At 43.0% G+C, this 273725-nt stretch overlaps 5 protein-coding genes across 12 annotated transcripts; 2 read left to right on the plus strand and 3 right to left on the minus strand.

Moving 5' to 3' along the window:
• Positions 1-7574: 7574 nt before the first annotated feature.
• Positions 7575-65355, minus strand: OPA1 (OPA1 mitochondrial dynamin like GTPase). Of its 7 annotated transcripts, XM_086754305.1 has the most exons (31): positions 65265-65355; positions 62286-62604; positions 61866-61962; positions 60585-60692; positions 59296-59349; positions 58591-58658; positions 53435-53545; positions 48806-48859; positions 46063-46167; positions 44987-45073; positions 41980-42093; positions 41567-41647; positions 41099-41173; positions 40702-40773; positions 40430-40529; positions 39791-39921; positions 38604-38676; positions 38440-38512; positions 37543-37658; positions 36869-36933; positions 36162-36238; positions 34625-34790; positions 33955-34107; positions 33229-33337; positions 32525-32604; positions 30908-31048; positions 29429-29545; positions 28024-28117; positions 26634-26744; positions 10071-10162; positions 7575-9547 (listed from the first exon to the last, which is right to left on the minus strand). In XM_086754305.1, the coding sequence occupies exons 1-30, from the start codon at positions 65291-65293 to the stop codon at positions 10098-10100; spliced, it is 3045 nt and encodes a 1014-aa protein (XP_086610431.1). In that variant the 5' UTR covers positions 65294-65355; the 3' UTR covers positions 7575-9547; positions 10071-10097. The 7 variants fall into 7 exon arrangements, 6 of the variants coding, with proteins under 6 accessions (XP_086610431.1, XP_086610433.1, XP_086610434.1 ...); XM_086754307.1 differs by lacking the exon at positions 59296-59349; XM_086754308.1 differs by lacking the exon at positions 53435-53545.
• A 3482-nt stretch (positions 65356-68837) lies between these two features.
• On the plus strand, positions 68838-110022 carry LOC104482675 (putative cation-transporting ATPase 13A4). The gene is made up of 30 exons (XM_086754795.1): positions 68838-69102; positions 76848-77021; positions 79523-79660; positions 81930-82000; positions 82093-82173; positions 83041-83110; positions 83948-84082; positions 84496-84568; positions 85211-85342; positions 86066-86236; positions 86689-86846; positions 89614-89802; positions 90119-90180; positions 90879-91029; positions 91849-91935; positions 92607-92760; positions 93357-93468; positions 95368-95492; positions 96481-96644; positions 97700-97822; positions 98450-98529; positions 99881-99923; positions 100839-100948; positions 101763-101859; positions 102600-102672; positions 103920-104094; positions 104566-104780; positions 106264-106352; positions 108433-108513; positions 109006-110022. The coding sequence occupies exons 1-30, from the start codon at positions 69040-69042 to the stop codon at positions 109225-109227; spliced, it is 3618 nt and encodes a 1205-aa protein (XP_086610921.1). The 5' UTR covers positions 68838-69039; the 3' UTR covers positions 109228-110022.
• Positions 110023-118952: 8930 nt separating this feature from the next.
• Positions 118953-153477, plus strand: ATP13A5 (ATPase 13A5). The gene is made up of 30 exons (XM_086754831.1): positions 118953-119015; positions 123239-123412; positions 124537-124683; positions 124903-124973; positions 125050-125130; positions 125687-125756; positions 127916-128050; positions 130939-131011; positions 131808-131939; positions 132524-132694; positions 132927-133084; positions 133369-133557; positions 133812-133873; positions 136456-136606; positions 137861-137941; positions 139049-139205; positions 140589-140706; positions 141290-141414; positions 141571-141734; positions 142291-142413; positions 143229-143308; positions 144296-144338; positions 145141-145250; positions 145952-146048; positions 147104-147176; positions 147788-147962; positions 148909-149099; positions 150604-150692; positions 151540-151620; positions 152428-153477. The coding sequence occupies exons 1-30, from the start codon at positions 118953-118955 to the stop codon at positions 152626-152628; spliced, it is 3585 nt and encodes a 1194-aa protein (XP_086610957.1). The 3' UTR covers positions 152629-153477.
• A 129-nt stretch (positions 153478-153606) lies between these two features.
• Positions 153607-156884, minus strand: PLAAT1 (phospholipase A and acyltransferase 1). 2 transcript variants are annotated; one of them, XM_086754833.1, is made up of 4 exons: positions 156713-156884; positions 156096-156328; positions 155635-155903; positions 153607-155246 (listed from the first exon to the last, which is right to left on the minus strand). In XM_086754833.1, the coding sequence occupies exons 2-4, from the start codon at positions 156232-156234 to the stop codon at positions 155145-155147; spliced, it is 510 nt and encodes a 169-aa protein (XP_086610959.1). In that variant the 5' UTR covers positions 156235-156328; positions 156713-156884; the 3' UTR covers positions 153607-155144. The 2 variants fall into 2 exon arrangements, with proteins under 2 accessions (XP_086610959.1, XP_086610958.1); XM_086754832.1 differs by having other exon boundaries at positions 156096-156331.
• Positions 156885-159147: 2263 nt separating this feature from the next.
• LOC104477843 (IgGFc-binding protein-like) lies at positions 159148-231301 on the minus strand. The gene is given in 92 exon segments (XM_086754855.1): positions 159148-159280; positions 159630-159744; positions 160097-160228; positions 160541-160679; positions 161651-161850; positions 162752-162882; positions 164251-164427; positions 165637-165805; positions 166867-166996; positions 167624-167874; positions 168881-169022; positions 169486-169694; positions 170888-171156; positions 171873-171997; positions 172374-172538; positions 173203-173444; positions 174195-174339; positions 174643-174845; positions 176175-176351; positions 176988-177079; positions 177583-177691; positions 179217-179394; positions 179681-179928; positions 181666-181752; positions 182013-182290; positions 182670-182956; positions 183316-183696; positions 183798-183997; positions 184137-184701; positions 185063-185661; positions 185955-186232; positions 186323-186606; positions 186702-186943; positions 187316-187408; positions 187970-188062; positions 188365-188457; positions 188759-188842; positions 189537-189629; positions 189932-190024; positions 190709-190801; positions 191499-191582; positions 191883-191975; positions 192413-192497; positions 192601-192857; positions 193479-193628; positions 194153-194245; positions 194943-195035; positions 195722-195814; positions 196252-196336; positions 196440-196696; positions 197318-197467; positions 197992-198084; positions 198781-198864; positions 199953-200036; positions 200337-200429; positions 200867-200951; positions 201055-201311; positions 201933-202082; positions 202607-202699; positions 203385-203477; positions 203915-203999; positions 204103-204359; positions 204981-205130; positions 205325-205408; positions 206205-206476; positions 206856-207142; positions 207502-207882; positions 207984-208183; positions 208323-208887; positions 209249-209847; positions 210141-210418; positions 210509-210792; positions 210888-211151; positions 211154-211296; positions 211422-211512; positions 211616-211872; positions 212310-212515; positions 213571-213846; positions 214532-214818; positions 215468-215848; positions 215937-216136; positions 216750-217314; positions 217676-218274; positions 220921-221198; positions 221802-222085; positions 223565-223809; positions 224082-224141; positions 226952-227033; positions 227650-227912; positions 229541-229690; positions 229780-229829; positions 231234-231301. Coding segments are annotated over 92 exon segments (18387 nt in total).
• Positions 231302-273725: the final 42424 nt, after the last annotated feature.

A 273725-nucleotide genomic window follows, 5' to 3' on the forward strand; every position in this document is an offset into this window, starting at 1 on the left:
ATAGCAAATGAGTGAGCCAGGGATGCTAGTGAAGCAGAAGGGAGAGACCACAAATTGAAACTATGGAGGCTGGGACCCAAATGACCCTGGACTTCACAGAAGTCAGGGGGAGGTTTGATTTTGGAGAGGACAAGGAAGAGGCAAGGAGCAGTGCTCTGCTTAGGTAACAGGACGCATGCAATGGAATTTTTTTGTCAGCTGCATTTTGGTTCATAACCATTTTGTCTCTTCTAACATGCTTTCATGGAAAAGAAAGGACTGATAGTGGGCTTGCAACATAGAATTTCCTTTCCAGAGGGACTAGCATTAACTGTACTCACCCACAGTGATTTTTTTTTTTCTGCCAAGTATTATTCTTCACTTTCAGACTCTTGAAGCCTAGCCTGGACTCCTTAACATAGACCTGCAGCATAACAAAGGAGGCTGGTACAGATAGCTTCCCAAAAGAGCAAAGAGCTCTTTCAACAACAACCATGCCATCACACTCCAGTGTTTTCAAGAAGAGAGCGACTTGTTTCAGTATCAGTTTGAAGTAACCATAGCAGAGACAGGATGTTTGGTTTTAGAGAGCAGGCAGTAAGTTTATATTGTCAGAGCAAACACTTCGGACTCCAGATCACAACATCCCTTGTTGTTTACAGAGTGTGTTATGCCAGAATCCCACACGAAGATGCACTTCACAGTAACAAAAGAGGACAATGCCATTATCCTGCAATTGTCAACAGTGTTACAGTGCTGAAGACTTTAGTTCAATATTTGCCAAGCAGTAAAATGAGCAATGTCTGTCAGTTTGTTGACCTAGATGCATCAGTTACTAGAAAAACTATATTGGGTAGGCAGCAGTTCAGTTTCAATTGCCGCCGACTAAATTCCAGCCACAGAACTAAATGCTCTTGAGTTATATTCAGATTAAGGAGAAAACTGTTGAAATCTTGTTTGGATGCTGTCACTAGGATACAACAAACAAGCGTCCTTCTGTTGAGACACTTTTCAATTCAAGTGTAACAACAGTTTTGTTAGAGTCAGGCACTACAACTCTTGCAGACTGAAATTCCAAGGGGGATTTAAAATGCTGTAAACATCCTTCCCGGAACAGCTGAAAGTCTTCCAGAAATGTTACCCTCACCTTAATGCAGAACAATCGCTGTGGCTTCGTTGACAGATGTTCTGGAAGCTTTAGGCTACAGCAGATGTTGGCACAGTGGCACATTTGTACCAAACCATGCTTTAGGTCAGTCACCTGTGTCTCAGCGCAGCCAGAAAGGCTTCAGCTGGCTATTTCTGCCGGGAAGGCTGAGGAACCTGGGAAAGGGCCGGCCCTTGCCTTACACCAGGGCAGATGTAGGGAGGAGTAGTACTGCAGTTGCATCCAGTCTTGGGTAAGTGGCACAGACCACAGACAGACAGCAGCCTCATTATCCTTCCCTTGCATTCGGTGTGACACCTCCAACTGTCAAATCTCTTTATGACTGATGTGCAGCTGCAACCCGTGTATGGGAGAACAACAAGCCAGTAGAATGGGCTTGTGCTAGATCACAGGACAGAGTGAACTGTACTGACACTTCCACAGAGAAAAAGCATACAACACCACTAAGTTAAAGCAAAAATCAAGGTGTGCTCTGCTTACCGGAGGCACTGTTTTAGACCTCAAAGGGCTCACAACGCCCAGGCTTCAGCTGAAGAGCTGACAACTGTCCCTACCCCACCATGCTGAACTTCATGCCTGCAGGTAAAGTCTGTCAGAATCAGGACAGGAGCAGCATTCATGAGAATCCCTCTTCACCCACACCAGTGTGGAAGAGTGAGGCAATTTTGCAAAAGTTTGATTGATAATACCTGCTGTAGACCATGCCTGTGTGTTTCACCTGGGAAAAGCTGGCAAAAAACTTTTCCCCATCTTGCTCAAGGAATCTACCTTTCAAAGAGCATCCTCTGCCACTTACTCTCCTTTAAGTGTCCTGCATCAATCACATACTGTGACTGCTTCTAACTGCACAGGCTCTATATACTGGGTGTTTACTAACTAGCAAGCACACCAAAACAAAACAGGCATGACAAATACCAGTATATTAAAGGCAGAAGCCCACCAGTTGGCTTCAATCCATGCTTTCCTAGGATAATGCACATATGTCAGAGATTCCTCTCCAGCTTATCCAAGCTCTCAGAAAAGCTATTCTTTAAGTTTTAAAAGAGGCCTTGGATGCTAAGATACCATTCTGCTTTCTTAAGTAATGTCACAAGACTTCTGGTTTGGCCACACAGTTGCTCTTTAGAAATGAAAAGCAGAGTCCGTGCTTCTGCTTGGGACAAGTGGCAAAAACACTGCAATCTTTTTTTTTTTATAAAGAATGGAGAGGAAAATAGAGGAGAAAAAAAAAAGACCAGGAACTGAGTTCAGTCACTCTGGGAACCCAGCCTTTATGTACTGTTTACCAAAAGGATGAGCTGGGGAAAGGGGTGAGGGGCAAATGTCTGCATTAGGTCTCACCTGCTGATTCTCAGGAGTCATGAATATTCTTATAATCCCCATCTCTTGGCCCAACAGGCTACAAGCCTTTTCATCACAAAGCTTGATTTCAGCCAGGATCCGGGAGTTGCTCTAAGCTTCAGCAAGTGGTATAATATTCCCTTGTTTCCAGATGCAAACAGCCTCTTGCCACAACCCACTCTCCGATGTTTCTTCTCTGTTACTCACTTTCAGACTAAATTAGCCACTGAAATAAATTCTGTTCTGGGCTATGCAGAGACCAGTTGGCAAGTCACGACTTCTGAGGTAGTCAGCTTGTTTTTTTCAGTGCATACATACTATATATGTTGAGATACAGGTATATTTATAAAATGTGCTACTCACATGTAGCTAAAACCAAGGCACCAGAAACAAAACTGTAGAGAGACCTGAGCAGTACTGTGAATTACACTGTATATTTTTCAAGCCAGACGACACTATTGTAAGCATCTAACCTGACCTTCAGCACATCACAGGCCAGAGAATGTCACCTGGTGTGGGCGTAATTTACCTGCCAGTGGGGCAGAGGAGGATGGGGAAGGAGGCTGTGCTGGCAGGAGAAGCAAGCAGGGTGTGTAAGAACATGTAACAGAACAGCGTGCAGAGATAAACATTCATGAGATAACCTACAGCCAGCTGTACTTCCATAAACCTTGTTGAATTATGATTTTCAGGCACCAGGCAACGGAAAATTATTTTCTTTTACTGAAAAGGGAAGTGATATCTTCTCCAGCTGAAGGGATGGATTACGTGTAAAATGACAGAAGGAAAAGAGGCCTTTTTAAATGGGAAGATCTTGTTTTCCTTATGGCTATAGTATCCAGCTGCAACCAATCTCAGGCTATGAAACAAACATTTAATAGCTTAAAAAAGCTTCCTTGCAAAAAGATCTAATTGATCAGAGCTGCCAGATAAAATTCAAGATAAAAATTAATCTTTTGTCCACTGCCTAAAGCAGAAGGACTACTTAAGAACAAAATGGATAGCATTGCCTTCCTGGTCATTGGTGAGGGATTTAAAAAAATTTTTTAGTTATTTATATATTTTTAAAGGGCCTTATATAGTTAATATTCATGCTGGTCTTGCTTGTGAGAAAGTAGGCAAGGCCTCACACAAAGCTATACATCACCAGTACTGGAACCCTGTGAAAGTATGAAATGTTTTAGCAAGAAATCCAGGGGATGGTGCAGGGAAGCTATTCTATGTGGATGAAATATTGAGTCCATAATTAGTCCTAAACTACAAAATAATTTGCACAAACAAATAGTTTCCAGGTTAAGTGGGTCTGAGATTACAACTGTTAGATGAACTCCTCTTCCACCTGAGATATACAAACATACCACAGAGGAATCACAAACGAAGCACGAGCAGAGTTTGTTCTGGGAATGACCTGAATCTGTGCAGGATGTGGAAGTTTGCTTTTCAAGCTTAGTGCTACTTGTTTCATAAGATGTTATTATAATGTAGTTCTATAAGTGCATGCAGAAAATGTTAACATGCATAGGCATCAATATGATGGACAATATCCCTTATGTCTGTACATTTAACCTGCAGTCTACCAACAAAATCATTACTACATCTACGTTTTTTAAGGCAACACTCTTACCTGGGGTATGACATCCTCGTTCATCCCCTTTATGCCTGTGTGTCTCATATCCACTCTGAGGCCTGATGTTCTTGCAGATCTGTCCCAATGTCTGCTTTGGCTTGTGGAAGCCCTCTGTAAAGCACACACGCACCACACAGTGATGAGCCCAAATGATGAACAGGCCTCTCACTAGATTTCTACTGGACTAAGTAGATGGAGATTGTCGTGCATCTCCCATTTTCCTCCCAGATGCATGCTGCTGTGGCAGTAAAAGTTACCCAGAACATTTCTCTTCAGGAAAGCACCTGCATTAATATGGAGAGGGAAATAACGTAGATTGGTTCCTGTTGTGGTTTACTTATGATTTTACATTTCAGATACTGTAAACTTACTGCTATGTACAATTAAGGCTTGGAGGGAGCAATATTTTTGTTTTGTGTTTGATACCTTGCGAATCCATTATTCAGGAAGTAAGAATGACCCTCCAAACATCACAGCATTGACAGTGCAGAGGGCAAACTTACAACTATGCAGGACAGCTATGGTGGTATTCCCACCTCATGTTTTGCTACTGGTCACATTCCTCCAGTCTTCCTCTACAAAAGTATCTTCAAGGATGCACAGCACTGGCAACTTTGGTACGAAAGGTCTCATTGCTCCTAAAATTCAGTCCTGGTATGTGGAAAATCATTGCTTTCCTTACCTTATCAAACACATGATCCAAGATCAATCCCTAAACAAGCCAACATGGCTCTCTTGAAACCTAAAAAGTTCTCTGCCAATTTCAGACATAGGTTTGAAATGCCGTTTCCAAACCATTGTCGTTTAGTGTGTACTGTACTCAGCTCTTGCCTCAGCCTCAACAACTTCTTCCCAACTAAAACACATAACACCGGGCTGTTCAAAGGTCTTCTTTGTTTGCTTCTTGTCTGCTCTTAAGACAGATGTTTCAAAGCATGAGAGAGGATATAAACACATACTCATTGAGGAAAAAAAAAAAAAAAACAACTGTCCAGGTGTTTAAGCAATGTCAAACATGAAAGAATTCCAATTCACTGCCTTCTCCTTTAATCTGACAATTCCAAGGGACTAAGCGTGTCAGGACTTGTACCCAAAACGCTTTCTGCTCGAGTGAGTTCAGACAAGGTCTGCATTAACTCCCCAACCTGCAAGAAAATTATTTGAAACAAAAGGTTCAGATATGTCCCTTTCCCTCCAACAAGGCTGGAAACAAATGGTACAGGAATGAGGTCAGAAAGGAATCATCCGCCTACCATACCGCTGAATTCATTTACCTACCTCAGCGCCCATTCAAGGAAAGGGGTAGGATGGGGAACAAGGGATGATATAAAGCAGAATGAAGCTCTGGGGTCGCTCGCTACATTACAAGATTTGACAGGCCTTTGCCAGCCTTCAGCTTCTTTGTGTCTTTCACATAATAGAGAAACACAAACTGAGCAGCCTGTGATCTGGGGGCTGCGCTATTAGATGGAGCAAACCCTTTGCAAATGCTAATAGTATTGTAGCATCCTGTCAGGCAGCAACACAAAAAAAGGATGTTGATTTTCACATGAACCAGAACAGACTCATTGTAAGTAAAGTTGTCATGAATGTTCCATCTCTAAACATCAAAAGCCATAGCCAATTGGCTTGTGGAGATAGGCAAAATACTGCTTCAAATGCTCTTAAATATAGTGGGCATACTGTTATCTTAGCACTTATTTCAGGAAGCTAGGAAAGAGAGAATAGTTACTTGAAAAGGAAGGGAAAATGATCTTTGCTTATGATTTCTGTAGTGAAACAATTTCTGGATCTAAAGATGCTTTTGCTGTGCAATCTACTATATTCCAGCAGTCTGGAAGAGGCACTCCTCTATGAACCATGAGAGTGCAGATTCAGTCAAGGGCAGAGTTTGTGTCATTTCCAAATGGTAAGATTGATAGTAACAGAACACATACAGAACATGCTTGTCCTTTGCAATTCTAAGGATGTGGCAGCTGTCCATCTTGTCCAGTGATGCCCAGCTCTTTCTGGAAAAAAAAAAAAAAAAAAAAAAGCCTCTAAAACATTAAAGAGGAAAAAACAGTTAAGCTATTTCTGTCATAAAACTTACAATAAAATACCCTTTTATTTCAAACTTCACATCTTCCCCTATATTAGAAACAGTATAATCCGAAGTCTTAACAAATGCACCACTGATTAACCTTAAAGTCCATTGTCCTTTGGGTCAAAAACTTGAACAAAGTTAAAGCTCATCTTGTTCGTTGTCACTACCAAGGATAGTTTAGAAATACATTTTAAAGTCAGAATGTGAAATCACCACACAGGTTAGGACACACTGCTTTGGAAGCCCTCTTAGACCTAACAGATTTTCAACAGCAGCAAATAAACAGCCTTCTATCAGTGTTCTGCAACACCAATACACAACCATTTGTAGCAATGCACAGTACACAGCTTTTCAGTAGAAATGGCTAGAAATACTTCTGGAATTGGCTCTAGAACAGCACCTAGCGCCAATTCCAGAATAAGTCCCACCACCAATGGCAAGCTCATATCTGGATTTTTCTCCAGAACCATGCCTACAACCCCACCAAGAGTCAATTCGAGAAACACTACAATGGCTGCTAGACTCAGCTCAGCCTTATTGCCACAATCACTTCTAGAGCCACTTCTGGAAACACTTCCCCACTGACTGATGGTACCAACCCAAGAAACTTACAGAATCAAAACCCTCGGCCACCAGTATTTAAACCTTGGCTCATAAACATCTCATTTCACAAAAACCAGATATGTCTTACTGTATCTATATGACAGTAAAGAACATGTTTTGGAAATGAAATATCCATTTATGAAATTACATTTACATTTGCTGATCCGCTCCCTAATCTCAAAAAGCCACAGAAATTACAGATTAGTCTTTTCTCCTTACAATGAATTGCTTTATGTAGAATCTGAAGGCAGTATATGTAATACAGAAAGATATCCTGAAACTTGTGCAAAACAGGTTGCAGCAACATACTTTTCAGTATCACATGAGTTTTAGAGCCAGTTCAAATAAGTTATTTACTATCTAAAAGAAAGAAAAAAGAAAAACACATATTCCCGAATTCATGGGTTGGTAAGCTGACTGCTCGATAAATCCCAAACCCATTGTCTCAGTAAGGACATTTATTTTAAATGTACCTGAAACTAACGCTCCATAACCAGGCTTCATTTATACTTTGAATATCAGTTCATTATCTAAACTTCCAGAGAGATAAGCTTTCAACATAATGATTCTTCAGAAGACATCTTTGTCTTAGTGTATTACATAAATGATAAGGTAATCATTAATTTATATAGTTAAAAAAACCATTTTGTACAGTTACCACTAAGTTGGTGCTGACACAGCACTTCTAAATCAGACATTTGAATACCATTAACAGTATAGATTTTGAGAATTTAACAAATGGAAAAAAGAAAGCCAAAGCGACTTCTGAATTAGGTGCGATAACACTGTGTTCAAAACCCACATTTTATTTTTCCTTCAGTTACATTTTTATTCAATAAATACCTAGTTTTCATGGAATATATCATGCTAAGTCTTAAATGAGCAGCACAGAGAAGTCGGAACTAAAACTATAGAAACATCACATTAAAAGAGATGAATGCTGGGCCACTAGATGCGACATTTTGCAACACTTACATTACACAGAAGTTTCAAACAGTGATCTCTAGGTAAATGCAAGTTATTTTTGGGGGGGGGGGTTTAATTGTTTTTTTTACAAAGAGGGATTTAACACAAGTACAGATGTATTTCACTTGGTATACAACCTCTGCCTTCAGAATTGTGCAAACTTACATTTCTGAAGTTATCTTCAGAGAATGATGATGACACAAGCCATGTTTTCATTTTTCCATTCTCAAACATTCATTTTCAGGAAGTAATTTTAAATAGAAAATTCTAAAACATTCAGTTAGATCACCGTGAAATATTTAACCTTTCAAAACCATTTTATGAATAGCTCTAGGTTAACTTTTTGTCCACTTGACTAAATATTTTTTTTCTGAATATTTGGGGAACATCTCACCAAATTTTGTATTGTTTCCTCTGAGAGCAAACAGAAACCGTATCTGTTGGAAAATTTTCAGATTCCTGTCTTTTAATTGCCACACATCAAAATCAATAATAGCCTTTTCAAAAGGGAAAAATAAGCCTTGGTCAATTTTTCAACATACGTTATCAGAGAACTGCAAAACAAACTGTTTCAGGTCTAGTATCTTCTTCCACAGAAGTATTCACAAGTTGATCAAGATAATCTGTGGCAAAGTGTGGGCAGAAAAATATGGTGGTATTAATCACCAGGCACCTATGATACAGAGCCTGTATCATGCTTAAATTTGTCAGAAGTGACATTTCTATGGCAAAACTGAAAGGCAGTAAAAGAAAGACTATTTACTATTTTTACTATACTGAATGATACAAATCATGTGGGTGTGGAAGGATCTTGTGCATAACATTCTTATAAAAGCAATTTTGGTCTTACAGTAGCTATTAGAAAAATGAAATTAATTATCTTTTTTCTTTTTTAGTTAAGGAGGTTGAACAAGTTGGAATTGTATGGAGTATGTTGCTATATTTCACATGTACTTGATCAGGTTATTTTGTACCTATGGTGAAGGGAGAAGTTAACAATGAAATCAGAGTCTGTGCAATCCCAGAAATGAAATGTAATCGGCTATGATTCAAGAATATAAACATGTATTAGGAAAGAATGGCTAAGAGGAGCAGTTGTTGACATCATTTCCTAAGCCAAACCTTTTAAGGTGTCAGTGGATAGCAGTCTGTACTTTCACTTGAAATCACAACAAGAATTGCTTGGATGATGTCTCTCAAGAGTTTAGGAGTTTAACAAAATCCACAACTTTCTCTCAAGATCTCAATACCGTACTTTTAAATCTGTACCAGAGCGATCAGAGAATGCTTCAACACAGAGGATAACAAATACAAGTGGCATTACTTAGAAGGGCGTTTTAATGTACATACACATACTAAAACTTTATGTCAAACTCCCAGGATCATTTGCAGGCAACAAAATGACAACAGAAAATTGTTTTATGAATCTGATCCAGCTCTACCATACAAGACAGATGCCAAAAATGAAAGCTTTTTTTCCTTTCAGGAAAAAAAAAAAAAAAAAATCCCCTAAATGTACAGCTTCAGCAAGCTCCCAGGCTATCTCACTGACACACACATCAGATTCTTCTGTCATCTTCATGTCACTTCAAAAATTGAAAGAGCAGGTGGATTTTAACTGAACTTCTCAATCCTGTGAAACATTATTTTCTTTCTCCTCCAACATTTCAGAATGCTCCCCAAAAGACAGGAAAGAGAATGGGACACAAAACCAATTTCTATTCAGTCTTCTTTGTGCAAGGTATCCTTGAAAAGGCTGCATTCTTGTGTAAAGTTGCTGTTGAAACAGAAACGAGATTATTTTAAAATGTGTGCAAATATACGACACCACTTAGGCTTATGTTTTTGAGAATTAATATAGAAGAAAGAAATTTGGAAGTTACCTGCATGCAAATATTTTTGCTAATAATACACAGTGCCTTTAAGGCGAAAAAAAAGAATCAAAATGCTTTTATAGGCAAGAAAAGTGCTCCCTTAATTTTGATTCTAGCTGTTTATGCCTTATTTCTCTTAACATAGATAAAAACAATGAACTGAGTAATCAAACTGCCTACTATGTTTCACAAAATCTGAATAAATAGCTAGTAACTGTATCTCTACTAAGGTTCATATCTACTTGTAAGGTAAAAGCTGAAAGCATAGTTCTGCAAATTAGAAGCAAGTGGCAGCAGCAGCCAGGCACTGGAAAACAAAAAGGAATTTTCACAAAGTCTGTATGAAAACATGTCATCTAAAAGAGATGGATAATCATTTTATACTGAACAGTGAGAAAATTGTAGCAATCTTTTTATGATTTAAACATGATTACCTGCTTGAAAAAAAAAAATCTACTTTTCTTGATGGAGGGCTTCTATGAATGCTTCAAGTTTTTCCTGGATTTCCCGAACTTTTTCTGGAGGAATTAAGAAGATCACCATTCAAATACCTCCTACTTAACTGAGAACATGCCCAGAAAGAAAAACAAAACAAAACAAGAACAACCAGATCTGCAAACATGAACAAAAACTAATGCTATCGTCAATATTACCCTATGTATTTAGTTTCTAAATTACTAAGATTTAGAACATTTTTCTACATCAGATCTACCCTGTCCCATTTGGAGAACTTCTACAAACATACTTTATGATTGTCACGCTAATTTAATAATTCAAACATTTGCCAAAGCAATCCAATACTAGAAATGTTGTTTTTCAAAAACTGAAGTTTCCATTAGATCACGCACAGCGGAACTACTGCACACCTGTTACACGTAGAGAGTTTTTAATCTTTTAAATAATGCCCACTAACTCCTTTCTCTTTGAACCAGATATCCTTATTCTCCACAGCAAGTGTCACAAACACTACTAATCATTCTAAAATAAGCTAAAAACCAGTGCCCTTTCAGCAGGGAGAATTTCAGGGAACCAAACGTTCTAATTCAAGATGCCTGTTCAAAAGGGCACGCACAATGTTAAGAATGTTTAAAACTTGCACTTTACTTCCTTGCCTTTCAGTAGTAACCAAATGGATGTGGGCAGAATCTTATTTTATATAAATACTACAGCTGGGAGTTTATTTCTCTACAAAAACATGACTTGAACACAACTACAAATAGATACTAAGAATGAAAAGGCAGCATTGACTGGGAAAAATTCAGGGGTTCAGGCATTTTTGCACTCTCTTCTCAATTCCACACAACACTTGTCATCATAGAACATATTTGATTTATTAAATTGCTTATGAAGCAAGATTTAGAACATAGCTGGAATCCAAAGCCTGCAAGATTTCCCGCTTCTCTCTCACCACATCCTCATTTGAAACTCCTTCTGTGTGTGATTATAACCATGAAAAACACACACTTCAGAAACGTGAAGGAACAGGGGGAGAGCAGCGTGACAGGCAAAAATAAGATACATGAGCATAAACACAGACAATTTTTTTTTCCAAGCTAAAAATACTATCGGATTAAAGCCCTATGTTCCCTTTTATGAGATACAAGGTTTGAGCTTTTTTTTTTTTTTTAAAAAAAATCTTTAATTAATGTTTTCTTCTCTTTAGCAATACCATATGTTATAAACTTGCTTTGCTGAGCTGAAATAACAGCAAAACAGAAAGAAAAATAAACCCATCAGCCTTAAATGTGATACTTAAGCATGAGTGGGAAAAAACCCCTGACCTCCAAGGAGAATGCTCTAAGAATGTAACTAAGGGAATTAAAAGTTTCATCCAGTAACAAAGTGACAATACCACAGACAGTTATGAAATCAATTTCAGAGTAATTTTAATAATAATAATGATGATAAAAAAACCTCAAAACTCCGTAGTCCTGTTCTAACAAAAGTAAAGAATTTTAGTTAGCATTTGAAACAAAATATGGAAAATAGCTTGCATGAGGATGAAGAAATCTCAAGCTTATATCTTTATCATGCGATGCTTAGGTGACAAAGGGCAAGACACTTGTACTTTCAACACTTCAGTGTTCCCTTCCCCAGTGGTGCTTATCTGCAAACACAGATGTACAGTGAGGCTGAATCGCAATCTGGGTTCTAAAGAAAACACCAAATAACTTTCTTGAATTTCAGCTGATTTTTTTTTTTTTAAAGTATTTTGATATTAAATGAAGATTACAGTTAGTGTGAGGGCAAAAGCTGTATCTTGGAAGTTAGGAAACAGCAGTAGCTGATTTCTACCAGGAAAATAAATAAATACACATAATCCTCAATTTAGTTCAGCAGAGAGAATCCTTGAAAGCTGCCAATGAAAAAACTGAAGTAGTCCCACGATCACTTCTCCTTATCAAGCACAAAGTGTTTTCATTACTAACTTTGTAAATTAAAAAAAGAATATGTACTGTTTGCATGTCAGTATACAAACGTCTTGTGTAATAAAAACATTAATTCTGTGGCATTTATTTAGGCAACTACCTAGCTCAGCTTCCAATACTGATGCCCTACGTATATTTACAAAATAAGCCTTTGAAATAATGTCTTATTATCTTGGATAGAGCTGACACATTTTTGGAAATTATTAATCCTGGACCTCACTCTCCAAAATGAGCAACAGTTGCCAGTGATAACTGAAGATCAGAGCTCACGACCCAGAAGATCTCTTCATGTTCTGCTTTCCACATTTTTCATGTGGATTTTTTTTTTAACTGCTACATACTTTGCCTAAGTATGTTCTTTATATTGATCAATCCATTAGACTCTGTGAAAGCAGGCAGATTTAGCAGTATTAAAAGCAAATATTTTCTCTTCTCAACCTCTTGCTAATGAAATACGCCTGTCCTGAAAATTATTAGCATCAGCAAAAATCTCTAATTATTATTTCACCTTTTAAAAAAGGTTTGTGCCAAAAAAATAGATTTTAATTTTCTGATTAGGGCACACTAAAATAACAGGGCAGCAAACGTATATTGCACCAGAATACACTGAATCAGCTGTGTTTGCTCAGAGAACAGACATACTAAAATTGCCTCCATATTATGAGCACTTTATTAGTTTTTAAATTTGGACTGAATTGAAATGATTGCTTAACTGTAATAATTATGAGGTCTTGAGGTAATTTAATACTTTGAAAAAACATGATGGCTATTCTTAAAAAAGAACAGTTACAGAGACTGCCAAATAGCTGCCATTATTCATGCTATGCCCTGTATTCTAAGCAGCAGTAAAGCCTCTTGCAGCAGCAGACCCCAGCCAAGCCGTAACATTTTCCCACAAGTCCATTCTGTAGCACAGAGCAGCAGTCTGCTAAATTGATTTACTTTGAAAGTAGCCTAACGGCAGAGTTCTGCATTTACACAACATACATCTTAACAAACCAGTAACTATAAATGCTCGGGCAGAACTCTTCTAATGAGAGCAGGGTCTGCAATTCTGGGATAACTCCCTGTAGTTTCATCAGCACCATGCGACATTGCATTTGGAATAACAATTGATCATTCCAGTTCAAGAGTTGGATGTTCTCCATTTTATCTGGGGAGGTTCTCTCCTCCGAAATGCACAAGCTGTATACCCACGTTTGCAGGGTTTTCACTGACACCTAGATTAAAATATTAGTGACTTACACTTGTAAATTGTAGTACATTCTGTTTTGAGGGAGGTTTATCAACATCATTTATGTTTCCAGATAAGAATACTTACTATATGAGTAAATTAAGGGATAGTGAAAGGTGACCTGTTGCTCTTTCTAGATTTTGTGATACGTTTTTCCATGTGCAAGTAAGCCACACATTAAAAGCATTCAGCTTGCTAGCCAATTATTTTTGTAACAGGTTGAACTACCCCAGCACTGTTACACAATGCTCCAATGTCACAGAAGGCTGTTGAAGTACTACACTCTTATTATATGGCACTGCAGAAGTTTAAATACATACTATTGCTTACACCAGACTCTAGAAAGATGACATGGTCTTTAGTAGTTTTAATGCAGATCTGAAGTTACAAATACATAATTCTTCCAGCATCTGTTAAATGGTGATCAAAAATCAAATGAAATCAATGAAGAATAACTGTAACTAAACCCTTGTTTCCATCTTTAGAACAGTAAAATTCACAGGCCTACAGGCAATGAATGGCTATTCTATTTCCCATTTACCCCATGTTTACCTAAAAGATAAGCTGGTTCATACATCAACTCCTTATGCCTCTTGATCTGGTCATGAATATTCCCATAATCCTCCCTCCATATCCCATAAAACTTCACTGACAGAATGAGGAAACTCTTTATTCAGATGTCTTGAGATCCTCATTCATGCTCAGTCTCTCCTTATCTCCATATGAAATGATATTGCTACCCACTCATTCTCCTTTCATTAATCCTGTGATCCTAAATCTAAAAGGCTCAAAACCAGACTAATTGATCTGTAATGAGGATTTGGATACACTGTGAACACAGAAAGATGCAGCCACGGATAAAGCTTGCTTTTCCTAATATTATAAGCTGGTCAGAAGGGAAACCCCCGAAATATTCAGTCTTACAAGGCGTGCTTGCTTACTCATTGCTGCCTTAGACAGTCCAGCTTATCTACTAATTAACAGCGCAGAAGCTGAGGAATCACTGCTAAAATGAAACAGCCAAAAGAAGTTATCAAACAAATCTCCTGAGGTAAGAAGATAATATCAAAATAATATTAAACACAAATTACAAAAGAAAAGTACATTACTGATTTATTTCAACCATGCTCTAAGTATCAAGAAAAAGTTTTCTAGATATTTTCCAACTGTGTTAATTAGTTTAATAAGAGATGTAGCCTCTCCCCACAAAACCTTTTTGCTTGTGCTTCTAAGAGAAATGAAATTTGAGATATTCAAATCATATATACTTACGTGTAAAAACTCAATGGTTTTAGCAGAGAATTTTAAAGATGTTCATGTCTGTCTGTGCCACAACAGGGGAAAAATTGCACAAGCAGTTCAGGCAAATCAAAAGCTTTCCCTTCTCCGGTTTACAAGTTTGCCCACATGACATCAATTTCCAGTTGCAGCATCCAGAAAAATTGTAAAATCTTTCTGGACACAGATCCGTCTTTATTTTGTACTTTGATGAAACTTATAGCATGGAACAATCATGCTAAAAATGTGTTAATACTTCATAATAAATCCTCCTGTTCTACATTAAAGTGATTTCTACCTCTAACTAATGTTTACATGGCTTTGATATTTGAAAGTTCATGGTTGTTACTCCTTTCACTCTGGATTCTGCTTAGGCCTTAGGCCCCCTTTTTTTTTTTTTTTTTAAATCTTCCTTCCTTTCTTAATCCCTTCCTAGCTCACTGCTTGCTGTGCTACTTCTGTGTTACGGTTAATTAACCATAGAGGCAGAAATGTTGAATTTACTGCTGTGAATGCATCATCTTTCCTCTAGTAGAAACGAAAGCCCAGCCTGTGGTCACATTTCATCAGAATGCCCCGAAGCACACCATTAAAAACTGGCAATGTCGATCCAGTTTCCTAGCGAAAGCTGAATTTTGTCTTAGGGCTACCTCAGACACAGACCCCACAGTTGTATACAAGCCCCTGTGAACAGTCAGGTGAAGGAGGGAATAATCTCTTCAGAGTTCAGTCTTTTGTACCACATTCCTGGATTTTCTAAGGGCCATGCAAAAGCTTTACTTTTTGTTGAAACAGTATGAAGCAGCATGCTCACAGCCACTCCAAATAATGCCCCAGAAAGCAGACTTTCCACCCAAAGTTCCAAGACCTGCATCAACATGCTTTCTTGTGTCTCACACAGCCACAGCCAACAGCTAGGATAATTTATTGATTGTTGCAGGGTCATGTCCCGCTGAATTTTAGAAAACCCTTTGAAACTACCCATTGCAATTTTCGCCAGTTTCCTCTTGTTCACATACCGTATTTTCCTCTGGATGAGGCCAAGAGGAAGGCTAAAGTTTTAAGGGTGGGGGTTGAAGGCAAAACCACCCAGGCTGCCCTTAAAGAGACAGAACATCATCTATCAGCTGCAAAGACAGATTTATAAGTAGAGGGCCCCCTCTGTTCCTTTAAGGCTGCAAAACAGATGGGAAGTGAATGGACAGTCAAAGGGTCAAGAAAACACATGGGAGGTGCTGCTTGTCTGCTGTATGTATGTTCCCAGCATAAGAAAGAGGTCAAGATTGTAACTGCATGGCTGGGTGCAGGAAAGGCCTTTTCTTTAAGCTGTTACAAAGACAAACGCTGTTCCTCATCCTGCTGTCAAACTGTATAAATATTGGTTTGTCAAGAGAGTTTCAGCAGCTAAAAGTTTTTTTTTTTAAAAGGCTGAGCAGGAGGATGAATCATATGAATGATTCTTAAACAATTAGCTCATTAGTGTAATAAAAGCACTGCAGAACTCTGAGAAGTTTAAATGGAATTTATAACAGTTCATGTAGTAAATCCATGAATCATTAAAAATATACAGCCCTTTAAAATGCAAGCTTGCAGAAAATAGCTAGCATACTCTTTAGTTACTAGTAAAGACAATGAAGATGCTAATTGATGCTACAACGTAGTAGCTTTCCTTTATTGTTACAAAATGTTTCCTGTAAGTATTGCAATCTATAATGAGACTTGAATTTGTGGCCAGTTTAACTGAGTTCTATCTATAAATTCTGATTTCAAAGTATACTCACTGGAATGGGATAATTATGATACAAAATATTGTAAATACATTTATAAATATCAGGCTTCCCCTCTCACACATGTAAAGCTAGACATCCACAATTATATTTAGAGTTACTTACAACTTTTCTACTTGCCTTAAATCCCTTTGCTATCCTGAGATAAAAGGTATTTTCACCAGAGCAACATCTGATGAATACCTGTACTCCATCAGTTCCAGAAAGACAATGAGAAGGACAGGGACATGCTCTAACTATCAAAGTGCTTCAAGTGAGATGCTTTCATTATTAAATAGATGAAGATAATATTTCAGTGTCCTCTCAGAAATATTTATTTTAAAACCTAGAACAAGACAAGGTGCTAAACATATTATTTTAATATGACTATTAAAATCTACAAGGGTCAGTCAACATATCAATTTCATGGATGTGAGTTAATCAACAACTGTCTGCTAGTGATCTGGTTGAAAATCTCCTTTTGCATAGCATTAACAGGAGAAAACATGAAGAAGCCTGTTTCCTACAAAGACATATATACAGCATACATTTTTTCTTTTCCTTGTTGTAGGTGAATCCACCTCAAACAGGAAAAGATCACCTCCACATCGTATATTTAGCCTGCTGTAGAAACATAATAAAGTTTTAGCCTTAAGAAGTCATCTTAGGCAGAAAAAAAATAAAATAAATCAGAGCTGCCATCTCTGAAGTAATTTTTGTTGCAAGTATTAATATCATATTAATTATTAATCCCTGCATACTGTACCTGAGCAACGCTATCAGCTGCCCGTACAAAACAGTATCACCTTTATTTCAGACTAAAGATAACCAGGTGTTAGCAGAAGAGAGCTTGTCTGAAAACACTTCAGCTATTTTTTTACAAGGTATTGAGCATTGAAAAGTTATTTTAGCATTACTAATAATGTTTTTTAGCACCAGAAACAGGAATTGTGCATTGTGCAATGAAACGGTAGATTACTAATCAATCAATGTCTTGACCTACAGCTGTCTCAGCTTCACAAGCAAGACCTCTGCAGCTTAATGAAACAGCTCCAGCAACACATTTCCTCCCTCCTCAGTCACATAGAACAGAAGCTGACTATATTTCTTGGAGCGGTCCCTGGGGCTCCTGAGGCTGGCAAGCACGAAGCCTTTCTGTCTCTGACAGGGCATATGAGAACCGAGGTATGGGACTGAAGCAACACTGACAACTATGCAGACTACTGACTTTATACAAGATATGTTTCTATCAGCTATTACACATCAGTCTCACTTCTCTACAGAAAAGTAAATACTACCAAGTAGTGGTGTGAGGTCACAAACATTTCTATACTGTCATTAAGGTCAGCTTAGTATAGATTAAAGATCATTTGCACATTAAGCTGGTAGTTTGAGAGTCATGATGTCTGTAATAACAAGCTAAGACTTAGGCACCTTTCAGTCATCTGTCTCTACCTTAGATTTTTAATTAAAATTGTTCTAATAACTCAATCTTTTAACAGGATTTAGCTGTGCTGCTTACTGGACAGCTAGAAAGAGCTTAGTAGCAGAATGACAAGACAACCTCATGAAACAGAATCACATCCTACATCAGACTTCTGGACAGAGAAAGATTTAATTTCAAAATCAAAACTGTTAAGCTAGAATGAATCAGAACGTGATGATGCTCATAATCTTGGGTGGAAACAGTGAAAAGTATAAAGGCAAACCAGAAATATTACCCAATGATTCATCCAGTGATGTAAAAAAAAATTAACTTTCTGATGCAGAAAGGATGTATAAAATCATAGAATAGTTAGACTTGGAAGGGACCTTTAAAGGTCATCCTGTCCAACCCACCTGCAAGGAGCAGGGACATCTCCAACCAGATCAGGTTGCTCAGAATCCTGTCCAACCTGGCCTGGAATGTTTCCAGGCATCCACCACCTCTCTGGGCAACTTGTTCCAGTGTTTCCCCACCCTCACTGTAAAAATTTTTTTCTATATATCAAGTCTGAATCTACCACCTTCTATTTTAAAATCATTACCCCTCATCCTATCACAAGAGGCCCTGATAAAGAGTTTCTCCCCATCTTTCTTATAACTCCCCTTTAGGTACTGGAAGATACAGCTATAAAGGCAAATTACTTATGTAAAGGCTACTGTAACCTTAAGGCTATGAAACTGTCAAGAGACTTTAACATAAGTAATGACTGATATATATAAATTCTCCATCCAAAATAAAGCATGCTCAGTAGTTAGCTAGATAATAAAACACTATGCCATCAGGACTATTTATGTGAAAGTCTCTTTAAAATACGATGTTGGAAAATGAAATGGTGACGAGATAAATTTTTAGATCATAATAATAAACAATTTCATTTTTGTTAGTCAGAAACTTAAGCCATTGTGCCCTGGTTGTTCTATTATTCTATCTATTATTCTATCTTTATTATTCTATCTAAAACAGGTTGTTCTATTATTTTTTCTTAGTTTGTTATCATTACTAGCTGAAAATATTTCCTTCCCTTTTGTTTTTATATAGACTTTCAAATTAGAAACAAAGTGGAGTCCACTACAACATTAACAATGTGCAACATGCATGACGCTGACTTCTCCAGCTTTTGGAAATGTGAATGTTACACTCCACAGTTCCATGCTAGTTCAAAACAAATACATACATTGGTTAGTTTAAAAGTCTGCATTTATACAAACAGTAATCTCTCCATGATAAGTATTTATTTAAGTTCTGATTAATAGGTACCCTCATAAGCACCCAGTACTAAGAAGAAAATAGTATCCAATTAGATGTGTTGATCCTTGCATCGTTAAGGAAATTTTAGGAAAAAAATTAAGTTTGGCAAAGAACACCAGAATTACCCTCAAGTACAAGAGACATGGGTCTAGGGTAAGATTAACAGGCATTAAATATGTCATTACTCATGTAGCAGTTTATCATTATTTTTCAATGTCAACTTTAAGTGATAGGCTTCGCTTAGTCAATGACAAATGTGCTGAACTTTGTAAGGATCCATTTTAGAACCTGGACATCAGTGCCTAGCTCTTCATCAATAACTTCAAGAAATCACAGCAGACAGACTTTGGTCATCTGGGATTCTTAAGTTAAGTAAACTGTCACTCCATCACAGGAGGTTTACAAGTGATGTATGTTCTCCCTTGAGGATTACTTCCCTCTCTGAGAAGACGCAGCTTTTTAAAGCACTTTCTGCCATGACACAAAGCAGGAACTACCTTATCTGCACTTTGACACAGATCGTCCTACACATTCTTCTGGTTTTAATTCATTAGTTTTGTGCAGCTGCCCCAAAACTCAGAGAGAAAAAAAAACAAAAACCAAACAACAGAGAACCCAAACTTAAACATACAGCCAGTGTCTTTCATGTCAAAGCACACTTGCTTCGGTTAATTTCATAAAGTGTCTACATGGAATTAAAACCATGATAATCATGCAAAACCAGTTAATTTGCATTCTAACAGAGTACTGGAAAGTTCGTAAATCTACTAGTGATAATGGGATACATTGCTGTTGACTTGCTCATGTTCAAAGGCAGGGGAAATTGAAGACATGACACACAGACTGATTCCAAGCACATTGCCCCAGACTTCCCGTGCCATGGAGCACCAGGATCTGCACAGAGCTCAAAGGGAGCACAGCAGTCATACTGCCACCAGCACACCAGTGACACCAGCACAAGCTTGAGCTTGTTAGAGACAGATGGGCCACATGAGCACATTAATTTCTGCCCAAATCTCAATCAGTCAAATAACGTGCTCTAAATGACAACCAGCCTCTGATAAGATGCAGGGCATAGTAACATCCTGGGGGAAGCTGCTGGCAGGGCACTGTGAAGATAGCAGCTACGCACACGCTTATCAGAAGTTAGAGATCTGTTTGGTGATTCCCAGAGGGAAACGGCCGCTCTGATACTGTCTGGTTAGAAGACCACAACATCTCCTGGCGTAACTTTCTGCCAACTCAGGATCAGACTATAACTGAGTGTTTCTCACTGCTATGACCCGCTGAAAGGAGCAAAGTAAGACCGCTGCCACTTCTGTGAATTGTCTCACAACTATGAAGTTAACATATATTTACTATGTAGCTTCTAAAAATCCAACATTTAGGCATCATGAAAGAAACGAGAGCACAAAATAATAATAAATCTGCAGATTCTAATAAAATTACTCCTCCACTTGGATTTCCTAGCATGCCTTCCTCTTTCCCGTGTCTGTCTGAGCAGTGGGGGCGACATCTGGGCTCTACATTCAAGTATCTTCAAAATTACACTTTTTTTTCTGTATCTTGTAAACACCAAAAAACCATGTTGGTTCTGAATAAGTGCCTTAAAGATCATTTTAAAGACTACTAACTATGGCCTTTTGAGCTGTTTGTCTGCCTCTGGTTTGTAGGTGAAAATTGCCTAAGATCTGCTTATTTCAGAGATCTTTCCCCCTACAGCTGAGCTTTGCCCCCTATGAAATGTTGTGAACTTTTAAAAAAGCTGAAGCTCATAATAGTAGAGAGAATGAAAGCAAAGGCTTTAGAAAACCAAGTCAAAGCATGATTTTAAGGAGTACATGTAATCAAAAATGTCGTGCAGGACAGAGGTCAAATCAAAACAGTGTTGACAGTCATCTCAAGGGACTGGAATTTAATTAGGCTACAGTAATGACCACAATATGGGATTAGTTTCACCCAACATTTTTATTCTGCAGCTAACAGAAATGAAAGAAAAAAAAACGTAACCACAGAGCAAGTCATTATCTGCAAAGTACTGCTCACAGACTTTATCTTCCACCTTGCATAAATGCATAATAAAAAAGGAGACTCACTTGGGTTTAAATTGGTTTGTTACATACAGACACGACAGAGCCCACTCAGCTTAGCCAAATATATCATAGGAATTCTAGATCCTGAGTCAGCAACTTGCATATGGAAGTACCAACCTTAGCTAACATTAGCTTTCTAACTCCATTAAAATGGCAAGTTTATTATATTCATATATGATATTAAATCATTCAGGCTCAAAGTTTGCAAAAAGTTTATATTCCACTCCAATGGATTCAACACAAGAGGAAAAAGTAAGTTAAGAAGTTAATGCAATGACTTTAAAGCAATGACTTTAGATATAAAACTTGAAAGTATTTTACTGTAACACTGGTATATTTAGTTTTTATATGTTCTAGTCCTTACAAGAAAATAATTAAGTTCTGAAAACTGCTATAATTCATACCTTACAAACGTATGACAGAATTTAAACAAATGGCCCCTAAGCTACTTTTCCTTCATGTGAGGGCTCACTCCTCAAAAGTTTCAAAAAGCTTTTGTGCACAACGAAGTCTCAGCTAGCCCATGACACCTGTAGAGGTGTCAATATTACTGACAAACAAACTTGGAGGCTGACCTCTTCACATTCAAACCTAGTAATTTCAGGATCAAATTTCCACAGGCATTCCGCAAGTCCGTTCCCACCTTCTGCCAATGACTCTCACAGTGTAAATGCAAATGTTTTACTTACAATTTGGTGAAGTTCTGGGTTTTCTTTTCCTTTTTTAACTTGTGAGGAAACAAGATACTGGATGAACAGCATGCTGACCTACGAAAGATTGTATGTACTATCCCTATATGTGTTTATCCTGTGCACATAAAAGATGCCTTTGCAATGTTTATAGTCTAGCTGTTTAAAAGGAATAAAGGGGATGAAATATGTGAACACAGAGTACATGTATTTCTTCAGGGATTTCTTTGGGGTTAGTGAAATTAAATCTCTAGTGAAGTCAATGGCAAAGCTCCTGCTGACTGCCTGAAGCCAGGATTCACCTCAACATTCATGTGCACCACCTAGCATATTTTAAATGCTACTGCAATATGAACATGTGTATCTTACGGTTAGGATAAGACACTAAAGATCCCATTTCCTTTCCAAAATGATTAGAGCATTCAGCTTTTTAGTAACAAAGCTTAATAAACTAATACTTTCCATGCAGCTGCTAATGAGAAATGTGTAACTCAGAAAAAAATTACCATCCCTTACAATCTTCATAAATTATATGTCATACAAACAAATTAAAAAACAATAGAGAGTGGAAAACAAGAGAGACAAGGCTAGGCAAGTGCATATTCCTCCCACAGGGGAAAAAAAAACAAACCAAAACAAAACCAACCCTAACATCTGAAAAACCATGCCCACTCCCTAAACCATGTCCATGCACCAAAAATTAAGAAAAAGTAACCAGAGATAGGAGGCTTGGCACCAGCTCTGCTGCTCGGTCATCCTCCCCACTCCTCCTACAAAGGCCATTCGTTGCCATCTTGTGTTGGAAAGTTGTACAGCAACTTAATTACTGTCCAAAGTTCACACTGTTGAGGAGTTTGCTTTGGCACTTTATATAAAAAGAGCAAGTCCAGCAGAATGGAATTCTGGAAACAGTTAGGTAGTTCTGGGAAGCCTTTCACTGTTAAAAAGTAGTCTACAGAAAGTTAAGATTTATCCACGTGCTATCAATTTTGCATAGAACTATTGAGTATTTCTGCTGAAATAAAACAGCAGAAAATATATTATGTATCTTGAAATCAAATTCTTTCACCTATGTATTCCTTTTTTTTTTTTTTAAAAAAAATATTGCCCAATACTGAAAAATGTAATTAAAAGGATACAATTCTAGGGAAGGTGTGACTTCAAAGAATCATCTTTTCTAAATAATCAACCCACTTTAGCATTACCGTCAAAGATTCTGAAACTCAGCAAATGCCAGCAGTTTTACAATTTTAACAAATTTTGCAACACGCCCCCCATTTAGAAATGTAAAACTTTCAGTAAGTCCCAAAGCAGCCTCCATGAATGTTCAATGTCAGTCGCTTTGGAAAAGTTAACACGAATACAGGGGAAAACGGTATGAATGAGTAAATACTATAAAAGATTACTGACAGAATTAAGGGATATATACTGACTGATTCATCTTCTAACGTATTGTAGAAACAAAGGGTAATTAATATTAAAAAAAAAACTGGAAAAGATTTGTGTACAGCTACACACACTTGTGCACAACACAGCCACAGGCATCTGAAAGGGCTGACCTGCCACCATTAGATGCTACATGTTCCCTCCAGCCACAGGCAGAGCCTTAAAGCCTGCTGCACAAACAGGGCAGTCCTGACAACAGGCGTTTTTATGAATGGAAATTCTTCTTTTAAAAGATTGACATTTACCATTGCACTTTTAGCTCCCTCTACCCCATTTTACTTCTTATAGAATCTGGCACATGGTATATTTAAGATACTGATTCAACTAAGCATATAGTAAAATACTAAGTTGTGTGGAATATAAGTTTCCAATCAAAATACTTTGTCCTTCAGTAATGAGCACAATCAAGATGCATGTGGCAACTGGAAAGAAAATGTAATTCTTCCTGTTGCTGCCGAGGACATCCAAGCTAGGGTGAAAGACCTGGATATGTTCTTCAACTGACAGACAACTTTGGTGAAGAACTTCAATACAAATAATGCACCAGAGTTGAGGGAGATTGTTAACACTCACATTAACACAGGTTCCTACCAGTTGCTGAGTAGGCCTGAAGTACTCAGACATATAAGAGACAGCAGTTTCCTCTTGTTTCTGCTTCCCAGCAAAACAATAAACATATCTCAACTGTACAGTTTAAAAACATGGCATGGAAAATGACTAGGCTGATGGGCTCTAAACTGGCTGTTACTTCTCACAAAAGAACTTGGAGTTGTGGCAGGTAGTCCAACACAGCCATCAGCTCACTGCTCAGCAGCAGGCAAAAGAGGAAACAGACTACAAGGAATTACTGCAAAAAGACCAGATTAAAAACCAGAAGGCATCATAATGCAACTGTATCAATAAAGAATGTAGATATATTTTTAACATTGTGTGCAGTTCTGCTCTTTATCTCAAAAAGGTTTTACTAGAACTAAAAAAAGGGGGAAAGAGTGGAAAGGCCGACTGAAGCTATGAAACAGTGTCCATGCAAGGAGCAACTACATAGATGAGAACTTTTCAAGCCAGGAAAAAGAAGAGCAAGTGTGGGTAGTGTAAACATTTATGAAGTCATGAGTGGCACAAAAAAATGAATAGAGAAAGATTACTGAATGTTTTCTGTAGTACAAGAACTAGGAAGAACCAAATGAAACTGGCAGGTGGCTGAAAAACAAACAAAAGGAAGTATTTTTTCCACACAATGTGTAGCTAAACTCTGGAACTAATTGCCACAGGATGTTGCAGATGCCAAAGTTTACATGAGTTCAAAAAGCAATTAGAGAAATTCACAGGAGGGAAAAAAAAACCCCCCAAAAAAACCCCCGAAACCATGAATGGCTATTAATCACAGAGATATTACCTCAGGATTAGGAAATCTTGGAACCACAGATTGTTAGATGCTGAAAGAGCATAGCAGGCAAGTACTACTGTATGCTTAACCTGTTCTCATGCTGTTCCTTAAGTACTCATGTCTGCTCACTGCCGGGGACAGGACACTGGGATACACTGACCACAGGCTTCTTTCAGTACAGGTATTCTTATGGATTGATTGCATTTTTGGACATTTTTAAAGTAACTTTTTCCAGTTCAGCTATTAATCTTCTGCCCTGCCCCTTTTGGTATCTTAGGATCCTTTCTTCCAGATGGTTTCTAGTCCTATGGCTTCTTTATATCCACAGACTTAATAATGTCTACTGGTACAAGTATCATGATGATACTTGTATGACATCATGTATGACATGATATGACAAGGAATACATTTGCATTACACTGAAAACCTTTTTTTTTTTTTTTTTAGAAAAAACAACCTTCAGAACATTATAAAATATGTAATTTGTTAGAAAGTGTTCAAATGATCTGTTTAGACTCCTTAAAATATTTAGAATAAAACCTGAGAAGTAAACACTGAGAAGCAGCAAGACTTAGGGCCTAAAGGTCATCAAGGAACATTCATATATAGTGTTAAAATACTATTTCAAGACTGGAGAACACAGATAAAACCTGCTCAAATAAGTTTTGAGTCTTACATGAGCTCTCATGATGAGACTGGGCCACCCATATTAGAAACAGTTTGACATTAACCAGCATCCTGAACAAACAATAACACACTTCCAGTGCCTCAGCATTAAAAGGGTGATGTAACAGAAGTGAGATAGTGTCGCTGTATCATCAGCATCAAGAGGAAGTGTCCCAGCATCAAATATATAAATAATTCAGATTTGCAAGTACAGTTTCCAATCAGGAAGCAAATCTCAGCTTCATATTTACAAATTTAGACTGGAAATTAAAACACCATTTGTAATCATCAGAGGAATGACATCCTGGAACATGTTTTCAGTATGAACAGTGAGCCCCACGAAGTTAACTGATTTAAAGATGGAGCTTAAGATACATGAATGAGCTGGGTCATACAAACACAGCTGCCTGGAACAGAGAGAGAGTGGACTTCATGATTCAGGAGATCCCTTCCATTCCATTTCTAATTAAAATACAAATACTTTATGAATGTGTGTTGTGGGAGTCAGGATTTTCTTTCCTTAAGCAGAGTCCTGATCATCACTAAATGCTACAAGAAGGAAATTAGTTGTATAGCCACCTGAGAGTTCAATGCTATCAAAGTCTGTCTCAGGAGCATAAAAAAAAAATCTGCATGACAGAAAAGCACTCTATTAATTAAGAGAAAGGCAAAGAAATCCTTTTTTCCTGTCATTCGCCCATAAAAATTATAACCACTTAGCAATAAAAGCATGCAGAAAGTAGAGAGACCATTGCTGATTTGCCTACACTGCTAAGCAGTGTCAGTTTTAAATTCTTCCCATAAGTACAATAAAACAGAACATGTCATCATACATCGTTTGTACTGAATAACGACTATTTCCTTAGAAAAATGTGTGTGGGATCTCTGTGACCTCCTGAATCTAATGAAATACAGTGCAGTGACGGTGTTTTAGCTACACAGTAATTTATGAAATGCATACTACAAAATTGAAGCATATATGCTAGTACACAGATACCTAGGATTATAAACACACAGGCAGGCTGCTCTTACAGTTCTAGTCTTAGATTACAAAGTAACGACCCCAGCTTTTAGTGCTTTGAAATGGGAGGTTATTCCTGATGCTGGAGAGAAGCAAAATTGATAATGCAAAAATTTCAAGTCGATTTCAGTGCAAACTAAAGACAGATTAAACCATTCTATGACTCGATGATACATGAACTGGTTTAATCTGTCTTTAGTTTGCACTGAAAAACTAGTTCCACAACACCACACAGAAGATACTTACTGAGATCCTCTGCGAGCTGGACCCTCTTGCCAGTTAAGAGCTTCACTTTTTTTTCATTGTCCTCAGCAAAATCTTCAAGCACTTCCTTTACATTCTTCTCCAAGCGCCTTACTGTAAAAAACACCAAAACACAAAAATCAACCAAAAAAGTGAGTGGTAACACTTTTGCACCTATAATGACCTAAGGACAAAATTTTGGGAAGGTCTATGGGAAACAGTATATGCTACCAGACTAAATAATCTGGTTGGAGAAAAGGCAAAATTCTGCGAGCTCCTTGTTTGAGCCATTATGACAGGAAATTCTTTGAGAAAGATGTTTAAATTTCAAATAATTCTCTCTGAATTAAATTATTTTTGGATAACTTTTTTTACGGGGAGATAAAAATATTTGTAGACTGCTTGGCTGTCTTAAATTCAGCAGTTTCTCCTTTGAGACCGAGTGTCCAGCAAATCTTTTATTGTAAGCACCCTTGCTGCCTCCTTCTTAGCAGTTACACTTTTGCTATCAACATGACCCTCATCAGATGAATCAAGGCCAAGTCAATTAAAGGTGAAAGATGGAAAAAGAAGTTAATGATGACAGCAGAGTGGTATTGAAGGAACGATGACACACAGAGGGGTATTGCTGTATATACAAGGCTAAGAGGAATCAAAAGCTCTTTAAAGCAGCATTATGTCCATCTGAACACTTGCCCTTCATACTCAGAGGGAGTAACTCCTAATGCAATTTCCTAACTTTCAGCCGAGCCGTTGTCACAGGTAGGGGGTTTGAAGAGACAGGACCTCGCTTTCCACATTTAGGGGTAATTTATTCTCCATGGAGGATAACTTGCATCACATGACAAGGTTCAAACCTTTCACTTGCACCCTCCTCAAAAAGCAGGTTGAAAACTATTTTACAGATCAAAAGTCTTTGTTAGTAGTTGTACCACAGCACCAGGCAATTGCTACATACATGATGCTTTATAAGGAAGCTGCTGTTGTAGAAGCTTGTCTAGATATTATACGGCACATTTTGCATGCCTTATAAAAAATAAATTATAATGGAGTTTTTTTAATCAAACACTTCAATAAAAGTCTACATCCAGATTGACCTGAGAAAAAAATAATGTAGTCACTTTTTATTGAAATTCTTTCTGCTTGGAAAAAGATATTGACAACTGGCATCATGTAAGCTGAAAATATTTTAAACTGAAGAGTGTCTTAATTATTTGACATTCTATTTACACTAAATCATTTAAGGTAAACAGAATGTCAAATTCTGTTTACTCTACATCTTTTAATTACCTAACCAGGACACAAAAATCAGCCAGCTACGTTAAGCATGAAAGGAATACATAGCTAGGAACACTAGAAAATTTCAAACACCTCAGCTCACTTTGAGTCTTACCTTCAGTGTTAGTAAGCTGCTGCCTCAGTGTATTTGCTGTAATTGCCAGCATTCGCTGTATTCGCCAGAAGAGGACAATATCATTACATTCGAGCTGAAATGAGGGAAGTTGTAGTGTCAGATCTGACACCCAGTGAACGTCCTGCACTTACTAGAATCTCTTGACACTTTTAGCAGCAACTGTAAACTCATGTATACATATGCTGATCTTGCACAAAACCCCCACAGACTAACTGCTTTAAGTAACAAGGAAACACATCAAAAATACTTCTCAAGAACCACATCAGCCCTATTTAATACACTGCATCCCCTTTACATTTACTATTTTAAATAGAAAGAGCCATATCGAGGGATATAAAGGAAAAACAATTTGCACGCACTATACGTAGTCTGGTGAGTATAACCTAGTGCTTACTAAAACACCACACTTGTTCATAGCAAACACATTGAAAGACAACAGCTCAGCTCTGCGTTGTGACTCCCTGTCTGACAAATGCTTCTGAAGACAGTGTTGGGCCAAGGGCTATACTTGTTAACAACAGAAGAGACAGTTTCTACACCTGCAAGGATGGCAGGAGGGAGCACTAACTTCACCTTGGGACACCTTAAGACAGTAACAGGAACAGGAGGTTAAGTGAAGCAGAGAGGCAGCTCTCCACTCTATGATCGATCTCATTCTTTCATCTCTTACAGGCAAAGGTATTTCTGCCATAGATCATAGATCATTGTTTCTCATTAAAAAGAAAAACAAAACTCAACAGAAAGTGAGGAGCAATATCTTTCCAGTAATTTCTTTTTTATTTAAAATACAGCGGTAAGAAAGTTGTACACTCTTCTCTTTGTGCGACTTCATGCATACTGTCATTCGTTGCACAAGCTTGAGTTACAAAACTGGAAAATAATTTAAAAGATCTGTTTGTAAACTCCATAGTTAGGGTTTTTTTTTTATTTTTCCTGTTGATCACATGTGGTTCCAAGCATTAAGTCTTAACACTTATTTATCACACTTATCCCCAAAACTCCACTTACTTAATGTTTTCCGAATTTTTCATATCAGTAAGGTAAATACATATCAATGGGAAAATGGGAGAAATGGATACCAACTAGATATCAATATAGCTGTATGATATTGCTTTTAGCAGTGCATTTTTCAATACACATTGGTAAGTAGCAGATGTTTAGGTCATGGCTGATATCTGGTGATCATTTTATCTAAGCAATACCAGGATAGCATTTTATCAGTTACGAGCCTCATGTAAAACATATTTAAGATGACTAGTGCTCTCAAGGTAAAGGATATAAAAGAAAAGTTAGGCTAGTTCAAAGTATTTGTAGATTTTCTTTTTTCCAACTGAAATGGAAATATTAAAGCAAAACACTAATATGTATCTGTTCTTCCATTTACCTCTGAGTCCACAAAATGTCTCTGATAATAATAGAAGCCTCTTCGACATAGATTGCAGTGGTTCAAAGCAGTCTTCAGGAAATATCTTCTATAAATTTGGTGCCATGTGTCTTTAATCTAGGAGAACAGTACTTAAATTTGACTAAATAAATACATACACTCAATACCGTGCATAGTTTAATGATCATATTTAGTTTTAAAATATAACTCTAAATTCCACTATCACTGTCACGTAATACATGTTTAAATATTTTTCACCAATTTGTCTGCAACTGGGATACAATTAATGTGTTAGTTACATTTAGCAAACATTACAGATGACTGTCAATTTAAAAATCAACTCTTCCATGCTCGTAACATAACCGAATGCTTAAAAAATATTGTCTGCAGCCAAAATACATTTAAGTTATATACTACAAAACAGGACAAATTGTTCTGCTTTTGGCATGATGCAATCTTCACACAAACACTGAGAACACATATGTGAGTGGTACCCATTAAATTTATCAATTAAACCAAATTAAAGCATAGAGAAATATTTAACAAGTCTTATGTAGACAAACAGTTGTAACTTTTCTTGATTAGGCTTATAAATGTTCCAGTTCTTCAAAAATAAACATGTCCATAGATACGGCTCTTCAAAAAAATTCATAAAATAAAGAAAATCTGTTGCTTAGCTAGAAAGGAAACTCAATTTGCACTGTCTTCTCATGTAGATGATGTGGATCACTACTCTGGCCTTTTCAAAAGAGTACGGTAAATGCTATACAGAAAAGGAGCAGCAGGTATTTAAATAACTCTTCTACCTTGAATAAGTACATGTATTAATATTGAAAAGGTAGCCAAGGTTACGGCAGAAAATAAATCACTGTTAAAGGAAATCAACATCTATTAATGTTTGAATTATCTTTTATTTAAAATCTTACATTTAATTAGATAAAAGGTCTAATTATGGTTAAGTCTTACACTGCAATGAGATAAATAATTTTCCAGAACATTTTAAATGTACTATACATTCTCTCAGAGCACTCTAAAAAAACCTGTTTTTTTCAAGTATTTTTACTAAATTTCCCTCTCTTCAAATGTACCTATGAACGTCAAACTGCACGTACAAACACAACAAAAGTTTATGAACACACAATATGTTTTTAGCATATCTTGCTCACAAATGCCTTGATTCCACTATATAACATCTGAACAATAATTTCAGACAAGCCTTGTCATAATGCAGGTGAGAAAATCTGCTCAGCAGATTCTGACTTCAGTCTAAACTGACAGATTCCAAAGCGGTGTAATGCATTTGTCTGACAGCCAACAGAAATGTGTGAATTGCATGCAAGCAGTCATTTAGTAATTAATTTGGAAACATCTGGGTTACAAATTCAGTATTCAGATGCAGTATTTTGTGCGCTATCTAGAAAGAACATTCAAATCTTCACAGGGGGCTTCCATAGGTTTTGTTACAATTCTGCATCTTACCATACATGGGTCCACTGTTACTCCTCTTGCTTCAAGATTCTTTCTGACAGTTGTCACTTCATCATTTGCCAGATAAGCTGCATGTTCTTCATTGCATTTAATTAATCTCTCAAGTTCATTTTTTGTTTCATTACGAATATTCTAGGATAAGAATGATTAGTTAGAATTAATTATTATAGACTCAGAGATCATCTGCTTAACAAGCCAAAACAGAAAATACATTTGACAATATTAAGTATTTGTCCTGGTTCTGGCCAGGATAGAGTTAATATTTACCTGAGCTGGGTGGAGAACTGAAGCTGGTAGCCCCTATGGCTGGGATAGTTAACTAATTAGCTAACAGCTGGGGTTAATTTACCCAAATTAGCCAAAGGGCTATTCCATCCCATCTGACATCATGCTCAGTATATAAGTGAGGAGGGTGGTGAAAGGAGCCTCCTGCTACTTGGAAGAGACTGGATGTGGAGATCTGTTGTGAGCTATTTTACTGTATTTGTGTTCCATCACTCTCTTGTTTTCTTCTGTCATTACTGTTAAATTTACTAGCACAGTATTACTTTTAAGAGTCTCAAAAGGTTACTTGTGCAAAAGACATCTCAAATATCGTATTTTTAAATGGATAATTTACTGACAATTTTTCGTATTTTTCTTTTCATTATGCACAGAAATGCAGAACAGGAAGAGAAGAGTGGAGGAAAAAATCAAAACAGCACGCTATAGGTGTTAGCCTCCTTTTCCCTCCATGAACATCTGCTAGCGGGGTTCACATTCACATATCACCTCTGACACTGATGAGAATTGTAATTTTTGCCTAACAGCTAGCAAGACCTCCACATAGATTCACACCTTTAGGTTGCTGTTCATTAAATTCATGTAAGGTAGGTTTAAATCATTGCCTTTCTTCCATACCTGGCTGCACACAGTTGACTGTGGAACTCCTTTCTCTGAAACAATTACTTTCTACTGTATTCTCTTAAACTCTACTTACTTTTTTAAAGCATGATTCAGTTTGAGAAATATCTAGAAAAAGTAACATAAAAAGCCCATCATCTCTGGGCATCAAATGGAAGATGCTATTTAAATTTAAAAGAAATTTCCAGAAGTGATGAGCAAACAAGAAGAGAGGTTGTGATGAAAACAGTCAATCAGAAGATACAACTGTGACTAGAATGCTAGTGACAATGCTATCACACGCTAATTAAATCCAAATGGAGCATGATAGGAAACTGCATGTGACTTCTAATTAAAAAATATGCTTGGAATGTATAGAATAGAATAGCCCACTTTCCACCATGTTGTCATCCATTTCTTTCTACTAGAAGAACTTTAAAATCCAGGTCAATGGCATAATAGTAAAGATGTAATTCAGCTCAAGAATGGGAAACAATTTACAAATTGTTATGTATCTGCAATATGAAAAACATATGTGGAATTCTCCGTGGCGTAATATTAAAAAAAAAAGAATAGTAAAAGTATTGAAAAGTAATTTTTTTTTGGTTTTGCAACCGTCTAAATAGTGTGACGCAGGTTAGTATTTTTGATAATTTACTGAGTAATAATCAAAGTTTCCTAAAGATCATGAACTACAAATTATTATTCCCCCTCCTGCCCTTTTACCTGTTCTTTGGTGCGGCCTATCCAGTATAACCATCTTTTTTTCCAGTCTGGACCTACCATATCTTCAATGACAGATTCAGCTAAAAAAAAGGAAACATGGTATTAATGATCACTTAAAATATAAGTAACTAGCCAAATTTATAGTTCTAAAACTAGGTACAAGATCAAAAATTGACATTTTATGTCTTATGTTCTTAGGCATGTCATACTGAGACAAGTTAGATGTCTTTTACTAAAGGAAAAATTCATGTCTTTTACAAAAATTTAAAATTACTGACAACTACTAAATACTTCAAGGAAGTATATAAAAAACATCCATCCACTGAGACAGGTCTCCATGTTCCAAGTCAGGCATTCCAAAATCTCACCCTCTTGCAACTTGCATAAAATTTGATTATGCTTGATAAGCATAAATGGACCGACTACTTTCCCTGAATTTATCCTATTCTTCTGCATGTGTATCTGTACAGTTTTTTGACTCTACAGACCCCTATTACTTATCTTTCAGCTGCCTCATTGCAAGAGCACTAGCTTTTGAGGCTGTACTTTGCTCAACACTTCTACAAGTGCCAGTACCATTTTAAATTGTCACCATTGCCTCATTTGTGCTGATAGAGAAGCCTGCACTGCAGTGAAGTGAACTAGATCCAGAAATCGGCCCAGATTAAAAAGTACACAAGAGTGGAACACATCATACAACTCACTGTCTTTGAGACGACTTTGGAGTGTCTCTTCCATAAAATGAATAGCTGCATCCCACTGCTGTTTATCAGATATTGACCGATCTTCTAAGGCATTGTGCTGGATCACTCGCTGCAATACAAACACCTTTTTAGCATGCAATAAATAATTTATTCAGGGTTTAAAAAAAAAAATTCTGACATTTTCTTCATTTTTTGATGTTTATAAAACCAGAATTTATTGGGCTCATAGGATTTATTCAAGGAAGACATTTTCAAAGCATTGCCAAATATTATTTTCTTGTGCCTTTAATTTGACTCTCTTCTATAGCCTAGCATAAACACGTGAAAAATAGAGCAAACAATATGAAATCCCTCTAGAGTACATAATCTATGATGGTAATGAAATGCTGATATTTTATGTGACTCTACTTAATAGAACAAATGAGCTGATGCTAAACAATTCTCAGAAGACTGTCCTTGGGCAGCTAGGGGACTATGGAGGACTTTTTCCTGAACCAACCAACACAATTTTATTAGATGTTATTTAGGGCAATAATTAACAAAAGGTAGTAATAAAATGAATTTTGAAACACTGAACTGAAACATTATATAGAAAAAGAGAGATGGGCACACCTCCCTATCGTATTATGATTCCATTAAAAGAATGCAAAAATAGTGAATATGCAACTTTAGTAAAAAGATTTCAACAGCACTTATCAACAACATAAAAACCCCACTACATTATACCAGGCTATCCTCTGCTCTCTCGTTCCATTTATGTCGTTTAATACTTTCTTCTTTGACAGCTTGTTTCAGTTTATCAAAGATATCATCATGTTCTTTTCCTTTTTGCTCTGTCATGAAACGGGAAAATTCTTCTTGCAAAGTCTCCCATGCCACCTAGAAAGTTAGCAAACAATACTGACTGAAATGGACCATTATACTACAGCACCAGCTGGTAAAGGAACATTTATGACAACTCTTGCAAGTATGAAAGCTTGCACACTTTCTGAAAACAACATACAAGCATACGAGTAAGTTATTGACTTTTCCTTTGCTGCCTTATCCATTACTAATAAGGTCAATGCTGAACTTTGCTTTGCTATGTGGTAGCAAGTGGAATTCTTGCATAAACCTATTAAATATGAATATATCTAGTTTGAAGGGTTTGTTTAACCTTTTAAAAGGAGGGGGTTTTTTTGGTCTTTAATAAGGAAAATTCATCAGAAGAGCAAAATACAATGTTCCTGCTGTATATAATTCCCGACATTAAGACCTTGCTAGCCTTTTCTGACATGTAAGCTGGTTAGAAGAACTGCAGTCAGCCCTTCAAACCATCACCTGACTTCTTTGGAGCTATGCTTTCTTTTCAACAGGCTTTGCACAGATTATTTTTTTTAAATAACAGAATTCTCACCTCTACTGCTTTATTAGGAAGTTGCTTGTCAGTCCACTGCTTCAGTTTTATGTCCACAGTGGTGTTAAATGTCCCTGAGTTCATAGTCTGTGCTGCTGGAAGGTAGATATTCTCAATCACATGAGTAGATACCCTCTCCCATAAAGTTTTCTGAAGAATTTCCTCCCTAAAACAGAAAGTTGTGATAAAGATGATGGCTTCTGATGCAAAAGTGTCTAACAAGTATGCATTCAATTTGCTCGAAACATTGAGAAAACAAGACTACAGAACACAGGAAATACTCCTTGACATCAGGACGCAACTCCAACCAAAATCCTCTTGGAACTAAGGACACAAATATACAATGTTTTCAGCAGCAAAGACAGCTTCAGAAGTCTGCCTCTACGACCCTTATGGATGCACAACAGCTTCTTGCAGCCTTTAATTATACCAATATAACTGTACCGAGCTGTGCATGCATACGCGCAGAGGTGGGCTAACAACTATAAAACATTGAAATGATTTGACTAAAAAGTCTGCACTCCCCAAAAAGCATGTGGGTTTTGTTTCTGTTAATATTCTGATTTGTTTGTTGGAACATGCTATAGTTTTCCATCTGGGATTTTCATTGATTGTTCCCAGATTTGATAAACAATGAAGCAACTTGAGAAGTCCAACCTTTTACCAAAATGTATATCGACATTCATTTATAAACGTGCCTCATGTCACTGTAAAATTAAGCACCACTTTCCTATTTATGATGTGTTTCAAGAAGTTACAATGGAAATAAACCAACTTTAACCTTTTTAAATGACAACAAACTCAGGAAACTTTGCAGCTGCAGTGAGACAACTCAGCTGAGCCAGTGTAACTTGCAGGTGGTACCCACAGAGGCAGTCACGCTCCTCCCGCCACAGTCTCCAGGACAGGTTGTGAGTTTCTTGCATGTTAATTTTATGCTAGCTCAGCATGCTAAATCAGCTTACCAACAGGTCATACGAATGCCAGATTTGGTAGGATGGCGAGAACTAAGAGCTGAAGAATAATACTGCCTTTTTTCAGCCCTTCTGATATACAAGTATAAATGGGGATCAAAGCCATTAGTTTTCCTACCATTGGAATAATTAATTGGCACATCTAAGGTAGTGAAAGGATTTATACAAAATTAAAAGGAACTAAAGTATTTAAATTTTGAAAGAATTCACTATAAATAAAAATTAATACTGCCACCAGTAAAAAAATATTGTCCTTAAAAAGCTTTGTTCAAAATAGGATGATTTGGACAGTGTTCAAAGACCAAGTATTAATCATGCTTGATCCCCATTAAAAGAACTGACATAATATAATTTTTGTTTTGGGATTATACAAGTATTTGTTTATTATTCTGAATCAGCAAACATAGGCTACTTCCACTGTGACAAAGGATATAATAATACATTGTCCTAAGAAAAACAGTTCCTTATCTGTCTTTGAGAATTTTATTTACTAAAACTCTTCATGTTTTAAAAGCAAACTTTGCTAGTTAATTAAAAAAGTAAAAAAGAAAAAATTACCATACCAGTGCTTTGGTGTGACCTGAGTCAAACTTATGACTTCATCAAGAATCTCATTCTTTGCTTTTTCAAACAGTTCATTCTATGAAAAAGGAAATATATGAAATAATAAAATTTTAAGTACAGTTTGATCAAGTTTCCATTCAAAGACTAAAAAACCAAAACCTTTTCTTACAGTCTTTAAGCCTAGAATGATACCTTTTGGTCACGTTCTGAACAATATATGTGCTTATCATAAGCTATCCTGGTTTACCATACACCTTCCCACCCATCTCTCGCGTGCCTCTGGCCAGACATGGCATTTGAATATTCAGGCACTCTATAAAAGAATTAAAGAATAGGATCATAATTGTTTTGTTACTCTGTCTGTCAGAGATCTGGGAATGTAATTTCTCTTTGCCAGTTCTGTCACGATCACAAAGAAACACTGAGCTATTCCCTGTGGGCACGTTAGGTCAGTTAACCGTATACTGGAATACTGAAGGACTTGTTACGCATTAAAGTATCACAATTTTGAAGCACACTATTTCACATAACAGAGAGCTTAGTATTTCCTTCCCCTAGAATAATTTACACTGTGCTCACATTTCAATACTTCAGTACTTCATGTTAACTTTAAGAAAACTTTACAAATGAGATTAAATGGCACAAATTTTAACTCATAATCTTCAACACTTTGTAGTACACAAATTAAAGCAGTAGTGTAAGTTACCCTGTCAAGCTCTCGCAACCGGGGGTAATTGTTCTTCCATTCAGTCTCAAGGTTGAAACGTGTGGCTGCAAAAATCGGAAACAAGGCCTTAACTTCTTAAATTGTCTAGAGGTACTTCATGGCTATCTTAAAAGTCTAGCAACTCCTAAAATTGCCACAAATCTTGCTTACGACAAACCCTCCAAGAACTTTAAGTGCCTCTGCAAATGAGCAGTTTTTTGCTCTCTGTGCTCAGAAATTCTGTCTGCAAATTGCAGGACTCGTGCACTGAAAGAACGTAGTGGAAAGACAGTCATTCAGCTTCCAGCTCTGTACAAGTCAGTCCTGCCCTGGCTGATCAGATGGTATCTTTATATAGGAAGCCATTTCAAACAACATCCAAATCCAGTGGAAGAACTGTGTTTTGCCCACAAAAAAAATGTTTGATTTTTTTTTTTCCTTCATACTTATTTACTCCTTTGGCTTTTAGAGTAAGTGGGTCCTTCATACCATGATTTTTTTTTTAATGTGTTTTTGTAAAGATTAACTGGGGTAATTGTAAATTAATGAGAAACAGTGATCATATAAACCACAACCGCTCAAGTGTGCTAGCAAAACAGTTCTTCCACATACATATAATACTAACTGTTTAACAGCAAGTTACGATTTCACTTGGTTTTTGAAAAGATGTTTACCTTTAAAAGCATCTGCTTGCTGCTCCACAGACTCTCTCACCATTTTCCAAAAGCAATCTGACACAGCAAGACTCAGGTTCTTTGTTGTTACCTGGTGTGCCTTCAGCATACTTGTCCTGTAAACAAAGACAGCTAGAGGAAATTCTTTCACGCATGTCCGTGCTATCTGGCTCCCATTTTCTCCTCACAAGAATAAAGCTTTGCTTTTTACAGCAGAAAATAACATGCCAATGCACACCTAACCCAAATTCCAGTCTTTATCCAAAATATTCAATACAGATAATTATCAAAGCAAGTGGGGAAGGGAACCCAAAAAACAACCAACCCCTAAAAATCCGACTACAAATAAATTTTTATTCTAGAGGTTTTAGTGGAAGTACTGCAGTTCCAAGGACCATGTAAGCTTGCTTTCTTGAGCAATACAAGCCTGATCAAAACTCTGATCAACGAACTTCCAGCAAAACACATACGCTAACCTTTTGAATGTAACACTTGTCACACCAAGACAACTAACACTTAGACCCACTACAACTCATATTTGGGCTGGATCAAGTGCCTAAACATAGGCTGGGAAAATCTTCTAGAGTCAATGGAGAGATACAGAAACCTCTGTGTCTCTCCACTGTGGATTAAATTGCTGCCTGAAGATGCTTCTCTCTATTAACTTACAGCAAGCATTTGGAAACCAGGCTAACTTACAGCAAGCATTTGGAAACCAGGCTAACTTACAGGAAGCATTTGGAAACCAGGCTAACTTGGTCACCTTAGCAAGATACTTAATTCAGGCTGATTAAATCTCAAATGGTGTTTCCACAGTGCAATCCTTTTTTTAAGTCAACAAGAAAAACTGATGCTAGCATTTATCAACACAGGCTCAAGGAATAAAGAGCAACATACTTCAACAGCTTTGAATTTTGAAAAAATTCCTCTTCATATTCTTTAATAGAGTCAATGCTTTCACTGCTGTTTCCTGGAGAAAGAAAAGAGTGCTGCAACAGTTCCATTTAGACAGTTTTCTCTGCTATCAAGGAGAAAATAAGCAGAGCCGGAGCTCTCTCTACCTTTTCCAGTAACAACTGCAAAATAACCCAGAGCTTTCATTGGGAAGAGTTTGCCTTCAATTATTTGCTGGATCTATGAAAATAAAGGATTAAAAAAACATGGTTAACTTTGCATACAGATATTTTTTTCTCCAGCACAGTTTTAAAGTCAGATGTAGTTGAATCTACGCATAGAGTACTATGAGGAAGTTTGTCATGGGACTATGAGTTCTACTAATATTTTAAAGAAAATATATATATATATATATATATATATTATAAGGCATAAACCAAATAAGGCATAACATAGCAAAACACAAAATAAACTGAAAAAGTCTGTCCCGGAATATCCTAAAGCCTTCTCAGGAAACTGAATTTGCTCAGGTCACCTGCATGAAAGCAACAAGCATTACAGCAAGCTGTAGCCAAGCTGTGATCGAAGTCATGCAGCTGATCACTAAAAGCATAGCCTGAGAGATATTAAAACAACCACCACGCAAAAAAAGAAAAAATACAGAAATATGCACTCAAAACCATCTAGAACAGGAAGATGAGGCTCAATTTTAGATGAACCTCTGACCTCCACTGTGGTCTTTGACCTATGCGTGATCTCTGTCAACAACCTCTGACCTATGCACTGGCCTTTGACCTCTGCACTGTACTTGACCTCTTCTGGTGACCTCTGACATCTGCTGTGCCCATGACCTCTGACCTCTATTGCAGCCTTCAACTTCTGCTGATGACCTCTGACCTTCACCAGCACCCTTTGACCTCTGCTGTGACCTCCAGCCTCTGTCACAACCTCCAACCTGTGCATGGCCTCTGACCCCTGGCTGACTTGTGAGAGTGACCTCTGACGCCTCTGGGACCTCCAGGTGACCTCTCACCTCCCTGTGCCCACCTTGGACCTTCAGGCTCTCTGACTTCATGGCAACCTCTGACCTCGCATTGGGCTCCCTTTGGTGCTGATCCTTGACCTTTAACCCCATCCTGGGGATGCCTGAGACCTTTGACCCTGAGGTCACACCTCGCCCTCAGGACCTTGACCTCTACCCTTTGCACGCTGCTGAGCACTTTTGACCTCTGACATTTCACTCTGGGGTGGGTCCCTCCCTGCGACCTGACCCCTGGATGTCTGACAGTATCTCAAGTATTTTTCCACGTGTGACTTTAGCTATCACAATACGAGAACAACAGTTTCAACTCACCCTGCTTGGGCTAGCCACGTTTTTCTCAGCAAGATCAACTTTAGTCAACACAAAAATTGTTCTTTTTCCTTGGGGATCCATTTGGCTGACTAAGTCTGTGACAATACTGCGTTCTGCATCCACTGATCCATCTAAAATACACAAAACCAAAGTTATATTTTAGGGACTATGTAATCTAACATGCAGTACTTAAGATAAATATATTACAAATACATAACAAATAAGTTTCATGTTACAACTTGAAAACAGTAAAATTACACCTATATTAAATTTTTGGGTACACACAGTGAAAAATTGCTTTGTTCCCAGTATCATAACAAAAACTAGTTTGTTGCAGATGTGTAAGTTTTGAACAAGTACCAGCTTGCTCAATTGTCTGTTGCCTCCAAAAACACTTTTGAAAAAATCTTGAATTTTATTGTCACCACTCATTTTTTTAAATGATAACAAACTCCTATCAAAAAATTGCTTTTTGACACAAATAGCAAAAGGTGCCTTAATTTCTAATTAGACATTCCACAGCATGTTGTTTTGCACACTACACAAATTACCATAAATGGAAAAAAAAATACAATCAGGAGAGTCCCCAGAGTAACTTACAAAACACAAATGAAATGGATAATAATCTAGACTTATTACCTTGAATACAAAGGATGATGGCATTAGGATTCTGCATGTACGCCTTGCTGATGCTAAAGATAGTTTCCTTCGTATCTGGAGCCATACCTGATGTTACAGTCTTTAACGTGTATGTGGAGATACATATTTAAAGGAAAAAAGAAAACAAAGATTTAAAAAGGAAAAACAACAGCTAACGTTACTACCAATAACAGTACCTCACTTACATATCTTAGTTTTTTGGGTGGTTTTTTTTTTTTTTTTTTTTTTTTTTTTTTAAAGTGCATACTTACACTAATGACTCCAGGTAAGTCAACCAATACCATTCTCTGCAAGCCAGGACCTTTCACACTTAAGGAGATGGTCTGTGAAGTAAAATTGAAATTAAAGGTTTATACACACACATACTTTGTATGTAAATACGTAATTGCATATACAAACACACATATATAAAGCTACAGAAACACATATTTACACATACATGCTTTACACTAGCAACAGTTTAAATAGGACGTTCAAGCTTATGTGTATGTAATTGTGATATCTGATTTTAACAGTCCAAATACACTTTGTATAGTACAAAATAATAAGTATACACAAACTGGACTCATCACAGTCTCCTATTTGAAGGATACTTACAAAAGATATACACGTACAGATATTTGCCACTAAATATTTGACAAGTCTTACCTCAGTGCTAACAGTACAACCTTCCTTCACACTATTTCTCATTCTGATTTCTATTTCATTTCTCAAAGCTGCAAGCTGTTTTGAGAAAAGAAAAATATCAAATATAAAACTCCTTATAATCATCATAGAAGAAAAATCACCAACATAAGTAAAAAGTTTACTTGGATCTCTATTCATAAATACTATCTCAAATGCATCTTGAATAACTAAGTCTAGTAAATGGGGTCTACAGATCACCTGCAGATCCCTGCATACTCCAAAAAATGTCTTGGCACAAGAGCTCCTCCTACTTTTACCCACTTCAGTGCCTCCAAAACCATACTAAGAGATAATTAATAACTAATATAATGCCTTGTATCACTAAGCATATTTCACTCTAATTAAACAGAGACTAACAGCCCAGAAAGATACAAAATTTTCAGAGAAAGAATAGAATACATTAACTTTCAGTCACTTCTTTATACTTACATCCTCTTCCTTGGTTAGATCAAACTCCCGAGAGCTGTCTTTGAATAAAGCCACGTGGTGAGGACCCTCACTAAGGGTTACCTAAATGGTAAAAGCCTTGTATGAGAAAGTGTGGTAAATCTAACACAGAGGAACATGAGAAGTACAGAGCATATATATATACTTCCCACTGCAGACATATAACTATATGTAATGCTTACTTAGCACAGGACTATTTTCAGTAGGAACTACGACTCCTCTGATAGTATATATGGATCATATATGGGCCTGCAGAAGTTTTGTCATTAACTACAATAACTCACTTGCTTAGAGGTCATTTTATAAATGAATGTTCACATATACTTCAATTAATGGCATAATCAGAGGGAGAACAGTATGGTAAATGCTGATTCAGAGATTATAGCGTTTCTTACCTTCACAGGGGAACGTGTCATCATCTCCCCAGACCCTCGAGGGAATATGCGGGCTTGGGCGATCATTTCTAACACACTCGTTTTTCCTGCACTTTGATCTCCAACCACCACCACCTGAAGTGAAAGTTAAAACAGCTATTGGCTTTCAGCAGGACATTTTGGAAGCTTAGGCAAAAGCTGACTAAAAAGGATGTTAATCTGTATCAACACTGACTGTATTACATATGAAGGAATACTTGAAAAAAAATGTTAACTTTTAGTCATGCAAAAAACCTGACTTGTGCTTAAGACAGCACAGTCAACAGAGCACCCTAAGGGCCTAATCTGCCAGGCCACCTGATGAAGGCAGAAAGGGCTTGCTGTTCTCATGGCAGGCAATTCTCTCCTTGAGCAAAATCCTTCCAGCAAGGAAAAATACTGAAGACTACTCATTTGGTAGATGCTGCTTCTGCCTGGAAAAGGCTAAATTCTGAAGTAGTTGTAATTTCCACATTTTACTGGCTTCCCATACAAGCCACCAGTGCTACAGGTGTTTGTGCAAGCAGCAAGCATTCCTAGCTGTCCCATACAGCAGCAGTCAGGCTAGCCAAATTCCTTCTCATGCTCCCTCCTCCAACAGCAGCACTGCTGTGGGGAGTTAGCTGGGGCACCTTACCTTCTCAGCTCCGCTGGTACACACTGGGAAACAACAGTCATTCTACAATGCTGAGAAGGTTGGAGCGCCCTGACTAAAACCATTTAAAATGAAAGGCTGAACACAGCCGCAATATCTGGATCTAGATAGCGTTTTATCTAAAAGCCAAGACAGACTTAACATAGTTACATTGGTTATTTAAAAAAATTCTCTTGTTGTATTTAAAATGGAGAACACGTGTTAAGCAAAAACCTTGGAGTTATAAGAAAACAGCCTAGCACTAGCTCTGTATTACTCTATCTTCTGGTTTTGTTAGTGAGGCGGGGCCTGAGCTGGTAGCTTCTGTAGGAAACTGCTAGAAGTCGCTCCCCTTTGTTCAGTGGACTTGGCCGGGCCTAGGGCGGACCTGCTGCTGGCCAAGGCCGAGCCAATTGGTAGCAGAATGTCCCGTGATAACGCCTCCACGATAACATATTTAAGTAGGGGAAAACAGAAAAAAAAAAAGAGGGAAGATGTGAAGTAGCTGAGCGGGCGGCAGAGAGGGGGAGGCGCGAGCCTTGTGGGCCTTGCAGGCCTCACCCTCTGGCCTCCCGCCGGGCAGCCAACTGGGCCCAACTAGGCCCGGCCTGGCTGCAAGAAGTGGAGAGGAGATGAGAAGTTGAAGTGAATAAGATGTAAAAAGGATCCTGAGAGGCGTCTGCCAGCCTGTTGTGAGGAACGGCTGCAGACCCCAAGGTCAGTGAAGAAGGAGGGGGAGGAGTAACGCCGCTCCTGGCCAAGATTCCTCTGCAACTCATGGTGAAGACCATGGTGGAGCGGGTTGTCCCCCTGCAGCCCATGGAGGTCCACGGAGGGGCAGAGATCCACCTGCAGCCCGTGGAGGACCCCACGCCGGAGCAGGTGGAGGCCTGAAGGAGGCTGTGGCCCATGGAGGGCCCGCTGGGACAGCTGTTCTAGAGGGACTGCACCCCGTGGAAGAGATGACCCACGCCGGAGCAGTTTCACGAAGGACTGTGGCCCATGGGAGGGACCCCACGCTGGAGCAGAGGAGGAATGCGAGGAGTTCTTCCCCTGACGATGATACAGCGGCGTAAAACAACGCGTGATGAACTGACCGAGACCCCCATTCCCTTCCCCCCACCCCCCGTGCCGCTCGGGAGGGGAGGTAGCGCATGGGAAGAGAAAGATCCTATTCCAGTGTGCCCGATGTGGAAGGACTAATGTGAAACATCATAGTATTGCGTGCCATTTTCCTAAGTGCAAAGGGGATATTACATCTCCCCCAAAGGTGATTGGGTCTGTGAGGAATGTGGGAAGGCATTTGAAACGAAAATCGGCCTGGGGCAACATAAGCGTTTGGTCCACCCAGCTGCGAGGAATATCGAGCGGATTATCGCCTCCCGCCCTAAGGAAGGTACTGCTAGAGGGTTACACCGACAATGCTGGACGGAAGAGGAGGTGGAGCTGTTGAAAAGGTTGGATAAGCAGTATGAGGGAAGTAAGAACATCAATAAATTGATTGCGGAGCATATTCCATCAAAAACCGCTAAACAAATAAGTGATAAAAGAAGGGGACTTCATAAGAGCCCAATAAAGAGAGGTGGGAAAGATCAAGGTGGAAAGAAACTTTTGGAAGAAAAAGGGGAACATCTCGCAGAGACTGGTTCGCATGAAAACGGGGGTTTAAGATCTCATTATAGAAGGACTGTTTCGGAATGGATAACATCAGAGAAGTTACCCATTCTTCAGGGGACCTTTGAGAGTGTGTTAGAAGGATCGGAAGATCCATCAACCCTGGTTGATGAAGCGGTGGACGAATCCTACGCACGCATGTTCAGAACATCTATTGAATTGAAAGCTTGCCAAGAGAGAAAGCAGCAAATGGCTCGCAGGGCTCGTCCCTCGGAACCACCGAAAGGGTGGATGAAGAGGAGGGCCAAGAAAAGGGGGCAATTTCTACGATTCCAGCGGCTGTTTCACCTAGATAGAGGGAAACTTGCCGGTATTATCCTGGATGATAATGTTAAGCCCGGGAAGAGGGAGGGGTGGGGGGAGGTTATCTTGTTCCCTGTCTCATTCTCCTGCTAGTTTTAGGAATAAATGAGTGTTTTTTGTGTTTTTCCTCAAGTTGAGTCTGTTTTGCCCATAACGGTAACTTTAAGGATTTCTTCCCTGACCTTATCTCAAACCTCGAGCCGTTTTCCTTATATCATCTCCTCCTATTCTCTCGGAGGGTGGGGGGAGTGAGAGAGAGACTGCGTAGTCTGGTCCTGATCGGGCCTGAACTACCACACTCTAGAATATAATTAAATGTTCTATTCCATTATAAGACTGCTGTTTCAGTAAAAAACCTTGAATTTTTTATCTACTTACTCGAGGCAGGTGATCTTGAGTGTTATAACTGGCATCATAATCAGACAAGATGTCGAGTACTTCAGAATACATATCAATCAAGGATTTCTAAAAAAAAGAAAAAGGAAAGAGAAAATACAGACAATTAACACAAAAAAAATGTACTGTATATTCTGTACACTCATCTATAAATGTATTTATTCTCTCCTGATGGTCTGAAACATAAACTGTCTATATTGCAGCACAGATCTCTGTTTTATGAAGTACGATACCAAGTCAAGTCATCCCTTGCCTTCTGTGGATGAAAATACTACAGCTGCAGATGCAGCTTGCTGCAGGAGCAAAATGAGAACGCTCTTATGTACGGCTCAGACTTCACAGTTTCCAAGAAGCTTAACTGAGTTTCTTCCATTAAACATCTACACTTACATTTTCAGCTTGATGAAAAGTAAGCACTAACAAAGGTACAGAGCTATCAACCTCATTCTGTACAAATAGGAACTCCTTATCTTCCAGTTCCCAAAGGAAAGAGGAAGATCCATATTGGTCAGTGAGTGACACAGAGAGAGGCAGAAAACATCCATTTTTAGAACACTCTTGATGTTAGCAGATAAAAGTAAAAGCACATGTAGTTCAATCTCCCTGGATTTACACAAGGCCATTAAAAGATGTTTCCTGATCCCCTAACTATATTCCTACCAAACTCAGTAAAACCCATGACAAAGTACAAAGTTATCAGACTGTGTTTGAGTCGGAGCCTATTTATTAGCAAATACTGTGAAGCTACATCAAAAAACCCAATCCACATTTCCCACTTACTTAGTTAAGTTTAGTTAGACCTGGTAACCCCTTTGTGCTCTTCAACTGAAGCCACTTCCAGAAGTTATATAGTTCAAAAAAACCCAAAGGATGTACAAAAGCCTTAACATGTAAAAAAAAATTAGCATAGATATTATAAAATAATAGCAAAAATTAGCATAAAGTATTTATAACAAATGTTAAAAGCTCATACATGAATTAACAAATAAAATTTAGAATAGCATCACGGAAAATAAGGCGTAATTATATTTCTGTACTGATTTGTAACACACGAGTACCTTTAACTTCCTCTGATGAATTCCCTTGTCATCTCTTTGCAGTACCAATTTTCTTAATTCTTTGTTCTCCTTCTCTAATCGCTCAAGCATTCTTTGGTATTTCAGCTACAAAACAGTGGTACAAATACACTTTTGTAATTATGGAAATAGTACACTCACATGAGCAAAGTTTTACCTATGAAAAATATATTATCCTTCAGGTTCATCCTTCAAAAATATAGAAACCTCTGTGATCACTAGAGTTTATTAAAAATACAAGGCCATCAAAAGAGGATTGTTAGAATTTTTTTCTGGTAACACAACATCTTTGCTTCAAAAGTTTTAGTAAGAGCACAGTGTTCAAACTTGGGGATACTAAATCAATCTTTAAGCATCTTAAACAAGAATCATTTTCAATAGAGGTACACATACGCAGTCAGACAGAAACTGGTGTCAGTGGGAACTGGCTTTCAATGAAAAAGAACACAGGGCTTAAATGTGAATTTTCAAGCCTAGTTTAGACTTCTTCATTGGTACACAAGCTCAGTTCAAGAAATAACTGCACCTGCTCAGTTCTGAGACACGAATATAGTTCCGATACTCTGTCCTACTCTGAAAATTGTTTACTATGATGTGGAAGTGTATTTGGCATGACTATACTCTTAAGAGCAAATAAACTTTCAAGCTGTTATAAAAAAGTGTAAGTAATAAATGCTTTCAAAACTAGCAAATATATAAAGGAGTTACAAAACGTCGTATCGAAACAATTTGGTTAAGACAAAAAGCCAATCAATTTAGAAGCCCACAGATACAACAAAAGATTAATTGTACTTTAACTTCAGAAAAGTAAGCAAGCAAAACAAAGTAATCACTAATGTGCATCTACCCTGCAAAAAAGTCTGTCTTAAAAACAACTAGTTCTGCCTTGCTAATTAAGGAGATTAAAACCTTGTTGAAATAAGATTTGGTGAAGTTCAAGTCAGTTAACGAGACAGGAAGGAGTCCCACTTTATATCACATTTGCACTGAAAAGCCCCATTAATTAATGAAGCTTTGTTGTAAGGCAACACACCTCGAAGGAAAAAGTGTTGCTGTCTAAACAATAACTGTAAATCACACAGCTAAGGAATCATGGTTCCTGCTCCGTAAGGACTGACCAAGGGATGAAATATTTCTTTGTAAACTAGATCTGCAGCTGCACAGCGTATTGCCCAATATTATGAAAGCTACCCCCGAGAAGGGCTGGAAATGCTCCTCAGTTGAGCCGATACAGGGAATTCTTAAGTTAGCTACTGAATGCAAGACCAAATTTCAGAGAACGTTAAAACGATTTTATTCTTGTGACTTTGTTCTTAAATAACACATGCTCCTATATACTTGCATCCTTGACACAAGACACTGGATTTGTTACTATTTTAACCTTGATAGGTTGTAAGTATAGGTTTAATGTAAGGAGAACAAAGTAACATGTATGTATTCACTATATATAGGAATTAATATTACAAAATGGGCTTTCCAAATGTCTCTTATTGAGCTCTTAAGTCCTCTGAAGTTAGGACACACACTTTTAAAAAAACAGTTTGATCTCTGCAGATCTGTTCCTTCTCTGCCAGCTAACGAAGTAGCTAACGAAGATCTACTGTAGCTAACAGTAGATCTGTTCCTTCTCTGCCAGCTAACAACAAGAAGAAATACTGAAAACAACTGAACTAGACGAAAGACATTTAGAAATTGAAAGTGACTTGGGTTTTGTGAAGTAATTTTTTTAGAAACATATATTAAAAAAATCCTACCAATAGCTGTCATTATTGTTCAAATTTTAACTTGTTGATTTTTTTTTTTAAAGCCATCACTCTGAACAGCACCATCCTCTTCAGCTTCTTAAGAGGATGAAACGTTCTCTTAAATCCCAAAGAGAGGGCAGAGAAAAAGCTTTTAATCTGTCCATAGCAATTTTCACACCAAATAGCCAAATCATAGAAACAGCTTTAATTGAAAGAATTGCTTATTGCTTCACAAAACAGATTTTGATTAGCACTGCATGGCTTATATACAACTCTACAATTATTTTTCTTGATGGAAGAAAACAAACAAACAGAAAAAAATAATTTGGTTCTCCTGAATGCCACTGTACTATAATCTGAACATTTCACTCCACATATGCTACATGATGTGTTTTTTTCCCGGTAGGGCCTCTGATGTTCGGTCAGGAAATGCACTTAAAAGTTTCTTTACAAGAAACGATGTTTCCCAGATTAAGAGATTAAACTGTAACTTCTTAATAAGTACACTCATTTCCTTTCTGCTACAAGTGTGCCATTTAAACATACAAGGTATCACAGGTATATTTAGTAGCACTGAAGTTAAGAAATAGAACTGCAGAACGTTAGGAGTAAAGTTAACAAATCAAAAACTGGAATGTATGCTATGTCACCATTGTATTCACATAACACTCTTGAGCTAATTTAACATTTCAGGAATACACAGCATTGAAGGCAAGGAAGGTATTTTGAGAAAGTATTAAACATTTGGCCTATTCTTACACTCTCCTCTTGCATTCTGCCAGTCACTGTCAGAGAAAGAACAGACTAGACAGACTTTCATCTGTGCCAACAGTCAATTCTGCGCTGATGAACTCTAAGATTAAAAAAAAGCACTGCATTTTTAACAATTATCTTATATTTTAGGTGTGCTTTTGTTTAGTAAATCTGAGTCTGCTGCACATAAATCTCTACTGAAGACATTAGTAACTCAGAAAAGTTACCTGAGTGCGTAGAAGTTCTTCTTGAAGTTGATCAACCTTCTCTTTGTCAGAAACCTACAAAGAAAAACAATCACAGCTACTAACACATTGTTTACTTTATCCACTGGAAGTAACCAGATCTCAAACTGAAAGCTTCAATCCACATCAGAAAATTGACCTTACATGCATTTTAAAGCAAGCAGAATTCTTCAATTAGCATTTGAGATTTAGCACTGATGGAAAGTTCCCTGTAACAGGAGATTCACATAAAAAAAAAAAAAAAAAAAAAAGGCTGAATTCCAGTACATGCAAATGATGCAAATGCAAAATGTAACCCTTCAAGACTTAATACTAGGGAAGTGGGCTTAGGGAAAAGCAAACTCTATGTGGTGCTCAGAGTTCTCTGGCCACTAACCTAAATGTAATTTTAGTGGTCAACCTCTATGACTTTGTATGTTCATTTCCTGAATAGCATGATCTTCATAGGATACAATCACTAAAACACCTGCTTGATACAGAAACTACTTTCAGGTAAGTATTCACTACTTCTGCATCTTCAAGGGGATTATTATTTATTTTTTTTTTTCAGAATTATAATCCTAAACATGCATGCACAACTTCACAAATTGTAATTAGTCAGGACAGTCTTGAAGGGTTATTCTAAAATTATTAAAACATTAAAACTGGAAGAATTAGGATGTAATAATATAAAAAATTTTGAAGTTAAAGACATAAATGTCATAAGATCAGGCAATTAAAGTCATTCTTAGTCAAATATTCTTAAAATAGGTTCATCACAATGTAATAAACTTGTTCAAAACAATCTTTTTAACAGCACAAAGACAAAAGCATAAATGGTACAATACAAATTCATATGATGTAATTATTTACAAACAGAATCAAATGGTTGGTGAAATATTATATTGAGTAATTGTTTAGATCAGAATTTTTTTCTAAAAGAATGATATAGGTGAAAGCTTTAATATTAAAGCTCATGTAATAAAGCTCACATTACATTTACAGCTCAAGTTAGCTTCATATCAGAAAGAGTATATTATCACAAATGCCAAGAATAGCATCTTCCAGACACAAATCAAGTTAATTACTTTCACACTGGTTGCTACAGATTAAATAACAAAAGTAAATCCACAGTTATAGTGACTGATATTATTTAGTTATAAAACCTGTAATACAGAGGATTGTGACTACACTTTACAGAAAGCAATCCAAGCTTATACTTCCATCTACATCCAATTATTTCCTTATAAACAGCAAAGAGGAAGTGCTGTATATTGAGTTCATTTTCATTTCTGTTAATTAGTTCTGCAATGGCAAAACTACATCAGAAACAGGATTAGTTTAGCACAGACAACTTGATGTGTTCAGCCACAAGTGGTATATGTAAATGTTTATTTACACATATACACACACTTTAAACACCTCAGACACATAAGGGGAAATTAAAAACAGAAGGGAAAAAGAATTGTGTGGAGAGTCAGAAGAAGCAAGAAAATACAGGGAAGAAAAGGAAAATAGAGTGTTTCCATGTGCTGCAGATTTTCAAAGCAGTTAAAGTTGTCCTGCTCCCTGCCCTGAAGCAAGCTGTTCCTCAAAGAACTTCTGGGGCCTTGTGCTTACAGATTACCTCTAACGACAGGAGCACTGCTTTTATGTACAATATACTTATGTTAAACACAGTAAACAAAAATATTGCACACAGCTAGATGTTGACAGATGCAGAGCCAAGAATTATCTAGTACTAGATAATTAATTCCAACAAGGACAATTAGAGAAGTTACACCAAAAAAAAAATTCCGAACAGCTCTGGAACGATCTATATGCTTCAGCATTTGGTTCAGATGTGCTTTGAATGTTAGTACATACAGTGTTTTGAACATGCAATTCATAATATTGCTAAAAGTTTTTAAGTTGCCAGTAAAAGCTAAAACTACCATAAAAATCTTAAGTATGCAGCCACATATGACTAACCTATGATTTCTACTAATAAAAAAAACCCTATTAATATATATATACAGGCATATCAGTATTCGTTTAATCCAGTTCAGCATGATTTGTACATCAAGCCTCCTCCTCCTTTCCCCATTGTCACCATAAAGAGTTATGAGAAAATAAAACTGTAGGGCCATTGCTAATCAAGGGTTCCTGCACGCAGAGATGCTGATACCCGTTTACTAAAATTACCAGAGGCTCCTTGCAGAGTTATGCATTTTGCACAGCAGTTGCTTTCCAAAAATCTTTGTCACACATTGTATAAAATAAGTACACGCCTCTGAAAACTCAGTAACTTTGACACCACAGTTATAGGTTTTGTAGATTCTCTAACCAGACTACAAACAATCCTAAACTGATCATCTACAGAAGAATTATGATGATTTCCCATAATGAAAACGAAAATATTAAGGCCCAGACAAAATGCATCTAAGAAACAGCCATGCACAGCGCAGCTACACAAGACTAATCAATTACACTGCTAAATATTTATCAAAAGGCTGACAATAAAAATCAACAGGAAACATTTTATTCTTAATATCCTCTCCTGCTTGTGAGATGGTTCTTACTATTACAGAATTTACAACTGAAGTAGATTTAATATTGAGTAATTAAATTAAATGGAAAATGGGCAAGTAAATTGGGCAACAGAATGGAAACGAAATTATCATGTTCTGTATTGGACAAGCAAGCAAGCCAATTCAGTTAGCAAATAAACAAAGTTAGTTTATGCCCTGTCGAAAGGGCAGGCAATGACTTATTTCAATGACAGCAACAATTTATTCTTCAAAGGAGAATTTGGATCAATGATTGGAATCTTTCTGGATATAGATTGGAATCTGTATCATATCAAGATATTAAAGAAAATAGTTTACCAACTGTTTCAATTTGTTTCAAGTAAAAATATCAGTACGACAAACAAGAGCCATTCCTTGTCATTAGGCATGTATGTCAAACAGCATACTTGAATGCTAAATTAAAACTTTTTATATGCAAGGGCAGTTAGACTTCCAACACTCAAAAAACACAAAGTACCTGCCTTGGAGGACAGGACAAAGATAGCCCTCACAGCGATTTCACAGCTTGGGAATCGTAGTATTAGTTGCAAAAAAGCACTAACAAGGTAGAATTTCAATCAGAAACAAATGTAATATCAAGCTCTTTCTTTCCTGATTGCATTTATTAGGCCGATACATTTATATATATATAAAATATTGTATTGCTTTTCAAGTGATTTTTACATCTTCATACATTTTATTATAAACTTCAAGCTACTATTCCATACTCCAGGTCTCTCCATAAACTGTATACAATCTGATGGAGGCTGAAGGAGTTAAATTTACTGAAAAACAAGTGACTGAATAAATAGAGAATATTTAGACCAATGAAGACAGCTTTACTCTTCTAGTAAAATATACATCTGGAAGGGAATGAATGCAAGGACATTTGTAGGACACTTATTGATATAAAACAATCTCAAATAACTGCATTTTCATTATATTTTGTTATACAATGCCTAGATTCAAAACTGAGGACAGAATACATCAGTGTTATTTTAAATCCAGACACAATATTAAGTAAATAAATTTGAAAAGTGAAATATGAGGAAACGTTGCCTTTAATCTTTTTTTTTTTTTTTAATCAAGGAAGATTAACAGTTTAGAGTGGCCAGGGGTTGTAAGTCTAAACCATAAAAAAATAATACAGCAAGAAAGTAAAATATTTAAGTTTAAAATGCTACTATAGTTTCAGATTACAGTGGTTTCCTCTGTTAACGGACCAGAAAGCATGACAATTGCAGCTAAGGAACTATGTCTGAAAGTTTAATTCACATTTACTGTGTGAAGATTAAGTTCTGTATCAAGTGCTCAATTCCAAAGCTGTTGAAAAATATCAGTAATCAGAAAGATTTTTGGGGGGCACAGAAGCAGTCAACAAAGCAACGTGGTTAAGAATTAGGGGTTGTAACAGATTGGACTACTAAAATATCCCAACTTAGGAAGCATTTCCAACTCCTCTCAGCCATATAATGAACAAAATGATCAGAGCTTAAGTTAAGTGAGTAAAGCGATGTGTAGATGTTCAACAACCACAGCATCATCAGTATAAACTGTGCTTTAAGAGGGAAAACAGTCAAAGGAATACCTTTGATGAATACACAGTAGAGACTGTTATTAACAGCAGTATTTAATTGTCTGTGCAAAATTGTTTCTAAGGAGCTGCTGTCATTTTCAGATTGGTAACAGTATAAAGCAGGAAAAAATGTTCCCAGAGATACATTGACCCTAAACAGCTACAGTCTTGCAAGACAGAGCTACCATAAGCAAGCAACAGTAAACAGACTTCACATTAACATACTATCCTTAAATGCATTTTTAGTGTACGAACTTCAAATAACAGCTTTTATAGAGGCAGAGAACACACAATTTCAAAGTGACACAAAGTATCTGTTCTGTTTTTAAGACCTTGCTTTAAATGCAACTTGGTTAAACTGAACAGGACTACACATTTGTAGTGAAGCTAGCTGTAATAATTATTTGGGTCCATGATCTAATTAGTCAGATTTTCCTAGCTCAAATGCAGAAGGCTGAAGTATTTGATTAGTGTGAATATAGTACATATTGTCCCTTAAGCCATCACCTTTCTCTTCTGCTGGGAAGAGCCCATGTTATATTGGTCAGCGGCTCTGCGTGCTTCCTCTTCGTGCTGCTGGATTTGTTGTTGTAACAGAATGAGTTCACCAAGCAGACCCTGCCATGAGTTTATAATAAAAAGGAGAGGAAAAATTTGGGGTGTAAGGAGAACAAAGTTAAACCAAAGGGCATGACAAAGACAGATGAAAAACAGGTATGAATGAGTCAGTTCAAACAAAAGTGAAATTTCACTAGCAAGATCTCTTGCTAGCTAGCTGGGAGTCGATAACTATGCATTTTGCAAATCCAGGTAGAACAAAACAACAGACATTTAGCAACATTTCATAATTATATTCAACTTTAACTAAGCATTTAAATCTTCAAAAAAATAAATCAAACTATCGTGGCTTTAAAACATTCTCAAAGTTTTCATGATTTCATTTCAGTTGTTCATACCAAAAATTCTTACGTATCAGCAATTTTCACAATTTAGCCATGCATATATTTAAAGCGAGTGTTTCAGATTTCTACACAAAGTTGTGCACAACAGCTAATAGGCTCAACTTTGTCAGTAACTTAATTTTGTTCTTATTCCCAGCAACACAGACAGTTTATAGAAAGATGATTTTGCCTGCTACTTAACTTTCTCAAACTAGGAGAAGCAAAATAGTTTCTAGAGCATAAAGAAAAAGCCCCCTCTCCACTTCTGTAACACACTGCAGTTTAAATTTATGCTGTCATAATCCTCCCTGATCACTTCAAAATCCCTGCAACTTGATATTTATTCCTTTAGTCATTCAGCATTTCGAGGTAGCTTAGTTTTCTTCTTTTCTCCCTCCACACCAAATATTCTTGTAATCGTACGCTGTCTTTCAAAATTGGTTTAGCAATACTACACCAGCATCTACTGGAACTTTATGCGCAGTTTATTTCAGAGAATGAAGACAAAAGTATTAATGAACTGTGTAAGTAAAGCTCTTTAAAAAATATTGCATCTTCTTCTATGAAAACATTCAGTGAAACTAAAGGTTTCAAAAATTCACTTCAGGAATCAAAACAAACCCTGAATTAGAACTTTGGTGTGAGAATTCAAGACATCTACCATCAAGTTATACATTCGTTGCATGAAATACACACACAGGCATGTACACATAAGGATAAACAACACAGGAGAGAATGGATAAAAGGAGAGACAATCAAATGACCAAATAGAAACATTTGTTAAATAGTGATTTGTGTAACATTTCAAGAACAGAAAAATCTTCGCATTTGTACTTTTACTGAATCACTTTAAGATTTAATAAATTTCTATATTGCCAAACTAGCAAAGGGATTAGACTTGTGCCAAGAACTCAGGCAAATCAAAAGATTTCATTTCTACACAGCAACAAGAAGAGATAGCCTCATGGCTATGCTTAGTATTAGAGCAACAACAATAATAATATTTTGTCATTTCATAAACAAGGACACTCTCAGTATGACCTGACACACTCCCTTTAAACCATGGTCATGAAAATACAAGAAAAAACACTGAACAAAATCTGCCATGAAAGCCTTTTAGCATTTAAACAGTGTTTGAAGTCACCAAACCTAATTATTTAATATGCAATTACTTTGTAAGACATCTGGTCCGTGTGGCTTTTACTCCATAGTAAAGTATGAAAAGCCCTTTTCAACTACAGTTACTCCATTTAAAAAAAGATTCAGGTGAAAAATACGGTGATTTAAAAGGCTCCTCAACAACACTTTCTTCTTTGTATGTATTAGTCAACAATCTTATTTCCTTTATTTTCTATTTCTTACTTGATAGGTTTGAATTTAAAAAAAAATAAACAAAAATCAAGACCCTTAAATAGCACAGAACTATACACACAACACCCAGGCTGGTATGAATGAGGACACAAAGCAATGTGTTTACATCTCCCTGTCATTGGATGCTACCACTATTTTCCTCCCCGAAAACCCCAATCATTCCAGCGTAAAACTGTATTTATTTCAAATAATTTTATCTAGAAAAATCAACATTGATCAATTAATGGGATTTCAAAACCAAAGTTGTTTACAATCATTACATTTTAATTTTAATTATCAAAGAAACAACTGTAAAGGGGAATAATGCTAGCTGGCAAACACTGGCACAAACCCTGCAAAGTCATCAAGAGAATCTGGGTGCACGATAAATAAAAAAGGCAAAACAAGCACTGACATTGTTCTGCATATTGTTTAAAATAAAAACATTATTTTACATTAAAAGTTAATATGCTGTACTTCAGTTGAGTATGACTATCTCTTTAGTTTAAGAGTTCCTCGTGCCTAAAGTATTTGTGCCCCAATTTCACGAGCAACCAAAGCCCTGTCTTTTTGCATGTCTTGACTCTTTCCACTGTTTCCCACTGACTTCAGTGTGACTGTTCATGACAAAAGCTGAGCCACAATAAGACCTTGCAGGAAAAAAATAATTAAATGCTGCGGGATGTGTAGGGGTGAAAACAATGAGGAAGGTAAAGAGATCAATTTCTAAGAAATTGAATAAATGTTACAATTTTATCCAGAGTACCTATAACATGAAACTGGGAATTAAGTTGGAAATATCACAGTGCTATGAATAGAAAAGAGAAAATTACGGAAACTTTATTGCATAACTTGCAAGAAAGAACAAAATAAACAAGAATGTTTAAAAAAAAAAAAAAAATAATAACCCTGAGGCAAGCGATATTCCTTACTAAAGTCTCTTTTCCACTCTCCAGCAGTAGCCGTAGTGAAGAGCTGTAGAATTACTGTGTCACTTCTTACACTGACTGAAGGTGACCCTGCACTGGCTGAGCGAGGCCGTCTACGCGCTGCCAAATCCTCAATAGTGCGCCAGGTTCTTCAAGGCACGAGATTTTATCAAAGTACCAAAGGCAGAGAAAGGACTGTGTGGTTGGTTTTGAATTATTTATCTGGCTTCTAAGCCTCAAATCAATACTTGAGACACATTTTTCATACCCACGTCAGCACAGGTATAACCACTATAAGTTTTCTATTAAAATTGGACTAATCTTTGGAATTTGTTTGTTTTAACAGGAACCTGAAACTCTTTCGGAAATTTTTTTTGGAGACAGACAATAGTGAAGATAATTTTCTAAGAAAGTAACACTGCCATTTCAAATGTAAGTCTGAACTAGTCCCACACATACAATACAATAAATTATTTAACTACACTACAGTTTTTATAACTATCTTTTCTCCTCTTTCTCCAAGCAAAACTTTTTATTTAATCCCAGTAGAAACAGATATAATTTTAATTATTTAAATTACTTATCTGAACATTCCAGTAATTTTAATTTAATTATCTTTTTAAAAAGTCTATCTTTTTCATTAAATTAAATATTACGAGATAAACGCATTAGAAGCAGTACAGTCTGATTCGGTGTTCAGGACAACATTCACTCTCTCAAAGTTATCTTGCAAAGTAACTGGTTTCTCAAGCATTCTACAGGAAGCTTTTAGAGACTCGTCTGAGGACCATGCCCAATAACATTCCCCCAAGTGAGCAATTCCTAGATTCCTTTACCAGTTACTCATCTTTTCACAATGAAACAAAAAACTAGCTTATCAGACACATTTAATACCACGTTAAGGACTTTATGCATCCATACAACCACAATTCTTACACTAGTATTGGTTGGCAGTGGAAAGCGCTGAATGAAAAAAGGCCATCCAACTCATTGTCTTGAAAATAATAATTACGCTTGCCAATAAACCAAGTGATTATGCTATGATAGCTATTCATATGTGTCTTGTTTGAAATATTACAACCAAAATTGATCGTATTAATTAGTGTAACATATCGGATATAATTGGAATAACAAAAATAAGTACACCGGACTAAATTTTCAAAATCATACTGATTTAATACAGGCTGATATTTTCCGTACCACAGCCAAAGTTTTGTTTGTAACATTAAAATGCAGCTGTCACTGCATGCAAAAGAATAATAATAAGTATCAGTGATATTAGTGGTATTCAGTAAAGATCTCAGTTAATTTATTTATTGAAGACAATAAACTAAGATGGCCACTTCTTCACAAATCAAGAGTAAAGTATTTTTTATGTTTTGAACAGTGAAACCTGCGCTAAGCAATCACTCAAGAGAATATAAAGCAGTAAATATGAACAGTTTACTGACAAAGGGGAAACAAAAAGCTAACTTAATTCTTATGTAGAAATCCATCACTGTTCTAAAGGAAAAAAATAGTCATAAAAAGTGAGCTTTGTACAGGTTTCACTATATATTGCCATGCAGAATTAATGGAGAATAAATGTATACATGCCTGCATATACAGAAATGGCTTATGTAAAAGCCCCAGTTATCGTTCAGACACTTTCAGTTGCAAAAATATATATATATAATAATTTACAGATACCCCAATATATAATGTTTTCCTTCAATTTTTAAAAAGAATTTTTTAAAATATTCACAGGAAAAATGAAAAGCCTTTAAAGAATGAGCAACATGACAATTTAGGAATTTAATAGAAATAAGATCTCCTATTCATGAAAGCAAAACAATTAAACTTCACCTTCTTTACTCAAGGAAAAAATGCTAAATGTTTTAGTTATCAAAATACAGTAACAATAATTTTTCAGAAGATAATAACAAAAGTGTGATGTATGCTTTATCTAAATAAAGTAAAAAGACAGATGTTTTAAGAAACAGAAGTTCTTTATTAAGTCAGAAATCCTTAAGTAAAAATCACAACTGTGAAAATGTCAACAGAAATGCAGCTGCAAGCAGGAATGCTTGAAAATAACTACAAAAGCCTAAACCGACTTCAGTAGTAAGCTATAAGCTCAAGTGACACTGAGAACATGCCCTGAAAAATTGCAATGCACACAAAATACATAGAATTACACTCTTATTACAAACTAATTTTCTTAAGAATGCAATTCCTAAAGATTTTTATGACTGCCCTGTATTTTCCTTATACCAAAATGTTTACTATCATTGTACTGTTATTAATAACAACAACACATACTCAGGTCATTTTCAATAACAAATGCTATTCAAGCTGCTTCAAATAAACATCTACAACTAGCTATTGAAAAATAAAAAAAAAAAACACAAAAACCGAAACACCTGTTGTCAAGACATTTTTAGTTTTGCAAGACAGTAATTACCTTCTTGTACTGTTTGTCGTTGTCATATCCCTGGTCAGTAGCTCTGAATGCTGTTTCTCCTGGAGAACCTAGGATGTAATTACAGAAACATATTATAACACGTGAAAGCTCTTAAAAATTCTCAAATTACGCCTACTATAAAATTAAAGTTTCAACGTCTATGAATTATTACTTCAATAATCTTTGATGTTCCTATTAAAAAAAACAAAAAAGATTCATCTTAAGAAACTGAACAAGAAATTCAACTTAACACTCATCTGAAATTTTTACATCTAGTTTGTGACTCAGATTAGTTTTTTCACAAGGCAGTAGGCATCTTCAGTTATACTATTAAAGTTCTGAAAATATTGTAAAATTAATTATTTCTGACAAATGAAACTATAATACAAATTCCATTGCTATTATTGTAATGAAAAAAAAAAGTATTTCCCATACACAGGTTTTCAAAATAAGCTTCTGGAAAATGCCTGAAATAAAAACCATCTGCTGAAGGCTGTGGCAGAGAAACAATAACTGTTCATCTACTCATTCTCACAGGGGAGGATCTAAGTATTTTAAAAATAATTGGAAAGTATTTGTAAATCAATATTAAATTGCTGTAAATACTTGTGTTTACATTGATATTTACTCCTCCTAGTATAGTAGTGTTTCAAGAGTTTGCTTTAAAGAGGCAGGTTAAGGGCAGTAAAAAGGGCTTTTACACACCTAACAACAGAAGTAGATCAGAAGCTCCTATGACTTCACTAACCAAATTGTAACCTGTGAAAAACCAGCAGAAGAGGGGAAATAAAAATTATAAATACAAAACAAAATGCAAAACAAAGATGAGGGATCTTGGTCTCATTTGGAGGATGACAGTTATAAATGGCAACTCTGCCCATGTGAGTATAACAACTAACAGGTGACATCTCAAAATACCAGTCAATAACTTCACAATTTTAAATAGCCAAAATCTTTAGCAGCCAAAATACATAGGAGATTTTGTAATCTACTTGTCACTCTGTTGAACTTCATCCCTACTTACGTGCACACTGAGTTTGTAAGATTAACAGAATACTGTCAATGGCAGAACTAGTTTAAGAAAATTAAAATACACTTCCTATGCACACTGACAGGGAAATATTTTCAAACACACTTAGAGCAATGACAATAATATCTCACAGATACAATCTTTCATGAACACAAATTTATGTGGTTTGATAATTATTAAGGTATGTAATAGGAATAATCTTGCACTTTCTTACAAGAATGACTGGTTGAAGTTTTGAGCTGTGCTAGCAAGTTAGATAAGATGGTCAAATCAATCATTTTTAGTTTTTAAAAGCCCACTGATCAGAGATGTCTTATTTAAGTCTCCCAAAACCTGAAAATCATTAAGCCTATACCACCTGGACACACCGAATTGACAAACCATCCCCTATTCCTTTGTGAAGGATTTAGAACTTCTGTCTACTCCGTTGAAACACAGTCCCTACCTAAGCTAAATCTTCAAGTAAGTCCTTCTGGAGCTATATCCAGATGGAAAAGATCATTCAACCGAAAAGAATAACTTCATTACAAATCTGTTATTTCACATGCTTGCAACAATAAGAACCATCATTCTTAATAATCCAACTCTTTTCTCTTCTAAGAGCTGTGGTACTGTTACCATCCAGTGAGCCTCTCACCTTCTCCAAAATTCCAGCTGCACAGGTCCAGCTTCTATGACTCACGGAAATAATCTAGCTTTCAATCTGTTTGTTCAGAGTTGTACAAGAATTCTAGTTTCCTATTCAATTTCACATTTTGGTTCACTGTACTTGCTACTAGAATTCTCGCTTTTAAAAACACATTACACTTACCTGTGTCCGTAACACTTTCAGATGAGATATTCAATGAAAAGGCACGCATTTTCAGGATCCGCTTTCTTTTAGTGTCTAAGAACAATTCTGTAACCTCATTGTGTAATAGCTTATGTTTTCAAAATTAAAACTAAGCTGAAAAATTGTTCTCACCAGGAGAAAAAAATCCTTTCAGTGAAGTGAAGCTCTCTCCAATCTTGTCAAAGTCAGGCAGAAGTTTGGCAAGGTCGTCTGCATCAGGGAGGACTTTGATAAGTTTTTCTAGGAAAAAAGTAATACACCTAATGAGTAGGGCTTTTTCCTATTGTTTTTGTGAACAAAAATGGCTTAGGCTGTAAAACCTAAGAACTGTTTCAGGATATGGCTTTTTTTTCCATTTTCATTCGTTAAATAAAGAATTAAAGAGTTTCTTTCCACATGCACCTCCCCCCATTAGTGTTGGAAAAGATTATCAGACCTGAAAAACCAATTACTTTTTTAGACTTTGAACTTCTTGATAAGTTGGTTGCCTTAGGTACTTTAATATTGTCTAAAACTTATTGCTGCATTTCACCACTTTTCATATATTATTCTCTCACATACTTTGTAGAGGACGTTTTAAAATTATGACACTGTAACTATGCTCACCTCTTGTATATTCTAAGAAAAGTTTTTTTTTCAATTTCATTAAGCAGCCAATTTTGTAATCCTTAAAATAAGCCAAACTTATTAAAGTACAATAAAAATGTAGTGTCTACTTGCAATCAAAACAAGAAAATATTTGCCTCAGTTATTCCATCTCTGCATTTATCTATGCAATCTATGTAGTAAAATCTTCCTAATTTTTTTTTTTTTTAAAAATACCACCCTGTATAATAAGAAGTAACTCAGTGCTTGTTTTTTCTATCTTTCATCTGAAAACATGCAAAAAACCTGCTGTAACCAGAAGGTTCAGGAAAACAGAGTCTATATATTTTTTTTTTTTTTCCTTTTGTATCTTCAAGATAACTTTCTAGATAGGTAGGTTCACCATTCTGAATTTTCAATTGGTCTTTTACTCATGCATATCTTTTACTTCTCTGGTTATACTTTTTACTTGCAAGTGTCATTCATATAGAAAGACCTTTGCGCGTAATACTACCAAAACCCGCTTAAGTCCCCTTGATCATACTGCAACCCTCCTTTCAATAATGGGATTATATGGTCAGATGAAAGGATCAAGAATATTCTGAAATGAAAGGATGAATCACGGAATACCTAAGCTAAACTACGCTTAATTTCTTCCTACAAACACACTGATACAAATACCTTGGTTCGACACACACACAAAACTCTAACAATACAAGTTCACTCAAATTAAAGCTACTGGAGAAAGGCACTGAAGACCTAGGTCTTTACGTTTAACTTTTACATATTCTAGTCTTTAGACAGAGTAACATTTAGCTTTTGCGATACCGAAGTCAATATGTTCATCAAGCTCCCAAATGAAGTCAGGAACAATCCACTTATATTCATCGAGATCTGGCATCATGTCCTTCCACTGATCATATGTCTAATACAAAACAGAAAAAAAAATATAGTAGAAACAGAAAAATAAATGTATGTAGACAAGTATATGAACAACCTATTGAAAAGTAATGCCTACATATAAAGCATACTAACTCACCATTTTTTAGATATGAATAATAGTACTTGGATCTTTTAAAATCTATACAAGTACTCTAAACAGCATGTTTTCCATATTCACTCATCCGTGTTATCATTAGTTACTTAAACAATGATATCTTGTATTTTTGTGGATGTACCAAAAATTATTGCTTTGAAGTAAACAGAAACAAAGACAAAAGGCATAAAATAGCTTCCACGGACAAATACCTTCTTAGCTGTATAACCACCACCTACAGCAGATCCTAATATAAGATAGCGAATTTTGAGAAGTCTTGACGCTAGTCGAGCTAGCCAAAAGTTCCTGTGGAACTGGTATCCATATTTCACATTTAAAAGTTTTGTTTTGCGTAGAGGAAGACGATTAAGAGAAGAGAACAGCTTAACAGATATCCTTAACGGAGGTCTTTGAAATTTTGAACTTGGATGGTAGGGATGATATATACTTCGGGAAACAAGATGCAAATTTTGAAGTGGTGATTTTCTTTTTATTCCACAGCTGCTATTTGCTAGACTCTGGCAGATGACACTAAAAGAAAGAAATAAAAACTCTTAAGTAACAGATTTCCTCAACATACCATTAACTCAATAACCTCTTTAGAATCAATTCACATTACATTTTAGCTGGTTACAGATAAATTATCATTCTGAACATACCATTTCCAGCTATCATTGGTAAAATGGTAAATAAAAAGCTGTAAACATTGTTAATGGGTACAGCATTTCCAGTGGTTACAAAAATAAAACCCTAAATATCATTTATGAAGTCTGTTATGAATTAAATTTAACTTCCACACTGGATTAAGGCACATAACGTGTCTGTGGTAAAACATAGTTTGGGCAAACAGGAGATAAGAGTTCACAGAAGACTATGATCAACTTGCAACATAAAAGAAAACTTGACAGTTTGGCCTATTCAAAACGAAATTTTAGAGAACATTCAGTTTGTAGAAGATTTTCAAACTTCAAAAAAAACCAATACACAGACAAAATTTCTTTGCAAAATACATTTGTCCTTTTTTTTTTTTTTTGTGAAGCAGATTGTCCTTTGGAGTTGAAGCACGTACTTAATGACATTTTTCAGTCCCTTTCACTCCAATATCCTGCAGTTCTATGGTTAGAGCATTATTATTTTGTCTTAGGTCATGCACAGACAAGATTATTTCTGAAGGAACATGGATGCACCACGATTGCTGAAGACTTCAATAAAGTAATTCAGATTTATGCAAGAGAGAACATTTCAGTCTGAAGGATTTGATTCTGAAAATAGAGCCTAGCCATGAAAAGCATATGTTAAAACACAGGAATCTTATCAATCCTGCCTACATTAAAGCAAATGCATAGGTTGGAATAAAGCTGCCTGTACGCTTTCAGTTACACTATCTGCATGCTTCAACATTTTGATGTAGTTTTGCTAGTTTAAGGAAAAGACAACTGCTCTGGAAAAAGCAATTTCTTCTGTAACTTTTCAGTCTCACCATCATATCAGAATGGTTAATATTTACTGGATGCAAAATATGAGTTAAGTTACAGTTCCTGAAATTAATGCTTGTCTCTTGATGTTTTTTTCAGGGTTTTCAATATTATCAAGTGCATTTACTTACAAAGGGGACAAATAGAAAAGAAGAAAGTGCTTCACACCACTGAGAAGGCAAATTTTTTATCCTGTAATCCTAAATAATTTAAAATTAATAGACCTTAAAGAGAATAAGTGAATTATATAAAGCGGAAAATATTATAGCATTTTCAAGTAACAAGCTCTAATCTACAGAGTTCTTAGTCTTGAGATTTTCCATGTACTAGGGATGACTGTGGCAGCCTCTTCTCATTATTAGTCTTCACCTAGGTTAAACACATTTTCTAATAGTATGTAATTTTCTTCTCTGTGATTGCTCTTTAAAAATACATGTATTTTACAGCATTCATTCTGTAAGTTTAAAGTGAAGGAAAAATTGAGTTCTATCACAAATTGTTATGGCAAGAACTTGATCAACAACAATTGCCTTTTGAGTACTATTGCATATTTAAAACCCTACCTGCTTTAATTTCACATATAAAATCTTATAATTCATTAAAAACCCCACTACTCTGTCATTATACCAAAACTTCCATCTTCTATTTTCTTCTCACCTCCCATTGCTAAAAACTCCCGATTAATACTGACAAGAAAATTGCCTTAAGATCTTCACTGGATAGTGCAGTTCAGCTGAAAAGAGTGCCAAAACAATGCTATTAAATAAAGTGTTTCATAAGTCCCAAATTTAAAGCCTCTGGAAAGGCAAAAATTAGCCTTCCAGACATGAGTAGCTCTGCCATTAGAATCTGCCTGATTACAGGCCTGCAACCCGAGTACTCCCGCATTGCACCGAGATTATAGACACCTTGTAAAACAGAAAAAGGGGCTTGTTACTACTGAGAGCCAAGCACTCCACCTGGAAGTCAGACCTAACATTTTACACATATTGCTCCAGTTTAAGAGTTCAAAAAATCCCCACCTCAGCTGGGACAAATTTTCTGTGAAGACAGGTTACATACACTTTTAATAGCTATAACTGCAAAGGAGTCTTTCAAATGTAACCCAGCAAAAAGCACTGTGGTATTTCCTTTCTCATTTAGCACTAGACAACAAATTATTTTCTTACTGCTGCTCCCAAATCTGCTAAGGAACATTATGAGATTACCAGCTATTCAGTTTCACCGCTCTTGTCTGGAATCGCGCAGAATGGTGAAAAACAAGAGGAACGAAGGGTGGCTGCTGGGGAGGGCCAACGTCAGGACACGAAAACGGCCCGGAACGCCTAGGGTGGGAATGCGGGAGACGCAACCACCTTCCACTTTGCACCCCCAGGTACCGGGGAAGCTGGAGGATGGGGAATTTCCCCGCCCGGGAGCAGCAGCCTCACCCCAATACGCCTCAGGCTCACCCCTGCGCCCTTTACACGCCACCCTCCCCTCCGCGGACCCGCCAGCTCGCACCCCGACCCGCTGTGCGGCTCCGGCCTCTCCCGCGGGTGCCCAGGGCCTGCTCAACCGGGACGGCTGTTACAACCGACACCGCGCCCGGGGCAGAGGCCCCGAGGTCAGAAGAGGCGGGAGAGGGCCGGGGCTCCGGCGGCCACTCATTCCGCTCAGCCGCCGGCGGCCCGCAGCGCGCCCGCCCTGACCCCTGCCGCGGCCCGCCCCGCTCACCAAGCCGCCGCCGCCCGCGTCCGCCACATTCTAACGGCCGGGAGGGGCCCAGAGGGGCCGCACGCACCGCGGCCAACGGCCGGGGCTCCGCTGCCGCGGGCAAGGGCAGGTGGAGCCGCCGCGGCTGCGGACTGACAGAGCTACCGCCGCTTCCGGGCAACGCGGTCCGCTGCGGCCGGTCCGCCTGGAAACCGCGCCTCCCAGCGCAAAGGTTCCGGGCATGGCAGAGGCGAGGGAGGGTTTTGAGGGGACACGGCTGGGGGCTTTCCCGGGCAGGAGTAGCGGCGGGGTTATGGCTCCTGGGACGCAGCGACCGCAGGGCCTGGCCTCAGCGCCTCACGCCTGTACCCCTGGGCTGGCCCAGGGTACCCCCGGCACCCCCAGAGCGGCCTGGGCTCGCCTCTATGGCCAGGCCCGGCAGGTCAGCGCTGGAGAGGGTGGTGAGGCCCAGCCCTGGGTGGAGGCCTGTGGTTGTACCAGCGTCTTCCACGCCGCTTAAATAAGATTCCCAGAGGAGTTCCCATGATGTTTCGCTGAAGAAGTGCGTGAAATGGGTGGTAGCACTGCCTTGAAAGCTGGAAAGCATGTCCAAATGGGCTTTTGTGAGTTTTTGGCAGAAGGACTACATGGAAATCAGAGGCAGAGGAGGAAGTAGGAGAGTTCAGCAGAACTGTTAATCTGCCCTCCGACAGAATCACTTCTAGTTGTGTCATTTCTGAGAGATGCATGCCTCACCTGTCTGTAAGACCTCAGGTGTTGGAGGGTTTACCTGGCAGTGCCAGTGCTTGCTAACATTAATAGAAAGATCGTGCCTGATTTGAATCTTTCTTGCAGCAAGTTAATTGTATCCACAGTGGACATGAGGAATATTACTTTCTCCATTTACATGTTTGAAAACTATTGTAACGACTCCTCTTAGTCACATTTTCTTTAGATTAAATAAGCCTAAGTCCCTCTTCCATGTTTTCTGACTCCTTTGTCATTCTTCTTTGTGCTGTTCTCTGGACTGTCATCAGTTGGTTCACAGCTCCCTTCCTGTAATACACCCAGAACTGGGTCTCGCATGCTGAACAGAACAGAAGAGATTTGGGGTGTTTCGTAGGCCAGGCTTTTATTTACACAGTGGGATTTTTCAGAGCAAAACAAGTTGGAGTAGGATGACATAATACATATGTGTATTTTCAGCACTGAGATAAAAGTTGTAGGGATGTGGTGAGGCACATGTTTTTGTTTCTTGCTTGCTTGCTTGTAGCTTTATTTTGTTAATATAAACCTAAGGGACTATCTTTGTTTTACATCTTACCTTTGCCTTTGTATTTTAACTTGACTAGTTATTTTTGTTATTTCTATCTGTTTGGTTTTTTTTTTTAGGAAAATTTCAATTTAAATATAAGAATTATGATACTCCGTAGGACATAATACCAGTAACTTTTAATAAACTGATCTGTAATTCTTACTTTGAGCAGTAGAGGGCATCATATAACTAAAGGTTCCAATTTGGGATGCTTTAGAGGTGTTTTCTCCAGGAGAACGTGAACTTGTTTAAGAAAATGAACGAATTCCACCATCTTCGTTGGTTCTGGATTAACAGATTTTGCTGGAATGTTATGACAGGTTGCAAAACTATGGAAATGATGAATGTTTTACACCTTTAATCTGCTTTGAGTTTGGTTTCAGTTGTGAAAATATAAATCTCCCTAATAAGAGTGTTCTGTAGGAGCAGAAATTGTCAATAGGAGCTGGACTAGGCCTGTGAATAGTGAATAGATTAGATGAGCCTTGATTATTCCCTGGAGACTGAGGTTTGGTGTGATACTCTGCACGCAGCTCATGTGTCTTCTCTGTGGAATGGCAGCCAAGGACCCCTCCTGCACCCTAGTCTTCTACTAACACTAGAAAGAGCAAGGCTGACATTTGGAGGAAGCAGCAAAAGCTGACCAAGCAGAAAAAGTGTGTATAGGACTCCAGTTTTCCACCCCAGCACCTCCCAGATTAATGAGTCATTTCCCAAAATCGTCAGCCTGCCTTGGAAAAGGTACCTTTGCAGTCATTTCCTGTCTTTACAGCTTCTAGACAGAACCACTGAGTTTTCTCCTATAATCAGGTTTATCAGAAATGGACTTCATTGCATTCTTTCCTTGTAATTTTTATTTGAAAATTGTGATTCTTCTGTAATAACTGGAGTTCCAGTTGCTGGGTCTCAGAAGAACAAAATGAAAAGTTGAGAGGCTCAAAGCTAGTCTCAGAGCTGCAGTGGGGGGAAGAAAAGGGTAACACTGAAGCTGGGGTATGGAGACCACCTTGTTCCCCCTTGATCTTGTCACAACAAATCAACCTTAACACATCTTAGTACAGTTGTATCCTTTTCTGTCCAGCCTCTGGTCTGAGTTCCTTTTGAAAATGTGCTAGGTGTCAAGACCAAATAGCTTAACTCCAATACAAACTGCTTGTCACCAGCCTTTTAGAAACATATCTGTCGCTGTCCTGTGCATACATGCACATCTGGTTTACAGGTCTGTACCTAGCTCATATTATTAACAATGGGCAACTTTCCTTGTATTGATTGACCTAGCTCCCTCATTTTATCTTCTCTGTTCCCTCTGCGTTTCTCCAATTTCAGTTTCTCTGAGCCCTACCACTGCAGGGTAGGCAGTGGTCTTTCCTGGTGCTTGAGATGTTTGGGACTTGGGCAAGTCCATGCCACGTGGAAACAAAATGCTGATGAATAGGAACTAACTTGGCACCTCTTCATCTGTTTCAGTCACCCTAGAAATAACATTTTTGTTTCTTTAACATATTTGCTGAAAGAACAGGTTTGCCTCTCCTAACCTCATTCCTAAAATATTTGGTGTGTAACTTCTTAAAAAGTAGTCAAGGACAAGGAAATAGTAATGAGAATGAGAATGAATCACAAGACTAATAAGCAATGCAGCCTGACAGTGACAAAAAAAAAAAAAGGAGGTGATAAAACCCTCAGTTCTGTTTTTCTGCCAGCTTCCTTTTGGCCCTGATTTGGAGGTCAGAGACATTTGTATCCAGCTCACTGACATCAGTGGGGAACTCCACTTTCCCCCAGGAGAGAGTAAATAACTTCAGTGTCATTTCCCAAAGCTATATGGTGACGTCGGAAGACATTCTGTGATGATATTCTTAATAAAGAATAAAAATACTGGTTACAGATCCTACATGGCTGGATCCTGACACACAATCAGTGCATAAATCCACTTGCACAAACTGGGGCCCCTGTTTACAATGCCAGAGCTTGAATTTTTCTCCAAAACATATGTGGGGATCACAGCTGGACACTTGGTTCAGGCTGGTTGCTAAGAGTGTTAACAACAGCAATGCCTATTTTCCTCCTCATTTGGACACACTCCTGGTCTCCAGTGATTCCGTAATCTCTCAAATAAAAATATTCCCCTCTTACCCTCCCCTGAAAGTTGCACGCCAACAGCGCTTGCTTGCACCTATCAGAATTATGACCCAGAGTTACATTGTGACAAACCCTTGTGAGATATAACTTTTTCTTTCTTGCAGTGTCTTTGAGTGAATTTTGCGTGTACCCTTGCAGTCACAAAACTCCAACAACAGAATGAAGGGAGGAGGGATGAATGCTACCTGCTAACCCCACAGAGAGGGAGGAGCTCCGTTCTTCAAACATCAGCAGAGTTATAAGGAAGGTGTGTACTTAGAGCACTTCCTCAGTGTGGAAGTTCGAGCACACAACACTGAAGACCTGTCCTGAGAGTGCTCTGGAAAGTCTGAGGGTCATTTCATGGGGGAAAATCCTGCCAAGAACCATTATGCACAGCTTAACCAGGGAGAAGAGAATGAGATGGTGAGTTGTATCTCTGACTAAGTCTTTCTCAACTTGAAGCAGCAGGTGGCACATGTTCTGCCATAAAATGCTGCAGTCTGTAGCTTAGTTCTGGGTGGTGGGGATGTTTTCATAGCAGAAACATACAGTTAGAAAGGGGTATAATTTTTTTATCAGAAAGAAAATAAAGTTTATGTGTCTCCTGGATTTAATTGCTTATCCCACCCACGAGGGGTTGAAATGACAGATTATTGATGTGGCATTATGAATCTAGGTGGAGGTGGTCTTATATGAGCTTGAGGTATGGGTCGGAGTGGTGTTCCTCACCATTTGACAACTGAATGTCTAGGGTCAGCTCCAGTTAGACGAGTACTGGGACCTTGGCTTTCTCTGGAACATTAAAACACATGTGTTTTGTTTGCATAAATTATTAGCAAATGCATTCTGTTGAATTGGCAACACTATTCCAGCCTGAGTGCCTGTGTAACTCTGGATTTCTAAATACAGAACTACCATATTTCATTCCAGAGTTTCCTAGAGAGGAGTATATTTACTAGCATTCCGTAACATGTGGAATTAAGTCCCGTGTTTACATAAAGTATCTGATCTACTGCATGGAGCTTCTCTTAACTAGTAAGCACAGCACACATTTGTAGTAAATTCAGTGCTTCTTAGCTGCTTTGGCATTACTACGTGTTGTGGATCAGCTGTTCGTCACATATACATTCTGTCAACCTAACAGATTCTGCTGGAGATGTCAGACCTATGATGCAGCTGTACAGCAACAGTTCTCACGCGTGTCTGGTAAATGCAGTGCTTCTCAAAATTCCTGTGCTGCAGAGCCACTATAGCTCTGCTATGAGTGCATGTAGGATTTCTGGGTGTACAACAGCCCCAGCAGAGCTAGTGAAACACAGCCACTTACAGGCTGACATGACTGTTCACTTCCAGAAATCCTGGAGAAATCTTCAAAATCTACTCGCTGAGAATTCTATTTTAGTGAAAAAGAGACCACGTCATGGAAAAATGTGGACATTTGCTATCCCTAAATACAAACCTAGATTCTTCAGGCAGCTCTCTGCCACGCAGGGAAGGGGAGATGTCACATTTTGTGTAAAGCCAACCTGGGCAATCTGGGATGTACCGGGGAACGCAGTGCAGAGCCGCCCAGCCGCACGAACTGAGCGCTGCGGGGCGCGCCAGGCGCTGGCTGCGGGGGCGGGGACTCCGCTCCGCTCCGCTCCGCTCCGCACGGGCTCGGCTGGCTCCGCCGCCGCGTTACCAAACCCGCCCGCAGCGCCCCGCTCCTGGCTCTAGCCCTGGTGCTGATGTGCCACCGCTCCCCAGCTCCAAACGGCTGCTGGTTCTCTCTGTGCTCCACCCTGCCCCTGTCCTTCTGGGACCATAAACACCTTGTCGTTCTCTTCTCACCACTGCCACTGCCACTCTCACTAGCAATGCCAGAATTGAGCCTGAGCTGATCAGGTTTAAGTGTACTGTCTGGTGTTATGCTGAGCCACTCTGTTGTGCCCTGCATGTCCAGTTCCAGCTGTACACTACTGTAACTCTCAAGTTGTGCTTGCATGGAGCCAGCTAGCCCACATTACCTTTCCAGCAATGTTCTTGTTTCTCACCAGTATCATACTGAGCACATGTGCCATGAGTCCAGTGCTCAGAGATCTGCACTGTGAATTTGAGGTTTCCCATGCACTGTGAATCCAGGGCAGTTGCCGTGCTCTCCATGCCTGCTATCAGCATGAGCAGTGCTCCTTCACCTGGGGTGCCCAAATGAAAATAACAGAAAAAAGATTGATAAAGCTGTTGAGTAGTAGATGCAATAAAAACCATAGCCAAATTGTGTTAGATCTGGCAGGTATGTATGTGTCTTTGTTACTTATATGAAAGACAGAGAGAAAAAAGTTACAAGTATGAGAGAGATAAAGTTATCTGTGAGGGTGCCTGAGGTACTGTAAGAGGACAAGGAAAAAACCAAGGTATGTGCAGAAAGAGAGAACAGCTAGTGTATGTATTCGTATGAAAGAGAAAAATAAAGTAATATGTAGGTGAGAGAAGTTGTGAAGAAAGAGACAAAGAAGGCTGTGTTTAAGCAGAGGAGAAAGAGAGTACATGGAGTGAAAGACTAATATGCAGACATTCTTTCTTTGTTAAAATCATGTATTTTAAATTATTGGCAGCCACAGCAAGTGGCACTGGCACATCTCAGTTACCTTGCAACACTTTTTTTTTTTTTAAATTCTAAGCCATGAAAAATATTTTTCAACATTATTTTTAAAAGTCAGTTTAATTCATCTGAACCAAATTGTTAACAAGCAGTTTTTGACTCCTCAAACAAGATCATATCACTTGGTGTGATAATGTTACAGCTGATGTCATGCAAGTGACAGTTCTTCCAGAGTGAAATAGTTCAAGTAATTTTGAAAGCATGCAAGTAGTTCATTGGACTCTGGACATGCAACGCTTTCCTATGCTGAGCTAGCTGTCCATTTTGCTGAGGAAATTTGGGGAGCTCTAATGAAAAGAAATACTTACAAGTTTTCTTCAGTGTTTCCATTCCTTGGTACAGCTGAAATGCTATATAGTCCTGTATTGAAGAATAATCACTCTGACTTAGGAAATCTACCCTGTATATCCTTGTACACATCTTTGGGATTACTTTACGTGACAGGAGCACATTTGCTTCAACAAAAAATCACTCTTGGTACCTAGCTAAAACTTAGCAATGTATATTCAGCACAAGAGAATCTCTCTCTCTCTCTCTCCACAACCATTTGTAGGACTGGAAAGATCTCAGCAGCGTGAAAGCACTCACAGCAGCTTGCCTCAGAGAGGGCTAATAGGTGTGGTAATAGGAAGGGATTTATTTTAGGAGTTAGGTTGCTTTTTTTTCTTTTTTTCCTTCCTTTCAGAAGGATCTGCTTGAAGGTGTTTTTGAGAAGAATTCTTGATTGAATAGGAAGAGGGAGGAAAAACACAGCTTTATGCCCTCTGCCAATTTGATGCTCCTCTCTGTACAGCTTGGGAGTAATAATTTCCTTTGCACAAACCCTGAAGTGCAAAGCATAAGTCCTCCAGTGGAAAAGATTGTGGTAGACTTCAACAGGCTGCTGATTCAGGAAGGATTTGCCAGAAGCCTGTCTTAAGCACATGTTCCCCAGTTCCTTATTTCTGAAGGAATGGGACAACTGCAGTCAGTCAGCTGGTGAAACCCAGTTTGCTGCTTGCATATTGGCAGCTGTCTGCCTCCTTTGAGATGCCAAAATTCTGAAGGGAATCTGATCCAGGAATTTTATATACTTTCAGTTTGAAAAATTTAACTCTTAAAATTAAGACAGAATCTGACAGTCATAACCTTGTTCCTAATGGAACGATAGTGAATATTGCTCCTGGCTTCAGAGGTAACAGAAACAAACTTCTGATGAAACAGGCTCCAGTTGGTAAGAATGAGATTCAGTTATTAAATTCCTTGTGAATCTTAACCAGTCTTTCAAGTCTAATCCTATTAGCTGTTGTTATAGCAACAGGTTGTTTGTAATAGAATACTTGGTGATTGTGTTGCGAGAAATATGATAGTTTACAGCCACTGTTTAGGTTCCTTGCTGGTAGCTACAGGCCTGTTTTCACCAAACAAAAGGGTGCCTGAACTTGTTTGACTTTTGTATTTAAGTTCTGCTGTGCAGATGACCTGGCAGTTACAGGCAATTTTTCTTTTAAGCATAAGTAACAAACACTTGCTGCACACTGAAGTGATAAGCCCTTGAGTGCTGGCTTTGTATGATTGTAACAGCAGCTAAGAACCTTTCTTGGAATAAGCATGCTTTCTGCCAACTGAGCAGGTCTGGCAGCTTTTTCTGTCCAATATTACATGGCCCCTCCCTAGACCCTTCACTCACAAGTTAAACTAGTCACTCTTCTGACTGTTGGGAGTCTCAAGAGAAAGATGAGGAAACAAAGTTCTACAATACACTACAATTTATTAAAAATTATTCTACAGAGATTAGATGAGCCCTGCATACCAGTCTCTATTGTAGACAGTGCTAGCTCCTGTGAGATAACAAGAAGCCCTTTGGAGTCTTACAGATAGATAATCTTAGCTTCGTTTTCCACTCTCTCTTAGTCTTGTGCCCTCAAGAACCCAGGTTATTTGGCTGTGTAATGTTATATATGCCAAATGCACACATTGAGACCTAAAAACCTGCTCACAGAGTGGAAAAGTTGTCAAGGTGCAAATCTATTCATCAGACTCATCTTCAAAAGAGGCATGTCTGCATCAGTACATCTTCTTTGTGCAATGAAATGTCACACAGCAAAAGTTATTCTCTTTTCCTTAACAACATAAAACCAACATGACAGACATGTTCTTACTGGTGTCATCAACACCAGGGTTTCTGCCAGCCCTGGAAGTATTGTTTGCCGTAGTGGACATGCATTTGCTTAGAGATCTTTATAGTATAGGTGAGTGAATCCTGAATAAGCTTGAAGAATTTCCAAACCCTAATTACTGTAAGGCATTCACATGGCTAAATAAACCTGCCAAGAAACCTGCGCCATGTGTGTGCCTGTTCCCCCCTTCTTCATGCACATTGTGATTACCTCTGTTGTGGGTCTAATAGTCACCTTTTTTTTTGAGAAGATTATGGTTTTGAGAATTCTTCTAAAGAATTCCACTGTTGACTTCTTTGATAACTGAGAAGTGCTTGTACTGTTTCTGTTTCAACAAGGAGTTATTTAAGTACTAAATTTTTTTATGAATGCGCTATTCATAGGTATAGTCATTCCAGCTGAAGGCACAAGGTCAGTAAAAACATCTCAACCTAACAGAACATTTTATTCTGAAGTTAGCTATTGAAAGGTTCTGGCCCGGGGAACTTTGGCACAAGCTAGGTTTGGAGCTCAGTCTATTTCCCTGCCTAGCTTTACTGCGGAATGATGTGGGTCAGGTAGCCAGCTCCAGACATTTCCAAACCATGGGAAATGCTTTGCTTTGGCTTTAGATTCCTGCATGGACATCCAAATACAAAACAGCAGCTAACATTTGATGTTTATTCTTTCCCAGCTTACTCCTTGTAGAGCTCCTGAACATCTACATTCAGAAATGTCACATTCATCAAGACACAAACCAATGAACCTGAACCAACACTTGTGTTCACAGGGTAGAATGTGCACTGGGTCAGAACAGCCTGAGGGTATTTCTCAATCTCAGGGAAGTCCCTTGTGAGAAGCAGCAAGATCCAGCAGAAAGTGTAATGGCATGGCCTTTTTTTTTCTCTGCTAAGCTGTTTTCCTTGTCTTCTTCTCTCCTAGTTTTTAAGATGAGAAATACTAATGCATGCTTGGTTTTGGGAAATGTCTTGAGATCTAAGGGATCAAACCACTTTTTTTTTTTTTTTGTGGGGAAACTGTTCTGAAAAGCAAAGGCCTGCAAACATATGCAGGCGTAGGGGGACTCAGATACATGTTTTGATATATAGGTGCATGGTTTCCCAGGCAGAGAAGGACAGAGTCTGCACTAGCTCTATGGTTATGTTGTCATATCAGGCTTAGGGAATCATTCAGCGTTTCAATGGAGAAGAACACTGCCAGCAGAAGATGATCCCAAATGACTGCCAATCACATACCAAGTGCCCACCCTCTCCCTTCTTAATTGTATTAACTACAGCCTTATTGACTTCTCAGACTTCAGGTGTAAGGCACAAAAGCTGGAAATTAAAGGAATGATTCACTGACAGAAGCAAGATGCACATGGCAGCAATCTCATTCTTCCCCACCCTGATATTTATGCCCATCCCAATTTGAAAATATTATTCCAGTTATGCCAGGTCCAGCCATTTACTGGAGGAAGTCTGAAGGCATGTTCTTTGAACAGTTCTTCCCTTAGGCGTTTCAGTCTCCATGGGAGTTCCTTTGCCTTGCTGACAAGCTGTAAAGTCTGGATCCAAGCATCTGGATCTTGCTAGTCAGCTATTGCTGTGAACAGTAAGTTCACATCATTCTGTGTACTATTCTGTATGCTGGTGCTGATGCTAATTTTGTAACCTTTTTGTTAAGGATGCAACTAGACAGGGGTGAATGGAGAGCCCCTCACCTCCTTATGGGAGCATGTGAATATTAATACCACATGACAGTCACACCAACTGCCTTCTAGCAACCTTGCCTACCTGCTGTCCTCCATGAGCTTCCTTCTGTCTGCTGCAGAGTTGTCTTATTCTCTTTGGCTGCTCAGAAATTACAGAAGCCTTTGAAAACGCTGAGCATGTGCATCTCAAGGTGATATAACCAGGTCCTGTGCAATGCAGGCCACTTCCCTGTGTAGTTTACCATACTTTTTCACCACAGTTGTCTATTTCTTCCTTTTAGAAACCCCATGGAGATTAGCTAGGAAGATAGAGTCTGTCTTTTGGAGAATGACATAGAGCAGGTAGGCTGAGGCGGTGTGTGGAACCACTGGGTAGGGCCTGCGTCTCACATAGCAAGCAAAGACACCAGCACAGAACCAGGAATTATGCATTACTCATCCTTCCAATTACGTTGCCTTTTCTTCTCACCTTATGAATGGATCTTGCAATATCTGTGGCTGCAGATATCTGATCTTCAGAAGCAGATTGCACAATTGCTGCAGATATACTAGGAAGAAGGAGATTGAAGAATCTTAACCCTTATGTGAGCAAATTCTCCTGGTCACCTGATGTAACTGCAGCCGTGCAATCTCCCATCTTAGATCAGGGCTGGGTCTCCTCTATAAATTCAGTGTATGCATTTCATTTCACCTTTACCAAGTCCCTGCTAGCACTGCTGAGAGGGAATTTGGCCATGGTACCAAGACCTGGCAGCTCTTAAACTGTAATGCTGACAGTCATCCCTTTGAAGTTTTGGGCAAGTCACCTTGCCTCACTGTAACAACATACTCGGCTTTAAAAATGGAATAATAATACCTACTCATACAGCTACAGTGAGTACCTTCCTTTGGCCCTCTGAACATGTAAAGCATTCTGCAAGTGTTCATTAGTTGTTCTTACTAACAGTTCTTATTATTTTTGGATGTTAGGACAATGCCACATTGTCAAGGTCCAAAAACCCCATACTGGAGCTGTCATGGAAGATGGTAAGAGCCCTACAAAGGCTGTGTCTGTGCCGAGTTGTGTAAAGCAGCTCCAGCTGGTGCAGCCACACAGTGTCATTCAGCACCATGCGGAGACACCAGCTGAGCTGCTGAGTGTAGGTGCATTAAAGCAGACTCCCTGCTATGGCAGGACAGCAGTAGTGCTTCTGATTCTGAAGCAGGCACTGTCTCAGCTGCTGCAGTGGGTCTGTACCACTCTCCATCCCCTAGTGCAGACCTACTCAAGTTCTTAGCTGTCTCACTAAGGGACCTTGAAAAAGATGACCAGGCAAATCTCTGTTCCTAAATTGGAGTCTAAAGGTTAGGGCCTCTGTATTTTTATATCATTCCAACTCATGCACACAAATAACAACTTTTCATGCTGAGTTTCACAACTACATAAAACTATTTCAGAGGTTTCGTCAGACTACAGCAATCCAGATTTTGTGAAGGTGGATGAAAACTTCCGTGGACTATGCAAAATGTTTAGGACTCATAAAGCAGCCAAATACAAGTTCTATGACTTATTTTTGAACAGTACCATACCAAACAGTACTTATGGGAGAGCGGTGTAGTATTCCAGATGTTTCTTTAAGAAAAATAGTGATGATATTTTAGTGATGATTTTTTCCTTGTCTTTGCTGTACAGGAGATTTTTGGCTACAAAACCCAAGGTTGCCGAAAGGCCTTATGCATTGCTGGATACATCTTGTCCTGTGGGGCTCTGCTGCTACTGTTTTACTGGAAGCCAGAGTGGGATGTATGGGCAAACTGCATCCACTGCAGCTTGGAAGAAGCGGACATTGTTCTGCTCAGAACAACAGTAGGTGCCTACTTTAATCTTTAAATTAGTCCTTAGTATGTAGTTAATCGGAAGATGAGTTAATTTGAAGTAATCCAGTTAGCTGAAATCTCTTACTTTGCTGATTTACTGTAATAATATCTTATGTTTACCATCATTGATCTAAAGAACTCTCAAGTATTCCATGAATTATGTGTAAGATGATGGTTGGAATGGAGGGTAACAGCTGATTAGACAACAAGCTGAAAGAAATAGGGGTGAAAAAAACTTTAATATCTGTTATTTGCTCTCAGTCCTCCTTCTTCCTTCCACCATCCCTGTGCTTTCTACATTGCAAATCTGTGCTCCAGATTCCAAAGCATCTGTTTGATTGGCAGTGTCCAGCAGATCCTTTTTCCCTTACTTGGCTGTCCTGTTGAAGCTGCCCCTCTCTACCAAAATTTAGCCAGTGGGCCAAACCAAAGATTTGTCTAGCTCTCCTCAGCAGTGTCCAACAGTGTGTGACGAAAGATCAGTATAAGGAAGAGAGCAATCTTAGACTGCTTGTTTTCTTGGCTCTATGTTTCCATCATCTTTCAGCCTTTCCCCATGTCCAGCAAGCCTGCAATCCTGCAGTTAGTGCTTTCAGGGCTTTTATGTTTTGCTAGTAGCTTCCTAATACAGATTTCTGTCAGTTGAGGACTGTACTAAAGCACTGCAACATATGCAAACCCAGATTTCATTTCATGCAAGCTACTGCAACACTAAAAGAAGCAACCTGAGACTTGACTCTGAATCCCAGCTGAGCCTGAGTGCTCTAGGAGCTGGTAGGGTTGGTTTACTTCCAGAAGTTTGATTTGTTCTGCTTCAAAGGTTCTTGAACAATGACATTTGCAAAATGTGCAATTGTGAAATAGATCACTTGCTGCCACTGTATTTGAGCTGCCTTCTTAAATGAGCAGAGCAGCATGCAGTAAAAATCTTGGGTTTTGAAAATCACAGATCTGCCTGTTGAATATTTTATATTGAAACAATCTGCATCCTAATAGGCTCTGCGTATTTTTTTTTTAAAGAAGCATATTAGGTTTAATCTCCCTTTTTAATCTTCAGTTCAGTTAGCATTTTTAATTACCTGTTCTTCTGTATAATTTTAAATGGATTTGCCATGTCAAGCACTTTTCAAATAAATTAGTTTTTTAAATGATCCTTTATGTAATTAAGCAGGAATTGAATCATATTGTACATTCTTGTTATCAGGAAGCTCTCTCAAAGTATGCTCTGGACATTTGACAATTTTGGATTTCCTTTGGGGTTCTTTGTATCAAAATGACAATTTTACTTTCCCCCCTACACTCTGATTATGTCAGTTCTCAAATGTGATGGCTGCTGCTAATGAGGATACAAGTAATCCCATCAGCTTGTTCCTTGGAATTCTCTTCTGCTTCACATAAAACCTTCATTCATAATTCATCATCATCTTTGCAATTGCAATATAAGGGCCTATTAACTCACTTTTGTTATTAAATTTTTACTAACTTTAGTTCAAATAATGAGCACCTGTGTTATTCACTGCTTCCCATCTCAATCTGCATTCCAATGTCTACTAATTCTGAAATTTAAATTAAAGATAAATATCAGAAAATAAAAGTTATTCTACTCAAAATATCAGTTTAAGAATAAAAGTGTACAAATAAGATATATAAACATTATTAAAGTTCTTTTTTGAACCCTTAAATTATTCAAAAGGACTCATATTTGGTACAGAATCTTTTTTTTCTGTTGTCATTTCCAAATGAAGTTTAATAAATGTGCTTTCAGAACCTGGCTGAGGTAGTCAGCTTTCTCCATTTGCCAGACTGCTCACACACTGAGTATGATATGTGTCAGTCTCATAGTTGGCTTTAATGCGTGTGGTTCAGTGTTCAGGACTGAAACTTAAAATGAGGGTACTTATTACAGTAGTGGCTCTAATTGCTGAGACTGTACTACCAGCACTACTTATCAGGCAGTTCCAGTGTTGAACTTGTTTTATAAAAAATAGCAAGATCGTGAAGTCAGTTTGTGGCAATAGCCTGCCTAAGGTACCACAAGGGAGGCATGGTGCTAACACACTTGTTGCAATGAGGTGTTAACACAGGAATGACCGTGAGAAGGTATTGGCAGTAAACATCCATTTTGCAGTACAGCACTATGTTTCTTTTGATCTTCTCTTTATATTTTGGTCTCTGCATCTCAGATTGTCCTGTACTGCTTGCTTCTCCCAGATCATGACCTGAGTGTTCACATTCCATCCTTATCAGCCAAGCACCAGGCCTGTGGCCAGTGATTTACTTGCAGTACTCACATTTTGACAGGACCGTGGTTCTGCTCCCGTTCTGCTGATTTATCTATCAGTCACAAGTGCTGGGAGGCTCCTGTTGGTTAATTCTTTAAAAAAGCTGGAGCAGAGCTCTAGAAAGGCCTACTGTAATCATTCATTCTGAGGTGATAGTTTGGTCTGATTTTGAGGGAAATCGTGACACTTGTCTTTTGTATTCATTTAGGATGAATTTCGGGTTTATTCTCGGAAGACTGTGACATGGATCTCTGTGTCTGCACTTATCAAAAGTAGACTGGATTATACAGCCACTGCTGAGGAAGACTCAATCTTCAGCAAAGCCATAATGAAGCCAAGTTTGCAAGTAAGAAAAGTATTCCCTGCAGCATCTGGGAGATGATAGCAAATCTCAGCCATGCTTCACGGAGTGAAAGTGAGCTGTGAAACGTATCCACATAAGAAACTTGCAACTTGGTGAACACAGTGAGCTGTGGAAAAACAAGCTAGACGTTTTGGAGAACTGTACTCACCTCTGTAAAAATCCTCTTTTATTCCGAGTTGTATTATGAAAAAAGAATACTCACTACTCCTGAGATAAGACCTATGTTATAAGTAGGAGAGTTTCAGGACACTGAGCTTGGTAGTGAAGAATCAGAGTTCCAAATCAAAAACTTGTTCCTGGCTTAGGAATCAAGGAATTTAGGGGTGGCTGTGTGCCTGAAGGGAAGCTGTGAGGAACCGAACATCACAGCTCCCATGGTAAAATGAAAACAGGGATGAATACAGTTGAAGGGGAATAGAACAAAAAGTGCCTAGGCGGAGCTGCATCAGTGTTTCCAGAAATGTTTCATCAAGGAGAGTCTGAAACACATTTTGGTTTCTTGCCTTTATATGCACCAATTTGTGCTTTAAAATATGTTTGCTGGAGTCAGGTTTTGCACTGCAAAATTTTTGTTCCTGCAAAAATGTATCCTGGTCTCTCCCAGTTCCATAGCTTTGAGATCCCAGTGAGGCACTGGGGACAAGGTAGACAATTAATTGATCCAGGCAGATCACAAGGTCCCTCATGAGTTGAGTAAATATAATTATCTCTATTTTAGAAAAAGTACCAGACAGTTCAGTTATATATCTTGCTTAGCATTACACATTAAATGGGTGTGAGCAGTAGGAATGCAATGGCACATCTGTTAATATCTAGCTTGTCATTATAAATACTAGACCACTGCACTGGGGAACCCATAAAAGAGCTATATTCCCTTCCGAGAAATAGATTTCTAACTTGTTAGCATTTATTTTTATATCTACAGCAATTTTTAGTAGAAATTTTCATTATAAGCCTTACTTTAGCTGAGCAAAGCTGTTGCTATTACTGCTGTTTTGTGTGGGCATATATTAATGTACATAAGAAAGTTTAGTGCCAGCTAGTTTAATCAACTGGCACAGTATGAAAGTGAAGACTGGTTTGTAGCATTCTTCAGAGAATGGAATTAGTAACATAAAAAAGCCCAACATAGCCCTCAAATAATAGGCCCTTTGAACAACACTTTTATATCAATCACAACATCTAGATAGAAAAGAACAGATTGCAAAGCTGCAAAGAGTAAAGAGCTTAATCCTTCATGAGCAATTCAAAAGCCCCTACTTATATGTCAGTTATAAAACCTGTTTGCCATTTAAGCTACCTAAGTGCACAGAATAGTGAGCAGTGTCCAAGAGCTGTCCAAGGACCTGTTCTGGCAGTGACTTGAGTCCCTCATTTCCCACTCCAGTTTTTAGCATTGCAAATATTGCAGCTCCTATTGCATGAAATCCTAACTACAGACCTCTTGTTAGGTTAATGACTGTGGTTATAGCTTCATTTTGAATCAGTGTATGAGTTGAATATAGATTTCATTGGCCTATAATACTGCTTATTGCACTGGGTAGGGAGAGTCCCCTGGAGCTGGTTTCTTTATTACTTATGTGTATAGGTGTATAGCCTTGCCTTCTTCCAGCTGATATGATTCACCATTATCTCTAATAGGCTTCATTATTGTCGTGCAGGACAGGACAGACTGCTTTTGCAAGTTACAAATGGCAGCATGTGTTCCTAATGGGTAACTGCTCTGCAAGGGCTTAGCATTAGCAATGACTCAGGAAGTATCCTGGGATGGCCTTTCTTGTCTGTTGGCATATCTGTTCAGCTGAAGGACTCGGCACCATGCCTGTAACTGCCCAAAGCCTCCTGCTTTCCTCAAATCCAGACAGAAGATAAGGGAGTTCTTGACTCAAGATGGGCTTTGAAACTACCTGTGTACCCACCACTGCATCAGTGATCTCTTCCCTTCATTCTGTGAAACGACAGTGAGGACTGTATTCCTTGCTTCACCAAACGGAGAGAGAAGAATGCTGCTTTTTAATTGCTTGACTTAAATATATGTAAAACTTACTGGAACCTGCAGTCATGTGGGAATCCCACTCTATAATATAAGCTAGAGAGTTAGCATGTGAAATCCTCTCTTCTCTCCCTCCCTGCCCCCCATATAATTTGCCTTATCTGTGCTTGAGGATGCCTAGCTGAGATCTGTGAGCAGGCCTGGTAGTATTTTTGTTTGCTATGTGGCATGTATTGTTGTCCCTGTTTTGTTTTGCAGGTGAAAAGCATCCAAGTACAAAAAATACGCTATGTCTGGAATATCTATGCAAAACAGTTCCAGAAAGTTGGGTGAGTTCAATGCCCTGGTTACAGAAGCCTCTAAGGAAGTCAAGCCTCTTTGTGAATAATATCCTAAGGAAAACACTCCTTTTATATTTTAGAACCCTAGAAGACCATCACACTTGCTCAGCTATACATACCAAATTTGGTTCTGGTCTCACCTGCAACGAACAGAATGTCAGGTACACATTTAAAACACAAGTACTCAACATATGGATTTCAGAGGGATGTAAATTTACTGCTGTTGGTGCACTTTTCTTGAATTTTTTGTGTATTCATTAATATGCACGTAATTTTAGATGAAATGACCATGCCTGAAAAATTGAATGAAAAGGGTTAGAGAATGTTGTGTATTCCTTGTCAAAGTTTTTGAAATGTCTCAGTGTTCATCGCTGTTACTGTTCTCAGTGAGGAAATAACTATGTCCTGTAACTAATTCTAAGAGGTTCATATATGGAGTAAGAGAAAGTCTCCATGAGATGGTGCAGATAAGCTGTGTGTGTGCTTCTCCAGTGGGGCTCCATGTGATTGTATTGAACTTCTGAATCAATTAGTTATGGTCATTGAATTTATTCTCACAAACTACTGTATCATTAGACAATTTACAGAATAGGTATTCCTGAAACTGCCAAATAAAGAAATTGTCTTCAGTTGATAGAATACTGAAAATCCAGCTCCTGACCTTAGCTCATGTTGAATGTTACATTCAAATTGCCCTTAAATTTATGCAAAATTATCTGGGTTTAGATAATGTAGTTTTAGGTGCAGAATTTCATTGTTTATGGTGGTTCAAAGGCATTTTTTAGTAAGGAAACGTTTGCCTAAAAGGCTGTGTTACACCTCTTGTCTGTTTAAATAGATCTCACTGGTACAATAATCTTTTCTGACATAAACACTGTAAGAGCATTTAATTCTTTATCTTGGAGAAAGATCCCAGTCTTTAAGCTGGGATTGATACAAGCTCTTGGGACTATTGAAAGCTGCAGCTTCTTGACTGAGCTACATTGTAACTGTTTTATCTGTAAGTGATGTATCTTTATCCTATACAGGAGAGTTATATGTGGGCCAAACACTATTGATGTTCCAGTGATCCCTGTTTGGAAACTACTCATCAAAGAGGTTAAGCATTTCTGTTGCTTTTATTGTAGGCTATTTGGGGAGGCAGAGTATGCATATAGAATATAATGGATTCTACGTCTGAATTAGCTTCCCAGGGCTCACTCATCGAGCACATTCCTTTTTCAAATCCTGTCGATTTGAAAAGCTGTTCCATGAAATCACCATAAATTCATTTATTCTCTATTGTTCCCTATCCTCCATCCCCATGCCTGTATGGCTGCTTGGTATTTATGTTGTCTATGTCCGGGGAGCTCGTTCTGTTGGCCTTACAAAGGTCAGTGAATGTTTACAAGCTGCACTGGAAATCAAACCTTCCAGGCAAAGGCTGTCTCTTAATCAGCAGAGATTAGGTGAACAGCAGTAGCTGGTGTATGCCCACAGGTGCAGAGAGATCCAATGAGCTCACTCCTCTGGGCACAGCACCATATAAAGCACCAGTATCTTTTTCAGACAGGAACTGGTTATGTGTGGCCTAAATGGAGTGTTTGTGGAGATGTACCTATAGTATGTGAATTCCATCCTCACTTCACAACTGCTCTTCTCTCACCTTTGTTACATGTCTTGTAAAGAAGCAAGCAAACCAAGGCTTGGGCTGAGCCATTCACATCCCAAATAACACTCTATTGGTCCAGGTTATTTGGCCCTTCTGTCAGATGGAGATGTTCCAATCTGATTGGACTGAAGCCACTGCTAACAAAATTAGAATGGAGGTCAGGAGACACGATGCCTAACTCAATAGCTTTTATTCCAGCCCATTTCTAACAGGATGGACTGGCTGGGTGTACCGGAACCATTTAAATACGGCCAGCTCTTGAGTATTGCTCTCTCTCCAAACAGGTCTTAAATCCATTTTACGTGTTCCAGCTGTTCAGTGTGTGTCTGTGGTTTGCTGAAGATTACATGGAGTATGCCACTGCCATCATAATCATGTCTCTCCTCTCGATTTTTTTGTCTGTGTATGATCTTAGGCAGGTAAGACACCTCACCTTTTTCACAAGGGATTTGTTTCTATTGTCTGGGAAAGGCCGGGATGTTACAACCTACACATGTACAGTGCTATGCGAGTTACTCAGAGGTTTAGTCATGTGACATTGTGTAGTAGCAGGTGCAATGGCTTGGCCTTCTAGTCATCATAATCTGTGTGGTTCTTTAACCACATCCTCCCTTCCCCATTCCAGTGCTTTGCTTTGTAGCCTTTTGTTACACCTTCTCCATAACTAGGGTGGAGAATTTCTTTCTCTGTATGATTGTATAGTTCCTGGCAGGCCAGACCCCAGTTTATGTGGTTTATAACTGCAAATAACAAAAGGGAATAATTGTTAGTGGATGAATTGCATCATGTAAGTAAGATGTAACACTTTTGTGTGTTCTCCTTTAATTTATAGCAATCGGTTAAACTGCACAGACTGGTTGAGTCTCATAACAACATCATGGTCACTGTCTGCAGAAATAAGGAAGGTGACTCCTGTACACTTCTTTCTTTAATGTGTTTCATTTCTATAACAATTTATATCAAATCCAATAATGTATAGTATCAAATTCGTTCTAGAGCAGTTTCCTCTTCTGTCTCTCAGCAATATTAACTATCTTCTGCAGATTAGGTTAATTTGGTGTTGTGGCACATCAATCATATTCATAACTGTTTGAGTGCAGCTTCAGAAAAAAAATATCAGGAAAACTATATAATTTCTATTAAAGCAGTGCTTACAAAGCCAACCACATAGCCATTAAAGGGCTGCAAGTCCACCTAATTGCTCCATGCAAAGTCTGTTCATTACCATGGTGTTTAGAGCACAATCCAAAAAGAGGGAGTCAAATTAAGAAATGTAGATCCAAGCTTCTTCGTTAGGTCAGCACAATATTGGAACATTAAACATTGGTTGGGCTTTTGGGGAATTAAGAGGGAATTCTGCAGTTTGAACTGATGCCTAGACTTTTCTAAATATCAGAGGTTGTATTCTTAGGTCCTACTTGTGGTCCTTTGTTTATCAGCTGTTGTAAAGAAATAACAATCTATTCAGCAGGTAGTTCCTTGTATTTTTTCCTCTTACCACAAAGAAATATACAAAGCACAATATTTGCATTACATATTACCTACAGGTTTCCAAGAGCTACAATCACACCATCTTGTTCCTGGAGATATGCTGGTTTTGAAAGAGGGAAAAACCTTTTTGCCTTGTGATGCCATCCTGATTAGTGGGCAGTGCATTGTAAATGAAAGCATGCTGACAGGTACCGCTCATCCCTCCCAGGTTTGCCATCACAACATCATCATAGCCCCGTGGCTTCAGCCAGAGACACAGGACATACAGTGTTATCATGTATCACCCTTATAAGACAGTCCATAGTTAGCCTAGAAGGGGATTATTTTGGGTGTTTGCTATAATAAAGACTGAATTGTAGTTAGCCTCAGCTTATCTAAATAGCCAAGACAGACTTTAGGAAGGGCATTCCTATCTGGGGTGCAAAATTTAGGAAGGGATCCTCTGACTAGAAGGGAAAGAGTGGACAGTGAAGAGGAGTGAGCAAGACAGGAGAATAAACAGTAGATATGGAGTAAAACTGTTCTCACACAGAGCCCACAGTCCACTCAGGCTGTAGGCGTTTCTCTCAGTCACTCTGAATGTCTCATTGCTGATCACTTCAACGTCTCCAGCCTGCTGGAGTGTCTGTCTAGCCCTCCGGACACTTAGCCCCATGTTCATGTAATAGCAGTGGAGGACACACCGGGTGGAAGAGTTCACTGCAAAGCAGGATTTTTGATGCAGGAGATATTCAAACTCTTATTCACTCTGAAGATGTCAGAGTACAAAAGTAATATTTCTCTAAACTGGTTTCTCTAGTAAATACCTTTAACTTACCATCTAAATGTCTAGATACTGTACTTATTTGAAAGTCAGCAGGCTGATTTTAAGGTGTACTGTGGTTTTCCTCATCTGAGCTAATCTTCCCTAGGGGAAAGTATTCCAGTAACAAAGACTCACTTACCCCAATCTGATAACTTCAAGCCCTGGAGAATGCATTGTGCAGAGGATTACAAAAAACATGTCCTCTTCTGTGGAACAGAGGTCATACAGACCAAGGCAGATGGCAGAGGAGTAGTGAAAGCTGTGGTGCTGCGAACTGGTCAGTCAACACTTCAGTTTGCTTTTCCTTTCATGCTTTTTCTTACTGGAACAGTCTGACTTAGTGTGCCCAGTCACATTAAGTTAAAGCTGTTAATCCAAATTCACAACAGTCAGATGCAGAATTGATATCTTGGGCTGGGCTAAGCTATTATGCATGGTTTCTGTGTGCTTGGCATAACTTTTAGAAAAAACACTAGCATATGATTGATTACAAAAAAAGAATTTCAGTTTGCTTCTGAGACCTTGAAATAATCCTCCTCCTTAAGACAAAAATAACTTTTTTTTTTCCTGTATTCTACAGAGTAGGTCACATACACTGAAATTAAACATCTAGGCCTTCCTTCTTAAATTACAGAAATTATGAGTAATTTTAAAGCCAAGCCCTCCATTCTTTCTAGAGACATTTTGGAAAAGTTTTCCGCTTGGAATTATTACAGTTTGTCTTTCTAGGTTTCAATACAGCCAAAGGGGATCTGGTGAGGTCCATTCTCTACCCTAAACCCATGAACTTCAAGCTGTACAGAGATGCCCTCCGATTCCTGATGTGCCTCATAGCATTTGCAGCCATTGGAATGATCTACACAGTGTGTGTATTTGCACTTAATGGGGTGAGTCACTAAATGCAGGAGAAACAGTCACAACCAGTTTCAAGAGACTTGAAACTTGAGTGGCTTTATATACATTTATATATAAAAATATGGTCCTTGTCAATCTCCTTTTTGCTGTAGTATATGAGTCCATTTTACAATGTAATTGAATTTGTGACAGTACACAAGCTCTTATACATTCAATTCCAAGGTGCCAAAACCCGGTTTCCCTATAGTCATTTCTTTTGAGGTTTTAGCAAATCTTATCAGCAGCCTTCTGTATGCTGACTGCCTCTATTTGTGTGTTGCCTGCCCTGTGCTTGCTGATACATGTAATTATCTATGCATGTAATTAGCATAATGCTTTCTAGAACTCTGAAAATGGGAGACCTCAAGAGCTCAGCACTCTGCAAGTAGCTTTTACAGAGTTTTTGTGGCACTTTTTGTACATTTCTAGAAAAATCACAAGTGAGTCATGGGTTAAATGGGACTGATGTGTCATTGTGAAAAGGCAGCTTTCCAAAAACTTCAGTTTAGATCAAAGACCCATCTGCCCCTGTTCACTGTCTCTGAGAGTAACTGGTATTAAATGCTTATGGAAACTGGTTAGGAAGTAGGGCAAGTATAGAACAATTCTTCCCTGGTATAGTCTTCTAACTTCTTGAAGAGAAAGGTTTAAGAGTTCAGTAAGCTGTTTTTTGTATCTAGATCATCTAGCTGTAATAGCTAGATGCAAAGTCAACTGTCCTGTGTCAGTTCAGTCACCCACATCTCCCCATTTTTTTCCCAGAGTTCTCCAGGAGGTTTATGGGGTATTAATTCCCTCTGTGAAGACTGTGTTAGCTCTTCTTTAGCATGCCATATACATCAAGAGTAGATTAATTCTGTATTATAATTTTAATGAAGTTTCTCAATGTAGAACTAAGATTTATTGTGTCGGAAAGCAGCAAGGGACAGCTATTCCCTAGGGGAAGGCAAGCCAGGAGCTGAAGGTGGCCAGAGCACAGGTAGTGCCCTCACCGACCAGGGCACAGTCACACAGTATCTGAACATGGTGAGAAGAGCTGGGTGCTGGTAACAACCCATCAATAGTCCCAGGCAAGCCAAAGTGGTAAATAATCTGGGCAGACCAGTCAGAAGCAGAAGGAGATGAGGAGAAGAGACAAGGCTGCCACACATGTCTAAAGGTGTCCATCCAGAAAACACTGCTAGAGGCAGGTACACCTACAACGTGTCTCAGACAGGGACTGAAGACCCAGGCCTGAGCTTAAATGGAGCTCCTAAACCCACGAGCAGAGGGTGTGGGTGGACATGAGGCTAGTGAGGGTAATTCAGGCCTGTTGGTGCACCTAGGGCCCTGCCATATTGGTCTCTCAGTCCTGGAGGGTTTGCCTGAAGCCCTTTTTAAAACAGTTCACTCATTCTCATGTATTAAGGTCAATGTAAGAAATAGTTGTACACTGTAAACAGTAGTTCTGCACTTTAAAGCCTCATTGCTTTAGAACTTCTTCATGCCTTGATAATTATCTGCCAATGTAAAGTCCAAGTCCTGAGTTGCAAGTTTGATTCTGCAATTCAGCTTTTGAATAATTTTTCTCCTTTGGAATAATCTACAATCAGTTGTCTCAGAAGATTAATTCCCCTCGGGATATCAAAGAAAGTTTGTTTAAGAACATATCCTGGTGTCTGCTTTGCAGTTTTTCTTTTTCTTTTTTCTTTTTTTTTTTTAACTTCCCCCTTGTAATACGTTAAATAGATGCTGATGTTATCACAGCAGCTGAAACTGTCTTGTCAGATTGGTGTAAGATTCAGTCACATGATATACTGAATGGTTTCTCTTCTGTGACTGTTTATCTAAAGGGGCTGAGTGCTTCATTCCAACATAACGTAGATACAAAATATGATCAAACTGGTGCCTTATGCGGCCTGAAACAGTATCAATGAAAGGAGAATGAGAGTATGATGGAGATTCAGCATATCAAATGCAACATGATTTATGGTCCCAAGCTCAGAAGCAGCAATAATAGAACTCTATGATGGTTTGCAGATCCTTCTGAACTGCAAATTGACTTTAGTTTGCAGTGTCTCAGTTCTGGGACCTCAATTTGAAATGCATTCAATCCATTAGCAGTGATGTCAACTGCCAAGAATAACAGTGCTGACATTCAGCATACTGGCAGTCAGTTTTACTCCAACCTCTAAGCTCCCAAATTAGACATTGCTTTTAGAAATGTAACTTTTACTTCCGTATCTCTTCCTGCAGATAAAAGCAATTTCCTTTCATAACTCCTAGAACATAAGGTCAGAAGAAATCATTAACTCATGCATTCTGCCCTCCTTTTCAGCACCGTCCCGTATGTCACCCTAATGTGGAGTCCAGAGCTATGCCTGTAGGCAGTTGGATGAATGCCCATATAAATGTCAGATTCTTGTTTGCTGTATCATGAGAAACTGGGCTTGACTGAGGGTGCAATAACCTAGCTGGCATGTTCAAACTTATGTTCTTTGGAAGAGAGTGTGAGCTCTACCTGACAGGTTTGTTGGTATGGAGAATGAAGGAAGGCCCGGAGGCAGTTTTTTAGCAGTGGTGTAGCCTTAAAGCCTTTGGTTAAATCAAAGCAATTAATTTCTTAGGGAGATGAATACATGATGGACCATGGGCAGAAAACAGCACAGCCTGAAGCACCTGCAGAGGAGGGGAGGAGGGATGAAGAGGGCTACACTCAGACAATCCAAGCAGCACTCCTTGCCACCCTCTTGCTAATAACTGCCTTTTGTTTTATGTCAGGAGGAGGCAAGTGAAGTGGTGAAGAAGGCTTTGGATGTTATCACTATTGCTGTCCCCCCAGCTCTGCCAGCTGCCTTGACAACAGGGATCATTTATACCCAGCGGAGGCTGAAGAAAAAGGGCATCTTCTGCATCAGCCCACAGAGGATCAACATATGTGGACAGCTGAACCTCATCTGCTTTGACAAAGTAACTGCTATGTGGTGGTTGCTCTCTTACTAGTAATGGGAGCTGTGCTAGGGATGGGAGAGTATGGGTTTTGATCAAACATTTCCATTGTATTTTAGAAACACATCAACCAATCTTGCATACTTAAGTTTGTGTTGTCTGAATAGACACTGTTGCAACTTGTTGTTTTTCTTGGAATCTAGGAATTGTCTGGTAACACTTTTGCTCTGCACTGTGCTGGCATTTTCTGTACAGTAACTTCTTAAAATAAGTCTTGTTTTTTATTCCTCTTGGAGCTCTCATGTGAAAGTTAATTTAAATGTACATTTTAACTTAGACTGGCACCTTAACAGAAGATGGCCTGGATCTTTGGGGCTTGCTGCCCTCTGAAAGAAACTGGTAAGGCTCCTTCACACACTAATGGTATTTAAATTTGGTGGGGTAGTGACTGGATTCTCCTCCTAGACATATGAACAAATCTGGAAGACAATTAATGTCAAACAGCAGTTTGAAGTTCCCCATGTTTAGATTTCCAATATTATTTCTATAGCCTCTGGAAAATGAGTTGTTTGCCTCATCACAGGGGTCCTGAAAGTCACATGAAAAGGACCCCTGCATGCCCAGGCAGGGTAGTCTGCAGTAGACATGCTAGGTTAAATCTCAGAGCTACAACTGTGCCCCAAACCTTTATGACAGGGAGTCACTGTTACCCATGAGATTGCCACTTGGTTCCTTCAGTGCCCATGTTTTTGCCCATTTACATTTCCAGGAATGTGCATGCACAAAGATACTCAAAGCTATATCAGCCTCACAGATGAAGAGTCCTTGCACAAACCTTAAGGAAGATATTTTATAATAATCTGTTCCTCTGTCCATGCCATGGACTCCTTAACTATGCAGAATACACTTATTCTGAGCATGTGTTTTCCAGCCTTTAACAGATGCTCATGGGGGAGGACGAGTCCTCAGAAATGTGCTTGTGGTCTGACCACAGGATAGGACTTTAACAGCACCCTGACTTAGAATTTTTTTTTTCTGTTAGGCATATGTTGTTTGATGTTCTCTGATGGTAATTTTTATACTTTCTTTCACCTTAGCTTCCAGGACATTCATAGCTTCCCTGCAGACCGCAGCCTTCCTTGGGGCCCAGCGTTCAGAGCAATGGCAGTTTGTCATTCACTAATTGTTTGGGAGGGAAAGATCCAAGGAGACCCACTGGATGTGAAAATGTTTGAGGCCACTAACTGGGTAAAGCTGTCCTTTGTTGTTATGCAAATAGTGGTGGGGAGTTTTGGTGTTCTCACAAACAAGAAATGTCCCAACCCCTCCCATGCAAGTAGTCACTTTAGCTAAAACAACTAAAACACAGAGAAGATACTACATGCTCAGGCTTTTGTAGAGACATTTCTTGTTGCTGCCTAGAACTGTCACTTAGGAGTACTTTGAGTACTTAGCTCCAGTAGTAACAGGAGTTAGAAGATATTTTTCCCCAGGGGGATCACCTTGCCATCTCAGCCTTAGGCAGATACCCATCAAAGTTATAAATTAGACAGGAATAATCCTGTTAAATAATTCATGTGAAACAGGAATAATCATGTGACCTTTGACACCATAAAATATTTTTTTCCTTGCAGTCATGTTGTGATGATTAAAAAATCCAGCTGATTTGTGGAATCCTTCAAGAGCAGAGGATGGTGCTTTCTACATTAATACAAGCTCTTATTTATTTTCCCATTGAGTCTAGGTTATATCTAAAGATTTTTGCATATTTAAGTGGGTTGTAATGAATAAAGGATTTATTGTTAGTGAGAGGACATAATCCATTTGCTGTGCAAGAGTACAGCAGTATCTTAGTGAAGCTGGTAAAGCTCTGGATTTGATTGCCAATGGAGGCAGTGGATTTTTTACCCACTGGAGTTTTTTAGTGTGAGTTCAGACAGAACCATCTCAGGAATGAACAAGATATACCTTGTTTTGAGGGAAGGAAAAGCTCTAAACGATTCCTTGAGATTCCTTTCATCTCTACTGGTGCTGTGATCTGAAAGATTTTTGTCTTTCAATACACAGGTGATAGATGATTCCAGTGGACACCAGATTGAAGGTCAAGCATCCACATATGCCACAGTTGTTAGACCTGGACCTAAGGCCAGCAGTGTAAGCTATTTGCAAGATTCACATTCATGATCAAATTAAACTGTCAGTGCAAGAGTTATCTTTCAGTAGAGAAATGCTTGATTGTCCTAGTCCAAGACAGCTCTTCCACACTTTGTCTTTCTTGTACTACCTGCAGAGAGATTGCCCTACTCTCTCTGATTAAAAAAAAAGATGCCTGGAGGAGCTTGCTGCCCACGCCAGAAGCAGGGGAATGCTAGATGACAGATTGTCCAGCTCTGGAGTTTGTCTGAGTGGTGGAGATCTCTAAAAGCACTTGGGACTGCAGTGGAGTCTGGTAGCCAAAGCCAGACCGTTACTGGTGACAAACACCAAGGGGAGTGCTTTCTGACATCCATTTTCACTTTGCAAGACCAGTGTAAGACCCAGCAGAGTCTTGTTAAAGAAACTGGACTAGTGACTTCCTTTCAGTAAACTACACCTAATAGTCTGCTAAAACTGTCAGTGAACTTTTCCTACTGCTTGAGCTAAATATTGCTGTACAAATTTCACCTCTTCTTTATATAACAGTCCTTTCTGTCCCACTGTGACAAATCAGCCCATTTTACATGGTTAGCTTCTTACTATGGCCCAGAGGTCAGACAGACCTAAAATCCTTTGGCCTGAGTTTAAAATCCTCGCTGAAGTGTCTAATCCACTTGCTTTTCTCCTAGGTCCCAGTGGAAGGACTTACCATTTTACATCAGTTTCCATTTTCTTCAGCCTTGCAAAGAATGTCAGTCATTGCTCAGGAAATTGGTGGAGAACAACAGGTCTTCACAAAAGGGGCTCCAGAAATGGTAGCCATGTTATGCAGAGCAGAAACAGGTAACTAACATTTTTAAATGCTTCCCAGAAATGCATGTGTATAAGTGACTTTTGATAGTGCAATGAAGTGGAAGGTCCAAATGGGATTTCTGGGTCTAAGACCTTATACTTCTGCCTGAAAAGCTAGTCTCTCTGTTTTGCTCCAAGTTTAAGGCTAAGCTTTCATACAGCCCTTCTCAGCAAAGAAAAACTGCTAAGAGATAAAAGCAAGTACCAACTCTTGCACAAGGTGTACAATCTCTGCCAGAATAGATATTTGGAAAAGTTGTCTACTTGTCCAGTATACACCAAAAGTTTTCCTTTTTCTCCAAGCCTTGGGAGAGCAGCTAGAAGAGCACAGCTCCTTCATGACACACTGGAAGAAGGTAAGTCTTTGCAGAATAGTTTAGGATCCTAAGTGAAAAGTGACAGAGGAGAGGCAATGATTTTCCTACTGAGCAAAGTTCAGTTCAGCAGCTTTCCTTGATGTCCTTGGCCTATTGGTAGACTCTAGGTGTAACTGCCCTCTGGGACAGGAACCTTTCCTGCTCCAAGGCTTCCTTTTATTAGAAATCAGTCAAGTGCCCTTATCAACTATCCTTTCCCCTTTTCCACAGTCCCATCGAACTTTGAAAGCAAGCTTCTGCTCTACACAGCACAGGGCTTTAGAGTTGTCGGACTGGCATATAAATCTCTACAGGCAGGGGAGAAATCTACTGATCTAACAAGGTAAGCCATAGACTGCTTCTTACCAGTTCAGCCATGGGCTAGTGATGCCTCACACAGTACCACTACCACAACACCCCTGCCAAGAGCAGGGCTGTAGTACAGAGTTTTGTTAGATTCAGACCAGAGGGACTCTGATTTAAATCTGGATATAGGTCTGTTTGAGAATGAGTAGAGGGCACTTGACTACCCCATGTTTATAGCACATGCCCAGAATCCTTACACATTTCTTAACTTTGGATCAACACAGGTAGTATAACTCTAGTTAGTACACTCTGAAGTCTAGTACACCCCTCCCTCAGTCCATCATTTGAACCAATTTCCTTGCAGATTTATCCAGGCTTTCAGCTGAAGAGAAGTTTGTTTGGTTTTTTTTTCTTCTTTTGTTATCCTGGCTCCTTGACTAAGCAAAAGCAGCAGACAACACCTATTACACTACCTGTTCTCTAGCCCAGTCAAAGTCAGCAGACTCTGCTGCTGCTGTCTTGGACAAATCCTTTAACTTTCTAGCTTTAGCTCTCTTTGGTTTCTAGAGAAGCCAGCAAACTCTTCTGCTCTGCTCACAGTATTAGTTTTCCACAAGCCTCACACAAGAACACCTACAGATGAATCCATATGCTTTTACCCAAATGCCTCTAGCTTTTGCCTGTGATATTCCAGACACATAACTTCTGAAACATTTACAGTTACTTAGCATCTGCTCTGCTCTCTGTTTACTAGCTGCAGGTCCTAATGCAGATGGGACTCACTTGCTCTTTCACAAGGCTTTTTGCTTTGCTGAAAGGGCCAGTGACAATGAAGCAAAGTGCAAGCGGTTTGTTTAATTCTTTTGACAGGTTTTATAACAGACCTGTCCAACCCAATGAGCAAATGTGTGCGATATGGCCCAGATTTTGCAGTTGTGTGTGCAATTATAGCATGTATAATGTATATACTGCCAGGAGGAAGAAGAAAACTAGAGGTCAAACACAAGATCTGCTGCAAGAATCACTGTGAAAGCAGTGAATATTCAGGCACGTCCTTACTCAGCTACTCTGACTGCCATGCAAGTGCTTGACATCACCGCCTCCTTATTACAGTGGCTAAAATAAATGTTTGAAAGCTTTTATTTTATTCAGACTCTTCAGAGTCAACCTCTCTCCCTGAAAGACTCTAGTTTATCACTCAGGGATAGGGTATATTTACCAAATTCTGTTCTCAACTGCATGTGTTCAACTGTAAAAGAAGCAATAGCACAGGTGTAAAGAAAAGAGTAGAAGAGAATAGAATTGGAGTTCCCACATGCTGTTTGCTCAGGTCCTACTATCAAGAGTAGTAGATATATATACTAAGGTGTGTTTCTTTGTTGTACAGTCCTCAAATGAGAAGGACTAGTGTGCATGAACTTTCCAAATCAGACAACCACAGTTTGGGGATCCTGCAGGAAATTCAGGGTGCTTTTTCATGCTGGATAAGGATGGTGCATGAATGGAAAACAGTCCAACTTATCCATCAGGCTTCATGTTGATATGTGGAGCAGGTAGGTTGAAATTGGCTTTTTTTTTGAATTTTATTTGGTAAGTAAGCAAACATGAGCTTACTGGCTCATGTAGCCAGCCAGGAAGCTGGCTATGTACTGAACTTGTTCAAGAGAAGAAGAGAACAGAAGGATGAAAAATCAAGTGAAGATCCTCCATACACAACCAGCACCACTTGCTGCTGGTGGGAAGCAAGCCCTGCTGGTGTTGAAATAGCACCACAAAAGACAGACAGCCTGGCACTGCTGAAATCTAACAAGTTATTTTAATTCTTTTGAGTTAGGTGGGATGGTTAGCAGTTAAAACTGGCTATCAGCAAATTCAATGCAAAACCAGGCCAAAGGCAAAAAGAAGAATTAAATCTGTGTCTGTTCTTCACTGTTAGGGAGGAGGTAGAATCTGATCTGACATTCCTGGGTCTGCTGATAATGGAGAATCGATTAAAGAGGGAGACAAAGCCTGTCCTGGAAGAGCTCAGTGCTGCCCGCATCAGGAGTGTTATGGTCACAGGTATCTAAAAAGGGTGGATTATTTGTGTGGCCACTGGCCTAGACAGGGAGTCCAATGATGTTTGAGTGAACAGTCTGCCGCTTTGTCACTACCACTGGTAGGAAGGCACAGGCATTTGTATCTTTCAGACAATTATAGTCCAAGAAGCATCTGTGTTACAATAATGATGTGAGCTGAACCATACAGGCTTATGTCCCTGACAACTTCACCGGGTTGTGTCAGATATCTAACTCTTAATCTGTCCCACTTAGACCACAGATCAGAGCCTTCCTGTTACTCTGATGCTTTCCAGTGAGTCCATTTGTTCTCCCTGGTAGGGTTATGAGATGACATGCACAAAAATATGTCATGTAAGATCCCCTCTTTATAGGGTCACATGAAATCTGTTGTCATAAATGAGCAGAGATGGATCATGGATGCCAGGACAAATCAATAAACTTTATGACATCTGGTAACTCATGCCTACCAGTCCCTATTTATCCCATTTTTTCTTAAAGGGCTGATTTGGATTTGGATAGGATAACCCACAGTTTTTCCATGGTCCAAAGACATTTTTCCAGGAGTCACGCAGATCTTGTATTCTTGAACTTCACCCCCTTCAGCCCATATCCTACGCTAAAGCCATTAAAGGCCAATTGATGAGAATCAGTGACACTAGCAGCAACTTAGAGATGAATCCCTTATCGATTTTTGTCTAAAACATATTCCCCATCTGAGTTTCTTCAAGCTAAAGATGAAAATATTTCATCTCCAGATGAAAATGAAAATATTTCATTTCTAGATAAAAAATATATTTAATTATTGAGACAGATCTCATCTGCAAAGTTTTGATCTTTATAAAAAACTCTCTTAGGCACAGACACTGAAATCTTACTGATTCTTGTGGATATATTTGAAAACTTGGAATTCAGGAAAAGGTTAATGTTTCCTCCATAAACAATTCCTTATTGCAGAAATTTTTAGATAACACTCCCCTTGATTTTTCTAGGTGACAACATTCAGACAGCTGTAACCGTTGCCAGAAACGCTGGGATGATTTCTCCAATGGATAGAGTGATTCTTGTGGAAGCAAACAAAATACCTGGATCTTTTTCAGCATCTGTAACCTGGAAACCACTAGAAGAAAAGAAAACTGAAGATTATGGAAACCTGGTGAGCATATAAGAAGCAGGTGTCATGCAGCAAGAAAACAAACTAAGCTGGAATGCTTTAAATAATGCAGTGGGATTATGCTAGTATAACAGAGACCAGTCATTCGCCACCGTCTGCATGTCAGAATGTTATGTGCTAGAAGAGTGTTTAAAAATAAGAGATTTATAAAAATGTACTCCCCTAGAGCTTCCTTCCTAGCATATTATCTTATGAACACATTTTTGATAACTGCCTAGCTAAGTCTGAGCATAGCTTTGCAGAAACCCAGGAAAGATTTATCTCTAGCCCTCCTGCTTAGCTGATGGCAGTTTAAAACAGATTTCCTTTACCTGCAAGGTAAAATTGATAGTATAGATGTGGACTTAAAATATGTGGAACTTCACTGAACGAACCAGCCCTGTTCAAGCAGGTAGAGAGTTAGCACTTCCCCATACCTACAGAATTAAAACACAGATTAACTGTGGAGAACTTGCATATATACAGTGAAACATAGGCTAGCTATGCTAAGCAATTATATTCCATCAAGCATCTCCACAAAGAAACTGAGATGAAGACCAGTTACTCTCTCCCTGAAGAGTATGTCTGAAGGTGCTGACCCTTCTCTGAGAAGTATTAGCATCAGGCAGGTGGTAAGGAATATCTGCAGGGGCTGTTGAGGGGCTCCTTTCTACCAAAACTCAACCTGAGCAGCATCTTCACTGTATTTCCCTGCAAAAAGGCATGCCCAGCTATGGTGCCCATATGCTCTCTCTAGCCACTCTCACTCACAGAGCAGCTCACCAGGTTGGCACTGTTGCATAAATTGTATCAAAAGTCGCAATGCTGACGGCCAGCTTTAAAGACATATGAAGCACCTAGTTCACACTGAAATTAATGGCATTATATGCCTAAATCTCTTTACAAATCCAGGCAAAGGCAATGCACCTCAAACCCAGGTCTCCCAGAATCTTCACAAGGGCCTTCCCCATGGTACGTCCTTTACTTTTTCTGTAGTAGTGCTTGTGTAAATGCACACAGTAGCTTTTCAGCAGCACTCATTCTGTCTTGTTTTATAGGAGGATTACTGTCAGACTGAACGAAGAATCAGGCTGGCATTGGGATCAGGCCAGTTTCATTTTGCCATGAGTGGGAAATCTTACCAAATTGTAGCACAGCATTTCAGGCACTTACTTCCAAAGGTAAGATCTGGATTACTTAACTGGAGTAGGTTTACTATTCAGTAGATTTGGATTGTCCTGGTATAATTAGCTGAAGAGATCCAGACCAGGACATCTCTGGGGAACAGTTCTAACCCTAAAATACTTACAGACTGGATGAATCTCTGATATTAACATATGGTGAAGGATCTAAAAATCCTTGGATTTTTTTCTGGCTCATGATGTGAGGACATGACTTAAAACATTTGTGCCCATATTCCTGGCCACTGCACAGCACTGATTCTGTCATGTTTTGGAGAACAGAAGAGAACATGGTATTATACAGCATGCAATTCAGCATGACTTGTCTATTTTATGGGAAGGACAGTCTCATGAATTCTCTTCTAGTAAATCCCTGCCTGGTAATCTGTGTTCATCAGGTAACTCAAATAACACACCAGGCCTCTTGTCCCTATTGTGATTGTCATTTTTTCAAAAAACTAATTAAGATACCTTTTATCTTTGATAAAAGCCTTTCCTGCTTTGGAGTCTAGCATCAATTGTTTGGAAATGTGAATTTTTGGAGGTTTCTATTCCAGATTATCACTGGAATTACTGTGACTCCTACCTCAAGTGCTTAAAAATCACTCCCTTTTTTTCTCCTTGCAGCTCCTGCTGAATGGAACAGTTTTTGCTAGAATGTCTCCTGGTCAGAAATCCAGCCTTGTAGAAGAGTTTCAAAAGCTGGAGTAAGTTCATAATGAGCATTAAGAGTTAGGAAGTGTTTGATGAATTTCCAGGCTTGAAAAGAGTCTAGTAAGAGCTACCTTTTGTTTAACAGAGCATTTCCTAGTAGTGCACGAAACTGAAACTTCCACAGACGTGGAGCTTGGCAATTAAGTTCCAAAAGCCTGTTAAAGAAAAGATGCTGAAGTTCATGTTGGTTTGGCAACCCATGAAAGACTTAACACTCCCATGGGTCTAGATTTCATTTATTCACATCGTCTTTCATTCTTACTTCTCTGTCTGGGCCTGAAGGCGTGGCACTTGTCTACCCAAGATTTTTAGGAATATCTCCCAACACTGCAGCTTCTCTGATGTTAGCAGTCTTTTTACTGTATTATTGCTGACTCAGTGTGATGGGTTAGAAAACATGACAGGGCAGTCTGCATTGCTATGCCCTGTGTTGCTCACAGTCACAGAGGTGTATATATATATTCCTGAGCCTCAGGTGTCTTGTTGCCTGTTATTCAACTGTTTCCAAAATCTTTTGAAAACTCCCACCCTCACCTTAGCTAGCTAGTTCCTGGCCTTGCCTTAGAGCAGGGAAAGCTTTGGGCTCTTTCAGATTATCAGCCTGGTGTGAGCAGCTGTGAGCACCCCAAGCACTATCTGGCTTCCCTGGACCACCATCAATGCCTCCCAGTGAGAATTTCCCCTTCACTGAAGCCCAGGCCTCAGCAGTAAAAGACACAAGTGAGTCAGCTCCTGAAGCACCAGGCTGATTTTACTTGGATGCTGCAGATACAAGGATTTACTTTTAGGGCTCATCATTTCACAAGGTTACTTCAGCCTCAGAGTGGGGAGCTGTCTCCAGATATCCTGTTAAGCCCATGTTCTCCTCTCTCTACTCCAGCTGCCTCTGTCATTCTCTGTCTGCTTCAGGAGATTCTGGCAGCACTGGACCCCAAAACAGAGTCATGTGTATTGCTAGTGACCATGAGGTACCAGTGCCTGCAGTCCTTCCTTCCTGAGCAGGGCTGTCATCATTAGCCCTTTTGTCTGTTATGATTGATCTTAAATCCAGGGAGGGTGGGAGACTGAGTCCGATGGAGTGAAAATAAAACTTGATGCTAATGTATTCTTCAGTGTATCACAGCAGAAACTCTTTACTGTAGGCACATCTGAGGTGCAAGCCCAAGGCTCATAAACAGTCCAGAGTCCCAGGCTTGTATTTGTCTTTTAGCTTTCCAGAAGGGCTTTTAACAAAAAGCTCACATGACTTGCATAAATAACTTGCTTGGAGGAGGCTCTGATTCCCTCCTGTTTATAGATCTCACTTTCCCCAGAACTGAACTGTAGGCTACTTTATTTTTTTAGTTACTTTGTCGGCATGTGTGGAGATGGAGCCAATGACTGTGGGGTAAGTGAAAATTATTTTCAATATATTTATCTAAAAAATGAAAAATGAATGCAATGCCAGTAGAATATCCCAAACTGAGCACATGTGGGAGATGGGAGTGCTCTACTTATCACAGACCAACTGTACTGGCACCAGTACTGATTCAGGCCTGATCCCACAGTGTGGTCCTTACCATGCAAGAGCTGTCCTAGGCAGAGATTGTTGCAATTTGTGATCTCAAGGACTGATTCATTTCCTTTGCAAAAACTGCCAGAGGATTCTCTGAATCTTCCACTGGGGTTTCTGTCAACATCTTCAGTGTCAGGGGGTGGAGAAGACTTGGGTGAGGAGGAGTTTCCACAGGGAACAACTGTAGCCCTACAAGGTTTTTTTTTGTAAATGCATATTTTAGGAGTGCAAGAAAGTTTTTTTTTTTTCCAAAAGGAAGGGTCCGTGTTCAAGAAGGACCCATAACTCCCTTCTGAGCAGGTCAGTTCACTCCATGACTTCACACATCCTTGTGGCAGTCACTGCAATGCCACCTAAGCAGTAAAACACTCACTTGCCCCAACAAAAAGTCCAAAGGATTCTCCTGGGGGAAGCAAGCAGAGAACCTAGAATGTCTACATAAGGTGTGGCTGCAAATAAGTGCTGACAAAGGAGGCAGAGCCAAACCTGTCTTCTGCAGCTGGTAGTCGATGGCTTTGGGGTCTGTGGAAAATGGACTTTCCTATGCTGTCATTCCCATTCTTCTTCTGGACCTCATGCCCCAACCACATCTCATTGGAGAAACCTTTTGGATGGAGCACATCCAGGAAGTGAAGAGGGACTGCTATTCACAGAACACATCCCACGATAGGGCGTCACTTCTTGGCTGACATGTTAGTTGCTGTGTCTTCCTGGTTTGTGAGTGCTGAAGAATGATGTGACTTTCAGGCTTTGAAAGTGGCGCATGCAGGGATATCACTGTCGGAGCAGGAGGCGTCTGTGGCTTCACCTTTCACATCCCAAACCCCCAGCATAGCATGTGTGCCAGAGCTAATCAGGTAAGCGTGGATTTTTGTTTCCTATTTCATAATGGAAACAGTTCCCACTCCTCTCAAATATTAGTGTTGGGTGTTCCCACCAGGCCAGAATGTACATCTGTAGAGAAAAAGAAATGTCTTTGACCCTGAAATTGCCATTTTCCTAGTTTCCATTTGAAATTCCTTTAAGATATATTAATTCCTTCAGAACTGCAGGAGGAGGGCATCTACAGCTGAGCTTTATGTCATTAGCAGTATCTTAAGTGCAAAAGAAATAGCAAAATTAACAATGCTCCATAAAGCTGAATCAAATGTCCACAAATCAACCTGCACGTTGCTGTTAGGCCCTGCCTCTGTTACCTTATGCAAGCAAAACATTAGCACCTGTTACGGCAGGGTCCTGATTTTGCTTACTGGGGCAGACGAATAACCAGAGAGAGCATGTTACCCTTGTTAGATACTATATGTTCACTGAAGGAGGAGAAGACTTGTTAGTTTGAACTCACTGAGCAGCTGCTTAGCTTTGTATGTTTTTCCTCATATGGAGTTGTTACCTGCACTATTAATGTCAGCAGAAAAACTTGCTGGGGTAAATTGTAGTCTTGGGAACACGGATGATTGCAATCAAGCCCTTTTGCTTGCAGCAAGATTTCTGCAAGTGAAGATTTTACTTTAATTTAGGCCAGATGTTATTTATTTCACTTCTCAGCAAGATACTGGTAGAGACTTTTCTACTTGTGACACATGCCTTGTATTTTGACAGTGTTTTGAGAGGACTGGCAACAGGAGCAGACTCGTCACCTAATTGCTGTCCTTTATTCATGTCTTCACACAGGGAAGGCCGTGCTGCCCTTGTCACTTCCTTCTGCATGTTCAAGTACATGGCACTGTACAGCACCATTCAGTATCTTGGTGTTCTTCTGCTGTACTGGGTATGTCTTGGGAACATGATGGCTAGAACTGGATGAGCTGCTACTCCCTTGTAGGAGAAACACGGCATAAAAGCCACAATAAAACTAGGGTATAGAGCTTTACCTTTATCTGAGCTGCAAACTTGTCTAGTGTGATCATATGGTCCTCCTGTACCCTCAGCTGAAAACTGAGAAGATTCTTCCCATTAACTTCAGCCAGTGGCCTCAAGATCCAAGCTGGGCAAAAAGGAGGCTGAGATACTGAACAGTATTTTGGATGAGTGCATATGTCTGTGAAAAGGGAGAATCTGCTGTAAGCATATGCTGTTGCAATTTATTCAGCATTTAATGCATGAATTAACTTGACAGTAAGCAAAATCCCCTGGAGTGCCTTAAACCACTTTTGCATGGCTTCTTCCCAAAGAGAGAGGAGGGCTTTGCATTCAGAAGTCACCCAGCATTGAGAAAGCACGTTTCTTCAAATAGCCTTTTTTTTTTTTTTTTGATTGCATTGAGTGAACTGGAAGCATCGTTAGTCTGAACAACGTACAAAACAAGGGTATTCACTGCAGGCCCAGTGGTGACAAATCTATTGGCAGGATGGTAGACTGTGTGGTCCCTTTATCTGCTGAGTGTTGTTTCAGAACAAACAGCAGAGCATTAGCTCCATTAAAATAATACGGCTTCCTGGAGATAATATAAACAAGCCCATGACAAATGTCTGATTTGTGATTTTTTTTTCTTTGTGTTCCTCTTTTCAGCAACTAAACTCCTTTGGGAATTACCAATTTTTGTTCCAAGATCTGGCTATTACAACTGTAATTGGTGTGACAAGTAAGCCCCTTAGTAATCCTGTGTATTAATGAGAGAATGATCTCAAATATTTTTTGCCTCCTTGAAAATGCATAATTCTATTTACAGAAAGGAAGAAAAGAGAGATTACATAGAGTACAGGATGTTTAGTTTAGTAGAGGAGCCATTTTATTTGAGAAAAGCTCTGAAATAAGGTGGGTAGTTCTTAGTGGTGCATTTGCAGAGCATGTAGGTTGTTGATAACTGGGATGTTATCTCTAGAAGAAGTAAAACCAGACCTAATGCAGTGGAAAGTCTATTCAGGCTTTTTCCTGTTGACTTAGGAAGGCAGATTAAGAAGATACCCAAGGACCCATGCCCAGAAAAAAAATGTAGGGATCGACTGTTTGAAGTCCAACTCATGTTTGAAGCTGTGTAGCCAGAAGGCACAAGAGGAAAGAGAGATGAAAATGCAGAAGAAACAAATGCCAGATGTCAGACACTGCAGAGCAGGAAGTTGTAAGCCAAGAATAAGAGAGGAAACCAGTGCCGGAGGGGAAAGAGAAAGATGGGGTTATTGAGATAGAGTAGATGCAGGGAGAGGTTTAGAAGCAGGAATGGCAAGGGCAGAGGCATGAAAACCATGTAACAAAACCACATAGCTGTCTTCCATCCCCACTGGTACATAGACAACTGGAAAAGGGCTTGGTTAAATCAAGCCTAAAAGGGTCAGCCACAATACTGGGTGCCAAAAGCTATCTTGCTCTAAGTAGCCCATTTGAAACACTGCGTCAAGGCTTTCTGTATAGCTTTTATACTCAAAGTCTGGATAACTTTGTTAAACCTAAGGACAGAGAAAAACCTGCTGGGTCAGCTAATGCAGTCCACTACTAACTCAAATGACCAGGCACTAGGTGCTTAGCCCTGGAGGATGCACAGATCATGGGCAACACAAAATCCCAAGCCACAGTTGACAAGTAACAGAAAGAGAACAGCTTGAGCATATCCTTATATATTTGGGCCAGACAGTAGCCAAATAAAACAAAAATACAACATTTTATTTTCCAAAAATGCCTCATGATATTCAGATGCCATTAATTAACCTCTTCTGTAGCCAATAAGATTTTGTAAGAAAAGAACTCTGTATTTTGTACTTGGTATAATATTTGTACTTATTATAGAGAACATTATAGACTGTAAAAGTGCTGGCCATTGATAACAGTCAGTGATATACAGCAGTACTGCTTGGATTTTGGACACACTTGTCAACACATCTGTGCATGTTTCAGTGAGTTTCACAGGTGCCTATCCAAAGCTGGTTCCCTACAGGCCTCCTAGCCAACTCATCTCACCCCCATTGCTGCTCTCTGTTGTACTTAATATCCTCTTCAGCCTCAGCATGCAGATTTCTGGGTTTGTGGCGGTCCAGGAGCAGCCTTGGTATTCCAAGATTGATATACACAGGTAGGTCCCCTTCTTGGGACTCTGGGTGACAAGGGGCACACGTAATGGGACAGATCTGCATGGTACTTTGATCAGGTTAACTACAGGCCTGATCAGCAGCTGCAGGCAGACTCTGTGCTTTCCCATAGAGTGCAAACATGTTAGGTAGTGTTGTCTGCAAGTCCCTAACCTCTCCAGCAAGTCTCCTGTGCCACACAGTGCATCTGGATAGAATGCTTCTGTTGAGCACAAAGAGGAGTATTTGACTGCAGGGAAGAGTGGGGTATCCAAGTAGGTTTGAGCTCATGCTCTGCCAAGTTCAGCAAGCTCAGCCCAGTGGGTAAGACTGAGGACAGTGCCAATAACCTACCTCCTTGTGATAGCAGGAGCAAATCATGGCTGTGAGGGAGTATTTCTGATAATGGTAGTGGAAGGTGGGGGAAATAATCAGGACAGTGATCATTCGCTGACCAGTGTGACACTCTTTTTCAGCGCCTGCCTCTCAATGAACAACCACATGGAGAATTCCTCCTCTATTTCCAGCCAGGGGCTCCATGGGATGAGAGATGGAGCTCTTGGGCAAATGGACAATGGCTACAAGAGCTATGAGAACACCACGGTGTGGCTGCTAAGTACCATCAACTGCCTCATCGTGGCACTAGTGTTTTCCAAGGGAAAGCCCTTCAGGCAACCCATCTACACAAACTGTAAGTATGGGGAGAGAGGGAGGGATCTGTGAGTAAGTCAGCTCAGGAGGTCAACTAAGAAGGGGAAAAATAAAGCTTGATCAAAGTGATGCTAGCTAAAAAAAGCAGGAGCCCAACATTTGATTTCTAAATGATGAAAGACCACATTTTCAGAAGTTTCAGTGCCAGTAGCATTCTGTGACCAACAGCTTTCTGAGTTGGGCCCACACTTCGTGCTTCTGTGCTGCTAAAAACTTGTCCCTGGCATTTAGATTTCTGAAATAGACGAATTTAGTTTGATAAAAGATTTTAAGGAGTAGCAGGAAGGTGCTGTTGGCTGGCAGAAGCATAATGTTACTTAAGGCAGCCTGAATGAGACATCTCAAGAAGAGGCAGAAATAGGTGGTCTCACTTTGCTTTGGTCTTTAGAATAACTCTGGAAGAGCCCTATACCTGTCTCCCCAAAGCATACTGGTTGAGCAATATTTGTGAGAACTCATGTTCAGGGCTTTCTTTTGGGCCCGTCTCAGAAGAAAACCTACAATGACATCTGCCAGTGCAGAGGCCTTGTTTCCTATTCCAGAATCAGAGACATTTAGCATTTGCTAACTCTATGACCAGTAAGCTCTTTAAAGAGGAAACGTCAAAGGAGGGAATAACTTGGAGGGACTGTAGTGAAGTCTAGTAGGTCTGTTCTGCCTCGGAAAGACTGTCATGTGAAGAGAAGATGAACACATGATTGTGGCAGTTCTGGAAGTTGCAGTGAGGCATAGGAGAGCTTTTCTTTTTCTTTGTGGGACAAATCCTGCAGCTGTCTCAGGCAAAGATTTATTCAGTTCTTTTTTGGCTGAAGCATTAATTTAATGCTGCAGGTTTCATGGTGGTGTTTTGGTATAGTGATTGTGAGGAGGGGACGTTCCTCCGAGATAGCAGAAGATCAGTCATCAGTCTCCCAGAACCAGAAAAAAACAGAGTGAGTGGCTAGGGGATGAAGTTTGGTGCATGCCAGCTGAAGAGAAAATGAATTTACTCATCATTGTACATTTGAACCTTTGCCTACAGATGGGGAGGGCAGTAGATTCTCCATTACTTAGAGTCTTTAGATTCTGATAGAGAGCAAAGTCTTAATACCACTGAAATTGAGGGTGGAGTTCCTAATCTTATTAACAAGACCAAGACATTTTTCTGAATGACAGGAGACACTGAGCTCAAAGTGAGACTCGCTGGAAGGCTCTAAGGCTACTCAGATGTGAGAGGTCAGATTGAGTGTTCAAAATACTCTGGCATTTTAAAATCTGTGGCTAAAAGGCTTGTCCGACAGATTGCCTTGACTGAGTAAAGCTGGGGTTTGCTCTGTTCATTTTTCCTTTGCTGAAAGTTCCTTCCTATCTCATGGAATTCTTTTTGACTGACACAGAAAATGATTACAATCTTCTGTAGAAAAGGCAAGCACTGAAATGGCTCATAAACCTCTGGTTTTATTTGCTTGTTCTTGTCCCTTCAGATGTGTTCATATTAGTCCTCATAGGGCAGCTGGGCGTTTGCCTCTTCTTGGTGTTTGCTGATATTGATGATCTCTACTCTAAGATGGATGTGAGTATTGTTTCAAGGTGGGTTTTCTTCCTACTGCCATCCCATTATAAATGCACTGGGATTGTTTTTAAGAAAAGCCACAGACTTTTGCAGGGCTACGTAACACCTCTAAAGACAAATAAAATTTAAAGAGATGGATTTTAGAGGATGGGATTGAAGAACCTTCCAGAGATATGGTATCTTCAAACTAAGATCTGTGCATTCTGACGCCTGGACAGCTGCACATGTATGTCTGATTGTTTCAGCACATTGTCCATGGAACAGAAGATAACATCACTACACTTACCATGCTTGGTATGTTGGTGGCTTGATAGTTATGAAGCCAGGAGAAGAAAGGGGCTAGGTCCTGCAAGTTTAAAGTAAGCACCATACACTTGTGTTTCTGAGGCTGTGCTACTCAGCACACAAATCCTCTTGCAAAGAAGATCTGCCAGAAGACACAGCAGCTCTCAGTTCTTTGTCTCCAATATTTTCAGGCTGCCTGTTTGAATTTCAGGCATGCTCCTAAAACAGCATTTGGGTTTAGAACAGTTACAGAGAAAGACTAGTGGGGCTGTCATGGCAATAGAGGATCTATCATGATCCTTGATTAATAAATACCAATAGGGCTTGGCTTATTTAGTCTGGCAGAATGCAAGCTGGGAGTTGCCTTGTGGAAATCCATCCTAGGGGAAATGCAAGGGAAGGATAAGATCTGTATCAGCTATAAGACAGGGTTGTCAGTGGACCTGCCAATTAGTATGTGGAGGCTGAGAGATGTTAACCTGCTCCACCGTGACACTCTCACAGCCTTATAGTAGGAATCACAGGAACAACAGCAGCACACAGCTATTTTTTCAGTACATTTGTAAACAGAATGATGAAGTGTGGTGGCTTCACAAATACTGAATGCTACTTCCAGTCCTGTATCTTTGCGTGACAGTTAGCAACTGGATTTAGAAATGGAAATAGTGAAACGTCGAAAGAGAAACATAGGCAAGGGGAATGGACCTAGATTCTGAATGCCAGGCAGCCTGGCTAAAGCTGCCTCATCGTGGAACTGTTTCCAGAGCAGCAGCTCAGCGGGCAGACCCAGTTAAAGAATCTGCCACGAGATGGCACTTTAAAGCAAGTCTTAGTCCTGTTGTTGACTGTGGTGACCCAGGACATTGTCAGCACTGCAGCTGTGAGGGGCTAAAATGCTTTTGGGAAGAACTGCAAAACTCCCAGGCTATCTGGAGGGAATACACTGGATTTGCTGAGAAGAGAAAAGGAGGGAGTGGCAATAAGAAACTGCAATAGCTTAGCCTTGGAGAAACTGCTGATCCAAATTTTGGATCTGAGCTGCATCTCTAAAATAAGTTGAGCTACAGCCAGAAAGCCAGTGCTGCCAGCTGTGGGAAGCTGGAGCTGGGTTTGGAGCTGAAATACTCAGACTTCAAACTATTTCCTATATTAGAAAGAAAGGAAGCATTTAGATTTCCTATTGCAGTTCTGGAGTACAGTTTTCTCTGCGGCATAAGTTTAAAAGCATGTTTATCAGTTATTCCTCAAGACAAGTAGCAATCTTGGCTCATCAGCAGTGTACAGCCAATGTGAGATTGTGGCTTTTGATGACACAAAGCTGGTGAAGGGTCTAGAGAACAAGTCCTGTGAGGAGCGACTGGGGTTGTTTAGTTGGGAAAAACGGAGGCTGAGGGGAGACCTTATCGCTTTCTACAACTACCGAAAGGAGGTGTCTTTTCCCAGGTAACCAGTGACAGGATGAGAGGAAATTACCTCAAGTTGTGCCAGGGGAGGTTTAGATTGGATATTAGGAAAAAATTCTTCACTGGAAGGGTTACCAAGCACTGGGACAGGCTGCCCAGGGCAGTGGTTGAGTCACCATCCCTGGAGATATTTAAAAGATGTGTATACTGGCCCTTAGGGACATGGTTTAGGGGTGGAATTGGCAGTGTTCAGTTTACAGTTGGACTTGGTGATCTCAAGGGTCTTTTCCAATCTAAATGTGTCTATGATTCTGTGATTCTACAACACAAGCTCTCACCAGTGTCTAGTGTGCACACATGTTGTTGAACAGCTTCTTCTGCTTTTTTCGCAGCTTGTTTGCACCCCTACCATGTGGCGAATCTCCATGGTGATAATGCTTGCAGTCACACTTGCTGTGTCCTTCCTTGTCGAGGTGAGCATGCTTCATTGAATGTACCTGTCAGCACTAATTGGAGAGGTGAAAGGGTCAGCTCTCATTCTTTCTCCCTCCTTCTCAGCCCAGCTTGGGAATACCTAGTAAAACAGGAACCATTGCTGCTACCTCACCCTTACTCTCTTTCCTCAAAGCCCCACATCTGAATGATCAGATATAAGGGAATGCAAGGCTCAACCACCTTTTCTTTCCTCTGCTGAGTGGGATGTATCAGGCCCTGCCACATGCTAGAGAAATTTGGGTGGTCTTTGGTGTTTTCTACTTAGAACCTGAATGTTGTCAGGAGGAATGGGTCCCAGTTTTCTGGTGGAGAGCTCTGGGGAGCTGGTGGAGAATTGGTCAGTAAAAGGCTGTTTAAGGGATGTGGATGAGCAGGACAGAGTGGGAGATCTTGCCCCTTGTCCTGTGGATGAAGAGGGAAAACTGCTGTCCAGGTCCTTCAGAATCTTTCTTTTGCTCTTGCTTTTACAGGAAGCTGTCATTGAGAACAGACCCTTATGGCTTCTTCTGAAAAAGACATTCCGGTACCACTCAAAGAGCCATTACAAGAGGCTGCAGCGAGTGTTGGAGCAGGACTCAGCCTGGCCACCTCTGAATGAAACCTTCTTCTCAGATTGTGTGGCAATATCAGTAGAGGGAAATATGGGAGGCCATAGCAATCCAACATTTGACAGCAATGAGGATGCACTCTGAAGGAAACTGCAGAGGGGACATGTCCAGGACAGTTGCAGTTGACTGTGGAAGGACTATCTCAGAGACATGAGAAAAGGGGAAGGACAGACCCATCACTACCCTCCCATTCTAAGACTAACCAGCTCTGTCTTGTTTTAAATTAACTGGAAGCAGAAAAGCTGGCTGCAGTAACATCAAGTCACAACAGTGTTTGTCCTGTCCCCTTGCCCATGTATGAATGGCTGCCAGCTGTAAATGGAACAGCTTGGTGAATATTGGCAAAGTATTTGTGGTTGAAACACACCATTGCTGCAAATAGCCAAAGCCTTCTAGAAGTGTCCACTCCCAGCACCATTATGCTCTGCTCATGACGGGAACAATGCAGAACTCCAGTACTTGCTCACTGCTAACAGGCAACCTGTTTGCCCTCTTCTCAGTTTAAAACATGTGGTACTTGCATTTTCTGGGTGAAAAATCTCTTGACCTACAGAGCAGAATGATTTCATTGTTCAACAATTCTTTTTTGAGGGAGGTGTTTCTTCAGGATATCCATTTTAAAAAGGTAGAATGAAACACATGATAATTGCAAGTTGTGATCTCATCCTCTGGGTCTACAACGACATGCTGTCCCTTGTGGTGTGAGCTTGCTCTACGGGAGCAAATGCTGCATGTCTAGGCTTCTGCCTGGCGTCAGCTCGTGGTTTACCAGTGCCAAAAGAAGCAGACATTGAAGGAGTTACTATCCCCAAGGGCCTGAATTAAATTACAGAGTCAGCTAGGTCTCAGAATAATTTTATTAAATTCTGTGGCATACTTCTAAGTTGAACCATCTGAGGTTTTGGCTCTGGTTTCCAACCATAATTGCACATACTACACACCATGTGTCATATCCCTCACCTGGTAACCTTTGATGGTGACTTTTACTCACTCTGCTGTGCTGCTTTTGCCATACAAAAATGCAACAGCGGTGTGCATTTCTGCAGATTTTACTTGCTCAAAAAAAGCAGCTTCTACCAGCACATATTCTCTTAGCCCTTTGGTGCTAGGCTGACTTCCTGCTCACCGTATTTTGCAATCTCTGTCCCCAGCTGAATAAAACAACAACATATCAATCAGGCAGGCTTCGGGCCAAGAGGAACTCTTCCTTCTTTGTGTACAGTGTGCAGGGGAGTTGTCCCCTCTGAACTGACAGTACAATTTGTTTTTCACAGCTGGAGCTTGCCCATGCTTTTACTGGGTGGGGCTGGGGAGCACTTTGTGAGCACTTGAACACTGGAGAATGTATGTTCCCGCTATTTGATGCTGAAGCACTCCTGCATTGCCACAGAAACCCAGAGAATCAGGCAGGTTGGGAGTCATGGTAAAGATTCTTTTGGTCTTTTAGAGTAAAAAGTAGCTCTGGAAAATGAAGAGCAAATCAGAAGAGATTATGGATTGTTTTGATTCAACATGTCTGTACCAGAACAGTGTTTGAAAAGAATTTAGAATGAAGCAAAAAGTAACTAATACTATTTTGCTAAAAGGAAAAAAAAACCAAAAATGTTTCAACTTGAATAAAACATTTATTTGACTCAAAGCAATTTCTTCTCCATTTTAGACAGGTTTGACACAAGCAAATGATGTAAATACCTTCCTACCTACTGCGGTTTACCTAGCAGTAAATACCTGCCACAAAGCCACACAACTTGACAAACAGAAAAGATTTGTTCACATTTGTTCAGAAAAATGTCTCCAAAGTTAGGATGAGTTCCCAGTCTGCAGCTAAATCCAATTGGAAAGTGAAGGCTGGGTGCTCTATGCACTCCTAGCTTACAGAGACACCAAAGAGCAGGTTAGTGGAGTTACTCTTGCCATCCTCTGTTCAAGATACAGTTACATTTTCCTTGGAAACGAAATTCACTGTCCTATTTATGAACTCCTGCACACAAGAAATATGTTGCTGCATGTGATAAACTGGAAGCCTCAGTAGCATTGCAGACTGGGCATGTAATTTGTGTTTATGTCACAATTGACAGTATAAAAGTGTCAACTCATGGCAAACCTGTGGCGCTTGTAGGGTCGGCAAGATAAAGACTTGCTTGCCTGCTGCTGAAATACAGCCTTACCTGCACAAGAAGAGAATTCAGATGCTAGGTGATATTTAACCTCTGCCACTCTTTAAGATGTCAGTCTCATGTTCCATCTTCCTATGCAAGTCCAATGTGTCCAGCCATACTGGGGCATATTTCTGTCATCTTCCCTCAGTGATGTAAGGCACAGTTCAATCAGCAGAGCTCTGCAGTGTGTCCCAACTGCACTGAACTGCTTACGTACTGCAACTCAGCAGCCATCAGAGACAAGCGATGTGTTAGGCACATCCTTGCTGCAGAAACCAGCTCATATGCACACATTAAAGCCCCTGTGTCCTGCTCCCTCATCTCTGGTGAAACATCAGAGGTCTCAGTCCACATCCCAGTGCTGGGCTGGTCCCCTCAAACTTGGACTGTGAATGTATTTAGGATGAGGAGTAAGCAAAGATATAAGCTTCATGTGTGTTTAGGATTTGCACATCTGCAGTTCGAATTTTGAGAGTCTCACTAATTTGAAAGGATCTTATACATCCGGAAATGAGGATAGCAACAAGCAGCTTCCTGCCTGCACAGTCTGTCTGCCAGGCACCTGCCATGCTCCTTTTGCCCATCCTCACTCGTTGTGCACGCAAGAGAGGCAGGTACAACGTAGGTGCTCAGTTCTGCCTGAGCAGTTGAACTTGCTGCTTGGCAATCTCAGCTTATAACACTGATGGAACAGTAGGGAAACAGAAATAAAACTTAGCCACTTAATAAAAAGATTTGTTTTATAGGGCTATTATAGGAATGATTTGTAAATTCTGATGCTGCATAAGGGCAGAGACATTGACAGCCCTGGATGTGGTTTCCAGAGTCCCTGCCTGCATCCAAGCCATCCGAACAGCTGAAGAATCCCCTAGGAGGGGACTGAAAATCCAGGCTCTCTTTCTTCTTTTGTGACTGGCAGTGGACACCGGTTGGAAATACCCCCAGTGATCTTTGCCAGCAGACGCTGTCTGTCCTGGTTGGCTTTCTACAACTGAATCAAAGGGGCAGACTCCCTGGAGCACAGCCAGTCCCCTGAGCCATGCAGCCACTCTGCACAGCTAATTTCAAAATTTGATTTTCCTTGTGAGATACACTTATCCTAGTTAATAAAAAAAGAAAATAACTTTCATTTTTGTCCTTCCCATTTGCTTATTGTTTATATTGACGTGGGAACATGGTGAGGGAGACACCACATCACAGTTTTTTGTCTACTCATCAGCAGTCTAGAGATCAGGCTGCTTGGCAGCACACAGCAAAAGGAGGAACAAATGCAAACCCTCGCCAATAATAGCTGTAGATGTGTGAAAATAGTATCAAGCCAGAACCTTTTACAAGACATACCAGGTTTCCACTGACATAGCACTTTTTGTCTAAGGAACTTGATGCACAACACAGCTCTTCAGGATCAGCCTGGAAAGGATCAACCAGGAAAGGAAAACACAAATAGGTGGTACCTGGACCAGGAAACAGAGAATTCAGTCATCATATACGACCGGTGTCTGGTGCCAACATCTGAATTTGGAGGACTCATTACTTGCTCTTATGGCCTCTGAAGTGTTAATGTTGGAAAAATAGTCCTGGAGCATTCTGCTCTAATATCCCCCACCAGATAGTGCTTAACCCCTCTAGAGCCTTTGGCTAGTTTGTGGGTAGATGGCACGCAGCCCCCGAGCCGGGAGGGGGATGCTGTGCTGTGTGATGGCTCGGTGCAACATGGTCTCATTGCCAAATGCGTACAAGGAACGACAACACTCACACATACAGTCAGCCAAGCCAGGCTGCCTAGATTTTCTTCCTGGTTGGCTACCAACAGTGGGGACACGATCCCTATTCTAAGAAAGTAACCTAATGTCCTGTGCGCCCGAAACACAAAACATGTTTGTCCTGCTCTGGAGTGCCCTGTTTTCACAGTGTCCCCTGTGGCAAGTGACCACTGGAGGTGTTTGTCACTGACATAGCTTTGATTACTCGGTATAGGTGACTGTAGGTAAAAGGGAGCCAAGAAACTTCCATTGATATTCCAGCCTGCCACTCCGTTTCTCCTTGTGACCACCCTTACACAGAGCTCACTGCCCACTCACTGCTGACTTACACGAGAGCCTCAAGCTGCCTCTCACGATGCTCTGTTATTGCTGCTGCTAAACCTTTACAGCCTTTCAGAGCACAAGTCGTACGGGAACATCCCATCCTTTTGATATAGACTGTACAGCAGGAATATGGACATGCCAGCCTATGGCTTGAGTCCAAGGCTCTAAGCAGGATGGACATTCATCAATCAGACCAGTCTTTCTGCCCCAGTGACTCGGTTGTTGTGAGGTCAGGCAAGCATGTAATTCAGGGAACAACATGAGGACGTGTAATTATTCACGCAAGGCTTGATGGCCACATCCTGGTGACAGAGGGTGCCTCTGGAGGGCTGAAGGCATCATTGTACTGTCTTCAAAGTCTGGGGATGTTGGTATAGAATGTCATACATTGATCATTGTCTTCCTCTGCCTGGCAGTTGTGCCATAGGGAAATACTCCTGGATACAGACAGAGTCCTCTGAAGAAATGGAAAACATCTCCAGGAAAAGCTAAAGCCCAGCAGAGATGTCACATATGCACCTCTATGCCCTGGAGGGCAGCTGGGATGAGTGGCTGATGACCAGCTCATGGTCTGTGGTACGGGCTGTGAACACTGGAGAACATGTTGTGTTGTTACATACCAGAGATACAAAATGCTTATCGTAGCTGTGTTTAAAACTTCTAGAGACAGGAGACTGCTCATTTGTATGGACCATGTTGTACCTGATTAACTGTACACATCACACTGAGTATAGCCTGACTTATTTGCTGAAATACATTTAATTATAAATATCTTTTTGCTTCTTTGGGGACAGAGTGTGTATTACTTGCTAGTTTCTTTCTACTTCAGAAGAACCTTTTGGCATGGCTACAGCTTAACATTTCCTTACACTGAATGGACACCTGGTACTTAAGCACAAACAGATCTTTATTAAGTGCACAAAGAGGGAAAACGACCTGAAGAGCAGTAAGGTGGGACATGTGTGCACCAGTAAGGAAGAGAGTTCAAATTGTGAAAAGTGAGAGGATGAAAAAGGCAGGCAGCCCCAGCATATCCCTCTCCTGTCTCTGCGTCTGCTCCTGCCATGGCTCTGGGCAGAGAGCTCTTTGCCCTCCGAATTTGCAGCACTCAGAATCTGCCGAGATCCCCCATTTGTGATGAAGCAGCTAAAGAGGGACCGGAGCCCTGTGTCTCCAGCAGCTATTCAGAGCTGGAGTTGAGCTGAAGAGGTTTGGATTGCCCTCTGGAAGGGTTTCCTCTCCATAGCAGTCCAGCGAAGATGGGGACACAGCCTCCTGGTTTGACTGGTCAGCTAGGAAGGCTGCAAATGCCTCTTGGCAGGACCCCCTGTGAAACCAGGGGCCTTGCCTGGCATCTCAGGGAAATGGCGGCAAAGGCAGAGCTCTGAATAAGCTCTCCAGGGCTCTCACCCTCACTGCCCTTCTCTTGCTCTCTGAAATACCTGACCCTGCTATGCACGCTCAGTGCCCGCAAAAGCCAAGGCAGAGATCCAGCAGCTGCCTTCCCCACACTGCACTGCAGCCTCTCCTCCACCTAAGTCAGCCAGGTAGCCGGGCGAGGTGTGTAGACAAAGTAACCGAGAGAAATACACAGCCAAGGTGCCCGGGCAAGGCAGCACGTGTTTTGGCTCCAGCTGCAGGAACCGCACACAAAATGCCTGGATCTCTCCGGTGATGCTGCCTTGGGTGTATTCCATGTTCCCCTGGATAACACACAGCCCTGTGCATGCACACTGGTCTGAGGGCTCACCGGGGCCGAGCTCTGCGGCACTACCTGCCAGCCCTGTCCCCCCAGCCAGCATCGCCCTGCCAACAGCTCAGGCACCTCTGTTTATTTGGGAGCTTGGCAATGGGGACAACAGGATCTTCCTGAAAATCAAATGGCCCCATCACTGCCCTGGGCAGTGTTGTGGAAAGGGGAAGAGAAAGGCTTTCAGGCAGGCTGTGATTCAAGTTTCTCTTGATTGTTTTCTCACGGAGGGTGCCAAAACAGCCTGCCCTGGAAAGCGGAGAGGCTCAGAGCAACAGGTGCTTGTGCTGGGTGAACAGACCCTCCTGGAAGGGACCAGGAGCCAGCAGTGATTCTGAGATGCCTTTATCCATGCATTTTCCCCAAGACAAAGCACCATTCTGTGCCCCTTGTCAACTTTCAGCCCACCTGCATGAAGGTTTTAACATTTTGTTTGCTTTGCTGGTGGGCGGTGTGTTTCAGAGCAGTTCCCCGGCTCTTTCTTCCCTTTGTGTGCACAGCTGAAGGGGGTACGGCACAGGTCAGCATGCTTCTCCACCACATAGAGCAGGACGCTTTCCCTGAGCTCACCGGGGATGAGTTAACCCAGTGCTGGAGGCATCTGGCCCTGTAAGAGCAGCGTCCTGCATGGACTGACCCACTGCCCTCTCCAGGTTGCTGGATTAGTGCACAGGGGTGTTGTGGTGGTTCAGCTACAACACCTCTGATACCTGAACCAGGTACAGCACCTGCAGATACCCGGCAAGTGTTTGAATCATTTTGGCTGTTACCGCTGAAACTTCACTGTGCTTACCAACAACATGTGTCATCCAGGCTTCTCGAGATCAGGATAAACCTGGATGACTTCTAAACAAACTTCCCTTCTTGGCCCCCCTGCCTGCAAATGAGGTGAAGAATGCAGTCATTAAGCCTGTGGTCTGTTTGCAAGCTCTAAAAAGGTCAGTCATCTTAGACATCTGGTAGGACTGCACTCTGGTAACGCAACCGGTGAGATGGATGGGGCACAGCAGGTAGAGGTAGAGCGAGGGCACGCGGGGTAAGAGATCCAGATGGTCACTGATAGCAGTGGGACACTGGGACAGAGTTTGAAATCAAGCATGGCTTTACTCTTCAATAGCTTTGTTCAGCTGTTCAATACAGCTAAGTTTTTTAATACCTTGGTATCAGACACTCACCAGTGCTGGGAATAAACCTGGTCCGAGCCTAGGGATGGAGAAAGAGGAGGGCAGAAAGACGGGAACATGGGGAGAAATACAAAACCAGCAGAAAATACGCAAGAAAAAATACAGGTGGGACTGGAGAGATATAAGTCCTGATGAACACTTCTGTGCAGGTGTCTCATTGCAGACTGGTTGGTCCCAGGAATAAATGGCATGGTCCTGCTAAAAAGGGTTACCTGAATGTGAATTCACGGAGAACCATTGCCCCACTGCAATTAAGGTCTGGGCTGTGCTTTACCAAGCTTGGACAGTGATTCCTGCAGAAGTCACAGGAGCGTGAGGCTGGTGGGGACCTGACATGGTTGTTTTGTCCATCTCCCTGCTCTGAGGCAAGATCTACCTATCCTTAGATCATCCTTGTCAAATTATGTCCTGCTTTTCCTTAAAATCTTCTATTGTATGGGATTTCACCCTGCCCTAGATAGCCTGTTTGAGTATTTTACTATCTTTTAAGCTAGAAAATCTTCCTGAATATCTAAACTAACTCTGAAAACCTAATTGCTTAATCTAACAAGAAATTAGTCTGATCTCTCCTTGTCTCTGATAGGAATAGGAGAAAAAAAAAGTTGACTGTCTTGTTTTGTGATTATAAGAGTTATTATATTTCCATTCAGTCTTCTCTTTTCTGGTTTAAACAAACTCAGCTATTCAACTTTTCCTCATGGGTCGTGTTTTCCACACGTCTCATCTCTTGCCACTTAGGTGGCACCTTCCTAGACCCTGAACTCCAGCTGAGGACTTAACAGTGAGTCAAGTGGAATAGTTTCCTCCCGTCTTACAGATCTCTTCAGCCTTCTGCCACTATGGCTCAGAATGACAGTCACATTTTTGGCAAGAGGAAACTCAATCTACAGGTAGCTACCCCTCCTTCTGTGTCATACACCTGCTTGGCCACTACCCAGCCCGCCCCCCCCTCCCCCATTTTGTACTTGTTTCCTCCAGCTATTAAGTGCAGCATTTTACTGAATTTCTTATGGCCATTTCAGACTATTTGAGATCTGGTTCAATTCAGGCATTAGACAGTTCAAAATGACAATGCTTAAAAAAAGAGAAAAATACGTATTTTTCCACCACCACTCTGATTTTTCAGGATTCTTCATTGTTTGGTCCATCTTTGCTGTTTCATGGCCACAACTGCAGCTGGCAGAACCCCCCCGAAATGGAGCTGGTCGGACTACACAGAACCATCCCCAGGTAGATTCAGGTGACCGTTGCTCTTTCGTCACGCAAGGGCCAGACCAAAGGTGGAGGCCAGGCCATGCCTGTTTCAAAGAGAAGAAACGTAGATAAATGCTTTTATTTCCTTAGGCTGCCCAGTGAAAGGTGCTTCTCTCAATTGTTGGAGCTCTTTCCAGGATGGAGCTGCAGATTGAGGGCCACTTAGAGAACTCCAGACATGCTGCACGGCAGTGCCTGGGCATTGGTGTCTCTCCCACCTGGGGGAAGGAGAATTTGGAAGAAATCCTGATTTGCCATCACCGGGGAAATACACTGTGTGCAAAGATTGTGTCTCTTCATGGAGTTTAAATCCCCTGGTCTGACCAGTGATAGAAAGTTACTTCCGCGTGGCTGAGCCAAAAACAGTTTGGGTAAACTCAGAGCCATTGTCTCTATTCACAAAAACATGTACTTTATTCCAGGACAATAATGTGCCACATTTCTCCTACCTGAATAAATGGTTGTTTTCAGACTTTGTGACAGAAAGGGAATGGGGGAGAGACAGAGCAATTTCGGGTTAATGCCTGAAAAATGTCTCTGACAACACTGACAGCTGGGACATGAGAGACTGGAGATGCACAGTGGGGCTCCCAAGCCTGCCTGCCGCTGCTGCACCTGCCAGAGGAGCTGGTTGTAGCCCCCATCTCTCCCTGCCTTGCAGGGGTTCACTCTGCACCCTGTTCAAGGACCTGTGCCGCCTGGCTGGGCTTCTCCAAAGAAGTCATCCAGCCCCGTTGCTCTTTCCTTGTTACTCAGGCAGAATTTCAACCAAAGCTCTCGGTGATGCCCGGAGCTAGTGGGCAAGTCCAGACCAGATCCACACCTGAAAACCACCGCTCCAGCATGCACCTCCACTGCGCTGAAACCAAGCCCAAGCTCGGACACTGGGATCTCCCCAGAGCAGACGCTTCTCTCTGCCATGCTGGAGATGGTTCCCAGTGCCGGGGTGGCTGTTCCGCGGTCAGCTCTGCCCAGGGCTGCAACATTCTCCCGCCCTTCTCCTTGCCATGTGCCTCGATTTCCCTCTGAGCCCTGCGCGGAGCCATCGCCCCCATCGCAGGTCCCCTCCCTCCCTCGGCCATCAGCGCTCTGCTCCAGCCAGTCTCACCCTGGTGAGCACAGCAAAGCCAGGAGGCAGAGAAATGCAGGTCTTACATAAGCCAGGCATTTAAGGGCTTTACACGTGAGGGTGGATTTTCCTCCCTCTCCCAGGAGCCTAATAAGAAGCGTGTGCTCTGTGAGGCTTTCAAAGGCGCTGGACAGGACCATGGTGAGAGCTGACTTTAACACTGGCCTGAGTTCAAGTCAGTGACTGCATTCCACATTGCCTGACCCCACCGACAAGGACATCCAGGACTGAAAACAACGAGGTCAGATGGAGGAAAAGTTTTGGAAGGATCATTGTGTGCTCCTCAACAAGGATGAAGAAAATGAGCTGGTAAGGAGCGAGGAACTGCGCTGGGTTTTGGTTTCCTTGTGCACCTCTTTTCCCATCTGCCCATTTTGGATTTGGCTCTGCTTCATCTTCGCCTTCACTCCCTGTCACTGTCTCTTCAAGACAGCCTTGGTGAAGGCAAAACCCTGGATCAGTCCTTGCTGACTTTGAGATAGATTTTTGCAAAGTAAGGGCTAAGTCAGAAACATCTACTTCAGTCCAGAGGCATGAAACATGGAAGAGACCTGTTTGCCCACCAGAAGTCATCTGGCAAGGGAGCAGTGTCCCTTTCTCCACTGTCTGTTCCATCCTGATTGTGAAGATCTCTACTAATAGGTACACTTTCCCTTACCAGGTCATCATGTATCAGAAAGCAAGTCATAGGGAAAGTGCTTAAAAATGAGTTTTATTCTGGACAGTTGTCTGAAGTAGTGACTACATCACTTCTGAAATACAAAGGTCTTTGCTGCTTAGCAGGTCTAGGAAAATTGGGCAGATGACCAAAGCCTACTGTGGCTCTCATGGCAGGAATCCCTTGTTTCTCAGTCTTTTACAGCAGCTTTCATGGAGTTGCTCTGTCCTAACAAGGGTTTTTTATTAAGGTTAATTGAATCTACTTTCTGTTTTTGAGTGTGATTGATTATCGATTATGTGCAGCAGCCTGGAAGGGCTGCACTGAGTGCTTTGCAAACACAATGAGCTGGAAGCTCTGGCTGCTAACCTGCAGTGACTACAGAGTCTGGTGAGGGTGGGGGTAAGACTTTCTCCTCCAGCTTTCTGTGCAAGGAATAACTGGAATCCAGGTATTTCCAGTGCACAGACTGGGCACAAAAGTAGATGCCTCTGCACGGCTATAAAATATATTCCTGTCGCTCCTGTGTGTGCTAGAGATAGACATGTGCTTCATGCGCTGGAAGCACAGCAGCACGCTCCCCTGGGACAGGAGTCTGTCCTCTGCAGGCAGGGGCCTCTGGCAGGTGCTTCCCAGCATCTCCAGTGTCACTGTTTGCCCAGCTTTGGGGACTGAGAAAGTGCCTCCCTCATGGGGATGAAGGTTCTCAGGGCAGCACAGATGGGAGAGATCCTGCCCCGCAGAGCACACCTGTACCTCTGTATCAGGGTTACTTGCAGGGCTTACTAATAGTGGTGGGGCTTTAGCTTCCCTGGTTGCTTTCAGTAAATTCCTGCTGGGATTTGACTGCTGCTCATGTAAGCTTGCTTTAGACTAGGGAGCTCGGGTGAGTTGTAGCAGCCTGGATCCAGCACAAAATGAGAAATCTGCTGTGGGAGACAGGTAAGGAGTCAGTGAGAGATCTTCTGTGAAATGCTAATTGCTACAGACAGTGTTCTTCAGGGGGTCACTAGCTGGCATGTGGACATGGCCCTTGATGCCTGCCTCTACTTGCATAAGGATCAGTGGGGATGCCTGCTGCCTGATGAGGATGGAGGGTCTGGATGGACGGAGTGAGGCTGTTGCCACAAGCTGGGAGCTTGTGCGCCCCAGGTGAGCTGCACCCACTTCCAGGAGATGCCTCCTTTGCCCCATCCAGCCTGTGGCTGCAGCCCTGCTGGCAGGGAAGGGCCCTGGCGCTGCCCTGGATGCTGCTGACACAGCCCACCTTGTGCAAGGCTGTCCGCATCACCCTGAGCAGTGTTCTTCATAATGCATCTTCCTGTGGTCCTGCTTGCTGGAGCTGCCTTGCTTCCAGGTAAACTCTCCTTGGAAAACTCTTCTCACTGCAGGCAAGCTGAGTGGGGTAAATGAGCTGTGGACATGGGTTTCCTCTGCTCTGGCCTTCAGTGCTTCATCCGAAACACCGTGTGAGTGCCTGCTGTGTGTTCTGAGCAGAGGCCATGTGCTGGCACAGGCTGCCTTTGTACCTTGCTTGTTTATTAAAATCCTGCTCGGAAAAGGCAAGCAAACAGAAATCTCCTTCAACTTCCTTAGTTGTGGACACTGTGGTTTGTCCTCCCACCCTGAAAACACCACTTGTATTATTGATTTAAACTTCCGTGGCCTCTGAAGGAACAATATTTTACATACAGCACGGCTGCACATCCAAAAGCTACAGAGCTGGTTTGAAATGGTATAAGGGCTGCGTGATTATCTTCATTTCAGTTGAGCTGCATTTTTTTCAGCTTAGTTTATGTTGATTATAATCAGAGTTCAGATAAATCAAGTTAATTGCTCTCTTAAACCTACACAGGTGCTTACTCCACTGCCTTTAAATCATTTGAAAATTATATTTGAAGTTGGACGAGTAGAATTGTTTGTACAAGCCCTCTCCAAGGAGCACTGCTTTGTTGTAAATTCTATCCTATAAAGCACCAGTCGTCCTTCTGGCATTTCTCTGTTATGTATTTCAGATGTGAGACTGCCTCATTTTTATTCTTTTGTTATAATTTAAAACACCATTTCCTCCCCCTCCTCTCAACTGCATAAGCCATGTCAATAGGTTACATTATCCCGCTGTGTTGTGTACTTTAGTTGGCAAGCTGTTCTGGAGAAGCATGCAGTGGAATCACAAGAAGATGTACAAGAACATTTCCTTTTACTTGCTACGTCTGCCTGTGCCTGCAGGGTCACTTGATGCCTCCGCAGGGGCAGGTGCCTCATGAGCCTGCTGCCTTGTGGGTGGGTGGGTAGTTGTTCTCCACGGCCTGGGGTAGGCATCTCGCCTCAGTGATGGCACGGGACTGCTCCTGCAGCACCCATGAGCGGCTGGCAGCACTGGTGCTGATGGCAGGGCAACAGCCAGGTGCGGGCAGGGCAGCACTGCGATGCCGCTGCTTCCTTTGCTTGCTCCTCAGCACGGGTGCTCGCCTGCCCTTGCCATCAGTCCTAGGGTGAAGCTGCAGGGTTTGCCTAGAGCTGGGCTTCCTGGACTGGGGAAGAGAGCTGGGAAGTGCCCTGTATAGGGAAACAAATGGATCACTGCAGCAGGAATGGAGACAACTGATGGAAAGCAATAGGTTTTTTTTTTTGGTAGTGTTTTTTGGGTTTCTTTTTTTTTCCATCAGTATGTGCAGTACAACAAATTAAACCTCTATTTTTAGGTTTTCATTTCAGCCTTAAACCAATATTCTTTTCCCAAATAAACTTTCATACAATTTACCACAGCACAGGTGGCACAAAGCGAGCCCTGTGATGGGGGCTGCCTGGGTCCCTGACTTGGTGGCTGTGGGGAAACAGAAAGGGACAGACACAGGGCTGCTGAGGGGGTGGATGCAGGTGTGCAGGCTAGGGTGGCACCTACCAAGGTCTCACTGCCATGAGAGCTGTGGCCAGGCTGGACGTGGGTGCTATGTCCAAAGCGTTGGCATCCCAGGGTGCTGTGAGCCACCAGCTGTGGATGGAGCATCTGCCCCCCACTGCCCCTCATGCCCTGCAGGGTGCTGGGCGGGCTGGGAAAGCACCCAGCGTGTAGAGAAGGATCCTGTTACACTATAGGCGTTAAACCTATTGTTAGCCCTCCGGGCAGGTTTAAAGCAAACCAAAGGGTACAAAAATCCAAAGTTCTTCTCAAGGGGAAAAACTAAAGCTGTGGACTTACCAACGTCGTCAACATACAACAGAGCATCACTGAATGGGTGACTATTGGGCTATCAAAATGATAGCAAGTAGGGAAGATGACAGACAACCTGGGCAATGAGTCGGAGGAAGAGAGTGTACAGAGCAAAAAGAGCCCTTCTGTATTTGTTTATGAGATAAAGTGTATGTGGCGGAAGATACCGTACCTACAGGTGTGTTATCTGGCACCTGAGCAGTTCCTGGGGGCTTGGCAGTTTTCTTTCCCTGAGGCAAATTCTGTGCCCCTGCTGCAAGGTAGAGCTCAGCAGTCAGCATTAAGTTCACGTGGAGACATCCTCCTGGGTGGCAGGCAGGGCTGTTTGGTGTTCGTGCTGTGGAGAGAGAACTGTTCCCACGAAGGGTCAGCTGCAGTCTTGATGGTTAAAGCCCCAGACTGGAGTTAATTCTTCGTTAATCCTGGGACAGCTGATGTGAGAACGCTCCTCTGCCAGCAGCATCCTCCTTTCAGCAGCTCTGCTGTTTCCTTGACTGTGCCGTATCAATCAGCAAACTCTCATTTCCAAAAATGACCTTGAGCAGTTCTGAGGGAGGGCTTCAGTCACCAGCCTTTCTTTTTTAATAATCTTGGGCTTCCTGGTAAACAAATACCAAGGTCAAACTTGTTAACAAAGAATGCTTTCTCTTTGCTGTACAGGAAATATTTGGCTACAAAACCCACGGCTGGCGGAGGGCCTTGTGCATTGCTGGGTACGTCTTGTCCTGTGGGGCTCTGCTGCTGCTGTTTTACTGGAAGCCAGAGTGGGATGTGTGGGCGAACTGCATCCAATGCAGCTTGGAAGAAGCGGACATTGTTCTGCTCAGAACAACGGTAGGTGAGCCCTCCTAGCTTGTTGTTATTTGCAGAACTTATTGTTTTCACAGATAGGGCAACCTGTCTGCCTTTGCATGGTGTAGTAGGTTAATAACACTTCCCACTTCTGGAAGTGGAGTGGCAGGGGTGAGTCAAGCTTCAGAGGACCAAACATTTTTATTTTCAGTGTTTGAAATAATGTGTAAAAGACCATGTTTATGCTAACCAGAGCGCAGCTGCTCTGCCTGGAGGCTGGACACCAAGCAGACTTCAGGCACTGCTGCTGCCCATCCACAACCTCCAGCAGCTGCCCTCTGCCAGCAACGTGTTCTGTAGGACAGCTCTTCCTTTGTGTGCACGGGGTGCAGCTAAGTGGCTTCAGTGGAGGGATCATCTTCAGAAGTTGTGGCTGATAGTAGCCTTTCTATTTTAAAGTTATTGAAGAATGCCGAGGAGATGGGTTATTAGAGAGCCAGATTTCAGGCAGTAGTTATGTTCTCAGACCTCATGACTGTACATAAAAACCTGACACAAGTCTAGCAGAGCTTAAGACATTTAATGCTCAACATTGCAACGATATTCCTCGAATAAATGCACTCAAACCACTAAATGAGTAATCTATTGCTCATTTTAACTAGTTATATTAGACTAAACTGATTCAAGGACAAATCAGTCTGATGTGTGCATCAGCAGCAGTAAAGCTATGGGTGTGTAACAGGTAACACAGCACTACAGGAGTTTTGTAGAGCAACGTACCTTGTGCTGAGGACTCAATAACCACACCAGAAGTATTTCGGCGGCTTTTACTTCCAACTAGCTCTAGTCTGATGCCGTAGATGAAATATCCATTCAGTAGCTGTTGAAGCACATCTTCTGGTTTAGTTTCATCTTCTCTGAAATTGCTCTGCAGCATGAATCAAAGGAAATGGAGATAATTGCAAGGTTGCCTTTGAAGTGCCTTACTGATTAGTACTAAAACACTGGTACCAACCTCCCTGTTACTATGGGCTTACATTTGCTATGATTGCAAGCATGCCACAGTGATGTAGTTCTCTGACTCTCAGATATACTTCCCAAGGTCAGGGAATATCATCACAGGCAACATTTTGTACTTGTCACTAAACTGTGCTTGATCTCTCTAGGATGAATTTCAGAGATACACCTGGAAGAAGGTGACATGTATTGATTTGTCCACATTGGCACTACCTGATGGCAGTAAATCAGATAGTCGTCTTGTAGCTGATAAAGACTCTGTCATCAACAGAGCTGTCATGAAGCCACAGTTAAAGGTAAGTCATCTATAAAATGGGGAACAAAGATGGCAGGGAGATGGTGGGTGAGAATAGCAGTCAAGGCACCCGGAGGGTCCCAAGGCCTGCTCTGTTAGCATCTTCCTGTAGATCCTGTTTACATGAGTTCAGGTTTTCCCCTAAAACATGGGGAAGCATTTCTGTAACAGTGAGGTGTTTTTTCCTAGCAAAAGGAATTTTTGGTATTTGGTCTTGCAGATGCGATGTATCCAGGTGCAGAAAATCCGTTATATTTGGGACTTTTCTGTAAAAGAGTTCAAGAAAGTTGGGTGAGTGTCAACAGCGTGTTGCAAACCCCTTTGCGTTAGGCGAGTCCCTTGTCTGAACTTTCTCCTGTTATCCTAGATCATTAGAAGACAGCAACACGTGTCACAGCATACACCACAAGTTTGGAGCTGGCCTGACTCGGGAAGAGCAGAAGATCAGGTACAGTCTATGTATGAGTAGACGTATGAGCTAGTTATGGCAGTGTGACCTCTTAATTCTTTCTTTCAAACTCATGTGAGCTTCTTACTACTCAGCTTAGTAGTAAGGCAGCGCAAGCTATATGGGTGACATTTGGAAAGGTGCAGAATTGTTATCCCTCACGCTTTACTGAGCTTTTTTTTCTGTTCTGTGTGATGCCAGGATATGTCTGGGGAAAAAGGCAGAAATGCCAGCTGGGATTAAGGACACAGAAAGGCATGACTGGCTTCCTTTGCCATCTCCTTAAAAGCCCTTCAGAAAGTTCATCACAGGGTTTAGCAGCAAACTGATGATCTTTACAGCAAGGAAAGAGTAAAATTCTGCTTCTGTATAAAGTCCTCTGAGATACAGTAACTTTCTAACAGATTTATTTGTCCTGCTTAGCCATAGGGTGCCCATAGGACCTAAATTTTTAGATAAGTGTTAGTTTTATTTGGGTGCACTGTTTTTTTCAGCTGAAGTCTTACCCTACATAACTAAGTGATAACATGAGGAACTCTTCTCTCCCTTCCTACAGGCAGCTGGTGTGTGGCCCTAATGCTATTGAAGTTGAAATTCGTCCTATTTGGAAGTTACTTTTTAAAGAGGTCAGTAGGTCGGACTAACACTTGGTGGGACAGCTATGAAGTTTTTTGAAGACTTCACCTGTCCACTGTGGGGTGGGGCAATTGATGCTTCATAGGCATAAGCCACGTCAGAAAGTTGGTGAGCCTCCTTTTTGGCTATTAGCACACATTCCTAGCAGAAGGTTGTAGGGAAGAATATGAAGCTAAGAGGATGCTTGGTGCTGCATACTTCTAAAAGATAAATATTTCCCTTATGACGGCTGTGTCCCTTCTTGGAGAGTAGTGGAGTGGAAGACTGATGTCCTCATCTTCTGCTGTAGGCCCTTATTCCTGACTGAGCCTCTCCTGTGAGCTGGGACGTCTTGCCTTGCACCTAGAGTGCAACTGCTAGAACTGACCACAGCCACATCAGTAACTGTCCTTTCATGTAGGCTCTTGATAGTGCTCTTCAGTGAAATTTGATTGGTACAACTAAGGCACACTTGTTCCTTTTTAATAGCCTTGTTTTGATAGTCCAAAAGTAGTACAAAGCATTAGGGAAATGCTGCTGCTGGGCTTGCTTGTGGCCTCAACAGCAGCGTAAATTGTGAGCGTGCCTTAGAATGGAGGAAAATGTTTGCAAAACTACTATTTTGTAATTGCTTTATTCCCTTCACTTCCTTTTCTCCTATGACATAGACCCAAGACAATATATTACCTGCATAAATAAGGACACACTGCAAGACTGTTCTTCCTCTACAGAGGACAAAACAAACATGTCTTGTGGATAAGAGAAGACACACTTATGGATGGTTACTTGCTGAGTTTTCATACAGAGATGCTGGACATATATTTTTGCTAACCTGTAGGCAGAGGGTTTGTATCCAGGATAATGTCGTGTCATCTGTGTTCACTTTAGTGGACTATGGATGCTACATAAAGTCTTTAAAATGGAAAAGAGCTATGAATGCTGGGACTCCAAGTTAGTACGTGTCTGAACTTTAAGTTCAGATTTGTTTGAAGTTTGTTTGAAACCCTACAAAATACATTAAAAGCTCCAGGGTTCCTTTCAGTGCCCTCTGGAGATGGTTTTGAAGAGAACTCGGGTATAGCACTCTAAAAAGTTTATTTAATTTGAACTTTGCACTTCCATCCAAGGCAGAAGCTCCATGTTTGAAATATTAATGTTGGTGCCTGAAGGCATACTGGTCCTCATAAGCTTGTGGTATTTCAGTCCAGATGCAGCTTCAGTGTCCGAAGGCTGGTACCTTGATTTAGTGTCTGTCTCTTTGTCTTAGTGAATGTTGAAGAAAGTATTAAATTTTCATTGAGGGACCAAATTTGTCAGATGAATAATTCATTTGAGTTCCAATCTTTATGCAGAAAGCTCTTTCAGTGGCTTTTTAGTTATTCCAGTTCTACAGAAGAGTCTCTCACTCCTTCAGACAAGCCAAGTGGTGGGCAAATCTCAGAAAAACTTGATCTAATTCTTTTGTTCTTAGTTAGATACCACACTAACCAAAATCATGTTCTCAGACTTCAGTGGGGCTTGTGGCCTGTTTTGACATAAACACATTAGAGGGAGTTATGACTGGTATGGCAAGGCTGACACAATGTAGAGTAGTGAAAAGTATGGATGTACAAGGAAATTAAGCCTTCATTTTAGCTGTAGTCTAAGACTGATTACTGATGGCCCCACAAGCCAATTAGTTCTTCTTTACAATTTTTCTTTTCCCAAGTGAATATCATAGTCACAAAGTATTCAAGATTTTCATGGTCATTCGGTACTTTTTCCCCCCCCATATTTGGGTAGTGTCTCCTGTGTAGCATTTACTTAGAATCAGAAATGTTAAGGGTCCCCTTTGTTAGATGGCTACAGTGGGAAACCAACTGGCTTGAAGTCCCTTCAGTCTGAGTTTAGGTTGCCAGCGTTGTTGCTGCTGTGTAGTAACTGGTTAGCAACAACTTTTAATTACAAACACCACGAACTACGTGTAAGCTGGTAAATTCAGAGCTGGAGGCTATTAATGCTTTAAAAGAGCCGTGAAAGAATGATGCCTTGAGATGGCAAACCAGCCTTTTAAATTGGCGTTTAAGATTCCTGGATGCTGTAATTGAATGTTTTCACCTCTTCCCACACTCTATCTCTCCTGACATGCGTTATGTCCATCCCCTGATGTGCATTACATTTGTGTTTGCAGATTTTAAACCCTTTCTACGTGTTCCAAGCCTTCACCCTCACACTGTGGCTGAGCCAAGGCTACATTGAATATTCAGTGGCCATCATAATCCTGTCGATCATTTCTATTGGCTTAACTGTGTTCGACCTCAGACAGGTGAGTCTGCTGCACAGCCTGCCAGCTTGCCATCCTGCATTCTGCTGGCAATTTCATCTGTCACGGTGTCGTGGTTTAGCCCTGGTCACCACACAGTTACTCACTCACCATCCCTCTCCCCAGCGGGGTGGGAGAAAGAATCAGGAGGAAAGGAAAACTCATGGGTTGAGATGAAGACAGTTTCCTAGAATAGCAAAGGAAAATGACAGTAGTAACAAAATATAGGAATACTAAACTATACAAAATGAACAATGCATGATTTCTCACCATCCCGATGTCCTGATGACTGATACGGCCTGTCCCAAGCAGCAATCACAGAAACGAAGTTGAGTAGCAAGCAAAGGAGTGAGAGGGAGAGAGAGCAAGCTGCCCACCCTGGGCCAACCCCCACTTACACACTGAGCATGATGTTTATATGGTGGAATACTCTCTTTGGCCAGTTTGGGTCAACTGTTCTGGCTGTATCCCTCCCAGCTTGCTGTACCTGCACATTAGCAAAGCCTGAGAAGATGGAAAGTGTCCTTGGTCTCTTTAACATAACATCTGTGTGTTGATCAACATTCTTCGCATACCAAATCCCATACTAAATCCAAAGCACAGCATCTACTGAGAGGAAAATTAGCTCAATTCCAGCCAAAACTAGGACACAGACACAAATAGATATATATATGCTCTTTCTGGTTATTTTTTATTGCTGTCTATTCTGCTGTATTACAACAGATTGATTGCTATAGAAGAGTTAAAAGGGTCATACCTGGGGTCTTGAACTTCCCAAGATTTAAAGAAGATTGAGGTCTGATACCTGGGGTTTGTAAGACTTTATGAAGGTGAACTATATTTATAGATCTGGTTCCTACTGTAATTTCAGGAGGGTTCACTTCTCTTAAGGTTTGCTAAATAACAGGTCTTAACAGCAAAAAGAAACATGACTTTTTTTTTATTTCTCTGATTTGTTCAACACTTCTGTTATGGATACAGCTGCTTGGAGGAATTTTCTAATAGTCTTAGCTCATTCATTTTTTGACCTAAAGCACTCGCCTGTGATAAACTTGAAGCCTTCAGTCTCCATGGCAAAGCCAAATAGGCTGAGCTGAGGCTTGCGTGCCGTTGAGTACCCTGATGCAGCCAGGTGAAGTTCCTGGGCCTTCCTGCTGGAATTGCAGAATGCTCTCACTGAGAATTTGGAAAACATTTCCTTAATTTATGAACCCACTTTAAATACACAGGCAAGGCAAAAATCACAGGGAGAAAAGGTATAATAGGGAAAAAAAAAAGAAAGTATGTGAATGAAAGTACAGAAGGGAAAGAGCGATGGGAAAAGGAGTCTGGCAGGCAACATTTTAGACTCTCAGGTCTGGATATTAGCGATCATGTTCCTCTGTATTGTTAGAACTTAAAAGCAAGAATAAACTGAGGATTCCTGAGTCCTGGTAAATGTTTTGTTAATCTTCAGGAAAAAAAATATAAGGGTTATAGGTCAGCACTGAGAATTGCAGCTCCTGCTGACAGTGTGGTGTGATTAGAGGTGGTGGCAGGGGCGAGGGGATGGCAGCTCTGGGGTGTGCTGACCCGACTGTCGTGCTCATGTGCTGCTTCAGAGCCAGGCATGGCTCACATTGCTTCCAGATTCACTGCTGAAATAATTGTTTCTGCCCTGAATTACTAGGGAAGGGCAAGATTCAGCCCTTTGAAAGGTTCCTTGGGAAGGTGGTACAGCGAACTTCTCTGTGAAATGCTGCCTGGGAGGAGGCAGTAATTTCCAGGAGCTGACTTTTGTTTGGATTGACTCTGCATTTCCCTGGGCTGGTAGAGGCACACAGCATGTTTCCCTCGTAGGCCCCATGCCCCGAGACCCGTGGGACTTTGGGCATTACGTGGCCTGCGGTGCGCAGTGCTGACGGGGCGCTCCTGTGCACCCTCTGCCCTGCCAAGGGCATGCTTTTATCGCTGCCTCACATTGATCTCAGCAAGGGTTTTGTGAATAGCTGGGGCTTTTGCCAGCACAGGTGTGTTGGCCGTGCATCACGTTTTTGTATCTCTGACTAATATCTGTAGGAGACTAGCACTCCCGTGTTGAATGAGCACTTGCATCTCTTTGAGCACACCTATGTACTTAAAATGTCAGTGTCCATGCTGGTATTGCAGAGCACGAAGAACAGATACAGTCCATTCAGCTTTGGCAAGGCTAGTTTTATTGTGTGGCTGATAATTTTGGCAGGAAGAATTACAATGTTTGGGGCCTCTGGATATTCTTCAAACTGGCTTGGCATCTTTGCGTGAACAATGCTAATGAAGAAATCCACACTCGGGGATGAGTTTTTTGTGGTTGCAACTTTTAAATCAAGATAAGGCACTCTCTCTAATGGCCTTGCAATGACAGTTGACTTCATTATCTCAGGATATGTAATTGTCTGAAATAGATTGCAAAAACTGGCAAAGCACAGACACCTAGCTAAATTAGAATTTCTGTTTTTCTTGCAACAGCAATTTTGAAACAATAGCCTTTACCACTTGGTTGTCCTGTTGGTAGCCTCCTAGCAAGAATAAAACTGTTGAGCACAAAGAAACCCTCTACTAAGGGACTGCAGATAGCACTGTTGCAAGAACACTTACTCTGGCACGAAGGAGGAATAGCCCTTTGAAGGTCAAGGGAGATACAGCAGCATGAATCGGAAGCAAACAGAACATTAGGTCCACATTCCCACGGCAGCTTATTCTAGGTTAACTCAATGAACTCGCATCCTGACTTCTAGAAAGGGAAGCGAAACCTCCCCAGGATAACTCAGCAGAGTTCAGTTTCTGTGATGTTAATGTGATCACTGAGTTGTAGCCTACTGCTTCACCTGAGTATTGGTGTTTCAACACTGCAATTGCTTTCCCATCAACAGCAGTCTACCAAGCTGCACGACCTCGTTGAGGAGCACAACAAAGTCCAGGTTACAGTCTGCACGAAGAATGAAGGTGAGTCATCTGCATCTCATTTTCGTCACCAGCCTGTATAATTAACAGATGTGTTGAAATTTATCTGGAATTGCACAGCTCCTGTTGATTTCCACTGCTGAAACGTGAAGGGCGAGCTGCAGAGAGAATGGGGCAGAGGGAGGTGAGGTGGGCAGGGCAGTGAGAAGTGCAGGCACAGCCTATGCGGTGCGGTAATGATATATCGGTGCCATTATCATCTGCATCTGTAATCATACAGGTGAACCTAGTAATTTGTGTTAAGAGTCGAGAACAGCTTGGAAAATTTAATTTCACAAACAAGGAACTAGATAACAACTCTGGCCTTCCGAGACCTGCTTCCCTGCTCTGCTGTAGGCTACTTTCACAATCTTGTCAAGTAGCTTGTGAACGATTTTCAAGGAGTCTAGACATATGGTTCCCACAGAGGCATGCACTTTCTTTCCTGCATCTCAGTTCCTTGCCCATAAAATAGGAATTATAGATGTTTTTGCCTCCAAAGATGTTAAGATAGGCAATTGCTAGGGTGGTGGGAGTTGTAAAGGCCTTGGATAGGTTTTCTTGGTTAGAGTGTTTTATGGACACTAAGCAAATAAAACTGAATAAACCTACTTTGAGAGAGATATTTAGACAAGGGCTGATCTTTGTGCTGTTGCTTTTCAGCCAGTATTATTTCTAAGAAGCACTGGCCTTAAATAATGCAGTGTAGAAGTTTAGTGATGCTGTGTGTGCCTTGAGACTTTTTTAATTTGCTCAGAACTTGTGCACAAGTAAAGTCAATTTTTGTATTGTTCTACAGGTTGCAAAGAACTGGAGTCTCATTACTTAGTCCCTGGAGACATGTTTCTCTTAGATGGAAAAAAGCTTGCTCTCCCATGTGATGCTGTGCTGATTGATGGAAGCTGCGTTGTGAATGAAGGGATGCTCACAGGTGCAGCCTTGGAGTTTGAAATGCTAGGGCCCTGTGCAGGTTCTCTGTTAGGGAGACATCTCTATCTGCTCTGACAGCAAGTAGTTTATTAGAATAGTTTGCAGCAGGAGGTGGAAGAACTGTGGCTTGAATAATTCACAGTTGTCTTGGGCTTTTGAATGCTGCCATTGTATAATAAACACTTCTTATCCACATTAGAAACAAGTAGGATTAATATACTGTCAGAAGTAGAAAGTGAAAATACTCAAACAGACTGAATATGTATTTTTTGAGGTTTTGGAGCAGCAGTTCTGCTCAAGCAGGAAATGTAGGAGCCACAGGGGTCAGTGCTGTACCTAAATTTCAGGCCACTTAGTTGAAAGGCAAAATTTGTCCCAAGCTCCTTAGTGCAAAATACTGAGAAGAAACCATCTGATGTACTCTGAAACTAAAACTATAATGGCTGTCGTCATAAATCCACATGTTAAGTGCATAAGCAAGCTGATCAGGCTTAAAGACCTAAAGGGTGCTATCATTTTTTAATACACAGAACCTGATAGACTTTTCAATCCCCTTTAAGCAAAGATGGACGCTGTTGTTCTTAGGTGAAAGCATTCCGGTTACTAAAACCCCCTTGCCCCTCTCGGAGAGTCTGATGCCCTGGAAAACCCACAGCATGGAAGACTATCGGAGACACGTCCTCTTCTGCGGGACAGAAGTCATCCAGACGAAGCCGACAGGCAGAGGGCCAGCGAGAGCTGTTGTGCTGCAAACCGGTATTTCTTTTATTGTTTGCTAACTGTCAGAGGGAAAGTGGCAGCCCCAGAGGCTAGTAGGAAAGCTGGTTTCTCTTTGTAGTTCAAGTCCAGCACGGGGCTGCTGTCCACTAAGTCCTTGTTGCCACTTGATGGCTAAGGCTTGTGCAATGTTACCGGTGTTCAAACAGCGCCGACACAGTACAGCACCGCTATGGCATGTATGCAATGTATGGCACATGTCTTCATGCAGGGTTCAACACAGCTAAAGGTGACCTGGTGAGATCCATCCTCTACCCCAAGCCAGTGAACTTCAAACTCTACAGAGATGCCTTCAAGTTCATCGTAGGCCTCTCTGCTGTCGGTGTGTTTGGACTCATCTACACTGTGTGTGTGTTTGTATCCCACAAGGTCAGTATGAGGGATGCCTCTGTACTGCAGGTCCCTGCTCTGAGCCCTCGGTCACTCAAGATCCTTGGAATATTGTTCACTTCTGCAATTCAGTTATCAGATCCCAGAAATGGCAGTGGGGAGGGGGAGATGGACAGAACAAGGCAGAATAAATCTGTCATCCCCAGGGGCAGAGCCTGGGGTGCTGTTGCTGCTGGACAGGAGGGTTGGACCCCCGAGAGTGGCAGTGGCAGGACAGGAAGGCTGTTCCCATCCCACTGCCACGTTGCTCTTGCTGTTTGCAGAAGCCGGTGGCAGATGTGGTGGCTATGGCCCTCCTCCTCCTCACGGCAGCTGTGCCTCCTGCTATCCCCGCTGCCTTGACAACGGGCACTGTTTATGCCCAAAGGAGGCTGAAGAAAAAGAAGATTTTCTGCATCAGTCCACAGAGGATTAATATCTGCGGGCAGATCAACCTTGTTTGCTTTGACAAAGTAAGGATCTTCCTAGGGCACTGAGAGATGCTGGGGGCTGCTAGGAACATGGGATTTTTTTTATTTTTTTTTTTCCCCATCTCATCTATGCTGATCTAACCCCAGGGAAAAATTCTCTACAGGTGCCCATGCAGCTGGGTCACGCTGTGGGCAGGAGCCTTTGCTTACCCTGCCTGGGAGCTGAGGGAGGGCCTCTGGGAGGGCGGCAGGGGGAAGGGGTGAGCAATAGCAGAGTAACTGATATTTAAATTTAGACAGGCACGCTGACAGAAGATGGACTGGACCTGTGGGGTGTCATCCCTTCTGAGGGAAGCCGGTAAGGAAGGATTTCATTTAGCAAGAACGAACATCTAGTGTGAAGGTGCTGCCCAAATGTCTTGTCAGGAGGGAGGCAGTGGCATAGGATATGGAGACACAGCGAATAGCACGCAGCAAGAGATGCTGGGGTATGTTTGGGGAGGCAGAGTGCAATGGGGGTCCTTGCTCCCTGCTCAGCTTCTTCCCTCCAAGGAAGATGTCTGGGTGCTAATGTGGCAGGCATAGCCATAAAGGTCGCTGCTAATTCATGACAAACAGAAATCAACAGCAGCATGAGTGGTTTTAATTACCCTGAGGGGATTTGGAGAATATGCACAGAGCTTTTCAATTATGTCATTCGCAGCACAGTTCAATAAATACTCTTAATCTAGTCAATAAACCTTTCATCATTTAAATATTAGGATAATACTCCTTCTGTCGAAATTAAGTGTTGGTGCCTGTTGAATCTCACCTGCCTTCTGTAAATGCTGCGAAAAATCCATGAGACTGCAGATCAGACCTGCAAAGCTCAGGTGTCCTTAGGGAGTCCCTCCAACCCACAGCAGGCTCTATCTCAATTCCAAGCCCAAAGACCACTGAAATCCTCAAGAAGTGACCACTGTGTAAACACTGAAGTTGACTTTATCCAGAATTATACTATTTAATTTGTGTTTCTGTAGTACAATGACAGACTCTGCAATGCCCGCTAAACTCAAAATATTAATCTTTTACAGTGGCCAGGACAAATCACACACCTCATTTCTAATCCCAGATTTCATTAGCAGTTGTTAATATATCAGATACTTCAACACCACAGAGATAATCATGCTGTAATGAATGAAAGGATGAATTCATTGTGAGAGCAGAAAAATCACATTCCCAATACTTTCTCAAAGGACAGAGAGAAAATTACTGCCTGATGCAAATTAATGAGAAGAGATTAATAAGTGTCAACCAATAAAATACTCTTCCAGTGGGACCAAACCGCAGGCAGGTAGTACAGCCTCTCCTTGGCCCCTCTCCAGTGCAGCAGGGAGGCTGCACGGAGCCGGTGCACATTGAATAGGCTCAGAGCCCACCAAAGGCAGAAAGCTCCCAGTAGCACCAGAGCAATTTCCACCAAGGTAGCCTTGCAGAGAGTGTCTGGCCACATGAGCAGCAGAATGAAACTGGATCCATATATCAGAATAAATTCATGTAGTAAAAAAAACCCTCTGCAAGGTATCAAAACATAAGTGTCTTTGCAGACATGTCCAGTCTGCACCCAGCTGCCGGCTCCCCAAAACACAAGGAGGAGCTAGTGCTGTCTGCATTGATCTCATTAGCCTATTTGCATAATCACTCTTTCCTAAGTGTTCACATTTTTAAATATGTTACGCGACTAGCTGTCAGCTAAGCTGAATACTGCGAGGCAATAACAGCAAAGGCATTTCATTCGACTTACAATATATCCTATTGTATGTTTAATAAGATATAAATGTTTGTGGGTTTTATGTGGTGTTTAGCAGTTTCATGGTGTCTCTCAAGTATTAATTAATTAATAAGCCAATTATGACCAGGCTGAGAACAAGGTATAATTTGCTGGAAACAGAATAGACTTGGATGGCCCAGAGGGACAACAGGTCCCGGATTCATTGTTCCTTTTAATAGAGCTGCGAGCTGGCCTGCTGCTCGCTTCCAGATGCATTCCACTGTGCCTGTGTTAGTAACAGGGGATGCTAGTGGTGATCAAAGGTAAATAAAAATCTATTTAAATTTATCCTTAGCATGCCAGCCTAAAGGGTAATGGGCTGTGTTCTGGTCTGGCAAATACAGCCTGTCAGCCAGCCAGTTTCTTAGAGGGGAAAAAATGTGTGTGTAAGAAGAGAGAGCTCTGAGAAATAACTTCCAGGATGACACTACAGAGCCTTCACCCAGCCCAGCCGCACATGTGTTCAGTCTGTACTGCGGGGCCAAGGAGGGAACAAACCTCAAGGCTTTCCACAGAAAGAAATCAGGACATGAATCTTTTCCAGCACACTTTGGTGTAACGCAGTAGGAGTCAACCAACTTACCCATTTTTAAAACCAGCGTTTGAGGAACAAGCATCTGGTGTCTGTGGCTATGCAGATGTAAAATCTACAGCTGGAAGTGAAGGTCAGGGTCTTCATGGCTCTTCCGTCTTGCTTTCAGAGGTGCTGAGAGTGCACAGTACTAGCCCAAGCAGATGCACCCTTCCATACTGCAGCTTCACAAATCTTCTAGGGCATGTTGCCAAACTTTGAGATTCCTGTTGCAAGTTATTTCCTTTCCAATAGTGTCTTCTCTGCTTTCTCTAATATCAAACAGCAATTCCCAAGCAGGACTCCCGGGCCAGTTCCTCTCAGTGTTTTACCGTCTCGGTTGCTTCACATCAAGTAGAACATTGAACTCATGCCAATTAATTATTTGGTACTTTTTGGCCTCCTGAATGCATCTGACCTGTGATCAGAAGGATGTAGGATGGTGTGTTTTTGCAGTTTTTGGGCTCAGCTGCACTGAATGCAGCAGTGCTCCACTATACGCACTAGCTGAGGACTTGTGCCTCTGCATCCCTCTTACAAACCTTCTGCTTTTAATCAGGTTTCAGAAAATCCATAAGTTTCCATCCAGCACTCCTTTGCCCTGGGGACCTGTGTGCAGAGCCATGGCAAGCTGTCATTCACTGGTTGTTTTGGATAAGAAGATTCAGGGAGATCCACTGGACCTGAAAATGTTTGAAGGCACACACTGGGTAATGTGACTTCTTGCATCCTCTATGCAAATCCAAAGCATGGACACCCCCAACTCAGCTTATAGGTGCTCAAGCTCCGATACGTGCCTGTTGGGGAAATTCCTTTTCAATCCTGGTCATAACAGCTGGAATTTGCTGTTATTTCTACTAACCACATGGCAGATTTGCAGCACTGTGGCTGCTTTTTGATAGCCCAGCAATTATTTCCCTTGGGGCTGCCTGCATTTGCTCTCTTAATTTGATTTGGAAATACTGGAGGGTAAGGAAGTGGAGGGGGAGCCTGGTTGCTGCTTGCTGGAAGCAGGGGGTGAGACCACGCCGTTGGCTGTGTGGTGCGGAGAGCGCAAGTAAGCCAAGGAAACACGCTGCCAGGTTTTTATGTCCTTATGCTAAAGGCTGTGATCTCTGATTAGCAAAGGGACACCCCTATGGAGAAACCAAGGCTGGAGCCTCCAGCTGAATGAACAGCAAGTCTCAGAGAGACCTGAGGAGAAAGCAAACGATGGAGCCTCAGTGCCCATCCATAGGGATGAAGAGTTGTGTGGGAGAGAGGAGAAGGAAAGGGTCTGCTCTTCTCCCTGACAGGTCCTAGCCTGGAGAGGTTCTGGGTCTCTGCAGTCAACTGCCTTGTCATCCTTTCTCCTTCAACCTTTTGCTCAAGAGAGATTAATCAATAAGTGAAACAGACGGCAGCTCTTTCAGCAGCGCTGCAGGAAAGCATTCGGCTGGTGCTCGCTCCTGAGGAAGAGCAGGCAGCAGCAGAGCCACGTGAGAGCAGAAGGGGACTATGAAGGTGAATGAGCCTTGGCAGCACGTAAAGTAATGGAGCTGGAGGGCTAAAAGCATCCTCACCGAAAATTACCGCCCAATTCTGCACAGAGCATCAGTGAGAGTCTTTTAAAAGCAGGAGGCTGGAAGATAAAACCAGCTAGATAAAGATAATTATTTCTCTTTCCCTTCATCATTGATATGATTCGCATTAAATTTATGTGGAACTTGATCTTAGAGAAACCACAAAATTGGACACAGGTTTTTACTCTCATCAAGTCAAAAGACACAGGGCTGTGTTGGCTTCTGCTAAGGACAAGGCTGCGGGGAGGCTGTCACTGGCAGTGGAGAGGGAGACTATTGGATCATAACAAAATACTTCTGCAACTGGATGCAAACAGTAAAGGGGCTGCCCCTGCTTTAACAGACAGGTGTGAAGGGAGGGAAAAAAAAAAAGTATCAGAAATAATGCTTTTCCTTGTCCAGGAGATAGACTCCAGCGCAGCTCAGGATGGGGCTATTGCTTGTGACACCTGCGTCGTTAGACCTGGGCCAAAGGCCAGCAGTGTAAGTCCAGTTCTTTCTGAGAATGAATATTCTATGTGTTCAGCCTGCAGCAAGTGCAAACTCCTAGCACATGCACTATTCATTTACCTGCGCTAGCGGCTGCAAAATGCCTTTCAGCCACTCTTTGTACAGTGTTGAATCTTCTCCAAAACAGACACCCTGGAAGTGTAGGACTAGAAAAAAAAAATTCTGATTAAAATGGAGATGCTGCTCCTGAAGTGGCATCTAAAGCACTTCATGGGCCCAAAAGCCCCTCATTTCCAACTCTGTGATTTGTGCTAATAAAAGGTACAGACTTCTCTGAGTCCTCACCCTGTAAATGTGCTGGCAAAATGAAACTACACACTCAGTTTAAGTGAAAATTAACGCAGAGAAACCATGTAAATGGAAAAAAAACCGTTTAAAGCAAGAGTTCATCTGCAGGAGGAGGCAATGTGAGTAAGGACAAGGCATTACATTGAGAAGCACGGACGTGGGTCCGTGGATCCCGCTGGCAATGGTCATGCAAGTCCACCAGCAGATTTACCAGCCTCACCCCAAAGCAGGGTGTGATTTGCTTCACTCTTCCTCTTAAAAGGCCCCTTGAGAAGCTCTGTGTTTTGACAGTTGAAAATTGTTTTTTTCAGTTCAAATGTCAACCCAGCCAGCTTCTTCCCAGTAGCAGGAGTGTGATTTCTGCTGGCAGTACCAGGAAGACAGTGCTGTGGCAACAAGGAAATCAGTCTTGTTTCTAGGATTGCTCTGTTCCCGTGGTAATGTCACTGTAACTCATTAAATTTCAATTCCCAGGACTGTAGATCCAGGAATATTATATTAATATGTGGTTATTAAGAGAAAGACTGAGACAAAGCCTGGGAAAAAAGTTAAATACAAAGAAAACCACTGAGGTTCCTGAAAGGTGTGCTGGAAAGACAGAGTTGTTGAGACTGTAGTTCCTAAACTTGCAATCAGCGATCTGATCCCACAGCCAGAAGGCAGCAAAAGTGAAACAATCTCCTATAAATAATAAACCACCTTGGCCAGAAAGACTTAAATGAGCTAATGGAATGGATTTGCTTTGTGTAATCAATACCTCAGATAACATTCCACTTTGCTGACCTCTTCCAGGCTCCTGTGGAAGGAATAGCAATCCTACGTCAATTCCCCTTTTCTTCTGCGCTGCAGAGGATGTCTGTTGTTTCCCAGAACATCAGAGAAGAACAATACGACCTGTACATGAAAGGAGCACCAGAAATAGTGTCCAGCCTTTGCAGACAAGATACTGGTATAGAATTGGGAAAGGGCAACTTTACAGTGGTTTTTTTTGACTTAATCCAAACCAGAGCTTATATTGGGGATGAAATCCTAAAAGAATTTCCACTGGCCGCACTGCAACTACGTGTGTTATGACTCTTGCCACAAACAAGCCTTGGGCTTGTTAAAAATCACTAGTTAATGCTACAAACGAGTTCTCATTGTTAGCTGGTAAGTTAAAGATGCACACAGCCCAACAGCGAGTGAGATGCACAGCCCGAGGTTCAGCCGCTGTACATCCCTTCGCTGACTTGCACCCACTGAAGATGTAGTGCATAAATAACTTGATACATCAAAATGCGCAGAGCAGACGGAGGATCCTGGTAATTGCATGTGTCACAGCAAGCGTGTTGTGCTCTACAAGTTCTTAAATTTCCTCCTAATTTATTGCCCTGTAAATTCAGCACTGAGTTACTGACCCAGCTTGCAAAGGTTTTAAATCTCAGCAACGGAAAACTTGCTGTGGACATGCAAATTACTGTTATTAAGGATAATTGATATTAACACTCTAGCCAAGACTTCTGTCCTCTCTCTGCAAGTAAACATAGGCTTTTCTTTTTTGTTTGTGAGCAATATTATAGGCTTGTACTCATATTTGTCTACAAACTTGAAAATCAGGTCACATTCACTGAATACTTCAAAAGGATGCCAAGCTCTGTGCTTTGTTATTTAAGATGGCACTGACCTGAAAACAGGTGATAATGGTTTTGAGGGACAATGGAGAGGTTTAGTTTAGAACCACTTGAGATATAATGATGCAAACCTCCAAACAAGTCAACATCAGCAAGAAAAATGTCTTCAAAATTACGTTCCACTTTCTCAGGTTTCTAAATAGCTCCTCTTATCCTGTCTTGATTGTTTCTATATTGATTACAGCTTAATGAATAATTAGGTACCACACTGTAAAGCTGTGATTGCAGTATATAGTTGTAGTGAGTACAAAATACTGCAAAGTTAAACGTAACTCTTTGCTTTTAGAGTCATGGGAATGATCAGAGAATTTAAAATTTAGGATTTGGGAGAATTCTTACATAAAAACAATTTTCTCAGTCACTCAACATGTATGCAATAAAGCTTAGGACAGAATTGTGAAGTCAGTCTTTGTCCCCTGCCCAGTAATTCATTTTATCTACCCGCATCTTAACATGCATTTTAAAAGTATAAACCAGACTCATAGATCACTTATCTGAATGGTCGGTTACACAGCATTGGTACCAAACAGCTGACTTCTATGAGAGGCCACAGTGCTGTGGCTAAGGCTGTGAAGAGGTTTAAAGCACAGATGTTTAACCCTATAAAAGCAATCAGCAAGGATGGAATATTCTGACCGTGAAACTGTTTTTCCTGTGAACAGTCCCAGCTAATTTCTTAAAGGAGCTTAAGACGTACACAAGCCAAGGCTTCAGAGTCATTGCCCTGGCCCATAAAGTGCTAAACCTGGGAAAGGATGGAGACATGAGCAACCTAGAGAGGTAAGGTGTGCTGAGGAGCCGCTGGTATTGCTGTGGGGCTGCCTTGCTATCTGCTTGTTCCGACCTGCCCTGACCCAAATCTTCCCTTCCTCTCCTGCCAAAGGAAGCCAACTGGGAAGCTGTACCCTCTAACACCTTCCTCTCAGCAGATGCTGATTACACTGTTAATTGCCTACTTTACTACTGCTTTTGCAAGGCTCACTGAGCTGACTTTCAGAATCTGTTATCACAGGGTGATGGTGCTTCTATCTGGCAATGGATTGGAACTGCAATAGAAATTCTGTATGCCAGAATTTGTGGGTTTCAGCCAGCCAATTCCTGCAGATTCTTGTTCCTATCTCTGCATACGCATCCCTGCTGCATTGCTCCTGGCTAGAGACAGCAATGTAGCAGATGAAGCTGCAGAAATGTTGGTGCTTGTTGAGCACTGCTTATCTTGAACTCATAGCAGTTGTGTTTCCTTGCGGAGCAAGCGTGTTTCCCACAGTGCATGGCTTTCCTGCTGAACAGAAACCTCAGAAAGAGTCTTCCGCTCTGTGCTGTCCATGAGAAAGAGCACATGTGTTTCTGTCCTTGCTCCAAGAGAGGAGGCAGAGTCTGGGCTGGCGTTCCTGGGCCTCCTGGTGATGGAGAACCGCCTGAAGAAGGAGACGAAGCCTGTGCTACGTGAGCTGGCTGCCGCCCGCATCAGGAGCGTCATGGTCACAGGTAAATCCCCCTGGCTCCTCCTGTGTCCGTGCCGGCTGCTGTGGGGCACACAGGAGAGATTCACTCCTCCAGCATCCTCCATTGCATGTCCATGATCTCTACCTGGGCTACCACTGTGCCAGACGTGAGGAGCCTGCCTCTCTACTGTCCTTGCAGGGGACAACCTGCAGACAGCTGTCACGGTGGCCAGGAATGCGGGTATGATTCACGTGGGCAGCAGAGTCATCCTCGTGGAAGCAAAGGAACCAGAGGGCTCTGCTCCAGCTTCCATTGCCTGGCGAGTGGCAGAAGACTGCAAAGAAAACACAGCTGCTCACTGTGTAAGCACAGCCAGGGATGGTTGCTTTTGAGTGCCAGGAGGAATTAACAAAGCTGTTAATGTCTAATAACTGGCTCCTTGCTGGGAATTTGGCAGTAGCTCTGAGAAACAGTGGAAAGCTGGGGGCCAGTTTGTATCTACCCAGGGTGTATGGAGGTGTGGTATGGACCATGCCCCTGTTAGGGAGAAATAATTAATCCCATGGTTCTTTGCTCAGAACAACATGCAAAATAACTACACAAGTAACTGGCAAGGCTTTGCAGATGCAGTGGCTGCTTCAATCACGCTTGAAGTGTGCAGAGTTAATGCAATTATACGTACATCTCTGTGTGACTATTTGTTGGGCCAAACTTCAGGGTCTAAGCTAGCAGCCTGTGGCTAACAGCGGTTAGTTACGCATGGAAACACAGCTAGAAAATCAAGTACTGCCAGGCGTAAAGTTTTACAAAAGGATGCTGCAGAAGGCTGTCCCTGGTTGCCTGGTGGGAGGCTGATGAGGTGGAAGTGAAATGGCACGTTGTGACCTCAGCCTGAGAATAACGCTGTCTTATTTCTAGGAGGTACATGCTGATACTGAGGAAAAGATCACCTGGGAAGGAGAAACCTGCAACTACCATTTTGCAATGAATGGAAAGTCCTATCAGGTTATTATAAAGCACTTCTACAACTTGCTGCCAAAAGTAAGTTCGGAGGAAACAAAGCACTTACTTGCCCTCTCGGTTTCATTAAGTGGCAGTGGTGCTTCGGCTGGAGAAAGCTGGTTTTTTGTTGGTAGCTGTAACGTTGTCACTTCACATTTTGACAGCTCCAGGCAGCCTCCCACCGTGTCTCAGGTTTAATCCGAACAGCTTGCTTTCAGCATCTTCTATGACCTCAAATGACAGGGGTGGCTGTGGTGCTGTGAGCAGCTGTGCGGTGGTTACTCTGTGGTCACCTTCTCAATTTTGGTTTAATTAAAAAGATCAACCCCATTCCCATGTGCCACTACCATAGCTGGCAATGGCCTCTGCTCGGCAGGGGCATCAGGAACACTAAATACCCACATCGAGCAGCAGAAATCTTCAACTCCTGTCACCTAGTCCATAAAATAGCTGGTGCTGGGACAGATATTCAGATTTTATATTTTCCGGCCAGATTTCCAGGTAGGAGAAACCTCGGGCTGAGCAGTGTTATTGCTGCTGTCATCAACCATCTGTTCCGCACTCGGGAAGCGCTTACAACACCTTGCTGCTCTAAAGCCGCTGCAGAGCACGCAGTGATCGCTGCCTTTCCAGCACCTCCCGCGGAGCAGGCGAGGCAGAGAACAGCGCAGGATAAATCTGACATTAGAGGAAACCTGAACACTTAGGGTAGCAAAAGCATGGTGGGGTTTGGGAGACGGGATTAGAGGGTTTTGCAAATGTGGCAGGAACCCATCAGGGGGCCTGATCCTGCCTCGGTGGAGCGATTGAGGCACAAATGCCTGCCCAAGGCAGCCCGTTGCTCTTTCTTGCAGATACTGGTGAACGCAACTGTCTTTGCTAGGATGTCTCCCAGCCAGAAGTCCAGCCTCATTGAAGAGTTTCAGAAACTCAAGTAAGGTTCTCTTTTGTTTTCTTCTTGAACCAAACCAATAGTACATTTTCTCTGAAGTGTGATTGTCCCAGCTAGCGCTGCTCCAGGCCCATCTTTCCAAAACTCCCTTCCTCCACATGACCCCTGTTCACATCCTTTGTGGCCACCTTCCTCCCAGTTCCCCTTCAGGAATCTCTCTGCACCCCTCGCCCAGACTTAGCCACTGCTTCTCACCAGTGCAGCACAGAAGGCAGCATTAAATGAGGCTGAGATAAAAATACAGAGGCAGACCCCTGCGTACACAAATAGCTCCCCGTCCCCAGCAACTCCCGCATGGCTGCTGATTCTGTCCTGGATGCAGCTTTAGGAAAGCTGGAAACGACCTGATGCAGTTGGGAGTTTGACCCCGAAGATGCTCTTTCAGGTCCCCCAAAGGAATGTTACGTCCCCGAACAGGACTTGTGCTAACTATGGATGTTGCTTGCTAAGCATAAAAAGATGTGACACGTTTCTGAAACAGAAACAGTTAATTATTGGTTGTGAGGTCCTTCCTCTGGAGATGAAGTTCCCTGCCCTCTCAGAGCAACCTCACATTTGATGGTTTGGGAGCTGCTGTATTATTTTAGCAGTTCCTCTGTCTTTGAGACAGTCAAGGAGAAAGTGCTGCTAAAAGCCAAGCTGCAGCTGCGGGAGCTGCTGCGAACATGCACACGCTGCTCCCTTTCCACCATCCCTGGTACCAAGGGGAAAACACTGTCTGGAACAAAGCGGCAGCATTGCCTTTCCCGTTACAGCCTCTTTCAAAACTTAACCCTAATTTGGCTCTGTGCACTCTGCCGCAACCTCTCCCCACGTACAACTTGTCCTCTGGAACAGCCCCTGTCTTCTCCAGGGCCAACACGAGTCCCTGCTCTGTGTACCCGCAAGCGCTACGCCAGCGCGTGCTCCTGCGCGGGTTCAAGCAGCTCTGGAGGACTGACTGCATTTTCCCTCTTCTTCCTCCATCAGTTACTGCGTGGGTATGTGTGGTGATGGCGCCAACGACTGCGGGGTACGTAGGAGCTCATCTCCTGTTCTTGTTAAATTTTGTTTCCAGGGAGTGCTGTGACAAGAGGCTGCCCAGCACCACTTGTCACCAGTGTTTCCCAAGTTAGCCCATGGGTATACTCCATCAGCATGTTACTGTAAAATACTATCTACACACTTTTTTTTTTTTTTTCACTACCAACATACAGGGTAATAGAGGATTACTGTTTTGATTTTTTTTTTTTTTACCCCAGAAATAGATATAAGGGATTTTTTTACACATTTGTTCAAATTTACAATTGTAAATTTGACAGTTTTAAACATAAAAATAATTATTATATTGTCTATTATTATAATACATGTTATCATTCATAATATATTTTTATAAGAATGTATTCGATTGCTTTGTAAAAGCTATCTATAGCCTACACCTGAGCACTAAACCAGAGGTGATGAGGCCAGGTGACAGGGAGCTCATAAGACAGCAATAAAAGAAATGTGAACAGGAGATTGAAAGCAATAGAAAGAGGATAAAATGATAATTTGAATACTTCAGGAGATTGTTTAACAGGAGAGGTATGCACAAACTCCAGTGTGGGAAACAGCATACAGGGTAGTTGAAAGGATTGTAAATAGGTATAATGGGATTAAATGAACAAAAGAAATACTTAAGCTCATTGGAAAATGAGATCCACTGGGCCACAGAAGAGAGGAAGATCAGTTACAAAGGACACTTGAAGCAAAACTTGTAAAGCACCAGTAAACATCCTGCGCAGCATGGGAGGGGTGGATGGATGTCTCCATCTTCTTACTCCTGTGGATTTCAGGCTTTGAAAACGGCCCATGCAGGGATATCGCTGTCAGAGCAGGAGGCATCCGTGGCCTCGCCTTTCACCTCTCAAATCCCCAACATCCAGTGTGTGCCAGAGCTGATCAGGTGAGTTTGCTGGGTGCTGCCCTGGGGCAGTCTCAGGGTGCTGCTTCCCGAGCTCAGGCTTGGTGCGTTGGGTCGCGAGTGGGTGTGCTCTGCCCTCAGAGACGCTGCTACACCAACCTAACTCCTCAGTTACTATGTGAAATACAGCAGAAGGGGATTTGAATTGGTGTTGATCCTCGAATTCCGGTGCTGGGAGGCTTTTTAGGGTTTTAGGAGAGCAGTGCCCACGGTGGCTGACATTTTTGGAACAGGTACAGCACAAGAGTCGCATGAAACGGCAGATGTAACAGTGACTGCAGAACAGATTTGCTTGTCATCACTTTAAAACAGCGATATCCCCATGCTGCACACAGTCATGGAGCAGCCAGTAATAACGCCATTTAACCAAATGTATGCAAAGACAACTACCTATTTGTGTAGAAATGTGCAAATTAGTAATGAAAAAGCAACAGCAGTTTAATCCAGGTATTAAATTTGTAGCTGTAGAATAAACCCAAGGAAACAAAGCACTGCAGATGAAGGGGAGTTAAGTGGCTCTGCAGTACCTTAAGGCCAAAATATTTGTCTGTGGAATTTGAGCTGTTTTCTGTTGTTGGTAAAGATCCTAAACACAGATCCTAAAAGCATAAACCATCTGTAGCACTAAAACCACAGTTCTGTAGCTGTGAGGGGGTTTTAGCTTTGTTTTGTGTTTTGAGCAGGGAAGGTCGAGCTGCTTTGGTTGCTTCCTTCGCAGTGGTTAAATACCTGGCCCTTTACGGCCTGATTCAGTTTGTCGGTACCGCTCTGCTGTTCTGGGTAAGTGTTTAACACCGGACTTTTATCAGTACGCTGTGGTCACCGGAGGTTTTTGTCTTTAATGGTATTACTCAGCAGGGAAGGGAAGGCGTACAGGGCTTCAAGGAATAACCAAGATGTGAAAAGGTGGATAATTAACAGCAGGGGGTAGATTTGTTTTAGGGACCCCTCTGAATTGGGGAAAAAAAGGCCAGTGATAAAACTTCGCCTCTTCCAAAAGAAGAAAGGGAAGTAGAAGCGGGGATGAGTCCTGCCTAGCTGGGTGGTGGAGGCCCAGGAGCAGGATTTGCTGTGAAATGGGGGCTTTGGGAAAAAAAAAAAAAAAAAAAAAAAGGTTAAAGAAGAAGTGAGTGTCTCAGACAGATGAATGAGGGTGGTTAAGGAAGAATTACCATTATGTATCACCAGTATGTGATGAATCCTCTGAAATTTTAACACATTGAAAGAAAAACAGTAAAGGAAATTAATGTATGGATTTACTCTAGGCCACCTCTCTTGCCCCCGTTCATGCACATCTTCTGTGCACAGACCCACTGAGGGTGAAGGTCAGAAAGCGAGCTGAGCTGCTGTAAATCTGCAAGGCATGGCTCAGCCTTGGGGGCAAAAAGGGAGCGCCTGTGGGTCACCGCATAGGGACAGCGCTTGTGGGTCACCATGTGGGCACAGCCACTAGTTTGGGACCATGTTCCCACTACCCAATACATTTCAAACCTGGCACAAAGTGAAACTCTGGCTGTTGTTGCTATTACTGGGGGCTGGGACTGCATCTAAGTGGTCCAAGGGGCATTGGTGTCTGCTGGAAGAAGGGTGGAAAAACATCCCAATGCCACATTCAAATATTGGGTCACCCACAAGTGCTATGAATTAGCAAGGGGTTCCATGGGACCCGGCTGAAAACTGGCAGGCTGGGCTTGCTGGTCCTCACGGGGTTGCATCAGGGCATGAGGCTGCTGTTGCTGGCATGGAGCCGCTCTGAGACAGCGTCGGATGCTACAGTTTGTATTGTCAAAGCTGACATCAGTTCTCAGGTGGTGCTGCCTTTGTTTTTGTTCCAGCAACTGCAAATCTTTGGGAATCACCAGTATTTGATACAAGATGTCGTCATTACCCTTTTCGTTTGCCTCACAAGTAAGCAGCTCGGGGAAGCCAGCTGTGTCTATCTGAGAGCCTGAGTGTAAATAGTTGACTTAATTTCCTAACAAAAATTAAAATAAGCAGCCAAGTTCTTCTGTCAGTAAGATCATAGCCACTGATTCTAGCACAATTCCCAAGGCCCAGAGCATGGGATTTTTCTTACAGTCCTTTGCAAACACAGCTGCAGAACTCTGTACATAACTGATAGGGTTTGGATGAAAGACTCGACTGGAAGAGGAGCAGTTGCTCTGATGACTGTTAGTGGGGCTCAGACAGTGTAACTTCAGCTCCTGGTCTCCTGTGTGCTCTTGGTGTGAGACCCAGTACGGCTCTTACACCCCACAAGCAATCCCCACTTGCAAGTGAGGGTGATATTCCCCACCTTCTCTCTGTTGTCCTGAGGGGAGGAGTTCAGAGGAGGTTCAGATGGGAAATAGTGGATATCAATGCCATTTCTTGCCTGCTTCATTAGGGCCAGGCTTTGCAGCTTTCACCTGTGACGAGCGGCTGGGGGTCTGTGTGTGGCTCTGCTGGCCCAGCAGACGCAGAGGGATGCTGGAGGGCTGGGCTGCCACGGACTGCAAATGTCTCCAATTTCTCCCCAGTGAGCTTGACCGAAGCCTATCCAAAGCTGGCACCTTATCGCCCTCCCGGCCAGCTCCTCTCTCCTCCCTTGCTGCTCTCCGTCATCCTCAACGTCTGCTTTACCATCATCATGCAAACCTGTGGCTTCCTTCTGGTGAAGCAGCAGCCCTGGTACGTAGCGCTGGCCAGCCAGAGGTAAGTGCCTCTTCTCTCTGATCTCCACATTGCAGATCACGTTGCTGCTGTGTGTGGGGGACACCCCAGCCTCGCCATGTCCGGCAGCCGGGCATGCTGAGGGACCCAAGTGGGACAATTTCCACCACACTCAGCTGTGTGCATACTCAGCAGAGCCTTGCCAAGACAAAATTTAAGTTGCTGCAGGTGCCACACTCAAATCTAAAGGGCCAGCTGAAGGGCTAACATAGGCGTGTTTTTCAAAAGCCTCCTCTGAAGCATGCAGGGCTCTGCCCATCTGGAAATGCGGGAGAAGCGGCAATGCCCGTCCCCCTTAGCTGCCCTCCCTGGGGTCCGGTCTCCTCCGGGAAATAAACAGCCCTGGGGCCAGGTTTTTTCGAAACCAACCTGGCTTAAAAAATGTTTGCAAGGTAGGAAGCCAGCTAATTTCTGTGTTTGTGAAAGGTAAAATGTGTCTCTCCCTATTCCAGAGGCTAATTGTATTATATGTGTATGATATTATATAATGTATATTATAATATGTATATGAATGACCAGCATATCATCACACAGAAACGAACCAGTGGGGCAGGAGGGCCAGCGAGGCACTGCAGTGGGGATGCTCCCCGATGCCAGGGCTCGGATGGGGCCGTATCCCTGCGGCTGCGTGGAGGCATCATGGGGCGAATGCGCCAGAGTGGAGTGCAGGCAGCTGCATCTTCATAGCCATGTCTCTTGAACACTGCTGTCACTCCCAATTGAGAGCCAAGATTTTGGCATAAACCAGAAAATTAAGCTAAGTTTTGGGGGGTTTGGGGGATTTTTTTGGGATTTAAAACATATGATTTTCATTCCTGTGGGTGATATCTGGTTATAGTAGGCTGGGTTGGAAAGAAAAGGGAATTGCTGTTTGCAGTTTGCTGTTGCTGGAGAGTGCAGGAACAAAACTCTGGGTGTTACCTTACAGACATTGCTCTCCAGGGAACCAGACCATGTTCCCCACCAGCCCAGGGGGAAACGGTACCAGCAGCAGTGCCCACAGCACTGTCCTCAGTTACGAAGACACTACGCTGTGGCCACTGTCTTCTATCAACTGCATCATCGTGGCCTTTGTCTTTTCCAAGGGAAAGCCATTCCGGAAGCCCATCTACACCAACCGTGAGTAGAGGTGGAGCGACATGTGCTCCACAGGCTATTGTTCCTATCCCAAAATAACCCTGGCAGGAGAGGCTGCTAGGGAAGGGATGCTGTGGATTTTTCTGCACCCACACCAGTGACTGGCATGTAAAATAATTATTGGTGTATGTGTGCTCCTACTTCTCCATTTCAAAAAAGCTCAGTGAGCACTGCTTGTGTTAGCATCTTCCTTGAGATAAGAAGCAGCAGAGCTGAAAAAGGAGACTGCATATTGTTTCAGAAAATGTGTGCTTTCCAGCAGATGAAGGGCTGGATTTAGTGCAGAACTGTGTATTATTGTGAAGACAGAGGGCACATGAGGATCAGGTGTTTCGAAATACACACATCAAAAAGAGTTCCTCTGAGATTCACAGTCTTACCTTACCTTCCATTCCTAGAGATGAGAGAAAAGCCTGTGATAATATCACTGTTAAAATCCTCTCACAATAACATTTCTTTTTCTGTTTGAGTTTTGCAGAGATGATTTAGCCCTTCTAGCCATCAGCTGACTGATAGCTCCTTTGGAATTGCAGCTCATGGATGAGAGGGCAGGACTTTGCTTAATCTCAGCAGAGTTGATTTTGTTAGGTATTTTGTTAAAAGGCAGGTCCCACACCCATTTCACAGAGCACTGATTGCCTGCAGAAGACAGGTGAGACCAGAAGGAAGCTGCCCTGCAAGCAGCCAGGCTGGGATGGGAGAGAGGACTCTGTCAGCTGGGAAGTCTACACGCACTTTTCTGTGTTTTATCCCTACTTGGGGACAATCCCTAGGAGGAAGCAAAGGGCAGTTCCCTTGGTTTTGCCACCCACTCAGCCCTGCCCCCTCTCCTCCCTGGCACTGAGCAGGGTTGCCAGGAGGCCGTTGGGAGCTGTTGACAAAACTTGCCGGCTAGTTCTAAGATGCTCAGCTCCTGGTAATTGCCAGGAGCTGGGCACCTCTGGATGTCTGAGCCATTTGCCATTGCTCTGTGGCCTTCTGCTCCTTTGGAAGAGGATGCAAAGCCAGACAAACTTTTCCTGTGAAAGGCAGAGGGATAGCCCACCTTTGCACCGTGTCGGTCACAGAAACACTTGGCCCTCCCTGGGAGGGCAGCCCAGGAGAACAAGCAGCCTCCTCCGCTGCCTGTGGTCCAGGTGTATGGCAGAGCATGCAGGGGAGTGACGCAGGGGAAGGGATGCTGGTGTGTCCCACAGCAGTGTGCTTTTGAGGCAGTTTTCTGTGGTTGTATGAGAATCAGAATGGGCCAAATCACTTGTGCAAGAAAAAACAGTGCAGATGGTGACGTTTGCAGCAGGCTGCTGGGGAGTAGGTCCTCCAGTTTCAATTCTGTAGTTCTTCTTTCAGGGAGAAAAAAAAAAAAAGGTGTTTTACGTTATGGCAGTTTTACAGCATTAGCATTTGGAGCTCCTGTCAGCATATTTGCTGAGTTTGGTCACCAACCCCTCCTCCCTCCTGGGGGCCACAAATAGTTTTCTTTCCCTAGGTGTATTTTCAGTCCTCCTGGCCCTCCAGCTTGCAGTCTGCCTCTTCCTCTTCTTCGCTGACATTGATGCTGTGTACAGTGGCATGCAGGTAAGTGCAAACAAAACATGCGTTTCTTTTTCATGTCACATATTTTGCTGACCCTTTTACCTAAGCATACAGAGCAGAAGCTACAGCTGCATTTGTCTTGGAAATGAATTTGCTGATTTGATGCTGACTGGGCAACCCTTTCAAACTTCTCTAACATCCTTCTGACAAGGGCTTGATTAATGAGGTAGTCCTCCTCTCCTCTACAGCCTGGGTGGCCACAGAATAAGCGCTTATAGCTTGCTGAGCTTTTCCTCCTAACAGAAAAGCACAATAGGATGTTTTTGCATGTTGGAGGAGGCTTTGTTGGCCAAGAAGCAAGTGGGCAGGGATTGCTGCTTCCAACCCCCTCCCTGGAGCACACGAGCTCACACGGGGCCAGGCTGCCTCAGCCCTCCTGGGCGCTCAGCCAGGGCACAGTGCCGGCAGCTGCCTCCAGCTCTGCTGCCCAACATCGGGAATGGCTGACGTCGTCTCCGGCCGTCCAGCACAGGATGCATTTGGGGGGGGGGGGGGGGCCTTGGCTTTAGGACAAGGGTACACAGAGGGAGAAGAGCTACATGCTGTGCATTAGCTGCAGTTCCCCAGAAGTATCCAGGTACCAGATCCAGCCCCAGGCACCCGATCTGTTGGTTTAAGCAGTAGCTTCAGTAGCTGAGATGAGTTAGGCAGCTCTGTGCCATGGGGAATCTGGCACCAAACCTTCAGAGATCTCTGTGACAAGGATTCCTACTGCCACCTCCATGCTTGCCACTGAGAAAATGTTAGTCACCCTCTCAAATAATTAGGAACAGATGCAAATCTTGGCAAGACATTTAAACCTAATTGCTGTTTATGTCTTTTCCAACAGTTTCTTTGCACTCCTGTGATTTGGAGAGTTTACACTGTACTGATGCTCTTGGTCACCTTTTGTGTATCTCTTTTTATGGAGGTGAGTGTATTTACCAACTCTTCCCCAGGCTGAGCAGGAGCAGTGTCTGGTCAGGTCTTTCTACCTGCATTTGCAGCCACGATCTCCTGCAGAAGCAGAAACCCTCAGGCCTCCTCAGGTCTTTTTTTTTTTTTTTTTTTTTTTTTCCTTCACCTGAAGACTCAATGTGTGTTATTCAAACCCATTTTATGCAGCCCAGAGATGATTCAGACCACATCTCTTAAGCCTTGAGAGAGGGAGTGAGCTGAAGTGCAGCTGCCCAGGAGGAGCCCGCTGCCCTGGCTTACAGGGAGCAGACCGCAGCACGGGTCAGGCACTTGGCAGGGATTTTAAACAACTACTTTCCTCTTGCCCTACAATTGATGAGGCCAGAAACTGTGCTGGCTTATGCCATTCGATGTTGCAATGACTAAGCCCTAAAGCGTTTTGTGGGTCTAGGCTGGCGGTGTCATCCTAGGTGGGGGCTCGGGCTGCGTCCAGCACTGGGTATTGTCCCCTGCAAGGAGCAGCAGTGCCCAGCCATCCCACAGCTGCAGGAGGATAAACATGCCCCTTGGTTATCCCTTTCAGCCAAACAGACTGAGATCAATGCTGTCCTGATACAACCGAGCAGAGCCTTCCTGTGGATGAGGATGGTGGCATCTGGCAGCTGTGTCACCAAAGGGGAGAGCACACAGCTGCCCAGTGCCATGCTTCCCATGGGGCTCAGGGGTTCCATGTATAGCAAGGGATGGCTTTTCTTCCCCAAGTGGTCTTCCTTCCCCGTGAAGGGCAGCAGCACTGACCCTGCTCCGTGTCACTCCACAGGACGTTATCTTGCAGAACAAGCACCTCTGGCTGCTGCTTAAAGCCTGCTTTGGGTACCAGTCAAAGAGCCAGTACCGAAAATGGCAGAGAATACTGCAGAGGGATCCCAACTGGCCTCCCATAAATGCAAAAGACACTGCAACAAAAAGCACGGATGAGATTTACATTAACCTCACCTACGAACACAGCGATGAGGACTAGGCGAGACCCTGCGGCCAGGCGCGGGGCTACACAGCGCTGGCAGCTTCCCCAGCTGGCACTGAACAGCCCGTGTCTTCACCCTGTGATGTGCACCAGATTCAGATGTTTGAAATCTCTGCACAAACCCATCCATTCAGGGGCAGGCTGGGCCCACGCTGGCTGTACCCCGGAACACAGACAAGGATTATTCTCTCCACTGCTGGTAAAATAACAGCCCCGACTCTACTCCATGGCAACAGCAGGTCTCAGGCCTTGCCAACATCTCCTACAAAGTCTCAAAAATACTGAATACAGTGAAGCAATGGTTTCTACTGCTCCACATCACACTCTCACTCCATCTTTTCAGCCACTGTTCCACCGAATCCTGTCAGTGCTCCCACCAAGGCGGCAATCTGAAATAAGTGACCTAATCTTGACCACACAGAGGTGCATGAGTACAATTGCAAAATCCTGCATTAAATGAAATGCTGCAGCTGCCGAGAACTACAAGAAAGTTCCCCAGATGAAGTAATTCCCGTTTTCTTGCATCCTGGGTTGAATTACAGATGTGAGAGGGCACATATGCTGTCCTTGCCCAACTGTCCCTTGCCAGTTCTTGCACACATAATGCTCTGAGTACAAGAAAGGTTAAAGCTCAAGGACTGCTGAAGACCAGGCTCGGAAGGCTTAAGCTTGCAGAGGACAGCACAGCTGCTGCCCACACGCGTACATGACAACCCCCCCCAATCCCCGCCCCAGTTCACACTCTGCCGCTGCCAGGTCCTGGCCCAGGTTTGGAGTCACGCGGCAGAAAGCAGGGCTAAGCCTTGGCTGCTTGCTTTAACTAGGTCAGGCCAAGAAGCAGGGGTTTTAATGTCGCTGGACAGGGACAAAAAGCTGAGCTCCCCTGTACTTGCTCTTTCATCTTCAAGTTGTTCAACCACCTAATTAGTTTAGCCATGAAAGAACTTTTGATTACATTTGCAGGAAGCAAAAAAGGACTGTCAGGTTCAGTTTTATTCTATGTTTTCCCATATTAAAAAATGATCTTTATTTAAATGTAATAACAGAGGGCACTACAAAATACAACCAGAAGTCTTGGCTTTGTTATTTCAAACACTGAAACGACTGGTGTTTAAAAAAAGCTCCTGATCCCGTTCTGTACATGTTAAGAGCAGACAAAAATAGCAAGCCTTTTACTGACAGTTCTTTTGCTCGCATCTCTTTTTACAGTCCAGGCAGTTGCTTGTAGTGAAGGATTTAATTTCTTACATGTGGTCTGCAAATAACATGGTTCCAAAAGTGCATGCCAGATACTCCTGGTAAAGCTTAATAAACCACACTTTTCCAAAACAATTTTCCTCTAAGACAAGCCACACATCAGCTTTGTGACAAGGAAGTATTGGGGCTCTGTAGATATGGAGATGGGGCACAGGTGCTGCACAACTCATTCTCCAGGTATATCACCCACAGCACTACGAGGACACTACCTTTGCCTTCCTGCTGGCTGGAGGAAGATCAAGCTTGTGCTGGGGCTACAAACCGCTTAAATTCAGCTTCTGGTCACTGAAGAGCCAGTGGCCCCAGCTGCAGGAGGGTAAAGGCTCCTGATTGCCCTTGCAGTCCACAGTGCTCTTTCTTTAAAACTTCAGTGCTTTGGCAGACCAAGGAATAGAAAGATAAAATGGTCTGGGTTAGAAGTGACCTTAAAGATAATCTAGTAAGCTTGATCAGGTCCAAAATACCAACAATTACTGCACCTACAGCAGTGACGAGGGCAATTTCAGTGGCACAGTAGTCCCAACCTGGAACAGACAGCTGCCAGAGAAAAAGTTAGCTGGGTTTTTGTCAGATCCCCCCAGACTGGGGGCCTGCTGCTCCCAAAAGGAGTGAGAGGAGCCAGGGAAAGGCACGCTTTGCAGGCAGGAGAAAACTGAGCAAAACACCATAACGTGAAAAACAGAGCACTCTATTTAAAACACTGAGGGATAGAGCCTGCAAGACCTGCCCTTCCTGCCTCCCTCCTGCCCTTGCAGGAGCAGCTCAGTTTAGGCACTGCAGGCACAGTGCCTTCTCTGCCCTTCCACAGGCCTGGGAAGCTGGGCTTTTCCACTTGCACAGGCTCTCAGCTGGAGGATGCACAATAAACCCTCAACAGCACTTTTTTAAAAAAAAACAAAACAAAACAAAAGCAGAGTAAAAACTTTTCTTCAAGCAGATTGCAATAGGTTATTCACAGAAAGAGCCTGCAGGATGCAGTTAATAAAACCAAGATGTGTGTAAAAAGCCTGTACCAGCCCTCAGCAGAGCACTGGGGGTGTGAGGATGGAGAATTTGCTCACAAGCGCTCCCAGACTACCACAAAAATCATCGCAGACAATGAAATAAAAGCAAATGTGGCAAACAGGCTAGTGCTGCTCTCAGCAAAGGTGACGCAGTTGTTAGTAAGTCTCGATGACAGCTGCGGCCACAAACTGTCCCAGGTCCCTCCTGGCCGGGGGCTCCTGGCCCTGCTCCGAGCTCGGCCCAGTGGCCCATCAGTACTGTCTCTCTCTGGATCTGCTCCGGAGCAAGCCCAGCAAGGAGACAGCACCGGCGGCAGCTGTTACAAATCCAATGGCACCAATTGCTCGTTTGGCCTGCAAAGGGGAAGTAAAACACAGGCTAGAAACACAATGAGGTTTTTTTTCTTACCCCCAGGCATTCTAATGAAGAGCAGCCAGGGATAATCAAGGCAATTAAATGAATGAAAGATAGCTGCTCCTTAAGCAGAAAGGGTAACACTCAGACTTTAACCCTTTGGCTGTGGCATTCAGTAAGAGGGCACTATCAGGGTGCAGACAGACCGTACTGAACCTCCTGGTCCAGGGTCTCTGGTAAAGCCAAAGGTAGCAACGGTTTGGACCCCACGCCTGGGGCTTTGCTGTCTCCATGCAGTTTGCATGCTGTGCCCTGGTCCCAGGGCTCGCACAGAGCAGTGAGGAGGTGCACTGTGAGGCAGGCAGGGGCTTACCCCATGTTACCAACCTGGTCGGAGACCCCCTCGCCATAGCGGAGCAGCGTCACGAAGTGCTCGCAGTTGTTGCCGAGCAGGTCGTAGGACACCTCCTGGTCGATGAGGTACTCAGCACGCCGGATGATCTCCTCCACCGGGAGGGGAGGGTAGGTGCCATCGTACTTGTTGTTGATGTGGTAGGTGTCACTCCCTACCACGTCCTTCAGGAGCTGCATCCTCACCCGGGCCTTTCTGCTGAACACTGACTTGGCGCTAGCGAACGTGGCTGGGGGCCCTTCATCTGGGGAAGGTAGGGATGGGATGAGCCAGGCAGCCCCTGTCTGGCCCCTCCAAGACCTCAGAGGGGTTTCTGGATGGCTCCTGGAAATGGGAGCCACATACAAAAGGTCCCTCACCCACCCATGGAGGGAGACCGGGCTCCCAGGTCACCCCAAAGCCCCCTCTGCACCCTGCTGGGCTGCACCAGCCTTACCTACGGGCGTCACGTTGATGATGTACCCGTCCCCCAGGTAGAGAGCCCAATGCTGGTAAGCTGGCCGGAAGATCTCGATCAGGTCCCCAGGCTGGGGGTCGCCGGGGTGGGCGGCACTGAAGCTCCCGATAGCCGCCATCGCAAGAGCCTGAGGTCAGGACATGCCCCTCTCCCTGGGCCGGCTCCACACAAGGCACGGCGGAGAAGGGAGGTGCGGGAGATGCGCAGGGCACCTGCTGGGGGATGGCAGGCGGGGAGGCGGTCAGGGCCTGGAGCATCCCCGGGCGGCACCCGGCCGCCGCTGTGCCGGCCCCGCCTCTGCAGGGCCCTGGCAGCCGGTCCCGGCCCCCGCAGGGCCAGAAACGGAATCGCCGCAGCCCCCGCCAAGCGCGGCCGGCCAAGGGAGCAGCCATTACGGGCGGGCATCTGGCTGGCAGCGCCCGTCCCCGGCTCACCCCGCCGCACCGGCCCCTCCCCGGGCCATTCCCACCGCCAGACTCCGCCGCCGGGCCCCTCCCGGCCGTGCTGCTCTGGGGTCTCTGTGTCTCATGTGTCGGTACCGGCAGGCGCCTGCTCCCACCGCCGGAGCTCCCCCGCTTTCCCAACGCCGCGCTCACCCCCAGCGCCCGTCCCGCTGCTCCCGTGGCCGCTGCGGTCCCGGGGGGCGGGAGGGGCCAGCGGCGGAAGCTGGGCCGGGGCCCGGCTCCTCCCGGCCGCTGGAAATGGCGAGGGGCCGGGCGGGCGATGGTTGCACGGCGCTTGCACAGTCCCCGGGGGTCAGCCGGGCAGCCGCGCCGCTCCACGGGGTGTTCCCAAAGCCGGTCCCCGGGGTAGACCGGGCACCGCCTCCTCCCCGGGAGCCTTTGCTCCGGCTCCCGGGGCCCCGCCGGGGTGGGCTGCGGTGTGCGGAGGCGGGGCGGCTGTGCTGCGTGGGCCGGGGGGGTAAAGTGAGCACCCCTCCGCAGGAAGGCTTTGGGGAGGGAAAGGGGATGCTGCCCGTTCGCTTTGCTGGGGAAGAGAAGCAAAGGAAATAGGCCTCAGAGTAAATCCCAATGGCCGTTTTAGGGCGAAGAGATTTCTGGGATGGTTTTTCATGTTGTGGCCCCGGAATTTCCTTCAGGACATCAGAGGAGTCTCGTGATTGTGGCCAGCAAGGGTCCTCTGAGCTGAGTGGTGAGCAGCGCTGTCCCCTTGGCTATTGCCGGCACAGCGTGCTAAAAAGGAGGGTTTGCTAACAGCAAAACTGTCCTCTGGGTGAGCTGAACCTTAAGCAGAGTATTTAAACCCCAGCATTTTGAAATGAGCGAGCCAGTTAGATGTAAAACATCAGAGCAGCAGTAGATTTGTTGTCTTTTTCACTTCTGTTGACACGAAGTAGTTAATTCAGTGGCGTGCTGAATTGCAATTCTGCTTTCCATATCACCCCGTGTTTCAAGTCTGAAGTATTTGGAAGGCTTTGCAGTGGAAAGCCAAGGCAATTCTTGTGGTACTGGGGGGTATCCATGGAAACCCAGAAATCTGCTTTACTCGGGCACAGCTGGGCCCTGTTGCTTGGGAGAGCCCGGGCCGGGATCCCGCAGGGTAGGAACTGCAGGGGAGGGCGAGCGTGGTCAGCACTGCTCGCCGCTCACAGAATCGCACTGTTAGCAAGCTTGGGAGCGCAATGGGAAGCTGCCGCTGAGCAGGCAGGAAAGATGCCTTTATGATCGCGGTGAAATTCCAGCACGAGGTTGACAGTTGGTTTGTGCACGAGTGGGTCTCTCATGTGTGATTCATTTTCATTATGTAACAAGGCTGAAAGCCCCTTTCCATTCACATCCTCTCCAAAATAGCTCTGCTGTGCTGTGCATGTATGGACGGCTGGCATGTTCTTGAATAAAATGTCTTTTATCTACCTAACTGTTCATGGAGGTTACAAATACTTTTCTGGCTAACAGCACACATGAATCTACGGATACAAGAGAAAGGGAAGGGAGAAAGGACAAGTAAATAGTAATCAGCATTATGGCAGAAACAATGGGAAGGCCATGCTGTTCCTCACCATAATGAAACGTAAACTTTCAAGGAACTGGAAAAGCATAAGAGAAATCTTAATGATGTATTCCTTATGTGTCAAACCTTCACTCGTGGCACTGGAAATTCATTCAGGGCTTGTACAAGGCCCAAACAGAGCCTCGGTCCCCTGAGCCTTATGAGTGGTCTGTCATGGGGTGGATGCCTTGCACACTGCATGGTGTTAAGCCTTTGATCTGCTACTGTAGGGGGGTCCTTAGCATGGTCTGCGGCTGAGCTGATGCAGATCTCTACCCACATTCATCAGAGTGTTGCAGCTTCAAAGTTTACAAAGATCCCAGGGAGAGTTTATGCCGGGATCTCCTTGTTCAGGAAGTCTTTGTTAAGTTATACTCTTGCTTAGTACCCACAGGCAGGGGGCTGATGCCAACTCTGTTTCTTGTCCACTCCACCCTGACAGCAATGAGGCAGCTCTCCTTCAAACAATCATTTCTTTCAGTCCAGCACTCCCAAGAGGGACAATGGGGTTATCTTTATTACTATACCTGTCACCAGATAAGCTCAATGTCTTCTTGTGTATTTCTCTCCCCAATTGGACATGCTTTGCCAGAAGAGGAAGAAGAACTCTGTCTGGCTCAGTCAGCTAATCCCCTCCCCATGGAAGGATTTGGGTAAGGTGATCTCATGAAGACCTGCCTGGGATGCTATAATTAATTCTGACCTCATCAGTCTACAGTCTGTACATCAGTCAGAGGTGTGTATGTGGTGATGTGCAGCAAATTCTATCTGGACTTTGTTTTTCAAACAGCCTCTGAAGACAACACAGTCTCTAATCTGATTTAGGATGTTCTTCAATTTGGGCGTACAACATGAGATGTGAGAGCTATTTTAGATGAACAATTTCAAAGGTTTTCAGCAAATGCAATGATTTATTTATTATTATTTCTTCTCAAAGTACTAGAAATACTAATAAAATAAAAGCAGAAAGTAATACAAATGAATTGGAAAAATATTGCTGACTAAGAAATGTATTTTAGGATTAACTTTGATCAAATGCAGTGTTCACGATGCAGCCATAATCTTGCTCATGTACTCTGTCATCCAGTACAGCCCTGGACCGTTTTGAAGAAGAATCCCTTGATCTTGCAGATATATCCAACTTTCTTGTCCTTCTGTACAATGGAAAAAAAAAAAAGAACAAACAACATTTTTAATTTCTATTCTTATCTGTAGTGAGAGGTCAAACAATGGTGTGAGCATGAATGAAGTAAGATTTTGGAGAAGCCCAAGTTTTGTGATAGTGATGCATATGCCCTGTTTAAAGGATATGGCATAAGTTCATTGCTATACAAAAATCAGATTTTTCCCTCACATTCCTCAAATGAGATCCCGAATGCTGTGATTCTTTTTTGGCTCTGTGGGTGTGTGACTAATGGGAGTTTTGAGGTTTACAGGTGCTAAAAGGCATGTAGGTATGTGTCTTGACTCTGCTGAATGTAGCAAAGCTGGGAAAAGCCTTACCTGGACAGGTACACTGCAGAGACGATGAGGATGACAATAACAACTACCCCTGCCACAACTCCAATGACGATGGCAACTGTATGGTTCTCAGGATCCTTGGTGGGAAGGTCTTCAGCTGAAGAAGAAATAAGAGCCCTGTCAGTGAAAGCTAGCCATACTGCAAACAGAAATTTTTCTCAACCCTTGCCTGTCTGCTCGGTTTATATTGTGTTCTCTGATAAATGTAGCTTTCTGGAATGGTGTCAGAACCAAGTCGTGTATGGTCTACAGTGCTCTGCTGTTGTGCCTTCTAGCACCTTTCCACTGGGGGATCTGACCCCTTCTTTCTGCTTAGATGACCACAGGGTCTTACCCACTGGGTTTCCAGCATGGAAATGAAGAGCAAGCTCAGTCTCCTCCATAATGACACCCGTTTTTGAAAGCGGTGTGTGCAATGCAGACAGTGAGATCTAAAATAGTTTTATTACCTATCCTTTCAACCTCGCAGCTTGGTCCTGTATACAATTCTGGACATTCACAGTAGAAGTGGAGAGAGGTGCTGTTGGTAGTTTCAGAGCATATTCCATCATTCTTACAAGGATCTGGCATACATGGTCCACCTAGCAAAAGGAAAGAAGAAACACTTCAGATTCTCAGATAATCCAACCCTGAGAGAACTGTTCTTGCTTAGATTACATTGACTCCTAATGCAACATGCCCTGTATTTTAAGGCAGGTTACTTGTACTTGACAAGAGGAATAGGGGAAAGAAACACTGCTTCTGTGATGAAAGATCAGAGCAAGGTCCCCAGTATGCTTATGAAGGGCTTTTCTTCTGTTCAGACTCTGTTGCAACTATCCCCAACCCAGTGATGTCCTATAAGCAGTTAGTCAAAACTTCTTAGCATCAAAGACAACGTGTGGTTGACTCACTCCTGTAGCATCCACGAGTGTAGTTTGAAATGCCACAGATTTCATCAGATCCACACACTATGTTAGAGCAGGAGACAGTGGAGCTTTCTGTGCACTGACATCTCTGAGAACAGTCATCAGTGGTGAATATTTCTCCAATCTGAAAGACAGCAGTTAAATGTTTAAAAATGTAAAATAAAATCAGTCGGAAAAACCATGAATGGAGCACTGGGGCCCCATGCTATTCTGATGCCTTCCTGATGAATGGTGCCAGGGCAGATTTTTATTTCTTTTTAGTAGCTTTTACAAAAAATAAAGCGAGCAGTTTACTAATCCAGCTCTTTGAAACTCAAAGATGGCCCAAGAAAACAAGGCAAAAGAAGAGTTTGAGGTGTGAGATCCTAGCTCCAGGTTGAGTATCTATGCAATCAACAATGTCTAACTGTTGCTGGAGACAAGAGAGAGTGGCAGATACATCACATCATTACTCCAAGGCAACATGGAAATGCCATGTGTCGTTTTTCTGGCAAGTCCCACCTGTTCTTAGTAAGTGTCTCCCTCCTCCCGTAAACCAGTCTTTACTGGCTTAGGCCTTCTCTGTACCAAATCTCTAGTGTTAAAACAGAAATCTTTGAGATTATGAAGCTGTTCTATCCTGCAGCTACAATGGAGGATTCTCTGTATTCATCAGAATCCAGCCTTCTGAGGAATCTTCATGCCATAGCCAACTCTACAGACTCTCAACCCTGCCTATACCACTCTTCACTGAGAGGAGAGGGACCACAGTGACTCACAGAATTTCTCTGTAACTGGTGTGTTGTAAACTTTAGAACCTATGAGGCTATTATTTAGCATGATAAAGGTGAAAAATTAACATGGGGGTCAGAGTGTAATCATATACTTTCTCCAAGTGCCTGCCTTGAGTGTTCTGGTAGGTGAAGTTTCAGAGGCAGACCAAGTGATCTACTCTCTCTTCCCTTCCTCCAGAGACCAGAATGTTATTTAAAAATGGCTCTTTGTTTCTAATGCAAAATTACATGCTGAGGGAAATGAGGAGATTGTAAAAATAATTAGCAGAAGAAAATATTGTTTGGCACTGCAGGAGCTGTCTGACCCACGGAGAGACTGTACCTCATAATATTTGTCAAGGTATGTGCAGCCACATTGTTTGTAAGGCACGCAGTCAAAACCACTGAGAACATAACCAGGGAGACATTCACAGCCTTCAAGACACGGTAACTCGCACTCAGAGGCACTGGTAAGGTCATTGCAGGATGGTGGGTGTGCAGGGATGCATGAGCTGTAGTTGCTGTTGGCAGGACATGAGATACCTGTAATAACAGGGAGAGTCCAGTTGTAGCAGGCTGCTGTGCGTTACTTATTTACACAATGCCCTTTGAGATCCAGAGGATGTTACAATTTTGTAGGATACCATATAATGAACACACATATATAATAGTACTGAAGTTTTAAGTAAAGCAGGCCAAAATCAGGAAACACGTTGTCAAAGTTATTTGTATGCTGTGTTCTCATTTCAGGTGTTCACTGATCTCAGGTAACTTCTCACATATACAGTGTAGCCATCCCTGCAAGTACAGAGTTGTTTCCCAACTCTGTGAGCTGTGTTTCACCAGGAATAAAAAGTAGTCTAACCATGGGTGATGCAGGGGAAAATGAATCTCCGAACTTGAAAAAAAAAAAAAATTAGGAAAAAAAGGTTTGAGACTATTATATGTTTTATTTCAGCATTTTTAGTCTAAAAGATTCAGAGTTTTCAGCTGAATCTTTTTTTTTTTTTTTATCTTGAAATGTTACGGGCAAAAGCCAGAATTATTATATCTTGTAGATTTAAAAAGAGATTGAAATGAAATGTTTTTTTCTTCAGATTTGTGGCTTGTAATATTCTCCAAAATTTTAGCTTTTTTTTTCCCAGTTGCGAATGGGGACATGTTTTGCTCTCATAAAACTTCCGACGATGGGGAGCTGATGACTCTGCTTTCCTAAGTAGCTTTCTAAGCTGGGGTCTAAATGCGAAAGTCAGCATAGGACACAGAAGAGAGGCAAGAAGAGCCAGTGTGCAAGCTAACTGTGAACAGTGATTGAAGTGTAAGTCAACATGCTCTTACTTCCTGAGGAGCTTTGATATACAGTGCATCTAGGAAAAGCCTCAAATCTCAGATTTTGAGAGTTCTTTAGGCAGAAAACACACTTTATGGTTCTTCCTGTGCTTACCACAAACTGTCTGTTGCCTCCAACCTTCCATTCTGACTCCTTGCTGCTGACAAGCCAGCACGTATTCCTCCAGACTGCGACATAAGGTAGAATCCTCATCTCCTTCCACACACATATCAAACAGGCAGCTCCTATGTGCAACATGAGAAAGTGTTCATTACCAATACCTCTGTTGTAGTCTATTTTTAGCTGCTTTTCTGCCTGACTCTGAGTTAGTTCCATTTTCCTGTAACTGTCTGACAGGAAAACAGAGAAATAAATAACCCTCCAGCCACATGATAGGGAAGATCAGGTCATTTGTTGTGCAGCTGCTGCTAAAATGCGAGGTATTAATATATGAACAAGCAACAAACAGGTACCTGACTGCTGTCACAGTAAGTTGTTCTTTGCTATCTGTTTCTGTTTTGGGGTAGCATGGCCGCATCTTGATTATAGAGCACTTTTTAGTCCTGCTAAGTCTTATAGCTGACTACACACTTCTTTCAATCCACTGGTGCCCTCCCCATGTCCATATGCTCCAAATATTGACACAGAATTCTGGTTTACCCAGTGTTTGTTTGCCAGTGCTACCTTCTCAATGTTGCTTATTATCTGAGTATCCACGGCCTGGTTTTCAGAGACTTTGAGATCTGAGATTAATGGCATCTGCAAGTATGCAGCACCTCAGAAAAATCAGGCAGCCACTAAGAAGGTAGGACAGGCTGCCCAACCAAATTCTAGAGTGAGGTGAAGCCAGTGGTCCAGTTATTTGGCTTATGATACCTTCACATTCTTCTCACAGTTAAGTGGGACTGTGAGATGGGCATTATCTATCTTTAAACATTAGGTACAACTATATGACTAAAGAAAACTGGCAGCTACTTGGCAATTTTGTGACTAAGTGATGAATGATGAATGTAGGGATGAATCAGATTTCATACAGCTCAAAATTAAGTGTGTAGGAATTGTATATGGCGGAGGCCAGAGCAGCCTTGAAACATAGCAGAGGGAACTTTCTTGAAGATATTGGATTACTCTTCACTGAACTATTTTTTCCACTTCTCCATGAAAGATTCAAGAAGTGTCACTGACAACCTCAGCCTTTGTGGCTATAGCATGAAGGCTAGATTTTATGTAGCTAGAATTTCTAAAAGGAAACTAACAGAGCCAGGTACCAAATTGTCACTGAATATAGACGAGAACTGTAAGTACACTGAAAATCCCAGCGTACAGGTATAGTGCTTAACACTGCTGCTTTATCTGCAGGAGAAGAGGAAAGCTACTTTCTAGAGCTAACAGAAAAGTGAAACTCTAAATAGATGGAAAGACAGATTACAATTATTTAAAAATAAATAAGGGGATTTAAATATATCAATCATGGAATCACTGTGCTCAGTTCTCCAAAGTACCCTTAGTTCTTACTAATACCCCAGAGACTGAAGATGCAAAGTTGTTGTCAGAAACTGGTGCCAAAATGGTTGTGCAAATGGGGAGAAAAACTGTCTGCAGTAGACACTTACGTGAAATAGAAATCTGGTGAGACTACAGAGTGACACTTCACAAAAGGACCATTCGAGTCAATCAGGATTTGACATCTTGAAGTTCCGTTTTCTTGCCCCAGCTGATTTTCAGTGCAGCCTTGGAAGAGCCCTGTATCTGGTTCCTCCTCAGATTCATCTTTTGAGTTGACATCTCGTCTGTAAATGAAGTCATTATGAACTCATCAGATCTCTGCACATCCAATATTCATCGTACTATTCTCTAAGTAAAACTACAAGAGTACTTCTGTCTCGTGGTGTAAGTGTAAGTTTATTTCTCTCTCATGATTTATCCTGAACGAAAATTAGGAAGATAAAGCAAATCAAATATGTACTAGAACACTTCCTAGCATCTCAGAGATTTATGGATATTTAAATCAAAGTGGATATCTGTAATTATTTCTGTGGAAATTCTGCATGATGCAGCCTTCATCCAATGCCTCCTGCATTCAACCTATTCAGTAAAACTTGAAAGGTAGTCAGAATGATGCTGCTGGAATAGACCACTCTTTCTTGGATGTATGCTTGCTTTCACTGAACAACTGGCTGCATGCCTGAAGTGTCAGAATTCTCCTGCAGGCATAGCATCCAGAGCCCCTTTATGCTCAACACTAACCTACATACTGCTTTCTACTATTCTGACAGACAAGTTTTTGCAGCCAAATTGTATCCTGACAGCTAATACAATTCCATTTACTTGCTGAAAAAAGTTCTATGTTAGTGGCTAAGCAACCTCCAAAGGTCTTTCAAAGCAAACTGAGAAGGAAGGACAGAAGCTTCTTTCCCTACCTTCAAGGTTCTGTATGGACTAATTAGCACAGAATTTGCCTGACCACAAATATCATGGTCATTTATACTCAAAAGAATGCCCTTACTTTTTGAGTACTGGCAGAAAACACTAGATACCCATGAAAATAAGGAAATCAGACTCTTCAAGAACCTCTTCTGGGAGGAATGAATTAATCTTGATGAATTTCAAAGCTACCTTCATATTCCAGAGGGAGGGATGACAGTGAACCAGGATTTGCCCTCCCTCTGGCCCATCCAGCACAACATGATGTATTTATCTTTGCCAGGAATCATGAGCTTGGCAAAGATCTTATTCATCCCTGTGCCCTAATGGCTGTGACTCCAAAGAGGGATACTGAACTGGAGTAATGCAGTGTAGTTTACGTCTCTTGGTTGGATAGAAGGGCACTGAGAGTTCACCTTAGTGATGAGCAGGAAAAGTCCCAACACACCAACCAAGGGAAGAAGAAAGACCAGAAATGAGACAGCGTGGTTATTCCTGGATATTAACTATGGCTTAAAATTCACTTGCTTCCATTGGCTGTGCTTGCCGTGGATATTAAGTAGAAAATTAAGTACCTGAGACGAGAGGTTGTTCTTTTCAGAGGAACTTTCCAGCTCTCACCAAATACATTTACATTCTTCACCCAAACGCCATCTGGATTTGTGAAGTCATTTCTGTATCTCCCATCAAAGTTACCACACAAGCCTTCTACTCTGTTTATGTAGGTGTTGGCCAGCTTTATATCTATGGAAGTTCAGAAGAAAAAAAAAAAAAGCCATTACACAGAAATCTTTGCTTCTGAGTGTATGGAAGAGGTGGAAAGCAGTGCCAAGTACCACATTTCATGATTCAGATCAGAGATGGTAATGTGACATAGGCCTCATAGGTAGGATATGAACACAGGCGTGAACATACATGTTCATACATGTAATCACAGGACTGTTTCTGTGCTCTGCAACATGGATAATGAAAAAGTAATTTCTTGCAGCCAATGAGGTGTATAACATGACTTCACCTCCTGAGTGCTCTTAGTGCATACTGCTTATTGCTTTGCAACAAACTGAATGAACTATCCATTTTTTGCCCTTCACTTACAATCCACTTACTTGTTGAGAAACAGAATTCCTATAAAATAAACTGTTTCTTTCTGCAGTTGGAATTTTAGGGTTTGAAATGATTGTCACATGTATAAATGGCTTGACACTTTCACCATACACTCAGAAAGAACATGGCTATATTATTTGTAAATCAGAGTAACTCTGCTTTAAACAGAGGAGGTAATGTGTATTCAACTTAAATGAGTGAGTTGTGTATATGTGATATAAGAGTACTGCTGAGAAACACTAAAGAATGGAGTTATCTGGAATAGGCTTGAGAGGAAGCATGTAAAAGGATGCACTCACAGCTGTATGGCTTGAGGACCTCAGTCCTGTGACTGGGTTAAGCTGGCAAAGGGGCAGATCTAGACTTCACCCCATCATCCTGATCAGCAATTTTAAGTGATTTGGTTTTGTTCAGACCGTACTTAAAATGAAAAAAAAAAAAAAAAAGTAGAACAGTCTGACTCTACATCTAATTTCTCCTAAGTTCAGGTGGATCCAGACAGAGAAATGCCAGTTTTATGGTTTTTCTGGTTCCTGGCAAACACTTTTGTTTTAATTTTCTGGCAGTTCATATCACAAAGGGCCATAGGCTCAAAGGGTGAAGGTTTCTAATTTTGCCTTGAGTTTAGACCTCCTTTGGAATAATAACGTTTTTTGAGACAGTGCATAAATATTCCTGCATGTTGTCTTAGTATCACTTACCTGCATTTTGATTGCCATCAAAGCTCACGTATAAGCCAAAATCTGTCTCTAGGTAAATTCTTGTTATCCTCTGATATATATGAATACCTTCATGAGGACGAGCAGGGGGTCTCACCCTCACACCATCCAACTAACAGGGAAAGAGTAAGTTAAAATTCATAATATATAGGCCAAAATAAAATATAGCTTCAGTACAGGTCAATGCTACAAATGAACACTCCTCACCTCTGGTTTTATGATAAATATATCAGATAATTTAACCATATAAAAAACTCAGTATTCAATTTTTTAAAGTTAACAAAATCATGTATTGAGGAAAGTGATTTGGACACAGGATTTTCATATTATCCTAAGAGATTTCTATTATTGAGCTAAAAATGTATATATGAGCTATGTATGCTCTTACACACCAATAAAGGGGAAGGAAATGAAGTTTTCCTAGCATAATTTACACGTTTCATTTCCCTACCACTGATAAAAATTTGTATGGCTTTATTGTAAGTCTTGGGATATCTGGTGTTTTATTCCTAAATCTCCATTAATTTATTTGTTTGAAGTGGAATTATATCCTTTATAGCTATAGAGAAAAAAGACTCGACACAACTGAAAATCACATTTGTGGTCACCCCATAGCACTGCTGTAATCATACAGTTACCTTTAATACTTAAATTCTTCAAGGCAGACATTTATTACTCAAAGATGTTTTACTCTAAGGAAGGGCCTTTCTCTATGCTCTGCTGTCAGCGAGAGACTTACCAGAATCTGCTTGTTCTGCCTGAATCGCACTGTGTGATTGTAAACATTGATGAGAATCTCTTTCAGGTAAGTAATGCGTCGATTTAGAAGAAAAGGATAGTTCATGCCTTCAATGCTGAACTGCGTCAGAGTATCAGGTAGATCAGGGATGGTCTGAGCCAAAATATACGTGTATTTCCCTTGAAAGTGGTGCACCAGACCATCGAAGGTGATGTAGTGTGGGTCACCCATGATCCAGCATTTCCCAAAACCTAAAGAGGAAGAACCTCATTACTCTCCAGTCTCAATGTGCATGTGCCATAGCCTTTGCATGGATCGGTTTAAAATAAGTAAGATAAAAATGATTGCTGCTAGCATGCAGGTCTCTTAAAGTAAAGATGGGTGCTCAGGCATCACCCTAGTGAATGGGTACTCAAATGGAGAGATGGCCAGAGAAACTCATTCCTCTGCTGAGATCCAATGCAACTCAACTGAACTGAAGCAGAACATTAGGCTTTACAGGGACTAAGTTGGCCATCGACCACAGAGCAAACCATTAGGCTGGAAACAAGGCTCTTCTTAAGACCGCTGGGGTGCCTCTGCTGTGGTATTTTACCAAAACAGAACAGAGGAAGCTGGATTTGCATTGTGCTCTTGTACTGATCGTCAATACAGCAGGACTTACACCATACTATTCTTCAAAATTGACATGTAGAGTCACCAGGCAACAAGCTATCTCCTAAACAATCCAATTTACCTAGAGAATATGGGATTAACTTGGTTTAGTCAAAGCAACTATTGGCTGAAAAGTACCAAGGTTCTCTGACTGGCCTATTATGTATCTGTTCAGATCTGCTCTGTCTTGTTTTGCCTTTATTTTTTTCTGTTCTCAAATCAACATGCAATGGAAAAACCAGGATCATTGCCAAAGGATTCACAGACATAGCTGAGTTTTGGTTTTGTTATATGCAGTGCAAATCTTTTTTTTTTTTTTTATTTAAACTAGTCAGAGTGAGCTGTCAAATTTCTAGATGTAAGTAAATTTTCAAACTCTTGTTCCGCTTCCCTCTACAAATTCTTAGTCTTGTACTGGAACTTTCTATTCTGAGAACTGAGGCCTTTTTGTGTTCAATAACGTGTTGCTGATAGCACTATCAGAGCTGCCTTCTTTCCCTGTGGAAAAGACTGGAAGTGCCATGAAAGAAAGAATGGACACCCACATCCTTCCTTGTTCTCCAACCCTTATGGAACACCAAGTGAAGATCTGCCCACACATACCTGTTGGATTGCACTTGTGTTCTCCATTTTTGACCACACAGGTTTCTCTAGAATCACAGCTATAGCTCTTACATTGGATGACACCATTCTTCTGACACTGGCATCTTTTGGTGCAGTGTGGAGTTATCCAGGTCTCCCCAGCCTGGACACAAGTTGTGTTAATAATATGTTACCAGGGTGCTCAGCTTTGCAATGCAATACAAGTTCAATCGCAAAGGGTGTGGGGGCTGGCTAGATGCAACCTGTCTTGGAAATTCCACAACTGCTCAATCCAGTTGTAGTCTCACCAAGAGCCTGGCAGGGGGAATCCCAATCCATTTATCTTTTTATCTTCAACATGAGAATTTGAATACAAATCAGGACGAGGACAGACCGCCTGAATAACTGATCAATTGACTAGTTTTGAATATGCTTCAATTTTTGTCTCAGGTGCAAATATCAACCTCCTGCACCTCCTAATACCTGACCCTGCAGCTTTTACTAATCAGATTAAAGGTATTTATGAGCTAGACCCTGAAGACTTCTCTCTGTCTCTCATTCAGGTGGACAGGGGACCAACTTTCTACAAGTTTTACAGCCAGAGATTTGCTCCACAAGCTACTTACGCTGTAGTAATTGTTGTCATCATCCCTGCAGCCGCAATTGCTCAGAGGTACGCACTTGCCATTACTGAGCACATAATTATTATCACACTCACAGCCCTCTGTGCACTCTTCTGTCTTCTCACAAAGAGAAGAGGCAAAAATGTCATTGCATGTTGATGGGCAGGCGGACACACAGTCTGTGTAATGGCTGTGGGTTGGACAAGGCAGTGCTGTGTGGGTGAAAAGAATAGAACCAGCATTATTAAATACATTTAGAAAGTGCACTGCAAATACATGTGCCTGCTTGAAAGCTACAACTTGGCCTATAAAATGGTAGTATAGAATTGCCTTTTAATAGCTGATTTTGATCATCAACTAGTTTTGATTTTTTTATATTTTATTTTAAAAAACAACAAAACCAAAAGAGAGTGCTCTCTGGAGCTGCCAATTCAGTTCTGTTACAGGTGGCACATGGCACTGGATCATTCAGATTTAGTATTCCAGTTCGTGTGCAAATGACTCTTTGGGTACTGCTAGAAATGAGAATTTTTAGGAAAAATTCCTTAGAACATTCAACCTTCCAGTGATGCAAAACAAGTGTATATCTAGCTTAACCACAGACATAAACACATGCAAGAACAACAGATGTGCATTGTCAGACTGAAGATTCATCTATCTCTTTACCCTGTTCCCACCAATGACTAGAGATGCATAAAGAGACAGTTCACAAAACAGGGTAGCGGGACAAAGGGTTTGTTTGTCCAGTATTTTCTTCCACTCTTGGCAAGGAGGCAATTAGAATTTCTGATGGACCGATTCAACATTCATCTGGCTTGGTTTTTAATCAGTTAATTGTTTTGTCCTCCACAGCATTATGTGATAATTAATTCCACAATGTAATATTAAATTGTGAAAAAGCAACAAAAAGATACCCACTATGTAATCTTTACTCATTTTTACATAATTTCTTTGTAGCTTTGTTGAATGGGTGGCGTGAGGCACATACAGTGGAAATTAATCTGAGAATGTGGCCCTTGATAAGCAGCTGGCCAAATTGCCAGTTTTCATTCAAAACACAGTGAGTGGCATTGAGCCCTGTGTCCTAACACAGTTTTAGTCTTCTGGATCTGTTAATTCTCCTTTTTAGCCTCATTGCAATATCTCATGGCACTCATTTGGCTACTAAAGGCATTCTAATGACACATTACTATCCATAACTAGTCCTGAGTTATCACTGGGTTTAGCTCAACCTCAACATAGTTCAGTGCAACAATGGAGTCATAAAATCATGATAACAGAATTACATTTTTCGGGAATTTGGGTTTAACTTTCTTTTACATAACTTGTTCACCTAATACTGCTAATTTGTTTTCATGCTATCAGCCATCCAAGTTTCAGTTTTTTCACTCGCTTGTGCACTTACGACAGAATGTGCTATTCCTCCATTTAATGGTGATTCCATGATTCCTGCAGGTGTCCACATAGACTTGGACGATGTCACAGAGAGCAGACTTCATGCCGTCATACTGGCACATGTCATAGATGCAGATCTGTATGAAGTCTTCAGGCTTGACTAGATGATGACATGCTTTAAATTTGTCTGATTTTAGGACATTGCACTCGCTTTCAATGACTGGTTTATTCTCAGCAGTGCAAGGAGGAGCATCATCTTCTCTGAAGTCTGATAAACAACTGCATGAAAGCACAGACACAGCTACATTTAAGTTTCAAAGGCATATATAAGATGGAGACTGAAACCATAAAGTTTGCTTCTACTGAAAGGTATTAAACAAATAATGCTAGAGACTACAGTCTTCTTTCTGCCTATGAGTGAAAGATTAGGCAGAAGTAGACCTGCCTGGCAATCAGCATGCTGTGTCTGATCCTCGTTACTGAACTTGACCCTGACTAGAAGATTGACTTCTCAGCTTGACCTTGGACCTGTCTCGTCACTGCAAACTTGTGTAGTGATCTGGACACTTGGCTGAACCTGGCTTCCACCCTTGGGCCTGCCCTGCTGGGGGCATGGGATGGGCCCTGGCTGGGGAGGCCATTGTTCTCTTGACTATGTTATCATACTTGGCTCCCTGTCCGATGGTGAGCAGCTGGCCCTCACTGTTACCCAACACCATTGGCCTGCTCTGGGTGTTTTCAGTGTAAAATAAAGAGAGGCTCTGTCCATACTGTGGGCTGCCCCAACGCTGAATTCCTCGAGTATGTGTGTAGATCAACAGATCTGGCCTGTGCAGTGGTTTCCTGTGGTGATGACTTTTTTTTTTGAGCTTCAAATTCAAAAGGAAAGCCTCATATATGCTACTTGTATGTTACAAAGTAGCAAACAGTCAAACAATTGAAAGAAGACTGTTTCCTAAAGGAAGATGGAAGACATGAAAAGAAGTTACATTTACCTTTCATCACTGTCTTCCTCCACTTTCCAGCTATTTCCAAACTGTGTGACACTGACGAGTGTACCATTGGGCAAGGACAGATCATCTTCACGATTATCATTGAAGTTACCACACATACCATGTACCTGCAAATGTGCAAAACCATATTTCTAAGCACAATCTTAGACACCAGTCTTGTACCAGACATTTCAGACATATTCACTACTGCCTGACTATGTTCATGGAGAAGTAAAATAGAAACTGCAGTAAATCTGTGGTTGCCTAAGGCTTCAAGACATTTAATTCTATAAACTGGATGTATTCCCCTAGCCAGGTCATTTTTTTTAACTACTCCCTTGGAACATAAGAAAATTGTTGTGAACAGAAAAAAATAGAAAGGAAAAAAATGACGTGTTACGAAGAAAGATGCAATAGCAAAACACAGGAATAAAAGAAATTAAAAGCAAATGCACAAAGCAGTGATTTTGAAACAGTGCCAGATGTTTACATACTGAATCTTACCTTTGAGAAATAAGACTGTGGGAGGGTGATTTCCAGATGGTGATTGCCATCATATTTCACTATCACACCAAAGTCAGTTTCCACTACTATAAATCTGCCAACGCTTCCAATGGACACGCCTCGCAACCGGTTCTCCACTGGAGTGTAGACTCTCTCATTGTTCAACTGGAGAGACATGTCATTTGTCAGTATGGACATTCTTCCATGAAAGCTTTTCTGCTCACAATCAATATTCCTTGCAGTGCTGAAGATTTCTCTACAACAATTTTAGCTCCTTTACACTTCCACCATTGCATATTCCAACTATGGGTTGCAGGAATCAGCCTTTTGGCTGAAGAAAGCTTGGCAGGGCTCACAGCCTGTGCCTTTAACAGGGATGGAAAGATCCCTGGTAGTGAGCTAGCTCTTACCCACTCATAGGGTGGATTCTCTGCTTCTGGTACTGCTGTGGATCCCCATGCTATTCTAGACCAATAGTATATGATTTGCTTTTCCTCTGCTGTTGTTAGCTAGCTGTAGGTGATTGGGTTGACAACAGCTACTGAAGTGAGGAGCCTCATTCTTTAATTCAGGCAACAATTCTCTCATCTGGAGCCTCTGGGTTCCCTCTCCAACATATGACCAATAAAACAGTAAACCCCATCCAGAAGCCTTGGGAACTAGTGAGGAATGATATTTCCTCATGATGTCTAGCTCATGGAAGTGCCCACAAGTATTAAGCTTATGTGTACGTATTTCTTAATAAACATGAAGATCCTTTTCCCTACAGCTACTGCAGTGAGCAAATTTTAAGATACTTCTTGCCAGAATAAAGAGCACCACCACCTACCAGGATTCCTTGGCTTTTCTGAAGTGTGATTCGTACACCATACACATCTATGTAGACTTCTTTCAGGTATGTGGCCCCTCTTAGTCCTCTGTCTTCGTTCTTGCCAAGAATGGTTATAGGAATGACACTGTTGGTGTTGGCGACCTCAACCAAGGTGTAGGTGCAAGTACCCACAAAAGTGTACATCATTCCATCGAAAGTGAAATAATGGGGATCTCCTACCACTTGACATGTTGCTTGGCCTGAAGGTGAAAAAAATTATCTGAGAACTTTGGACTGGATTTCACCATGGACTCAGCTAACCAAAGATGTTTGCATTAGTGCAGCAACATAATCCTCATCATTATTATGTGGGTACACCTTCACAGAGGTATCTTAGGTTCATGCCAATAACCTTTATTTGGAAATAAGAATTTTCCGGAAAGTGTCTCCTAAATTGAATTTGCAAATTATGTACAAACTGGCAACTTGGCAGCAAATTAACTTCTTTATAACTTCTGTATGCTTTTGTAGTTATGATTTATGCTGGTTGAGAGTAATGCAGAGCTTTTCTTCTTAGCTATATAAAAATACATAATTGTATGTCTAAATACAGGTGTAAATATAAAGGTAAATAAATTTGCATCTATATACATGGATACTTAATGCACTTGGCATCACCCAGCTCTAAGAAAAGCAGTTCTCAATTATTCCCAAATTTAGAGCTTACAGCACTGGTAATGTGGGAGTTGAATTTCTATTATCAAGACAAAAGGAACCCAAGTGACCTTGCAAGCTAGTGGGCAGCATCTGGTTTTGCTGATATTCACTACAAGAGAAAGGGATCTGTGTTTACAAGACAGATCATTGTGTCTTTTCATCTCAGCACTGTCAGCAGTCAGTTGGGACTTCTTTGCCATCACATATGAAAAGATATTTATAATAAAGCTAGAAGGAAAAGAAGAATCTTTTGATGGAACTGACACCGAGAACCATTTTCAGGCAGGACTTACCATTGGAATGACAACCCAGCACGCCATCCTGAATACTGCATTCCTCTCGGACTCCACACTCCCAGGATGTGCAGATAATGCTGTTATTAGCCTTGCAGGTGCAGCGTTCAGTGCAGGGATAACTGATGAACCAGCTTTCATCCAGCTGAATGGAAAAACAGAGTGTAGAAGTATATACTATAAGATAAATTGGAAGGTAATATCATATGAGACAATCAAATTACTAGTATTTGAATGTGCATGATATATGATCATGTGGGCAATTGTAGCCACGCAGCTCATGGATCAAGGCAGCTGGCAAAGTGAGTCTATTTTCTTATTATTAAAAATGTAAATAATGATTATGTTAGTATTATTAACATTTTTCCTCTCATGGTGATAAAGAATGAGATCCTCTGGGTTTTTTTATCTTTTTTTTTTTTTTCTTTAAATGTCTGAGGTAACTTGCCTCGTGATACTCGTTTTTCTCATCCACACAACCACAGCTGCTTTCTGGCACACATTTGTCTCCACTCAAAAGGTAGCCTTCCTTACAAAAGCAACCTTCCACTGGTAAAGAACTGCAGGAATCAACTGTTGAGATGTTCAGACAGGTAGAGGGACACCTAGTACCACAGCTCTTGTAGATGCTGCCTCCAGGACAGGACATTGCTAGAGAGAAAAAGAAAAAATAAGATCACCCAAAAGGGCAAAATCATTATAAAAGTTTTCCTGATGCTTTCACTGCTTGCTCCTGGAAATACATAAAAAATTGCTGTTAGAAAGTCTGACACTGAAAAGTGCTGTGTACAAAGGATTTTCTTGCAGTGTGAAATGGGTGGCTTTTGTTAGAGATGGGTAAGACAGGTGGGCCACCATGCACTTCACCTCATAAAGGAAGTAAAACATTGTAGTCTCACTTTGAAGATAGGTCTAATGTGATCATACAGGACTAATTCTGCTTGGTTCAGTAAACTTTTTTTCTGATGGTTTAAAGACATAAAGTCACTCCATTAAGGGAATAGAAGAATCTCTTCACGTACCAGCTGATATGTCCCCATTATTGTAGTTACTATTTGAACATCTGCCATATAATTAAAAATATAAATAAAAATCAGATTCTATTTTTCACTGAGACTCCTTGAGGAAAGTATATGTCACACCCCTCCTGCTCATGGTAGAATTAGGCTTCTAACAATGAAAGCATGCTCTCTAGGGAAGACATAACATTTTACAGAAATCCTGAAGCATTTGTCCATTTCTACCATCTAGAAAAATCCTAGGTATTTTTCCTGGCTAGATTCTGTGATAAATCACTGCAAATGACTGTCCTTTACTTCTGTCCCCAGAGCAGGATCTCTTAGTCCTTTCAGACAATTGCAGCCGACATCTCCAGTCATCTAGCCAGAGTACCTGCCCTTTGTTAGGTTCTTGAGTCTTTATTTGAATTACTGATGAAGGGAGCACTTGAGAGTCAATCCTCTTAATGTGACCAAGTCTTCTCTATCACTAGATTGATTAGCCAGAGATATTTAGGTCCTGGGTTCTGGCCTCAGACTATGGAGTCTGAACATCCGTAGCTTTAGTTTGATTTGGAGGGTTAGAAGCTCATTTCTTGCTCTGTCTTATTTTTGTATATGAATTCTCTGTGCTCTGTCCTCCCAGGACTGACTTACTGGGTACTTTAAAGCCAGTCTAAAGTCACAGTCATTCTTGTTCCAAACTGAGCAGCTCCCAGAGTCACTCAATGTTTTCTTACAGTTTAGTTTCAATGCAGAGCTAATTGTTGACCTACATGTATCCAAATGTTCATGAAAACCAGTGTTTTATGCAAATACTGGAACAGTACTGAAACTGAAGCAGGCTCAGGATGTGACAGAAGACAGACTGTAGTCAAATCATTACATAAAATGAAATAACATGCATGAAAAAGGTAGAGAAGAGTGTGCATTCTTGTGGAATTTAAATCCAGAATAGATATTTACAAGTCACGATACTCACGGCAAAGAGTAGCATTCCTCCACTCTATGCATATCCCAGCATTGATACACGACTCAGCATAGGCCTGCAGTCCATAGCATAAGGATGTTGCCTGTCCACCAGTGAAACACATGTCATAAACACAGTTTTCAAAGAAATTCTCTGGGGGCACTTTGGTATGACAATCCTTGAAGATTCCTGTGTAAATCAAGAAAGATATATGAAAGGATAGGGAAAAAAAATGGGAATGATAAGATGAGCAACACCATCTGTTTTCTGTCACGGCAAATGCATTGTGAGTGCTCCAGGCTAGCTTTGCTTTATAAGTTAAACCAACACTTGAAATGGAGCATGCACAATGACACTTGGCCCTCTGGATCAGGCTTTCTTTTTGCATGATCAATACCTCATAGCTTATATAATAAGAGTTGCTGGCTAGGCAAACCACTAATTCTAGAGAACTGCAGGGGCTCTCCAATGCAGGGAACACCTACAGAATTTCAGATAAAATATCTGTAATACATGCAATGACAGTGCCATCTGAACTATTTCTTTTAGCAAGAGTGTAAGTCATCATAAAGCAAAGAGCACCTATTGCTCCCTGTGCACATTCACAGAAAATCTTCATGGATGCATTGGCACTGCCTGAATGGTTGACGTATCTTGAGCAAGCAGCTATGAGTTTTGTATTGGCCATTCACACTGGAGGTTTTGTATGCTTCTGGTGTGAGCTCAGAACAACAGACTATAGAGAGGAGACAACGCAAGCTATAAAGTATTCCATCACATGGAATCACAAGCCATCACATGGCTTACAGAGAACTAACATACTACCTGTTGGGTCTGTGATCATGCCACATGCTGTGTTCTTCTTTGCTTCACTCTCCAGCACAGGATCACATTGCTCTTCTGTCCCACTGGAGCATCTAGGGAAAGCAAGCAAAATCGAGTGTGTGTTTCACATCTCTTACTATCAGATCTTCAGTAGAAGATTGACACATCACAGCCCTGCACAACAGGATGTATTTTATGACAGTCACAACACTTTATCCAGCTTCTTTGAAAGCCAATGTCAGCCCTGTCACTGAAGGCACTCCCTTTTTGTTGCCTTCTGGGCTATGCAAAGGCTTATTCTCTGCTGAAAAAAAGACCCATATGATCCAATCAGTTATGATTTCTAATCAGGGAACTGGACTGAAGTCTCATCCCCCTTCACACTCAGCAGACAGCTCCTGCTTTGGAAAACAAGACTTAAAGGACACACGCCCTCTTCTCATTCCCTGTTTAAAGTAAAAGGGCAGCTCCCTACTTCTAATGGGCAGTTGGAAGATGTAAAATGGTACTGGGTGAGAAAGTCAGTGAGTAGATGGATATTTGCTTTTATAGAGTTTGATTAGCAAATACCACATGATTAAACTGATATACATACATGGTGTTATTCTCAGGCACAAGCCAGCTTTGTCCAAGATCAGTGGAACCACTTGCAATGTCACCATTGGGCTTTATGTTGTCATCATTTGGATCACCATTATAATTACCTGTGAGGGTAAAAAGAGAAGGGACACATTATGTTCACACCTGTAGAATAAACCTAGGTTTCAGGCTGTGAAATAAACTACAATGAACTAGGGAGAGTATATATGCAACATCAGTGTGTACTGGGCAAAATAAGAAGAGCTCAGTTGTGTTTTAAACTCTAACCCCTGACAAGACCTGCCACTCAGAGACTTGTGGACTTGACACAAGTAGTCTGTAAGTTATTATGTAACTAGATCATATTGCATACAAGAAAGAATTGCTTAGCTAAAAAAAAACCCAACTAATTTCCTTGGATCCTCCCCTGTAGAATGTAAAAATCAAATGGTGTTATTTGCACCATTATATTCTTAGGTAGATTTCCAGAATTAAAAGTGTGAAAAACTCATGGAGAAATAATTGAACTAGGAAATTTCAGATGATCCAAATCAAAGAATAATCAAAAACTCACAAGACAAGATGCTCATGCAATTTCTACAGTCCCATTTTCATCCTGAAGTACATTTCATATAATCATCTGGATTTCAGAATGTTGTTCCAACTAAACCTGCTCAGGTTCAGGCATTAGCAACATTGCTGATGAAAAATTACTGGTCATTATTGGTGCCAGCAAGTTCTTACTCTCATTAACTACATAAGCCACCTATGACTCTTATTTACTTTGCTATCCCATTGCAACAGGATTTCTTACAGAACACAGTGGAATGTGCCTATTGTGTCTGATTTTTCTCACAGGACTCTAAATGGCCTCTATGTTTTGTATCATATAAAGCACTTAATATTTTTGATATTTGAATTTTGGAAATAAAGTATGAATTTTCTTTCTTATTAATCAAGTCCTTCAGCTCAGGATTATCCATACAGGATCCTTGTCATTGCTTTATTTTAGTAGACAGTGCCTATCTTAGCTGGAATAAAAAGTAGGTAAAAATAAGCCTTGGTAGTCTAATTTTTTTTTTCTTTTATGTCTTTTTTTTTTCCTTTAATGATATCAACATGATCACTCAGGTTGTATAAATAACTCCTTAAACAGCAGCAGGAAAGTTTGAGGATGTTGACATCAAGCTAATCTGAAGATTGCTCTCTGCTGTGGAAACAGCCTCAAGTTTTTATGATTCACAAAATGAAATGGTATAGCATTCTTCACACCGAACAAAAGACAAATACATCAGAATATAAATAACAGAAAAATGTATAGGTAGAATTCTTGAGTAGATGCATGCAAATCATTACTCTTCCTAAATTTAACCCGTAGAACTGAAGTGAGTTTTTTTTATTTGGCTAAAAATGTTATTTGTAGTGATAGCTCACAGCATTCCAAAAATACAGCATGTTACAAGGAATTTTGTAAGTAACAGTTCTTAGAAACTGAAAAAATCTAGCAAGTTTTCTTAATTGCTGTAAATTCTAGTCCATTTGACAAGGACTAGTTGTATGTAGAGTAAATATGACATGTTAAGAAAAAAAAAAATTAAGTAAACACCAGCCTTCACAACTCACTAAAAAGTGACTTAGCCTGTGACTTACCGCAGAGGCCACAGAGCAGACCATTGTAATTAGAGGGCACGGAGACTTCTGCATAGTGATTTCCATCGTATCTCACCCACAGTCCAAAGTTAGTTTCCAAGAGAACATATCCACCACTGCTTTGAATACTGATCTTCTTTTCAATAAATACAGGTAAGTTCATTCTGCGGCCATTCACCTGTATAGCAAGTTGTAAAGGTTCGTGTACAGCTGCTGGGACTTGTACAATTACCAGCAGCTAAAATAGATTACTGAAAGATACAAGCTTGCACACAAGGGAACTGGAAGTAATTAAAGAACACTTCATCTGAGCAAATTTGTTGGACATCTCATTACAAGAGGTACCTTTAACTAATAAAAAGAGAAAGTTTGTTATGAAGTCTACAATCAGAGAAAATATTTAATTATCTGCATGCCCATTTAAAAATACCATATATATATCTTTTAAACAAGTATTTTCTTACATTCACTTTCTTGTTTTTCAGCAAAGAAATCTGGTTGCCATAAACTTCCACTTGCACTGACTTCACATAAGAGACTTTGGTGTTGGCTCCTCTGTGCTCATTAGTTGTGGACACATCAAAGTATGGAAGCCCCTCAGAGACGTTGCACACTTTGGAGAGGGTGTAAGTGCAATTTCCCATGAAATTATGAACTCTGTGGTCAAAAGTGTTATAGTGTGGATCCCCAGAGGCACTGCAGGAAGCACGGCCTGGCAAGAAAGAAAGACAGAATAATTCCCTCTGAGTCTCTACCGGACTTCTGCAGTTGTTTTGTTCCCAATTTGTTTTACTTTGTAATTGCTGCTCAGATATAACAGTGATGGCATTAGTTAAGAACATTACAAAGCCCAGCCCAGCCTCTTGTCTTTGGACCCATAAAGAATCTGTACTCTTATGTATCAGAAATCTGTGCTAGAGATTGAGGAAGAAAGATAAGCAAAAAGCTTTGATATTAGTTGTTAAGACATCATTATATGAAGTGGTGCAGTAAGTTTTTAGTGTCCCTGTCTGAAAGACTTATTTCTGACTAAATAGAAGGAATCTACTCAAAAACTTTACAGGGTTGGTTAGCCAGAACAGACTGCTGCACTACCAGCTGTCTGGGGTTTTGTATACACATCAGTTATGGAACTCCTGTTGAACACTGCATACATAAGATGTCCTTTAAACATTTTTTTAAAATGTCGGAGTTAATTAGCCAGTGATAATATGTACAAATGGAGGTACACAGTGTGCGTGCATTTGTGTGTGTGAGCTGAGTGAGGTTTTGGGTGCTAATAAGAAATTCCCATTTTCAACAAAAAAAAAATCTTCCCATCAAATCTTAGCAGAGTTGAGATTGCAGGTGTTTTATGGTGTTTATCAACAGCAACAAAAAGTCATGAAAAGAGGTCTTTACCTCTTCTCTGCTTTTCAACAGCATCTTACAAAAAAAGCTACACTCATGGTTGTGTCTACCTGTCAGCCTTAATTGCTTACACACGAACTATTAAAACTCCATGAACTACATACATACATGACAATTATCAAAAAACCCCAGAAGACATCCAAACTGACTAGGTGAGCTAGCACTCTCTTGTACTTAACAAGCTGAAACATGTAGAATACTTACTGCTTAAAATCGGAGTAAAGAAGCAGTTAAACTTATCTAAACTGATATTTTAGTGTATTTCCTAAGTACTAAAATAAAAATAATCACAATGACTTAGTCTTTTCCAGGACTATATAACTGGATTATCTCCAAAATAAAACCAGAATTTGGAAGCTAAATTAAATTTCCAAATACTAGAAAAAATAACACCTGTATAATGGGTGAAAACTTGCCATGGAAAGGATAAATTAAATATTTATGGACATGGCCATAAAGACTATGTAAGACAATTATCAGGCAATTGGTCTACTGTTACCAAAAATGCCAACACTGTGGCAAAAGAGACCCAGGACAGGACTTAAATAGTGACTGCTCAGAAAGAGTCCCAGCATTGAAGGATTGTCTCATCAGTATGATTTGATGAGCAAGAGAAAGCTCTGATCCTACAGTATAAACACTCGGTCACTCGGCTGTGGGACCTGTATTAGGAAAACTGAGTGGTTAATGACAGGCAGTAAGGGAGATCGATGGGAAATTACAGTAAATGAGCTCGGTGTGGGTGTTGGTGGTGATGGCATATGTGCAGGCTTCATTGCAGAGGCTGACAAAGGGATCGTAGGTATTGATGTTGACAGAAGTAGCAAAATATAGAGTTAGAGATCTGCACCAACATGGACAAAAGAAAGCAGAGTTTCTAGAGTGAGAGTGGGGCCACCTTCTCCCCATGTCCCACAGGGCACACCTTTGTCCCTGGCATGCAAATGGCCAGGTGAGGATGGCCAGGCAAGTGGAAGTGCACGAGCTGAGTGCCTAGCACTGGCTGTCAGTAAAAAACATGGATGGGAGGCAACAGTACCTGTGCTTGGCCCAGGTGCTGGTGGTGGTGTGGTGTGTGGAGGCCGCGTTGAGGTTCCTGGCAAGGGGGCCGAGGTTGTAGGAACTGCTGGAAGTGCAGAGAAACATAGGTGGAGATGGTGTGTTTTGTAATGGGGATTTGTACCCAAGTGGGGATGTTGCACCCTTCCGAAACATCCCTACACCATGGCAAAATCAGCACAGTACAGAAATCCCATGATATCCCTTTCACAATGTGTCTCTTCACCCAAGGGCAGACCCACTAGAGTGCTTAGGTGGCAGACAGAGGTACCTCCACAACAGCTGCCCCATTCCTTCAATCCGGGCCACAAAGGAGACCAACAGGACACTTACCACAGACAGTGCCAGCACTCCAGTCTCCCAGGTCAACGCCTGCCTCAGCACAGGCTGCAGCATACGCCCCCAGGTCATTGCAGAGCTGCTCTGTGCTGCCACTGGTGGCACACTGGTCATAGACACAGCTCTCCAAGTATGTCTTGGGCAGCAGGACCACATGGCATGGCTGGAAGGGGCCATCCAGTTGCGTGAGGATTGCACACTGCTTGTTAGCTGCCTCTTCCTCAGAGGGGGAGCAGGGTGCAGGCGGGCTGATGGCTGGGTCACACCTACAAAACAGACAGACAGCTCTGAGCTCACAGCAGCCTGTGGACCATTTCCCGACCTTCTCCCCAGCTAGAACCTCAGTCTCTGGAGTCCAGATCCCTCGCTAAGACAAGGCACCCACGATTGTCACTTTCAAGGGTGGGCAACACAGCCCACAGTCACCATTCCCCTCTGTGGCATCAGGCGGACAGAAACAAATGGCTGAGGCAGTTGCTTGGGGAAAACAACATACCAAGGCCCAGCTCCACTCTCTCTGGGGTCAGGAACAGTGAGATGCAGCATGTGGAGTGGAGTGGCAAGGCTCCCTCCTTGTGCCCCTCACAGCTCCCCTCTCCCAGGCTCCCTTTTGTCCATCATCTACGTGTCAGAACAAGGACTCACGGCCACTCATCATCCGGCACCATCCAGCTGGCTCCAAAGTCATTGAAGTCAGGCACAAGGACCCCATCGGGTCGCATGAAGTCGTCCTGCTGGCTGTCAGTGTACGTCCCACACAGCCCACACAGCTTGCCCTTGTGCTTCTCAGACACCCTCACTAGGAGCTCATGGTCCCCGTTGAACTGCAGCTGCAGGCCCAGCTTGGTAGAAACCCGCACGTAGGAGCCACTCAGGAAAATGCTCACCTCGGGGGCAGGAGAAGCAGGCAGGGAGGCCAGAGCACCGTTGATCTGAATAAGGAGGAGAGAGGGAGAGAGAGGCATAAAGAGATGTCCTCCACTCGGAGGTTGCTGCTCCTCACTGTGATGGTGCCGGGGCCCAGTGAGTCAGAAGCACTCATGGCATGAGAAACCCTGCCCGGGCCTGCAAGAACAGCTACTCTAGATAGGGCACATCGAAAGCTCAGGAAAACAAGCCGCAAATCTGTTGCTGTGCAAGCTACCGCATCTGCCCCGCTCAGAGCCTGGCTGTGCTCTTCTGTGAGCACGCCAGTAAGCTCAGGGAATATCAAGCTCTTCTTGGGGACAGAGTGGTACTGAACGGTGCCTGGGGCATCTGTTGTTGCCAGGTGTAAAATTGAGGGGCTTACATAGACTGCCTTGTTCTCACGCAGTGCAATGTGGAGGCCTTCCATTGTCAGTGCCACAGAGTTCAGAGCTGTCCAGCTCCGGCTGCCGCGATGTTTGTTGCGGGTGGTGACACTGAACCCAACGGAGGAGTTGTGACAGCCCGTCACCACGGTGTAGTTGCAGGAGCCCTGGAAGTGGTGAAGCTTCCCATCGAAGGTGCTGTAATGCGGGTCACCGTAGATGTGGCAGAGAGCAGCGCTGGCTGGGTAACAACCCCTCTGGCCGTTCTGGATCTTGCAGACTTCGTCCTCACCACAGGACAACGCAGAGCAAACCATCTGGCCGTTGGCTTCACACCGGCACTGGCGACTGCAGTTCTCGCTCACAGAGTATTCGCCTTCCTGCAGGCAGAGAAACACCGGGCATCAGCGTACCAGGCAGGAAAGTAGAGGCAAGAGAGTGCCCTGGGAGGGGTGCAAGGCAGGTCAGGGTTTTCACTCACGCTGTAGTAGTTGCCCTCGAAGAGGCAGCCACAGTGGGCCTCGGGCACACAGGCGTCTCCGCTGAGGAGGAAGCCAGAGGTACATGCACAGCCCTCCACGCAGGGCTTGGAGCAGTTGTGCGGGGCTTGTCGGTCAACACAGGTGGCAGGACAGCCGGTCATGCATGGGTCATAGTAGCTGTTGGTGGGGCACAGCAGGGCTGCAATGGGAAGGGGACAATTAGGACCAGCAAGCCTTCATGGAAGGATGACCTTCTGGGAAGGGGAAGACCAAAGACTCGCTTTGGCCAGAGGGGAGCAGCACATTTCCATTCTGGCAACTGCAAGGCAGGTACTCACGGCAGAAGGTGGCATTCCTCCAGGGAAGAAGAGTCACGCCAGCTGCCTGGCACGCATCAGCGTAGGCCTCCAGAGCAGCACACAGCACCTCCTGGTCACCGTTCAGGGCACAAAGGTCATAGGAACAGGTATCAAAGTAGCTCTGGGGGTTGATCACAGCGTGGCACCTCTCAAAAGAGCCAGGTCTGGCAGTCAGCATGCCACAGAACTGGTCTGAGTGGTACAGCTTCTCCTCTTCTGCACTGCAAGGTGGGGAGGGGACAGGGACGCCACAAGAGAAGTCATTGTCTGGGACCCGCCAGCTCTCTCCCAGTGCGTTGGAGTCTGCAGCTTGCTGCCCGTTGGGCATCATGTAATCATCCTCTCTCCGGTTGTTGAAGTTCCCACACATGCCGCAGGTCAGGTTGAAGTAGGTGGTGGGCACCTTCACCTCCACTGAGTGGTCCGTGTCGTAGGACACACTGAGCTTGAAGTCTGTCTCCAGGACGATGTAGCGGCCGCTCCTGCTCACTGTGATGGCACCTCCCGCCAAGTTCACCGGCAAGGTCTGGCGCACATTGTTCACCTAGGGCAGACACATCACAGTGGACCCTGGCCTTGTCCCTGGCCTCCCTGGGGTCTCCTGCCCCAGGGAAATCACTGACAAACCAGTCCTTGTGATTCCTCACACCCAGACGCCCCTGTGGCTTGCAGAGCCACGTCTCTGTTCTGCACTCTGCTGGGGCCTTTGTTCGATTGGGACACATTCCCCATTTACCTCTTCCTCCTCCAGCCCTCCAAAAAGGGAAACCAAAGCAACCCAGTGGCTTCAGGGGAACCCACCCGGTCCTGGGACAATGGAGATGTCTGGTACATGGCAGGCCTTGCCAAGAAAAGCCAGCCCTGCCTTGCAGGCGTGCCACGCTCGTGCCAGCCCCACTACCTACCAGTACTTGACTCTTCTCCTTCTTGACAATGGCAATGTGCTCTCCGTACACCTCAACCAGGACTTCGCGGACATAGGAGACTCTGGTGCTCCCACGATGCTCATTCTTGGCCTCAACATTGAAGTAGGGCAGGGAGGTGGTGTTGGAGCACACTTTGGCCAGGGTGTAGGTGCAGTTGCCCATGAAGCTGTGCGTCACCTTGTCAAAGGTGCTGTAGTGAGGGTCACCATGGACGTGGCAGATGCCGTAGGATTGTTTGAGGCACTGAGGTTTCCCATCCTGCACCCCACAGAACTGGCCCGCAGGGCATGAGGCGTTGGAGCAGCGGACTTTGCTTCCCCGTGCGGGACACGTGCACTTTGAGGAGCAGGTGTTGTCCGTCCAGAATTCCGAGCCAACGGGGTAGTGCTGCCCATTGTGCCAGCATCCGCACTGCTGGCTGGGCACGCATCGGTCGTTGTAGAGCAGGTACCCGCTGTCGCACACACATCCCTCCACGCACGGCAGGCTGCAGGTAGCAGGAGCCATCGGATCAACACAGGTGGCAGGGCAGGCTGCAGCACAGGGCTCGTAGTGACTGTTTGCTGGACAGGCAATGGCTGCCAAGACAGAAGACACAGCCATTACTTGGAGAACCCAACCATTATTTATGCTATAGTTTCCCCTTTGAAAATTTAAGAGTCTACATTTTCTCTGTGGTCTGCTTGGCTCCGCGGTTATTCTAAGTCATACCTGATCAAAGGAAACAGAAAATGGAGCCTCTAATACTATCAACTACCTGTAAGTCCCCATGACACATAATAAAAATATTTCTTATTCTCCACACCACTCTTTTATTCCTATTCTGTGTTTTGCCGAGACTAACAACCCCTGGTACTCTGTGTGGACTTACGGCAGAAGGTTGCGTTTCTCCACACAGGGATCTTGACGCCAAGCGACTGGCAGGCATCCGCATAAGACTGCAAGCTCTTGCACAGTGCCTCACGATCCAGCCCCAGCTCACACAGGTCATAAAGGCAGGTGCCAAAGTAACTGCTGGGGCTCAGCACTGCGTGGCACATCTGAAACGCGCTGCTGGTGTCAGTGAGGAGCCCACAGAAGTGGCTGCTGGCAATGACTTGCTTATCTGTCTCATTGCAGGCTGGGGTGGGGAGTGGTCCAGCTGAGCAGCTGTGGAAAGGCAGAAGGGTCCCTGGGTCATCTGTGGGCTCCTCCTGGTGCCTCTCTCCCTCCCCTTGCCCAACACGTCCCCACACTCACCTGCTGTCATTGGACACCTGCCAGCTGTTGCCCAGGCTGGTGGAGTCTGGCTCCAGTACCCCCTCCGGGTTCAGGAAGTCATCTGCTGCCATGCCGTTGTAGTTCCCGCACATGCCACAAACCTTGTGCCCAAAGGTGCTTGGAAGCGTCACCTCCACCCGATGGTTCCCATCAAACTTCACTCTCAAGCCAAAGTCTGTTGTGACCACTGTGTAGAATCCACTTGACGAGACCTGCACACCTGCAGATGGCGTGCAGGGCAGGATCTCTGCCACTCCATTGACCTGGAAGGTCAGAAATCAAGGCAGGGTTGGAGCAACCAATTTTGCACAGCTCTTGCCTCTCGCACAGCCACGCTGCCTCTCCCCCTTGTGCTTACCGTCACCACTCCACCCTTCCCCAGCCTTATGCGCTGGCCTGCAACATCAACATCCACGTATCGGACATAGGACACACGAGTGTTGGCTCCCCTGTGCTCATTGGCCGCTTCCACATTGAAGTAAGGCAGCGAGCTGTTGCTCTCGCACAGCTTGGACAGGGTGTAGGTGCAGGTGCCCATGAAATGGTGTAGCTGCTTGTCAAACGTGTGGTAGTGAGGGTCGCCTTCCACAACACAGATCCCTGACAGTGGAAAGACCAGAGGAAACATTCAGTTAAGCACCTCCTGCTGACTCTGCTCCCCGGCCATCATGCACAAAGAACACCAGCCTCGTCAGTGATCTACAGCTTTTAATAAGAGAGAGAGTTAGTGGAGATGTGTGTCAAGACACCATTATTTTTTTTTCCAGGAACTCCATTCAAACTTCCTTAAACATCTAAGTACTAGAAGTACTGGTGCCCCACACAAACCCTTAGAAAAGGAACAGTAAAAATATGAGTATCAATATGGCAGGATATTGACACAAATCAATAAACAGCCCTTCAATGCAAATGCACTGTGCATCCACTATGAGATAGAAAAAAAACTCAAAATGCTATCAATAACAGCAATACCTGAGGTGATCCCAGGAGGTGGTGTTGGTTTTGTGTGAGGAGGTTCTCTCGTGGTGCCTGTTGATGGGGCTGAGGAAACAGAAGGAAGTGGACCTATAAAAAGAGGGAGGTAGAAATAGTCAGTGACAACATGAGAGATTTGTTCGAGGTAGTTGGCACACGCTTCCCAAACATTGTGACAAAAGAAGCCCTGGCAGGGATTGCACCGTAACACCTGACTTGAGATTTTTCCACTCAATTGCTCTTCCTCCTGCCTAAGTGAAGCATAATAGGAGATGTGCAGTCCCTTCACGACAGACACTCTCTCTTCCTTGGCTAAAAGCCTTAAAAAAATAAAGGTAAAATTGCAGTCTGTTGAGGGAGCTGGATATGGTGCAGAAAGCAAAGCAGAGTTTCTAAAGTGAGAGTGGGGCGACCTTCTCCCCATGTCCCACAGGGCACACCTTTGTCCCTGCAATGCTTATGGCCAGGTGCAATGACTTGTCAGCAGAGATTTCTGCACTCAAGTACTCTTCCACCAGCACAGATGAAGGACAGTAGGAGATGTGCAGCCCCTTTACTACAGACACTCCCTCCCTTGGACAGCAGTCTCAAAGAAAGCTAACTGAACACGTGTCACAAGCAGTAGAAGATGGAGATGGAGCATGAGAGTACCTGAGCTTGGTGTGGGTCTTGGGGGTGTTTGCGTGCGCGGAGGCTGCGTCGTGGTGCCTGGCAAGGGGATCGTGGGTTTTGGTGTCGATGGACCTGGCACAAGAGAGAGTTAGAGGAGATCTACGCCAGCATGGGAGTTTTGTGGCAGGCAGATTTTCCAGCCCTCCCGAACACCCCAACATTGTAACGAGTCTGGTCCAGGGCAGGAATTGTGCAATGACTTGTCAGCAGTGATTTCTGCACTCAAGTGCTCTTGCACTAGCACAGGTGAAGGACAGTAGGAGATGCGCAGTCCCTGTACTAGACACACTCCCTCTCTTTTGCATGAGCCTCAAAGAGAGCTGACTGAACACTTGTCACAAGCAGTAGAAGATGGAGACGGAGCATGAGAGTACCTGAGCTCGGTGTGGGTCTTGGGGATGTTTGCGTGTGCGGAGGCTGCGTCGTCGTGCCCGGCAAGGGAATCGTGGGTTTTGGTGTGGACGGACCTAGCACAAGAGAGAATTAGAGGAGATCTACGCCAGCATGGGAGATTTGTGGTAGGCAGCTGGACCACCCTTCTTGAACACTCCAACATTGTGACCAGAGAGGCCCAGCGCAGGGATCGCATGGTGACACCTCTGCAGAGATTTCTGCACTCAAGTGCCCTTCCACCAGCACAGATGAAGGATAGTAGGAGATGTGCAGCCCCTTTACTACAGACACTCCCTCCCTTGGACAGCAGTCTCAAAGAAAGCTAACTGAACACGTGTCACAAGCACTAGAAGATGGGATGGAGCATGAGAGTACCTGAGCTTGGTGTGGGTCTTGGTGTATGTGAAGGCTGCGTTGTGGTGTTTGGCAATGCAGTTCCAGGTTCTGCAGTTGATGGACCTAGTGCAAGAGAGAGTTAGGGAAGATCTACATCAACATGGGAGTTTTGTGGCAGGCAGCTGGTCCACCTTCCCAAACACCTCAACGCCATAAGAAGAGGCCCAGGGCAGGGATCACACGGTGACATCTCAGCAAAAATTTCTGCACTCAAGTGCCCTTGCACCAGCATAGATGGAGGATAGCAGGAGATGTGCAGCCCCTTTACTGCAGACATTCCATCCCTTGTCCATGAGCCTCGAAGGAAGGTGACTGAACACTTGTCACAAGCAGTAGAAGATGGAGATGGAGCATGAGAGTACCTGAGCTTGGTGTGGGTCTTGGGGATGTTTGCGTGCGCAGAGGCTGCGTCGTGGTGCCTGGCAAGGGGACCGTGGGTTTTGGTGTCGATGGACCTGGCACAAGAGAGAGTTAGAGGAGATCTATGCCAGCATGGGAGTTTTGTGGCAGGCAGCTTTTCCACCCCTCCCAAATACCCCAACATTGTGACGAGAGTTGCCCAGGGCAGGAATTGTGCAATGACTTGTCAGCAGTGATTTCTGCGCTCAAGTGCTCTTGCACTTGCACAGGTGAAGGATAGTAGGAGATGCGCAGTCCCTGTACTAGACACACTCCCGCTCTTTTGCATGAGCCTCAAAGAGAGCTGACTGAACACTTGTCAGAAGCAGTAGAAGATGGAGATGGAGCATGAGAGTACCTGAGCTTGGTGTGGGTCTTGGGGGTGTTTGCGTGCGCGGAGGCTGCGTCGTGGTGCCTGGCAAGGGGATCGTGGGTTTTGGTGTCGATGGACCTGGCACAAGAGAGAGTTAGAGGAGATCTACGCCAGCATGGGAGTTTTGTGGCAGGCAGATTTTCCAGCCCTCCCGAACACCCCAACATTGTAACGAGTCTGGTCCAGGGCAGGAATTGTGCAATGACTTGTCAGCAGTGATTTCTGCGCTCAAGTGCTCTTGCACTAGCACAGGTGAAGGATAGTAGGAGATGCGCAGTCCCTGTACTAGACACACTCCCTCTCTTTTGCATGAGCCTCAAAGAGAGCTGACTGAACACTTGTCACAAGCAGTAGAAGATGGAGACGGAGCATGAGAGTACCTGAGCTCGGTGTGGGTCTTGGGGATGTTTGCGTGTGCGGAGGCTGCGTCGTCGTGCCCGGCAAGGGAATCGTGGGTTTTGGTGTGGACGGACCTAGCACAAGAGAGAATTAGAGGAGATCTACGCCAGCATGGGAGTTTTGTGGCAGGCAGCTGGACCACCCTTCTTGAACACTCCAACATTGTGACCAGAGAGGCCCAGCGCAGGGATCGCATGGTGACACCTCTGCAGAGATTTCTGCACTCAAGTGCCCTTCCACCAGCACAGATGAAGGATAGTAGGAGATGTGCAGCCCCTTTACTACAGACACTCCCTCCCTTGGACAGCAGTCTCAAAGAAAGCTAACTGAACACGTGTCACAAGCACTAGAAGATGGGATGGAGCATGAGAGTACCTGAGCTTGGTGTGGGTCTTGGTGTATGTGAAGGCTGCGTTGAGGTGTTTGGCAATGCAGTTCCAGGTTCTGCAGTTGATGGACCTAGTGCAAGAGAGAGTTAGAGACGATCTACATCAACACGGGAGTTTTGTGGCAGGCAGCTGGTCCACCTTCCCAAACACCTCAACGCCATGAGAAGAGGCCCAGGGCAGGGATCACACGGTGACATCTCAGCAAAAATTTCTGCACTCAAGTGCCCTTGCACCAGCATAGATGGAGGATAGCAGGAGATGTGCAGCCCCTTTACTGCAGACATTCCATCCCTTGTCCATGAGCCTCGAAGGAAGGTGACTGAACACTTGTCACAAGCAGTAGAAGATGGAGATGGAGCATGAGAGTACCTGAGCTTGGTGTGGGTCTTGGGGATGTTTGCGTGCGCAGAGGCTGCGTCGTGGTGCCTGGCAAGGGGACCGTGGGTATTGGTGTCGATGGACCTGGCACAAGAGAGAGTTAGAGGAGATCTACACCAGCATGGGAGTTTTGTGGCAGGCAGCTTTTCCACCCCTCCCAAATACCCCAATATTGTGACCAGAGTGGCCCAGGGCAGGAATTGTGCAATGACTTGTCAGCAGTGATTTCTGCGCTCAAGTGCTCTTGCACTTGCACAGGTGAAGGATAGTAGGAGATGCGCAGTCCCTGTACTAGACACACTCCCTCTCTTTTGCATGAGCCTCAAAGAGAGCTGACTGAACACTTGTCAGAAGCAGTAGAAGATGGAGATGGAGCATGAGAGTACCTGAGCTTGGTGTGGGTCTTGGGGGTGTTTGCGTGCGCGGAGGCTGGGTCGTGGTGCCTGGCAAGGGGACCGTGGGTTTTGGTGTCGATGGACCTGGCACAAGAGAGAGTTAGAGGAGATCTACGCCAGCATGGGAGTTTTGTGGCAGGCAGCTTTTCCACTCCTCCCAAACACCCCAACATTGTGACCAGAGAGGCCCAGGGCAGGAACTGTGCAATGACTTGTCAAGCAGAGATTTCTGCACTCAAGTGCCCTTCCACCAGCACAGATGAAGGACAGTAGGAGATGTGCAGCCCTTTTACTACAGACACTCCCTCCCTTGGACAGCAGTCTCAAAGAAAGCTAACTGAACACGTGTCACAAGCACTAGAAGATGGGATGGAGCATGAGAGTACCTGAGCTTGGTGTGGGTCTTGGTGTATGTGAAGGCTGTGTTGTGGTGTTTGGCAATGCAGTTCCAGGTTCTGCAGTTGATGGACCTAGTGCAAGAGAGAGTTAGAGATGATCTACATCAACACGGGAGTTTTGTGGCAGGCAGCTGGTCCACCTTCCCAAACACCTCAACGCCATGAGAAGAGGCCCAGGGCAGGGATCACACGGTGACATCTCAGCAAAAATTTCTGCACTCAAGTGCCCTTGCACCAGCATAGATGGAGGAATAGCAGGAGATGTGCAGCCCCTTTACTGCAGACATTCCATCCCTTGTCCATGAGCCTCGAAGGAAGCTGACTGAACACTTGTCACAAGCAGTAGAAGATGGAGATGGAGCATGTGAGTACCTGAGCTTGGTGTGGGTCTTGGGGGTGTTTGCGTGCGCAGGGGCTGCGTCGTGGTGCCTGGCAAGGGGACCGTGGGTTTTGGTGTCGATGGACCTGGCACAAGAGAGAATTAGAGGAGATCTACGCCAGCATGGGAGTTTTGTGGCAGGCAGCTGGTCCACATGTCCCCAACAACCAGACACTTTGAGCAGAGAGGCCCAGGGCATGAATTGCAGAGTGTCATCGCAGAAAGAGCCCTGCCGCTCAAGCGCTCTGCCACTGGCATAGGTGGGTGACTAAAGCTGATTAGACGCTTCAGCACCTATGCTCAATGTCTTGGCTGTGGGCCTTGTAATATGTGAACTTCATTGTGACTGCACGCAGTGCCAGTGCTCCAGTCTCCCGGGGGAAAGCCTGCTTGGGCACAGGCTGCATCACTGGCCTACAGGGCGCTGCAAAGTCAACCTGTGCTCCTGCCTGTAGCACAGCCTGCCACCTCAGCTGGTGAGGTCTCTCAAGCTGCCCTTCAGGGAGCCCAGCCTTGTACCTACCTGCACAGGGTCCCTTTTCAATGGACAGATCGTCCAATGCTACGTCGCTCCGGACATCTTCACCCCATTCTCCCTCCAGGACAAGCTAAGGGAAGGGACGGTTCCCAGCATTAGCTCCGGCCACATGTGTGGAGTGCCATTAGAAAGCACGGTTCCTCTCACATGGCAGTGGGAGCCTGTGCCTTTACCTGTATGTTTCCTGTGCTGTGCACCGTGATCTCTCCCAAGTTCCATCTGTCCCCGTGGTTCCCAACGCTGCTCCAGACCAGCAGCAGGTCTTCGTCCTTAGCCACGTATACCCGCAGGGCCATTGTTTCAGCCGCTCCGTACATGTGATACCAGAAGCGGAAGCAATGTTGTCCTTCGGAACTGCACACCGGACTGACCAGATGAGCCACAAAGCCGGGAAGGGCATTGCTCCCTTGCAGGTAGATGTAGTAGCCACCTGGAACAAAGCGTGAGCCACGCTGTCACACACCATCAAACGCAGACAAAGCAGCCAGGGACAACCCAAGCCCAGTCCTGGGAGCACCCCCTGCTGCAGTTCAAGGCAGGCAAAAGGAGGGGAGAACAAAAACAGGTCCTTTACTCGTCACAACCCTCCCCAGCCCTGAAGCCGCCTCTGAACCTTGCTCTCTGGGCCATGGCAGCTGTAAGGCTTCGCCTGGGGAACGGCAATCCCTCCAAAGCATCGCCGCAATCCTTGCGTGGCTTTGCAGCTTTGGGGGCCCACTCATAATTGGCTTCTGGAGAAGCCAGCATCTCCTAAAAGAGAGACCCATTCCTGTTCCCCTGAGACAGCCGGGCCATCAAGCTTTGCATTACCTTCTCTCTTGCACAGCAGGCCCTTGCCTACCCTGACAGTACCACAAACTGATTCCCAGGGCTGCAATCCTTCCCAAAGGAGGGCTCTGGCTCTGGGAGAGGTTGCCAAAAAAAAAAACTGGCTCTGCATCAAGCTCAGGAAACATGTGGCCCATATTAGCTGTTAGAAGATGTTTGTTGCCATCTTCCCAGGGACACCCCTCTTCCTGAAGAACCGCTGTGTACTGAATGCAGTTCCTACCTCCTGTTGTGTGGTCAGAGGAGGGGCCGGTATTTGGCGTGGGCGTTGGACCCTTGTTCCTTATCCAGTCAATGCTGCTGTAATCTGCCTGGACCCACTCACAGAAGTCATCATCAAATGTGCAGGCGAAATTGCAGTCTGTTGAGGGAGCTGGATATGGTGCAGAAAGGAAAGCAGAGTTTCTAGAGTGAGAGTGGGGCCACCTTCTCCCCATGTCCCACAGGGCACACCTTTGTCCCTGGCATGCTTATGGCCAGGTGAGGATGGCCAGGCAGGTGGAAGTGCACGAGCTGAGTGCCTAGCACTGGCTGTCAGTAAAAAACATGGGTGGGAGGCAGCAGTACCTGTGCTTGGCCCAGGTGCTGGTGGTGGTGTGGTGTGTGGAGGCCGCGTTGAGGTGCCTGGCAAGGGGGCCGAGGTTGTAGGAACTGCTGGAAGTGCAGAGAAACATAGGTGGAGATGGTGTGTTTTGTAACGGGGATTTGTTGCCAAGTGGGGATGTTGCACCCTTCCCAAACACCCCCAACCATGGCAAAAGGAGGATAGATTGAGGAGTGGAGGAGACGTGCACCCCCTTCACTACAGACAATCCCTCCTTTGGCCAAGAGCCTCAAAGAAAGCTAACTGAACACTTGTCAGAAGCAGTAGAAGATGGAGATGGAGCATGAGAGTACCTGAGCTCGGTGTGGGTCTTGGGGGTGTTTGTGTGCGCGGAGGCTGGGTCGTGGTGCCTGGCAAGGGAATCGTGGGTTTTGGTGTCGATGGACCTGGCACAAGAGAGAGTTAGAGGAGATCTACGCCAGCATGGGAGTTTTGTGGCAGGCAGATTTTCCACCCCTCCCAAATACCCCAACATTGTGACCAGAGTTGCCCAGGGCAGGAATTGTGCAATGACTTGTCAGCAGTGATTTCTGCGCTCAAGTGCTCTTGCACTTGCACAGGTGAAGGATAGTAGGAGATGTGCAGTCCTTGTACTAGACACACTCCCTCTCTTTTGCATGAGCCTCAAAGAGAGCTGACTGAACACTTGTCAGAAGCAGTAGAAGATGGAGATGGAGCATGAGAGTACCTGAGCTTGCTGTGGGTCTTGGGGATGTTTGCGTGGGCGGAGGCTGCGTTGTGGTGCCCGGCAAGGGGATCGTGGGTTTTGGTGTCGATGGACCTGGCACAGGAGAGAGTTAGAGGAGATCTACGCCAGCATGGGAGTTTTGTGGCAGGCAGCTTTTCCACCCCTCCCAAACACCCCAACATTGTGACGAGAGTTGCCCAGGGCAGGAATTGTGTAATTACTTGTCAGCAGTGATTTCTGCGCTCAAGTGCTCTTGCACTTGCACAGGTGAAGGATAGTAGGAGATGCGCAGTCCCTGTACTAGACACACTCCCTCTCTTTTGCATGAGCCTCAAAGAGAGCTGACTGAACACTTGTCAGAAGCAGTAGAAGATGGAGATGGAGCATGAGAGTACCTGAGCTCGGTGTGGGTCTTGGGGGTGTTTGTGTGCGCGGAGGCTGCGTTGTGGTGCCCGGCAAGGGAATCGTGGGTTTTGGTGTTGATGGACCTGGCACAAGAGAGAGTTAGAGGAGATCTACGCCAGCATGGGAGTTTTGTGGCAGGCAGCTTTTCCACCCCTCCCAAACACCCCAACATTGTGACCAGAGAGGCCCAGGGCAGGAACTGTGCAATGACTTGTCAAGCAGAGATTTCTGCACTCAAGTGCCCTTCCACCAGCACAGATGAAGGACAGTAGGAGATGTGCAGCCCCTTTACTACAGACACTCCCTCCCTTGGACAGCAGTCTCAAAGAAAGCTAACTGAACACGTGTCACAAGCACTAGAAGATGGGATGGAGCATGAGAGTACCTGAGCTTGGTGTGGGTCTTGGTGTATGTGAAGGCTGCGTTGAGGTGTTTGGCAATGCAGTTCCAGGTTCTGCAGTTGATGGACCTAGTGCAAGAGAGAGTTAGAGACGATCTACATCAACATGGGAGTTTTGTGGCAGGCAGCTGGTCCACCTTCCCAAACACCTCAACGCCATGAGAAGAGGCCCAGGGCAGGGATAACACGGTGACATCTCAGCAAAAATTTCTGCACTCAAGTGCCCTTGCACCAGCATAGATGGAGGAATAGCAGGAGATGTGCAGCCCCTTTACTGCAGACATTCCATCCCTTGTCCATGAGCCTCGAAGGAAGCTGACTGAACACTTGTCACAAGCAGTAGAAGATGGAGATGGAGCATGTGAGTACCTGAGCTTGGTGTGGGTCTTGGGGGTGTTTGCGTGCGCAGGGGCTGCGTCGTGGTGCCTGGCAAGGGGACCGTGGGTTTTGGTGTCGATGGACCTGGCACAAGAGAGAATTAGAGGAGATCTACGCCAGCATGGGAGTTTTGTGGCAGGCAGCTGGTCCACATGTCCCCAACAACCAGACACTTTGAGCAGAGAGGCCCAGGGCATGAATCGCAGAGTGTCATTGCAGAAAGAGCCCTGCCGCTCAAGCGCTCTGCCACTGGCATAGGTGGGTGACTAAAGCTGATTAGACGCTTCAGCACCTATGCTCAATGTCTTGGCTGTGGGCCTTGTAATATGTGAACTTCATTGTGACTGCACGCAGTGCCAGTGCTCCAGTCTCCCGGGGGAAAGCCTGCTTGGGCACAGGCTGCATCACTGGCCTACAGGGCGCTGCAAAGTCAACCTGTGCTCCTGCCTGTAGCACAGCCTGCCACCTCAGCTGGTGAGGTCTCTCAAGCTGCCCTTCAGGGAGCCCAGCCTTGTACCTACCTGCACAGGGTCCCTTTTCAATGGACAGATCGTCCAATGCTACGTCGCTCCGGACATCTTCACCCCATTCTCCCTCCAGGACAAGCTAAGGGAAGGGACGGTTCCCAGCATTAGCTCCGGCCACATGTGTGGAGTGCCATTAGAAAGCACGGTTCCTCTCACATGGCAGTGGGAGCCTGTGCCTTTACCTGTATGTTTCCTGTGCTGTGCACCGTGATCTCTCCCAAGTTCCATCTGTCCCCGTGGTTCCCAACGCTGCTCCAGACCAGCAGCAGGTCTTCGTCCTTAGCCACGTATACCCGCAGGGCCATTGTTTCAGCCGCTCCGTACATGTGATACCAGAAGCGGAAGCAATGTTGTCCTTCGGAACTGCACACCGGACTGACCAGATGAGCCACAAAGCCGGGAAGGGCATTGCTCCCTTGCAGGTAGATGTAGTAGCCACCTGGAACAAAGCGTGAGCCACGCTGTCACACACCATCAAACGCAGACAAAGCAGCCAGGGACAACCCAAGCCCAGTCCTGGGAGCACCCCCTGCTGCAGTTCAAGGCAGGCAAAAGGAGGGGAGAACAAAAACAGGTCCTTTACTCGTCACAACCCTCCCCAGCCCTGAAGCCGCCTCTGAACCTTGCTCTCTGGGCCATGGCAGCTGTAAGGCTTCGCCTGGGGAACGGCAATCCCTCCAAAGCATCGCCGCAATCCTTGCGTGGCTTTGCAGCTTTGGGGGCCCACTCATAATTGGCTTCTGGAGAAGCCAGCATCTCCTAAAAGAGAGACCCATTCCTGTTCCCCTGAGACAGCCGGGCCATCAAGCTTTGCATTACCTTCTCTCTTGCACAGCAGGCCCTTGCCTACCCTGACGGTACCACAAACTGATTCCCAGGGCTGCAATCCTTCCCAAAGGAGGGCTCTGGCTCTGGGAGAGGTTGCCAAAAAAAAAAACTGGCTCTGCATCAAGCTCAGGAAACATGTGGCCCATATTAGCTGTTAGAAGATGTTTGTTGCCATCTTCCCAGGGACACCCCTCTTCCTGAAGAACCGCTGTGTACTGAATGCAGTTCCTACCTCCTGTTGTGTGGTCAGAGGAGGGGCCGGTATTTGGCGTGGGCGTTGGACCCTTGTTCCTTATCCAGTCAATGCTGCTGTAATCTGCCTGGACCCACTCACAGAAGTCATCATCAAATGTGCAGGCGAAATTGCAGTCTGTTGAGGGAGCTGGATATGGTGCAGAAAGGAAAGCAGAGTTTCTAGAGTGAGAGTGGGGCCACCTTCTCCCCATGTCCCACAGGGCACACCTTTGTCCCTGGCATGCTTATGGCCAGGTGAGGATGGCCAGGCAGGTGGAAGTGCACGAGCTGAGTGCCTAGCACTGGCTGTCAGTAAAAAACATGGGTGGGAGGCAACAGTACCTGTGCTTGGCCCAGGTGCTGGTGGTGGTGTGGTGTGTGGAGGCCGCGTTGAGGTGCCTGGCAAGGGGGCCGAGGTTGTAGGAACTGCTGGAAGTGCAGAGAAACATAGGTGGAGATGGTGTGTTTTGTAACGGGGATTTGTTGCCAAGTGGGGATGTTGCACCCTTCCCAAACACCCCCAACCATGGCAAAAGGAGGATAGATTGAGGAGTGGAGGAGACGTGCACCCCCTTCACTACAGACAATCCCTCCTTTGGCCAAGAGCCTCAAAGAAAGCTAACTGAACACTTGTCAGAAGCAGTAGAAGATGGAGATGGAGCATGAGAGTACCTGAGCTCGGTGTGGGTCTTGGGGGTGTTTGTGTGCGCGGAGGCTGGGTCGTGGTGCCTGGCAAGGGAATCGTGGGTTTTGGTGTCGATGGACCTGGCACAAGAGAGAGTTAGAGGAGATCTACGCCAGCATGGGAGTTTTGTGGCAGGCAGATTTTCCACCCCTCCCAAATACCCCAACATTGTGACCAGAGTTGCCCAGGGCAGGAATTGTGCAATGACTTGTCAGCAGTGATTTCTGCGCTCAAGTGATCTTGCACTTGCACAGGTGAAGGATAGTAGGAGATGTGCAGTCCCTGTACTAGACACACTCCCTCTCTTTTGCATGAGCCTCAAAGAGAGCTGACTGAACACTTGTCAGAAGCAGTAGAAGATGGAGATGGAGCATGAGAGTACCTGAGCTTGGTGTGGGTCTTGGGGATGTTTGCGTGTGCGGAGGCTGCGTTGTGGTGCCCGGCAAGGGGATCGTGGGTTTTGGTGTCGATGGACCTGGCAGAGGAGAGAGTTAGAGGAGATCTACGCCAGCATGGGAGTTTTGTGGCAGGCAGCATTTCCACCCCTCCCAAACACCCCAACATTGTGACCAGAGAGGCAGAGCGCAGGGATCACATGGTGACACCTCTGCAGAGATTTCTGCACTCAAGTGCCCTTCCACCAGCACAGATGAAGGATAGTAGGAGATGTGCAGCCCCTTTACTACAGACACTCCCTCCCTTGGACAGCAGTCTCAAAGAAAGCTAACTGAACACGTGTCACAAGCACTAGAAGATGGGATGGAGCATGAGAGTACCTGAGCTTGGTGTGGGTCTTGGTGTATGTGAAGGCTGCGTTGTGGTGTTTGGCAATGCAGTTCCAGGTTCTGCAGTTGATGGACCTAGTGCAAGAGAGAGTTAGGGAAGATCTACATCAACATGGGAGTTTTGTGGCAGGCAGCTGGTCCACCTTCCCAAACACCTCAACGCCATGAGAAGAGGCCCAGGGCAGGGATCACACGGTGACATCTCAGCAAAAATTTCTGCACTCAAGTGCCCTTGCACCAGCATAGATGGAGGATAGCAGGAGATGTGCAGCCCCTTTACTACAGACATTCCATCCCTTGTCCATGGGCCTCGAAGGAAGCTGACTGAACACTTGTCACAAGCAGTAGAAGATGGAGATGGAGCATGTGAGTACCTGAGCTCGGTGTGGGTCTTGGGGGTGTTTGTGTGCGCGGAGGCTGCGTTGTGGTGCCTGGCAAGGGGACCGTGGGTATTGGTGTCGATGGACCTGGCACAAGAGAGAGTTAGAGGAGATCTATGCCAGCATGGGAGTTTTGTGGCAGGCAGCTTTTCCACCCCTCCCAAACACCCCAACATTGTGACGAGAGTTGCCCAGGGCAGGAATTGTGCAATGACTTGTCAGCAGTGATTTCTGCGCTCAAGTGCTCTTGCACTTGCACAGGTGAAGGATAGTAGGAGATGCGCAGTCCCTGTACTAGACACACTCCCGCTCTTTTGCATGAGCCTCAAAGAGAGCTGACTGAACACTTGTCAGAAGCAGTAGAAGATGGAGATGGAGCATGAGAGTACCTGAGCTCGGTGTGGGTCTTGGGGGTGTTTGCGTGCGCGGAGGCTGCGTTGTGGTGCCTGGCAAGGGAATCGTGGGTTTTGGTGTCGATGGACCTGGCACAAGAGAGAGTTAGAGGAGATCTACGCCAGCATGGGAGTTTTTTGGCAGGCAGCTGGACCACCCTTCTTGAACACTCCAACATTGTGACCAGAGAGGCCCAGTGCAGGGATCACATGGTGACACCTCTGCAGAGATTTCTGCACTCAAGTGCCCTTCCACCAGCACAGATGAAGGATAGTAGGAGATGTGCAGCCCCTTTACTACAGACACTCCCTCCCTTGGACAGCAGTCTCAAAGAAAGCTAACTGAACACGTGTCACAAGCACTAGAAGATGGGATGGAGCATGAGAGTACCTGAGCTTGGTGTGGGTCTTGGTGTATGTGAAGGCTGCGTTGTGGTGTTTGGCAATGCAGTTCCAGGTTCTGCAGTTGATGGACCTAGAGCAAGAGAGAGTTAGAGACGATCTACATCAACATGGGAGTTTTGTGGCAGGCAGTTGGTCCACCTTCCCAAACACCTCAACGCCATGAGAAGAGGCCCAGGGCAGGGATCACATGGTGACATCTCAGCAAAAATTTCTGCACTCAAGTGCCCTTGCACCAGCATAGATGGAGGAATAGCAGGAGATGTGCAGCCCCTTTACTATAGACATTCCATCCCTTGTCCATGAGCCTCGAAGGAAGCTGACTGAACACTTGTCACAAGCAGTAGAAGATGGAGATGGAGCATGTGAGTACCTGAGCTCGGTGTGGGTCTTGGGGGTGTTTGCGTGCGCAGGGGCTGCGTCGTGGTGCCTGGCAAGGGGACCGTGGGTTTTGGTGTCGATGGACCTGGCACAAGAGAGAGTTAGAGGAGATCTACGCCAGCATGGGAGTTTTGTGGCAGGCAGCTGGTCCACCTGTTCCCAACAACCAGACACTTTGAGCAGAGAGGCCCAGGGCATGAATCGCAGAGTGTCATCGCAGAAAGAGCCCTGCCGCTCAAGCGCTCTGCCACTGGCATAGGTGGGTGACTAAAGCTGATTAGACGCTTCAGCACCTATGCTCAATGTCTTGGCTGTGGGCCTTGTAATATGTGAACTGCATTGTGACTGCACGCAGTGCCAGTGCTCCAGTCTCCCGGGGGAAAGCCTGCTTGGGCACAGGCTGCATCACTGGCCTACAGGGCGCTGCAAAGTCAACCTGTGCTCCTGCCTGTAGCACAGCCTGCCACCTCAGCTGGTGAGGTCTCTCAAGCTGCCCTTCAGGGAGCCCAGCCTTGTACCTACCTGCACAGGGTCCCTTTTCAATGGACAGATCGTCCAATGCTACGTCGCTCCGGACATCTTCACCCCATTCTCCCTCCAGGACAAGCTAAGGGAAGGGACGGTTTCCAGCATTAGCTCCGGCCACATGTGTGGAGTGCCATTAGAAAGCACGGTTCCTCTCACATGGCAGTGGGAGCCTGTGCCTTTACCTGTATGTTTCCTGTGCTGTGCACCGTGATCTCTCCCAAGTTCCATCTGTCCCCGTGGTTCCCAACGCTGCTCCAGACCAGCAGCAGGTCTTCGTCCTTAGCCACGTATACCCGCAGGGCCATTGTTTCAGCCGCTCCGTACATGTGATACCAGAAGCGGAAGCAATGTTGTCCTTCGGAACTGCACACCGGACTGACCAGATGAGCCACAAAGCCGGGGAGGGCATTGCTCCCTTGCAGGTAGATGTAGTAGCCACCTGGAACAAAGCGTGAGCCACGCTGTCACACACCATCAAACGCAGACAAAACAGCCAGGGACAACCCAAGCCCAGTCCTGGGAGCACCCCCTGCTGCAGTTCAAGGCAGGCAAAAGGAGGGGAGAACAAAAACAGGTCCTTTGCTCGTCACAACCCTCCCCAGCCCTGAAGCCGCCTCTGAACCTTGCTCTCTGGGCCATGGCAGCTGTAAGGCTTCGCCTGGGGAACGGCAACCCCTCCAAAGCATCACCGCAATCCTTGCGTGGCTTTGCAGCTTTGGGGGCCCACTCATAATTGGCTTCTGGAGAAGCCAGCGTCTCCTAAAAGAGAGACCCATTCCTGTTCCCCTGAGACAGCCGGGCCATCAAGCTTTGCATTACCTTCTCTCTTGCACAGCAGGCCCTTGCCTACCCTGACGGTACCACAAACTGATTCCCAGGGCTGCAATCCTTCCCAAAGGAGGGCTCTGGCTCTGGGAGAGGTTGCCAAAAAAAAAAACTGGCTCTGCATCAAGCTCAGGAAACATGTGGCCCATATTAGCTGTTAGAAGATGTTTGTTGCCATCTTCCCAGGGACACCCCTCTTCCTGAAGAACCGCTGTGTACTGAATGCAGTTCCTACCTCCTGTTGTGTGGTCAGAGGAGGGGCCGGTATTTGGCGTGGGCGTTGGACCCTTGTTCCTTATCCAGTCAATGCTGCTGTAATCTGCCTGGACCCACTCACAGAAGTCATCATCAAATGTGCAGGCGAAATTGCAGTCTGTTGAGGGAGCTGGATATGGTGCAGAAAGGAAAGCAGAGTTTCTAGAGTGAGAGTGGGGCCACCTTCTCCCCATGTCCCACAGGGCACACCTTTGTCCCTGGCATGCTTATGGCCAGGTGAGGATGGCCAGGCAGGTGGAAGTGCACGAGCTGAGTGCCTAGCACTGGCTGTCAGTAAAAAACATGGATGGGAGGCAACAGTACCTGTGCTTGGCCCAGGTGCTGGTGGTGGTGTGGTGTGTGGAGGCCGCGTTGAGGTGCCTGGCAAGGGGGCCGAGGTTGTAGGAACTGCTGGAAGTGCAGAGAAACATAGGTGGAGATGGTGTGTTTTGTAACGGGGATTTGTTGCCAAGTGGGGATGTTGCACCCTTCCCAAACACCCCCAACCATGGCAAAAGGAGCATAGATTGAGGAGAGGAGGAGACGTGCACCCCCTTCACTACAGACAATCCCTCCTTTGGCCAAGAGCCTCAAAGAAAGCTGACTGAACACTTGTCAGAAGCAGTAGAAGATGGAGATGGAGCATGAGAGTACCTGAGCTCGGTGCGGGTCTTGGGGGTGTTTGTGTGCGCGGAGGCTGCGTCGTGGTGCCTGGCAAGGGGATCGTGGGTTTTGGTGTCGATGGACCTGGCACAAGAGAGAGTTAGAGGAGATCTACGCCAGCATGGGAGTTTTGTGGCAGGCAGCTTTTCCACCCCTCCCAAACACCCCAACATTGTGACCAGAGAGGCCCAGCGCAGGGATCACATGGTGACACCTCTGCAGAGATTTCTGCACTCAAGTGCCCTTCCACCAGCACAGATGAAGGATAGTAGGAGATGTGCAGCCCCTTTACTACAGACACTCCCTCCCTTGGACAGCAGTCTCAAAGAAAGCTAACTGAACACGTGTCACAAGCACTAGAAGATGGGATGGAGCATGAGAGTACCTGAGCTTGGTGTGGGTCTTGGTGTATGTGAAGGCTGCGTTGTGGTGTTTGGCAATGCAGTTCCAGGTTCTGCAGTTGATGGACCTAGTGCAAGAGAGAGTTAGAGACGATCTACATCAACATGGGAGTTTTGTGGCAGGCAGCTGGTCCACCTTCCCAAACACCTCAACGCCACGAGAAGAGGCCCAGGGCAGGGATCACACGGTGACATCTCAGCAAAAATTTCTGCACTCAAGTGCCCTTGCACCAGCATAGATGGAGGAATAGCAGGAGACGTGCAGCCCCTTTACTGCAGACATTCCATCCCTTGTCCATGAGCCTCGAAGGAAGCTGACTGAACACTTGTCACAAGCAGTAGAAGATGGAGATGGAGCATGTGAGTACCTGAGCTTGGTGTGGGTCTTGGGGGTGTTTGCGTGCGCAGGGGCTGCGTCGTGGTGCCTGGCAAGGGGACCGTGGGTTTTGGTGTCGATGGACCTGGCACAAGAGAGAGTTAGAGGAGATCTACGCCAGCATGGGAGTTTTGTGGCAGGCAGCTGGTCCACCTGTTCCCAACAACCAGACACTTTGAGCAGAGAGGCCCAGGGCATGAATCGCAGAGTGTCATCGCAGAAAGAGCCCTGCCGCTCAAGCGCTCTGCCACTGGCATAGGTGGGTGACTAAAGCTGATTAGACGCTTCAGCACCTATGCTCAATGTCTTGGCTGTGGGCCTTGTAATATGTGAACTGCATTGTGACTGCACGCAGTGCCAGTGCTCCAGTCTCCCGGGGGAAAGCCTGCTTGGGCACAGGCTGCATCACTGGCCTACAGGGCGCTGCAAAGTCAACCTGTGCTCCTGCCTGTAGCACAGCCTGCCACCTCAGCTGGTGAGGTCTCTCAAGCTGCCCTTCAGGGAGCCCAGCCTTGTACCTACCTGCACAGGGTCCCTTTTCAATGGACAGATCGTCCAATGCTACGTCGCTCCGGACATCTTCACCCCATTCTCCCTCCAGGACAAGCTAAGGGAAGGGACGGTTCCCAGCATTAGCTCCGGCCACATGTGTGGAGTGCCATTAGAAAGCACGGTTCCTCTCACATGGCAGTGGGAGCCTGTGCCTTTACCTGTATGTTTCCTGTGCTGTGCACCGTGATCTCTCCCAAGTTCCATCTGTCCCCGTGGTTCCCAACGCTGCTCCAGACCAGCAGCAGGTCTTCGTCCTTAGCCACGTATACCCGCAGGGCCATTGTTTCAGCCGCTCCGTACATGTGATACCAGAAGCGGAAGCAATGTTGTCCTTCGGAACTGCACACCGGACTGACCAGATGAGCCACAAAGCCGGGAAGGGCATTGCTCCCTTGCAGGTAGATGTAGTAGCCACCTGGAACAAAGCGTGAGCCACGCTGTCACACACCATCAAACGCAGACAAAGCAGCCAGGGACAACCCAAGCCCAGTCCTGGGAGCACCCCCTGCTGCAGTTCAAGGCAGGCAAAAGGAGGGGAGAACAAAAACAGGTCCTTTACTCGTCACAACCCTCCCCAGCCCTGAAGCCGCCTCTGAACCTTGCTCTCTGGGCCATGGCAGCTGTAAGGCTTCGCCTGGGGAACGGCAATCCCTCCAAAGCATCGCCGCAATCCTTGCGTGGCTTTGCAGCTTTGGGGGCCCACTCATAATTGGCTTCTGGAGAAGCCAGCATCTCCTAAAAGAGAGACCCATTCCTGTTCCCCTGAGACAGCCGGGCCATCAAGCTTTGCATTACCTTCTCTCTTGCACAGCAGGCCCTTGCCTACCCTGACGGTACCACAAACTGATTCCCAGGGCTGCAATCCTTCCCAAAGGAGGGCTCTGGCTCTGGGAGAGGTTGCCAAAAAAAAAAACTGGCTCTGCATCAAGCTCAGGAAACATGTGGCCCATATTAGCTGTTAGAAGATGTTTGTTGCCATCTTCCCAGGGACACCCCTCTTCCTGAAGAACCGCTGTGTACTGAATGCAGTTCCTACCTCCTGTTGTGTGGTCAGAGGAGGGGCCGGTATTTGGCGTGGGCGTTGGACCCTTGTTCCTTATCCAGTCAATGCTGCTGTAATCTGCCTGGACCCACTCACAGAAGTCATCATCAAATGTGCAGGCGAAATTGCAGTCTGTTGAGGGAGCTGGATATGGTGCAGAAAGGAAAGCAGAGTTTCTAGAGTGAGAGTGGGGCCACCTTCTCCCCATGTCCCACAGGGCACACCTTTGTCCCTGGCATGCAAATGGCCAGGTGAGGATGGCCAGGCAGGTGGAAGTGCACGAGCTGAGTGCCTAGCACTGGCTGTCAGTAAAAAACATGGGTGGGAGGCAACAGTACCTGTGCTTGGCCCAGGTGCTGGTGGTGGTGTGGTGTGTGGAGGCCGCGTTGAGGTGCCTGGCAAGGGGGCCGAGGTTGTAGGAACTGCTGGAAGTGCAGAGAAACATAGGTGGAGATGGTGTGTTTTGTAACGGGGATTTGTTGCCAAGTGGGGATGTTGCACCCTTCCCAAACACCCCCAACCATGGCAAAAGGAGCATAGAATCATAGAATCATAGAATAGTTAGAGTTGGAAGGGACCTTCAACGGTCATCTAGTCCAACCCCCCTGCAAGAAGCAGGGACATCCCTGACTAGATCAGGTTGCTCAGAGCCTCATCCAGCCTGGCCTTGAACGATTCCAGGGATGGGGCATCCACCACCTCTCTGGGCAACCCGTTCCAGTGCTCTACAACTCTCATTGTAAAAAATTTTTTTCTAATATCTAATCTAAACCTACCTCCTTCTAATTTAAACCCATTACCCCTTGTTCTATCACAACAGGCCCTACTGAACAGCTTCTCCCCATCTTTCTTGTAGGCCCCCTTGAGGTATTGGAAGACTGTGCAATGACTTGTCAGCAGAGATTTCTGCACTCAAGTGCCTTTCCACCAGCACAGATGAAGGATAGTAGGAGATGTGCAGCCCCTTTACTACAGACACTCCCTCCCTTGGACAGCAGTCTCAAAGAAAGCTAATGGGGATTTTGCACCCTTTCCAAACATCCCTACACCATGGCAAAATCAGCACAGTACAGAAATCCCATGATATCCCTTTCACAATGTGTCTCTTCACCCAAGGGCAGACCCACTAGAGTGCTTAGGTGGCAGACAGAGGCACCTCCACAACAGCTGCCCCATTCCTTCAATCCGGGCCACAAAGGAGACCAACAGGACACTTACCACAGACAGTGCCAGCACTCCAGTCTCCCAGGTCAACGCCTGCCTCAGCACAGGCTGCAGCATACGCCCCCAGGTCATTGCAGAGCTGCTCTGTGCTGCCACTGGTGGCACACTGGTCATAGACACAGCTCTCCAAGTATGTCTTGGGCAGCAGAACCACATGGCATGGCTGGAAGGGGCCATCCAGTTGCGTGAGGATTGCACACTGCTTGTTAGCTGCCTCTTCCTCAGAGGGGGAGCAGGGTGCAGGCGGGCTGATGGCTGGGTCACACCTACAAAACAGACAGACAGCTCTGAGCTCACAGCAGCCTGTGGACCATTTCCCGACCTTCTCCCCAGCTAGAACCTCAGTCTCTGGAGTCCAGATCCCTCGCTAAGACAAGGCACCCACGATTGTCACTTTCAAGGGTGGGCAACACAGCCCACAGTCACCATTCCCCTCTGTGGCATCAGGCGGACAGAAACAAATGGCTGAGGCAGTTGCCTGGGGAAAACAACATACCAAGGCCCAGCTCCACTCTCTCTGGGGTCAGGAACAGTGAGATGCAGCATGTGGAGTGGAGTGGCAAGGCTCCCTCCTTGTGCCCCTCACAGCTCCCCTCTCCCAGGCTCCCTTTTGTCCATCATCTACGTGTCAGAACAAGGACTCACGGCCACTCATCATCCGGCACCATCCAGCTGGCTCCAAAGTCATTGAAGTCAGGCACAAGGACCCCATCGGGTCGCATGAAGTCGTCCTGCTGGCTGTCAGTGTACGTCCCACACAGCCCACACAGCTTGCCCTTGTGCTTCTCAGACACCCTCACTAGGAGCTCATGGTCCCCGTTGAACTGCAGCTGCAGGCCCAGCTTGGTAGAAACCCGCACGTAGGAGCCACTCAGGAAAATGCTCACCTCGGGGGCAGGAGAAGCAGGCAGGGAGGCCAGAGCACCGTTGATCTGAATAAGGAGGAGAGAGGGAGAGAGAGGCATAAAGAGATGTCCTCCACTCGGAGGTTGCTGCTCCTCACTGTGATGGTGCCGGGGCCCAGTGAGTCAGAAGCACTCATGGCATGAGAAACCCTGCCCGGGCCTGCAAGAACAGCTACTCTAGATAGGGCACATTGAAAGCTCAGGAAAACAAGCCGCAAATCTGTTGCTGTGCAAGCTACCGCATCTGCCCCGCTCAGAGCCTGGCTGTGCTCTTCTGTGAGCATGCCAGTAAGCTCAGGGAATATCAAGCTCTTCTTGGGGACAGAGTGGTACTGAACGGTGCCTGGGGCATCTGTTGTTGCCAGGTGTAAAATTGAGGGGCTTACATAGACTGCCTTGTTCTCACGCAGTGCAATGTGGAGGCCTTCCATTGTCAGTGCCACAGAGTTCAGAGCTGTCCAGCTCCGGCTGCCGCGATGTTTGTTGCGGGTGGTGACACTGAACCCAACGGAGGAGTTGTGACAGCCCGTCACCACGGTGTAGTTGCAGGAGCCCTGGAAGTGGTGAAGCTTCCCATCGAAGGTGCTGTAATGCGGGTCACCGTAGATGTGGCAGAGAGCAGCGCTGGCTGGGTAACAACCCCTCTGGCCGTTCTGGATCTTGCAGACTTCGTCCTCACCACAGGACAACGCAGAGCAAACCATCTGGCCGTTGGCTTCACACCGGCACTGGCGACTGCAGTTCTCGCTCACAGAGTATTCGCCTTCCTGCAGGCAGAGAAACACCGGGCATCAGCGTACCAGGCAGGAAAGTAGAGGCAAGAGAGTGCCCTGGGAGGGGTGCAAGGCAGGTCAGGGTTTTCACTCACGCTGTAGTAGTTGCCCTCGAAGAGGCAGCCACAGTGGGCCTCGGGCACACAGGCGTCTCCGCTGAGGAGGAAGCCAGAGGTACATGCACAGCCCTCCACGCAGGGCTTGGAGCAGTTGTGCGGGGCTTGTCGGTCAACACAGGTGGCAGGACAGCCGGTCATGCATGGGTCATAGTAGCTGTTGGTGGGGCACAGCAGGGCTGCAATGGGAAGGGGACAATTAGGACCAGCAAGCCTTCATGGAAGGATGACCTTCTGGGAAGGGGAAGACCAAAGACTCGCTTTGGCCAGAGGGGAGCAGCACATTTCCATTCTGGCAACTGCAAGGCAGGTACTCACGGCAGAAGGTGGCATTCCTCCAGGGAAGAAGAGTCACGCCAGCTGCCTGGCACGCATCAGCGTAGGCCTCCAGAGCAGCACACAGCACCTCCTGGTCACCGTTCAGGGCACAAAGGTCATAGGAACAGGTATCAAAGTAGCTCTGGGGGTTGATCACAGCGTGGCACCTCTCAAAAGAGCCAGGTCTGGCAGTCAGCATGCCACAGAACTGGTCTGAGTGGTACAGCTTCTCCTCTTCTGCACTGCAAGGTGGGGAGGGGACAGGGACGCCGCAAGAGAAGTCATTGTCTGGGACCCGCCAGCTCTCTCCCAGTGCGTTGGAGTCTGCAGCTTGCTGCCCGTTGGGCATCATGTAATCATCCTCTCTCCGGTTGTTGAAGTTCCCACACATGCCGCAGGTCAGGTTGAAGTAGGTGGTGGGCACCTTCACCTCCACTGAGTGGTCCGTGTCGTAGGACACACTGAGCTTGAAGTCTGTCTCCAGGACGATGTAGCGGCCGCTCCTGCTCACTGTGATGGCACCTCCCGCCAAGTTCACCGGCAAGGTCTGGCGCACATTGTTCACCTAGGGCAGACACATCACAGTGGACCCTGGCCTTGTCCCTGGCCTCCCTGGGGTCTCCTGCCCCAGGGAAATCACTGACAAACCAGTCCTTGTGATTCCTCACACCCAGACGCCCCTGTGGCTTGCAGAGCCACGTCTCTGTTCTGCACTCTGCTGGGGCCTTTGTTCGATTGGGACACATTCCCCATTTGCCTCTTCCTCCTCCAGCCCTCCAAAAAGGGAAACCAAAGCAACCCAGTGGCTTCAGGGGAACCCACCCGGTCCTGGGACAATGGAGATGTCTGGTACATGGCAGGCCTTGCCAAGAAAAGCCAGCCCTGCCTTGCAGGCGTGCCACGCTCGTGCCAGCCCCACTACCTACCAGTACTTGACTCTTCTCCTTCTTGACAATGGCAATGTGCTCTCCGTACACCTCAACCAGGACTTCGCGGACATAGGAGACTCTGGTGCTCCCACGATGCTCATTCTTGGCCTCAACATTGAAGTAGGGCAGGGAGGTGGTGTTGGAGCACACTTTGGCCAGGGTGTAGGTGCAGTTGCCCATGAAGCTGTGCGTCACCTTGTCAAAGGTGCTGTAGTGAGGGTCACTGTGGACGTGGCAGATGCCGTAGGATTGTTTGAGGCACTGAGGTTTCCCATCCTGCACCCCACAGAACTGGCCCGCAGGGCATGAGGCGTTGGAGCAGCGGACTTTGCTTCCCCGTGCGGGACACGTGCACTTTGAGGAGCAGGTGTTGTCCGTCCAGAATTCCGAGCCAACGGGGTAGTGCTGCCCATTGTGCCAGCATCCGCACTGCTGGCTGGGCACGCATCGGTCGTTGTAGAGCAGGTACCCGCTGTCGCACACACATCCCTCCACGCACGGCAGGCTGCAGGTAGCAGGAGCCATCGGATCAACACAGGTGGCAGGGCAGGCTGCAGCACAGGGCTCGTAGTGACTGTTTGCTGGACAGGCAATGGCTGCCAAGACAGAAGACACAGCCATTACTTGGAGAACCCAACCATTATTTATGCTATAGTTTCCCCTTTGAAAATTTAAGAGTCTACATTTTCTCTGTGGTCTGCTTGGCTCTGCGGTTATTCTAAGTCATACCTGATCAAAGGAAACAGAAAATGGAGCCTCTAATACTATCAACTACCTGTAAGTCCCCATGACACATAATAAAAATATTTCTTATTCTCCACACCACTCTTTTATTCCTATTCTGTGTTTTGCCGAGACTAACAACCCCTGGTACTCTGTGTGGACTTACGGCAGAAGGTTGCGTTTCTCCACACAGGGATCTTGACGCCAAGCGACTGGCAGGCATCCGCATAAGACTGCAAGCTCTTGCACAGTGCCTCACGATCCAGCCCCAGCTCACACAGGTCATAAAGGCAGGTGCCAAAGTAACTGCTGGGGCTCAGCACTGCGTGGCACATCTGAAACGGGCTGCTGGTGTCAGTGAGGAGCCCACAGAAGTGGCTGCTGGCAATGACTTGCTTATCTGTCTCATTGCAGGCTGGGGTGGGGAGTGGTCCGGCTGAGCAGCTGTGGAAAGGCAGAAGGGTCCCTGGGTCATCTGTGGGCTCCTCCTGGTGCCTCTCTCCCTCCCCTTGCCCAACACGTCCCCACACTCACCTGCTGTCATTGGACACCTGCCAGCTGTTGCCCAGGCTGGTGGAGTCTGGCTCCAGTACCCCCTCCGGGTTCAGGAAGTCATCTGCTGCCATGCCGTTGTAGTTCCCGCACATGCCACAAACCTTGTGCCCAAAGGTGCTTGGAAGCGTCACCTCCACCCGATGGTTCCCATCAAACTTCACTCTCAAGCCAAAGTCTGTTGTGACCACTGTGTAGAATCCACTTGACGAAACCTGCACACCTGCAGATGGCGTGCAGGGCAGGATCTCTGCCACTCCATTGACCTGGAAGGTCAGAAATCAAGGCAGGGTTTGAGCAACCAATTTTGCACAGCTCTTGCCTCTTGCACAGCCACGCTGCCTCTCCCCCTTGTGCTTACCGTCACCACTCCACCCTTCCCCAGCCTTATGCGCTGGCCTGCAACATCAACATCCACGTATCGGACATAGGACACACGAGTGTTGGCTCCCCTGTGCTCATTGGCCGCTTCCACATTGAAGTAAGGCAGCGAGCTGTTGCTCTCGCACAGCTTGGACAGGGTGTAGGTGCAGGTGCCCATGAAATGGTGTAGCTGCTTGTCAAACGTGTGGTAGTGAGGGTCGCCTTCCACAACACAGATCCCTGACAGTGGAAAGACCGGAGGAAACATTCAGTTAAGCACCTCCTGCTGACTCTGCTCCTCATGACTTTTCTCCTCTACATACCTGAGCCTGAAATGGGTGCTGATGTCATTTCCTCTTCAGAAGGCGTGGTGATGATGGTGCCTGGTGTTGTTGGAATCACAACTCCTGTGAAAGAGACAATGGTACAAGCAAATCAATCCTCCTTGATCAGCTTTTGTTCAAGACAGAATCTACATTGACTGCCACAAGAAGTGTTACATTATTGAAGCTGCCCTTCCCCAAGCCCAGACTTGTACCTGTGCAGTATCCCTTTTCAATGGACAGATCATCCAATGCTATGTCACTCCGGAAATCTTCACCTATCATGCCCTCCAGGACAATCTAAGGGAAGGGATGGTTCCCAGCATTAGGTCCGGTCACATATGTGAAGTGGTATTATGAAGCATGGTTTATCCCAGGAGGCATTGAGAACCTCTGCCCTTACCTGGATATTTCCTGTGCTGTGCACCAGGACCTCTCCCAAGTTCCATCTGTCCCCTTTGCTTCCAGCATCTTTCCATTCCAGTGTTGATGTTTTGTTGCTAACTACATAGACGCGCAGGGCCATTGCTTCAGCGGCTCCATACATATGATACCAGAAGCGGAAGCAGTGCGGTCCTTCCAAGTTGCACACTGGACTGACCAAATGGGCTACCTCACTTTGCTCGTGCTTATTTCCTTGCAGGTAGATATAATAGCCCTCTGAAATGAGCAGTGTCAATTTTTTCATGTTAATGCGCCAGGACAAGACAAAGTAACTTCATTTACAGATTGTGTGCAGTACAACATTTCTTCACCCAGTACCTATATTGAACTTTCAGTCCCCAAATGGATTTCCAGCAGATTACACTGGTCTCCCACTTTGGGAAAGGAAAGCCTTCTAAAAGAAAGGTCGAGTGCCACAGTGACCCAGTCTCAGCCTCGATATACCTTTGCTGAAGCCTCTTTACAGGAACTTATGCTAACAGGCCACATGCTCATTAATGTCCTGCACTGTTCATCTACCCCACAACAGATTCCTGACTGTTGCAGAAGGCTCTGGATTGAGTTTAGGAAACACATGGCCTGAATTTGCTGTTAAAAGAGGCTCTTTGCCCCCTTTCAAGAGAAGCACAGCCAGATATTTTTTGCTTTCCTACCTCCAGTCGTATGGTCATGGGAAGGGCCTGTATCTGGTGTGGGTGTTGGCCCCTTGTGCCTTATCCAGTCAAAGTTGTCACTGGTTGCCTGTTGCCACTGACAGAAGTCGATATCAAACGTGCAGGACATATTGCAGGCTGTTGGTACAGCTGTATATGGAGCAGAAAGAAATACAGATTTTCCACTATGAGGTTTGGAATCTTCTCTCTGTTCTGACAATGTCCTTCTAAGTCTCATACACCCGGTACATGAAAAATTTTAATATCTTATAATGGAATAAGTAGAAGTGACTTGTACTGAAAAATTGTCTATAAAATATGAAATTTTAAGTGCCTGAGAATGTGTGTTATTTTACATGTCCCTTCCTCAGTTATTATTGTATCATAATACACTAATATCCTACATTTTTACACTGTGTCACAGTCATAATCCTTGGTTATTGCAAATTGCTCAAAGCTGTCTTATTTGACGCAGTAGTATTCAGCTGGCTCTCAAAGTCCTCCTTAGGTGGAAATCTAGACATCATAATGAGAATGGTCTGACATTTCATTTTACTTCTTATAAACTGAGATGAGAAGTGTTGTCTCAGAATTGGAAAGAGGTTATGGAATGCCTTTTCATGTTATAGTCTCCTACTTAGACTGCCATTTCTGCTGGCTTTGGTAATCACTTCTGGTAGTTCTAGAAGAAGCAATTTCTTACCTCTAGCCTTACCTGTATGTTAACTAGTCTACCTAGATAATAAGGGCCTAATGGTGTTATGAATGGAAGACTGAATGAACTTCAATCTGGAGGAATCTCCTTTATTAATTTTAAAGCCTTCGTTCATATACTTCTGAGTTTATTTTACATGCTTTGTGAAAAACTGGAGCTGTAGATAGGTTGGGTAAGTAACTTTTCAAAAAGATAAAATATTTTATTTTATTTATTTTAATATTTTATTAAAGCCAAAGTGGTGATTTGTTAGACAAATGCTCAATTTCCCTGTCTGAGCCCTTAACTGACAGTGTATGTTGTCTTTCATGACCCAATTCGGAACAATGATCTTAGGTCAAAAGTGTTCAAACATCACATTCTAAAGTGAATACTGGTAGCCTGTTAGCAGCTTAGATTAGAAGCCCAGTTTCCAGAGATGCTGAGCACTTGGAAGCTTCCTGTGTCTTCCTGAATCCCCTTTTCTGCCTAACTTCTGGTCATTTGAATTTATATTTGTAGCATGAGGATTTAATTGGATAGCTCTTTGCTAAATGACCTAAGGACTTACCACAGATGGTGTCTTTCCTCCATTCACCCAGAATTACGCCTCCAAGTTCACAGGCAGCAGCATATGCCTCTAAAATCTTGCAAAACTGATCAGAATTCCCCTCTGTGGCACACAGGTCATAGACGCAGCTCTCAAAGTACAGCTGTGGGGGAATGTGCCAATGGCAGACCTGAAAAGGCCCATTATTTTCCAAAATAATTCTACAAAGTTCTTCATACTCTTTCTCTTTTGCTGTGTCACAAGTGGGTGGTACAACTGCAACTGGATTACATCTGCATCAAAAAATAAACATGGTTACGTAATAAATTTCTACATTTTGCTATATCCTGCAAGGCATACCTTAACAGTAATATAATCCTATGCCAAATTCTGTGGATTTGCTGTGTATAGTCATCTTCGGTGTGTCAAATCCAAAACTGAGAAACACTACAATTTGACTCATAATTCCCCATTAAGAATATAATTGTGAATTGTTGATGTATGGCTGTCTATCCACAGATTGAAGTCCAGAAGAAACCAACAAATTAGCTATCTAACACAAGTCAAGATAATTTCAATTCACTATTGTGTATAGTAAGAGCAGTAATTTGTAACAGAAAGCATTAATATACAGATAAATGCCCTATGCCTATGTTAATTAATGTGGAATTATCTTAGGAGCTGAATGAGACATAAGATAATGTAAAGGAGATATTTTAGAACAGAGAAGTAAGAAGAAAATCAAGTTATATGCAAAAAAAAAGGAGCCCAATTTCAAATAAAATCTACAAAGCTCATGTAGAAAACCTCTGAAGGGAGGTTTCAAAATTTCAATGCTTTCTATTGAAAAGTGGAGTTATTCAAAGGTGAAAACACTATCAAATAGGTCATATCAAAGAAGGGCTACCATAGAATGTAAGTAATATATGTTAACCCTATGACTAGGTTATTAATGTTTCAGTATTATCAGATACTTACGTCCTATTGTCATCCTTCACTAGCCAGCTGTCACCAAATTTATTTGGATCCTCTTCTAGGACTTTATCTGGTTTTAGAAAATCATCCAGTTGGTTGTCATTGAATGTCCCACACAGACCACAGAGCTGTCCTTTGAGACTTTCATCAACCAGAATGAAAAGCTCCTGATCACCATCAAACTTCACCTGGATCCCCACAGAGGTATCAATGACCACGTAATGTCCTTTTATAGCTACTTTGGCTCCATGGTTCAAATCCACAGGAGGATAAACCTGAACTCCATTGACCTAAAGAAAACAAAATCCACAAAATCAGAAAAGTCAATAAAGCTTCCAGGAACAAAGGAGAGGTCTGCACTGCCAATACTATAGCTTTCTTCACCAAGTCAGCCTTATTCTAATGAACAATGTAGACACGGAAGTTTGAAGCTTAGCAGACACTAACAGGCCGTATACTTGTCCCACATGTTTTATCGTGTCCCACGTTTTATAGTAGCAGTGTTTTACAGCACAAGTTGAGCTCTGTGCTGTCACAACTACACACATAGCGATACTTGGAATAGCTAGTTTAAAGCTAGCTCTGGTATGTATGAGTCTGAGAGTGTATAGCAAAAATACTGTTTCTATTTTAAAGACCAGATCTATAAAATTCAAACTGAGATTTAGTTCAGCAAAAGTTTTCCATTATAGATGAAGCTATGGATGAAATCTTTTTTTTCCTATAACCTCATTTAGAAAAGATTTGAATGGCCAGAAGGAAGCTATGTTTATTTCTGCCTCTTTGGAAAAAAAAAAAAAAAATCAAACCATTTCTGTGACTTTAGCGTGTGCAGTCTTGGAGGTGAATAAAGCAGAGAAGCCTGGTTCAGTTCTTTTGGACAGAAATGTAAAGTGAGTAGATGTGATGGATTGTTCATGCTTAAAGTAGAACACTTACATAGGTCTCTTTACGTTTCTTCAAAACAATGTGAAGATTTTTCAGTGTGACAGCAACAGAGTTCAAGGCTGTCCAGTTTGGGTTTCCTCTATGCTCGTTTCTCGTTGTCACTGAAAACCTTTCAGAATAATTTGTACATGTCTCAACAACAGTATAATTGCAGTCTCCTTGGAAATGGTACAGTCTCCCATCAAAGGTTATATAATGTGGATCCCCAAAAATGTGGCAAGTGCTGGGATTCAATGGATAACATCCCAGGAGTCCATTCTGCACCTTGCAAACTTCGCTTACTTCACATGTGTCTGAATTGCAAACAACAGTCCAATTTCCAGCACATATACATTGGCCTGTACAGTCTGTTTGCCAAAAAGCTTCTCCTTTCTGTTAGAGACAACAATATAAACATAAATTAAGAGAGTTATGGTAATGAACTCTGAAATAAGACCCTGGCCTTTGTGCCAGAACAAACCTCATAGTATTTGCCATTCTGAAGGCAGCCGCAGTTGCTCATGGACACGCACTGTCCCCCGCTGACGACAAAACCATTGTTGCATTCACATCCTTCTACACAAGGTCTGCTGCAGTTCTTTGATGCAAGAGGGTCAATGCAGGTTGCTGGACAAGCACTGGTGCATGGATTGTAATGACTATTGGGAGGGCATGCAACAGCTAAAAAACAATAAAAGGCACTGAATTAACAATCACAACTCACAGGAAACCACCATCCAAAAAGGGGATTATTTTGAACTAGTGAAAATGTTGTGTTTTTTTTCCTGAAGCCTGAAATTCGTTTCCTGTTTTGATATCAGAAAGCAAAAAATAACATATTCTACAAGAAAAAAAAGCACAAATGTTTAACACATACATCCTGGGTGTTAGGCACGTCCAAATTCAAGTAAAAACTATGTCTCTCTACACTAGAACTAGTGTTAGCTGGTACATTTCTAGAAGTACATGGATTGCTGAAGTCATTAGACGTAGTCTGGAAATGAACAAATCTATTAAAAGCAAAATATCATATAAAACTCAGAGGTGATTCCACATTATCAAGGACGTGTTGCTACTGGTTTGACACAGATTCTTGAGATAATGAAAAAAATTCACCTCTGCTCTCTGGCAAAAAACAATAATGGTGTGACTTTTACAAAATGTTTTTCTCAATATTTTGAATGTAATTCAGTGAAGAATATAAGATCTCCAAGCTATGTCAGTTATTGGATAAAACAGCCTACTAAGACAACAAGGGAGCTATTAAAAGATTCAGTTCTCTGTAGAAACTCACGGCAGAAGGTGGCATTCCTCCAGGGAAGAAGAGTCACGCCAGCTGCCTGGCACGCATCAGCGTAGGCCTCCAGAGCAGCACACAGCACCTCCTGGTCACCGTTCAGGGCACAAAGGTCATAGGAACAGGTATCAAAGTAGCTCTGGGGGTTGATCACAGCATGGCACCTCTCAAAAGAGCCAGGTCTGGCAGTCAGCATGCCACAGAACTGGTCTGAGTGGTACAGCTTCTCCTCTTCTGCACTGCAAGGTGGGGAGGGAACAAGGACACCGCAAGAGGAGTCATTGTCTGGGACCCGCCAGCTCTCTCCCAGTGCGTTGGAGTCTGCAGCTTGCTGCCCGTTGGGCATCATGTAATCATCCTCTCTCCGGTTGTTGAAGTTCCCACACATGCCGCAGGTCAGGCTGAAGTAGGTGGTGGGCACTTTCACCTCCACTGAGTGGTCCGTGTCGTAGGACACACTGAGCTTGAAGTCTGTCTCCAGGACGATGTAGCGGCCGCTCCTGCTCACTGTGATGGCACCTCCCGCCAAGTTCACCGGCAAGGTCTGGCGCACATTGTTCACCTAGGGCAGACACATCACAGTGGACCCTGGCCTTGTCCCTGGCTTCCCTGGGGTCTCCTGCCCCAGGGAAATCACTGACAAACCAGTCCTTGTGATTCCTCACACCCAGACGCCCCTGTGGCTTGCAGAGCCACGTCTCTGTTCTGCACTCTGCTGGGGCCTTTGTTCGATTGGGACACATTCCCCATTTGCCTCTTCCTCCTCCAGCCCTCCAAAAAGGGAAACCAAAGCAACCCAGTGGCTTCAGGGGAACCCACCCGGTCCTGGGACAATGGAGATGTCTGGTACATGGCAGGCCTTGCCAAGAAAAGCCAGCCCTGCCTTGCAGGCATGCCACGCTCGTGCCAGCCCCACTACCTACCAGTACTTGACTCTTCTCCTTCTTGACAATGGCAATGTGCTCTCCGTACACCTCAACCAGGACTTCGCGGACATAGGAGACTCTGGTGCTCCCACGATGCTCATTCTTGGCCTCAACATTGAAGTAGGGCAGGGAGGTGGTGTTGGAGCACACTTTGGCCAGGGTGTAGGTGCAGTTGCCCATGAAGCTGTGCGTCACCTTGTCAAAGGTGCTGTAGTGAGGGTCACCGTGGACGTGGCAGATGCCGTAGGATTGTTTGAGGCACTGAGGTTTCCCATCCTGCACCCCACAGAACTGGCCCGCAGGGCATGAGGCGTTGGAGCAGCGGACTTTGCTTCCCCGTGCGGGACACGTGCACTTTGAGGAGCAGGTGTTGTCCGTCCAGAATTCCGAGCCAACGGGGTAGTGCTGCCCATTGTGCCAGCATCCGCACTGCTGGCTGGGCACGCATCGGTCGTTGTAGAGCAGGTACCCGCTGTCGCACACACATCCCTCCATGCACGGCAGGCTGCAGTTGTAGGGTGCTATCGGATCAACACAGGTGGCAGGGCAGGCTGCAGCACAGGGCTCGTAGTGACTGTTTGCAGAGCAGGCTAGTGCTGTGTAATAAAAGATGATATATTTATTATTCTTTTAGGTATTTAAGTATTAGTTTTTTGTTTGGTTTTATTCTTCTGCCTTGTTTTGAAATTTTTGGGGCATTTTGGATTTCTGAGGCAGTTTGATTCATGCCTTTGCTCTTTTAGCACCCTGCGCCAAAATAACTGCGACTTCTAGCAGTTTCCTACAGACACTGCCACCTTAGGCCCCCCTCACTAAACAAAACCACAACACACCCTTTAATTTCTTTTGAAGTTTGAGCTATTTAAAGTTCTCCTCACGGAGATAATTTCCTAGGAGATCTCTTGTTCCTGGAGATGCTTGCTTTGATTTCTTGTATTGGGCTGATGATTCTGGTATCATGTTAGTTATTTGTCCTAGATGTGCCATATTTATTTTATGGTCCTGATATTTAAATATAATAATATTCTTGATTCATATTTTTTTCACATCACCAATGTATTTAATATTTGTTAAATAATCAGGAAGTATTCTTTTCTCATTTTAGATCTTGTTACGTACATGACATGTAGATACTCAAGCTAATTAGAGATTTTAAAGACATTTTCAGGGGAAAAGATGCCAGAACTGAGGTTTCCTGAACAATCTCCTTTCAGCTTCTATATGCTTATGTGATGCATTTCAAGTTTTAATGGCATATTTTCTCACTCTATTTTTAGCATGCTTTCCTACGGAGACAGGTATTTCCTAAGATTCCTAAGGAGACACAATTACATTGTACATTTCTTTTTACTAAATTTACTAAATTTACTAAATTTGACTCAGTTGACTTATTGGAGATAAGTTGGTGAGGTTGGTGGAGGACAAAAACATATTCAGGTCCATTAAGTGAAATAACAGGCACAAGCAAAGAGGAGAAATCCTGTAGCTCCTTCAGCAGAAAGAACAGTTACAGAGAGGGCTCACTCCTTCTTTGGAACCGTAGAATCTATGTGAGAGGAAACCTCAGTAATGTCCTCAGCAGAGAAAATGCTACAACTAGGGACTACAGTCAAATGTGAAACAAAAGTGAGAAAGAAATCAGGCTTCAGCCATTCCAGTATTTACAGACAAGCCTTTTTAGTTTCCCCATCTCCTTCAGCCCAGAAGGCACATAGAGCACTGGATCACTATTTCATGTTCCTTGCATTGCTTCTGCAATGAGTAGGGAGTAGATCTGTTCAGGACTCAGACAGTATTTAAATCCTGTTCTAAAGAAAACATTTTTTTTTCCTGTGATATATGTCTGAATGCTTGAGAAATGTTCTTTATTTAATCTTTATCAGCATTCACAGAAGGAAAGTCATTATTCCCATTTAGTCTCCAGCACAGACTTACGTTTATTACTTCAATAACTTGTGCCTCTGTGTTTCTCTCTTTTCCTCACTATCACTACCTTCTCCACTTCCATTAGCATCTTTACAATCTCAATTGCACAGGCTCCTTACTTCAGTCCTGCTCTTTAATTCCAGGCTGCCTACCTGTGTTGCTTCCTTTCCCACCTGAAGCTATGAATCACTATGCCTGTACAGGACACTAACTCTTTCCTCCACATTCATAGGCATAAATGGCCAGTACTCCATCTTCTCTTATCCATATGGGAGTTTGTGCCACTGATAGTGCTCTCCTTCTCCCTTTATCCCAGATCTTCTGTTCAGCTCATCAGATGTGTTCCTCCTTCATCCTGCTCTCTTTGCACTGCTACAAACTATGAGTTTCAGACATCTCTCTTCAATCTCAGATTTATTCCTCCCATCAGCTCTGATTTCATTATTCCTATGAGAGCAAGAAGCCGACTCCTGGATCAGCTACCTAGTCCATGCTTCCTTGTGCTTGGCTCTCTGCCTAGCAAGTTTCAACTCATCCTTCCTATTTTCCATAGACTTCTAAGCAAATTCTCTTTTTCCTTTCTATTTCCTACTTGCTTTGTCTAAATCCAGGGTCTTTCACTTAGCCTATTCATTAGTCCTCTCCAGCTCCTGGTCAAAGCTCCTTTCTCACTGTCCCAGACTGGATTCCTTATCCCCATCTACAGCTCTGTCTTTCATCTGCTCTGTCCCTTTAATGTTCATATAAGTTATCCACCTTGATGTGTTTTTGCTGCAGGAAGAGAAGATACAGCTTCCCTTCTGTTAACTGAGTGCCTGGCCACCTTGCAGGGTAGAGAGGCTGGGAGCATAGGAGAAGGCAGCTCAGGCTTTCAGCAGGGAGCATGGGTAAAACTCTCACATGCCTACTAAGTATATGCAAAATGAGATTTCTTTTTCTTAAACATACTTAAGTTTAGGCATATCTTCTTCAGAAGGTAAATCATCCTCTAAGTCAAATGTCTCTGACACACTTAATGCCCCTGAACAAAAACATAAAAACGCTAGAGGAATTCAAAGGAAAAGCCCCCAATTCTATTTTAAGGTGGACCAGACAGTGTTTTCTCCTTTCATTGGAAATAGCTTAACTATTTTCACGAGAATCTTCCCAAAGGAATCAAATTGAGGACTATATGCAACCCTGAAATCTTTAGCTTGATCAGTCAAGATTCACAATGCTATATGAATTCAAAACGGTGTCTTGTATTGCTCTGTATTCAGGAAGTCCTATTCTATCTTCCCAAGAACTGGTAATTTCCATTAATATTTGATACATACAGCAGAAGGTTGCATTTCTCCATGGTGTCAGCTGGACTCCTGCAGCTTGGCACACATCTGCATAAGCCTGCAGGTTTTGACAGAGGACTGCATTGTTCAAATTAAGTTCACAGAGATCATACTGGCAGGCTTCAAAATAACTTTGTGGATCAACTACTAAGTGGCAATTCTGGAATGGACCACTGGGATTTGTGATCAGACCACAGAATTCATTGCTTTGGATCATATGTTTTTCATCAGCAGTGCAATTTGGAGTATGGCCATTATCTGGCAAGCACCTAGTGTGGAAAAAAAAAAAAAAAGATATGGGAAAAATCACCGATGAACTTTGGATGCACTAGTACCTAATACGCTTTTCAAATCATATCTAACAAAACTACAGAGCTGTCTCCAGGCTAAGCATGACATATTTTAAAGGTCTACATTTCAAGCACTTAAGATATAAATTCAGATTTTATTATGATCTCAACCTTATAAGCTTTGAGAGGCCTGGAAGAAACCCAAATATTTATTTTGACTTTCTTTTAAGTCAAGCTATCTAGATGGAAGATAACTAGGAAGGGCAAATAAAAAGTAAAAGCATTGTGAAATTATAAAATAAATAGTAAAGTATCTCAGAAGAGTTCAAACACAATCTTCAAGTATTATCATTAATATACTATAACGATAACTGAAATCTTAGAGGGCATCTGGGGTGGTTTCTCTTATTAAGCACAGTTAAATTTGCTGTGAAACTACCCAGGCAGATAAAGTAAGTATACTGACAAGAATATATTTTATTCCATGTGCCTGACATTTTTGGCCCAGATACAACATTTGCTTAAAATACCTGTCATCACATAATCAACAGCTAAGGACTAACATCCTGGTTGGAGTCCTACCTGGAGTCATTGTAAACCTGCCAACTGTTGCCAAGACTGGCTGAGTTTGTTTCCATCTCTCCATCTGGATTAAGAAAGTCATCATCTTTGTGCCCATTATAATTTCCACATATTCCACAGACTTTAGACATGTAGCTACTGGGAAGAGTGATTTCTGCTCTGTGAGTTCCATCAAACTTTACATTCAGCCCAAAGGCAGTAGTAACCACAACATACTGCCCACTGAAGGAAATACTGACACCCTGCACCAAGGTCAGAGGTACCACTTGGCTGACGCCATCAACCTGCAGGCACAGAGAAGGAAAATCATTATAATCACTTTAACACAAGTATTTTTAATGGTAATGCTCTTGGATCACATCCCTATATTGAGCATAGGACTTGCACAGTGATCATTAAGAACTCAGGTTTTGTTAAGTATTATTTAACATGAGTGTTGTATATGGGCACATAATCTAGAACCTTGAGACCGTAATAATAAAAGCTACATGGCTTCCAAGTGCAGCCAAAGTGATCTTCGTGAACCAGACTCAGCTGGCAAAAGTCCAAGACTCTGTATGGTCTGTCAGCTGTAACTATTTACAGACCTATCTTATAATTTGGATCAAATAATATTTTTAAAATGTAATTAGAATGGATTCTCAAATGATTTTCAGGACTGGGCGAATCTTTAAAAAGCTTATTTTTCTTTCTTCCTCTTTCTGTTTTAATTTTCACATTTGAAATGCCAGACAATAGAAAGTAAGTGTCCAAGTAAACTTTCAATTTATTCAAAATTTACTAAAATGAGCATCTACTTTGAACACTTATTATATCTGTAAAAAAGTTTGGTTTACCTAAAAACATACATATAATAGAATCATAGAATGGTTTGGGTTGGAAGGGACCTTCAAAGGTCATCTAGTCCAATGCCCCTGCAAGAAGCAGGGACATCTCCAAACAGATCAGGTTGCTCAGAGCCCCATCCAACCTGGCCTTGAATGTTTCCAGAGATGGGGCATCCATCACCTCTCTGGGCAACCTGTTGCAGTGCTTCGTTACCCTCATCATAAAAAATTTCTCCTTATATCTAGTCTAAATCTACTCTCTTTTAGTTTAAAACCATTACCCTTTGTGCTATCACAACAGGCCTTGATAAAAAGTTTATCCCTATCTATCTTATAGGCCCCCTTTAAGTACAGAAAGGCCACAATAAAGTCTCCCCCGAGCTTCCTCCAGGCTGAACAACCCCAACTCTCTCGGTCTGTTTTCACAGGAGAGCTGTTCCAGCCCTCTGATCATTTTTGTGGCCCTCCTATGGACCTGCTTCAACGCAGTACTGCAGGTGGGGTCTCACCAGAGCAGCGTAGAGGGGCAGAATCAGCTCCCCTGAACTGGTGGCCACACTTCTTTTGATGCAGCCCAGGAAATGGTGGCCTTCTGGGCTGCGAGCGCACATTGATGGCTCATGTTCAGCTTTTCATCCACCAGTAGCCCCAAGTCCTTCTCGGCAGGGCTGCACTCAATCCCTTGATCCCCCAGCCTGTACTGATACCGAGGGTTGCCCCGAGCCAGGTGCAGAACCTTTTAGCAACACAGTACAAAATTTTAGCTTATGTTTTCAGTCCTGAAATTCCAATGTTTACGAACTCCACACTACCCCTAAATATCTGACTGCCCTCCAAATATTACTGTATGTATGCTGGAAATTTATGGTCATCGTACAACAATTTCTTCATTCACACTATGAGTTACTAATGATAGGTAGTGGGCTACAACCTTACCTTAACAACTCTATTTTTACCAAGACTGATCCTGTAGCCATACACATCAATGTCCACATGTTGGACATAGGACACACGAGTGTTGCTTCCCCGGTGCTCATTGGCTGCTTCCACATTGAAATAGGGCAGTGAGCTGTTGCTCTCACACAGCTTGGAGAGGGTGTAGGTACATGTGCCCATGAAGTCATGACGCTGCTTGTCGAATGTGTAATAGTGAGGATCACCATGTATACTGCAAATTGCTTCTGGAGGCAGGAAAAAGGAATATGTGCTCATTAACACATAGATACATCCAGAAAAGCCACCTCATTGTGCAGTGGGAAAACACAACCATCTCCATATTATAGATTACATATAGAAGAACTGAAACAGAAAAAGTACATTTTTATGGCAGAAGACAATACCATAGAGACATACCCAAAGAAATAAACTGCAGCAAATAACTTGCACTGGTAGTAAAAAATTTAGGTGTCCTTCTACAACCAATGGACTAGCATAGGTGATTGGCTAAAATTACCTGTTACTGGAGGTGGCGTAGATTCTGTTGGTTTAGGTGGTACAGGGGTAGGAGCAGCTTCTGTTAGTAGAAGAGATAAGGCAATACAGTGAGTTATAACATTACAGGGTGAACACAACATACACACCAACATACACAAATTTCCACTTATTCTTCACCAGCAGGAAGTTTGAAGCTTTTCAGTGAAACAAGTGGAACTTCCTGTGTTTAAAAACATGAATGTGTAGGTCTTTTGAGCTCTTAGGAAAGCTCGTCTGATTGTTAGCTTGGTGACAGTGACTAAGCTTGTGCCGGCATGCTTCTCTGGAGCTGGAAGTGTATTTACAATTGCATTTGTGACTCCCTCTCGCGCGTATGTAAAGGCATGAAGGTCATACTGTCTGCAAGGGTTGGCAGGTCTGGGAGTGAGTAGCCTGCCAGCAGATGTCATATAGCAGAAACAAAAAACTCTCAAGGCACTGGTGGTTTCTAATCAGAGAGTTTTGTTGTTTCTTCAAAATTATATTTTTTTTTCTTAGGAACGTGACAGCTATAAGAGCTTTCTATTGACAGACACAATAAACAGTCCTGTTGTGGAGTCTTCCCTCATGCCTGCTTCTGCTTGCTAACAGATATTAGCATCTTCTCCACCTATTCTTTATCCATTACAAAGATATCCTCTAAAAAAAGTGGTCCTCTTGGTGTACTTGTATGTGTGAGCTAGCAACACCAGCGTGAGTATTCTCTTGATGTCATGTTTGTTCACCTGGTGACAGGCAAATGAATGATGGATCTGGATCTCTGGAAGTACAACAGACTGACTAAAACCTTAGAGCATGCATGCATTCACTCCTGCCCCTTTGCAGAACAAAGAACAACTCTATTCATTCAGGTATCCTCCTATTGCACCCCTGTGAGCCCTCTGCTATGCACTGAGTGTGTAATAACAGTCAGAGTACCAGGAGATAACCAAGTGATGAATTGATTCATGGAGAACAATGCTTCCCAACCTACTTATAGATGCACTATAGGTGTGCCATCACCCAAATGAATCCACAAGTAAGGCAGTTGTTCTTTGATATTACTGACACTGCTAATGATGTTATTTATAGGGATTAAGGTGTAATACAGAAAACAAGTTGTATGAGAACAAGTTAAGAGATTTTTTAATAATGATGCAGTAACTACACACTATGATGATACTCCTTTTGTGCTATGTGATTCAAAGTCAGCTGGATATGGGGGTTTTGTAAGATACTTATGATTACAGTTTAGAACAAGCCAATAAACATCATATAACTTAAAGTCCAGTGTATACTGATAAATCTCTGCACAAAATAATCCCTTTCACTAAATGAGCTCTAACTTCAAAGCTGAAGATATTCTATAATAACCTGCCTGCAAAATGGGATCAGGTCCTTTTCATGCATTAGTTTCTTGTATAACTGCTTCTTATATTCTCACTTCTTCACATCCAGCTCCCTACTCCAGTGTAAATGCAGTTTTTGCATATCTAGCCCTGAATTGCTCTTTTTGCTCTTTCAACATTGGTGAAAAACTATCAAGAAATCCTGATAGTGGCTGTAATCCCACAATGGATATTTCCTAACAAGCATTAAGTTATCTTTGTTGTAGAGTTGATTAAAAAAAAATCAGAAAAAAAACTCTTCCTAAGATTATTTTCTCTTGAGATCTAAGCTGAAGAAGTTCTGCGAATGACAATACAAATATCAAACCTCATAACCTAAAGACTGCTTGCTAAAGTTGCCTTGGAAGCTAATTTTTTTTTGTGTGACAAATTGATTTGTCACACATATATTTGGTTTTTCATCAGTTTGATTAAAATGTTTATTCAATCAAATATTCTTGTAGAAACAAAAAGGTTGGGAGGACTTTGACTTTTACCAGACCTAATAATTCACTTACCTTTCATCATACTGGTAGTCATACAGTTGAACAGAAGGAGGAGCACTTTTCTCTTGGAGTTACATTAGTGCACCATCCAGTGGCTGAATCATGTGCTAGTATGCCTGAGAAAATGAAGAACTGGCTTTCCCTAACTTACCAAAAGAGTCCCCAAGTATTTTTCTCAGAATTTTAAAGAAAATTATATATTCTGAGGGTGTGGACCTGAATGGAAATCTCTGTGGTGCCTAGCGTAAATCTGAAATATTTTATTGTCATTATATGAGTCGTGTTTCACAGAGACCAAGCCCTATTAAGACCTAACAACAATTTCTATACAATTTTCAGCAAGTTTCCTATTCAATTTATATTTGTGAGTGATGTATGCTTGTCAGTAAAGATGGGATGAAACTGTAATTCATTTCCAGAGCCTAGCCATCCACAGCTTGTGCCAGTCTTGGATGATTTCCTACAGGGTCAGAGATCAAGCTCAAATTGCTGATTCATAGTCAGAGCTGGTAGTGTAACTCAGGTTTATTGACTTACTGTTATTTCCTTTTGTGACATATGGCAGTCCTGTGCATTTGCTGAACTCATATGAACAGAGATTTGCTGTTAAATGCTGATTAGAGCATTTAATCTGAAATCCAAGACCAATGTGCATAGCCACGGCTGGGTTTAGAGATGCACTTCAAACTTAAAATAAAGGTAAAAGTTTGCTGGACCTTGTGAAAATGGTCAGGTTTGCAGAGAAAGGGATAGCTTTTTTTTTCTGAACATTTGAGGTGGTGAGCAAAGATTTAGGAAGAAACTACAACAAAACAGATTATAACATTCAAATGAAATGAGCTGTAAAGTTTTTGCCACTTCACTTTTGTGGTTCAAAGTTATAAGGAATTTCTATACGTATATGGAAATGAGTAATGGTCACCATCTTAAACAGAGATGAGGAAGGAGTGTACACTAGCGTGCAAACATAGACTTACCACAGGATCCATCCCTCACTCTCACATCGTCCAGTGCCGTATCCCCATATTCTGTCAGTCCTCGAACAGCCTCAAAAATTACCTAGCGAGGATGCAAAGTGAGTCACTGCGTTACAGTTGTTTAGGTAAATATGAGACCATTTTCCTCAGCATTTATTTTCAAAATATTCTTTCTAGTCTGTCTCTAAAGGCATCCAGTAAGCTGAGGCTTTAACTTTTTTCCTACCTTCTCTCAGAAGCCTCAAATATGCATTCTGTAATAAGGTAAGAACTTCAAGAGACATTGCCCTCTATTTTGCTGACTGATAAATTATTTATGAGAGTTAGTAGTCTGGATTGTACAGAGAAGTCCAATGTAGGCAGCATCTCAAAGTTCACTTGCAGCAGACAAATCTGGGTTTAAGGCACCCAAAAGTCCTTGACTTCATGATAAAATGAAGGAAAAGAGGAAAGAAAAAGGGAGAAAACTAAATGTATTTTATCCCCTAACTAACAGCACCAGTAAAACTCAGGGAGCTTTTTTTTTTTGTTTCTTCTCTTAGTTCATTGGCACAGAGCATGAGGCCATTATATTTACAAAATATAAATCAAGCAAATCTTGGTTATATTTTCTAGCTTACATGCACAGCATTTGCAGCCTGCAAGGGGAGAACAAATGCTGACACTGTACAAAGAAATTTATTCTGAAAATATATTACCTTTATCTTTCTCTGTGTTGGAAAAGTATGAGTGATGGCACCATAGTTCCAGAAGGAACTCTGATTTCCCTTCCGACTCCACACCATAGACTCTTCTGTGCTGTCTTGGATAAGCACTCTTAGCTCATTCATGTGTTCTGACCCAAACATATAGTACCAGAAGTCTATGCATATTTTTTCTGAAACTACAGTATCTGGGCTCTCAAGCCTGTTAGTGTCAAATGGGACCAGATTACTTGCTTCTTGGTAGATGAAATAGCCTTCTGCAGAGTGAAAAAAAAAATATATATATGGTTGAATTTTTGTAAATAGTTATATGTCATTTAAAACTGAAGTACAGCCTAACGCTGGAAGAAATCAAGAGCATCCTCAGCAGTACAAAGAAGCAAAGTAGAAGGTGTTTGGAATGTACATTACAATCGTTAGCACCACACAATTATACAAACTAGAATGTGGGCTGAAGAGCAAAGCAAATACATCCCATTTCACATGAACAGTTATTCTGGGATCACAAATAAAGATGTAGGCCTCTTTCAAGAAACAGCACCTCCAGACACAGTGCTGCATTGATCCATGTTCAGTTTCCTCTTTCCTCAAAGGAAAATAATGCAATCTGTTGTACACCTTCTCTTGTGGGATATATTTTTTTCCTAAAAGTTTTGGTCTTAAGATGAGCAGATCCCTAGCACAAAGAAAATTCCAATCTGTCAGCCTTTTTTGTCTCAAAATGGAAAGGATAGAAAGCGATGCAGATATTTCCATCAAAATATTTAGGTTTGTCATTATAAAAAGGAAGGAAACTTTTCAAAATTCAGAAACTCACAGCATTTCTTTTAGGATTTGAAATGCTTTAGTTTGAATTGGTTCAATATGAGATCACATTTTTACTCACTCAGGCCGAAGTTTTTTGCTTTGCATGGGCTAAGATCAAAGCTACATTTCTCCAGTGCAGTTAAAATTAAGCCTCTCCCATCTGACTATGTAAAGGAATCAAAAAGAAATGAATGACCATTTATATATGGTAAAGTATGGCTCCACACAGAGCATCTAGCATTCAGTCATGTGTTTTAGTTGTCAAGAAAATGTAAGTCATGTTTAAAGTCATATGGTCTGTGTCAATTCAAAAAGGAAAGCATTATTATTTGTGTGAATTCAAATTAAAAATATTTAATTTCTTCTTTCATCAGGCAATTTTAATTTTTATTATCAAAACACTACAAATGCAGAAAATTATTTAGCATAAATCCCAACTAATACTGTTCTAATCTGCTTACTGAGTCTGACAGTAGCTGACCTCTCAGTCTTGGGATAATTACAGAAAGTAGTATGACTGTAGATTGATTCCCCATAAATGGATCTGCTAGTGTAAGGATCGCAGTTCAAACAGATAGAGATGGAGCCATACCAAGCACTCGTTTGAAGATATGACCATGTTAGACCCCAGTTTTTCAATCACGTATAGCTGAGCACAAGCTTTTAAAAGATATTCTTTAATTTCAGATTTGATCTTGTAACACTTTGCTAGCGTGAACAATATCTAGTGCTAGTACAGCAATCATTACATTTATTGCCATTAACTGATATTAGTGTGATTTGGCCAGAAGACCTCTCTTGAATAATGATCTATATTGTCTCTGAGGCCTTCAGCATTACATAATTAGCTTTCTTCTACTTCCATGCACTGATAAAGATTTCCAACTCATGATGGTGCACCCTAGTTCAATTTACTCATAACTGACACAGTGAAAAGCCAAAGGCAGGTATCACAATGAAACGAAACTGCACATTTCAAAGGGCTTCATGAATCTCTTTTCTCTTTCAAAGAAAGAAGAATAAAGGTAGTCAAGTTGTCTCCAAAAAGAAATCAACAATTCCACAGCTGAGCACTTACTTCCATCAGGATAGTCTCCATCAGGACCTGTTCCATCAGTTGGAGTGTCATGCTTGGTTCGTATCCACATTCCCTGGTTGACATTGCAAGGTTGGGTCCAGTCACAAAAGGGCCTCGAGTTATTGTTAAAATCACATCTGGTGAGGTAAGCTGAAATACAACACATTAAAGTAAGGAAGGGGAGCTAGTATGTTCAAAATCTGCCTTGCATGTTAACAGCACTAATGACATGCAGTTACCTGTTTCAGGATCCCATGTTCTCAAGCCACCAGTCGGTCTTTGCTTGATCCTGCCAAGAAAAACAACATGGTGAAGCCCTTGTGGAATTAGTGATTCAAAAATGGTTTAAGAAAGAATGTTAGGACCTCAACATATGTCTTGGAATAGACACAGGGTTTCGTCCATGTTTGACTCCTCCTCTTCCCATACGTGCTTCTTCACGATAAAGCTCTGAGAGTGAGTTAAAAGTGGGATATGTTCACTTCATCTAGTGTGGAAGGATCCTCTGCTCTATCTCACTAAACTGAAAAGAGACCAGCTTTCCTAGGTACAGGGAGCTATGGAAGGGATGAATGGATGCAGCTCAGCTCAGACGATACCAGGGTAATAGCAAAGACTTGCTATTAACTTGCTCGTGACATTGTTATCCCCATTGTTGCAAAGCAAAGCGTGCAAAAGCCAGTAAAATAGCATACCATATAAATCTGTTATTTGTTGGAAGGCTATATATTTCTTTTAAGCCCACAAGTCTTTCATGACACAAAGCTCTTCTAATTTACCCTGAAAACATTGCAGAACAAAAGCAGTTACAAATGCTTAGTCCTTGTGGTCCTATAAAGTCCTGCAGAGATGAGTCGACACAAGACCAAAATCTCACCACAGATCACAGCATAGATGGCTCTGCGCTTGAGGTGTTTTACAAAGGGAAAGGATTTCCAGGACTGCAAGGCTACAATAGTAGTTCTTGACATGCTCTGACAGTGGTACACAGTTTCAGAAGGCAGGGTCCAGTTCCAGCTTCCGTGGTACCCTCTCCTTAATTATCCTTATTGCACTTGACACAGTATAGAGAATCTGTCCTTAAGTGAAAGCATCACGGTGAATGTCCCTACTGCCCCTCAAAATCTAAGCAATGACATTTAGAGAAACTAGGGAGATTAGGAGCAAATATCAAACAATCAATTAATCAGTGAAATGCAGCAAGCAACTGGAAAACAGACTGAGCTAAGGCTAAGAGAATATGTGAAGACAGATAAAGTAAGAAAATTTTCTCCACTGTTCTTTCCTGGATTTCTTCTTTGACAAGAAAGGGAAAGCTGTGACAAGTTGCCCCTTGGTCTCTCTTCAGTCCTATCTTTAAACTGTTACACATCAGGCAACTCCTAAAGCGAAGGTTACTGTAGGTATATTTAGAGTCAAAAGTGTTTTATAACTACTGCAGTTACTTTGTTAGGATCTCTCCTCTTCAGATCTACCATTAGAAATTCACTTGTTTGTCTCACAGACAGGAGCCAGTGCAGAATTAGGCAACAGTAAAATTAAATAATTTCTTCTTTTTAAAAATGACATTGTTTGATTGTACAAGATTCTTAAAAATTAAGAAACATTCCACATTTTAAAAGTGAAGAAAGGTTATTTATGATTAGCAGCTAAGCTTCCTGAATTAAATCACACTCAGTACCAGGCTACTTACCCTGTGGTATTCAGCACTGAAATAAAGAATAAAATTAAAGTGTATTGTAAGTGCCAGAGGGTCCCCATGCTAGAAGACAGAGTTAAGTCTTCTGTGAGGTACAGTTTTCATAGTAATCCACCAGCTGTGCTCACAGGGAGAAAATGAGGACAGCCTACAGTGAAACAGAAGAATATATTGACCAGAGGGTGGAGGCGATTATAAAAATCTGTCCAACCATGTATCAGTTATGTTCCCTGGGTTATGTTCCCTGGGTTATCTACCTCGACAAAAGCACATGTGAACGAAAAGCTCATGTCCTGTGTCACTTGCTTTGACACCCTTAGTTGTTCGCTGGAGAAATTAATTTGATTTTGGCAATTTTTGTTGCTGCTGTTGTATATTTTTAAAGTCTGCAATTTTAAAGAGCGCTTTTTTTTTCTCACATTGGTAGCAAGATGACTTTTTTTTCATTTTAAAACTTCTCCCCAGTTTTCACTGACAGTATAAGTGCGATTTTTTCATATTGACTGAATTTTCTCCCTTTCTGAAACTAGCATTCAGCAGAGCAGATAACAAGCTTTCAATTTACTCAAAACAGTCATGTTGTCGTGGCCATAACAGAGCAATAACTATTATTGCCCCTGCAATTATTAACCATATTGCCCCCGCTTAAAAATAAAAGGATAATTTTCGGGGCTGCATTGAGTCTCTGTTGGTTGGTGGCACAGAAAAAGCAGGCAGATCATTCCCACTGCCACTTGGGCCTTTGCTGTTCTGTTCTTTTGCAGCATTCCTTACATTGGGGTTTGCAAAGAAATGGCTCAAAGGCAGATAAATTCCCTACTTCACCTGTGTTTCATGAGTGATAAGAATCAAAGGAGTATCAGAAATTGTAGTGTTTTCTTGCATTGCCTGGAAATCTCAGACTATGTCTCTTTTTTTTTTTTTTGGTCTAAAAGGAGGATGTTTCTGGGAGTGGGGTTTTCTGGAAAAGTGGCCTCTTAGTGATTATATTCCTATGATTAAGGCCATTAAGGCTTTATAATTTAAGCCTGGAATTTCTTCAACTCCCTTTCCCCCTGCTCAGCACAAAATATTTTCACTTGCTATTAACAAGTAACTGAGGAGGCTGCTTGCATGAACAAGATAAATAAGGAAGGATGAAGGGAAGCTAAGCAGCAACATAAATGTATTTCAAGTTAGTTGTTAACTAATATGTTGATGATGGGCCTGGGGCTGCATTCTGCCACAAGCTCATGCCCCACACAAGCCCCTCCAAAGCCAGAAGGTGGTTGTTCACTTGACTGGTAACCATCCACCTCCAATGAAAATCCTTTCCTAGGAAAATGTGTGTATTTTTGCCAATTGGTAAACAGGGAAGAGGATTTATGTGATTTAGAGACAAAAGAGACTCATTTTGTGCACAAAACCATTGACCACAGTTTTCCAGGTCAGTTGAAGAGAGCTCAGTGTGAGGGGGAGAATACAAGTGACCAGACAAAAGTTGCATTGAGCACATGGCATTTTCAGCAGGGCTGCAGAGATGCTGGTCCAGCAGGTGGTCACCTGGGCAATAGCTGTCTTTAGCACTGTAATAGGTAGCTAGAGGCCCTCCATGTGTGCACACGTTTTCCTTCTGCAGACAATTTAGGCATTCGTCATTAATTTGGTGCTGCTCTGTATGATTCTTGACAAGAAGATGTGAGTCTATCTTAGAAAGAAGCAACTCTCTGGTAAATCTGTCCATCCAGATGCACTGTCTTTGAACTGTCCTCCCCCATGGTAAATATGAGGCACTGCAGCATCATGAACACTCCTGATAGAAGATGGCATGCTCTCCAGCCATGCTGTGTGACCTTTCGTGTAACTTTGCCACCTCTGTTTAATGCCAGCTCAGGTACTCTGTAAAAGGTGAAACTGGAGTACTGATTTGGACTTTTCAGCAATGGGTAAATACTAATAACGTCTTTTATATATAGGAAGGAAATTACTTGCCATTTGATTCCAGTGGGCTGTGACAGTGTCCTGCATTCCTGACTGTCAAACTGATCTCCTTGCAGGCCTACTATTTCTCTTCTTCATCTGCATGCTGTGTATCTCTGAAAGGCACCTGAGAGATGCTGCCATTTGTATAAAAATACTGGTCTGGACTGCACAACAACCTGAGGAAGAAGAAGAACAGAAATTCAAAAGGACAGAGATAATGCTGCATACAACTTCATTTCTGGCTAGTGGTCAGAAAGGTGCTTTAAGGAGAGTCTCTTAATTTTTGCAGGATGAAGTTATGTTTCCCAGGAGACAGAATCAGCGTGATACCCCCACAAAGGGATAACACAATGAAGAAATAGGAAAAAAAAAAGTCCCAGGCAAGACAAATCAAACAATAAAAGAAGTATACTCAGCAGTTCATCCATTACAGTGAGTGCTGTCTAGTGCAGCTTTTGCTGCATAGTTATTCTAGTGCACGTAATTGTCCTCAAGTATCTAAATCTGGTTACTCCATTTTCTTGAATCCAAGTGTTCTCTGATGGATAGCAATTACACTTCACTGTGTTGCTAATGCTCAGTCTGTGGTGGTGTAATCAGTAGAAAGCTTGGGAGCTTGGCAAGCTCAGAGTGCAGAAAATTATACAAAACCTTTCTCCTTAGCCATAGGTGCCATGAGGCTAGTTGAGCCTCATAGTGACACTATGGGGGACTGCTACACTGCTGCCTAGCACAAAGCAGAGAGGTCACTGGCTGATGTGAAATGCTGATGTCTTGATGGGATACACTTGCAGCACATGTATATGCCAGGGCCTATTCTCTCTGAGGCTATATCTAGAAGATATTTTAATTGGATTAACTAAATGGCTGTTCCTTAATGGCAGAATTCTGTGCAGATTCTCTTAATTTGGAATACATCAGGTTCAGTAAATTTGCACATAAAAACTAAAAATCTTTATCTGATTTTCAGACAATATGAATCTATCTCACTGGGCTTTGTACAGATTTAACTGCATTGGGTTTTCACATTAACATTAGTTAAATTGATACAGTTCGCATGAGTAAAAGTATCCCTCTGTTGTTTCTATTCAGGTAATAATTAAGTTCTCCTCTGTCCTAACAAATGACTGAGTCAGCTTTTGCCGCATGTAATATCTCTGTCACCAATTCCGGAACTCCCAGAGCCCTCTGGGCTCTGCTCTGCGTTGACTGCCATTCTGTATAAGAAGGCACTGCCAGATCTCTGGTTACTTCAAAAATCTCTCTACTGGACTCTTGTTGGAGCTACTCTCAAAGTCACTACTCAGGCAAACCTTCACTAAGGAGTTATGAAACAAACAACCAGTACCCATAAATCCATAATCAGAAAAATTTAGATTATACTGAAATGCAACTAATCCCACCTTTGCTCTATTGAGTAACATGCTTTGATAGGCTGAGGAGGAAGTACACAAAAAACCTCTGTTGCTAGAAAATACATGGATGTTTCTTTGATGAGTAAAGCGTACCTGTGTTCTGCTGAGCACAAGCTGAGTTGTTTTTCTAACTGCTAGCTCTCCAAATTGAAGCTTAGACGTGAAATTCAAGTTGTCTTTTCCCTGGTCTAAGAGCTGTAATGATTTTGAAAACAGAATGTAACATTCTTATTAGAGTGCAGGTGCCAGATAAAAAATTTGTTCTCTTTCTTATGTTTTGAACAGTGCAGAGCTAACAGAAATAAAAAGCAGCTTTTCAGTCAGTATTCTCAGTTGTCAATTGCATATGGACAAAATTCCTGCATGCAAATAGTTCTCTTATATTATGACTTAAAAGAAATGCATTTTCAAAGTAACGTTCGTGAGTTTATTAGATGCTTACAAACATGTACTATATGGATAATATATTACAAAAATTGTAACTATTAAGGCCTTTCTCATCTTTGAGTTGAAATACATCATAATGTATTTCATTTCCAGCATACCAAGGTAAATAAAATAAAATAAAATTCCTCGTGATTAATGCAATAAAGGAGTTTTTGTTGACATTCCAATGGATATTTGAATAAAGAAAAAATCATCATAGGTAAAATTACTTTCTTTGTAATTTTGAGGTGCTTCACTGGCAATCATGAGATTAATAAACCAGTTCATAAAAGCCTAGAAACTTTTCCAAGTCTGTCTATTAATAACAGATGAGATACAAAAGACAATTTTGAATATCTGTTCTGTGAGCAGATTTCTGGAAGGAGGAAACTGCTGATAATTATCTCTTTAACTGCCTTCTTTATGTAGGATTGCCTTTTTTTTTTTTATTCGGTGGTAACTCAATCAACTGCTTCTGGCTCTCTGAAGTTCAGCAATCATATCTGCACCTTGATGTATTTTACATTTATTGGTTTCGATCTAAAATACACAACAAAACTGTGGTGTGCAAAGACCATTCTCTAACAATGGTTTCTTTCAGAGGCAGAGTGGTGCTTTTTATTTCTGTCAAAGGGTTTATAAAACCAAGCTACCTACAGAGATAAAGGATTTAGACTACTGTAAAGGTCTGATTCTGCTTTTGCACTGTTTAAGCTCCAATATTCTACTGTAAAAGTTGGTAGTGCTGGCCCTAGTTCATTCTAGTGTAAACGGGAAAACGAATCCTGGCTCATTCTCTGTAACATAGCTGGTGTTACAGATGCAGCTGTATCTAAAATTAGAAAACTCAGGCTTGACTTAACGAATGCTGAAGTTTGTTTGAATTTTCAGCTCACCATTCACTCTCCTCTGACGCTGATAAAGCCTGCATTGTGCCACTCGTCCTCAGCACTCTGACATTATCCAGCCTTTCACTTACTTGAACCCCATTTTAAACAGCTGATTGTGCCTGGCTGATTTTTTTTCTACAGATCCCAAATGAATTGGTGCAGTTCTTTGCCTTCCAACCCAAGTCCTCATACCTGAGTAATCCTACAAACTTCTTACCACTTCCTAGTTGTTTCAGGAAGGGTGACTTCTTCCATCTGTTACCTCCTGGATAAGGCTGCTTCCTCACAAGGTATAGTCCTAAGGTATGGTCACTTTTTACAGCAAGAGAGCCCTCTGAATATCCAATGGCTCCTGCAATTAAGGTATTAAACCTTGTTATTACAGTTGCTTCACAAAAATTCGTAATACAATTTCCTTTTTATGTAAATATATAGAGATGTACAATTATATACTACTTAAAACTTATTAAACTTGTCAACATCTATTCATATGGCCTTTTCTGATCTAAATCCTACATTTCCCATGATTACTGGAGTTATGTACAAGCTCTCCATTATCTAGATCACAGACACCTGCCTACCCAGTCTACAGGAAAACCCAGAGAGCAGTGACTGAGTTGAGCTGAAAAAAAGTCTCAGTCTGGAAGCTCCTGCTGCTTTTACAGGTGGAGAGAAACAGGACAGTTAAGTTTTTGCTCAGTCTGTCCCCAGATCACGAACCAAATCTACTCTGGACCCTAGCAAAGTAAGAAGCTTGTGAAATGCATTGCTATTTGCACTTTGCTCTACAAGCTTTACATCTGAAATGAACTAAACTGAAATGAAGATCACTTGTGTCATCAAAGGGTGAGTGATCAGCATTCTGCTGTTTGTTTTGGAGTGAACTGTATTTATAAAAGAGCACTTGAGTTTTGAGATATGCAGGAAAACAAGGTTTATGTCTCAGGAGGTAAGCAGGCTTCGTTATCAGCAAAACATTTAGGACTCTAGATAGCATCTGGGTATGTTTGCATACTTATATATAAATTTGTGTGAACAAAGTTTAGGAAATACAGCTGGCCACAGGAGATTATCTTTTTGTGTGTGTATATTATGTGATTTCCTTTTCCAGAAACCAGAGACAGTTGAAGAGTATTTTCTGTCAGACTGAGTCTGCTCAAAGTGTGACATTCTAGAAATCGCAATTGTATTTTGATCAAGCTAAAATGCTTCAGTTTGGGTTCTGCTGTTCAAAATTCAAACTTTACACATTTCAGACCTCCAAGCTTCCCTGTTTGCTACTGAATCTTAAAATCATGAATAATCAAAGTCAAACACATACAGATAAAAGATGAAGAATACCAACTACCATGCTGCTATAAAGTGAAATGTTGCTTATCAAAGAGAACATGTGCATATAAATTGCTTTTACAATCTAAATTAAGAAATTATCTTTCAACCTTTAAATATGACATAATCTGTTGAGAAAGAGTGCCCATAGCAGTGGATATGACCCAAGAGAAAAGCCTCAGGATACGTTATTTCAGAATTTAGCAGGTAGGAGGGGTTGGCGATGTAGCCTCTCACTGCTGAAAGGAAGAGCCTGAGTGAAGGATGTGACCTGGGAAATGAACACCAAACCTAGGAAGCAAATAGTTCCTGGAAACAGGGATGCCAAAGCCGTTGCCAGCCAAGTCAATGATTTATTAGACATCCAATTCTTGCTGAGCATCACTGATTTGTATTATACTGGTAAGAGTAAGGAGATGAGTGACTGTTAACATGATTCAGAAAAATAAAATACATTGCCATTAGAGTAAAATCATATGTGACCCCAGAAATCTAGAAGCTTCTAAAGAAATAAGCAACCTTTGCAAACTTAACAATGCAGAGCTGGAAAACACTTTCACTAGACCCCTGCAGTGACGCCTCATTGAGAACAGGTGTATCTTCCTTCTTCCCTCTTTTCTTGTGTATAGGGAAACTGAACAATAATATGATCATTTCCAAAGCAGATCAATAATATCGGAATATTCTACCCTTATTTCAGGTTAGTAATTGTATGAGTAAAACTATGGCAATGTTTTGATTTATCTGGAATTATATCAGCCAACATTCCCCAACTGAACAAGCCCATGGCAGTGCATACAAGCTGCAGGATCATACAATAATTTAAGGAGGAAGGGAACTCTCAAAGTCACCTGGTTTACACTGCTTAAAGCTTAAGTAACTTCAAAATTATATTAAGTTAGTCTCGGCCTTGTTCAATCACATCGGAAATACCGTGACCTGTCTGAGTCCCTCTCCAATTCCTGTGTTTGACCACCACCACTGTGAAAACTTTTAAACATAACTGGTAATATATATGCATCATGGAATGGGCTTCTGTTCACACCTGTGCTCAGGAATGCATGCAGAAGTGCCTGTAAACGTGCTCGAACCAGGAATAGCACAATACAAAGCAGACAGACCTTTCTTTGACAGCCAAACCAGACAAGAAAGAGAATAGGATTTACCTGGATAGTACATAGTGCATCTGTGCCATGAGCAGGACTTAACAACTGTAAGTGTCAAAAATGTATGTTAAGTTTCAGAAATAATCTTGTGGTGGCTTAATATTCACAAAGCTCACATCTCTGCTTTTTCTTCACTGCCCTAAGATCTCCAAGTTTCCTGGTCATCATCAGGTTATGTTTTCAAGTTTTCAAAGTAGAATGCTTCTCTCCTTTGTTTATTTTTAAGCAAAATACCATCTGTGAGTCAAAAATATCCACTTAACTCCACAAGTTTAGATTTATGAAAACAATTTCTTAAGACTAGGATCAAAATGAGAGAATTAGCTGTGACAGAGAAACATCCGTGTAAAGCTGTGAAACAGAAGCAGAAACAATTCCCTTCACACTGTTAGTGTTGTAGGTACAGAGCTTCTAAGAGAGACAAACCTGTAAATCTTCCCTGTAGTTTCAAATAAGCCTTTTTAGAGATGGAGCATGTGACACCCTCAAGTCCTGGCAAATTCTCTTTATTCTAGGCCTGCTGTACAAGGAGCATAGCAGAGCATAATCTGTAAGCTTTCTTTCATAAGCTTTATGAAAAAAAAAACCACTAAATAAAATTAAGTATACTAATCAGTTAAGATTTTACTATGAAAAATAGCTTTTACTTTATCCCACAGTTCTTCTATTGCCTTGTGTTAACATGTAAATCCAGAAGAAGAATAAAATGAAGAAAATAATACTATAATATACTTAGAAAAATCTTTTAAGCAACCATAGGCTGTAAAGAGTTGCTCTAGGCTCTCTTCGCGTGAAGACAGCTAGGAACATGTTTCCATACTGCTGTGCTGAAGGAACCAGGTGCAATAAATTACTATAGTTGCTTTCATTCAGTGAAGCCACCTGGGTTTGCTCCTTATTTCTGAAAGTTTTTCCCTAGGCTCAGGTTTCAGAACTGCTAGTTTGTTCCTATTTCCCAGGGTAGAGCAGTATGAGATAACAGGACTTGCCAGAGGTCAAAGACTGAAAAGGAAACCTGGCCTTTCCTTTATCTTAAATGTCTGTTTTGCAGAATGAGCTCTTGTACCTTTGTCTTCCGTATCCCACGTGAGTCAGCCTGTCTTCCTGGCCCAGGAGGGTATTCAATTTTTCACAGAAAAGGAGCCGGTCGAAAGAAGAAAAATATGTGTGAAATTACCTGGTTAGTGCAGGGACTAGAGCACTCACCTGATTCATAAAACACCAAAATTTCAGAAAAGTAAAACAGTGGCAGTGATGGAGGCGATGGGTACACGAGCAGATGAGCAACCCTTAAGATGTGAAGATGGTCAAATTGCATTGTGCTAGCCATCTAGAAAAGAAAAAACCATGCACTGGAAAGTGCAGTGAAGGGTGAGGCTTCTCCCTGAAAGATGGATAGCTAAGACACTGACAAGTTTCCCCTGGCTTTAGTAAATGTGCTTTTGGTAAGACAATGATAAATCACTTTTGAGAGTCGCCATGGTAAACCACTGGGACGGCCGGCCTTCTTAAGGAAACTCGCCTGCGGCCGTCAGCGGGCTGAGGCATGTGCTAGACGTGAGTAACAGAAGCTGGTTGTAGGTAAGGAGTTAAATTTTGGTACTTAAACCCAAAAAGCAAGACAACCTGTGTTAAGCATCACATCAGGGCACTGAGTGCATGAAGATCTCACTGGCCCTGACCAGCCTCACCTGGGGCCTCCACCCACAGACCCCACCCACGGGCCCAGCAGCCCCATTTCAGCCCAGCCCAGGGCCCCTCTCTGTCCCTGCCACAGCCCTGCCTGGCTGTGGGCTGATGTCCTGGCTTGTCCCCATAGCCCCAGCCATCTCAGGCTGTGTCTGACCCTGGTTCCACTCACTGGGCCTCATCCTGACCCCCATGTGTAGGTCCATGCCTCAGCCTGGGGGTCAGGACCAGCCCTGGGCTGGTTACAGCTGGCTCAGGAGCTGGTGTATGAGAGGCCTGTGCTGCAGCCGGTTGGGGGGCTGGTGGTGTGGTGCCCCTGCTGACAGGGAAGAGGAAGAGGCTGGCACAGAGATGGAAGCCATGGTGGGCAGGACCCCAATGTCTCGCATTGCCTGTCTCCTCACAGCGGGGGATTCTCCAGGTTGAGATTGTTTTACTTGTCACACAGTCCCCTATGGGGCTTACGCAATCAGGAGGTCGTGCCGTAATGCCATAGCAATTTTTCATTCGTGCTGGAGTCACTCTTTAGTTTCGTTTCCGGTGTCTAGTCTGAATTTGATCTGTGGGGAAGTCAGTTGTTGAGCAAGCACCATGGCAGTGATTTCTTCCTTGATGGAGTCCAAACTCCATCTTCACCACACCTGGTTTTTAAAAGAGTGAGCTTTGATATGCACCGTGACAGCACGGCCCAGCGCGTATCTGGCTGGAATCTGATATCTGCTCCTGTTTGTGGACCTATTGAATTAGCTCATCGCAAGCCACTTCATATTGAGATTTGTGCAAAGTTGTCAATTGCTTTGATATCTGCAGACAAAGAAAAAAAGAATTATTGTTTTGGTTATCCCTCTAGATTTTAATGTGGGTGTTGGGTTTGGGTAGGCCTGAAAAGCATGGGCAATTTTCAAAGGTTAAGTCAAACAGCCAGCTGTTGTGACCTTTGCCTTTTGATTAATTTCCTAAGATTGGGTAAGATCAGGTCCAATCTATTGCCTTTCAGACCCAGATCAATGAGACATTTAAGAACATCTTCTAACAGGCCTGTGTTTTGCCCTATTGGGCTCAACGAGCCTAGCCAAGGCCTCAAGCACTTTTGAGCTTTCTTGGATGTTTTACTGAGTCCAGTCCTAGAATGCTATGGAGCTGAGGATAAACGTCCTTAATATTTGCCAAATGTTTTTGTTTCCACACTTGTGCATATCTTTAGGCACAGTCCTCTCTTCTTTTCCTCCAAACTTTAGAGCTGAGTTTAACAGATAACGTTCTCTCTTTAACAGATTGAAGCAAAATCCATGGACTCAAACAACCCTGGCATCAAAACTGCAGATAGTAATGGAGGAAAGACAATAATTTCTTTAGTCTACTTATTTGATGCTATTCCTGCTCATTTTTTTCACCTTTGCTATCTCCGAAGACTGCCAGATACTGAGGAGGCTGCCTAAAATGAAACAAGGGTAAGAGCATGGGGAGGGGGCATCCATTAGGGCCAGTCTGTACTGACGCCTAGATAATCCCAGCGCTGCAGATGACAGCCACGGTCGAACTGTGCTGTGGTCCTTTAAAGACTTGCTGATGCCTTATGCTGTATAGGAGATGTCTAAGGGTGTCTTCAAAGAGATGCCCTGCTTCTGTAGGTCTAGTATTTCTTTGCATGATCATTTACCCACTGTGAATACCTTAATAAACACTGTAAGTGTAGATACTTTTACAGGGTCCCTACCTGGCAGACAGTAGGGTTTGAAGTAAATTCAGTCTTTAGCAAAGCCACATTCTATGCGCTATGCAAAATGTTTTTGTGAGAACAAGTTGTAATTCGTGAGAAGTTCCTTTTCTGGCTCTATTATTTACTAAACTCCAGAGGGTAACTATAAACAAGGGATTATCACAGTCTGGGTGTGTAAGTTAGGCTCAGTTCTTGGGCGTATGCTGTTTAATATTCTGAGCAATGATGTGGAAGAAAGCATAAAATTATGACTGATGAGGTGTGCAGGTGACAGCTTTATGGATATGTTAGATAAGGAAGCCCAAAGAGCAGTGGTACAGAAATCTGTAGCCCTTATAATATGCATACACATTCACTTAAAGCAAATATACAGTTGTACTTCTGTTACCAAAATACAGGCTATACTTAAAGGAAGGTGACAGAGTAAAAGAAGTTTTCTGAAAAAATGCTGAGTCGGCTATGGGAGCAATAGTCACCTAAACATTTTTGCTCATTTGGAGTATGTTATTTTAGTCTAGAGTCAAAGATTCAAGAAACTTGCTGAAAATATCAAAATAACATGGAAGAGAACAGGTAAAAGAAGCTTAGAATATTGAAAAACATATTGTTGGATAAAAAATATGGAAAAATGCACTTAGATGTCATAATGCCTACAGAAAATGAGGCCAAAGTGAAGGAAGTAGAAAAGGTAGTTTTAAATTCTGTCGTTATGAAATTACCGAGTCTTGGATTCTGTAAGTTATATAAAGGTGTGAGGTTTCTTCGGTTGGTTTTTGTTTTCTTAAACAGTTCTGCATATGGTGGAATGATTTTATTGTGTGCCATAATTTCCTCTTTTGTTAGAGCACGCTAAAGAGATGTACTTGCTCAGGTTTGTAATGCTATCTTTAAGTTGCCAGTGAGGGTAGGGCTCATTAGCTCTGCTGCCTCATGGTATTACCAGTGGCTTTTGTTAGTTCCTCACACTTCAACTGTTTCAGGATTTGCAGACGATCTATTCACTCCAACATTTGTTTTGCCACTGCTTTCTAGGAGCAGAGCACGGTACTTTCTTCCACCTTTTGTGTGCCTGAGCCATCCTGCCTTTCCCTTAAGTATGCCCCAGGCTGCTCCTTCCTGTCATCTTACCAGTTTCAGACTCCTCTACAAGACCGTCCTCGCTTCTTGGACTTCTATCCCCACATGCATTGTTATTGCTCTCTCCTCAGGATCCATCCACCTCACCTGGTTCTGTCTTTGCAGTTTCTCCACAATCATATTTCCAACTCCTTCTGCTTGCAGCTTGGTTTCCTTTCCTTCTGCCACACTGGTCCTTATTCCAATATGCCTTTCACATAGCTCTATGTCCAGATCTGAAATGGACGCTGCCATTTTCCTACCTGTCTTTGCCCAGTGGTATTGCGGCAGCAGCTTGACAGTGAAGAGGAAGCAGGATGCCAGATCTGATTCCTCATAATCTACTTGCTTAATCTCTGGCAACACTTTGGTGCTGGGTAAATGAGGCTTTGCTCACATACAGTTGGTCTGGAGCTTGCTGTATGCACTTAATGCAGCCAGAATAGGACATTCAGTTACAGGGATCTGGCCAAACTGTATTCTGGCCAGAAGTCTGATTCTTCATGAAGTTGAACAAACATCGTGTCAAAAAGTACAGTTTTGATAAATGCACTTCCCCCAAGCAAATTATAAGCACTTTTTTTTTTTAAAGGGAGAGGAAAAGAACACTAGAGTTTTAAAATACTGACCAAATAGATTTTTTTGTCTCATTTTGGGGGAGTTTATTTTTAATGACCAATGTTCTACCGGGAAAGCCAAACCTGAGCCTTGTAATCCTATGGAAAATCCTATGGACTGAGCAGTCCTAAACTGCTCAGTTTGGCTCTATCATTGGTAACAGAAGACAGCAGTAGAGTTCTACTTTTACTTGCTCAAATTCTCAAAAGTAAGTAGTTATTCTGACTCCCTCCATTTGAAGACATTCAAGTGCTGAGCTCTGGATGACCTCTGAAAACCAAGCCTCTTCAGGGTAATTTTAAGCTGGGCAGGAGAAGTGAAGTGTCATGATCACCTGACACTTTAAAATGGAAGGCTTTTAATGTCTACTGGGTATCTGTTGGTCTTTTAGGCAACCTTTGGCTAGGGACTACAAAAGAATGTCTTTTAAATATTTGTCCATGCATAAACATATTTTAACTCTTCCCAGTTAGCTGACATAATCTCTGGTGCTTTGAAGGCACTGAAACATCCAAACTATTGTAACTGAAGTCTCAGCTCTGGAAGCTCTTCATAATCTTATTTTTTGTAATGACTCGTGTGAGTCAGGGCAACTTCCACTATGGGATGAATCAGTCGTAACTGAAAATCTCTGCATTGCACTGCATTGTATAGACTTGTCTTGAGTCATGTTCTTTAATTGCCTCAGATTGCAGTTGTAGAAAGTACAAAGATGAAAGGAATCCTCCACAGTAGCATGACTATCTTAAATGGTGCCCTTTGACATTGCATGACTGAGAGCATAGTGTAAATAAAAACTTAGGAGTTGTCTGGTTCTCAAGTTAATGGAGCAGAGTAGGGGCTCAACAGGGGTCCTGTAGTCACTCAAATTTGAAAGTGATGGATGGTGCAGTTTAGGCAGCTTTACTATTTTTTAACACTTCCAGGTATGTCAATGTAAGGTCCTTAGCATGTGAGCACCCCAAATCGTTGTCCCTTCCTGAAACCTGTGGGTAAAAACTAGTCTCAATGTGGAAGAGACCTACTCTGAGGTATATATTGATGAAAGATGGTGTATAAAAGATTCTTTAGGAATATAAAAGGAATCTATAAAAGACTATCTAGGAAATGTCCTCAAATTTCTGAAAGGCTTTTAAATTTCGAGGAAAATAAACTTTTTCTCTGAGGTTGTGTCTTCATCTCTTTATTTCAGGATTCTTTGAGTGACTTATGTGGTGATGGATGGTGCTAAACAACAAAACTTATTTATCTAACATTATTGCAGTGATTGCTAAATAGGCATAATAGTTTCATTTCCCAGCTATTGCCAGCAGGAAACGTTAATCTTCCTCAGACTAAAACAAGTTGATGATGGAACGATTCCAACTAGGTATTCCCCTCTATCAACTCTTTAATTTTGGAATACATGCCCCTTTACAGGGGGCTAACTTGAAATTTTACCTTCAGATAAATACCAAACAGAAGAGCCAGGGACAAAACATGGTTCTTACAGCCTATTCACGTAGTGATGAGTGGCTGTTCTAGTGTACATCCAGATGTTGATATTTACAGAGCACAGATCTGGTAAGTCAGGATGAGAGGTGTGCTAGCTTAAGGCAATGTCGCAGGGTGCTGCCCTTGCCTGTCCGAATGGTGATTTTTAGCAACGCCAAGCATAATCAGCTGGTTCAGGGCCCTGAGCAACACTGTACAGTTTGGAGGTACACAATTGTCTGCCTATAGCACAAAGACAAAAATTCTTTCTCTCATCTTCATCTGTTAGGACTGCAAGGTCTTTTGGGCACTGCCCATCTGTCAAAGTACTTTTGTACTACACCTTTTCTGACGTGAAGCCTGATCTCAGCAGAGACACACTGTCTGTGGGTGGCAATAAAGCCTTGTCTGACTAATGCAATTTTGCTGCAGCCTGTCATGATTCAATAAAATGCACTGTTTTCCAGTTTGCTAGCGGTTTACTCACAGACTTTGACCTAATAAATCTTTAGAACCTGACCCATTCTGCCTTACAGAGCCCTTCTCTGCCAGTGTGTCATCACAGCAGACCTCAAGCAGAGTGTCTCCACTAGACCTGCCAATTGGGGAACTAAAAGAATTACTGACAGCCCTGCCTTTGACCATCAAATCTTTCCTTCACTGTGTAGATTGACATGACAATGAACATGAATTATATGGGTGAGGCTTCTGTCTGAGGGTGGGGAACAGCACATGTCATTGGGTGTGAAGAGGTTATTTTTGCAGCCAAATAAATGTTAATATATGTTAGGTTTATCTTGTTCCATGAACATGAAAATGTTCAACCCACAAGACAACTCAATAAACAAAGTTTTACTGTGTATCAAGAAATGATGCCAACAGAGAAGGAGGAGATGACAAAACTCACTGCCTAAAGATAGAATGTAGTGCTGGCTTCTACAAATTCCTCTCTGCCCTGGAGCTGACCCAAACCAGAGAGCAGGAGTGCACTGCAGAAAGAGCAACTCTGTCCTGAAGGAAGTGGTGCCACATGAGGCAGGCAGGAATTGGTTGCTACTGTGGGGCAGAGAGCTGCAGCTCTGGTATGGGTGTATTTCCATTCTGACAGTAGCATGTGTGGTGGGGCAGCTCTTGGCCACCTGTCTCTTTGCTGCAAGGATTCCTCATGGATTTTCTCTGTGGCGACTTCTGAGAGAATTCTGCTGTCTATTCAGAAAATACAGACCTTGCCGTATGGCTGCTATACAATAAATCAAAGCACATATCGATGTTATTTCTGTTGTCTGATGCTCACCATCCCACAGCAGTTTTGCTTTTGCTTCATCCACAACATAACAAAAAGATCTAAAAACCTTACATCTTTGGACTTCATTAAGTTGGTCTCTGTTCAGACAGACTGGACAGAAGATGCATGTTAAACAAATCAGAAGGAATGTCTGAGTGCACCCAACCGAAACAGATTTGTTTTCCCAAGTATAAAAGAGGGTTTTTGTCACTCCTGGCACATACATTTCAAAAGTGTTATACTGCAGGAACTCTTATTCTAAGGCTTCTTTGTAGGAGTAGTTGAAGGATTGAGGGCTGCTTGTTAGAATATATTTTTCTCTTCAAAAAAAGTTGTTATCATGATGAAGCACTGGCTGTATAAGCATTTGGCAGAGGATGCACATGTGTAGTCAGGAAATCTTCTATCTCTTGGATCCGTAGTGAGAAACATCAGCTCTCTCAAATGACCACTGTTCTACAGCCTTCCAATGAATGACTCCTATGTAATAATGAGATAGCAAAGGCAAGCCACTATTTAAATATGGCGTGTGACCATGCCAACCTCAGTCGGGCCTGCCGGTGCTGCAGTACAGGTGTGTGTCGGCAGATAGCTTCTTCTGTATCATTGTGGAGGATAAAAGGCCAGAGGGATTCATTCACCCTCAGCTGAGAAATGGAGATGCACTGAACCAGCAACCTCCTCTACATCAGTAGTGAAGTCTCATAGTAACAATGATATGAAAGGGATTAATGAACTCAGCTCATTTCCAACGAGGCTGTGGTTTCCCCACATCCCCTGACTGGCCCAATGGAAATATCTCTTGAAAATGCTGACAGAGGGATGGAAGAAGAAAGTAGTCATAGAATCATAGAATCATAGAATGGTTAGGGTTGGAAGGGACCTTCAAAGGTCATCTAGTCCAACCCCCCTGCAAGGAGCAGGGACATCCCTGACTAGGTCAGGTTGCTCAGAGCCTCATCCAGTCTGGCCTTGAACGTTTCCAGGGATGGGGCCTCCACCACCTTTCTGGGCAACCTGTTCCAGTGTTCTATAACTCGCATCGTAAAAAATTTTTTCCTAATTTCTAATCTAAATCTACCCCCCTCTATTTTAAAACCATTACCTCTCGTCCTATCGCAACAGGCCCTACTAAACAGCCTATCCCCATCTTTCTTGTAGGCCCCCTTGAGGTACTGGAAGACCGCTATCAGGTCTCCCCGGAGCCTCCTCTTCTCCAGGCTGAACAGCCCCAACTGTCTCAGCCTGTCCTCATAAGAGAGGTGCTCCAGCCCTTTTATCATCTTCGTGGCCCTCCTCTGGACCTTCTCCAACTGGTCCATGTCCTTCTTGTGTTGGGGGCTCCAGAACTGGACACAGTACTCCAGGTGGGGTCTCACCAGGGCAGAGTAGAGGGGCAGAATCACCTCCCTCGACCTGCTGGCCACGCTCCTCTTGATGCAGCCCAGGATGCGGTTGGCCTTCTGGGCCGCAAGGGCGCATTGCCTGCTCATGTTGAGCTTCTCATCCACCAGCACTCCCAAGTCCTTCTCCTCAGGGCTGCTCTCAATCCATTCTCTGCCCAGCCTGTATTTGTGCTTGGGATTGCTATGACCCAGGTGCAGGACCTTGCACTTGGCCTGGTTGAACTTCATGAGGTTGGCACGGGCCCACCTCTCCAGCCTGTCAAGGTCCCTCTGGATGACATCCCTCCCTTCCAGCGTGTCGACGGCACCACACAACTTGGTGTCGTCGGCGACAGTCTGTAGCAGGGCAGCATGTGTTCCAGCAGCTCAAACCTGCATGAGTGCTCAGGGACCATTTGTGGGAGACCATTCACCAGATAGCCATCATTTCTTTTTGCTTCAAACTGCAACAAAGCACATTCATTATCCTGAGAAGCCTGTTGCCATTTCTTCTTTTGATTGTAATTTTAGACAAATAAAAGATTTTTCCTTTCCACCGGAGCTCATTTAGCCCTGTGGCTTTTAATGTTCTAGTGCAGACTTGTTTGCCTCCACTATCTATGATTTTAATTTAAGAAGGACTGGTGAAGCCTTTCCCCCAGGATTTCCAGTATCAAATCACTGCTCTTGCTCAATTGCACCTGCTCAATTGCACCGGGAGGTGGCAGTGTGTAATCCCTGCTAACGGGGCTGGGAGTAGCTGGGTGGCAATCCGTCGGGGCTATGGGACTGCCATGAGAAACAGCCGGCCCTGGAGTTCGTATACTCTGAAAGGGCGCTCCCAGAACAATAACAATAACAATAAAACCACAAACTATCTCTTTGGATTTAGACATATCTCCATTTTTTTTTTCTGGTCCATAGGATGCAGAGGGCAACCATTTTTTTTCTCCTCCAGACTGAAGCCTTTGCTGTGTTTCTGGATGTTGCTGCTTGTATCAGCCAGTAGCTCTCATCAGCCAGTGCCCTTGCTGGCAGTGGTGTTAGTGGTATTTGTTAGGCAGGTGTTCTGGTTGGTGTCTGCCCAGTGCTGCATTTAGGCTAAGACCTTACCTATAGGGATTACTTCTGCCTTCACACATTTCCAGATTCGTGATCCTAATCATCTGATCAGTTCTATGATTCTATGATTCTATGATTCTTAGTTCCTCCACACATTTCCAGAATCATTTTTAATTGTCTGATCAGTCATTGGTACCATAGTCCCATAGTGAAATAACATCTGCTTTGTCTGAGGGGTTATCATTACTATTTCCTGACATAGTTCAGCATTTATGTTGGAAAAGGAACTCGTCTTGGATGTAGCTTGTGATCATTTGGGACCTATCTGGAAGTGCCAGGGTCAGACCAGCAGCTGGAGACAGAGTGAACAGACTCAGTGGAGCAGGCTTTCTGCTTCTTGCCTTCCTTCACTGGCCCTTACTTCTAACATTTCACAGTTAGCTTGTTATGTTGAGAACTTTCAAGCTTTACAAACTTGTAAATCACAATTGCATTTACTTAGGAGCATAGAGTTATTGCTGAGCTACTGTATTGCTTCGTCTTTGTACCTGCAATAAGGAAGAGTGACTTTTCTACCAGGTGTAAAGTCAGTCTATCCAACTACAGCTAAATTTAATTTTAAATAATAAATAACAAAAATGCACAAAAAAATTAAGGGCCATTTATTAGAACAAAACACATCTGAGCTCAGTACAGTGATCAAAAGATATTTTACTGGCTTTTTCGAAATCACAGGCTCCAAGATACAGCTTCCAGTACACCATCCTGGGATGCACCAACTAGTCTGGTGCATTCATGAGAAACAAACAGAGCACAGAAAATCTGAATGCAAATCAGATGTAGCAGGGCAGATTGAATGTATCTCAGTCAAGACCTGTGGTTCATGCAGAGTAGAGTATTTGGAGAATGTTGTCAAGAATTCAGGAGTAGATTTTAGACACCCACTGCTACAATTTAGAAAGTTTGGTCTCAGTTTCCCAAATCTCATTATTTCTCAGCAACAGAAAAAGCAACACAGACCTGGAGGGAGCCCCAAAGCAGCCAAACCTAGTCCCTCTGCAGTCACGGCAACTAGGCAACCATGAAGATACACTGTCTCCAAGTCCATCTCTGTTAGGAAACAGAGAAGACGGGGAATCAATCTTTCGTCAAAGAGAAACCTCACTCAGTCAAGTCTGTCTACTCTGACATGGGCACCAGCTGGGCTGTTAAGAGAATGCCATGGACCTTTGTTGCAAATTTTTGCCATTTGTACTAATTGGGAGGAGGGAGGAAGAAGCAGCAGCACAGGGCTCCTTCTTTGGCAGAGGGAAGGTACAAGTTCCCACGAGTATCTTGAATGTATGGAAGTGCTTATCTTCTGGTGAGAAATAGTCCTTTTTTTAATCGAAATTCCACAAGTGAAATCCAACATTTTGTACTTTGGCCATAGCCAGCTTCCCTTTCTTAATGGCAAGGAGAGAGCTGGTCACAATTTTTCAGAGGAAAAGAAGTTCCTTATTCATGGGAAATTCTGAAAGGAATTTCTGTGGGAAGTAAAAGGCAGTGGTCTTATTCCTCACCTCTAGCAAATCACAGTGAGGTGGTTTCTTCCAGCATTGTACAAGAAATAGGGAAATTCATACCAGGCCTACAGTAGGTTCATGCCTATCTTTTCCCAACAGTTTCCACACAAAATCTCCTGTCACAAGGCATAACATCAGGTAGTATACATTTATTACTTCCTAGCAATATCCTACAGGAATTTGAGGTACAAATGGCTAATGATTCTAGGCACTGCTCTGGGAAAGAATTGTGCTTATCCTAGAAGGGCTTATGTTCATTTTTCTTTCTCAAGCTGGAATTTTCTAGAGGAGTAAATGTCTTTAGATCTTTTACTTGACATCTGCTTGACAAACTGGAACGGACTCTGCTTGTCCTTCTCGTGTTGCTCAGGCAGGAACTGCCACACTCAAGGCCAGGAACATAGTCTTGTGGTGCAGAGGAGAGCACTAGTGCCTCCCAAAGCCACTGGTGCAAATGGCACCCAGAGGGGAGCCAGCGCAGACGCCTTCACAGCAGCCGTGGTGCTGGGTCTGACCACAGCAAACGCTGCAGGAGACTGAATGTTGAGCTCCATGGATGGTGATCTGGCTGTTTAATCAGAAGCCACCCTGAGCTTTGAACACTGGTGAGGTAGCCCCAAACAGTAGAAAATAAAGATTCAAACTACATTTGTCATACCAGTATAGCTACATAATGAGGAAGAATACAGTTCTGTAGGAGATGGCTTTGGCATGCTGCCTCTCTCCTCGCTCCAAACCCCTGGCAGCAAGCTGGCTGGGTTGCTTGAAGTGGGATTTGATTACGGCCTGCCAGCCAGAGCTTCTGCTGCTCTGCTTGACTGCACAATGTGAGTGAGTCAGAACAAGTTCACGGCAAGGGAAACTCTACTGAAGTCAAGAGTTGTACTAGGAACAAATCCAGCCCATCATTAGGCTTTTTTCAGGGTGATTTAAGTGCTGACACAAGCCGGCACAGGTCCCACTGCGGTTGGCAGGAGTCTTCTAAGAGACCCAGGCCTGCCTATTCTGTGCTGCCCTGTTCTAGGACCAGCCAAATGGTTTGCGCCTTGCCACATGACATTCCTATGCAGGGGGAGATATCATTAAGGACAAGTATTACAAGTGTTTATAGCTGTGGAGAAAACATCAGAAATCTAAGAGAAATATTTACCACTGATAAAATACTACTTTCATGGTACTGCAAACAGTGTGGGAAACTAATTTTGAGACATCCACCTGTAGTTATCAGAACCAAGCCACTACTTTTACTGCCGTAGCAGTGCATTTGTCAGTTCTGTTTTGCCACTGATTATATTACAGAAGCATCCAGATAATTTACTTACTTCATCATCCCAAATTGCCTTCTGTGGCAGTCTGGCTAGCACTCATTGCCTTCCCTTCCCACTCTTCCTGCTGTCTCCAACTGGGACAGCTTCTGCACTCCCATGCTGAGCTATCAGTATGGAGATCAGAACATATGAAGCTGAATATGTGGCGTAAAGTCTAGTGAAATCTGATTTAAAATAAATAGATTTAAAAAATTGGCACAGACACTTTTCTGAACATTGCATCATTTGTGGCAACCATTTCTAGAGGAGAAACCTCCAGTTTGCAAAGATATCTGCTACTAAGTTTTCAGGCTGCTGCATATGATTGGACTTGATTATCTTAAACATCTTTTCCAATCTAAATGATTCTATGATTCTATGATTGCTCAATTGTAAACAGCCTGACTGCAAAATAGATGCTTAAAGTACTCCATAAGGTCCTCAGCAGTATCCCAGGTTTTGGGGGATCATCTTCCAGGATTGTTTCCTAAGATTTTTCCTCAATTTTCTTCTCTTTTGCAAAACACTGGCTGAAGCCAAATGTCCAGAAGAACCAACCTCACTGCAGGATCTCTGTCAACTAATGTACACCAGCACAACTGCGCTGTCTCCCCTGAGGCAGTAGAAACCAGCTCCAGACAGATGTCTGAACAGGCATGGTAGAAATGGAGATACTGATGGAATGGCATTTTTCCAGACTTCAGCAATAAATTTGGTATTAATGTTTTAGTGGTGGTGGCTATGATATTTTGCTGAAGATTAGTAATGCAAGGGAAGGTTTCTGTCCTGTGGTTACGATAAACCTGAAATATGGGTCACAAAATACAGAAATAAGCCCTTCCATTACCTGCTTTACAAAACCTAAGAGACTGCTCATGCAAACACTGGCTAGAAACCATGCCCATGGGCTGTATGAGCCCCTTGTTTACAGGCAAGCTCATCCCTTGGCAGTAGCATATCTGGAAGAGAACCTCTGCAGTTACGCAGGGCTGGCACTGCAGTTGCACTGTGCTACAGTTTTTTAAAGGGCAGAAATATATTTTAAGTATTAATTTGTCAACAGCATTGATATATCAGAGATGGGAAAAATCACTGATGTGTGCATGTGAATGACTAAGATTGTACATGCTGATGTGCAGTCTGGCATTTTGGATTTCTGAGAGAACGTTGTTTAAAAGAGATTCCATTATTCAAACTGACTGTTCTTTCAGAAAGCAGGGCAGGAGGGGGTGGGAGAGTTCTCTGAATGCAGGGAAATTCAGATGGTAAGTAACGTGTGGTGCAGAGACCACAAGTGGAACTCAGCCAGGTTTTGATTATGCCAGTTCAGATCAGCACAAAAGAATCAGTGACCTGCTGGATTTAAATGGTCAGCTTTAGTGGCCTGATTCTACCTTTTATGTTAAACCCCATCAATGCTTCTTTTACGCCACTTTACAAGCCTTTTGCCTGATTGAGGCCATAGAGAATGAGCCAAGCATGCACAGTGGCTCAGGAGACACAACCCTGCTGTCAGGTAAACCCTGTCCACTCCTCCCAGTGCAGGAGTTGGCCCTGGATGTCCACATCTGTAGGACAGTACTGGGAGGTAACAGTCTTCAAAGATGTACTGATTCACATGTAAGCATTTCTCTTGCCCATCTGCAGTCCTGGTCAGCTGTTGTGCTAGGAAACATGTGGAGGTGGACAGCAGAGCAAATAAACAACAGAAACACATTTGCTTACATGTGAATATACAGTACCCAATACAGGTGGAGAGCGTCAGCTTGACCTGCCAGGGACTGATAGGACAGGTGAGCCCTGTTCTGCATTGTCACAGACAGATTGCTTCACTTCGCTTTTTTGTATTTTTACCCACCTGTAAAATGGGATATCTGTGATCCAGTTGTGGGAAATTAGGGCTAGAAGCATGCCCTGATTCACTTAGTACAACTCCCTGGTAGAGCAGGCAGCATCAGATTCGTACTTGACTGACTCAACTTCCAGTGCAGACAAGTAAGAAAGCCTTCAGCTTCCAGTAACCTAGCCATCGCTCCACGCTCTCTCCTTGCCCAAGGCTGTGCATAGATAGAGGATTTGGATGTTGTGTTATAATTTTATTAACTTACATGAAACTCTTTCCCATGTTTGTATATATGTTGATATAAGTGAAGAAAAAGAAGTCTAGTAGGATAAAATAGTCATTTAAAAGGACTGTGCATTTTAATAAAGATAAGACAGCTGGTCTCAGTGCCAGAGAACCAAGACTGAGACTGAAGACGCTTAGCCTGAGTTCCTAATTCTGCTGGGCTCTATACAGATGCTGTGCTTTAACAATTTTCCTCTTTCTGTCTGTCCTTGAATAAGACAGCATTTCTGAGGCTGCTTTTATAAAATGAGATAAATGTATTAATTAACCTATTTTACTTAGTCCAGACTGATGAATTCCCAATGAGATAGAGGAAACGACCTAGCTGCAAGTTGTTTTACTAGCTAGGAGTGTTAGAGTGGCATGAATTTACATGCAGATTTGTACATATGCATAAATACACACATATACAACTTCTGCTCACAGCACAGAAGGGAAGGATGTGGCATATGTGTATCTCCACAAATACGGATGAAGAAATATTTTTAAGCTTTCCATAAATAAACTGCAACTGGGAGCAAAGAAAAAAAAGCAGAATTTCATTATACAAAGGATTAATTTTCTAAATCTCTGAGGAGAATAAATGGAGTTGTTCTAGACATGGATTTTTTTTTTTTTTTTTACTATTGTACTTGCTATATTAAGTGCAGTTGGATCAATATGATAGGCTGGCTTGTGAATATATGCAGTTCTTGACTGTGATTTTCTACATTTAATTGTTTTGTGCTGTATGGTGTTTTGAATGCAAATACATGGCCAGATAACGGTGTTCAGTGATAGGTCTAAAAAGCACTAAGAAACTCTGTATTTCCCCTGTATCTGAGTTATGGCTGAGCGGGTGAGAAGGATCCCCAGATTATGAATGTCCACTAAGTCCAGCAGGTCTCTCAGCAGCCTTGCTGTTCTTGAAATCTGTTTGTCAAAACCAGAAAATCTTGGGCTGTGGAATATCACAATCTCATTATGGAATGTCATCCCACAGCACAAATACATTATTCTCAGTGGATTTACAAACACCGTAGCCAACATAGCCACCCAGACATGACAGATATACTGGGTCCTGATTTACGCAGAAACATGATTTACGCTTGTCAGGACAGTGGCAAGAACAGGCTGCAGAGAAGACTAGAAATACTGTTGAGAGAATTTCTCCTTCATGGTTCCTTAGACACCATAATCCCTGTCCTGAAGCATGGGGAGGGGGATGGAGATGCTCTGCCTTGCTCTTTCAGTTGTAGCTGGATGCAGGGAATAATATTCTGCTCAGTATTTTTGTGTGCAGGGCCTGAGCTGTGCCTTCCACCTGTGGGAGCAAAGTGTGTTACCCCCGCCACCAGTAAATAAGCCTTGTAATGTCCTTGTCAGCCCAGTCCATGGATCCCATTTTAGAGGGTGAGGGGTAATGTCTATCTGTCCGAGTTGCATTGACTTCAGTGTGAATGGAGTAAGGACTGAAGATGCACCCTCTGATGGCTCAGTAGCTGCCCTAGAAGCACATTTATGTCTCCTATTTGATCTACAATTCCTTGCACTCACATCCAATGAACTTCTGTACAAAGGGCTCAGGCCATGCATGAAGGGCAGGGAGAGAAGGTTGTACTGGTCTGTGCTGACTGCTTTCCTCTAGCGAGCTTCACCATCGCAAGCACGTGCCCTTCTCCCAGGCTTTGCAGCAGCATGCAATTCCCATTATCCAATGGCTACCAGCAGCAAAGCACTTCCAGTGCCATGTAGGGAATGACAGGCCTTCAAGACAAAAGGCTAGAAGCTGAGCTATCCAAAGGAGAAACCCTATGGGTTTCTGCTTCTCTGGGGCTGTGGGAGTGGTCTGAAAATTCACTAAACTAGTTGCTATGTTGGGTTGTCAGAGGAGCCAGATTAGGCAGGAGACAGAGAAGGGTTTTTTCACCCAGGAGGCCTCAGATTGTACTCTGTGTGGAGTGTATCTCAGTACCACCCTTTCAGGTGGCTGCCACTTTCCTGATGGAGACAGGCTATCCAGCATCCCAGTGAATATGGAACAAAATGCTAATAACAAAAATAATACCAGTAAGATCAGGTGGGTTTTATTTAATCAAAGAACTGGCCTCCCTAATAAGGGGAAATATAATTGTCTGAGAATGAAGGTAAATCAAACTGAAACAGGGAAATCTGCTCCACCAGAGCCTAAAATAAATGTGAGCTGACCTCCAGGGTTCTTTGAGATGAGACAAATGAGAGAGGAAATTATCCACTTAGAGCTAGAGGAGTCCAGATATCATATTAGCATAGAGGAGACAGCAGGAAAGGCCTTAGGGGATATCTGTGGAGCTCTGTGACCCGCAGAGCCAGCAGGACTGATGGTACTCAGTATCATGGCAGCCTGTAAGGCCAGCAGGGACTCACTGTTTCTAGGTAGGTACAGGGAGGAGACTTTCACTGTTTCTTAATGAAGGAAGCAATGGGAACATCCTTGCACATACCTATGGGGCAAGAGTGTAGGGTGCTGCTGGGAAGAGGATGTACTCCTTTTTCTGGGGTCAGGAGAAGTCGTGAGGGCTGCCCTGAGGGGAGGAAAGGAGCTTGGCTGGAATGCAAGCAGAATTTGGAGAGAGGAGTGTGAGTCATGAAGCTCACCCTGCCATCTCGAATGAGACTTGGTCCCCAAAAAGAGGGTACTCTTCAACCTTTGACTAAGGTTTGGACTACTATGCATCCCTAAAACACAGTACCCTTTCACATGAGCAGCAGGCTGCACTGACGTGCTGAAGCAAGCACTTGATCCAAATTCAAGGCCACCATGGTTCAATGATGCCCTAGCCCAGCAAAATGGAAGCAAAGCTTCAGAACAGAGCTGGCATATCTCCAATCAGCAACTTACAATGTAATTTCCATTTCTTAGCTATGGGCTTTTTAAGCCCAAAGCCTTTCTGAGTGAAGTGTCTGTGAAAATCAGAGCCTTTCCAATCCAGAGAGTTTGTTTATAGATCAGGTCTGCATGAGTCTAGTGCTTGAATTTCCCATCTGTGAAATTTTAATGGGTGAGCCTTAGAAATAAGAGAGTTCTGCATGGTTTTACAGTAAAATAATGAATTTATGTTTTAAATATGAGATATCCACTGTGCAAAATCACAGTCAAGTACAAGGTGAGTGAATAAAAAAGAGAAAAAAAAATAAAATTAAGTGAAAAAAATATCTGCACGAAAGTGAAAATCTGTTGACAGATTACAATTATATTCCTGTGATCACCAGTTCAACTATTCTGTCTCCTTGGAAATAAGTTAGTAAGCTAGATGACCACTTGTCTCTACATTTCTACTGGGGGTACTATTTTTGGAAAGTTCATGCCAGCACTGATTCATTCTGGGCTTTAAGCAAAAAAAATAAAATAAAATAAAAGAGGGACTCTTGAAATGCTGAAGAAAAAATTCATAGAGAAGAAATTGATAGTGTTGCCTATGCAATGACAATATGATGTCCATTGACAAATTTTGCATACCAGACACTGCCAGTCCCTAAAACAGAGCAGGTTTGAATTCAGTGTATAATTACATTGCTTTTCTAACTCAGGGAAATGGGAAATCACATGCCCACCTGGGAAATGAGCACCTCTAGAGATGAGGCAGCTGCAGAAACAGCATGTAGGCATTGCTATGCCTCATTAGGTCAGACTTGTGGGGGAAATTCCCAAAATTAAATATCAGCCAGTGTTGCAGCATGATTAATGTGGGTCCTGGTGCAGGGAACAAAGTGGGGCTCCTGTCCAGCCAGTCCCCAGTACTCAACTCCCCATTTTCCATCTTCTTAGGCCATCACCCAGACTGTGGTGCTGGGGGTCTTGTTGCTGTGTGCTTTATGACTGTGTCCTCCCACACAGCTTTGAAATTTATCTGGACCTGTTTCTCTTGAGAGATGAATAAAAATGCTTCTGAATGCAAAGATACACAAGATATAGCTGTGCATAACACCTACCCTTGAGCCCAGTATTTCACCTTATTGCCAAATCAGTTGAAAAGAGAAGCAGGAGCCTTCCTGATGGTTGAGGGACTGAAATATCAATGCTTCTGTACTGAAACCACACTGCACTGTAGCCTGTCTCTGAGCCTAGGCATTTCTGCTCACCCAAGATGTACTGACATTTGCCTTCTTAAATCTATTACTGTCTGTCTGTCTCTGGGAGCAGCACCTCTTGAAATTCAGGTGATTTAAGTAGGTATCCAAGTACTAACTTCCTTTGATTTGGCTTCAAAAAATGGTTCAGGGGTGCTCAGAGGAAGACACGCTGCTTTTGGGTTACCAGCACTTCCACCTGGAGTGAATCAAGAATGGCTTTTCCACTTTCACTCTGCAAGTTACCATCTTGCAGACTGCCTTTCAAAACCTCACTGAGTAGCGGTCTCTGAGGTCGTACACTACATCGTCACCAGAACAAGGTCAAAGACCCAGAGCAATGGGGGGCAGTGCTGTGACAGTGCTTGGCTACGAGGCCATAGGAAATGACTGCTACTTTGCTCAAGGCTATTAGTTCGAGCTCAGTTTTCGTGTCCAAGCAACTCTAGTCTCATCTATATCCTGCCTGCAGTGCTTTGCTGGGACCCCCAGGTATCCCCTTCTGTTACACTCTCAGTTGTAACAACATCCTGTTACTTCATCTGGGGTTCTGCCTCATGAGAACACATTCATGGCAGAGTGAAGTCAATGAATGGATTTACCTTGTGGTCTTCAGTGGGTATTAGATCAGCTCCAAAGTGTAGTCGTGGCTCTTCCTACATAACGTGTATCTTAATTTTGCCAGGCATCCTTTCCAAGTGTCTCTGCTTAAACTTAGTCTTTTAAACCCTCCTTTCAGCATCTGGCTGAAGCGCGAGAGCCTTCTGCAGCTTCAGCTGACTGATATTAGTGACACTGCAGCCATATCTCCAAGATGTCAAAATAACTCATTTTGTTTGGAGCAGGAAACTGTTGGGCTGATTTTTTGTTTGCAGGAGGAACAGTTTTGCTATGAAGTTTGTTGTCTGCAGTACAAGGGAAGGTTATATTTTATTTATGGGTGATAGATCTGTGAATAAGTACATCATTAGTACCCATAATCCCAACACTTACCTCTGCTGTACATAAAAATGAAGCATTTCATGACAGTTAGAAATATGGCAAGGCAAATATCATCCTTTTGAGACTCTGGAAAACTTCCTAGGTCTTTCACTCTTTGTGTATGTGTGTGTTTTCACTGGCTGTGGCCAAAGCCTGGCTCTGTTTCTGTAGCTTTCAGCATTTGGCTTTGATAAGAGATGAGAAAAATGTCTGCAATGTTATCCAGCCTAGTCAAGGGTTATCAGACTCAAATATGGTGAGACTGCAGGACAATGCCTGCCATGTCCCTGATGCCCTGAGTCTCACAACAAAAGGTTTAGATAGGCTGAAAGGTTTACTAAAACCATGCCAATCAGCCTGTGACAGATGATTCAAATCTGAGATTTCTACAGGCCTTCCACATGAAGGGAGAAAAAGAAAATAAACTTGTGATTTTCACTTCTTTGAAACTCTCTTTTTCTGCATCACCAACAGGAATGTGATGCTAGGTGAATGAGAGTGCAGGACTCTCCATCTGTCATGCTGGCTGATATTGCCTTGTTTCTGTGCTTCTTCACAAACTTATGCTTGCGTGGAGCTCTCTGAGGTGGAGACTCTCCCTTTTTTTTTTTTTTTTTTGATACAGCATCTGATACAGTAAGGTTTGAATTCATAACCAGCTCTTGTGTGCTAACATAAAACATTTCTGACATGAGCACTAATTAAGAGTCAAACTTTTAAAACTGCATGTTGCTTTTGCACAAGGCTTTTGTGTAAAGTGAACTCCATCCCTTGGGATCTCATTATGGGACAGGGTTTCATGCTCTGAAGTTGTGACAAAGGCAACAATTTCAGGATTTTTTGTGCCCTATATCTCACCTCACCTACCCACTTGGTTTTATCAGTGCAACTGTTTCTGAGGCCTGTGCTAAGAACCAGAATAGTGAACTGATCTGGCTTTATGGAGAAGAAAATGTCTAAAGAAAGAAACTGTATATTCACAGATGGACTACTACGCAAAGTCTCAGACCCTTGTACAACCAAGGCAGTTTGTTGCAGCAAGTGAATGGGAACCAGCAGTAGTACCGGGTTGAGTGTGGGAATCCGTCTTGCTGCCAAATGCTTGACGTACTGAAACACAGTCTGGAAATGATACTTTGAAGTCTTGTCTTCCTTCCAGATTATCTTTTACCCTATTAAAGTAATAAAACCTCCTACCCACTTATTAAGAGCCAGCCATCTCTGCTCTTAGGGGAGATGCTGGTTAGAAGAGAGTAGGAGCACTGAACTGATGCTCATTACCCGAATTGGCAGAGGTGCAGATCTGGGTCAACAGAGACTGGTCAGGTCAGGCCAGGCCAGGGGTGTTGCAAGACACTGTTTCAGTGCTACACTTAGCTGCTCTGCTTCACAAGCACTGATCTACTTGTTTTTTCTTTCATCTCATGCAGAGCACAGAGTGCAGGGGGACAGGTGCTCTGATTCCTGTGATGAGCTGAAGTTGATGACTCCTAGTTTGCTCATCTGTGCAGCAAAGAAATCAGTCAGTTGAGGTAACACACTGACATGCGTTTTGCCCCAAAGCCTCTCCAACTAGAGCTGTGAGAAAGGCTTTTGTTCTGCCACAATAGGAAGCAGAATTCTCATGTGTATTTTAAACAGCATGCTGAAAGCAAGAAGTGATATTCCTTGCTAAAGCCAGAGAAATTACATTGAACTCAGTGAAAATTGCATCTGCAATCTCTCACAGTAATTACAGAATCGGGTCTTGCAAGCTCTTTTATGCCTATTGGGTTAATTGCCATTAGCAAATTAATTTTCATTTGCTTCTGCCTAAATGAGCCATGAGAATCCAGCCATCATTACAAATAAGTGTACTAAGACTGGTAGCATTGTCCTTTCCTGTCTACTGCTTCTCTCCTGTCCTGAGATGATTTGGACACAGGTGACATCAGTCACGTCTGGAGTGATTGCAGCCAGGGGAAGTGGATGTGCAGAGAAAGGAAATTGCAGGAGGACCAGACCCAGCAGAGAAGCAGGGAGACACTGCCACAAATCAGTCCAGGAGAGGACTGTGTATATCTGCAAATCTAATGGATGAAAGGATATGATTTTATGGTGTCACTTGTAATACAAGAGACTGTAAATTCATTTATAATCATTTATAATCTGAAGTGGACTAAAAATTTTAGCAAACTGTTGGTAGAGTATGTGTTCACATACCTCATGCTCTTACCTCACGTATAACTACAGAAGACCTGATAGCTCACATGTATGAATAAAATTGGCAGGTGCTCTTGTGTTGTCATTATCATTACAGCTACAGTTCCATCCCATCCTTAATTTTGGTAACTGTGCAGGTACAAATTCTTGCTTCTGCAACCATTTGCACACACAAAATTGTATTTTAAATTTGGAGGCTGCTTTTCACTCTCTGCTTTCATTGGAGAGTGCATAGTTACTGACTATGCTTCCTTCTGGGTGGAGGACCCCCAAGTAGACAGATAACAAGTCTGAAACTTCTTTACTCTGGCAGGCTCGCACAGATCTGCTTGAGGAAGCCACACTGCAGTGGAATGTCCCTACACAACACAGGCTGGTTAGAAAAGGAAAGCTGATGTAGTTAGAGAAACCTGCCAGCAAGAAAATGAGGTTTAACTTACCGCTGACATTTTCATTTGTAGGTGGCTATAGGTGGCTAGGGAAGAACAGGTGACAGCTACCCAAATTTTACAAGAAATCATGCAGATGTTATAGAGATGAACAGACAACTGACTGGCTGACCAACCTTTTGGTTTAAATACAGAGTCTTCAGTGCCAACTCCCCAACATGCTGCCAGGCACAGTTTCTATTACAGCTCTGCTGCTGGAAATATACTGAGTAAATATACTTAAAACAAAGCAAACTAAGAAGTCACAGTCCATTAACAATAACTCAGCAGAACTGAGAAAGGAAGAACAGGATAGCTCAAGGAGTCAGGAGCTAAATTCCCTGCGGAGAGCATAGATAGATAGGGATGCACAGATCACATAGTGCCGTTCTCACCACCACTCCCGTGCTAATGCCCTATGTCGTCAGCTGAGGAACATCTTTATGTTGTAGTGCCAGGAAGTAACGTTGAAAAACACAATTAAACTGAATACTTCTCTGAGATATGTTATGCAAGCCAACCTGGAGAGGACAACACTGTAATCTTTTTGGTATTATTGTAACATATTGCACATAAGGAATAACAAATACCAACTTCAAATTTGCTGTGATATACACACTGAAAGCTAAGTGGAGTGAATGAGGAGAGACCAGAGATAAAACAGACTGCTCTTCAGATATTATTCTGAAAATTAAAATGAGTGGATGGAAGATATACATCACAAAAATAATCTATTATGCTCCATGTACTAGAGTAGAACTTTCACCCTTTTAAACTCTCATTAAAATGCAGCCATTTTTGTTTCAAAGGATTAATATGTTGGCTCTAAAGAGAGGAAAAAAAAGTGATTTATCGTGTGCTTGGAATTAGATATTGTTAATTGAAAATAACCCTAGGCACTTACATAGTGCTTTTCAGCTCAAAATCTTGAAACTAGGGGGTTTTGTGGATTAAATTAATTCATGTAAAGGGGCTGCTGAAAGACTTGTGTAGAGCAAAAATCTCACCAAAAGGTACTGTGGGAGCTCTTGTATGCTTACACTGTGCACTAAGGCAAACATCACCTTTGGGCAGAAGGCTTTTGAAAATGCAGGGACTCACTGTCACATAGGAACAAAATACCTGTCCATTAGAATAGTAGGGAATGATTTATGATGGCTTGGCTGGAGCTGACTGGATATTTGTACAGCTAGCTAAAACAAGCCTGGTAACTCTGGAAAAAATGTACTGCTGCAGTCTGACTTCTGTCACTCCGAACATGGAAAAATATTCATTGTGAAATGAGGACTTTGTAGCCATGTGCAAACTCCTAATCAAAATGAACACAGAGAAGAAATTACTAATGATGGTTATTGGCCACAGCAGACTTTCTGATGCTCTGAATCCTCCAGTTTAGCAGGGGGGCTCAGAGCATCATAAAGCCCACTGCGGTCAACAGCCACAGCAAGGTTCCCCAGAGGACTTCCACAAGAGCTCAAAGGTAGGCAGCTTGTTAAGGGACTTGATGAACTGGGGTCACCAGCACTCAGCTCACCTGCATAGCACCTAATGTTTCTGCTTGGCAAGTGGGGAAACAGGCACACACAAGTATGATGGCTTGCCTAAGGTCACTGAACAATCCAGTCTGGAGTAAAATAAAAAATCCTTGAGTCCTGTCCTGTCCCCTGCCCTCCCAGTGTCAAATGAAGAAGGAGCACCATTCATGGGTTATGGTAATTTCACAAAGCATTAAGCAAAAGCCATTAAAATTAATAAAAGCAGAAACAGCTAATTCAGAGAGGGCTCTGTTCTTCTTTGGTCTCTGGAGTATTACAATGACATCCTGTAGTGCTGCTGTGAGGGTTTACGGTTTACTTGCTGTGCAGTACTGGCATTGATGTGTTAGAGTGAAGATTTAGCTTTATAAGCTATTTGTTTCTGAACTCGTTGTGACCTACTTTATGTTTACTGCTAAATGGCTGGGATTTAGGGTGGCTGGGACAGTGATGTAATCAAAATCACACTTGGGTATGTGGAGGCAAAATAAGTCATTGGTATCAATGCTAGACCAGGAAATTTTGGAATGTGCCATCAGATTGAAAGATGAAGAGGGCACCATGCACTGAGAGGAAGGATCTGTTTGAAGTGGAGAGTGGCTCATTGATGTAATAATTCCAGCAGGAAGTCTTGTTGCTGATGAGTGTATCCAACACCTCTGAAAGCCCCTAGGGAAGCAGACGTGATGAACATCTTTGATAAGCCATTTTCTGCAGGCTTCCACAGTCCTCCTAGCCCCTAATGACCTTGTACCATCAGCTGGGGTCGGCCATCTACAGATCCTGGAAATCGGAATAGCTTCCTTTCACACTGTGTCTGGGAGGCAGATAATGAGATAGGGAAAGATACAGATACAAGAGCCAGTGGAGACCACTATATCCAAAGTGCTGTATTCTGTACCCAGCTTCGGCTCAGGCTTCTCTGAGGAAGAGCTAGCTATAAGCTGCATGTAAAAGGCCACTTGGCTCTGAAGAGACCTAGGAATGAGAAAAGCCACACAGGAGAAGCTCTTATCGTTGTCATTTTACTGTGGGCAGTTCCCTGTCAGCCTCAAAGAGTGGTGGAGGAGGCTGGAGGAAAAAGCCATTAGGATGGGCAGAGAGGGCACTACCTGGAGTGGGCTTATGACAGGGCTATGGCCAAATCTTTCATACCAGAAACCCAAGGAAGTCCATGAAAGTGCTCTTATTGTTGTTAGAAAGGTCAGGATTTCACAGAGGCCTGACCTTCAGCTTTATGTAGTCCAAAGCAGAGGTCACAGCCTCACAAGGGAAGCTCTAACAAAGCGTGACACAGGAGTGATTTTTGCTTTTAAGCTCTTCGATATGCCACCCTGGCTTTTATGACCCCTTCTTCTCTTATGTGTGACCTCTTCCCAAGGCTCTGCAGTAAGTTCCCTGCAGAGGTCGTTAGTGCCTCTCCTGAGGCAGCAAACGTGGAGACAAGAAACATTTGGGTTTCAGAGGAGCTCAGCACAACATTCTAGAACCATTGTCTCTGCTTCCTGGACAAGGCACAGAGCTGAGTTAGTCCTCAGATGGCTTTCCAAGCACATGATGGGGAAAACACTAGCAGTGTTTCCATTAGCACTCTGCAGCTCTCCAGATGTGCCACGGTCCTCAGAGCTCTGAGTTCACCACAACACTGAGAATCCATGTGTTAATGGAGTGGGACCTGCTGCTGCGTGCCGTGCCTCCACAAAGCACACGTCCCCTGCCAGCCCAGAGGGAAGAAGTGGCAAAATCACTGAAATTGTTTAGCTCTAGCAGAAGATGGAGTTTGATGTCCTGTTATAAAAATCACAGGGAGCCTAATACTTAGCCCTCATTGCCTCCCAAAATTAAGTAAATTTCCCACAGAAATGAAAGAAAATTTTATCTGAATAAGCCCCCAGAATTTACTGGCTTTACTTTGCTTAAGTAACCAAGGAGAATTTAAACAGATCATTTATTTTTCCATGAAAAAAATCCCATGAATTGTAATAGAGAAGACCCTGAAAGGCTTTTATCTTAATTACTGCAGAAAATTACATAGAATTAGATCCTTTCTAATGGTTTTCTGAATCATCTTTTGGGATTTGATAGCAGGAATATAATTCGCTATTGAATTGTATAGACTAGTGGAAAAACAATGCCTATAGAAAAGTGTTCACTATCTATTAATGTCTATAGGGCTTCCCTAGAAAAGGTTTCTAAAAGCCTTTTATTTATAAATACTTCCAGGGGGTTCTATTATGCTGTACACCTCTGTTTATAATGCACACTCATTAGAGTAAGAAAAGCAAAAAAAGACAGCAGAGACCGGTGATCTGGTTTCTGGGAAAAAGGACAGGATGAAATCACAGGAGACCATCCTCATAACCCCATGAAAATGCATCACATAGCCAAGAAAGGCAGAAAAAAGCTAAGGTTTTGATCCTGCATCGAGTTCCTGCTGGCAGACTCTTGTTCCCACCTAAACTCTGCAGCTTTAGGGAGGTGCAAAGAGCTTTACTTTGGATTACAGCTTCATAGACTAATACTGTAAATTGATAATGGAGTTTGATCTTACCCTGGAAGCTTGCATGCAAGAAACCATGACTGCATGTGTAATGCAGCAATAACTGACTGATTCCTTGTTTACTTCCTTTAGCTGAGCAGCCTGGTCTTTCAGCTGCCATTACAGACCCCTCCTGAGCGAGCTGTGCTGTGTACAGCCTGTTTATTTCTTCTGTAGTTCTTGTCGCAGTAGCAGAATAGGACTCCCTGAACACTGCTCTGTACCCTCACTCCCACCTCACAGACATCAGTGCTGTGACATAACAAGGAAAACTGGGTCTTGGTCGTGCAGTCATTAGCTACAGATCCAGTGTCACAGGTGACATCAAGGTTATCTCTAATGATAGCAGCTGGAATAAACTTATGAATGTCCCATTCCTGATGTAAATCTTTTTATTCTCTCCTGACTTTGGGGCGTGTTCACTATAGATATCACTTTTCCTGCTTGTTGAGGGTGCTCATGGCATGCATGCCTCCAGGTCGCATCCTACTGTTACAGTCTCCTTAATGACACTGGTGCTGCAGGGGATGGGGCTTCTGATGAGGAAGGAGATGATTCGCAATGTCGTTTCTTCAGCAAAGAAGTGACAGTGACAGGAGTGCTGTGCCAAGAACTGAGCCCTGGCGGCATCTGCCTTGCTTAAGCTTCTGAGGAATTCTTGCATTCAGAGCATGGTGGGGTGCTGCCATGCACTTGGTGTATTTAGGGGTGATGCTAAGTCCCTCTTCCAAACTCACCAGTCTAGACATTAGGAAAAAAATTTTTACAATGAGGGTGGTGGAACATTGGCACAGGTTGCCCAGAGGGGTGGTGGTGGATGCCCCATCTCTGGAAACGTTCAAGGCCAGGTTGGATGGGGCTCTGAGCAACCTGATCTGGTTGGAGATGTCCCTGCTCCTTGCAGGGGGGTTGAACTAGATGGTCTTTAAATGTCCCTACCAACTATTCTATGATTCTATGATTCTAACTTCAAGTAATGGCTATGCAATAAGTGCATTGGGACTTTTCAATTTCTGATGGGCATTTCTCCTCCTTTTTCTGTTTATGCTAAAAGCTTTCACTCTGTTGTTATAGAACCTTGAAGGAAAAGACCTTGCTGAGTGTAGCTGTATGCTGTTCAACAGATTTGTTATTCCATCACCTGATGGAGGATGTGCTGAACAGTGCCTGACTCCAGCATTCTCTGCCAGAGTTCCCCTGAGTTTAAGCAGTACAGCTAGGGTTGCCAGATGCAAGTGTTTGCAGAGCTGAGAACAACAGAAGTCGTACCAAATGTCTAGGCATCTATCCTCATTCACCTCTTGCAAGTTCACAGCAGGGAAAATGGAAGAAAGATGACAGCAACAATGTCAGGATTTGCCTGTGTCTGCAAAAGACCTGAGGAGGAAAGAGGAAACACAGTGACTTCATGTGACTTTCTTCCCAGGTGACAACATGCCAAGCTTTCAGAACAGGAGTCACAGAGGGATTCTAGCACCAAAGGATATTGTGGTGCTTTTTTTGAGAAAAATTAAATTTGGAAAATGTTACAAAGGTCCTTCTCTGGTAGGTATCTCCACATTGCATTGAAAGTCCACGTGACAAAAGGTGCTCAATAAACTCAGCCTAAAGGATGCTTTTTGTTTCCCAGGGACCCATTTATATTTTAGGTATTTGTATGCCAGCTGCCAGCACAAAACACTTAACAGTGAATACAGATCATTCCAGCAAGCAGAAAATAGCATGCCCAATACTGGAAGTAGAAAATAAATTATTTTATTTTTTAGATTTATAAGCTGAACTAAAGCTAGAAAAACACATTCATGCATGTTGCAGTTCTGGCCAAGTCCTGGCTCACTAGTATCTTTCTTTTGTGAAAAGCACAATTCCCTTGATTTTCCATAACTTTCCTCCCCCCTGCCTCCTCACATTTTTTCTTTTTTTTTTTTTTTTATTTACAATTGTCTGTCGTGGCAGATAGATAAGTCCTGTGTTCAGGGCACAAACTTCTACTCCTCATTATAGACCTCTAAAATGTTTTATCTGACACACTTGCAGTCTGTCACAAGTATTTTTTCATTATAGATTGTTGATGCCTTTTTGTTATCCATCTCAAATCTTCCCTTCCTCAGATATGAACGCAGCTACCAGCCACAGCTGTGCTGAATGCTGCTTCTCAGCAACACAAAAAACAAGCTCTTAAAAATCTCTCTGCAGTGGCCAGGGGATGTCCCTTTCACCATGAGATGCAGAAAGGTTTCCAGTGAAGTAGGGCAGTTAAATACAGTACAGAGCTCAGGCCTCCTGGATTTCATTTTATGTTAATGTGAAAGCTCTTAGATTTTCGTGCTAATGAAAGGGAAACTGATACAGAAGTCAGTGCTTTGACAATCAGTTACAGATTGGGATATTCTAAGAGGGAGCACAATGTGGGAACAGGCAGAGGAAAGGGATTATTTGCTTTCAACACATAACCAAGGGACTCTGTTTTCTCTTCTGCGTGGATGCTGCTACAGGGAATTGTAGCATTTCCTGCAATCCTTCTATTTCCCTCTGCTTTATGACGACTTGTTAGAAGTGTGTTCTCCAGGGAAAGAATCCGGGGGCTGGAGCCTTTCTTGTTTTCAAACTTGGAAAAATATCCATCTTTTACAGCTACAACCACTACCCAATGGTCTGGAGAACTGAGTCATCTGTGAACCCAATGTGGGATTTTAAATAACAAATGATGCTGGGATTGGTGCATTATGAGGCTTCAAAGAAGTAGCAGGTATGTCTAAATCACAAGGGCAGTTGATATCTAACAGAGTCTGCATGAGAAGTGCCATGTTGGGAAACTGCAGAATGAGATGCGGGGGTTAAACTGCTGCTAGTGGCCACCTTGTGAGCAGAGGGTTGCCACAGGAGAAATGAAGTAATTGGTTCTTCTCACCTTAGATCTCCATGTAACTGCAGGCGTAAACCTGCTGGTAACTTTTTTAAGCTCTTGGGTAGGAAGAGAGTTGCTGAGTGAGGTCTCTGAGTAAACAGTGAAATGAAATAGAAGTGCTAATGACCAGTTCTTCATTATGTTTATATCTGGTTTCCAGTACAATGGGGCCCTGATTCTCATTTGTGGCTTTTGATATTACTGTAATACAAGCAATTAGCTACAAAAGAACAACAGCAATGACTGTAGTCAAGCCATACATAATGCATGTAGATGTGTAAAGCTGTTTCTATTCTCCAATCAGCCCCACCAGAATTTATTTATTTTATGTGGAACCAAACCCAAACACCAAAGCTGTATCCTCATAGATCAGGGATTTCGTGTTCTGGCTATATCCCTGTACCAGAGCGTTAACTCCAGTGCAGCACAGCAACACTCAGCACTGCTCAGATCTGAATCCAAATTTTACTACTGGAGATAACCTCAATTTAAAAACAAAACTAATGACAGAAAATTGACATAAGCCCGGGAAATGAGCAGCTGAAATATTTCCAAACATTGCTTACAGAAGCCCTGAGCCAACCTGGTTACAGACTATGAAGTTTATCAGATCAACTTCAAAGGTGTCTGTGTACAATCTAATTACACTTAACAACAATGAGATAAACAGATCACCAGTATATTTTCATCAAAAAAAAAAGAGGACACTGAGGCAAGAATAGTAATTAATCTGGCTGGGATCTTTCAATAGTTAGTGTCTGGAGCAGGTTGAGAATCAGGAGTCTGCTTCTTAGAATCTTCAAAAACCTTGGTGGATATATGAGCTAGATATATTTCTAGCTTGGGATATGCACTAAGCATCTGCTACTCTTTTAGAAAACGTTTTAAACATCCTGAGTATGGGTGCTTTGAGGCTGGCTATGACAGATGCAATGCCATTGTTTCAAAAGATTTTAATGAGCACAGCTCCACTGCCATGTGGATGGCTTGATGCTGTGTTCTGCTGACATGATGCAGGAGATCACAACTCTTCACAGGGGGAGGCATTTTTTTTTTTAATCTGGACAAAAAGTTTAAGTTTGTCAAGGAGGCAACACACCCCTTTTTAAAACTGTCTCAAGACTGTGGTGTGTGCTGCGTGCTCTTGATCTGTCATAATCTTTTGCATACAGAAATTGTGCCTGCAATTCACCCAGATTTTTATTTACACACACTAATTTAAACAAAGTCTCTGGTGACTGGAGGGGGAACAAGGACAGGCAGAGCTTCTTATGCTCTGGGACACACTAGGTGTTTAGAGAGGGACAGAGTTGAGTGTAATCCGTGCTGCTTTGGCTGGCAAATTTCACAGCTGATACCACACATATCCCCATGTGGAGACAGGTCCAGATGGTGAAATTAATGGGGTCCATAGGCCAGAATGGGACTGGCTTTCCTCTATAAATGGGGGAAGGCAAAGGGGAGCCCTGGGTACAGAGCAGGAGCCCAGTTCCTTGCCAGCTCCAGATGGCCAGAGTCTGGGAGTGCTCTGGTGGCACTTTGTGAGTTTATGTTCACTATAGTTCTTTCAAGTCTTGCCCCTTTAAATCATGAAACTTGAATAGGAGAGCTGAGAGAGATCATGAGTCCAAACTTCATCTGAAAGACTCTCTTTGCCCTAAGTCTGCACTAAACTCAGCCTTTTTTGATCCCAGCCTTGTGGAGCCTGAAGACTGCTACCTGTAACTGCTGTAACTTTTGGGTTGTGTGAAATAGAGGCAAAGTTTCTGGCACCAGAATGAGGGGAAGTCTTGATGCAGAAAAGCACAGGGAGTGCTTTGGTGGTGTCATGGCATGCTGTGACATTCCAGGGAGTCCCAAAATGCCTTACTCCATAACCAGACCCTGCTAGTGAAGGGAAAGACCTGAAGAGCAGCGAAGTAGCTGAAATACATAAGGATATTACCAGGGCAGCCTAGTGAAAGTGAGCTCCTGATAAATGTGAAACTAGGTTTGGTGCTACTCTGGGCTCCTTCCTTCTGGGACTGTCGCAGATCTGGGAATTAAGGCCAGAGAGAGAAAGTGTGTAGGAAGGAGAAAAGGGAAAGAAAGGAAATCTCGGCCAAGGTTCAGCTACCAGTGGGAAGAGCAAAGCTGGGTGCAGAGCCAGTGAAGGAAAGGGAGGGGGATAGCATAGCAGGATCCTTGATCTGCCACTGAGCAACTCCCTCCTGTGCACAGCTCACTTCCCTGCTCTGTGTCACTCTTCTTATCTGCACAGGTAGCAGATTCTATAGGCCAGGACCAGGTTTCTGCAACGTAAGGCACAAAGGACCTTTGAACAGCTTAGAAGGCACTGCTATACTATAGAGCAGAAATTGCAGCCACTAGATTGGAAGAAAAGAGCACTTCCAGTCAGTAATTTTGTCCCTTGTGAAGCCCCTTGCCACATGAAGGTTTAAGCTACAGCTGTTTCAGTGCTAAGTACACAAAGGGAAGATGTTTCTTGAGTCTAATTTTAGCCTCAGAAAATCTGGGTACAATTTCTATGAAATGAGGGACGAATCTATCTCATTCTGTGTCATACTCTAATTACCAGCTGCAGTGAAATATCATAAGATGATGTATCTGAGGCTCCATCTTATTTCTGGATCTTGTTCCAGTTAATTCCCCCTGCCACTTTGCAGCATCTAAATGAGACGCACTGAGCATTACACCCTGGGTTGCTTGGTCTTTCTCCCTTGGTACCTTAGGCCAATTGCTCTTCATAGGTACTGCAAAACTGATTTGTCAGTCTTAGGATGGTAGTATTAATACTCACTTGCTATCCAGCAGGTTTTTGAGACAGCCTATTCAAGTGTGAAAAGCATTTTGAGTTCTCAGGTCATGCTACAGAAGTGAGAACAGTTATTTCTTTTCTTTCGCTTCATTTCTCTGTGCCTTGTTCTATTTCTAAATGCTGGAAGTGGTGCTGAGCAGAAAAGAGGATATCTGTTCTGCAGGAGAAAAAGAAGAGGAAGTCTGCTTTGTAGGAGAAAAAGAGGAAGATGCTTTGAAGGAAAGAGAAAACATGTGGGAGAAAGGAAGAGTGCATGTGAGAGGGAGGGCACAGATTTCAGTGCAAATGAGAAACAGTTCAGTAGTGAAGGTGTTCAATCCCTGTCCTGAATAAGGACATAATAATAATGTCCTCATTGGTAAGCCTTGGGCCCAGTATGACAGAGGCTATAGATTCCTCCTAGGCCCCAAAAAATGCTCACAGGAGGAGCTTTGAGGATGCTGCAATGTTTCCACAGAGAGTTCCATTTCAGAAAGAAAAAAAGATTTGGTAGAAAACCGCCTGCCCAACCGTACTTGCAATCTCATTCTCATTTATTTGCTCAAGTAATCCCTGGGGCTTGATTTATGTAAGACTTGAATTAACTGTGTATTTATTCAGAGGTCTTAAATTGTACTGATGTGATGAGGTAAAATTGCAAGCTGATGCAGTTTCAAAGGTATTAACAAGCATATGACAGTGTGGAAGATCCCACTTGCACGGAGGGACCCAAGCCCATTCAAAGTTTTACAGAGAAGGCGGTAAAAAGCTCCTTGTTTTGTAATTACCACTGCCTTTCATGAAGGAGAATTTATTTTAGAGCAGAGGCAGTGCAAAGAGGTAGAGTACCTTTCAGAGACTCTTGAAAAAAACTAAAACTGCTTGCTCAGTGCCGCTCGTGGTGAATGGTGTTGGTTTGAGGTCAGACAGTAGGTGAAACACGTTCTTTGGTTCTGAGCAATTTGTGAATAATGCATGGTACCAGGAAGAAAATACACTCCAGATGAGCAAGAAGCGTGGAGCAGTTAACACCCTGATCTAACGGAAACTTTCTGCAAATATGAAGGTGACTATAACTTCAAGCAGAGGTGCCATTAAAAAAAGCAATCGAATGGAAATCTCCATTGCTTCTGGCATTAGCTCTGTCTGAAACACTTTATGTTTCCAATAGGTGTTCAGTGAATTCAGGCAATCAAAGCTAGCTATGAAGCTGTTACTGGATGGGATTTAACCATTTTAAATGAAGAGAGGGAAAATGATAATGTCAATCTGTTATTGATGTGGATGGAGAGTGACTGTGACAGAAAGACAGAATCTGAGACAAAATGCTCATCAAGAAACAACTGGAAGTCCCTGTATTTAAATATGATGAAGCAAATAAGATAAGGTTAGGAAAGAAAGCTACTCAGTTCATGAAGCATGTGGAGAACATCAGCTTGAAAAAGACAAAGCAAGAGGGTTGAGGATGAAAAGTGTAGCTGGTATCAAAAGGTCCAGGTACTTCACCAAGTGGTGCCAATGACGCATACATCGCAGCTGCTAGCAGTTTGCACCACACAAAAGTTATACAAGGCTACCCATGCAGCTAGGAATGGTTATGGCAGGCGCATAGGGGACTTTCAGATGTTCAGAGGTGGACAGGGCAGAACAGAAGGTCTTGACGTGGTTTGGGGGTCAGGAGCTACGGTGACTTCTGTGGCAGCGGTGATATCACAAGAGGGAGCTGTCCGCCTGTATGAGATTGTCACCCCGGACAGAAAACACACTGCAGAGAAACAGCAACCGGGCTCCCAAACCCCGAGAGGAGCGGGAGGCAAGAGGTGCTGGGTGCTCAGCCAGGCAGTGACCACAGCAGGCTAGCATGGGAGGGCATGGACTGGCCTGGGTTAGCAGAACCAGTCCTGCAGGGCAGGCCACCAACACCGAACACTAATTGCTCTTCTGCAAGTCACATCCTGCATTGTGTTCATGCCATCAGTTAATTGTTTTTATTTGTAGGCTTTGCTGGGTAGGGAGGCGAAGGAAAGGTGCTTGGCCAAAGTCAAACCTGGTGCCGGTCGGAGTGATGAGGCAGCTGATCGCCGAGGCTCAGACAGTGAATGGGGTGGAAGTGAAGTGTGTCGGTGTCGGCTGTGAGCAGCATCTGAGCAGAGCAGGGCCCGTGCACCCGGCAGAGGGCATGTGCATGCACACACACGCACGCCTGCCTTTGCCTTTGGGACATCATTTCTTAGATAATGAGCACATCAGTGCCCTCAGAAGCTGTGTAAGTAGGTACAGGACAAAGCCAGAGATGTCACCCGTTCTCCTTTGAACATGGTTTCTGTTACAAGGTCCAAACCTACCCTTGATTGTCATTCTTGTTTCAGATAAGATCCCACTGCAAGGTGCTGAACTCCCATTTCTGATCAAGATTAGTGGTCCAGAGGAACCAAGCACATCCCAGAGCTCAGGTCTAAACAATAGCATCT

The sequence above is a fragment of the Chlamydotis macqueenii genome, chromosome 9, assembly GCF_036417535.1.
Source record: "Chlamydotis macqueenii isolate bChlMac1 chromosome 9, bChlMac1.mat, whole genome shotgun sequence".
Taxonomy (NCBI): domain Eukaryota; kingdom Metazoa; phylum Chordata; class Aves; order Otidiformes; family Otididae; genus Chlamydotis; species Chlamydotis macqueenii.

Coding starts and splice junctions, on each gene's coding strand:
- OPA1 (XM_086754305.1), bottom strand. CDS start 65,293: ATGTGGCGGACGCGGGCGGCGGCGGCTTG. Junction 38,677..39,790: donor ACGTGGCTAGCCCAAGCAGG/GTGAGTTGAAAC, acceptor TTATTTTCATAG/ATCCAGCAAATAATTGAAGG. Junction 36,239..36,868: donor GGTTGCGAGAGCTTGACAGG/GTAACTTACACT, acceptor CCTTTTTCATAG/AATGAACTGTTTGAAAAAGC.
- PLAAT1 (XM_086754833.1), bottom strand. CDS start 156,234: ATGGCGGCTATCGGGAGCTTCAGTGCCGCCCACCCCGGCGACCCCCAG. Junction 155,904..156,095: donor CATCAACGTGACGCCCGTAG/GTAAGGCTGGTG, acceptor TACCTTCCCCAG/ATGAAGGGCCCCCAGCCACG. Junction 155,247..155,634: donor GCGAGGGGGTCTCCGACCAG/GTTGGTAACATG, acceptor TCCCCTTTGCAG/GCCAAACGAGCAATTGGTGC.
- LOC104482675 (XM_086754795.1), top strand. CDS start 69,040: ATGGGGGAAAATCCTGCCAAGAACCATTATGCACAGCTTAACCAGGGA. Junction 85,343..86,065: donor AAATGAAAGCATGCTGACAG/GTACCGCTCATC, acceptor AATCTTCCCTAG/GGGAAAGTATTCCAGTAACA. Junction 91,936..92,606: donor CTGGACCTAAGGCCAGCAGT/GTAAGCTATTTG, acceptor CTTTTCTCCTAG/GTCCCAGTGGAAGGACTTAC.
- ATP13A5 (XM_086754831.1), top strand. CDS start 118,953: ATGGAGGAAAAGTTTTGGAAGGATCATTGTGTGCTCCTCAACAAGGAT. Junction 132,695..132,926: donor AGCTGTTGTGCTGCAAACCG/GTATTTCTTTTA, acceptor GTCTTCATGCAG/GGTTCAACACAGCTAAAGGT. Junction 133,558..133,811: donor ACCTTGTTTGCTTTGACAAA/GTAAGGATCTTC, acceptor ATTTAAATTTAG/ACAGGCACGCTGACAGAAGA.